Source organism: Nomascus leucogenys, chromosome 18 (genome assembly GCF_006542625.1).
Source record: "Nomascus leucogenys isolate Asia chromosome 18, Asia_NLE_v1, whole genome shotgun sequence".
Classification (NCBI taxonomy): domain Eukaryota; kingdom Metazoa; phylum Chordata; class Mammalia; order Primates; family Hylobatidae; genus Nomascus; species Nomascus leucogenys.
Genome location: NC_044398.1, coordinates 43,251,533 through 43,498,960, shown reverse-complemented (window position 1 = coordinate 43,498,960; position 247,428 = coordinate 43,251,533). Strand labels below are relative to the sequence as shown.

Here is a 247,428-nt window from a genome sequence, read left to right as displayed (position 1 = left end):
AAAAGAACTTTCTTGGTCCCCAGCTATTAATATTTCACCATATTTGCACTCTCTGTCAGCACGTGTTTAGCAATTACCATTAACCTTTTTCTGAACCAAAGAGTAAGAGGCAGACATCATGCTCATCCATCTCTATGTATTTCTAGTATGTGTTTTCCCTGAACAAGGACACACTCTTACCTAACTCCTCCTTTCTTTCTTTTTCCCCCTTCCTTTCCTTTCCCTTCCCCCTTTTCCCTCCCCCATTTAGTCCCCTGGGAACTGGCTTTTGTTTATAATTTCTCATATCCATCTCCACTCCTCAGGTTCCCTCTCTACCAGCCTCAGAGTATCCTTCTTTGCAGACTTGGGGGTTGGGAGGTAGAGTGGGATCCCAGTTTTGGGGAGAAGAGGGTCTTCCTTAGGTGACATTGAGCTTCGACTTCTGTCTCCCTGGCTTTGAGAAGCCATGGGAGCCAAAGTCACACTACTTGGTTTGTCACATGTACATAGGACACAGGATTTCAGTGCTCTGTGTACCACTTTGGATGCATGCTTTCACTTAGATTTTATCCCAGTGATTCTTGAGAGTTGTCCCAGTTCTTTGATTCTTTAAGCATATATACTTTTAAATTTTTTTATCCAGCATTTTTAGTTTGAGGAGTGGCTCAATTAACCTATTCAGCCTTATTCCTAGAAATTTTTTATTTTAATCGACTTTTTTATTTTAATTGAATTTTTTCCAATTCATGCTCTTAGATTCTTTGTCAGCCATAATTTCTTTCTTTTGTACTGTTGGTTTTTCTCAAATGTTTGAGAATTTTGTACATAGCAAGGAAGTAAGAATATGACTGATTAGCATGGGTGGGGCCTAAGGATAAGAGAGGAAGTATTGCTTAACTTATATGTACTTGGTCACTACGCTTTATTAGGTAATCTTTTGCAAATTTATTCATTCAGATGTTTATGGAGTGCCTCCTAGGTGCAAGGGACTGTAATTAGTGTTTGGAATATAGTAGTAAATTAGGCAGGTAGAGTTTACATTGCAATATAGGCAGACTTTAAACAACTAAGTGTGTCCTTATATAATTATAATTTTGATAAATATTATAAAGGGGAAGTATGCAGAGCTATGCAAATATGCAACACAGGCACCTGACCTAGTACAGGACTCTTGAAGTTGAAACTTCTGAAAGAGTAATGAGGCCGGGCGCGGTGGCTCACGCTTGTAATCTCAGCACTTTGGGAGGCCGAGGCGGGCGGATCACGAGGTCAGGAGATCGAGACCACGGTGAAACCCCGTCTCTACTAAAAATACAAAAAACTTAGCCAGGTGTGGTGGCGGGCGCCTGTAGTCTCAGCTACTCGGAGAGGCTGAGGCAGGAGAATGGCATGAACCTGGGAGGCGGAGCTCACAGTGAGCTGAGATTGCGCCACTGCACTCCAGCCTGGGCGACAGAGCGAGACTCTGTCTCAAAAAAAAAAAAAAAAAAGGAGTAATGAAAATTAGCTAGGAATGTGGTGAGGGAGGTGATGGGGGAGAGGCCTAGGAGAAAAAATATATATAGTTGGCCCTTCGTATCTGTATTAATCCATTTTCACGCTGCTGATAAAGACATACTCAAGACTGGGCAATTTACAAAAGAAAGAGGTTTATTGGACTTACAGTTCCACGTGGCTGGGGAGGCCTCACAATCATGATGGAAGGTGAAAGGCACCTCTCACATGGCAGCAGACAAGAGAAGAGTTTGTGCAGGGAAACGCCCATTTTTATTCACTTATTATTATTATTGAAATGGAGTCTTACTCTGTCACCCAGGCTGGAGTGCAGTGGCACAATCTCAGCTCATTGCAACCTCCCCTCCAAGATTCAAGTGATTCTCCCACCTCAGTCTCCCGAGTAGCTGGGACGACAGGCATGCGCCATCCTGCCTGGCTAACTTTTTTGTACTTTTAGTAGAGACTAGGTTTTGCCATGTTGGCCAGGCTGGTCTCAAACTCCTGACCTCAAGTGATCTGCCCACCTCGGCCTCCCAAGGTGCTGGGATTATAGGTGTGAGCTACCACGCCCGGCCAAAACTCCCATTTTTAAACCACCAGATCTTGTGAAACCTATTTACTATATGAGAACAGCAAGGGAAAGACCCGCCCCCAAGATTCAGTCATCTCCCACTGGGTACCTCCCACAACACTTGGGAATTACGGGAGCTACAAGATGAGATTTGAGTGGGGACACAGAGCCAAATCATATCAGTATCCATGGGTTCCATGTTCATGGATTCAACCAAGGATTGAAAATATTTGAAAAAAATAGATGGTTGCATCTGTACTGAACACGTACAGAATTTTTTTCTTGTTATTATTTCCTAAACAACACAGTATAACAACTATTTACATAGCATTTATGCTGTATGAGGTATTATAAGTAATCTAGAGAAGATTTAAATTATACAGGAGCATGTTTGTAGGTTATGTGCAAATACTATACCATTTTATATAACAGACTTAAGCATCTGTGGATTTTGGTATCTGTAGGGGATCCTGGAGCCAATAGCTGACAGATACCAGGAGACAACTGTATATTCTGAAGGACTTTTTCCTAGTCAAACTTTATTCTCTGTTTAGGAATGGGTGCCCTGCTGAGTGACTTCAACCTATACTTCATCGATCAGAATCTGTTAAAAGGGTAGCCTTTCCATTATAGCAGTTTCAATCAAGGGAGAACAAATTTGGAAAAAAAGATTGAGCTAATGATCTACAATATCTGCTACAGAAGATGATTTGATTCCAAAAGGGTATTTAAGGTTTGTTGAGATAGAAAGAAAATGTAAAGAACAAAATCCTAATGAAGAGAATGCAGGAACACTAAATGAGCCCCAAAACTCATATCCAATTTGCCCAAGAAAGAAATGAAACATTTTATTATATGCATAGAATAGAAAAAAAAGAATAAGGTTGAGGTTTTCGTCTATATAGTATTTTAAAATTATAATCATATCTTTAGTATTTAATGATATTCAATTCTACTTTACCACAACTAACATCTATCAATAGAATTACTTATAAAACAAAGACCTTAAGGGGAGAAAATGTTGATAAAGGATAGAATAAATACAAATAGACTTTAGTCTTTAATAAAAAGAAAAAATTACAGATAGGATTAAAAAATAAAATCTGGTACCTTGCTGCCTATAAGAAACACCTGAAGCAGAAAGATATAGACAAATAGTAGGCTAATCTTTTACTATTAGCTCAATTCTTTGTACTGGTAAATCATGTTTTATTATGTGAATATATTTCATTGTGACATCAGCGGAGGGGTCCTGGATGCAACAATGCCCTAGCAGCAATGAGCACATGTAGTGCCCACATCTTACTTTCTAATACCGTTCTCTAGAGAGGGGGCACGGTTCCTTGGAGAGATGCCTGATTGTGGAACTGGGGCAGGAAATACGTTTTTTTTTTTTTTTTTTTTTTTTTTTTTTTTTTTTTTTTTGAGATGGAGTCTCGCTCTTGTTGTCCAGGCTGAAGTGCAATGGCATGAACTGGGCTCACTGCAACCTCCACCTCCTGGGTTCAAGCAATTCTCCTGCCTCAGCCTCCCGAGTAGCTGGGATTACAGGTGCACACCACTACGCCCAGCCAATTTTTTGTATTTTTAGTAGAGATGGGGTTTCATCATGCTGGCCAGGCTGGTCTCGAACTGGTGACCTCAGGTGATCTGCCCACCTTGGCCTTCCAAAGTGTTGGGATTACAGGTGTGAGCTACCGTGCCCAGCCAAAAATATGTCTTAAAGTGCTGAAAAGTAAGGAAGTACTGAAAAGCCCCAAGGTATCAAAAACTTATAAGAACTATGGGGTATGCCAGGGGGACACAGGAACCAAATGAAAGCATTCTCAATGGCCAAATCTAAAACAATTTGAGCAACAAAATACAGTAGTATTAGCTTATATCTCAGTATAAAATAAATATCCATGATTCTACACTGATATAAATAAATAGATTAATAAATAAGGGAGAAGGGCCGTATTCTCCACACAGAAGAATTCTGTAGATATTCCACTCCCAAGGAGGAGGAGGAGCAAACGCTTCAAGTCTTAGGTGTGGGCTATGCATAATAACTTTCTTCCAAGGAGTACAGTCTGGAAATGGGGAAAAGAGTAACTTTATAGTGGAGAGACCTGACAAACTCCTCAGCCAAGTAGTGAAGGTCAACATCAGCAGGCATAAATCATGTTGCTAGTGTGTTCACTTGATACCATGTGGTGAGAATGACACTTTAGTAGTCTTCCTCTCAAAACCCACAACCCCAGTGTAACCATGAGGAAAACATTAGACACTGTCCATTGAGGCACATTCTACACAATACCTGACCAGTACTTCTCAACACTGTCAAGGTTATCAAAAAGGAGAAAAGTCTGAGAAACTGTCACAGCCAAGAGTACGGGGACATACTGACAAATGTCATGTGGTACCCTGGATGGGGTCCTGAAACAGAAAAGGGAAAGCCGAGGGAATCTGAAGAAAGCATGGACTTTAAATAATGTCTCATTATTGGCTCATTAATTGTAACAAATATACCATAGTAATATAAGATGTTCATAAGGGAGAGTGGGTGTGAGATGTATGGGAACTATCTTTGCAAATTTTCAGTAAATCTAAACTTGTTCTAAAAATAGTTTATTTAAAAAAACTTTAAGAAAAGATACCTGCAGAAAGAAGTGGAATAGACTAGGTAGCAAGTGCCTTGATACCCATTGTAGATATAGTAGAGTAAGTCTGCAGAGAAAAACAAGGTGGCTTTTAGATTTTTGTAGAGAATGGGACAAACAGTAGGGGTTTCATTTTCTCATTTATATCATTGCTTTATAAAAAGTTCACTTTGGGGGCAGGAAAATTCATGTAAAATATAAAAGTCAACATTGCCTTCTTAGAAATACTGTGTTGCAAAATACTGTCATTAAAATCTATAGCAATAACGGCTAAAAAAATCTTCACATGTAGATCAAAGAATTCTAGAATCAATAATACTACATTTTAAAGTAGTACCTATTAAGTTTTTGAGAGCACCATCAAAGCTATCATTACCAGAAAATTTATAGTGCTATATTCTTTATTCCAGAAAGGATTGAATATAGAAATGTCCATGTTACCAAGAAAGCAAAACTATAATCTAAAACTTGAGAAAAGATGTCAGAAAACCAAAATAAAGGAGGAAATGGAAATTAGGAAAAAAGTGAATACTGGAAATTGAATAAAATTGCAGTTGTCCTGAAATATTTCAACCAAATTCACATCAACCTTACCTTAAGAAAGAAAAGCAAACTAGCAAAATTAGAAATGAAAATAAAGTTCAATGCAGAGGAGTCTAAACATTTATTAGAGAAAGTTAGCAAAATGAGTAGAGCCACAGAAAGATTTTCTTTGAACTTTTTCATTAAAATACAGTATTCAGTAATTTAATAGATATTAATTGAGCTTTTGGTAGCTGTCAGGCTCAATTAAGTACTGTGGATACAGTGTTGAACTAAACATCCTTGCTTTCCTCACACACATTCTAGAGGAAATAAAACAAATATGCCAGATGGTGTTAGGATTCTGCATTCATTTGTAGGGCTGCCATAACAAAGTATCACAGACTGAGCGGCTTCAGGGACAAATTAATTTTCTCACATTTTTGGAGGCTGAAACCCTAAGATCAAGGTGTCAGAAGAGCTGGTTTCTTCTGAAGCCTCCATGCCTTGCAGATGACCATCTTCGCCTTGTGTGCTCTCACGGTCCTTCCTCTGTGTGTGTCTGTGTCCTGATCTCCTGTTCTTTTTTTTTTTTTTTTTTTTTGAGACAAAGTCTTGCTCTTTCGCCCAGGCCGGAGTGCAGTGGCCTATCTCGGCTCACTGCAAGCTCCACCTCCCAGGTTCACGCCATTTTCCTGCCTCAGCCTCCCGAGTAGCTGGGACTACAGGCGTCCGCCACCGCGACTGGCTAATTTTTTTTGCATTTTTTTAGTAGAGACATGGTTTCACCTTGTTAGCCAGGATGGTCTCGATCTCCTGACCTCGTGATCCACCCACCTCGGCCTCCCAAAGTGCTGGGATTACGGGCGTGAGCCACCGCGCCAGGATTTTTTTTTTTTTTTTTTTTTTTTTTGAGAGGGAGCTTCACTCTGTTGCCCAGACTGGAGTGCAGTGGTGCTATCTTGGCTCACTGCAACCTCCACCTCCCAGGTTCAAGCGATTCTCCTGCCTCAGCCTCCTGAGTAGCTGGGATTACAGGTGTGCACCACCACGCCTGGCTAATTTTTGTATTTTTGGTAGAGATGGGGTTTCACCACATTGGTTAGGCTAGTCTCAAACTCCTGACCTTGTGATCCGCCCACCTTGGCCTCTCAAAGTGCTGGGATTACAGGTGTAAGCCACCACACCTGACCTAATCACCTCTTCTTATGAAGACATCTGTTATATTGGATTAGGGCCCACTCTAATCACCTTTTTTAACCTCCTCTTTAAGGACCCTATCTCAAAATGCAGTTACATTCTGAGATCTGGGAGTTAGGACTTCAACATATGAATTTTGGGGGTGGAGGGACACAATTTAGACCATATCAGATCATACATTATGCAAATTATACAAATCAATCCCAAAAGCTCAGTGATTTAACACAACAAAGTTTATTTTTCCACCATGGAAAACTCACTGAGCCAGGCAACTTCCCAGGACAGCTGACCCAGGCAGTGACTCAGTGATTCAGGCTGTGTCGACTCTGTGGCTTCACCACTGCAACATGTGGTCTACATCACTGCAGCAGGGGAAGACAGAGCTAGAGGGTTGCATTTGGTGCTTTTGCCTAGATGTGTATATGCCCCTTTTTGCTCACAGCCCGTTGTTTATAGGGCCTGACCTAATTGCAAGGGTTGTATGAAGGGAGCTGGTAGCAAATGGATATTTAATGTGCCATAAATATCTCTGCCAGAGATGGCAGTAAGTGCTAATAACAAAAACCAAGCAGGGGAAGGCGACATTGATGGGAGTGCGGTTTCACAAAGGATGGTCAAAGACAACCTTGAGAAAGTCACATTTAAATAAGCTACAAAGGAAGTGAGGAAATGTGTCTGGAATTGGTGGGTTCTTGGTCTCACTGACTTCAAGAATGAAGCCGCGGACCCTCACGGTGAGTGTTACAGTTCTTAAAGGCAGCGTGTCCGGAGTTTCTTCCTTCTGGTGGGGTTCGTGGTCTCGCTGGCTCAGGAGTGAAGCTGTGGACCTTCGCAGTGTGTTACAGCTCTTAAGGCGGTGCCTCTGGAGTTTTTCATTCCTCCCAGTGGGTTCGTGGTCTCACTGGCTTCAGGAGTGAAGCTGCAGACCTTCGTGGTGAGTGTTACAGCCCATAAGGCAGTGTGGACCCAAAGAGTGAGCAGCAGCAAGATTTATTGCAAAGAGCAAAAGATCAAAGCTTCCACGGTGTGGAAGGGCACCCCAGCTGGTTGCCACTGCTGGTTCCGGCAGCCTGCTTTTATTCTCTTATCTGGCCCCACCCACATCCTGCTGATTGGTAGAGCCGAGTGGTCTGTTTTGACAGGGTGCTGATTGGTGCGTTTACAATTCCTGAGGTAGACACAAAGGTTCTCCACGTCCCCACCAGAATAGCTAGATACAGAGTGTCACACAAAGGTTCTCCAAGTCCCCACCAGAGTAGCTAGATAGAGAGTGTGGATTGGTGCATTCACAAACCCTGAGCTAGACACAGGGTGCTGATTTGTGTGTTTACAAACCTTGAGCTAGATACAGAGTGCCGATTGGTGTATTTACAATCCCTGAGCTAGACATAAAGTTTCTCCATGCCCCCACCAGACTCAGGAGCCCAGCTGGCTTCACCCAGTGGATCCCGCACCCAGGCTGCAGGTGGAGCTGCCTGCCAGTTCCCTGCTGTGCGCCCGCACTCCTGAGCCCTTGGGTGGTCGATGGGACTGGGTGCCTTAGAGCAGGGGGTGGCGCTCGTCAGGGAGGCTCCAGCCGCACAGGAGCCCATGGAGGAGGGGGAGGCTCAGGCATGGCGGGCTGCAGGTCCCAAGCCCTGCCCTGTGCAGAGGCAGCTAAGGCCTGGCAAGAAATGGAGTGCAGCACCGGTGAGCCGGCACTGCTGGGGGACCTAGCACACCCTCCGCAGCCACTGGCCCAGGTGCTAAGCCCCTCATTGCCCGGGCGGCAGGGCCAGCCGGCTGCTCCCAGTGCAGGGCTCATCAAGCCCATGCCCACCCTGAACTCTAGCTGGCCCACAGGGGCCATGCGCAGCCCCGGTTCCTGCTTGGGCCTCTCCCTCCACACCTCCCTGCAAGCTAAAGGAGCTGGCTCCAGCCTTGGCCAGCCCAGAAAGGGGCTCCCACAGTGCAGCAGTGGGCTGAAGGGCTCCTCAAGCGCCGCCAGAATGGGCGCCAAGGCCAAGGAGGCGCAGAGAGCGAGAGAGGGTGCATGCTGTCACCTCTCAGAAATGGAAGGAAATGTTCTACTCTTGAGGAAACTAAGGAACAGCAAGGAAGCCAGGTGGCTAGAGCAAAGCAAGTAAGAGGACGATGGGAAATAGGGGCTAGATCATGCAGGACTTAGAGCCAAACACTTTTGGATTTTATTCTGAATTGGGAAAATATCGGGGTTGACATGGTTTTGAAAAGTCACTTCGTGACTTTGGTTTTGAAAAGTCACTTTGGTGATTGTGTAGAAAAAAAAAGACTGTAAGGAGGCAAGGATGGAAGTTGAGAGAAATATACAGCAGTCACCTACGTGGGAGATCCTAGGGCTGGGCTGGGCTGTAGCAGGCTCCTGGATGATAGCCACATGCTCTCCTCCTTTCTGAAACCACCAGCACCTCTCTCCCTCTCCTCACACTCAGCTTTTATTTTATTTAACTATCAACAATCAAAGAGAAATTCCACATGCATCTGTTACAGAAACATCAGGAGTTCTGGCTAAGTCTTGCTGCTCACTGCTGAGGAAGAAGACTTTAATCAGGTGTTGCAGCCAAGGAGATGGGAGGTCAGTCTCAAATCCATCTCCCTCACTGACTAAAATTTGGGGTTTATATAGCAGGGAAGAAGTGTAACAATGTGTTAGAAAACAGGAACTAGGGAGTGGTGAGGAAACAAAAGGAAGGGTCTGGCATCTCATTGTCTGAATGTGGTGAGCTGGTAAGTTTCAATTCTTTGATACTTTCTGAGAGGCCAGGGGTCCTTCCCGAGAAAGGAACTCAGATAAAACAAATGTTAAGTTTCGAGCTTTAAGAAAAGAAGGGTCACTTTCTATGTTTGGCCAAAAGAACTGCCTATGGGACTATTGGGTCAGTTTCATGTTCAACAACAAATCTACCAAGCTATCTGTATCTGTGGCCTGCCATTCCCCTTCTCTTGTTTTTTCCTTATCTAAGGATGACTCCTCCAATCTACTCAAGATTTTCCTTCTTACAGTTGTCACTCTCTTGTACATCCAGTTACTAGAGCATTTGTATTAGCGTATAAATATTTAAACAGAAAACCTCAATCCTGCATCTCTTACCTGCTATGATCCTATTTCCCTGCTCTCCTTTACAGCAAGAGAGCAATGATTGTATTTACTTGTCGTCACCATCTATTATCTCAAGAATCAGGCTTTTAACCCTACCACTTTATCTTAATTGCTCTGTTCCCAAGGTCTCAGTGATCTCTACACTGACAGTTCAGAGGTCAATCCTCATCTGACTCAGCCTCTCAGTGCAAATGACACCTTTAGGCACTTGTCTCCTGAAACATTTTCTTCACTTGATTAGGACTCCTTTGTTCCAGTTCTCCTCTTACCTCTGATTGCTTCTTCTAAATTTCCTTCTTATCTCTACAGTACCACATGTCTAGCTTTTCAGTCTCTTCTTTTGCTGCAATTATGCAATTCGGATTTATGAACATCCTAGATCGGTGACTTTCAATGATTTTCGAACTGTAGGCCACAACTGTTACTGGGTTAAAAAAATCAATTGAGTTGGGAGTGAAAAATTTAAACAGAAGAAATCATGCATCACACGTAGGAATGGTAAATTTGTTTCTGGAAACTTTTAAATTATATACATGTATTTGGTTAATATGTAAAATGTATTTTGTATTTTGGGTTGAGGTCAAAGATATGAAAATAATTCTCTGTGTGATCTCATCCAATCATGTGGCTTTTTGAATACCACTGCCTAATCTTCAATTTATATCTCTATATCTCTCCTCTGAATTCCAGTCCGGTGAACTTGAGTCTGGTGAAACTCTATCTTTATTAAGGTTATTAATAAAAAGGAAAAAGTCTTATATCAAGGCAACAACAACAACAAAAAAAAAAAAAAAGGAAAAGGCATTTAGATTTGGGACCAGGAAACGTGAATTCAAGGTTGGCTCTACCACATAGCTTTGCAACACTTTAGTAGGTTATTGCTAGTTTCTTCCTTTGTTTGCAAGCTCCCCATTAGTCCTTACATTCATCTATTCTAGTGGGAACACTAGTATATCTGTTGTATTAGATTGGATGGCATTATAGAGCCATGCACTGTACATTTGCCATATATTTTGTCATATATAACACATTTTATTTTATTTTATTTTATTTTATTTTAATGTTATTTTAAGATGGAGTCTTGCTCTGTTGCCCAGGCTGGAGTGCAGTGGCACGATCTCGGCTCACTGCAAGCTCCGCCTCCCAGGTTCACGCCATTCTCCTGCCTCAGCCTCCCCAGTAGCTGGGACTACAGGTGCCCGCTACCACGCCTGGCTAATTTTCTGTATTTTTAGTAGAGATGGGGTTTCACTTGTTAGCCAGGATGGTCTTGATCTCCTGACCTCGTGATCTGCCCGCCTTGGCCTCTCAAAATGCTAGGATTACAGGCGTGAGCAACCGTGCCTGGCCAACACATTTTATTTTTTGCAATGAAACTCTTTAAAGAACTAGAACACGGTTGGGCATGGTGGCTCACACCTGTCATCCCAGTGAGAGGCGAAGCCAGCTGGACTTCCTGGGTCAAGTGGGGACTTGGAGAACTTTTCTGTCTAGCTAAAGGATTGTAAATGCACCAATCAGCACTCTGTAAAAACGCACCAATCAGCGCTATGTCTAACTAAAGGATTGTAAATGCACCAATCAGCACTCTGTAAAATGGACCAATCAGCACTCTGTAAAATGGACTAATCAGCACTCTGTAAGATGGACCAATCATCAGGATGTGGGCAGGGACAAATAAGGGAATAAAAGCTGGCCATCTCAGCCAGCAGAAGCAACCTGCTCGGCTCCCTTTGCACACTGTGGAAGCTTTGTTCTTTTGCTCTTTACAATAAATTTTACTGCTACTCACTCTTTGGGTCCGTGCCACCTTTAAGAGCTGTAGCACTCACAGCAGAGGTCCGCGGCTTCATTCTTGAAGTCAGTGAGACCAAGAACCCACTGGAAGGAACAAACTCCGGGCACACCAGCACTTGGGGAGGCCAAGGCGGGCGGGTCGCCTGAGGTCAAGAGTTCGACACCAGCCTGGCCAACATGGTGAAACCCCATCTCTACTAAACATACCAAAAATTAGCTGGGCGTGGTGGCAGGCGCCTGTAACCCCAGTTACTCAGGAGGCTGAGACAGGAGAATTGCTTGAACCTGGTAGGTGGAGGTTGCAGTGAGCTGAGATCGCATCATTGCACTCCAGCCCGGGCAACAAGAGCAAAACTTGTCTCAAACAACAACAACAACAAAAAACTAGAGAACATGGTTGATGGGTTGATGTATTTAACCATTTGGTGGGGAGTCAGTGTGACTGGCTCTGGAGATAACACTGATCACTTGGCTCAAGCCTGAATTCTTTCTTCTCTCTTCATGTCCCACAAACTCTAGGAGAGGGTAGGTAATTTCCCTATGTGGGCTAAGGCTAAGGAAAGGCAGTGTATCAGAAGTCCCCATTAACACAGGCAGGGAGGATTTGGAATTAAGCTGTTGCCACGAGGCGAGTATGCCTCTTGGAGTGAGCACCTGATGCCCTATGAGCAATTCCCTTACTGGCTGCCTTACTTCTGTGTGCAACGGTTTCTTCCCAATTGTGCTTTGTTTCCTTGCTAGCAATCCCATTTTTGCTTTTTTTTGGAGATGGAGTCTCACTCTGTCACCTAGGCTGGAGTGCAGTGGCATGATCTTGGCTCACTGCAGCATCTGCCTCCCAGGTTCAAGCGATTATCATGTCTCAGCCTCCCGAGTAGCTGGGATTACAGATGCCCACCACCATGCCTGGCTAATTTTTGTATTTTTAGTAGAGAGGAGGTTTCATGTTGGCTAGGCCATGTTGGCCAGGCTGGTCTTGAACTCCTGAGCTCAGGTGATCTGCCTGCCTCGGCCTCCCAAAGTGCTAGTATTAGAGACGTGAGCCACCACGCCTGGCTGGCAACCCCTTCTTGAACTGCACTTCAGGTGGCAAGAATCTGGACCCAGGACCTGGACACGTTCAAGTTGTCAGCTCCCTTTCCCTCAGGACTCCGATCTCCTATACTAATACCCCATCGCCAAAGACCATATATGGTTAATATTTACCCAACACTATGTATTGGGCACTTAAAAGTGTTATACAGGCATTACCTCATTTTGTCTCGTAACCACTCTATTCAGTAGATATCTTTCAGATAGCTGAAGAGAGGCTTGGAAAGGTTAAGGAAATTGCCTAGACAGTAATGGTTGTGCCAGGACTCACCCTAGCTTTGCCTCCATGAGTGCTGCTTATCGGCCCTGCATAGCTCACAGATCCCTGTTGAACTACGAAGGTTCTGCCGCTTCCTGCAGAAGGATGACAGGATTCCATATCCATAGATCAGTCAACCAACCCTTTGGCTCAACAAGCCTGGTCTAGGCATAAGCTATACCAATGGAAGATATTGGTACTGCCTTCATGGAACACCTGCTGCCAGAAGCAGTAGAGTCAACCAGGTTGTGGCAACTGGCCTTGATAACCTATTTTCCACAGTAAAAGACAAATGGAGAAAATTCATCATTTTCTGCTCTTTGTAATACTGTATTCTAAGTGTGTTATAGAAATGGAGATGTTTTGACCTTGCTGATCCAGAGGATATCTTGAGCACACTGTTTTGAACCTGACGATCTGCTCTTTACTTAGCCAACAATTCAAAGTGGTCAGAATTGTAGGGAGGAATTGATTAGCTATATGATAGATCACTCCTGGACAACACAACAACTATGGAATATTTGAGAGGATTTGCTTATAATTCACTCATGAATTTACTAAGAAATACAAATTATTCATCTTTTATGCATGATTATGGGAGAAATAAAATTGGCAGTGGTTGAAACTATTTCTGGGAAGTTTGATGTGGGAAAATTGGATTTGGTAGACAGTGATGAAAGTGACAGAGGAATAATGAGAGTTTTATGTGGACAAAAGATGAATGCAGAATCTGGCCGGGTGCAGTGGCTCATGCCTGTATTCCCAGCACTTTGGCAGGCTGAGGCAGGCGGATCACGAGGTCAGGAGACTGAGACCATCCTGGCTAACACGGTGAAACCTCGTTTCTACTAAAAACGCAAAAAAATAGCCGGGCGTGGTGGCGGGCGCCTGTAGTCCCAGCTACTGGGGAGGCTGAGGCAGGAGAATGGCGTGAACCCGGGAGGTGGAGCTTGCAGTGAGCCGAGATCGTACCACTGCACTCCAGCCTGGGCTACAAAGTGAGACTCCGTCTCAAAAAAAAAAAAAAAAAGATGAATGCAGAATCAAATATTTAGACGTCTGTATGTACACAGAGATGATTCCCCATAAAAATTAAAATACAATTTAAAAGTAAGAAGTCGTATAAACCTCCTTCAAGTGCTTTCTCTGGTTGAGAGGCTATGCTGTGGGCATCTCTTTCAGTCCAGATTAGGGAGCGAAAGCAAACAAAAATCTGTCAAGGCAAAAACCGTTATTACTTATTCCTTCGCTTTTCCTCCCGTTTGATAGCCTCAGGTAAGAAAGTATTTTCCATCTTCTTCTCCAAGTAAAACATCCTTTTGCCAGACAAAATTTCCTTTTCCTTCCAAAACACTAATATTAATAACATGTAGTAAGGGCCAGGAGACACTAAACGACAAACGCAGAGCTGGGGAAGTCTTTTTGGTTCCAAGCCTAGTGGGTTCTCCCCTGGGCACAGCGAAGGCGTGTAAGCACAGAAGGGCCGCGCCGAGGCAGCCGCTGCAGCCCGCCCCCAGGGCGCTGTCGTCGCCGGGGCAACGCCCCCACCCAACTCGGCCGGACACGTGACGCCCGCGTCACGTGACCTGCCAGTCGGCGTCCTCCCGCTGAGGGGCGTAGGGTGTAAACAGGCGACGCGCTGGCGGAGGTGCGGCCCTGCTGCGTCCACGTCTCGGTTATGCTGGAGGCGGGACAGGGCGGTCTCGCCGCCAGCTCAGAGCCCACCTGAGGTAACTCCTGCGGCCTCTAGTATCGGAGTTCCCCACGCCGCGCGCAGCCGCCGCCGCTGGCCGCCAATAAGGACGGCCGAGCCCCCGGCCCGGGTAGGGGGTGTGGCTGCCGGCCGCGTGTCGGCTACAGGTGGGCTGGGCTGGGCTGGGCTGGGCTGGGCTGGGCTGGGCGGGGGCGGCCGCCAAGGACCCATCACTGCGCTGCGGGCCCTCCGTGGAGCCCGCTGAGAGGCAGCGCGACTCCGGGCCGTGGGTCTTTCTGCCCCGGTGCTCGCGTCTTCCCCTGGGGCCGGGCGAAGCGGAACCAGGAATCGCAGGAACAGTCAGCGCTGAGGGCTCTAGGCCGGCCGTCCCGGGTGCCAGGTGAATTCCTTTCACTGACGAGCCGTGAGACGTTGGCTCGTCAGCCGTCGTCTTTGACCTGAGTTTGCACATCTGTAAAATGGAAGCTCGGACTAGTGATCCGTGAGGACCTTCCACGTCTGACGTGTGATCTCGAGAGACCTGCGTACATTCGGGGTGCCAGAAGGAAAGCATAGGTAGCTATTTTGCCCTTTAATTGCTAACTTTTCTTTGGTCTTTAAATCTGTTTTCATCTTAAACGATTCGGACTGCTGTCCACCTGGGTGAAGTTTTTAATAGAAAACTTACCGGGTGGGGGTTATGATGGTTTATGTTACCGTTTTCATGTTTCTTTAATGCAAGTTTCTTTAATGCAACAAAACCTTTTTTTCTTAAAACCTATTTGGAAGCCCAAATTGAAAAAACAAATAAAAATGGAACCATTTTCTGCCTCACTATCACTATTCTCACCACCCATCCCCGCGCTAACTACCCTTAAGGACCCCTGAAGTCATAGGTTGAGGAGCTCTGTATGGAGTTGAGGAAATGTTTTGTGTATTTTTTAATTTGATGGGATCTGGAAAATGAATTCTTTGCATGTGTGGAGTTTTCTATTATTTTTCTCTTTATTTTGTTCGATTGCATGCTATGTAATTAGAGAGACAACTAGCATAACCCTCACATACCATACTTCGGGGCCTTTTTGGCCCCGAAATTTCTGATAAAGACGTTTCTCTTTCCATCTTTCCTTGCGTCCCAGTCCCTGGGGAAGTAAGTGTATGTTTGTAATAGTGAGACTTCATTCCTCATTGATGATTTAGTTGCTCCGATACAGAATGGGAATGGAAGACTTGAGGCCAACCGAATGGGTTAGAACATACCTGAAAAACGTGAAAACTCTAAAAAACATGAAAACTGAAGGAGTATGCGAACTCAAGTCGTTGAGAGTCGTGAAATAATGTGAATATGCTCTTGTGTGAAATCTTGAGACCCTGGAGTAAGAGAATTTTGGATTTTGAGAGAACTGAGTTCAGGAGAAAAGAATGTCCTGTTTCATATGGTGAGTGAAAATATAAACAGTATGAGGTGGTAGTGTGTAGACAAAATTATCAGGATTTTTTTTTTAAGAGTAACACATAGTTTCCTAATTGATTTTGAAGACTAGGGTTTTAAGAGATGTACTGAAACTTGAAGTTTAATGTTAAAAGAGGGAAACCATACCCTTTTACACCTTGTCTGCTTGGTGCTTCTGTGAGTTGAGCAAGAATTGAAAGTGGAATGTACTATAAGTGGTACCCGAGGTGACCTAGTGGAAAGGTTTTCTCTTTTCAAAGCCAACTTACTTCCCTGATCTTTGGCTTAAGCTTAGGCAAGTCAGTTCCTTTCTTTGTTTCTCAGTTTCTGCGGAAAAATGAGGAAATTGGATTACTATTCTACCTTTTGGCTCCAGCTAGGTTTGCCAGATAAAATACTGGATGCCTAGTTGATATGAATTTCAGATAAACAGTGAATTTTTGTAAAATTTTTTAAATACATTTTTACTATAAATATTACGTGGGAGCATACTTGTACTAAAAAAAGATTCATTGTTTGTCTGAAATTAAAGTGTAACTGGGCTTGCTGTATTTATATTTGCTAAATCTGGCAGCCTTAGCTCCAACATTTTTGTCTCCTTTAAATTAGTGCCAGCTCAAAGCAGAGCGGGGAATGAATTGATTCAAGCAGCCAAGAAACCCTAATTGTTGTCAGTAGTAGCGTCTGGTTCTTGAGGGATGTCGTTGATTCACTTGTGGTTTGTTTCTTTTTCCCTTATGTAGTAGTTCCATTTCTGCTATAATCACATAATGTTTAGGTTTATACTTCTGGTGGTAAGTAGTTTAAAATATCTGAAAGCAAGTTAAAAATATTGCTGAAATTTCTAAAAGTAACTTCATTTTTTTGAGCCTTGAAATGGTATGTGCTTTTTCCCCCGCTGTAAAAGACACTTTACAACGCTACCTGTTCCCTAGGTTTGTGGTTGACTACAAGACATTTTCTAAAGCCGTGGACTGTTCTGATGCCAAGTAATCAGAAAGTTCTTCTTATGCCTTCTAGTTTTGTTCCCTGTGAATAGGAAAAATTATCACTGTATACACTATAAACATTTTATATTTTATCTGACTGTTGTCAGCTTTGTCTTTGCTGTATTGAAGGGTTTTCAATTTTGGAATTCTTTTTCAAGGAGTGTAATTTTAAACGCTTTCTTTCTTTCCTTCTTTCTTTCTAACTAGGCCAGAACCAGTTTCTTAACTCACTTGGAAATGCCTGAATTTTCTAATTCATTTTTTCAATCAATAGTCAACAAAAAATTTGGTGTGTTTGGAGAGCCAGGTTGATGATGTGACCGGTGTTCTAGTTCTCCAGGTGCTTATTTCTGATAGAGGAGTTAAAACGTGTAATCTGAGAATAATATGATGAAGGCTTTGAAGAGGTACAAATGCTATGGAAATTGAGAGGAAGGATGGGTGTCCTTCAGGTTGATACATTGAAGAGAAAATCTCTGGAGGAGGTAGAAGTGGATTCTGGACACAGAGGTAAAGGTGGGATCAGGAAGACAGAGGTGGACAGAACGGTGGAAAGAAACCGATAAGGGCAGGGAAATCTGTCTTCTCAGTTCTACAAAGCATACACTTTGCTGGATTTAAAATACTTTACAATATTGTGTATGTGTGGTGTTTGGTTCACTGTGATGCTCTCATCTGCTTTATATTTACTTTGAACTGCTCTGGTGTCTTTCTGTATTAGAGAGACCTTCAGTTGTCAGTGAAGCTCTTTGAAAAAATGTTTATTAAATGTGTCACACATATAAGAGTATGTACTGAAAAAAACAGAATATTACCAATAGCATTGAGACCTCCTGTGTACTTCTTCCTTCCTCTCAAAGGTAACCAACATGCTGAATTCTGTGTCTGTCATTTCTTTGCTTGCTTTCTTCTTCTTCTTTGCTTGCTTTCTTCTTCTTTGCTTGCTTTCTTCTTCTTCTTCCTCTTCTTTTTCTTCTTTCTTCTTTCTTCCTTTTTTTTTTTTTGAGACAGAGTTTTGCTCTGTCACTCAGGGCTGGATGGAGTGCAGTGGCGCTATCTTGGCTCATTGCAACTCTGCCTCCTGGGTTGAAGCAATTCTCCTGCCTCAACCTCCCAAGTAGCTGGGACTATGGGCACACGCCACTATGCCCTACTAATTTTTGTATTTTTATAGAGACAGGTTTTCACCATGTTGGCCAGACTGGTCTGTGTCTCAGGCGTCCGTGTGAAGAGACCACCAAACAGGCTTTGTGTGAGCAGCAAGGCTGTTTATTTCACCTGGGTACAGGCGGGCTCAGTCCGAAAAGAGAGTGAGCAAAGAGTGGTGGATTATCATTAGTTCTTACAGGTTTCTCAACACCTATAAGGTGGTGGAGTTAGGAGCAATGTTTTGCGGGCAGGGGTGGATCTCACAAAGTACATACTCAAGGGTGGGGAGAATTACAAAGAACCTTCTTAAGGGTGGGGAAGATTACAAAGAATCTTCTTAAGGGTGGGGGAGATTACAAAGTACTTTGATCAGTTAGGGTGGGGCAGAAACCAATCACAATGGTGGAATGTCATCAATTAAGATTATTTTCACTTCTTTTGTGGATCTTCAGTTGCTTCAGGCCATCTGGATGTATACGTGCAGGTCACAGGGGATATGTTGGCTTAGCTTGGGCTCAGGCCTGACAGTCTTAGACTCCTGACCTCAAGTGATCTGCCTGCCTCAGCCTCCCAAAGTGCTGGGATTGCAGGTGTAAGCCACTGCGCCTGGCCTGCTGTCTTGATAATGTTATTTTACGTTATATATGTATATCCCCCCCAAAATATTGTTTGCTTATGCATATTTTTGAACTTCATATAAATGGCATCATGCTATGTGGATTTTTTTCCTGCAACTTTTTAAATTAGTTACTAAATTTCATCCATGTTTTTCTTCAAAGGTAAGAATTTCTCTGGAATATACATCTAGGATTGGAGTTGTTGTTTGTCAGATGTGTACACCAGTAACTTTACTAAATACAAATTGCTTTCCAATGTAGCTGTACTGTTTTACTGTCCTACAAGCAGTGTGAGAGTTCCTGTTTTTATCCTGTCTACATGCTCCCCAGTGTTTGGTATGAGAAAACCATGTATCTATTAAAGGTCTAGTATCCAGAGTAAGTAACCAGAGTATTTAAGGAACTCTTATACCTCAGTCATGAAAAGGAACTCAAAAAAATGGACAAAGGATTTGAATAGACACTTCTTCAGATAAGACATACAAATAGCCGGTAAGTACATGAAAAGATGTTTTACATCATTAGCCACCATGTAAATGGAAATCAAAACCACAGTGAAATACCATGTCACACCAACGAAGTAACTAAGATGGTTACTAAGTGACCGTCTAAGTGACCATCTTAGTAAACTAAGATGGCTATGTATAATAAAATAGACAGGTAATAATAAGTGTTGGTGATGTTGTGGAGAAATTGGAATCTACATGTTGGAATGTAAAGTGGAGCAACTGCTTTGAGAAACAGTCTGGCAGTTCTTGAAATAGCTAAATTTGGGATAAGGGATGATAAAGCAGTTCCACTCCTAGGTATATACCCAAGAGAAATGAAAACATATATCTATGCAAAAATTTGTATGTACATGTGCACAGTAGCGGTAGCCATAATAGCCAAAAAGTTGAAACAACTCAAACATATATCAACTGATGAATGGTTTAAATAATGTGGTCTATCCATGCAGTGGACTATTATTCAGGAATAAAAAGGAATGAAGTACTGACTCATGCTACAAATGGATGAACCTTGAAAACATTATAAGTGATAAAAGAAACAGTCACAAAAGGCCACATATTGTGTGATTACATTTATATGGAATGTCCAGAATACAAGTATAGAATTAGATAGTAGATTACTGGTTGCCTAGAACTGGTGTTGGGGTAGGGGGTGGGGAAAAATGGGGGTTTGACTGCTAAAGAGGACTGGGTTTCTTTTTGGGGTGATGAAAATATTCTAAAATTGTGGTGATGGTTGTACAATTCGGTGCATTTGCTAAAAACTATTGAATTGCACACCTGCAAAAAAGCTATTAGTGGAAAGAAGGAAATTTTTTTAACAAAGATGCCATGTTGTATGCCTCCTGGAGAATCCTAGGTGGTAGGGACTGAGACTTGCCTATAGCCATATGACTGAGATGGGAACCATATCCTTTTCATACTTGGAGGCCTTCAGAGGATCCCACAGCTTGGCCAGCAGCTTGACTGCAACCCCATGATAGACTTTGACCCAGAAATATCCAGCTAAGCTGTGCCTAGGTTTCTGGCTTATGGTAACTATGAGGTAATAAGTGTCCATTGTTTTAAACTACTGAGTTTTGGGGTAACTTGTGTGCGATAGTAAATCACTCATAAGCAGCAGTGTTGCAATATGTATTTTTTAAATTTTAGTTTTCTGGAAAACTATGGTGGTTAAAGTACTAAATTATAATATGGATTCTTTTTTTTTTTTTTTTTTTTTTTTGAAACAGTCTCGCTCTGTCACCTAGGCTGGAGTGCAGTGGTGTGATCTTGGCTCACTGCAAGCTCCACCTCCCATGTTCATGCTATTCTCCCTGCCTCAGCCTCCTGAGTAGCTGGAACTACAGGCGCCTGCCACCGTGCCAGGCTATTTTTTGTATTTTTAGTAGAGGCGGGGTTTCACCGTGTTAGCCAGGATGGTCTCCATCTCTTGACCTCGTGATCCACCCACCTTGGCCTCCCAAAGTGCTGGGATTACAGGCGTGAGCCACCGCACCCGGCCTATAATGAATTCTTTTATTCATTATTTTGTTAACCACAATTCCTAACCAATAGTCAATGATACATTTATTGAGATATCCTGTAAATTATTGGGGATAAATTATACTTAAAATGGCTAAAATTTATTTTATTACAGTTTAAAAAATGTGTAATCTCTGTATAATACAAGTCTTTATCAAACAAAACAGGCAATTTTAAGATGATACAGCAGTACATAACATTTCACATATTGTAATGGCTTTCTGGTAACTTTTATATTTAAAACTTATAAGTGGTATTAATATGTTGGGAGATTTATTTATTTATGACTTCAGCAAAGGCACTCAAAAAAGAATCATTGAGGCAAAACTGCCGTCTCATAGAAGCCAACCTGTTCTTGTAGGAACTATGTGAAAGGAGGTTAAAAAGATTTTTGTTCTTTTCCCTTGAATATTTCTGTTCTTCAGTTGAAGAAATGTTGTATGACTATATGGATAAGGAAGGTGTTTTGAAATTTCATTTAAGAAATGAAGACATGTTTTCACAGTTTGTAAGGATTTTTTTTTTTTACTTTTGACAAAATGAAAAAAATGTATTTATTAGCATGTAAGGATAGCTGAAATGTTGTGTGAAAAAAAGGCTACTGAATTTTCTCCTATGTTTTATTCTAGAGGTTTTATAGCTCCAATATTAAGGTTCATGATCAATTTTTAGGAGTTGATAGGGTATTTGGTATGAGCTATGGGTCTAGGTTCTTTATTTTCCTTTATGAATACACAACTTTTTAATTTTAATTTTATTTTTTGTCCGAGGAGGCCTTGGGCTCAAGCTAGCTGGTCTAATATATTTGTTAATATCATTTGTTGAAAAGGTAATTCTTTCCCTATTGAGTTTCTTCCTCTTTCTCTATCCTTTGCCCATTGAGTTCTCTTGGCATTTTTGTTGAAAGTCAACTGGTGATGTATGTGTGGATCTGCTTTTGGACTCTCTCCTGTTGCTTTTGCTGTCTGTTGTTATGTCGGTACCATATTATCTTTATTTCTTTTTTTTTTTTTTTTGAGACGGAGTCTCGCTCTTTCACCCAGGCTGGAGTGCAGTGGCGTGATCTCGGCTCACTGCAAGCTCCGCCTCCCGGGTTCACGCCATTCTCCTGCCTCAGCCTCTCCGAGTAGCTGGGACTACAGGCGCCCGCCACCACGCCTGGCTAATTTTTTGTATTTTTAGTAGAGACGGGGTTTCACCGTGGTCTCGATCTCCTGACCTCGTGATCCGCCCGCCTCGGCCTCCCAAAGTGCTGGGATTACAAGCGTGAGCCACCGCGCCCGGCCTATTATCTTTATTTCTGTAAGTTTATGTGAGGTTTGAAATTGGTTAGTGTAAATCCTCCAACTTTGTTCCTTATTTTCAAAAATTTTCTGGGTATTATAGGTCCTTTGTGTTTTCAAAAGTATTTTAAAATCAGCTTGTTAGTTTTTTTTAAAAAAGAAAACAACTTGTGGTTTCAATTGGGATTGTCTTGATTCTATAGATCAGTTTGTGGAGAATTGCTATTTTAATGTCATCAAACCTTCCAGTACATGAACATGGTATAGCTCTCCATTTATTTAGTTCTTTAATTTCTTGCAACATGTTTTTTAGTTTTGCAGTGTACAGGTCCTATGCATATTTTGTTGAATTTATACCTTAATATCTTACATTTTTAATGCCATTGTAAATGGGATTAAAAAATCATTTCTCAGGTATTCCTTGCTAATGTGTAAAAATACAGCTGATTTTTGTATATTGTCTTTGTGTCTTGTAGCCTTTCTAAATCCACTTACTAGTTCTGGTAGTCTTTTGGTTGGATTTTCTCCACATACAGTCATTGAATAAAGACAGTTTTACATCTTCACTTCCAATCATGTGCTTTCTATTTCTTTTTCTTGCCTTGCTACACTGGTGAGGACCTCAAGTCCAATATTATGATAGAAGTAGTGAGAGCAGACGTCCATGTTTTGTTGTCAATTTGAGGGAGAAAGCATTTAGTCTTATATGTGGTACAAAAAGCACTAACTACAACATTTAAAAAATGTTAAATTGGACTTAATAAAATTAAAACATATGCACTTTAGGAGATGTTAAGGAAAAGAAACAGTATACTATAGATTGGGAGCAAATGTTGGCAATTTATATATCTGACAAGAGACTTTTATCCAGCATATATAAAGAACTTCAGTAAATTAATAAGAAGCTAGAGAACTCAAATTGCAAAATCGGTAAAAAAAAATTTGTGGAGCAACTTCACAAAATAAGGTATTTGAAATTCTAGTAGACATATTAAAAATTCTCAATATATGTAGTTATTAAAGGAAATTATAATTATGAGCAACTTTTTGCCTACAAGAATGGTCAAAATGAAAAAGACTAACAATACCAAGTGTTGGTGAGGATGTAGAGCAATCAGAATTTTACATAAATTGCTGATAGGAGTGTACAGGCACTTTGGAAAACTGTTTGACAGTTTCCTATTAACTTAAACATGCACTTACTGTATGACCTAGACGTTACACCCCTGGGTGTAAAATAAAACCTTAAATTCACAAATGACATGTACAGCAATACTCAGTGCTTAACACCGGAAACAGTATAATCTTTCAACAAGTCTGCAATGGAATATTACTCAGGAGAAAAAAGTGCACCGTGTCACTATATGAAATTAAAAACATTATGCTGAGCAAAAGAAGCCAGACAAAACACTACATTCTGTAGGATTTGATTCACGTGTAATTCTAGAACCACCAAAAAGTTAAGAGAGCAGATTAGTAGTTGCCTGAGGTTATAGGTAGGGATGGGGATTGACTGCAGAGAAGTAAAAGAGAACTTTCTGTGGTGATGGAATTACTCTGTGTTTTGGGTGGTGGTTATACTACATATACACTTTTTATACACTTTTGTCAGAACTTCACATTATACTTGAGTGCATTTTATGTAAATTATGTCTTAATACAGTTGTTTTTAAAAAGGGCCTAAAAAGCATTTATAGACTGAACATATACCTATGTGTATATATACTGAGATTTTATGTAAAATATTTAAATGTATGTCTACTCATAGGAAACGCCTAGGAGGATGTTAAGCAAATTGTTACTAATTATGTCCAGGTGGTGAGAATTTTAGGTGATTAAAAAAAGATTGGACTTTTTATATCATTTGAATTATTCCTTTCAACAAACACATCTTTGCAAAAGAAAAGAAAAAAGTTTTTTTTTGTTATGTAGAAGTTTGATTATCTAGATGTTTTCAGTTTTCAAATATTGAGTAGATATTACAATATTTATAAATTATGTATAGAATGTAAGTGCTGTTATTCTGTAATCACCAGTTAGGAACAATCTACATTACTTTTGATGCCCTTGGTCTCTCTTCTCTGATCCCATTCTGTTATGTTCCCAGAGACATAATTGCTACCCTGAATTTTGTTTTTATTATTTCATTGCTATAGTTTTACCACATTTGTATCTCTAAGCTGTGTTGTTTTGCCCTGCATGCTGTTGAACTTTATAACTAGAATTGTATTGTGGGTAAACTTCTTTCATTTGCTTTTTTATTCCATATGAGATTTGAGACTCATTCATATTTTTGTATGGCCGTAGTTCATTGGTGTCTCCTTGTCTTACTGTGTTACATTATGAATATGCCACAATTTGTCCTTTGTAGTACTGATGAATGACTGGATTATCCATTTTTTTTTCTATCATGAGCAATGGTGATGTGAACATTGTGCATGTCTTTTTGTGCTCTTGGGCAAGAGTTTCTCTTTGTGTATGGTCAGGTGTATAGCTGCTGGGTTGTAGGATAATACATTTCTTCAACTTTTCTAGAAGTAGTAGTTTTCTGTTGCTGTGTAACTAATTACCACAAACTTAGAGGCTTAAAACAACACACATTTTAAAATCTCATTGTCAGAAGTGCAGTAGGCTTGGCTGGGTTATCTGCTCTGGGTCTTACGAGGCAGAAAGCAAGTTGTCAGTAGGACTGCATTCTTTTCTGGAGGCTCTGGAGATAAATCAACTCCCACGCTTATTTGGGTTGTTGGTAGAATTCAGTTCATATGGTTGTAGGACTGAGGTCCATGTGTCCTTGCTGGATGTCAGCTGGTGGTCATTCTCAGCTTCTACAGGCCATACATTTCTTGCCTTGTGACCCTCTTTCTTTCTTCATCTTCAAAGCTGGCAATAGGAGGTTGAATCTCTCTCATGCTTTGAATCTCTCTGACTCATATTTTTTTCCTTCTCTAGATGGAGACCATTCTCTGCTTTTAAGGGCCCATATGATTTGATTGGGTCCACTGGGATAATCTAGATTACTCTTTCTATTTTATCTCCATGGTCCTTTCACAGCTATACTCAAATTAGTGTTTGAATAACCAGGGGCAGGAATCTTGGGGGACTATCTTTAGATTTCTGACTACCACTCTATATAATATGTTGTTTTCTATAGTGGTGGTACCAGTATGCATTTACCTTAGCAGACATTGGAGTTCTTGTTTCATGTCCTTAATATTGTCACTTAATAGTGTCAGATATTTAGGCTGAGAAGTGGTATCTCATGGTGTTTTTAATCTATAGGTCCATATTTATCCATAAGTAAAGATAGTTTTATTTTGTCACTTTTTAAAAAGTTTTACATAAATAATTTTATTCTGTATGTATTCTCTAACGTGAGATTTTCCCTCAGATTTGTGCTTTTGTGGTTTGAGTTTTAATAACTACTGTATGATGTTTTATTGTATGAATAGATCACAATTTGTTCATTCTTTCATTGATGAAAATTTAGATTGTTCCTTAGTTCTTGTGAATGTGTGAGAGAGTTTCTTTCACGTATATATATATATACGTATATATATGATTGTATATATGTTGGTAAAATCTAGAAGTGAAAATCATGTGCATCTTCCCTGTTTTACTATATGGAGAGACTTAGAAAAAGTAGATTCTTTCCTTTCCTCCTTTTTTTTTTTTTTGGAAACGGAGTCTCGCTCTGTCGCCCAGGCTGGAGTGCAGTGGCGCGATCTTGGCTCACTGCAACCTCCGCCCCTCCAGGTTTAAGCAATTCTCTGCCTCAGCCTCCAGAGTAGCTGGGATTACAGGCGCGTGCCATCACCTTCCCTCCATTCTTTTTTGCGTTCTTTTGTTACTGCTTTTATCCAATCTGACAAGCATATGTCTTTATTGTCTTTAAAAGAGCTACACAGGTAATGTCACAATGCTAAAAAATTCAAATACTCTACGTAAAGAAAAAGTCTTATCTAGTTATACTGGGTATTTTAATAAAAGTAGCATCATACTACATACAATATTTTGAAATATACTTTTTCACCTAGATCAATACATACAGATCCACATTCTTTTAATAATTATGTAGTATTCCTTTGCAGGTTAAGTTTTGTTTACTATTCTATACTTAGTACCTAGCAATCAATAAATATTTGTGGGATGAGTGAAGAATATACGTTTACATATATTCATGAATTATTCAACCCTTCCCCTGTTAGTGGATATTTAGTGTGCTCTGATTTGTATCTTTTAAAATGGTGTCACAGTGATCATTCTCATATATATATCTTTGAACATTTATGGGTGTATTCTTAGTCTGGAGCCCTAGAAGTGGAATTGCCTGGTGAAAGGGGATTTAAATTGGATAGTGGCAATTGGTTGTCCCATTTTTATTTCAGTCTGTACTCCCACTAATGGTGTTTTGGTGTTCTTTCACCTATTCACTTGCCTACAACATTATCTATTACCAATCTCTTATTTTTCTGTGTCTTAAAATTAACGTTGAAATTTTTATCAAAATAACACTTGGACATTGTTTAAAAATAGCGAGCATAAAGTCTTGCAATGAAAAATAGAGGCAAACTGTTTTCTTGTTATAATACCTACTTTTAATATTTCTAAACATGTTTATTCCACTGTTATTTATTTATCCACTTCAAATATTATGCATTGCCTTCCTATTTTGATAGGTGAGGATTTGGACATCTTAAACTCCTCATTTACCATTTCCCACTCTCTGACTATGGTTACATCCCTATTTTTAGTGAAATCAATAAGAAATATTTAGTTAGTGACAACTTAACTATTCATCTGCAAAGCCAGGTAGTAGTCTATGACTACATTTCCTTTCTTATGTATTTTTTAAGTTAAATTACCTAGTTTTTTTCAACTGCATCACTTTTTAATGCAGATTCTTGGTAGATGAATCATCTTTTCTCTCAGTCTTTATATTTTCATAAAACAAAAACTGTCAGTCCTTTCACACAGCATCTGTACAACTTGGTACAGTTCTGAGGGGCAAAAAAGTTAGGAAACTTGAATTCTGCTCCTGACTTTTCTGAATAGCGTGACCTCCGGCAAGCAGCCTTGCCTCACCTCTCTCTGCCTTGTTTACTCATTTATAAAAATGGAATTGGGTTTGAACTGGCTGGTCTCTGATTCCTTTCAGTTCTGCCATTCTGGTTTTTTTGGTCTCCTGTTTAATCTTAATTGTATCGCAAATAGCTAACTGTAACAGCTTGTGGGGGGAGTGCATTTTACAACTTGGAGAAGAAAAAGGCTTGGATGAGAAAGACAAGATAATATGGAAACTTGAAGGGCTGCTGTATAGAGAATAATTAGGCTCGTTTCATGTAATTCAATACTAATACCTGTAGTTGAACGGGAGGTGCTCTTGATTCAGCATAATGGACACACTCCTAACAGTTAATTCCTGTCTAACATTAAAGTGGGCCACCTTAGTGGTGGGTATTTCCTAACACTGAAAGGACAGAGGTCAAGGTAGATAGGCAAAATGATGCTTTAGAGACAGGTTGAAGTTATTTAAGTCCCAGCCAGCCAGGGATAGTACCTGATGACTTCTCTAACCTTTTGGCCTCCCATAGGTGGACATTATGGCACGATAAGGTTGTTAAAATAATTTTAAAAAACATATTGTGGCGTGACTCGTTGGTCATTAACCAAATTATAATAATGATGATTCATATACTTTTTTAAAAATCTGCATTTTTTTTTTTTTTTGGTTGAAGTGCTTAAGTACTGTTCTCAGTTTTGAAAATGTTACTCTAAATCTTGTGTAGTTCTTGATGATTCATCTGGGAAAGCAGCCCTTTTCTTCTTTTTGAGTGATCGTTGAAAGCTTGACATTTTCCCCTTAAACTAAGCTGGGAACTTTGAATTTGAGTTTTTAGTTGCCACAACTGTGGGGGTGCTAATGGCACCTAATAGGAAGGGCCTGTTGAGATACACAGCTAAATTAAATTTGTCATTGATTATGTGGGTGTGTTGCCAAGTTTTCTGGAGACGTTTACCAGTCTGGGCAATTTTGATAGTATTATCTTCTTACAGTTTCTGCTGTGAAGCAGTCTTTGAAGAAATATAAGATATTTACAGGAGCAAGCCCTTGGGGAAAAAGCATTCTTACTAGTTTTATTTAATTAATTAATTACAATGCCCTCATTCTCAATTCTTGAGGTAGAATTTTGATCCCCTTAGCATCTGAGTGAGGGGAGGTAATGTGTGTGTTTACATTTCCTGAACTACCTCAGGTCTCCTGTAACCACTGGGTGTTTTGTTCCTGCTGAACTGTACCGTGCAGTGGACTCCACTGTACTAGTGGATGCATCAGTCTGTGGTAGGATGTCTTGACCTTAGCTCTGCTGACAGTTGGGGTTGGATAATTCTTTGTTGTGGGGAACAACAAAGAATTATGTTCTTTGTATTGTTCTGTGTATTGTAGGATGTTCATTAGCATCCCTGGCCTCTTCCTACTAGGTGCCATTAGCACCCCCACAGTTGTGGCAACTAAAAATATCTCCAAGTCACTGGCAAAATCCCCTGGGGTGATAAACTGCCCCTATTGAGAACCACAGACTTACGAATGCCACTCAGCTGGTCCTCTGCCACGGTTAAGGTCTTCCTACTCTTGTCTGGTTTCTCCATGTTCCCAGCCTTGCTCACAGCCTCCTCTCACCTGACTATGCTCTGCTCAGCTAATTAGGCAGAAAGTTGCCAAGTAGAAGGTGGAATCAGTGGGGAATAGGGCAGAGCTGGAGTCAGGTGTGGCCCTGGGTAGTGGCTGAGCTCTGGCAGCACACAGATAGATGGGTGTGTTTTTTTTGCGGTAGCTAAGATTAGATTGCTAAAGCAAATGATCTTTGACATGAAAATAAACTGACAATACCACCCATGGTCCTAGTGCACAATACTAATCAGGTATGTGGTATCTTTATATTGTCTCAAGCCTGCCTTGGAGTCTGTTGTTAACGAAAGAAAGCTCTAAGCATGTTTCCTCCTTAATGTTTTTATTTGAAAGAAGCAAAGAAAAGTGAAACCGGTTCTTGACGAACTTCATATTCAATATAGTTTCAGTTTTCAGGGGATTTAAATAGCTAGATACATTTTTTACATGTATGAAATGAGGTGGGAGAGTTTGTAAATTTGAAGCAGCAAATGTTTACTGAATGCAGCCAGGTATGGTGCCATGTCCTCAAGAAATACTTGGAGTGCACAGGGAGTGAGACAGGCACCATCATGTAAGCAGTGGTAGTTCACAGGTGGTGAGGGGTGAGAGCTCATAAACTGGAGACTGGGACAGGTGTTCACATTGCCTACTTATTTTCATTTTCAAACACTCACTGTTTATAATATGTCTGTTCTGAGCTTTATGAATTTTTTTTTTTTACTTAAGATCATCCTAACTGCCCATTTTGTAAACTTTATTCTCTTAACATTTATTACGTCACATTTCCTGATTTTAAATAACTTTTAATGACTGCCTATTGCATTTTGTGGTTATATCCTAAGTGGTTTACTTAACGATTTCCCTATTTATTGTTTAATGTGGATTATTTTAAGAATTTTGCTGTTATAGTTATCATTTGATGAATATCTTCAGCATAAATTTTAGTCCACAGTTTAGATTATTTCTTTCAGATAGTGTCATGAACTAGAATAGTGTGGATTTTTTTTTTGGAGACGGAGTCTTTCAGGCTGGAGTGCAGTGGTGTGATCTCGGCTCACTGCAACCTCCGCCTCCCGAGTTCAAGCAATTCTCCTGTCTCAGCCTCCCAAGTAGCTGGGATTACAATGCCTGCCACCGCACCTGGCTAACTTTTGTATTTTTAGTAGAGACAGGGTTTCACCATGTTGGCCAGGCTGGTCTTGAACTCCTGACCTCAGGTAATCCACTCGCCTCTGCCTCCCAAAGTGCTGGCATTATAGGCGTGAGCCACCGCGCCTGGCCTGGTGTGGATATTTTTAAGGCTCTTGATTCATATTGCTTAACTGCTTTCCTAAAAGATTCTAATTAATGCTTCCACTAGCAAGGTGTTGAGTGGCCATTTTAGGGCATCCTTGCCAATGTTGATGTTTTCTAAAAAGAAAATTACCGATTTAACAGGTGGAAAACATCTCATCTTTCATTGACTTTTTGTTTTTGTTTTCCTTTAAAAGTTCATTAGCTTCTTTTGTGCAATTGGCTGTACATGTCCTTTTCCTATTAATCTTTTGGAGGTGTTATAGTGCTTTTTTAAAAGAAATTTGCTTTATATAGCTTGTTTATATATGAAGGGTAGTGGCTTTTTGTCTGTCATTTTTGTAAAAAAAAAAAAAAAAGCTTACCTAGTTTTCCAGTTATGTCTTTTGCTTCATGTGTAACTTACAGAAAAAATACACAAAGAGTATAGGGAATTACTACATATAATTTACTAAGATTCACCAGTTGTTTGTGTTTTACCTCGTTAGCTTTATCACTCTTTCTCCCTTTCTTTATATGCGTATATATGAATGCATTTTTTGTGATTCATTTGAGTTTAAGTTGTATAGGTCCTAAGAATACTTCAACATGTATTTAGAAGAGCCAGGGTATTCTCTTGCATAACCACAGTAAAATTAGCAGTCAAGAAATTTAACAATTGGTATGGTGTCGTTATCTAATTCATAGTGCAGTTTCAACAGTTGTACCTATAATGTCCTTTATTGCCCTTTTGTTTTCCATGTCCAGTATCCAGTCCTGAATCGCCATGAAATTATCATATTTCTTTAGTCTTCTTTAATCTGGAGTACTTTGTTAACCTCTCATTGTCATTCTTGACATTGATCTTTTGGAAGAGTACAGATCAGTTTTTTTTTTAGAATGTCCCTCACTTTTTATTTGTCCGAAATTTCCTCATGGTTAGATCCAGTTCTTGCATTTTTATGCAAGGATAACAAAAAAGTGATTTTTATTTTTCTCAGTGCAACATATTAGGAGCAACCTGATGTCAGTTTGTTCTAATATTGCTGATAACATCAAACAGTTGGTTTAGTTGGTATCTGCCAGATTTCTCTACTGCCATGATACTGTTTTTCTGTTTGAAGTTAATATTTGTTGACAATGGGTTAATATCCTGTTCCTCATCAAACTTTCACCCACTAGTTTTAGCATCCAATGATGACTTTCCAACTGCATGCTTCCTTCTGTAGCTATTGATTGGCATTCTACTGTAAGGAAGACCTTTCCCTCCTCCCTCCACATCCAATTTATTTATTTGTTCAAGTATTTATTTGAATGATTCATATACATATTCTTATTTAGTGGTCTGTAACTCATTACTGTTATTATCTTGATACTAAAATCATCTCAAATTTGGTCTGTGTAAACTCTTTCAAACTGGCTTCTGTGTTCTTTTCATATGTCTCCAGAATTCTTTGAGTACCTATTTACTTTCTGGTGCAACAAGATACTCTGGGCTCATTTTGTATGGCCCACCCCTCAAATCAGCTTTTCTTAGAGGAGTATTGTTACTATTAGTGAGGAACAAATGGTATTTGGAAATCAAGATCTGGATATATGACGTGCTTATTGTGACTGGTGTGTCATTATTTCTAGGCCTACTCAGTGGCCACAGCTAGGATATGTTTGTTTATGTGTAAATAGATGTATGTATATCCATATTTTAATTTTTTATTAAACAATTTTTTTAGAGACAGCATCTCACTCTGTCTCCTAGGCTGGAGTGCAGTGGTATGATCATAGCTCACTGTAACCTCGAACTCCTGGGCTCAAGCAATCCCCCTACCTTGGCTTCCCAAGTAGCTAGGACTACAGACATGGGCCACCATACCCAGCTATTTTTAAAATTTTTAGTAGAGATGGGATCTTGCTGTATTGTCCAGGCTGGTCTTAACTCCTAGCCACAGGCAGTCCTCTGCTTTGGCCTCCTTAAAGCAGTAGGATTACAGATGCATATTTTAAATTTATATATCTTAGTTCGTTATGCTGCTATAACAAAATACCTGAGACTGGGTAATTTATAAACAATGGAAATTTATTTCTTATGGTTCTAGCAGCTGGGAAGTTCAAAATCAAGGCACTAGCATTCATTCTCTGGTGAGGGCCTTCTTGCTGTATCTTTGTGTGATGGAAAAGTGGAAGGGCAAAAGGGCTGAGCTAGCTCCCTCCAGCCCCCTTTTTAAATAATATTTTTAATTTTTAATTTTTGTGGGCACATAGTAGGTATATATATATTTGTGAGGTGCATGAGATGTTTTGATACAGGCATGCAATGTGAAATAATCATATTGTGGAGAATAGGGTATACATCCCCTCTTGCATTTATCCTTTGTGTTATAAGCAATCCAATTACACTCTTATTTTAAAGTGTATAATTGTTATTATTGACTGTAGTCATTCTACATTTGTTCTATCAAATAGTGGGCGTCTTATTCATCCTTTCTATTTTTTTTGTGCCCATTAACCATCCCCACCTTCCCCACAGCCCCCCATTACCCTTCCCAGCCTCCAGTAACCATCCTTCTACTCTCTATGTTCATTAGTACAATTGTTTTGATTTTTAGATCCCACAAATAAGTGAGAACATGTGATGTTTGTCTTTCTGTGCCTGGCTTATTTCACCCTCTGGCTCTTTGATTAGGTCCCTAATCCCATTCATGAAGTCTCTGCCCTCATGATTTAATCACCTCATAAAGTCCTCAAGTCTTAATATTAGCATTGGCAATTAAGTTTCTTTTTTTTTCTTTTCTCTTCTTGTTTAGAGACAGAGTCTCACTTTATCACCCAGGCTGGAGTGCAGTGGTGCAATTGTAGCTCACTGCAACCTTGACTTCCTGAGCTCCAGTGATCCTCCCACCTTAGCTTCCTGCGTAGCTGGGACTTTCAAGCTGGGATGCTTTAAGGTGCATGCCACCATGCCTGGCTAGTTTTTTTTTATTTTTTTTTTTATTTTTTTTTTTATTTTTATTTGTAGTAGAGAGGAAGCCTCACTGTGTTGTCCAGGCTAGTTTTGTATTCCTGAGCTCAAACAATTCTCCTGCCTTGGCCTCCCAGAGTGCTAGGATTACAGGCTTGAGCCAGGACACCAGGGCGTGATTAAGTTTCAGCATGAGAATTTTGGGGGACACATTCATACCCTAGCAACATCTGCGTATACACACTTACATATTAACAACTATTAACAATATGATTTCATATTGATTCTACCAGTGTTAATCTAACACCATGAGGGGTGGTACTTTCATCTTCCTTAGGTTGAATTTTATCAAATGCTTTTCTTGCATCTTGCCTACACTAAGTGTGCAAAGATATGCTATATTTATTTCTAGAAGTTTTATAGTTTTGGCTTTAGGTTTAGATCTATGATCAATCTCAAATTATTTTTTATTCATGGTGTGAGATGGGGTTGAAGTTCATCATTTTTCTGTATTGGATATCCAACTGATCCAGCACTATTTGTTGAAAAGGCTTTTCATTCCCCATTGAATTGCTTTGATGCCTCCCCTGAAAATCATTTAACTGTATATGTGTGAGTCTGTTTCTGGACTTTGTATTCTGTTCTCTTGATCTGTTTGTTTGTCTTTAGGCCAGCACAATACTCTCTTGATTATTGTAGCTCTGTAAAAAGCCTTGAAGTCAGATAGTTTAAGTTTCACTCATGTCCCTGTGAAGAGACCATGGAACAGGCTTTGTGTGAGCAATAAAGCTTTTTAATCACCTGGGTGCAGGCGGGCTGAGTCCGAAAAGAGAGTCAGCAAAGGGAGAAAGGGGTGGGGCCATTTTATAGGATTTGGGTAGGTAAAGGAAAATTAGAGGGGGTTGTTCTTTGGCGAGGGTCACAAGGTGCCCATTGGGGGAGCTTTCGAGCCAGGATGAGCCAGGAGAAGGAATTTCACAAGGTAATGTCATCAGTTAAGGCAGGAACAGGCCATTTTCACTTCTTTTGTGATTCTTCAGTTACTTCAGGCCATCTGGATGTATACGTGCAGGTCACAGGGGATATGATGGCTTAGCTTGGGCTCAGAGGCCTAACATTCCTGTCTTCTTATATTAATAAGAAAAATAAAATGAAATAGTAGTGAAGTGTTGGGGCGGCGAAAATTTTTGGGGCTGGTATGGATAGATAATGGGCGATGTTTCTCAGGGCGGGATTAGGGGTGGCGTGGGAACCTAGAGTGGGAAAGATTAAGCTGAAGGAAGATTTTGTGGTAAGGGGTGATATTGTGGGGTTGTTTGAAGGAGCATTTGTCGTATAGAATTATTGGTGATGGCCTGGATACGGTTTTGTATGAATTGAAAAACTAAACAGAATAAGAAGAGAAAAACAGGTATTAAAAGACGACAGAATAGAGTGGGCCTGTGAGGCTGGAAGGATATGTTTTCCTTGGTCCAAAAACCCTTTGCCTTGTGTGGGAAGAGATTGATAGGTAGAAGTTTCAGTGGGGGAGTAGGTGGGAGTGGCCAGATGAGAAGGAGAAAAACTGCCCTGAGGGATAGAGGTTGTGGAAAGCTGGCTGCTTTTTGTTTTTTTTTTTTTTTTTTGAGACGGAGTCTCGCTCCGTCGCCCAGGCTGGAGTGCAGTGGCACAATTTCAGCTCACTGTGAGCCCCGCCTCCCGGGTTCCATGCCATTCTCTTGCCTCAGCCTCCCCGAGTAGCTGGGACTACAGGCGCCCGCCACCACGCCCGGCTAATTTTTTGTATTTTTAGTAGAGACGGGGTTTCACTGTGGTCTCGATCTCCTGACCTTGTGATCCGCCCGCCTCGGCCTCCCAAAGTGCTGGGATTACAACCATGAGCCACCGCGCCCGGCCATTGGCTGCTTTTTTTTTTTTTTTTTTTTTTTTTTTTTTTTTTTTTTTTTTTTGAGACGGAGTCTCGCTCTGTCGCCCGGGCTGGGGTGCAGTGGTGCAATCTCGGCTCACTGCAAGCTCCGCCTCCCGGGTTCACGCCATTCTCCTGCCTCAGCCTCTGCGAGTAGCTGGGACTACAGGCGCCCGCCACCACGCCCGGCTAATTTTTTTGTATTTTTAGTAGAGACGGGGTTTCACTGTGGTCTCGATCTCTTGACCTCGTGATCCGCCCACCTCGGCCTCCCAAAGTGCTGGGATTACAAGCGTGAGCCACCGCGCCCGGCCAGGCTGCTTTTTTTTAGCTACCCTATCAGCATAAGCATTGTCCTGGGCGATGGGATCTGATAGCTTTTGATGGCAGCTTTTTTAGCTACCTTATCGGCATAAGCGTTGTCCTGAGCAATGGGATCTGATGCCTTTTGATGGCCCTTGCGGTGAATGACTCCAGCTTCCTTTGGAAGTAAAGTGGCTTTGAGAAGAGTTTTTATTAAAGAGGTATTAGTGATGGAGGACCCTTGCATAGTGAGGAATTTTTTTTTTTTTTTTTTTTTGCCTATATAACAGCATGGTGGTGCAGGATATGGAACGCATATTTAGAGTCAGTATAAATATTGATGTGTAGTCCTTTTGCAAGAGTGAGGGCTCGAGTTAAGGCAATAAGTTTGGCTTGCTGAGAGGTAGTGGGGTGGGCAGAAAGTATATGCGTCAGGGGTGAGGAAGAAAATAGATTTTGGAAGTTACGAGAACTGTAGAGAGTGAGTTGAGCATAGTTTGTGATTTTGAGAGCCTTTAAAACTATTAAGGCAGCGGCAGCCGCCGCATGCAGACATGAGGGCTAGGCTAAAACAGTAAGGTAAAGTTGTTTGGATAAAAAGGCTACAGGGCGCGGTCCCGGCTCTTGTGTAAGAACTCTGGCTTGACTGAAGTAATGGGGGCTGTCTCTGAAGCCTTGTGGCAGTACAGCCCAGGTAATTTGCTGAGCCTGATGGGTGTCAGGGTCAGTCCAAGTGAAAGCGAAGAGAGGCTGGGATGAAGGGTGCAAAGGAATAGTAAAGGAAGCATGTTTGAGATCCAGAACAGAATAATGGGTTGTGGAGGGGAGGTACTGAGGATAGGAGAGTATATGGGTTTGGCACCACAGGGTGGATAGGCAAAACAATTTGGTTGATAAGATGCAGATCCTGAACTAACCTGTAAGACTTGTCCGGTTTTTGGACAGGTAAAATGGGGGAATTGTAAGGAGAGTTTATAGGCTTTAAAAGTCCATGCTGTAACAGGGGAGTGATAACAGGCTTTGATCCTTTTAAAGCGTGCTGTGGGATGGGATATTGGCATTGAGTGGGGTAAGGGTGACTAGGTTTTAATGGGATGGTAAGGGGTGCATGATCGGTTGCCAAGGAGGGAGTAGAGGTTTCTTATACTTGTGGTTTAAGGTGGGGAGATACAAGGGGAGGATGTGTGAAGGAGGCTTTGAACTGGGGGAAAAGGCAGCGATGAGGTGTGGCTGTAGCCCAGGAGTAGTCAGGGAAGCAGTTAATTTAGTTAAAATGTTTTGACCTAATAAGGGAGCTGGGCAGGTGGGGATAACTAAAAAGGAGTGCTTAAAAGAGTATTTTCCAAGTTGGCACCAGAGTTGGGGAGTTTTAAGAGGTTTTAGAAGCCTGGTCTTCAATACCCACAACGGTTATGGAGGCAAGGGAAACAGGCCCTTGAAAAGAAGGTAATGTGGTGTGGGTAGCCTCCATATTGATTAAGAAGGGGATGGACTTACCCTCCACTGTAAGAGTTACTTAAAGCATCTGTGATGGTCCAGGAGGCTTTTGTGGCGATCGGGCAGTGTCAGTCTTCCGCCGCTAAGCCGAGAAGATCTGGGAAGGAGTCAGTCAGAGAGCCTTGGGCCGGGGTTCCAGGGGCTCTGGGAGTGGCTGCCGGGCGAGTTGAATTTCCAGTGGGGTCCCGCACAGGTGGGACACGGCTTAGGAGGAATCCCGGGCTGCAGGCATTCCTTGGCCCAGTGGCCAGATTTCCAGCACTTGAAGCAAGTTCCTGGCAGCTGCGGTTCAGGCATTTGGAGCTCTTATGTGCTGGAGATGTGGCTGGGGTTTTTCTCACAGTGGAGGCAAGGAATTGCAACTCAGAAATACATTGCTACTTGGCTGCTTCTACTCTATTATTGTACACCTTGAAGGCGAGGTTAATTAAGTCCTGTCATGGGGTTTGAGGGCCGGAATTTAATTTTTGAGGTTTAATTAAAGTCAGGAGCTGACTGCATGATAAAATGTATAATTATAATGAGATGGCCTTCTGACCCTTCAGGGTCTAGGGCTGTAAAGAGTCTAAGGGTTGCTGCTAAACAGGCCATGAACTGGGCTGGGTTTTTCATATTTGATGAAAAAGAGCCTAAACGCTAACTGATTTGGGAGAGGTCCAATAAAGAAAAAGGAGCATTAACCTTGACTATGCCTTTAGCTCCAGCCACCTTTTTAAGAGGAAATTGCTGGGCAGGTGGGGGAGGGCTAGTCACGGAATGAAACTGTAAGCCGGACCAGGTGTGAGTAGGGGGAGGTGATAAAAGGATTATAGGGTGGCGGGGTGGAGGCTGAGGAAAAATTGGGACCTAGCGGAGGCAGAGGAAAAAATGGAAAGACTCGGGACTGTCTTCCCAAGTCCGTGACCGGCGCTGGAGTTTTGGGTCCACGGATAAAACACGTCTCCTTTGTCTCTACCAGAAAAGCAGCCTGGGGAGGAGGGGAGAGGTCAGATGGGTCAGTAGAAAAGGAAGATTCAGAAGACTCAGAGACGCTTGGGGTTGGGACTGAAGGGACAGGCGGGAGGGAAAGAAGGAAGATTTGGGACGAGTTGCATTGGGAACAGAGACTAGGGAGGGACCGATGTGTAAAAGAATGCCTGGACGTCAGGCACCTCAGACCGTTAGCCTATTTTATGACAAGAATTATTTAGGTCATATAGGATGGAGAAATCGAAAATGCCGTTTTCTGGCCATTTAGAGCCATTATTGAGTTTGTATTGGGGTTAAGTGGCATTGCAGAAGAAAATATTGCAGAAGAAAATAAGGCATTTAGGTTTTAGGTCAGGTGTGAGTTGAAGACGTTTCAAGTTCTTGAACACAGGCTAAGGGAGAAGAAGGAGGAATGGAGGGTGGAAGGTTGCCTATAGTGAAGGAGGCAAGTCCAGAGAAAAGAGAGGGTAGAGACATGGCTAGAAGGGATGGGGGTGCTTGTTCCCCAGGAAAAGTGGAGAGAAAAGAGGGTAGAGACACGTAGAGAAGGGATGGGGGGGTGCTTGCACCCCAGGAAAGTGGAGAAGGGGTGGGGACATGGAGAGAAGGGGTAGGGGGTGCTTTCCCCCCAGGAAAGTAGAGAAGGGGTGGGTGAGCAGCCTTGGGCTGCAGTGTGGGTGAGCAGCCAAAGCAGGTGTCCCTGCAATTGACTTGCCACCAAGGGAATGTGGGTGAATAATCAGGTAGGCGTCCCCGTGTGATTAAACACCAAGGGAAGACTGTCTTCCTGAGTCCATGACTGGCGCTGGAGTTTTGGGTCCACGGATAAAACGCGTCTCCTTTGTCTCTACCAGAAAAGGAAAGGAACTGAAATTAAGGGAGAGATTGAAGTGTGGCGCCAAGATTGAAAGGAGAAAGAGATTGAGGGATAGTGAGAGAGGTTGGAGAAGAGAGTAAAAAGAGGCCGCTTACCCGATTTAAAATTGGTGAGATGTTCCTTGGGCTGGTTGGTCAGAGGACCAGAGGTCGTAGGGGGACCAGAGGTTGTAGGTGGACCTCTCTCACGGAGCAAAGAGCAGGAGGACAGGGGATTGATCTCCCAAGGGAAGTCCGCCGATCCAAGTCACGGCACCAAATTTCACTTGCGTCCGTGTGACCGTGTGAAGAGACCACCAAACAGGCTTTGTGTGAGCAATAAAGCTTTTTAATCACCTGGGTGCAGGCGGGCCGAGTCCGAAAAGAGAGTCAGTAAAGGGAGAAAGGGTGGGGCCTTTTTATAGGATTTGGGTAGGTAAAGGAAAATTACAGTCAAAAGGGGTTGTTCTTTGGTGGGCGGGGCGGGGGTCACAAGGTGCTCAGTCGGGGAGCTTTTGAGCCAGGATGAGCCAGGAGAAGGAATTTCACAAGGTAATGTCATCAATTAAGGCAGAAACAGGCTATTTTCACTTGTTTTGTGATTCTTCAGTTACTTCAGGCCATCTGAATGTATACATGCAGGTCACAGGGGATATGGTAGTTTAGCTTGGGCTCAGAGGCCTGACATTAACTCCTTCAACTTTTTTCTTTTTCCAGATTGTTTTGGCCGTTCTAGGTCCTTTGAATTTTCATATGCTTTCATATTTCATATGCTTTCATATTTCATAGGCTTTTAGAATCAAAAGCCTAATTTCTATAAAAGTGCCTGGTGGGAATATGGTTGGAATTGTGATTTGGGCAGAATCAACATCTTGACGGTGTTGAAATTTTCGAATTACAAACATGGTATATATCTTCATTGACATAGGTATTTAATTTCTTTCAGCAGTGTTCTGTGGTTTTCAGTATATGGGGCTTCCATATCTTTTGTTAATTTTATTCTTAAGTAATTTGCTTTCTGGTATTAAGAAACGTTTTTAAAATTTCATTTTGTTGGTGGAAGATAGAAATACAAATGTTATTGACCTGCCATCCTGCAACTTTGCCAAACTTAACTTAAATGAATCTTGTTAGATTGACATAATTCTTAAGAATTTGTTAACAATTATATAGCCTCTGAAAAGAAAGTTTTATAACTTCCTTTCAAATATTTATGCGTATTTCTTTTCCTTGCCTATTACATTGGCTAGGATCTTCTATATACTATAATGTTGAGTAGACTTGCTGTGATTTCTATCACTATCTTTGCCATGTTGCCAATCTTTGAGGGAAAGTCCTCAGAACTTCATTATTTGCTGCAGGTTTATATGATAGAGGAAATTTCTTTCTGTTTGTAGGTGTGCTAAAATTTTTATTTTTTTAACCCCGAATGGATATGGAACTTTGTCAAATGCTTTCATCGCATCTGGTATTATGGTAAATGAAATTGCCTTTTATATGTAAATCCAAATTTTTTTTTTTCTTTTTTTTTGAGACAGAATCTCGCTGTCTCCCAGGCTGGAGTGCAGTGGCGCGATCTTGGCTTACTGCAGGCTCCACCCCCCAGGGTTCACGCCATTCTCCTGCCTCAGCCTCCCGAGTAGCTGGGACTACAGGTGCCCGCCACCTCGCCTGGCTAATTTTTTGTATTTTTAGTAGAGACGGGGTTTCACTGTGTTAGCCAGGATGGTCTCGATCTCCTGACCTCATGATCCGCCCGCCTCGGCCTCCCAAAGTGCTGGGATTACAGACGTGTGAATCCAAATTTTATATTCCTGGGATAAATACTGCAGTATCATGATATATTATTCTTTTTGTAAGTTACTGATTTTGATCTTTCCATTGTTTTGCTGAGGATGTTTTCATCTGTGTTAATGAACTATGGTCTTGTTTTATAGTTTTTTTATAATTGAAAAATATTTTGGTAATGGGTTTATGCAAACCTTCTAAAATGAATTGGGAATTGTTTACTCCTTTATTTTCTTCCACATGTGTCTGATAGACTTCACCAGTGAAACCATCTGAGTTTTGAGTCTTCTTTTTGTAAAAGGGTAGGCTAAGTATTTTAACTTACTTAATAGATACATGGCTGTTTAGATTTTAAAAGTTTTATCTTGGGTCAGTTGTGGAAAATATTGTGCTTTTCACTCTATTATTAGTGCTGTGTGGTTTATCTTTCCATCCTCTTTATTTTAACCCGTGTCTTTATATTCAAAAGTATCTCTTGTAGACATAATTGGGTCTTGTTTTTTTCTTCTCCCTAATCTGAAAAAAAGCTACATTTTAATTGGAATATTTAGTCTCCTTAATGATACACAATTGATCCTCATTATTTGAGGATTCCATACATGTGAAAATTGCAAAATTTATTTGTAACCCCTAAATCAATACTTGAAGTGTTCCTGTGGTCATTCATAGACATGTACAGAGTAGCGAAAAATTTGAGTCATCTTCACACATTTTTCCCAACTGAGGTCAAATAAGGTGACACTCTGCCATGTTGCAGCTCTCATACTTTGAAAAACAAGGGTCCTTTTCCACACATCAAAAAAAAGAAAACTGCAGGCCAATATCTCTGATGAATATTGAGGCAAAAATCCTCAACAAAATACTAGTAAACTAAATTGAGCAATACATTAGAAAGATCATTCAACGTAACCAAGTGGGATTTATCCCTGGGATGCAAGGATGCTTCAGCATATGCAAATCAGTCTGTATGGTACCTCATATCAACAGAATGGAGGATAAAAACCACATGATCATTTCAATTAGTGCTGAAAAAACATTTGATGAAATTTAACATCTCTTTATGCTGAAAAACCCTCAAAAAACTGGGGATAGAAGGAACATACCTCAACGTAATTAAAGCCATATATGACAGACTCACAGCTAGTATCATACTGAATGGGGAAAAACTGAAGGCCTTTCGTCTAAGGCAGGTTTGTCCAATCCGTGGCTTAAGGGCGGCATTTAGTCCAATACAAATTTGTAAACTTTCTTAAAACATTATGATATGGTTTTTTTTGCAATTTTTTTTTGAGACGGAGTCTCGCTCTGTCGCTCAGGCTGGAGTGCAGTGGCGTGATCTCGGCTCACTGCAAGCTCCGCCTCCCAGGTTCATGCCATTCTCCTGCCTCAGCCTCCCGAGTAGCTCGGACTACAGGCGCCCGCTACCACGCCCGGCTTTTTTGTATTTTTAGTAGAGACAGGGTTTCACCGTGTTAGCCAAGATGGTCTTGATCTCCTGACCTCGTGATCCACCTGCCTTGGCCTTCCAAAGTGCTGGGATTACAGGCGTGAGCCACCATGCCTGGCTTGTTTTGCAATTTTTTTAAAGCTCACCAGCTATCATTAGTGTTAGTGTTTTTTTTTTTTTTTGAAACAGTCTCGCTCTGTCACCAGGCTGGAGTACAGTGGTGCAATCTCAACTCACTGCACCCTCCGCCTCCTGGGTTCAAGTGATTCTCTTGCCTCAGCCTCCCAAGTAGCTGGGATTACAGGTGCGTGCCACCACACCCAGCTAATTTTTGTATTTTTAGTAGGCATGGGGTTTCACCACATTGGCCAGGTTGGTCACGATCTCTTGACCTCGTGATCTGCCCGTCTCAGCCTCCCAGAGTGCTGAGATTACAGGTGTCAGCCACTGTGCCTGGCCTGGTGTTAGTGTATTTTATGTGTGGTTCAAGACAGTTCTTCCAGTGTGGTCCAGGGAAACCGAAAATTGGACACCCCTCCTCCAAGATCTGGAATATGGCAAGGATGCCCACTCTCGCCACTGTTATTCAATACAGTACTAGAAGTCCTAGCTAGAGCAGTCAGACAAGACAAGGATATAAAGGGTATCCAGATTGGAAAGGAAGAAGTCAAATTATCCTTGTTTACAGATGATACAATCTTATATTTGGGAAAACCTAAAGACTCCACAAGAAAACTATTAGAACTGGTAAATTCAGTGAAGTTGCAGGATACAAAATTAACATACCAAAATCAGTAGCATTTCTATTTGTCAACAGTGAACAATGTGAAAAAGAAATAAAAAAGTATCCCATTTGGAAGCCACACATAAAATAAAGCACCTAGGAATTACCCAAATAAATGAAAGATCTCTATAATGAAAACTATAAAACACTGATGAAAGAAATTGAAGAGGACACCAAAAAATGGAAAAATATTACATGTCCATGGATTGGAAGAATCAGTATTGTTAAAATGTCCATACTACCCAAAGCAGTCTACAGATTAAATGCAAATCCTACCAAAATATCAATGACATTCTTCACAGAAACAGAAAAAACAATCCCAAAATTTTTATGGAACAACAGAAGACCCAGAATAGCCAAAGCTGTTCTAAGCAAAAGAACAAGACTGGAGGAATTACATTACCTGACTTCAAATTATACTACAGAGATACAGTAACCAAAACAGCATGGTACTGGCATGAAAACAGATCCGTAGACCAATGGAACAGAATAGAGAACTGAAAACCCAGAAATAAATCCACACACGTACAGTGAGCTCATTTTTGACAAAGTTGCCAAGAACATACTCTGGGGAAAACACAGTCTCTTCAATAAATTGTGCTGAGAAAACTGGATATCCATATGCAGAAGAATTAAACTAGACCCCTGTCTCTTACTGTATTCTAGTAGACATTTCTCAAAAGAAGATGTACAAGTGGCAGACAGGCATATGAAAAGGTGCTCAACATCGATCATCAGAGAAATGCAAATCAAAACTACGATGAGATATCATCTCACCTAATTAAAATGTCATATCCAAAAGACAGGCAATAATAAATGCTGGTGAGGATGTGGAGAAAGGGAAACCCTCATACACTGTTGGTAGGAATGGAAATTAGTATAACCACTATGGAGAACAGTTTGGAGGTTCCTCAAGAAACTAAAAATTGACCTATCATATGATCTAGCAATCCCACTGCTAGGTATATACCCTCCTCCCCTCCCCCCACCAAAAAGAAATCAATATATCAAAGAGATACCTGCACTCCTATTTTTGTTGCAGCACTGTTTATAATAGCTAAGATTTGTCAGCAACCTAAGTGTTCATCAACAGATGAATGGATAAAGAAAATGTGGTACACAGTGGAGTACTTACTATTCAGCTGTCAAAAAGAATGAGATCCAGTCATTTGCAGCAATATGGATGGAACTGGAGATCATTATGTTGAGTGAAATAAGCCAGGCACAGAAAGACATGCCTTGTGTGTTCTCACTTATTTGTGGGATCTAAAAATCAAAACAATTGAACTCATGGACGTACAGAGTAAAAGGGTGGTTACCAGAGGCCAGGAAGGGTAGTGGGGTGCTGAAGGGAAAGTAGGATTGTTAATGGGTACAAAAAAAATAGAATGAATAAGACCTACTGTTTGATAGCACAATAAAGTGGTTACAGTCAATAATAATTGCACATTTTAAAATAACTTAGAGTATAATTGGATTGTTTGTAACTCAGAGGATAAATGCTTGAGGGTATGGATACCCTATTCTCCATGATGTACTTATTTCACGTTGCTTATTTGTATCAAAACATCTAACATACCTCATAAATACATACACCTACTGTGTGCCCACAGAAATCTAAAAAAGGGTTCTTTTCCAGTCTGTTCAGTGCCACATTTTCCACATTTTTATACTTCTTTTGGGGTGACTTTGCTGTTTAAAATGACCCTCAAGTGTAGGGCTCAGGTGCCACCTGGTGATCCCAAGTGGAAGAGGCTGTGATGTGCCTATGGAGAAAATACATGTATTAGATAAGCTTCACTCAGACAAGAATTGTAGTGCTGTTGGCCGTGAGTTTAATATAAGTAAATTAACAATAGATATTAAATGAGATGTTTTAAACAAAAACACATCTAAAACAAGATTATGTATTGATCAATTGACTAAGGTAGCAGGACCAGAGGCTTGCAGGGACGTAATACTATTTTCCCGAGGGCAGTGGTTCCATATTTGGTAACTCAGTGTTCATGATGACTTTATAGAGCATAACTACTATGAATAATGAGAATTCGCTGTAGTTGGGTTTAGGTCTACTAGTTTGCTCTTTGTCTTCTGGTGTCCTTTTTTTTTTTTTCCTGCTACTCTTTTTCTACTTTAGGGCTAATTGAGTATTTTTTAGTATTCCATTTAATGACTTTTTTTTTTTTTAAGCAGTTGCATCCTTATCCTTGCCTACTTAGAATTAACATACCACTTCTCATAAAATTAAGAATTGCAATAACACAGTTCCATTCCCTACCCAGTCATTGTGCTATTGTTGTCATATATGTTTATATTTATTTTTATTTTTATGATGCAGGATCTTACTCTCGCCCAGGCTGGAGTGCAGTGGCACAGTCTGCTCACTGCAGCTTCCGCCTCCCAGGTTCAAGCGATTCTCCTGCCTCAGCCTCCTGAGTAGTTGGGATTACAGGTGCCTGCCACCACATCTGGCTGATTTTTGAATTTTTAGTAGAGACAGTGTTTCACCATGTTGGCCAGGCTGGTTTTGAACTCCTGACCTCAGGTGATCCACCTGCCACGGCCTCCCGAAGTGCTGGGATTACAGGCGTGAGCCACCACGCCTGGCCACTTTTTATTTCTTTGCTGAGATTTCCTACCTGTTTGCTCAATAAGACCATGTGTTGTCAACTTTCTCTTACTTTCGGTGGGTAATAGCTGAAATAAGCCTTATTCTGATATGGTAATTCTTGTTAACTTTTCACTGGTGCTTAACCTTTTTAGTCCTCACTTTAAACTTTTTGTGCTATTCATTGGGTATGTCTTATGTAAATAATATGTAACTGAAATTAATTTATGTTTTATAAAATAATCTTATTTGTCTTTTAATTGGCAAGTTTAATTCATTTACATAGATGATGATTATTGATATATTTGTAATGAATATTTGCCATTTTACTTTTTGCTTTCTGTTTACACTTTCTGTGCTCTTTTTTGTTCTTTTTAAAAATACAATTAAGGTTTTTTCACTTGATTTTTTTCTTATGGTGTTTTTCCTCTGAATTGGTTTGGAAGTATTTTTGTGGTTTATTCTTGAGATATTATCGTAGACTTACGTTAACAAAGCTGAATGAACCTTATCAATATCTTAATTGTCTGCTGAGACAAAGACTTTATCATCTCTCATATATACAGAGGATTGGTTCCAGAACCCTCGTGTATACTACAGCCTGCATATGCTCATATCGTGCTGTTGACCCAGCAGAACCTGCCTTTAAGAAAAATCGAGGCTGGGCACAGTGGCTCACGGCTGTAATTCCAGCACTTTGGGAGGCTGAGGCAGGAGGATTGCTTGAGGCCAGGAGCTCGAGACCAGCCTGGACAACAAAGTGAGACAGTGTCCAAAGTGAGACAGTGTCTCTACAAAAAATAAAAAAATTACCCAGGTATGGTGGTGCAGGCCTGTAGTCCCAGCTACCCGGAAAGCTGAGGCAGTAGGATCACTTGAGCCCAGGAGTTCGAGGCTGCAGCGAGCTATGATGGTGCCACTGCACTCCAGCCTGGGTGACAGAGTGAGACTCTGTCGTGGAAGGAAGGGGAAGGAGAGAGGAAGGGAGGGAGGGAGAGAGACTTTCTGTATATATGTGGGTTTTGCATCCCTCATCTATGTTTGGTTTTTAAAAAAAAAAACCACATGTAAGTCAGCCTGCACAGTGCAAACCTGTACTGTTCAAAGGGTCAGCTGTACTTTAATGACCTCCCCTTCCTCATGCCCTTACCTTAAACACTGATTTTTGAGATTTTTATTTTCTCACTGTTTAAATCCTGTTGCAAACGATTGTTATTATTTTTAGTATGGGGAATGTTTGCTGACACGTACTTACGTGTTTAATACTTGAATGTCATTTCATCTGACGTCTCAGATCTCTATTCTGAGCTCATTTTCTGTTTTTCTACAGTATATTCTTTTGAAGTTTCTTTTTTTTTTTTTTTAAAATAAACTTATCTAAGGACGAGGTTTCTTTAGTGATCATCTGCTGGTCATAAACTCTGTTATTTAGCTGGGAATATCTTGATTTCATCTTCGTTCTTGAAGGATAGTTTTGCTGTGCATATGATGACAGTTGACAAGTTTCCTTGATACTTTGAAGATAATATTCTACTGTCTGCTGGCTTGTTACTGGTGAGAATTCCATAGTCTGAGCTAATTGTAGTAGTCTGTCTTCTGTCTTTACTCTGTGTGTTTTAAAATCTTTTCTTTGGCTTTATTTTGCGGTTTACCACAATGCCTGTGAGTCTAGGGGTGGATTTCTTTTTGTTTATATTGGTAGGTGTATCTTGTGCTTCTTAAATCTAGATTTAAGTCTTTTGTCTGTTTTTGAAAATTCTCAGCCCTTACCTCTTCATGTATTGCTTCTCTTCTATTCTCTGTATTGTTTCCTGCTAGGACTCAAACTAGTCATGTGTGAGTCCATCTCAGTCTATTCTCGATGTCCCTTAATCTCTTTAGTATTTTTCATTTCCCTAACTCTGAGTAATTTCTTCCAATTTGGCATGTAGTTTGGTAATCTCTCCTTAGCTGTGACTAATATGCTGTTTAATTAACTCATTTGGTTTTCATTTTAATACTTAGATTTTTAATTTGTGAAAGCAATGTTTTATTGTTTGAAACTGGCTCTTTTTAGTACTTTGTTGTTTGCTCATTTTAAAATTTCTTTTTTTTTGTTTTGAGACGGAGTCTTGCTCCGTCACCCAGGCTGGAGTGCAGAGGCTCCATCTTGGCTCACTGCAAGCTCTGCTTCCTGGGTTCATGCCATTCTCCTGCCTCAGCCTCCTGAGTAGCTGGAACTACAGGCACCCGCCACCACGCCCTGCTAATTTTTTGTATTTTTTAGTAGAGACAGGGTTTCACCGTGTTAGCCAGGATGGTCTTGATCTCCTGACGTTGTGATCTGGCTGCCTCAGCCTCCCAAAGTGCTGGGATTACAGACTTGAGCCACCACGCCTGGCCTAAAGTTTCTTTATTTAAATAATTCTCTATTTAATAATCTGTTTCGGCCAGGCGTGGTGGCTCACACCTGTAATGCCAGCACTTTGGGAGGCCGAGGTGGGTGGATTACTGAGGTCAGGAGTTCAAGACCAGCCTGGCCAACATGGTGAAGCCCCGTCTCCACTAAAAAATACAAAAAAATTAGCCGGACGTGGTGGCACACGCCTGTAATCCCAGCTACTTGGGAGGCTCAGGCAGAAGAGTTGCTTGAGCCCAGGAGACGGAGGTTGCAGTGAGCCGAGATCATGCCACTGCACTCTAGCCTGGCTGACAGAGCGAGAGTCTGTCTCAAAAAAAAAAAAAATCTGTTTCATAATTACATTATCTGAAATGATAGTGAAGGCACTATCTGATGTTTGTTCTTTCTGCTTGCTCTCACTCATATTTACTTCTCTATGTATATAGTAATTTTTTTATTGTGAGCTTATTTTTCCAGATTTATTTTTATTCCCTTTTTGACAGATTTCATTATTACCATATTTGAATGCACTAGACAGGTGCCCTGCCATCATAGAGAACTGAAATTCTTTTCCTGTGTATGGAGATGACATGGTTTTATCATAAAGAACTGGGAAAGGACTGTTACCTTTTTTGTACTCCTTTTTCTCTTTGCCTTATTTCCCTTGCATATTTAAACATATCTTATCCTTGTATGTATCTTATACGAGGCTTTTTTGATTTTAAGGAACAGAAACTCACATCAGTGTTCTTTAAGAATAAAGTGTTTATTTTCAGATCACAAGGAAACTGGAGCTGAATGGCTGTCAGGATCCAACACAGTTCTAGGGAGCAGCTACACTTACTGCTCATTGCATTTCTGCTGTTCTCTTCATGTCTGCTACACTCTTCCCACGAGGCCAGATGCGGGGTCCGACCCGCAGACCCTGGCTGAACGACGGATGAAAAAATGCACTCACACGCAGGTATCCAATGAAACAGCGAGCTAGGGGAGCAGGCTAGGGGACCAGGCTGTTCACAGACCCCGAGGAGGGTGCTGTAAAGAGTCAGCAGCTGCGGCCCTGACAAGCTGGCACTGCGGGCATTTATTCAGCACAGATTTAATGACAGTGGCTTTGAATCAACACACTTGTGGGTAATCAACATGGTCACCCTCCCCAGAGAGAGCAGTCCTGTGTGCGGATGATGAAAGGCCAGGTTCCGAGGCCTAAGTAAACTAACTTATCTAGATCAGTTTTTTTACATCCCCTTGTTATATAACCTAAGCTTTCAGGCACCTGATAAGAGAGTCTAGCTGCCTTCAGCCAAATCATTTTCCAAAGCTTTTGTAAAACCTCCTGGCCTTCCAAGAAAAGAAGGTTTGCATCTTTCTGCAATTGTTCTACCACCCTGATGGATCTCCTACAGCCAGAAGGCTTCCTCATCTTCAACATTATCTTTTCTCTATTTCATATCTCGTTTTTCTGGTTCTCGGCTCCCTCTCACCTCATCTTTGCTTGTGAATCTTTGAGGATCTTCCTTCATATATTCTTTCAGCCTCACCTCCCTTTTAGTGCCTAATTTGCCAGCTTACCTAACTAGCCTCTCCCCAGCCAGCAGGTTGGCTGTCCTTGGAGCAGCTGCCTGTTTGTGTGTTGCGGGGACTAAGGATTCTGTGTTCAAATCTCACTGCCGAGGCCCCCTCCTTTGGAAGGGTGCCGTGATGTATACTTAGTGTGTACACTTACAAGGTATTTAAAATTCTTTTTGAAGCCACAAAGGATATAAAAATAGAAGGCCTCTAACTTAGAAAATGAATGACCCAGTTGCACAAATACATTTGGTGGATTAAAAATTTTTATGCCATACATTCGTGTATGAAAACCATTGTGAGTCTAATGCATGCACACTTGGAATTTTTTTTGTTTATGGGTTTCTAGCCAAGAAGGAATTGCAGGTTTCCAGTTATATTTATAGAGGTTTTAATCTCAAAGATTTAATGTTCATGTTTATTTAAATATCAGTATACATGAGAGCATCTTCAATTAAATGAAAACAAATTCTTATGTTTATGAATTAGTAATATAACAAATGGCCAATGAAATCCCATCTCTACGAAAAAATACAAACATTAGCTGGGCATGGTGGGGCATGCCCGTAATCTCAGCTGAGGCTGAGGCAGGAGAATCACTTGAACCTGGGAGGCAGAGGTTGCAGTGAGCCAAAATTGTGCCACTGCCCTCCAGCCTGGGCAACAGAGTGAGACTCCGTCTCAAAAAAATAAAAAAAAGAAAGAAATAGCCTTAGGGATCATTGTATTTCTTAAAAATTCATTATATTGTGTTCTGTAATATAAAGTCAGATAAAAAAATTATAGCACATTTGTGGCAGTAGACACTTAACTATCATCTATGTACATACCACCGTATAGTTTGCAAGTGATTTTCACATATGTTATGGCATTCATTCTTACCCACAGCCCTAAGTTGAAAAGCATACAGGCAGGTTAGATTTACGGTATGTTTACCAACTTATAATTTCCAGATGATGACAGGGCTAAAGTTATTCATTCCTTTCCTAAAATTCATATTCCTTCTGAATAATTGAAATTGCCATAAATTACTACATCTTAAACTATATCTTTTCTTTTTTTAAATATGTATTTACTTGGGATATTACTTGGTTTAAAAGGCAAGAATTGTCAAAGCACAAGTGGGACTTTATTATAAATTCTTTTTTCTGATTTTACTACATCTTTCTTCTGTTTAGGCCTCAATGTGTTCTGTTCTATTTATTCAAAATAGAAGTTTTATTTGTGATACTACATAATTATAAAAACAGTTAATATTGAAAAGGTGAAAGATCCTTTGTATCTCTACTCCCATTTTCTCCCCGCGTGCTCTCCGGTCTCACTGTCAGTAGCTGGGTGTTACACATACATACACATATGTGTGTTTGTATGTACACAGAGCCTGCTAGTGCTGGAGGCAGGACTGAGAGCCACCACCCTGCGCCTGGCACCAGAAGTGCAGCCACTGTTGTCAGTGCAAAGATCGTTTGGTTGTTAGGTCAACTGTCATGGCTGTGGCCATCAGGATGTTTCTTGTTACCTATGCTGCTGTCAGTCTTGTGGCAACAGCTGCTGCTTTCTGTGCTGCTGATTCCTTGAAGTGTTACTGTTCTTCAGAACCTTTTGAGAGTGTCTTTAATTTGATTGTTTTTCTTAGAACAAATCACACAATACCACTATCATCCCTTGCTTTTATGTAAGATAGTGTGAATGACAGATACCATGTTGTCCTCCAAGCCGCTACTGTCTTCTCATGGTCTGTGGCTTTCTTTGGATTAAACCTGGACTCTTGCTGTAGAATGAATGTCCGTTCCCCAAGATCCCTGCCCCCTGGAGATTTCTAGGTGCTTTTGGTAAACAGGTCCTTGTCTGCCTTGACCCTGCTAGTATCCTCAGTCATGTACAAAATCTCTATCTTTCCTGGAGTTGTCCCAGTGCAGACTCAGGCTAGGAGTCATGCTTCTGAAGAATAATGTATGAAAGTGATTTTGAAGAAGGAGTGATTGACTAAGAGTTCATCTATTACCAAAGATAATTAGAACTATAGTAACACATGGAAAAATAGCAGTTATCACTGGTCACTGGTACTGATCATTGACATTTCTTACATAATATACTAAGTTATTATTACCACATTTATAGCTAAGTCATTTTTTTTTGTAGGCCTGCATAAGCATATTTAACTAAAAGTCTGTTGAATGAGACTCATAGTGCTTCCCCAGGTACCTGACCTAAGGCACCTATGAGTCTATGTGCTTACCAGGGGCCTTTCCATCATTGTTATGGGGCTGCCTAAGCAGTGGTAAGCCTTTGTTAAATGCAGACATGGAATGAGTCCTTCTGCAGCCCGTGCGGCCTCCTCTTAGCTGTGGGCCTGCCTCTTCCTGTTTTGGTTCCTCACTTCCATTTAGAGTGACCCTGAAACCACATTCCAGCCCTATCTTCATTTTTTCTGCACAGGAGGTCATATGGTCTTCTGTTCACAGTCAGACTTCAGACCTTTCCTATTTTCTTTAAGGACTGGTTGTTTTCTATTTGATGTTATTGTGCTGGTGATCCACAATGTATATTGTCAGAGATAATACTTCGAAAGTTTGTGGTAGCTAGAGGTCTGTGTAGGATAGAATAGACAATGGGTAGGACGTATTAAGAATAAGCACCTTTTGGGCCAGGCGTGGTGTCTCATGCCTGTAATCCCAGCATGTTAGGAGGCTGAGGCAGGTGGATCACCTGAGGTCGGGAGTTCAAGACCAGCCTGGCCAAGGTGGCAAAACCCTGTCTCTACTAAAAATAGAAAAATTAGCCAGGCGTGGTGGCACACACCTGTAATCTCAGCTACTCGGGAGGCTGAAGCAAGGAGAATCGCTTGACCCAGGGAGGTGGAGGTTGCAGTGAGCCGAGATTGTTCCATTGCACTCCAGCCCAGGCAACAAGACCAAAATTCCGTCTCAAAAAAAAAAAAAAAAAAAAAAAAAAGAATAAGCACCTTTTGTTGTTTAATGGGTATAGTTTCAGTTTTGCAAGATGAAAAAATTCTGGATATCTGTTTCACAACCATGTGAATATGCTTAACACTATTGAATGCTGTACACTTACAGATAGTTAATTTGATAAATTTTATGTTTTGTGTTTTTTACCACAAGAAAAAAACAACCATTTTTTTATGGAACATAGACTTAAAAGGTTAAGTACAGAGTTTTGGATTTTTTGTCTTTTTAATATTTGATTCTATTTACTCATCCTTTACTACAAATTGGATCACTAGATTACGGTTTTGGAAGGTTTGGCAGAGCAGAGAAGTATAGCAAACAGAATTCATTCATTTAACATTTAGTGAGCACTTCCTGGGTAGCAGGCCCTGTGCTTTAAGTTGATAATTCAGAGAAATAAGGGACTTGACCCCCAGATGCCTCTTTTGCGGAAAGAACCAGAGAAGCTGTTTTAACATAAAGCAGGAAATCCTGAAAAATTTTATATGCCATTAACATTTTATTATTAAAGCATACAGACGTACAGTCATACGTCAAAGTTTCAAAACTTTTATTATGGAGAATTTAAAACATACACAGAAGTAAAGGAAGAATACAGCGAACTGCCTTGTGCCTGGCACCAGCTAGCATCCACTCATAGCCTCTTTTGTTTCTTTATATTCCTCTCCCAGTCCATTTTTGGGGGTACATTCTTGTTCTTTTCATTTTATCTGTAAATATTTTAGTACTTTCACTGAAAGATAAGGGCTGTTTTTCTTAGAACGAATCACACAATACCACTATCATCCCAAAGTTATTTCACAGTTTTGTGTGTGTGTTTGTGTGTACTGTGATTTGTTTGCATCAGGATCTAAAGAAGGTCTACACATTACGTTCTGTTGATAGGTTTTCTTCAATATCTTTTAAACCATAGGTTTTCCTTACTTTCTTTGTTTTTGAAATGTTATTTACTGAAAAAATCATGTTGTTTATCTTGTGCACTTGCTCATACTATTATACATGAATTTTGTGAAATGATTTTTTTGCTTTGAAACAGTAGTGACCACTTATTCTTCACATAGATCCATTATTTAATCATGGGCATGCAAGATGTTGCAATTCTAATTTCATCATTCCTTTTTCATTTATTCGCTGGAATACTAGTATAGAGAAGTTTCTTTTTACAGACTATTCAGTTACCCAGAGGTATAGCTTATACAGGGAAGTCAGGTTAAATGAGTGACTCTTTCTCTTTACTTATAACTCTTGGACAGTCCCTAGCATTTCCAAAAATGGCCAGTGTTTTTTCCTTTATTTAAAAAATATCATTATAAACACATACTCTTTTCTTTTTCTTTCTTTTTTTTTTTTTTTTTTTTGAGATGGGGTCTTGCAGTGTCGCTCAGGCTGGAGTACAGTGGTGTAATCATGGCTCATTGCAGCCTCAACCTCCTGGGCTCAAGCGATCCTCCTGCCTCAGCCTCCCAAGTAGCTGGGACCACAGGCATGTGCCACCAAACACAGCTAATTAAAAAAGAAATCGTTTTTGGAGAGATGGGAATCTCACTATGTTGCCCAGGCTGGTCTTGAACTCCTGGCCCTCGAGATTTTTCCCACCTCGGCCTCACAAAGTACTGAGATTACAGGTGTGAGCTATCATGCCCAGCCAACATGTGAATTTAATATGTTTGATGATTTCTTAAGTTCATTGCAGTTATTCTTTAATGAGTTAATTACATTAATTAATGACAGAGTTTTACTGTGTTGCCCAGGCTGGTCTCAAGTGACCCTCTCTCCTTACCCTCCCAGGTAGCTGGGACTATAAGGCACAAACCAGTGTACCCAGCCACAGTTATTCTTATTAATGATCAAATTGTGCCTTTTTTTTTTTTTTTTTTTTGAAGATAGAGTCTCACTCTGTCACCCAGGCTGGAATGCAGTGGTGCAATCTCGGCTCACTGCCGCCTCCGCCTCCAGGTTCAAGCAATTCTCCTGCCTCAGCCTCCCAAGTAGCTGGGACAACAGGCACGCACCACTACGCCTGGCTGATTTTTGTATTTTTAGTAGAGACAGGGTTTCATCGCGTTGGCCAGGCTGGTCTTGAACGCCTGACCTCAGGCAATCCGCTTGTCTTGGCCTTCCAAAGTACTGAGATTATAGGCGTGGGCCACAACGCCCGGCCCTAGTTTTGTGTTTTTACTGGAGATGGGGTTTCTCCATTTTGGTCAGGCTGGTCTTGAATTCCCGACCTCAGGTGATCCGCCTGCCTCGGCCTCCCAAAGAGCTGAGATTATAGGCATGAGCCACTGCACCTGGTCCAAGTTGTCCCTTTTTTGGCCAGTGGGAGTGCCTTCACATTAGCTCCTGGGTCATTTTGGCATGAGTGCTTCTGATGGCTTCTTGCTTTCTTGTGTGACAAAATGTCCGGGCTCATCTTGTACATTAGCTGTGGATCTGGAATTATCCCTTTCTTTAACCAGCCCTAGTTCCTTTCAGAGGGAAATTATATTTAGTGACCACAGTCTGGAAACTACAGATTGGTTGTTACTTCTAGGCCTTTTCAGTGAATGGGGCTAGGAAATACGTTATTTTTAAGGTAAAGTATTTTATGAGTTTCATACTGATTTTTCCAGTATAAACTAAGAATAGATGATGATGTTGAATTTCTTTAATTTTATATTTGTCTCATGCTGAAAATTTTGGTTCTTGATCATAATCATATTGATACCATTACTTGTCAGTGTTACTGCTAACAATATGATTACTGAAAATAGTTTAAGAATTAAGAGCACTTTCCCAAATTCTTTTCATTTTTAGGATAGATTCCTCTAGGGATGTCTGGTAAAACTGTTTTAAGTCATTTGAAATAATTCCTTTTTGCATGATTATACCACCAATTCAATAAATATTTAGGGTCATTTCACTTTGCTTTTGAATTTTAGAGATGACAGTTTTTCAATTATTTTTTAAACAATTATGGAAAACATATACATGGTTCCAGAGTTAAATGTGTAAAACAAGGCAGAATCAGAAAAATCTAGCTCTGATTGTGGTTCCCTCTATTTTTCTTTCCTGCATTCCATTTAAAACATATGAGCGTGTGTGTGTGTGTGTGTGTGTGCGCATGTCCATGCACGTGCACACACACATAGTTTCTGCCTCCTAATCCCATCTTAGGTGAATGGTAGCACACTATGTATAATTTTCTTCTTGCTTTTCTGTCTTCCTATTATTTCCTGCTGATCACTCCATAGAAGTATATAGAGGCATTCTTCATGCCTTTTTTTCTATTTCATTGTGTGAATTTGCCATAGTTTATTGTCAGTCCCATATTAATGGACATTTGGATTGTCTTTAGTGTCCTGCTGTTAGAAATAGTGCTGCAGTGAATACCTTGTACATACATACTTATTTTTTGTTGTTGTTGTCCTTTAGAGGGATATTTCAGTTTTAAATAAAACAACTTGACTTCAGGAAGTATTCAAGTGTAATGTTACTGCTACTGATGGATTGTTCTGGGAATAGTGGAGGATGCAAAAGGCCAGTCTTGTGATCTAGGGTAGTAATTTTTCTTTGAGTATTATGGGTCCTCTCAGTTCTGTATTATTGTTCTTGTAAAAACCACATTTATAGAGTAGCTTCTGTGTTTTCTCGTTTTACTCTGTTTAAAGTAGATTGAGACTGTAGGAACATTTGAAGCAGTCAGAGCATAGAATTCTATCTTTTTTTTAAAATTTAAAATTCTTTTTGTAGAGATGGGGTCTTGCTGTGTTGCCCAGACTGGTCTCAAACTCCTGGCCTCAAGTGATCCTTCTGCCTCAGCTTCCCAAAGTACTGGGATTACGGGTATGAGCCATTGCACCTGGGCAGGATTCTGGTATTTTAGTATTGTTTTCTAGTCTTTTATAGTTGTTTTATATATACTCAATTTGTCAAAAAATTTTAAGGAAAGTAATGTGCCTGTATGGATGTTTTCCAAAGTATTCAACTTAGGTTTTATAGAAATAGTAACTTCTTACTTTTGTAGCCACATGTTTGTCCATTTGTGATCAGTTTATATAGTATTCAATTAAATTATACCATTGCAGAATGAGTACAACTGACATAAACAGGTTTGGAGATTAAACAATAGGTTTTTAATAATGTATACAACTCAACTGGTAGTAGCAGAAATATGCACATTGTTAGAGAGTAGCTTAAATGTGAGCATTCTTTATTTTCTGGGCATTCACTAATCTATTTTAGGGAGGAATGATAGCACTAGTTCACTTCTAAAATTTTCCAGTTCCTAGTGGAGCCTGGCACTTGGAAGATGCTCGGAAAATTGGGTCAGACTATGAGAATACGTGCTTGTCCATTTGTTTGCTTAGGTTAAATGAATGAAATATTCTAGGTCTTCCCAAAGGGATTTAAAATAAAGTAAAAATCTCTAAGACGTGATAGCTGACTTTAAAAACTATTCCTGATTTACGTTTATGTTACTTTAAATTTGGTCTTGGGTTATTATTTTGATGATTGACTAAAACTTTTTTTGCTTTTATTATAGTTTTTTCAGTAAAAGGTGTTTTCTAGGTGGAGAAAATTGAAAAGAATGGATTCCAGGATCATAAAGCAAATAATAGTTTGTAGTTTTTTTTTGTTTTTTTTTTTTTTTTTAACATTCTACCACCTGTGTGCCAGTTAGTAATAAAACTACTAGTTTTTAATAGACATTAACCACCTTTGGGATTTCACCATGGGAAAATGGGAGCAGTATTCCTTTTCTTTCTTTCAGCTTCTTTAGTATATATACATGTCACAGTCAATGGTGCAGAAAGGTTAGGAAACTGGAAGGATACAAGGTTTAGTCATAAAGGAAGCACAAATTAAAGTTCCTGGAATATTTTACCCCTGCTCTGTATGGAACACCGTAGGGAATACTAAAGAAACATGATGGTACAGAAGACTGTAGGGATTGCTGAAAAATATGCAACAGTCCAGAGAGCATATAGCCTTTTAAGTAGGCCAGGCTTTATACTCTGCAAGGAATGATCTAAACTGTGTGATATATTGTATCAGTCAGAGTTCTCCAAAGAAACAAAACCAATAGGGTGTGTGTATCTGTGTGTGTGTGTGTGTGTGTGTGTGTGTGTGTGTGTGTGTGTGTACAGATATACTTATATAGATAGATGAGATTGGGAGAGAGAGATTTATTTTAAGGAATTGGTTCATATGATTGTGGAGACTAACAAGTCGAAAATCTGTAGGGTGGGCCGGCATGCTGGAGGCTCAGGGAAGAGTTGATTCTGGAGTTCAAGGCTGAAGGCAGTCTGCTGGCAGAATTCCCTCTTCTTCTGGGGGAGGTCAGTCCTTTTTATCTTAAGGCCTTCAACTGATTGGTTGAGGCCCACGCACATTATGGAAAGCAGGATATTTTATTCGAATCTGCCAATTTAGAAGCTGGGTGTGGTGACAGGCACCTATAGTCCCAGATACTTGGGAGGCTGAGGCAAGAGGATCACTTGAGCCTAGGAGTTCAAGTCCAGCCTAGGCAACATAGTGAAACCCCATCTCCTAAAAAAAAAATTGCATTTCTTAAAAAAATGTTAAACTCAAACCAGGGGCAATTGACAGAAACTCTTGGTATACTTTCTGTGTATCTTCCCACTCCCAATCTGCACCATGGTTTTATGTTCTTAATAACAGACTTCTGACTTATGATAATGTTATGTGCACAGGGCCTGGTGAATATTTACTTTCTAGTTGTCGGAAGAATGAGACTAAAACAGTTTTCTTGTGTATATCTGTTTTGAGAAGCAGGTCTGGCATTACTCTCATTGTATATCTAGGAGAGGAAGTTTCAGCTGAGTCATGTATTGACTTGAGACCTAGAGCAAGTGAATCACTTGACCTCTCTGAGTGTTTCCTCATCTGTAAAATGGGAATAAATCCTGTCCTGCCTTAAAAAAAAGTCTGCCAATTTAAATGTCAGTCTTATCTTAAAAATACCTTCACAGAAACATTCAGAATAATGTTTGACCAAATATCTGGATATTGTGGCCTCGTCAACTTGACATGTGAAATTAACCATCACTTAATATTGAAGGACTGTTTTTATGTGACTAATGTCCACCTGTAAAGAAATTGGGTAACTGCTATGGGTAGTAAGGAAGGGAAAGGGGAACATGTTTCGCTTGTAGAGAAGAAATGCTTTGAGGTGTGGTCTGAAGGCCAGGGAATTTTGGGCCTGATGGGCAAAGAGGAAAAAGCATCCCAAGAAGGTGGGACAGAATGAACAAGATAAGGTTGACCATGGCATGTACAGGGGTCCTTGAGAAGATTTGTCCTGCCTGGGCAGACATATCTCGGATGGTCAGGGGATAAGGTGAGTAGTGAGGCAAATTCTGCTCTGGTTTTTCTGGTTTACTGCTGTATGTAGAGAGTATGCTTGTTCTGGCCTGAGATGGCAGCTGATTGGTGCAGAGCAGTGTGTGCCACTGTCCTTATATGCTGCATTGTACAGTGACATGCTGAGAATTCTTTCTGCAGGAAGCACTTCAAATGAAGTATAATTGCCTTCGATTTTTCTGTTACAAACTTTGGCCACAGTTTCTTCCTCTGTCAGCTTACTAAAGATGCTTCACAAGATCCATGTGTTTGTTAAGGAATGTGAGATCTTCAAGAGGTATAGATTGCTAGAAGGAATTCTAGTCTCTAAACCTTGAATATTTTTGGATCTATTAATGTTATTCTGTAGTAGAAATAGAGTTGAGCACCTTTTCCCCCTATTATAAAGATCATAATTAGCTTTGAATTTATAATAGGTATGAAAACACCTAATAAAAACACTCTACTGATAAAAACTATTATTATCAGAGGGAAAAGCAGTGAAAACAATATGTGGTAAATTGTTACAAAATGGCTCCTAATGAATCACTGCCCCCTGCCCCCGCTCCCAGCTCTTCCTGTTTGCAGTATGACTTCACTTATTTCTCCCATTGTCTTAGTCTGTGTTGTGTTGCTGTAACAGAGTACCTGAGATGGGGTAATTAATCAAGTACAGAGATTTAGTTCTTACAGTTCTGCAGCCTGGGAAGTCCAAGGTTGAGGGGCTCACATCTGATGAGGGCTTGCTGGCTGCATCATCCCATGGTGGAAGGCAGATGGGCAAGAGAGCATGTGCATGGGATAGAGAGAAGGGAAGGAGACTGAACTAATTCTTCTATTAGGAACCCACTCCCATGGTAACTAACCTACTTCCTCAGTAACAGCATTAATCCATTAGTGAGGGCAGAGCCCTCATGGCCTGATCACCTCTTACAAGTCCCACCTGTCAACATTGTTGCATTGGGGATTAAGTTTCCAATACATGAACTTGGGGGACACATTCAAACCACAGGACCCATCAAGTGGTAGAGTCTCTTTCCCCCCATCTTGACTTTGGTCTCAATCAGCAGACACAGTGCAAGCAGAGGCACCATGTGTAGTGGGTGAACTGTCTTGGGATGCAGCTGCCACCATGTGAAGAAGCCTAGAAGAAAAGGCCACATGGAGAAGGCCCTACCTTCCCTGCTGAGCCCAGCGAAGCAGCCTATGTAAGTCAGCTAAGAGCAGCAGAAGAGCTGCCCAGCCAAACCATGGAATTATGAGAAATAGGAAATCATGGCTGTTCAAGCAACAAAGTTTTGGGTAGTTTGTTACATAGCAAGAGAAAATGGAATATCTTGTGATAAGTGGCTGGAATCCATGCCTGCAATTCTAATCATGGCTTCATTACTGAGCCTTCAAGGAGGGAGGCAGAAAAGTAAATAGGTTTTTTCTCTAATGGTGTGGTGAATACCCAGGAGAACGCTGAGCTGCTGGAGCCTTGACCTCTCCTTCATCCCCCTTTCGTTATCTATAGGGATCAGACACTGTTCTCTGCAGGGCAAGCACTGAAGAGCTCTTGTAGGAGCTCGAGAAGGTAGACTATTTCTTTTCTTTTTCTTTTTTTTTTTTTTTTTTTTTGAGATGGAGTCTTGCTCTTGTCACCCAGGCTGGAGTGCAATGGCATGATCTTGGGTCACTGTAACCTCCACTTCCCGGGTTCAAGCAATTCCCTTGCCTCAGCCTCCTGAGTAGCTGGGATTACAGGCGCCCACCACCACTCTCGTCTAATTTCTGCATTTTTAGTAGAGACAGGGTTTCACCATGTTGGCCAGGCTGGTCATGAACTCCTGATCTCAGATGATCCACTGCCTCGGCCTCCCGAAGATTACAGGCATGAGCCACCGTGCCTGGCCAGAAGCAGACTATTTCTGTGCTTGATGGATTGGAGGTGTTTTCCAGGTGTTGAAAATACCTGTTTGTTTCTCAGAAGTGAAATGCTAAAAGAACCCTAACAAATCTTCTCTTTTCCCTTTTCTTAACTTTGAGTGTTTTCAGTATTTTTGTATTCTATTACCAAGGGAATACTGTGGCTATTCCATAATTTCCCTGAGATGCAAAATCTTTCAGAAGGCCCAGACATTAGTCCAGGCCCTTTTCCAGTTAATCGCACCTGGTTTACCTAATTCACATACCTGCCAGAGTGGTTGTACTGAGGTCTTCCCGAGTCATGGAAGGAGTCCCAATAGCATGCACTGTCTGGAGCCGGGTCCTGCCTGCCCCACATTAGCATCTCACTCTCATGCAGCTGTGGTCTGTCTCTGTTACTCTACTTCTGGTGATTCTAAATTGCGTACACTGCCTTTCAGTCTACAGCCTGACTGCTCTCTTTTAGCCAAGCACTTGCATTTGGACAGGACTTCAGCATTAGGCTTTGTTGTTTTCCTTAGGGGCCCAGTTTTTATGGAATTTTTTCCTACTGGGTAGCATTGTTGGCACACCTTGAATCCATTCTGCTGCTCTTCTTGGCTTCAACCTCTGAGGTTGTGTGTTGGAAAATTACCTTGCATCTTCTACTAGAATAAAGATGAAAGAACATAAGGATGTGGGCTATAGTTTTTAAATGCAGTATTTCTTTTCTGTGGCTTGTGATACAAATTTGCAAGTGAACTCAAAATGCTACAGTTAAATATCTGCCATGAATCCGACCTAACTATTTGAGGCATATCTTAGTGCCTTAAAATAACCCACTTTTGAAATATCTAATTTATTATCTTTGCCAAATTTTAGGCAGATATAACCATTGCTTTGGTTAAGTTGTCCCTCTGTATAGACAAGGCAACAAAAGGCCTGTCACTATTTAATACTTCAAATGTGAATTCCATGTTGTCTCCTATATCCATAGGGATTATAATAGCTCTTCTTTATTACAATAAAGACAGGAACATATCATGTTTTATCTTAGTCCTTCCTGTAGCAGTGCCACTGTAAAATTAAAAAAAAACAACAACAAAAAAACTGCTACATATTTTAGGTTCACCTGATCGGTTGCTGCACACTGTCATATTTAGTCAAGCATAAGTTGTGCATTTTTATCCATTCTAACATCTCTGAAATTGGCACCTTGGAATCCTAGGTTAGTCAGGGGCAATTATGCTGTAGTTGCATAAAAACTTTTTGTTGGCACCTTCTGTAAGGTCAAGCAAATGCTAGCAGCAGAGAGTCCTTGAAATATGGCTGTGAAAGCTTGGGCAAGTTGATTAATTTCTCTAAGCCATGCATGAAAGGAAGATAAAAGTTTCTCTCCCTCTTGGCACTGCTGTGAGATTTAAATGAAATATGCATGTAAAGTACTTATGATTTGCAAGTGCTTTCGTCTAGTTTTTTCCTCCATTATTATCGACAGGCAGTATTTTTATACTTTTTAGTTTCTTCATATACTTTATCTGTTTAAATCATTTATGCTTTGGATTTTATTTTCCACTTATTTTCAGCATTGCTTATTTATTATTGTTTTATTTAACATTTATTGTACCCTTTATTACCTCTATTAATGACCTGAATTTTTTTGGTGGGGGACGAGGTCTTACTATGTTGCCCAGGCCAGTCTAGAACTCCTGGCCTGGTCTTCCCACCTCAGCCTCCCAAGTGGCTGGGACTACAGGTACAAGCCACTGCACCTGGCAATGCTCTAAATTACTCTAGGAGATTTAAAAACTAACAAACTTCAGTCTTTTGTTTCTGGATAAACTTTAGTCCGTGGGATATGTTTGTATGTCTTGTGATTTCTTCACTATTGGTAATTGCATATATATTTTCTGGTAGTTAACTTTTTTTTTTTTTTGAGACAGGTTCTCCTGTCACCCAGGCTGGAGTGTAGTGGTATGATCTTGGCTCACTGCAACCACTGTCCCCTGGGCTCAAGTGATCCTCCTACCTGTCGCCCAAGTAGCTGATACCACAGGCATGCATCACCACGCCCCGCAATTTTTTTTGTATTTTTAGTAGAAATGGGGTCTCACCATGTGGCCCAGGCTGGTCTCAAACTCCGGAGCTTAAGTGATCCACTTGCCTTGGCTTCCTAAAGTGCCAGGATTTGGTGTGAGCCACCATTCCTGGCCTGCTTTATTTTTGTTGCATTAAAAAATTTCAGCTCATGGCCAGGCGCTGTGGCTCACGCCTGTAATCTCAGCACTTTGGAAGGCCAAGGCGGGCGGATTGCCTGAGGTCAGGAGTTCGAGATCACTCTGGCCAACATGGTGAAACCCCGTCTCTACTAAAAATACAAAAAAATTAGCCAGGAGTGGTGGCGTGCGCCTGTAATCCCAGCTACTTGGGAGGCTGAGGCAGCACAATTGCTTGAACCAGGGAGGTGGAGGTTGCAGTGAGCTGAGATTGCGCCACTGTACTCCAGCCTGGGCAACAGAGCGAGACCCTGTCTCTAAATAAATAAATAAATAAAAATTCAGCTCATTTTTATATTTTAAAATGAACTCACTGTTTTTAAAGCTAATAGTTTTAACAGGCCAAGCCCAAATAACAAAATTTACATCAGACTTTTTTTTAGTGGGTAACATATGGAGACCTTGTGGTGTTTCTCTGTCATCTTCCCTGAAATTTCTCAGAGCTTTCAAGTTTAATTTTGGTCTTCGTTTCAGTAAAAGGCAGAAGCAGGGCAATCTTTATAGCTTTATAGCTTAAGGTTAGCCTTTCTAACCAGTGGTTAAGTGAGAGTGAGACAGAGGGTGAGATGTGATGTGGCAGGGGGAGCCTTCTTTCCTGGCTGAGTGAAGGGAAGAAGGCTTTGAGATGATACTAGTGCAGTAGCATATTTGGGCTGTCGTTAACTGTTGGATAGCAAGCTTCCGTAACTTGCTATCTATCCAGCATTGGGTTTTTGACTCAAAGGTTGAAATTTCTCATCTGTAACTTAGGAAACTTAAGTTTTCCTCTGTCTTAAAATGCTTTGATCAGTAATTCTTAACTACTTATACTTGTCATCTTTTAAAATTATTCTTAAAGATACTTAGATTACATTCCACTATATTTGAATTCCATTTCAATTTTCAACTAAGTCTGATGTGGTCAATCTGCTGCAGATATTTAAAGATCAGTGGGTTTCTTCGCATCTGAAATGAATTGTACCAGGTTGACAAACATGAATTTTTGTTAGTTGTTTCCAAATCTCCACCGGGGTGCTTGATCAGGATTTGAGACAGAGAACAGTGTTGCTTAATAGTTTGAGTTACAAATGAAATTCTCAGCCATTTTTGCCTGCTGTCTCAGGGGGATTGATCCAACCAGCATTTATTAAATAGATCTTATGTGATAGGCATTGGGCCACAGAAAGAGAGATACAAAGGTGAGCAAAATGAGGTATGCTGCCTTTGGGGAGCTTATGGCTGAGTAGGGGAGAAAGTCATTGATTAAAGAACTCAATAAATATAACATTCTAATTGTGAACATTGTTAATGAAGTAGAGGTTCTTCATTGATCCTATAAAGAACTATGAATGTGGAATTTCCTCTGTCAGGACAGTCAGATGGTTGAGGAAGAGTTAGTTAGCCCAAAAGGGGAAGGAAGAGTGTTGCAGGCAGAGAATACCATATATATAGGCTGTGGTGGTAAGGTGCTGGGAGGTCTGAGGGGACTGAAGGAACACTGCTGTTGCTGGACTATAGAGAGAGGGGTAGTACAAAATGAGGTGGGATAGATACATACATACTTGTAAGCTGTATTAAATGAGCATCTTGAGGTGTAATTTAGGCACCATAAAATTCACCTATTATAAGTGTACAATTGAATGATTAGTAAATTTGAAGTAGTGAAGCGTCATTGCAATCCAGTTTGAGACATTTCCTTTGCCCCCAAAATTCCCTCTTGCCTATTTGCAGATAATACCCACAACTACACCCAACATGAGGCAATCACTGATCTGCCTTCTCAAGACTTTATAAAAACAGAATTGTATAATACATAGTCTTTTGTGTCTGACTTGTTTCAATTTGCATAATCTTTGAGGTTCATCCATGTTGTAGTGTATATGATTGGTTTTTTCCTTTTAATTGCTGAATAGAATTTCATTGTATAGATAAGCCACATTTTTATCTATTCTTTAGTTGGTGGACATTTGGAATATTTCCAGTTTTGGGCTATTATGAGGAATGCTGCTATGCACATTCATGTATGTGTCTTTGTGTGGACATATGTTTTCATATCTCTTGGATGAATTCCAAGGACTGCAGTTCCTGGGTCATAGAATAAGTTTATGTTTAATTTTTTAAGAAACCGCCAGACTGTTTTCCAAGTGTCTATACCAATTTATATTCTCACCAGCAATACATGAGAGATCTAATTTTTTCTATATCAAACAATTAGTATTGACTGCCTTTTTGATTGGAGCCATTCTAGTGTTTTTGGTTGTAGCCATTCTAGTGGGGGTATAGTGGTATATCATTGTGGTTTTAATTTTTAGCATCTTTTCATGAGTTTATTAGCTATTCATATGTCTTTATTATTTTATTTTATTTTTTAGAGACGGGATCTCACGCTGTTGCCCAGAATGGACTACAGTGTTGTGATCATAGCTCACTGTAGCCTCGAACTCATGGGCTCAAATGACCCTCTTGCCTCAGCCTCCCGGATAGCTAGGACTGCAGGCACATATGAGAGACTGACTCTCATATATCTTCTTTGATGAAACGTCTGTTAATATATTTTGCTTATTTTAAAATTATGTTGTTTGTCTTACATAGGAATTCTTTATTCTAGATACAAGTCTTTTTTTTTTTTTTTTTTTTTTTTTTTTGAGACAGAGTCTCACTCTGTCACCCAGGCTGGAGTGCAGTGGCGCGATCTCGGCTGACTGCAAGCTCTGCCTCCCGGGTTCACGCCATTCTCCCGCTTCAGCCTCCCGAGTAGCTGAGACTACAGGCGCCCGCCACTGTGCCCGGCTAATTTTTTGTATTTTTAGTAAAGACGGGGTTTCACCATGTTGGCCAGGATGGTCTCGATCTCCTGACCTTGTGATGCGCCTGCCTTGGCCTCCCAAAGTGCTAGGATTACAGGCCTGAGCCACCGCACCCAGCCAGATACAAGTCTTTTATCAGATATATGATTATCAAGTATTTTTTCCCCAGTCGGTGGCTTATCTTGAGTTTTATTAATGGTATCTTTTAAAGTGCAAAAGTTTTAAATTCATAAAGTCTGATTTATCAATATTTTCTTTTTAAATAACATCTGCAAAGGTGGGCATTCAAGCCAAAGTTATGGATTAAATCACCCAGGAAAAGGGAGCACAGAATGAGAATTAGAGAGGGTTAAATGGAACTTTGAGGAATCTCTGCATACGATGTCGTGGTATAGGGGATAGATCTGCAGAGGTGGAGATGGAGCAGGAGGAACACTAGGACAGTCTTATGTCATTTAAGTCAAAGAAAAGAGTATTTTAAGACTAGGAAGAGAGTAAAAGTATCAAGTCAAATAACATGAGGGCTGCAAAACAATTCTTAGGCTTAATATAGAGAGCATTGTAGACCTTACTGTGCTGAAGCCAGATTGTAGTTAGTTGAAATGTGTATAGAAAGTGAAGAAATATTGAATGTAAGTGTAGACCATCTTTTCCTAGAAGAGTAGGATAGATGGGACAGTAGCGGGGTATGAATGAGGAGTCAAGTGAAGTTTTCTTGCCTTCTTTTTCAAATTTTTAATTAGACAAGGTAACCTCTTTATTATCTTAAATAATGATCCAGGAATAATGCCACTTTTGGAAAGTGTGTGGCATTAGGTGTTGATCCGTTTAAGGTCACATGAGTCTCATACCTGTTATTCTTTTTATACTTTCTCTCCATTGAATTCTTCAGGATACCTTCGAAATCTAAAAAATAAAAGTAATATGTGTACTAAAATACATGTAATAAAAGTAATACATTTCATTTTGAAAAATGAATTGTAAGCCCAAACTCTCTTATTCAAAACTCTTGGATCAGAAATATTTTAGAATTTAGAAATTCTCAGGATTTTAGGAAAGTAATCTGCTGCATATACTATAAATTATCAGACACTCCCATGGAGGCTTGGAGTAAGATCCCTTACTCAAACATGCTATTTCTGCATGGAAGTATATGTAATATTTACACTAAGTAGCATAAGTATAGTTTTGAGTAGCTTCCTGTCAGTTCAGGTCAGGTTTTGGCCCCAAGGTGTTCAATCAAGTCTTTTTTTTTTTTTTTTTTTTTGAGACGAAGTCCTGCTCTGTCGCCAGGCTGGAGTGCAGTGGGATGGTCTCGGCTCACTGCAAGCTTCGCCTCCCAGGTTCACACCGTTGTCCTGCCTCAGCCTCCCAGGTACCTGGGACTACAGGTGCCCACCACCATGCCTGGCTAATTTTTTGTATTTTTAGTAGAGATGGGGTTTCACCGTGTTAGCCAGGATGGTCTCGATCTTCTAACCTTGTGATCTGCCCACCTGAGCCTCCCGAAGTACTGGGATTACCAGCATGAGCCACTGTGCCCGGCCTAGGAGTTCAGTCAAGTTTTAGTGTTAAGTAAAGAAAGTGGTTTTTAAAAAATTTTAATTTTGGTAGTTTTCTGAATTCTAGAACTGTGGTTAGGAGCTTGGTGTACCCAGTGTCCTAGAATGAAAAACAGTAGTCCTTTGCTGTGGTCCTCCACAGTGCAAAGCATTGTTGTTGGAATGGACAGAATCTTCCCCATAGGCAGCCACATGTGTCTTCTGAGAGTTGCTTCCATGTTTTGAAATAATATGTTCATAAACATTAGCTATTATCTGTTGACTTCCTTTTTTACCCAACCTTCCCTCTTCCCATCCTCCCAATTTGGTTATGTCTGTGTTGCTTATATGAATGTAATGTTTCTACCATTGCCATGTTGAAATTTGTTTCATTTTAAAGCCAAATTATTACATTTTCTTTCTTCTGTACTTTTTGTTGTTATTAGTAATTGCTTTATATTTTCACTTGCATGATTTTTTTAAAATTTTATTATTATACTTTAAGTTTTAGGGTACATGTGTACAACGTGCAGGTTTGTTACATATATGTACATGTGCCATGTTGGTGTGCTGCACCCATTAACTCGTCATTTACATTAGGTATATCTCCTAATGCTCTCCCCCCCACCCCAACCCCACAACAGGCCCTGGTGTGTGATGTTCTGCTTCCTGTGTCCGTATGTTCTCATCGTTCAGTTCCCGCCTATGAGTGAGAACATGCGGTGTTTGGTTTTTTGTCCTTGCGATAGTATGCTGAGAATAATGGTTTCCAGCTTTATCCATGTCCCTACAAAGGACATGAGCTCATCCTTTTTTATGGCTGCATAGTATTCCATGGTGTATATGTGCTTCATTTTCTTAATCCAGTCTATCATTGTTGGACATTTGGGTTGGTTCCAAGTCTATGCTATTGTGAATAGTGCCACAGTAAACATACATGTGCATGTATCTTTATAACAGCATGATTTATAATCCTTTGAGTATATACCCAGTAATGGGATGGCTGGGTCAAATGGTATTTCTAGTTCTAGATCCCTGAGGAATCGCCACACCGACTTCCACAATGGTTGAACTAGTTTACAGTCCCACCAACAGTGTAAAAGTGCTCCTATTTCTCCACATCATCTCCAGCACCTGTTGTTTCCTGACTTTTTAATGATGGCCATTCTAACTGGTGTGAGATGGTATCTCATTGTGGTTTTGATTTGCATTTCTCTGATGGCCAGTGATGATGAGCATTTTTTCATGTGTTTTTTGGCTGCCTAAATGTCTTGCTTTGAGAAGTGTCTGTTCATATCCTTCACCCACTTTTTGATGGGGCTGTTTGTTTTTTTCTTGTAAATTTGTTTGAGTTCATTGTAGATTCTGAATATTAGCCCTTTGTCAGATGAGTAGATCGCAAAAATTTTCTCCCATTATGTAGGTTGCCTGTTCACTCTGATGGTAGTTTCTTTTTGCTGTGCAGAATCTCTTTAGTTTAATTAGATCCCATTTGTCAATTTTGGCTTTTGTTGCCATTGCTTTTGGTGTTTTAGACATGAAGTCCTTGCCCATGCCTATGTCCTGAATGGTATTGCCTAGGTTTTCTTGTAGGGTTTTAATGGTTTTAGGTCTAACATGTAAGTCTTTAATCCATCTTGAATTAATTTTTGTATAAGGTGTAAGGAAGGGAACCAGTTTCAGCTTTCTACATATGGCTAGCCAGTTTTCCCAGCACCATTTATTAAATAGGGAATCCTTTCCCCATTTCTTGTTTTTGTCAGGTTTGTCAAAGATCAGATAGTTGTAGATATGCGGCATCATTTCTGAGGGCTCTGTTCTGTTCCATTGATCTATGTCTCTGTTGTGGTACCAGTACCATGCTGTTTTGGTTAGTGTAGCCTTGTAGTATAGTTTGAAGTCAGGTAGCATGATGCCTCCAGCTTTGTTCTTTTGGCTTAGGATTGACTTGGCGATGCGGGCTCTTTTTTGGTTCCATATGAACTTTAAAGTAGTTTTTTCCAATTCTGTGAAGAAAGTCATTGGTAGCTTGATGGGGATGGCATTGAATCTATAAATTACCTTGGGCAGTATGGCCATTTTCACGATATTGATTCTTCCTACCCATGAGCATGGAATGTCCTTCCATTTGTTTGTATCCTCTTTTGTTTCATTGAGCAGTGGTTTGTAGTTCTCCTTGAAGAGGTCCTTCACATCCCTTGTAAGTTGGATTCCTAGGCATTTTATTCTCTTTGAAGCAATTGTGAATGGGAGTTCACTCATGATTTGGCTCTCTGTTAGTCTGTTATTGGTGTATAGGAATGCTTGTGATTTTTGCACATTGATTTTGTATCCTGAGACTTTGCTGAAGTTGCTTATCAGCTTAAGGAGATTTTGGGCTGAGATGATGGGGTTTTCTAGATATACAATCATGTCATCTGCAAACAGGGACAGTTTGACTTCCTCTTTTCCTAACCGAATAACCTTTATTTCCTTCTCCTGCCTGATTGCCCTGGCCAGAACTTCCAACACTATGTTGAATAGGAGTGGTGAGAGAGGGCATCCCTGTCTTGTGCCCGTTTTCAAAGGGAATGCTTCCAGTTTTTGCCCATTCAGTATGATACTGGCTGTGGGTTTGTCATAGATAGCTCTTATTATTTTGAGATACGTCCCATCAATACCTAATTTATTGAGAGTTTTTAGTCTGAAGGGTTCTTGAATTTTGTCAAAGGCCTTTTCTGCATCTATTGAGATAATCATGTGGTTTTTGTCTTTGGTTCTGTTTATATGCTGGATTACATTTATTAATTTGCGTATGTTGAACCAGCCTTGCATTCCAGGGATGAAGCCCATTTGATCATGGTGGATAAGCTTTTTGATGTGTTGCTGGATTTGGTTTGCCAGTATTTTATTGAGGATTTTTGCATCAATGTTCATCAAGGATATTGGTCTAAAATTCTCTTTTTTTTTGTTGTGTCTCTGCCAGGCTTTGGTATCAGGATGATCCTGGCCTCATAAAATGAGTTAGGGAGGATTCCCTCTTTTTCTGTTGATTGGAATAGTTTCAGAAGGAATGGTACCAGCTTCTCCTTGTACCTCTGGTAGAATTCGGCTGTGAATCCATCTGGTTCTGGACTTTTTTTGGTTGGTAAGCTATTAATTATTGCCTCAATTTCAGAGCCTGTTATTGGTCTATTCAGAGATTCAACTTCTTCCTGGTTTAGTCTTGGGAGGGTATATGTGTCCAGGAATTTACCCATTTCTTCTAGATTTTCTAGTTTATTTGCGTACAGGTGTTTATAGTATTCTTTGTTGGTAGTTTGTATTTCTGTGGGATCAGTGGTGATATCCCCTTTATCATTTTTTATTGCATCTATTTGATTCTTCTCTCTTGTCTTCTCTATTAGTCTTGCTAGCGGTCTGTCAATTTTGTTGATCTTTTCAAAAAACCAGCTCCTGGGTTCATTGATTTTTTTTGAAGGGTTTTTTGTGTCTCTATTTCCTTCAGTTCTGCTCTGATCTTAGTTATTTCTTGCCTTCTGCTAGCTTTTGAATGTGTTTGCTCTTGCTTCTCTAGTTCTTTTAATTGTGATGTTATTGTCAATTTTAGATCTTTCCTGCTTTCTCTCGTGGGCATTTAGTGCTATAAATTTCCCTCTACACACTGCTTTGAATGTGTCCCAGAGATTCTGGTATGTTGTGTCTTTGTTCTCATTGGTTTCAAAGAATATCTTTATTTCTGCCTTCATTTGGTTATGTACCCAGTAGTCATTCAGGAGCAGATTGTTCAGTTTCCATGTAGTTGAGCAGCTTCGCGTGAATTTCTTAATCCTGAGTTCTAGTTTGATTGCACTGTGGTCTGAGAGACAGTTTGTTATAATTTCTGTTCTTTTACATTTGCTGAGGAGTGCTTTACTTCCAACTATGTGGTCAATTTTGGAATAGGTGTGGTGTGGTGCTGAAAAGAATGTATATTCTGTTGATTTGGGGTGGAGAGTTCTGTAGATGTCTATTAGTTCTGCTTGGTGCAGAGTTGAGCTCAATTCCTGGATATCATTGTTAACTTTCTGTCTCATTTATCTGTCTAATGTTGACAGTGCGTTGTTAAAAGTTTCCCATTATTATTGTGTGGGAGTCTAAGTCTCTTTGTAGGTCTCTAAGGACTTGCTTTATGAATCTGGGTGCTCCTATATTGGGTGCATATATATTTTATATATTTAGGATAGTTAGCTCTTCTTGTTGAATTGATCCCTTTACCATTATGTAATGGCCTTCTTTGTCTCTTTTGATCTTTGTTGGTTTAAAGTCTGTTTTATCAGAGACTAGGATTGCAACTCCTGCCTTTTTTTGTTTTCCATTTGCTTGGTAGCTCTTCCTGTGTCCCTTTATTTTGAGCCTATGTGTGTCTCACGTGAGATGGGTTTCCTGAATACAGCACACTGATGGGTCGTGACTCTTTATCCAGTTTGCCAGTCTTTGTCTTTTAATTGGAGCATTTAGCCCATTTACCTTTAAGTTTAATATTGTTTTGTGTGAATTTGATCCTGTTACTATGATGTTAGCTGGTTATTTTGTTCGTTAGTTGATGCAGTTTCTTCCTAGCCTTGATGGTCTTTACAATTTGGCATGTTTTTGCAGTGGCTGGTACCAGTTGTTCCTTTCCATGTTTAGTGCTTCCTTCAGGAGCTCTTTTAGGGCAGGCCTGGTGGTGACAAAATCTCTCAGCATTTGCTTGTCTGTAAAGGATTTTATTTGTCCTTCACTTATGAAGCTTAGTTTTGCTGGATATGAAATTCTGGGTTGAAAATTCTTTAAGAATGTTGAATATTGGCCCCCACTCTCTTCTGGTTTGTAGAGTTTCTGCCGAGAGATTAGCTGTTAAGTCTGATGGGCTTCTCTTTGTGGGTAACCCGACCTTTCTCTCTGGCTGCCCTTAACATTTTTTCCTTGATTTCAACTTTGGTGAATCTCACAGTTACGTGTCTTGGAGTTCCTCTTCTCGAGGAGTATCTTTGTTGCGTTCTCTGTATTTCCTGAATTTGAATGTTGGCCTGCCTTGCTAGATTGGGGAAGTTCTCCTGGATAATATCCTGCAGAGTGTTTTCCAGCTTGGTTCCATTCTCCCTGTCACTTTCAGGTACACCAGTCAGACGTAGATTTGTCCTTTTCACATAGTCCCATATTTCTTGGCAGCTTTGTTTGTTTCTTTTTATTCTTTTTTCTCTAAAGTTCTCTTCTTGCTTCATTTCATTCATTTGATCTTCCATCACTGATACCCATTCTTCCAGTTGATTGCATTGACTACTGAGGCTTGTGCATTCGTCACGTAGTTCTTGTGCCGTGGTTTTCAGCTCCTTCAGGTCCTTTAAGGACTTCTCTGCATTGGTTATTCTAGTTAGCCATTCGTCTAATTTTTTTTCAAGGTTTTTAACTTCTTTGCCATTGGTTCGAGCTCCCTCCTTTAGCTCGGAGTAGTTTGATCTGCTGAGGCCTTCTTCTCTCAAGTCGTTGAAGTCATTCTCCGTCCAGCTTTGTTCCACTGCTGGTGAGGAGCTGCGTTCCTTTGGAGGAGGAGAGGCGCTCTGATTTTTAGAGTTTCCGGTTTTTCTGCTCTGTTTTTTTCCTATCTTTGTGGTTTTATCTACCCTTGGTCTTTGATGGTGGTGACGTACAGATGGGTTTTTGGTGTGGATGTCCTTTCTGTTTGTTAGTTTTCCTTCTAAAAGTCAGGTCCCTCAGCTGTAGGTCTGTTGGAGTTTGCTGGAGGTCCACTCCAGACCCTGCTTGCCTGGGTATCAGCAGCGGTGGCTGCAGAACAGTGGATATTGGTGAACTGCAAATGCTGCTGCCTGATCGTTCCTCTGGAAGTTTTGTCTCAGAGGAGTACCCGGCCGTGTGAGGTGTCAGTCCGCCCCTACTGGGGGTTGCCTCCCAGTTAGGCTACTCAGGGGTGAGGGACCCACTTGAGGAGGCAGTCTGCCTGTTCTCAGATCTCAAGCTGCGTGCTGGGAGAACCCCTACTCTCTTCAAAGCTGTCAGACAGTGACATTTAAGTCTGCAGAGGTTACTGCTGCCTTTTGTTTGTCTGTGCCCTGCCCCCAGAGGTGGTGCCTATAGAGGCAGGCAGGCAGGCCTCCTTGAGCTGTGGTGTGCTCCACCCATTTCAAGCTTCCCAGCCACTTTGTTTACCTACTCAAGCCTCAGGAATGGTGGGTGCCTCTCTCCCAGCCTCGCTGCTGCCTTGCAATTTGATCTCAGACTGCTGTGCTAGCAATGAGCAAGGCTCCGTGGGCATAGGACCCTCCGAGCCAGATGCAGGATATAATCTCCTGGTGTGCCTTTGTTAAGCCCGTTGGAAAAGTGCAGTATAAGGGCGGGAGTGACCCGATTTTCCAGTTGCTGTCTGTCACCCCTTTCTTTGACTAGGAAAGGGAATTCCCTGAGCGCTTGCACTTCCCAGGTGAGGTGATGCCTCGCCGTGTTTGGGCTCATGCACGGTGTACTGCACCCAGTCTCCTGCAGCCACTGTCTGGCACTCCCCAGTGAGATGAACCCAGTACCTCAGTTGGAAATGCAGAAATCACCTGTCTTCTGTGTCGCTCACTCTGGGAGCTGTAGACTGGAGCTGTTCCTGTTCGGCCATCTTGGCTCCACCCCTGCATGATTTTTATTATTCATATCATTAGTTCTTTTTAGATATCCATGATTGTATGTATCACTCCATCTTTGCTGTTGAGCTACCACGCCTGGCCCAAGATAGAGCTTTCCTTATGTTAGATATTGATATCTTATTTTAGCATTTATTGGTAGCATGTAATGACTGGTTTTACTGGTTCTACATAATGTCATAAATGACATAAATGACTGATTCTCTGTCCGTGTATGTTCATGTATCTTGATATACTGGTGACTCCCAGTATGCATTTGTGAACATGTCTTTGGTATCTTTTTTTTTTTTTTTTTTTTTTTTTTTTGAGATGGAGTCTCACTCTTGTTGCCCAGGCTGGAGTGCAATGGCGTGTTCTCGGCTCGCTGCAACCTCTGCCTCCTGGGTTAAAGTGATTCTTCTGCCTCAGCCTCCGGAGTAGCTGGGATTACAGGCGACCACCACCATGCCTGGCTAATTTTTGTATGTTTAGTGGAGACTGGGTTTCACCACATTGGCCAGACTGGTCTCAACCTCCTGATCTTGTGATCCGCCCGCCTTAGCCTCCCAAAGTCTTGGGATTACATGTGTGAGCCACCACCCGGCCTATGTCTTTGGTTTCTTAAAGGCATGTGAAGCTCAGTCTGTCCACATTGAGCTTACCTCCTTCCCCTGCTGCTTTTCTGTGCATCTCTGTTGTGTCAGTATACACCCAGAAATGATTGGACAGTTTAGATCCCTCACTAGGTTATGTTAGTCCTGCTTCAAAGCCTCACTTCTCCCTCCCTGTCTGCTGCTTTAAGTCTGGCTTTGATCATTCAGTGCTGATATCTATAACTGATCTCCTCACTCCTCTTCCTGCTTTTTCTCTTTCTGTTTCTGCTAGCTGCTGTACATGGACTTCTCATTTTTTACATGAAATGTACTCCTTATAAAGACAGGCTTAGCCTAAAGTTGTTGATTCTAACAATACCAGTCAGGATGTTAAGATAGAATATACAGCAGGGAGGAGCAGGGTGCTGCTGGAGTCTGGCACCCTGCAAACAAGGGTACAGGGAGGCATGTGAACTCTTCCTGGAGTGGCTTTTTCTCTGAGATGCTGCAACTGGCATTTGTCTTCTCCTAGCTCCCTACATTGTTATCTGTATTTGTCCAAAGCATTGTTGTTGGAATGGGCAGAATCTTCATTTATGTTGATCATTTGGAAAGCGCATAGAACAGTTTGACTTTGAAGCCATACTGGTTGTCTTCAGGATTGGCCTTTCCTACCACTCTCCTTTTAGAAAGGGGATTGTCAACCTTGCCTCCTCTCACAGTCAAGCTGCTTACGTATTTGTACATAAATGTTAGAAAGGATTCAAGGTCCCAGTTGTGTAATCTGTGTTTGACTGAGGCATAGGGGGTCAGAAAATAATTCTGGAAAAACAAAGCAAACCTGCAAGTTTTTGTGATGCAGTGAGAGAAATCACTGCAAATGCCTGGAAAAGCCTGCCGGCAGATGTGCTGATGTTAAGAGCACCTACATTTCACTCTTGTCACCCAGGCTGGATTGCAGTGGCATGATACCGGCTCACTGCAACCTCTGCCTCCCGTGTTAAGCAATTCTCCTGCCTCAGTCTCCCAAGTAGCTGGGATTACAGGCACCCACCACCATACCTAGCTAATGTTTTGTATTTTTAGTAGAGATGGGGTTTTGCCATGTTGGCCAGGCTGGTCACGAACTCCTGACGACAGGTGATCCACCCACCTTGACCTCAGAAAGTGCTGGGATTACAGGCGTGAGCCATGGCGCCCAGCCTGGACGCAGTCTTATTTGATCTTCACAGTAACACTGTGAACTGAGTAGACATGATTACCCTTCTTTTTTACAGACGAGGAAACCAAACAGCTTAGAAATTCATCATTTTGCCTAACATCCACAATTAGAGCCAGGATTTGAACTTAGGTTTCTGATTGCTGACTTTGTACTCTTTCTATCGCCTTCTTAAAACTGGAAGGGTGAGTGAGATAGGGCAACAGTAGCCATCTCCATGTCATCTAGATTAGTTAGATTAGGGATAACACAAAGGAAAAATTAAAATTTTCTCTATCTTAGTCCTTTTACTATTTCTGTGGCTTTTAGTATACTCAAAAGTTCTGCAACCAGCACCATAGTTAATTTTAGAATATTTTCATTATCCTAAAAATAAATCATTGAAGCCACTACTTCCTCGCATTTACCCATTCCTACCCCAGCTCTTTCTGTCTCTATAGATTTATCTCCACTGGGCATTCCATACAACTGTCATCATGTAATATATGGTTCTTTGTGACTGGCTTCTTAGTATAATTTTTTTCTTTTTTTTTTTTTGAGACAAGGTCTCACTGTATCACCTAGGCTGGAGTGCAGTGGCGCCATACCGGCTCACTGTAGCTTCAACCTCCTGGGCTCAAGTGATCCTCCCAGCTCAGCTCCCTGAGTAGCTGGGACCACAGGCATGCGCCACCACACCCGGCTAAGTTTTGAATTTTTTGTAGGGATGTGGTTTTGCCATGTTGCCCAGGCTGGTCTGGAACTCCTGGGCTCAAGCGATTCACCCACCTTGGCCTCCCAAAGTGTTGGCGTTATAGGCGCGAACCACCACACCTGGCCTACTTAGCATAACTTTTTAAAGATTCATCCATATTGTGGCATGTGTCAGTACTTTATTTCTTTTTATTGCTGAATATGATTCCGTTGAATGGATATAGCTTATTTGATTTATCCATTTATCATTTGATGGACGTTTAGGTTATTTCCACCTTTTGGCTATTATGAATAATGTGATACAAACATTCATGGACAAGTTTTCATATGAGGAGATGTTTGCATTTCTCTTTGGTGTGTATACCCTGGGAGTGAAGTTGTTGGGTTATATGATAACATGTTTAATCTTTTGAGAAAGAGCCAGACTATTTTTCACAACTACTGCATAGATCCCCACTAGCAGTATATGAGGGTTTCAGTGTCACAACATCCTTGCTAACAGTTAACTGTTTGTCTTTTATTATGAACATAATTAAAGTAATATCTAATAGTTTTGATGTGTATTTCCATGATGGCTAATGATGTTGATTAACCCATTTTTCATTGGGTTATTTGTCATTATTATTATTATTATTATTATTGTTATTATTTTGGTAGAGATGGGGCCTCACTATGTTTCACACACTGGTTTTGAACTCCTGGCCTGAAGCAGTCCTCCCGCCTCAGCCTCCCAAAATGCTGAGATTAGAGGCATGAGCTACTTGCACCTGGCCTTGCCCTTATGTTATTGAGTTGTAAGAGAGTTGTTTATATATTCTAGATACAATTCCCTTATTACATATATGATTTGCAAACTTTTTCTTCTATTCTGTCAGTTGTCTTTACACTTTTTTTTTTTTACATTTATAAATAGAGGTTGAGTCTTGCTATATTGCCCAGGCCTTTCTTGAGTTCCTGGCCTCAAGAGATTCTTTTGCCTTGGCCTCCCAAAGTTCTGGGATTATAGGTGTGAACCACTATGACTGGCTGTCTTTTCCCTTTCTCAGTGGTGTCTTTTGAAGCACAAAAGTTTTTATTCTGATGATGTGTAGTTTGTCTGTTTTTTCTTTGTGTGAGGAAGAGATCCAAATTTCTTTTGCATGTGGCTATCCAGTTGTCCCAGCACCATTTGTTGAAAACAGTACTCTTTCTCCAAGAAGTGATCTTGGCACCCTTCTTGAAAATCAGCTGACTATAGATATGAGGGTTTATTTCTGGGCTCTAAATTCTATTCCATTGATATATCTATTCATATTCCAATACGACAGTCTTGATTACTGTTCCTTTGTCGTAAGTTTTGCAATCTGGAAATGTGAGCTCTCCAACTTTGTTCTTCTTTTTCAAGGTGGTTTTGGCAGATCTGAGTCCCTTGAATTTCATATAAATTTTCAGATCAGCTTGTCAAATTTCTGTAAAGAAGTCAGCTCAGTTTTTGATAGAGATTGCTTTGACTCTCTATATCAACTTGGGAAGAATTGCCATTTTAACAATATTAAGTCTTCTGATCCATGAACATGGGACATCCATTTCCAGTTTCTTCAACAACCAGCTTTGGCAGTATCTCTTCTAGATGTGAATGTTCATGTTAGGTGTGCTGTATTTTGCAAGTTAGCATTAGTCAAGTTGAAGCCCTCATGCCTGGATTGTCAGGCATAGTACTGAGGTTTAACTGTTACTCTATGTAAAGATTAATTTAGTTGATGTAAAAGGTGTCTGGAAATTATGCAAAGAAAATAATGTAATATATGATTTATATTTTTCATGTATTATCTTCACATAAAAAATGGCATGGCCTGTTTTATGGTTTGTTTGTAAACTCATTTTTATCCTAAATATGTGTGGCATAGGAGGGAGATTGTTTCAGGCAAACTTACAGGTCTGTTGCTTTGTGGTGGTGGTACATATCAGAAGACTAACTTCAATGGCAGTGAGGAGGGATGTCCTTCAAAACTGCAAAAAATTTGAGACCCTCTTGTATCTGTGTTTCTGTGCTATAAATACCCCTTCTCAGGCTTGTCATGGGCATGTACCAGTGATGTAATAATGATGATTATATCAGAAGCACCACAGGTAGCTATTGGCATGATAGGTATAGGGCTGTGGATATGGTCAGTTTGACCAAGTATTCCAAGAGGCCCCATGGAGTTTGTCATCTGTAATAGAGGACTTTAGTGCATTAGTGATGAAAAAACTGCTTACCACTATCTATTGTGATCTCCCAGGGAGTATAAGGCAGCTCCGCAGTAAGTGCCTCTTGTCTTGTGTGATGTGCTTGAATACAAACATTCAGACTGTTTCTTGGGCACAATAGTGCTCCATCTTATGCCAGCCTCATCAAAGTCTTGAAATAGAGTAGGTGGTGTGTGATACCTAGACACTAACATCACCTATTCTATTTTCCTTTTTTTGTTGTTATTATCAATGATCACTCACTTACTGTAAAACTAGACTTTATAAACAGATTATTCTTTTAGCTAATTTTCTTCTATGTGTTGATCCCTCCCAGTCTTTGTTCCTTTTTGTTGTTCATTGATTCTAGAGTTGTGTGAAGGAAGCCATTTCGTGAGTCCTGGTGCTCCTCTGCTTGCTTAGGGACACTACCAAGAGTTGGCACCAGCCTTACAAACACCTGCCTTTGATCCACAGTTGAGTTTTGGGACAGGTAGAATAAGTGACTGCTTATCAAATGTGACCTTGGGGTTGTCAGGCCCTGTTGTTTACCCTACCTTTTCCTACTGCCTCACCTGTCCCCACCTCCTACCCCAGCACATGGTTAATAAATGAAAATCTCCAAATTTGAGATTCATTCTTTTGGTTGAAGGCTTCCATTTTCTGTTAAAATTTGAACAACATGAAACATTTTACTACATTAAACCTTCTGGATAATTTACGTTTAATTGGTTTTGTATACAGAGTTGGATAGATCTCAGTGGGTAAGTGGGGAGAAAGAACAACACACAATTCAATTATTAGACATTTTGGGGGATGCGTAAGAGAAAACCAGAAAAAGGGCAGGGGTACCTGGAATCACTGAAGACAGCTTATGCGTACACTGTTGTTTTACCTAAAGGCAGCCTTTCTCATGGTTCTCAGGCATGCCATGGTGACCCTTCATATTCCCTAGAAAACCCTTTACAGCAGTGTTTGGCAAACTGTAGTCTTGTGGGCCAAATCTAGCCTGCTGCCTATTTTTGTAAACAAAGTTTTATTGGAACATAACTATGCTCATTCATTTACATACTCTTTTTAGGGGGGTGGGGGGGATGGAGTCTCGCTCTGTTGCCCAGGCTGGAGTGCAGTGGTGCGATCTCGGCTCACTGCGAGCTCCACCTCCTGGGTTTGTGCCATTCTCCTGCCTCAGCCTCCTGAGTAGCTGGGACTGCAGGCACCCGCCACCATGCCTGGCTAATTTTTTGTATTTTTAGTAGAGACAGGGTTTCACCGTGTTAGTCAGGATGGTCTTGATCTCCTGACCTCGTGATTCGCCTGCCTTGGCCTCCCAAAGTGCTGGGATTACAGGCGTGAGCCACCGCATCCGGCCCATTTACACGCTTTCTATGGGTGCTTTCATGCTACAGTGGCAGAGTTAATTTGCTGGAACACACTTGGACCAGAGTGCCTAAAATATGTATCTTGCCCTTTGTAAGAAAAGTTTGCCAACAGTTAGTCTCTACTTTTGGAAGGTTAAGTATGGATCATAGATATCTTGAGTTTAATTTGGACTTCCTAACCTCTGATCTCACCATTGTGTGGACTCACAGGCAGTGGTTTTAAGGAAGGATCACTGCTTATTTCAGGACAAATGCTTGGTCATGATAAAAAAAAGTTTAACTTCAAAAATATTCTTAAAATAAATGGTGGCACTGCTTTGTTTTAAACCTAAGTAGCCAATGGAAGATTAATCTCTGATTATACGTGTACATGATCCACCTGCCTCTTTCAAGTGCTCCCATCTTATTATGAGAAGTGTTAGAATTTTCCCCTTAGACATTCATCTTCTATTGTTTTTGAAGACCAAACATTTATGTCGCTGTAACTTATTTAAATATACATATGAATATAAATACAAAATGTTAAGCTCACTGTTGGAAATTTAAAGTGTTTTAGCTGAGTTATGTTTATTCTCTCTTCATTTTCTCTCAGCTTGAAATCCATGGCCCAAAATGACTCTACCAGTGGAGACTCTGTTCTTTGAAGAAGACGACCAGATAAGAGGTTGGGATGAGCATGCCACTGCATCAGATCTCTGCCATTCCATCCCAGGATGCCACCTCTGCTAGAGTCTACAGAAGTAAGACCAAGGAAAAGGAGAGGGAAGAACAGGTACTGTTAAATCTACCTGATTATTTTTGGTTAATCACTGTGACTAAGTCTTTTGGATTCTCAGAACATGATGCTGCTAGTTCCCTATTCATTGTAGTGTGAAATTTGGACAGCAGATGGCTGGAATTTCTTAATATGTGTCTTAGTCTGCCCTAGCTGCTGTAACAAAATGCCATAGCCTGGGTGGTTTAAATAACAAGCATTTATTTCTCACAGTTCTGGAGGCTAGAAATCTGAGATCAGGGTGCCAGCATGGTTGGATTCTGGTGAGGTCTTACTTCCTGACTTATAAACAGCTGCCTTCTTGCTGTGTCCTCACATGGCATGGAGAGAGGAAGGAAGCAAGCTGTCATGTGGCTGTTCATATAGGAGAACTTATCCCATGGAGAGGGTTCCACCCCTAGGACCTAATTGTCTCCCCAAGGCCCCACCTCCAAATACCATTACATTACGGATTAGAGTTCCGGCATAAAAGTTTTGTGGGAAACATAAACATTTAGTCCATAATAGTGTGTATATGAGGAAGCTATACAAACTTGTTTGGAATAGAAAAAGGAAAATGTCCAACAGTTAGGCCAGGCAGGGAGATTCTTTTTGATATACACCCTCACTGCAGGTTTACTGTACGTGGTTATTTAATAAAGCCTTATTGAATTTATCTATTTGATGGGATTTTTAAGGTCTAAATAAATAGCATTAAAATTATTTGTAGAATGGGGATTTTGATTGGTATTGGGAAGAAAGAGAAACTATTCTGTCTCACCTTAGTGTGGGGATAGTTCGAACACCCAGTGGCAGCCTGACAGTTCAGGGTGTTGTGGAGCCCAGATGAGGTGGCAGTAGTGGAAGAGCAGTTGAACCAGGAACTTGCAGGGCCCCATGAGAGCTTCAGCAGCAATGGCACAGGATGAAAATAGTGGTTGTGTTTCTAGGGTCTCAATTGTGATATTAGGTTTGATTTGAAAGGTAAATTTTTGCCCAGTGGAGCCCATTTTTATTTATGCAGTTTTTCCTGGCACAGATTCAACCCAAAATCTTTTGCTTTGATTTCTGATCGTCCTGTGCTTGGGAGATATTATTCCTTCTGAGTCCCATAAGAAGAGCGAACCCTTGCATTTTACCTAGACTCAAATAATCCACCTGTTTGCTTAGTCTAATCTGTTAACACACCCTCGCTGAAGCCCATAACTGTAATCTTCTACAGAGGGTTAATGACTTTTATACAGTAGTCAATACAGTTGATGAATGAATGAATGAATATGAATTCAGTTTCAGTGATATGGGTCATGTCACTGTGGAGATGATCTTTTATTTCAAATACAGTATGAGAACCTTACAATAGTATACTTTCATTTCTTTCCTTCTGGCCTTTTCATTGTTGTCTTTTAATACATTTTAAACCCTAGAATATATTTAAAAAATACTTTATTTTTAAATACTTTTAAATAATAATAAAGATCTGTGTACTCAGGTAATTACCATTTCTGGTGTATTTCCATCTATCATTTTTCTTTTGTCTAAAGGACTTTAGCATTTCTTATGATGTGAGTTGGCTGACAATGACTTCTTTCAGCTTTATTTAAAAATATTTTTTATTTGTTTCTTGTATTCTGAAGTTGTGCTTGTGGATCAGAGGGTTTACAATTTTCATAGAATTTGGAGCTTTTTGGCTATTCTTCAGATACTTTTTCTGTCCCCCCATTCTTTTTCTGGGGACTCCATTATACACATTGACTGGCTTAAAGTTGTCCACTGCTGCACTTTTAATTTTTTAAGGTTATTTTTTCTTTCTGCATTTTATTTTGGATATTCCAATTACTTTGTTTATAATTTCATTAATATTTTCTTTTTCAATATCTAATCTGCCAGTAATTCCATCTAGTGTATTTTTCATCTCAGACATGTTTTATCACTAGACATTTGGTTTGGTACTTTTTTATATTTTCCGTCTCTCTATTCAACTTTTTTAGTGTATGAAATAGCAGCTATAATGACAGTTTTAGTGCTCTTTTCTGTCATTGCTGGCATGTGTGACTATTCTGAGTTTGCTTTTCTGCCTCACTTGATATCTTCAATCAGTTTTATTTTCATTTTTGTTATTATTTTTTACTTATTTTTGAGTACAGATCTTGCTCTGTTGCCCAGGCTAGCATACAGTGGCATGATCACAGCATACTGCAGCCACAAACTCTTGGGCTCAAATGATCCTCCTGCCTCAACCTCCCAAGTAGCTGGCACTATAGACCATGCCTGGATAAGTTTTTCTTTCATTTTGTAGAGTCGGGGTCTTGCTATTGCCCAGGCTGGTCTCAAACTCCTGGGCTTAAGCAATCCTCCCATCTTGGCCTCCCAAATTGCTGGGATTGCAAGTGTGAGCCACTGCACCTGACCCAGTTTCATTTTTAAGTAAAAGTTTATTTCAGACTAGTTTTAGATTTACAGAAAAATTGTTAAGCTAGGGTGGAGTATTTTCATATACCTGATACCCAGTTTCTCATATTGTTATTTATAGATTTAGTACAAGTGCAGTGTTACACCACCTGAATAGTGCACATAAGCACCCATGAGGTAATTTCTCATCCCTCACCCACTCCCATCCTCCCACCTTTCTGAGTCTCCAGTGTTATTATTCCACTCTCTATGCCCCTGTGTACACATTTTTCAGCTCCCACCTGTAAGTGAGAATGTGATATTTGACTTACTCTTTCTGAGTTACTTCACTTAAGATAGTTACCTCCAGTTCTGTCCATGTTGCTACAAAAAAACATGAATTCATTCTTTTTTTATAGCTGAATAGTAGTATTCCTTGGTGTGGATTACTTTATCCAATCATCCGTTGATAGGCACTTAGATTGATTTTATATCTTTGCTATTGTGAGTAGTCTTGCAATCAATATTTGAGTGCAGGTATCTTTTTGATATAATGATTTCTTTCCCTTTGGATAGATCCCCAGTAGTGGGATTACTGGATCAAATGGTATTTCTGTGAGTTCTTTGAGAAGTCTCCATATTGTTTTCCATAGAAGCTGTACTAGTTTACACTACCAACAGCAGTCTATGAGCATTCCCTTTTATTTGCATCCTTGCCAACATTTGTTACTCATTTTTTTGACACCTGAGTAATAGCCATTCTGACTGGTGTGAAATGGTGTTTCATTGCTTTTATTTGCATTTCCAACTTTTTAAATGTTTCTTGGCCATTTGTATGTCATCTTTTGCAAAATATGTGTTCATGCCCTTTGCCCATTTTTAAAAAAGGTTATTTTTTTCTTGTTGAGTTGAGTTCCTTGTAGAGTCTACAAATTAGCCTTTTGTAAGATGCATAGTTTGCAAATATTTCCTCCTGTTCTGTAGATTGTCTGTTTTCTCTGTTGATTATTTATTTGCCGTGTAGAAGCTTTTTATTTTAATTAAGTCCCATTTGTCTATTTTCATTTTTGTAGCTTTCCTTTTGAGGTCCTAGGCATGAATTCTTTGCCTTAGGCCAGTGTCCAGAATAGTTTTTCCTAGGTTTTCTTCTAGAATCTTTATAATAGTTTCAGATCTTTCAGATCTTTATACTTTCAGGTCTTCAATCCATCTTAAGTTGATTTTTGTATATGGTGAGAGATACGGGTCCAGTATCATTCTAGTGTGTATGGTTACCCAATTCTCCCAAGTATCACATATTGAATAGGGTGTTCTTCCATTAATGTATGTTTTTGTTGACTTTGAAGAAGATCATTTGTCTGTAGGCATGTGTCTTTAATTTTGGGTTCTGTAATCTGTTTCATTGACCTATGTGTCTGTTTTTATAATAGTTTTGGTTATTATAGCATTATAGTACAATTTGAAGTCAAGTAATGTGATGCCTCAAGTATTGTTCTTTTTGCTTACCATTGCTTTGGCCATTCCGGCTCTTTTCTGGTTCCATGTGTATTTTAGGATTGTTTTTTCTAATACTGTGAAAAACGATGTTAATATTTTTATAGGAATTGCATCTGCAGATTTCTTTGGGTAGTATGGTCATTTTAATGATACTGATTCTTCTAACCCATGATCATGTTTGTGTCATGTGTGATTTCTTTCATCAGCGTTTTGTAGTTTTTCTTGTAGAGATCTTTCACATCCTTGGTTGACTGTATTTCTGAGTATTTTATTTTTTTGTAGCTATTGTAAATGAGATTGACTTTTTGGTTTGGTTCTTGATTTGGTTCTCAGCTTGATTATATCATTGTTGTGTAGAAATGCTACTGATTCCTCCTCACAACAAAAAATACAAAAATTAGCTGGGTGTGGTGGCACGTGCCTGTAAGTCCCAGCGACTTGGGATGCTGAGGTGGGAGGATCACTTGAGCCCAGGAGGTCGAGGCTGAGGTGAGCTGTGACCACACCACTGCACTCCAGCCTGGGTAACAGAGTGAGACCCTGTTTCAAAAACAAACAAACAAACCCCAACTAAATAAAAGAAATACTACTGATTTTGTAGGTCGATTTTGTATCCTGAAACTCTACTGAATTAATTTATCAAATTTACGAGTGTTTTGGAGGAGTCTTAAGGTTTTCCAGGTATAAAATGATATCAGCAAACAGAGATAGCTTAACTTCCTCTTTTACAATTTAGATGCCTTTTCTTTTCTTTCTATTGCCTTACTGCTCTGGCCCGATAGGACTTTTAGCACTGTGTTGAATAGGAGTGGTAAGAGTGGGGATCCTTGTCTTCTTCCATTTCTTAAGGGGAATGCTTTCAACCTTTCCCCATTCAGTATGATGTTGGCTGTGGGATTCTTGTATATAGGTTTTATTATTTTGAGGTATGTTCATACTACACCAAGTTGTTGAGTGGTTTTTATCATGAAAGGATGCTGAATTTTATCAAATGCTTTTTCTGTATCTATCGAGATAACACTATGGTTTTTGTTTTTAATCTTGTTTATGTGGCAGATCACATTTATTGATTTTTGTATGTTAAACCATACTCGTATCCCTGGAATATATAACCCACTTGATTGTGGTGTACCATGTTTTTTGATGTGCTGTTGGATTTGGTTTGCTAGTATTTTCTTGAGCATTTTTGCATCTGTGTTCATTAGGGATACTGATTGATTCTGTTTCTGTTTTTGTGTGTCCTTGCTTGGATTTGGTGTTAGGGTGATACTGGCTTCAGTTAGAGAGGATTTTCTTCAATTTGGGGGAACAGTGTCAATAGGATTGGTACCTATTCTTCTACGTCTGGTAGAATTTGGGTGTGAATTCATCTGCTCCTGCAGTTTTTTTTTATTTTTTTTGAGACGGAGTCTCGCTCTGTTGCCCAGGCTGGAGTGCAGTGGCGCAATCTCGGCTCACTGCAAGCTCCGCCTCCCGGGTTCACGCCATTCTCCTGCCTCAGCCTCCCGAGTAGCTGGGACTACAGGCGCCCGCCACCACGCCCGGCTAATTTTTTTTTTTTGTATTTTTAGTAGAGACACGGTTTCACCGTGGTCTTGATCTCCTGACCTCGTGGTCCGCCTGCCTCGGCCTCCCAAAGTGCTGGGATTACAAGCGTGAGCCACCGCGTTCCTGCGGTTTTTTGTTGTTGGGAGATTTTATTTTATTTTTATTACTGGTTAAGTCTTCTTACTGGTTATTGGTCTCTTCAGGCTTTCTCTTTCTTCGTGGTTCATTCTTGAGAGGTTGTGTGTCTTTAAGAATTTACCTATTTCATCTAGGTTTTCTAGTTCATTAGTGTAGAGATGTTCATAGTAGACTCTGATGATTTTTCGTATTTCTGTGGTATCATTTGTAATGTCTTTCATTTCTGATTGTGCTTATTTGAATTTTCTTTCTTCTTGGTTAATGTAGCTAGTAGTCTGTCAATTTTGTTTATCTTTTCAGTGAAGCAACTTTTTGTTTCTTTATCTTTTGGGTTTTTATGATCTGAATTTTATTTAGTTCTACTCTTCATCATTTCTTTTCTTCTGCTAGCTTTGGGTTTGGTGTGTTCTTGTTTTTCTAGTTCCTTGAGGTACTATGTCAGGTTAACTTGTGGTCTTTCTATTTTTTTCGATTTAGGCATTTAACGCTATAAACTTTTCTTTCTTGAATCCATTTACAGTCAACACTATAAGCTTTTGCTGTATTCCAGAGGTTTTGGTATGTTGTGTCTCTACTTTTATTTGTTTAAAAAATTTTTAAACTTCCATCTTATTTTCATCACTGACCCAAAAATCATCCAAGAGCAGGTTAATTTCCATGTATTTGTATAGATTTGAGAGTCCTTCTTGGAATTGACTTTAGTTTTTTTCCGCTGTAGTCTGAGAAGACACTTGAAATGATTTCAGTTTTTTAAAAAATTATTGAGACTTGCTTCATTCCTTAAGATAAGGTCTGTCTTGGAAAATGTTCCACATGCTAATAAGAAGAATGTATATTCTGTGATTTTTGGGTAGCTTGCTGTATAAATATCTGTTAAGTCTATTTGTTCTGCAGTTCAATTTAAATTAAATCCAGTGGGGTTTTTTTTTTTTTTTTCTATCTCAGTGATCTGTCTAGTGCTGTCAGTGGGGTGTTGAAGTCCCCTATTGTGCTATAAAGGAATGCCCAAGGCTGGGTAATTTATAAATAAGAGATTTTATTTGGCTCACCATTCTGCAGACTGTACAAGAAGCACAGTGGTTGTATAAAAGTGCCTGGCCTCCTCTCTTCAGCCTGGCTTGTTGGCTGGTAGCAGCAGCTGCTCAGGGCTTGGAAGCCTGTGTACTCCCATGTGAGCTGGAGCAATGCCTCTGTCAGTCTCCAGGCAACTCACTCTATTAGGCCGGAGACCTGCGAGGGTCAAGGGGGTCTCCCACAGCTAGTGTTGCAAAAGTCCATGGTGGGAATGTGGAGCCCTGGGAGTCTCTCATCTACCCTTTCCGAGCATCTAGAAGCTTCTTCCATCTCTCAGCAATCCTGGCTGAGCACGTGCCTTGCTTCATTCTCCTTTGTGGTCAGTGATTCCTGTTGCTTTTCAGTTGAATTCCAGTGTTCTGTTTTAGATGACCTATTTGAAGGGTGAATATCTACTCGCCGTTTTGGAGCTTTCCATGGAAGAGGCATGTACTAGCTGCATCTAGTTAGCCATCTTGAACCAAGCTTCCAGTTTCTCATATTATTAACATCTTAAAATAATGTGCTGCATTCAACACAGTTAGTGAACTAATATGAATACATTATAGTTTTAAAGTCCATGCTTTATTCAGATTTCCCTGCTTTTTAACTAGTGTCCTTTTTGTGTTCCAGGATCTCATCTCTAGGATGTAGCATATTACATTTTGTTGCTGTATCTCCTTAGGCTCCTCTTGGCTGTGACATTTCTCAGACTTCCCTTGTTTTAGATTACCTTGACAGTTTTGAAGAATACTGATCAGGTATTTTGTGGAATGTCCTTCTATGGGAATTGTCTTATATTTTTCTCATGACTAGACTAGGGTTATAGGTTTTGGGATGGAAGTCCACAGATACAATGTACCATAGTTCATCACAACAAACCGAGTATACTATCAACATAATTTATGACTGATTTTCTTGACCACCTGGCTGATATAGTGACTGTCAGGTCTCTCCAGTATAAAGTTACTCTTTTTCTCCCTTTTGTACTTTATTCTTTGGAAGGAAGTCACTATGCATAGTCCACTTTAAAGATTGGGGAGTTGTGCTCCCCCTCCTTGAAGGTGGAGTCTCTACATGAATTATCTGGAATTCTTCTACATGTCTGGAACCCAAGTGGCAAGATTGTCCAAAAAATACGTTTTTCAATTTTCTGCCCTGTACTCCTTGATAAAGAGATCCTGAAAGATGATAAGTAAGAAGGTAATTCAATGATCAACTTAAAGTAAGTTACGTAGAAAATAAAAGTGGTATTTTATGTATTTATAAACAGTCCTAGTTTTGGCCCTGTTGTCCTGCTACTGAGGTCAAAAGGAGGATTTTACCATGCAGCATCAGGATGATGGTCACGTAAACACAATTTTGTATTTGCTCTAAAAATACATGAGTGTTGACAGATCATACTGTATTCATTTGTACCTAACATCTTTTGAAAAAATGACCTCATAATGTTCAAGCGATAACAATATTTTTAGACAGAATCACCACACTTTTACTACTTAAAAATTATTCTCTTTTCTCTATTAGATAAATTCTTCCCTTTTAAATGATAAAAACCTAATATAAGGAACCTGGAGAAAACCTCTTGAATTTTAACATTGCAGTATCTCCAGAGCCATGTGGGCAAACTCCCAGTTTAATGCTTGAACCTACTCTGTATTATCATGGCCAGTTTGTTTTTAGGGCACCATTAGGGCATCAGCCCTGATGCTAACCCACTACTTCCAAAAGCAGTTGTTTTGTGTTTTTTTTTTTGGGGGGGGAGGGTACCAGAGATTTGAGATCCAGTATAAGAACAAACTGTCTGTAGCTTTCTCTTACTGACACTTTTACTTTTTGCTTCCAGGAACTGCCAGTCTTATACTGCAGGATAAAAATCCCATATAATCACGTATTATTAGTTGAGTCTTTCAGCATTCTAGTTACTGTCTTTTAGACCATTTCTAGCTTTTTTATAGAAGTATGTTTACATGAAGAGATGAATATGCATCTTTAAAATAAACCTGTTGCAGATTACTGTCTGGTTAGGCATTACCATCTGTGAGATCATTTGCGTGGCTTCTTGAATCATCCATCTACCTTACCTGCAAGGGCCGCAAGACATTAATATTCTCATACTTGGAAACCAGAATTTCTTTGTCACCTGTTTACCTGTGCTTGGTACCTGGAGTCTTTCACTTCTGCTTCCAAGCATGTTTTTCATGTTTGGTAATCACAGCGATCTCTGAAACCCCTTGAAAGTATCTCCTAGTTGGCTCAAACATGTATAGAAAGTTGTAGCACGCTTAACATTTAAGAACCAAAGATGACTGACTTCTTTACTAAATGGTCATTTTCTGCTTTGTAGGCTTGTTTTCTTTGAGAATAAAGAGAAGTTTTGATGTTTTTCTAGAGATTAAAAAAGAGTATGCTGTTATAAAGCATTAAATTCAGGTTGATCCGTTTGAACAGCTACGTCTACATTTTCTTTTGCATATATAGATTTTTGAAGCTTAAATGCAGATGAAATTATGTGCAGCTTTGAGGTCCTGCAATTTTAAATATTCTTAGTAAAAAACCAACAATATTGATTCCAGCTATTTTATATATTAGCAGCTTACCTATATCAGCCAATTCTCACGTAAAACTTGAGAACTGGTAATGGTTTGCTGTTTGTTTAGAGATGGAGTTTAGAGATGGAAGGAATGCACAGAATAACTGTAGCTGACCCCTGTGGATATTGGTCTAGTGAGAGTTTGCTAGTTAAGAGTTCACATAATCTAGGTAAAACCAAGAGCCTTGTCTGGTTATGTGGTAAGTGAAGCATTTGCGGTTGGTTTCAGTGTGTTGCATGTAAGTTGAGTCAAGGTGGTGTATGAATACGTTTGTCTAGGTATCACTGTAGGACTTGCTGATTATGATTTCTTGGTTGTCATTACTCTCTTGTAGCTGTCCTGTGTGAACTGGACAACTAGGTGGCAGATAATTTTTCAGATTTTCTGTCAGTAACTTGAAAATAAGAAAACCACTCAAATATATTTATTTTTCACTCTTTGTTTTTATTTATTTAGTTTAGAGATTGGGTCTCACTCTCACAGGCTGGAGTGCAGTGGCATGATGATAGCTCACTGCAGCCTTGAACTGCTGGGCTCAAGTGATGATCCTCCCATCCCAGCCTGCTGAATAGCTAGGACTATAGGCATACACCATCACACCTGGCTAAGTGTTTTATTTTGAAGAGATGAGATCTTGCTATGTTGCCAAGGCTGGCCTCAAACTCCTGGCCTCAAGCCATCCTCCCACCTTGGCTTTCCAAAGTGTTGGGATTATAGGTGTGAGCCACCCTACTGGGCCCCTAATTTATTTTTTAATGCAGAGATTGCAGTAAATAATACTACGGTCCTAGTATCCTGTAATCGTTGTTAATGGCTTTTGATATGTGATGTTATTGAGATGACTTCCTTATTTTACACATGAATAAAACAGCTCCAAAGATAAATGCCTTATTCATGGTCATTTGTATATTTTTTTCCATATTGTTTTGTTTCCTCTAAAAAAAATGCTTGCATATGAATATAGACTGCACACACATTTTTTCATTCATTTGTACATCAAATAGTTTTGTGTTTTTAGAGACAGGGGTCTCATTCTGTTGCCCACGTTGAGGTGCAGGGGTGCAATTATAGCTCACTTGGGGGGGCCACGTGTTGGGATTATAGACACGAGCCATCGAGCCATCACACTTGGCTTGGAATGTTTTATATCTTCCATGCCACTTTTGCATAGGGAATGAACTGTCATCCCTTTCATCCAGTCATCCTAATGCTGAATTTGTGTGTTTTTCATGTTTGTTTCTGAAGAACTCAATTTACATTTCAGAAGCCTGTTTTTTTTTTTAAAGCAGAGCAGGGGACTGCTGTTGGATTCACACTGTCCAGGTAATACATGAACAGTGGTAGAGTTACAAGGACATCTTAATAGCATCTTTTGCCTCAGGGCTTTGGTTTTGAGTTAGGCTTAGGCTGATTAAGGTATAGTGTTTATGTATTACTAGCTGTATACATAATTAGCACTTCTAAGCAGAGTCATACACCCAAATTGGGAAAGATGTGCTCAACTGATTTGTATTACACCTCAGGATTGTTAACCAAGATGTGTAGATGTCTGTTCCCTGAGAGCAAAGGTCTTTTCATCTAATTAGCAGTGTGACCTTGGGTTCTTACTGAACTTGGAGAAGAGTGCTTATTTTCTGGAAAGTGGTGGAGATGAAATGGTTACTTTGTGGGAGATAGTCACTCCCACAGTGTGTCCACTCCCAGATAGTGTCCTTCTGGCCTCAGTGGCCCTCCCACACCAATCCACTGAGAGTTGTTACCCCAAATCTAACAGTCACAAGGCTAGCATCTTTTACCAACAAAACTTTGATAATAACTGAAAAAATTATTTTGTTAAATTAATACGAAGAGTTTTTTGGGGGAAATTTAACCTTGAACCCCTGACTTTAAAAAGTTGTTTATCATTAAAAACAGAAAAATGTGGGAGGACTGTTTTAGATTATAAAAAACTAAAAAGACAACCAGTGTAATATGTGTACCTTGATGGAACCTGTTAAAAACATAAATAACTATAAGGTGTGTTTTTTGGACAACTGGGAGAGCTGAGTATTTTCTATATATTAGATGATAATGATAGAATTATGGTTAATTTTATGCATCAGAATATGTGTATCAGAGAAAGAAAAAGTAAATGGACAAATTTTATAGCAGTTGATGCATCTAGGTGAAGGACAGACAGGTATTCATTGTACTATTCTTTTAGCTTTTCTGTAGATTTAAAGTTTTTCAAATCAAAAGTTTTGGGAAATAAAAGAATATGCTTGCCGAAAGTGAGCTGAAGAAAGCGTCGCGGTAGACAATAATAAACAGTAAATTATATGAAATAATTTAAAGGCCAATGGGCAGGTTATCTCACACGTCCTAGGTATTCATATAATTTTAAACCTGATTCCAAATTTTTTGTTATCTTATGTAAACATTGGTTTGCACCATGTCTGGGAGGCACAGGCAGACTTTCCAAAAGGAGCAGAAGCATGGGCAGTTTTAACGAATCCATTTTCAGATCTTTACCTTCCACATACACTTGAGCCTAAAACTGTTCACGCACTCACATTTCTGAGCAGCTAGTTTTCGATTCTGAAGAAGGAAAGGCCCCTACATTTACTATGTCCCTTAATTTTGCTATGCTGCATTGTTCTAGGGAATAAAAATCAGGTCATCAAACAAAGGAATACTTGGAATTACTGGTTTTGGATAATCTTTTTTACTGATTAATCAAATCGTGGTATACCTGCCTAGGCAGTTTATCTTTTCCTGTCTTATTCAAGAGGCTTCAAAATGAAGGTATTTGGGCACATTCTGGATTCAGATGTATCATAGGTAGATTGATAAAAGTGACTTCATTCCCCATCAATTGTTCTTCAATGAAGAACTTTTGGGGAAAAGACCCTTAAAAGCAAAGCAGAGTGAGTTTCAAGTGATGAAAATAGTTTTCTAAAAAATGTAACATAATTAAAGATAAGTTGATTTTTTTTTTTTTTTTTAGCTGTGCACAGGATCAGTTGCTACGATGGGTAATTAACTAGAAAGCAATATACCTTTGAACAGCAACTTTTCAAGATATTACAGATAAAGAACAAAGTTAAAAATATTTTGTGATTTCTTTCAGTTGAAATGTGTATCATTCAACAAAGTAGTTAATGCTTTTTATCAAATCATATGAAATATTCCAATTATATTTAATCCTTATAAAATATTATGTATTTTCTATCTCCTAATAAAAAATGTAATTACATTCTTGCTGTCAGACTGATTTGTTTTTAGAAGTACAGTAATTGCAGCAGGTTTTAATCTCACATTGGTATTTGCTTCACGCCCCCTCGTGTGGTAGAATGGAATTTGTAGACTAGGTAAGTGCTTAGAACATAACAAAAGCGCCTGATGGAGTCCCCCAGAAATCTGGTGACTAGCCCAGGCCACAATTGTACTTGTCACCTATTTTAGACCCTTGTCCCATTCTAACTCTCAAGACTGACTTTGCTTTGCACTGAACCACACACACATACCTTTGTACAATTTATCCTGGCCAGCACTACTTCAGCATTCATTTTTTTCCCCAGTATGAAAGGAACTTAATTTGATATTATTTAGCTTAAATAATGCTGTATACTATGTCAAGTATTCACAGATGGTTTAAATGCTTAAGAATGTTTATTACTGTGAATACTGTTTTTTTACTGCATTTAAGTAGGCCAACATACAGTATTTATAAATTGCCTCTATAATATATTTATAGATTAAAACTTTTTTATTTCGAATAATGGTTAACACTTACATATCATTTACTGTGAGCCAGGCACTGCCCCAAGGACTTTCCATATGTTAACTCACTAAATTGAATCCTTACAGCAACCCTTTGAAGTAGGCGTTACTGGTATGGTCATGATCACTTTATGGATTGATTTGGAAGCTGAGAATCAAAAAGGTTGGGTATGTGGTAACTGATGGAGGTGGGATTTGAGTCTTGGGTCACTGCTGCTGAGTGTGCGTAGTTCTCATCACCTGGGCAGTGAGTGCTGTTGTCCTCCTCAGGTGCTGTTGTCCTCCTCAGGTGAAGGAGAGCTGCTGCTCTTATTTGTTGAGTCACCTGGGCTAGAAACTAGGGCGCTCCCTTTGCTGACTTTGCTCTTAACGCCCCACTCATCAATAAGTTTTACTGAATCCATCTCTGAAATGTTTTCTCTGTCTGTCCTTCCTCTCTGCCCTGGTGCTACTGCTCTATTTCAGGCAGCTGTGTAGGTCAGGGATTGGCAAATCATAGCCCATGGTCCACATCCAGCCACTGCTGTTTTTTATGAGTTGCCAGCTAAAAATGGTTTTTACATTTTTAAATGGTTGGAAAAAAGTCAAGAGATTAATATTTTACGATACATGAAAATGATATGAAATCAAAATTTCAGTTTTCATAAATACAGTTTTATTGGAATAGAGCCATGCTCATTTCCTTGTGACTACTTTTGTCTGACAATGGCAGAATTGAGTAGGTGTAATAGAGAATATGACTTGCAGGCTGGGCGCGGTGGCTCACGCGTGTAATCCCAGCACTTTGGGAGGCCGAGGCGGGCGGATCACGAGGTCAAGAGATCGAGACCACGGTGAAACCCCGTCTCTACTAAAAATACAAAAAATTAGCCGGGCGTGGTGGCGGGCGCCTGTAGTCCCAGCTACTCGGAGAGGCTGAGGCAGGAGAATGGCGTGAACCCGGGAGGCGGAGAGCTTGCAGTGAGCCGAGATCGCGCCACTGCACTCCAGCCTGGGTGAAAGAGCGAGACTCCATCTCAAAAAAAAAAAAAAAAAAAAAAAAAAAGAGAATATGACTTGCAAAGCATAAAATATTTCCTCTCTGGCTCTTTACAGAAAAAGTTTGCTGACCCTTGATCTAGATTATTGCAGTAGTCTACTTACTGACTTCCCAAACCTTCCCTTATGTCTCCTTCCTTTCTGTTCTCATTGTGGATGAATGGGTGGTAGTGGGAGGATACGAGAAAGTAGCATCTGCATCTCTGATATGGCGTTTATTTAATTTTGCCACATAGTCATATCTGTTAGTTGCTTACCTGTTTCTCTCATGTAATAGAGTAGGAACTCCTTATTGTACGGATGATACCTTACTCATGAACAAAGGGATGGTATCCACATGATACCCATGCTTGAATGAAGATATATTCAATCCTTTATGAATGGCACTTTAAATTTTTACTCACATATTATATTTTCATTTTAAGATCAAATTGAAAAAGACAGCAGTTGGTAATATCTGTCAGAAGTTTTTTTGTGTGTGCAGACTCCCTTCTAGCATGTCATTTAGAGCTTTTACAAGGTGGTGGGATCCTTGTTACTTCTTTTGTAACACTGACAAAAGAAATGTTACGAAGGTGTTACTAGATCCTCTGACAAGTACAGTGGTTTAAAAGCTAAGCCATTTTGAGTAGTGTATGACACATGATTTATTAGAGCCATTCCGGCCAAGAGCAATGATAGGATACTGGTAGCTTTGGGAATGCTCTAGAACCATACCAGTGTCCAAGGGTTACAGTTTGCTGCTGAACTGAGATCAGCAGGATTGGTATTACAGAGATAATGTGGAAACGGATTTCCATTCCACAGGATGCTCCCTTGGGCAATCTGTTAGAAGTTGAGGAAGTTCCTAATATTCTGGAAGGACCAAACAGATGTACAGTGAAGGTCAGAGCAAACTGGATGTCTCATCTAGAGTATTGGGCAATGTTTGAGGAGGCAGGTTTTGAAGATCATGGAAAGCAAAAGTTCTTCAGGTCAGTCTTTAGAGCAGTGGTCTAGGCAGGGAAAATCCATGAATGGGTGAACTGCAGGCAGGTAGGTTGTTGATACTTTACTACTGCCTCAAGGACATACCATTGATGTTGTCTTAAGAGTTCTGAGGTCTTGGTTGTAATGTCAGCAGTGCGAGAATACACATATCATCAAGCTGCAAACTGCTTTCTGTGTCATCGGAGCTCTCTTTACTGTATTGATGTGGCACTGTGATCATAGAATCACAGATACTCGGGGGGCAGTCCAACTTTAATGGAGTTCTTCTGAAGGTTGGAAGGACTTGCCTGATGACCATCACCTTGCTTTCAGTGATGATTCTTATGAAAGCCTGCCCCTCCATAGTCATCAGGTCTTTTACCTCAGACAACCAAGAGCAACCAGAATTCTTTATGAGACACCTGAGATATGATGTGCACTCATCACCTCTTGTATTAGCTGCCAGGAAGCCTAGTCTCTGGGAGAAGTACCTGATAATGCAAAAAAATTAAGTTTTAAAATATTCAAGAAACATAGATTGCTAAGATCATGATCATCTTAAAAGTGGAGGGTTAGTTAATCACTTAATAGTGCCTAGCAGTCCCTTATGCTTGTTTGACATTTGTCATGAAAAAACATTGCAAATCCTTGCCCGTGTTATATATTTAAGATTTGTTCACCCAGACATCAGTCTGCTAAGGAGGACATGGAGAATATAGACTTTCATGAAGGTATACAAGAAAATGTGAAGGGCACTGTATTCCAGAGTCTTTTTGTGTGAAGTTTTAGTTACAGCAGTTATAAGCCCTTATGTTAGGCTGTCTTGTTGCTGTAAAGAAATACCTGAGACTGAGTAATTCATAAAGAAGAGGTTTAATTGCCTCGTGGTTCTGTAGGCTGTACAGGAACCATGACACCGGCATCTGTTCAGCTTCTGGTGAGGCCTTGGGCTGCTTACAGAAGGCAGAGGGAGAGTGTTGTCTCACATGGCGAGAGCAGGAGCAAGAGATCGGGGGAGGTGCCACACATTCTTAAATGACCAGATCTCCTGAGAAATCACTCTATCATGAGGACAGCACCAAGGGGATGGTGGTGAAAAACCTTTCCTGAGGGATCAGCCCCCATGATCCAATCACCTCCTACCAGGCCACACCTCCAACATTGGGAATTAGATTTCAACATGAGATCTGGTGGAGACAAATATCCAAAGTATTATGAGCCCTTCTTAAGAGGTTTTCCTTTTGCATTATATTAATATTACTGTTCTTGGGATGGGGAATGGAAGGAGGCCCTAAAACATCGGTAGAATTGTTCATGTGTATAGTCCATAAGAAAAGTTTTTAATAACTTGGTTAAGTGCTAGTGGATTCACAACTCTACTGTCAACTAGCTGATACTCCAGGGAAATTTGGTGTCCATGTTTTGACTTGTTCATGTTGTACTACTCACCACTGTTGCCACCATTGTGCCAAACTGTCTGTCCTTTTAATTTGCTTTTACAATCCAGTGTTCCCATACATACCGCAGGCCAAAGGGTGAGCCTGGCTGTAATAAGGAGATACATATATATATTTTAGCAGAGTGAATAGATTTAGCTGCCTTGGCAGGTGACTGGAGAGCTGTCTGGGAGTGTTGAGAGAAACAGCTGGGGTTGTCATAGGATTGAGGCTCTGGATTGGGTTGGACTAAATGATCTTTATGTCGCTGTTAATTCTGAGGATTTTTTTTGAGCACTCTTGGCCACACTTTATTCTTTTTTTTTGAGACAAAGTCTCGTTCTGTTACCCAGGCTGGAGCACAGTGGTGCAATCTCAGCTCACTGCAACCTCCGCCTCCCAGGTTCAAGCGATTCTCCTGCATCAGCTTCCTAAGTAGCTGGGATTACAGGCGCATGCCACCACGCCCAGCTTATTTTTGTATTTTTAGTAGAAATGGGGTTTCACTATGTTGTCCAGGCTATTCTCGAACTCCTGACCTCAGGTGATCCACCCGCCTTGGCCTCCCAAAGTGCTGGTATTACAGGTGTGAGCCCCGTGCCCGGCCCACACTTGATTCTTAATAATCAGTTTGAGCCAGGCACAGTGGCTCACACCTATAATCCTACCATTTTGGGAGCCGAGGCAGGAAGATCTCTTGAGGCCAGGAGTTTGAGACCAGCCTGGGCAACATAGCAAGACCCTGTCTCTACAAAAAATAATTAGCAAAGTGAAACATACTGGAGATCACTGTTTTAGTGATCTCTTGTGTCTAGGCTGGGAAGGAAGTAGAGAAGACAAGAAGAATAGTGATCAACCTTAGAGCTGATTATCTTCATCAGGAAATTGGGAGTTAGCAGAATGCAGGGCAAAAGAGAACATCAAGGAAATAAGTCTCTTTAGAGAACAGGAAGTGGAAGAAGGGACACATTGTGAGCCTCAGGTGATAGGCCCTCTTATCCTGTCATTCATGGGATGGGGTAGGGGAGTGGGTGGTCAGGATTTGGAGAAAAAGGAAGGTCACTTCAAAAGGGGAAGAGAACAACTTGGGCTAGACACTTTCTGGTGGACGTGAAATCTCGTAAGACATTGAGGGGATTACAGAATGTTGAAGAAAAGGATATCCCTGGGAGAAGAGAGCAGAGTTAGGGCTTTCAATAGAGACTGGTTCGTTTGTCTTTTTACCACACTCCATGAACTGCCCTCTCCCCAGCACACCTGCAGAAGGCTGCTTGAATGCGGCATCAGCTCCCAATAGCTGGAAGAGGAAGGGTTCCCCTAGACAACACAGCATCACACACACAGAAGCCAGATCGAATGTCCTTGTGAAGTGGAAGGCAATGAGGGGACATGGTGAGGCCTCTGTACACGTCAGGACAGTGAAAGGCTCAGTGCTTGTGGAACGATGCAGAGTCTGTTCTGGAAGAAATCATGATTTCCCTGCAAAAAAGGAAAAGAATGCCTATCTACTGTGGAATAGTACAATAGGAACTAGAAGTTTATAAAACATAAGTTCAGAAGTGATAAAATAACAGAAGGAGGTGAAAAGGGAAAATACAAGGCCAAAAAACACTTAGGGAACTTGTTTGTTGCCCAACAACAAATAAATTAGAAGCAGCAAGGAACAGAATACTCATGGCTGAAAAATTACCTTAGTGGCAGCAAAAGCTTGAGATGTTTACAGTGAGTTCAGAAGAGAAACATTGCAGCAGTGAGAAAAAAGGATGGCTATGGGAAACAGGTGGAGAACATTACAGGTGATTGGACTGCCTACAGGTGCAGCTGAGATGATACCATTACGGGCCTTCCCTTCTCTGGTTCAAGTTTGTCTTGGAATGATGATTTTAAGTTGCGGAAAATTGACTTCTTTAGATATGACTCATTTGGAAATATGTAAGCATGGACAAATTGGTGAAAATGAATATTCATGTACTTCCTAGAAGAATACCAATGAGATGAACGATTTATTTATAGCCTGAGACCAGGAAAATTCCCCCTTGAAGCAGTTTGTTTCCTGGCATTGATACTCAGAGCTCCCCTCCCCCACCCTGTGATGATGGTCTGCAGGAACTGATCTTTTACTAAATGTAAATACTGACCTGCTGATCACAGGGCAAGCATTTTGCTGCTTTTTCTGCATCCAGAACTCATTATGTAGGGTGGGTCTTATGGAGAAAAAAAATTTTGTTTCGTTCTGTCAGACATCTGTGGTTAATCATTTACCTTTTCTACATTAAAAAAATTTTTCAAGTAAGTCTGGGTGACAGGTTGGCACACAGGAAGAGCAAACAGATCCTGTAACATTTACTGTCATTGACGGGAAACTGAGCTTTCATTCCTTGTATGGCACCAAGTAAGTCTTAGAATCGTTGCATTGCAAATTGCTGTGCGGAGACTATAGGCAGAGGTGAAATTGGTTGCTGGAATGGACTTGTCATGAATTATTCATTCACTGCCTCCTTCCTTGAAAATCAGCTGGAGGAAGTCGTCCAGTTTGATGGCAGGAGTGGTATGCTGAGGGCTTCAGCAAGCCATCACAAGTCCAGCTGCGACAGCCAGCCATGTGCCGCTGCTGGCAGCTGTAGGGTGGCAGCTGCTGTGCAGGCAGCGCCCGTCCCCTGGCGTCAAGCACAGGGACCATGTTGCAGGGAAGCGCTGCACTGAGCACACACCAATGTATTCTTGTTGGAAAATGAAGCTTCAGGTAGGAGACGTGCCCTGTCAGCTGTGCCTGGTTTCTCACTGATTCAGGGATGACATTAGGCTTTATGGAACAGATGTGTAGAACCCGGAGTTGCTCAAGGATGCCTCACTCTTGAGGTTCCCAGCCAGAAAAACTTAGCAGTTTAATTTTAATTTCATTTTCAAAGATGTACTTTGTTTCTGACAAAACTGTTTCTTGAAATGCGAAAAGTATTCTTAAGCCAGTAAGCATTTAAATATATAAATTATAGCATTTTTAAATGTATCTTATTCTTGATGTAAAAAAATCTTTTTTATTGATGTAATATTGCCCACTTAAATTATGGAGTTATGGCTTTGAAAAACCCTGAGAAAGACAACTGAGTTCATAATTTGAATGAACGCACCTTCAGGCTCTATTGCTATTTTCTAGAGGAAGTGTTGTTTTCAGAAGCCACTCCAATTCTTTCTGCTGGAGCATTCATTCTGGGGAGATCTTTTAGCTTCTCATAGGATGGAAAAATGCATAGAAGACAGAACAAAGGGTCTTTGTTCTGTTTGGTGGTATTATTTCCTGCGCGTGTGTGTGTAAGCCAGACATGTAATTTCATTTGGCAGGGCTGTTCCAGTGTTGCCACTCGCTCCCTCTGTCTGATTTTGTGTGGATGCCGTGTCTGTTAACTTTGCCGAGGCTATGGGATGTTCTTGAGCTGTGGGGACATGCAAATAGCAAAGATGAAAAGATCCAGAGTATTAAGGAATCCAGGCCAAATTGAATGTACTATTTCATCAGTAAATATATCATTTATAGTTTTAAAACTCTTAACAAACAACCCCTGAACACATAAGCCCTGAGCTCTGAGACAACCAGAGAAAATGGACAATCTGTTTCTACACTGTTTTCATAAGCTCTACAACAGCAGGGATCTTTGTTTTGTTCACTCATCATTCCCAGGGGCTGGACCTGTACCTGGCTCATAGTAGGTGGTTAATAAATGTGTTTCTGAATGAGTACATTCTGCACTAAAGACCGTTAACTGTCTTTCTAGAAAGGTTACTTGCTCATATAGCACTGTTGGAAGCAGTTACAGTGTTGTAATTTCTATAACAACTTTTACAGCAAATGAATTCTGACTTGTATTGACATAGATTATTTCAAGGTTTTTGTGTATTTATTGGATACATTATTTTAAAATGGCAGAAATTTGTCTGTTCATTTTACTAATGTATAATTAAGATTTTTAAAAAGTCAGCAATGAATACAAAGACCTTTGTTTTCAGCAAGCCCTTATTTCATATTCAGAAAATGAAAATGAAAAATACTTAATGGAGAAAGCATTTGAAAAAGATTGTATTCTTCAGTACATTACTAAAAGATTATGATTCTAATCATATGTTACATGTAACTTTTAAAAAGCATTTAATTTATCAGGCTATATCAGAAAGGCTTGGGGAACTATAAATCCATTTATTCATAACTTTGGGGGTGAATTTTCAGCTGCAGTGTGTGGTGCTGAGCAGTGCTAAGCAGAGCAACATATTCTCCATAGACATTTGACTCTCAGAGGAACCAAAGGGGTCATCTTCATTAACTCTACTATCCTCCTCCTTCCACTTCCACATAGTCCACTTTATAGAGGAGAAAGCTGAAATCCAGACACCTTAGATGAATGGCTTAGAACAAATGGGTGGCTGTTATGGTCTTGTGCTTGGTTGTCTCATATTTTCTAGTTGCCTGTTACTTCATTATTGCCACAATGAGGTTTAAAAAAGAAAGCAGTGGCGGAAACAGGTAATCACATTACTATAAATTTGGACTATATTATTATACTGAAGACAAATATTGATGCATTTTGACATTACTTTAAATAAATTACCTTAGTTTGTTGAAATACAGTTTTATAAGAAGTAGATTTTCCTGTCTTGACTTCTGTGATGTAATTGTTTTTTTCCCGAGTTAAAATTGTAGTGACTAAAATATGTACTAAATTTTATTTCAAAATTGAACTTCTTGTAAAATGGTACTTTATGCCATTTTTGTTATTCCTTAAGACGACTTGGCTTTTCCTTTTATATTTGAGATAGATGTAGATTATGTCATAATTTTCCCAAATCCATTTTACTAACTGTATTAGTCTGCTTGGGCTGCTGTAAGAAAATACCACAGACCGCATGGCTTAAATAATGGAATTCATTTTCTCAAAGTTCTGGAGGTAGGAAAGTCTTAAGATCAAGGTCTTGCAATGTTGCAGTTTCTGGTGAGGCCTCTCTTGCTGGCCTGCAGACAGCTGCCTTCTCTCTATGTCTTGACATGGCCTTCTCTCTGTGCACAAGCTGAAAGCATCTGTAAGCTGAATAATTCTAGTTTCCAACCTCCTGATGTTAGAATTTGTTTAAAAATTTGAGAGACTGTACTATTCTCTCCCATTCCGTCTTCTCCCTACCCTACTCTTCAAGTCAGGCACGTATGAGATGTTTAGTCTTCTTTCCCCAGAATCAGTGGTTACAGGTGTTGTTCAGCTGGGCATAGCAAGAGTGTTAAAAGTTCCTAAAAGTTCTTAAGTTTGCTGTGCTGCACGTTTTCTTTAGGAATCTCAGATTGGATTTTTTAAAGCCTCTTGTTACTAGTGATCTTAAGGCTAGGAAGCTACGCCAATAACTCTATGTCAGATTTCACCTGTTTTATTTATAAGAATTCTTCATTTCTTGAGGTCCCTAAAATATCCTAAGACTCATGGGCCTCCCAGGAAGTGGCTTTTCTTACTCACCTGCAAGGCTGGGAACTCTGTAAGCCAGTTTTTCCAAAGGCGGCTTTGTAAGGATGACTCTGTAAAGACAGTCTTAGTTCCTTAGTTCCAGAACACTTAAAAGTGTTTAGTCATATTTGATTGAATGAGCATCATTTTCAAATGTGAGTTTAGTTGCAAAACCAATATTTCCACTTATGTCCTAGTAAAAAAGAGGACAGATTCTTAATCTATGCAAATAACTTTATTGCCCTGAAAATAGAATATTTATTAAGTTTCTGAACTTTGGAGGGCTCAAGCAGGGAGAATAATATGTTTACAAGTGTTTCATTTCAGTATACAAAAGCAGAGTCTACTAAATTATGAGTTATAGATAGCTTTAAGAAGAAAGAGAAAAGCCTTCCTTATATGTCTGGAAAATACATTCAAACAGTATCAACAATATTCCAGACAAAAACTACAGTCATCCCTCATTAGCTCATTCAGCCATATCTAGTTAATTTTTGTTCCACTGGATGTGGGGTTAGTAGTATTACCAACCTATTGGCTTCCTCATAAGAGTCCTGGAAATCCTGACTTAGGCCACTGGTATGGTCTGAAAGTTGTTTAAGCAATGTCATTTAGAAGCCTGTGCCCCAAAGTACCTGGCAGAGCCCTTTTTCATGGGGTTATGATTCCTTCTGGCCTGTAGCTGATTGAAAAGGCTCTGAGGGAAACATCAGAATAAAACAGCAACAAATAGATGTCTGTAGATAAAAACACTTAAAATGGCTGCAGTTAATTTTTTACTGATCATTTTCAAAAAATAAAGGATCTGATGACACTTTATTTTGAGAAAAATGTAACTGACAAGGAAATCTGGTTTCTGTGACATGCAAAACAAGATAATAAAGTCAATCAAAAAATTTTAGACTATTTAAAATGTAATAATGAACTCTATAGTTAAAGGATGTAATAAATATATCTGATTTATAAAAGCAGATGAGCATAAACTTTACAGAGAAATGAATCTTGAAATATAGCAATAATCCTAGATATTATGTGCCAATAATGTATCCAGAATATCAAATGAAAAGATCTAGTAAGCCTGGAGTGGGTCCTAAGCTTCTGTATGTTAATGAAACTCAATCTCCATAGTAAATTATGTGAATCCCTAATTGAAAACCACTGGCCCAGAAGATGCTGCGTTCACATTTAGAAAGTGAAGTTGTAACCAAGTTAACATTTTAAAACATAAGACTGATAACAGCTATACAGTGCAGAGTATCAGGACTTTGATAAATAGAAACTAATCATGACAGTGAGAGCATTGACAAATCTCTTCTGATTTGCTAATTCCTCCCATGCAGTTTCATCAATAGTAACAAACACAATTATTTCCAGTACCTTTTTTTTTTTAACTGTGAAAGAATAAATTTTTGTCATCTTTCACGGGCCTTCTTAGAAATCTCAGAGACAGTTTTAGGCCTAAAAATATCTCAAATTTTTTATTTTATTTTACATTTAGGATTTGAATTTGTGACGACATAAATGAAAAGTTACCAGGAGATTTCAACACTTAGGAATCAGATCATAGGTGCCTGAGAAATACTTGCCTACTCATTTCAAAGTGACATCCAAACATTTGAAAATAAAGTGAAAGTTGCATGATTGTAAAGCATTCGGCTCTTTCATAAGTGAGAAATATTTAATCAAGGACATTGTACAATCAACATGAAAAGCACGGAAAACTATTTTGGTAAAACACAGAATCTTTGTTATTTATACAGCGGATATCTTACAATCTCTTACTAAGGGCGGATCAATAATCCAAGAAAATTTTCTGATTTCAACAGAGAAAACCAAACTCCAGTTTTGTATCAGTGTAATATTTGATACTACAGGAACTACAAGCACTTTTATAAAATCTTACTAATTAGCCCATCAAAACTGAGCTAACTTTGGCCAAGGCAGGTAAAATTATCTTTTCTCAAATCTTCTACAACTTTCTATATCAATTTAAGTTTTGTCCATTACAGCTGATGTAGTTTGGATATTTTTCCCCTCCAAATTTCATATTGAAATGTTATCCCCAATGTTGGATGTAGGGCCTGCTGAGAGGGGTTTGGGTCATAGAGGCAGATCCCTCGTGAATGGCTTAATGCCCTCTTCTGGGTAATGCATAAATTCTCACTTAGTTCCTCTGAGATCAGATTGTTAAGAAGAGCCTGACACCTCCCTCCTTGCTCTCTTGACCTTTCGTCCTTCCTCTCACCTTGTAATCTCTATTCTCCTTCTCCATGTATCATGAATGGGAAGCTTCTTGAGTGTCTCTCCGGAAGCAGATCCTGGCACCGTGCTTCTTATATAGCCTGCAGAACCATGAGCCAAATAATCCTCTTTTCTTTATAAATTACCCAGCCTCAGGTATTCCTTTATAGTAATGCGAACAGACTGAGACAACCCTCTTTCTCGTTCTGGAACAAGCAGCCCTTTTATTTTAGGACAAAACTATTTTTTTTTCCTTAATAAACAAAACCCATCCTACTACCTTACATGTGGTGTTGTACCTGCCTGCCACCATTGTTCTAGTAGTCTCATTCACATGTTATTGCTAACTTTTAGCCAAAGTAACTTTTTTTTTTTTTTTTGAGACGAGAAAACTAGGGAGTGGATAATTGTGAGCTGTTGCATGCCACTGTTTTAGCAAACTAGCAGAGCTAACATCCAGAGCTAACACAGCTTTAACTGTGTGTACACTTTCATTGTGTACAAGTCTCAGAGTGGCAAAAATGAACACATTTAACTGATTAAAAGAGCCAAAGACATAGCCTCTTTGTAGCATATAAAAATAAGAAACAAGTATGTTTGTCAGGCCTCTGAGCCCAAGCCTTCACGTATACATCCAGATCGCCTGAAGCAACTGAAGAATCACAAAAAAAGTGAAAAATTTCCACTACCTACCCAAATCCTATAAAACTGCCTCACCCCTAACTCCCCTTGCTGTTTTCAGACTCAGCCCATCTGCACCCAGGTGATTAAAAAGCTTTCTTGCTCACACAAAGCCTGTTTGGTGGTCTCTTCACATGGACGTGCGTGACAATATTAAATTTATGTTTAGTTATAAATGTCTCAGTATTCAGTCTTACTTAGAAATGATATCAGTATTGAGTGCATATTCATTAGTTAATTCAAATTAATACCAGTTCGAGTTTTTAAGTTTCCTAAAGATCTTGGAAATTTGTCTTCAAGCTGATACATTGCAAGACATAATTACTGTTGAAAAAAAGGTCATGAGAATAATGATTTTGTTTGGTTGAACACAAATTTACGTTTTCCATAATCTTAAACATTAAGTAGAAGTAATGCTAGTTTATTCAGTCAGTAAACCTGTATAGGTTTATGAATGACATATCCAAATGGAATAAAAATCTATGCTTATACTTAATATTGATAAATCAGTAAAGATACAACTGTTTCTATTAAGCCATAAATATTAAACTGGTCCCATTTCCAAAGATTTGCTTTTTTTATGTGAACTTGATTTCTTAATACAGCTCAATAATTGGTTTCTTGAAAGTGTTAGATCTTCAACCTCCTTATCTTCTGAGAAATTTAGGAATATTCTGTTTATATATGTACTTATTTACTTCTATGAGTAAATCAGAATATATTACTTAAGAGATTTCATAATGTAATAGATTTTATAATCTAATTTGTTAATCCCATTCTGAAGTAGAAAATTATTGCACCTTCACGCAATGAAAGACAACAGCCTTTCTGAATTACACATAGACACACAGATGCAGAAAGAGTTTATGACTTCAATTCTGAAATTTCAACTATGGGGCCACGGCAAATACAGAATTATAAAACTCATCAGTCCGTGTCAAAGAGCTGCTCTCTTCCCAGTGAGCATGAATTCTTAATTGATTCGTGGTGAGAACAGACAATTAGACAAACAGAAAAAAACTAACAAACCAGACTATCTATAGTTGCTCACCCATTAACCCATTCACAAAGATTAGAGATTTTTATAAAATGGCCAGACCATAAAACCAAATCCCCATTGGGAAATAATTTGTTGGAGGTCCCAAATTTCACAGCCATATGGTTTGAATAGGATAGAATCACCTGTAGCTCCAGATGGCTCTAATTGAAATTAGCCGAAAGCAATTAATGTTATCCTGTTCTTCAACCAGTCACTGTGGGAAAAAGTAGGGGTAGAATGTTGCTGGAAAACAGAAGTTTTCTGGCTCAAACAGAAACTAGATCACATCTGGCATTAATTACAAGCCTGTGGTATTGATTAAAAACAAATGGATAGCAACTTAACTGTAACAGAATTTGGCGATAGCAACTGGATAGTTGCAAGTAACAGACCCTAATATGTGAAATTGGCTTAATAGATATAAGTGAAGTCAGGCAGTCTTTTGCCACAGGGATTGTTTTAGGATAGTGTCTACCCCTAGGACTGGGAGTGGGAACCCAATCCTACTGAAAGTCAATGCTGAAAAGTTTAGGGCTCTTCAGGGGAAGGTAAAGGAGAGAATAGTGTTGGAAACTCTGATGTGCGATAGGGAGAAACTGAGCCATTGAGGGAGCCATCAAGGCGGGTCTTGATCCTGGGCTGTGAAGTAGGCAATCCTTGTTTCGTATTCAGGAGTAGCTGGATTAATAATATGTCTTGTTTTTTTGAACAGTGAGATCTGATTAAAGGCAAGAAGGCATAAGTGCTTAATTGTATATATAATTAACAGCTCGAAATGAAGAGCAATAAAATGAAATTTATGTCTCTTATAAAAGTAGAAATGCAGAATGTAGGGCCACCTTTGTAGAATGTCGGAATTGTTAGTGATCTCTGGCCACTCAGTATAAGCCCTTACTCAAGATGAAGAGGGACGCAGTAAGGGAAATACTAGTGCTAAAAGTAACAGTATTTTCAGCAAATTGGCATATTTTTCTTTTAAACATGCCAGATATACGAACATGAATCTTGACATCCTTAGCTATGATTATAGTCATTAGTATCCTCTTTAAATTTAGGAAACACCATCTAGAAAGAAAATTGGCTATATTTATTCACCATGTTTACAGTATAAGAATGAAATTCATACCGTATGGTGTTTTGTTGTTAGATTCTGAGTGAGTGTCCATTCACTTAAATTTCCAATATCCAGTGCTAGCTTTGTGCTAGTGGCTTGTAATTAGATAGCTGGTGTCCTGTATTGATTAGCTTATACGGAAAAAACACTGGAGTTATTTACTCAAGGTGTATAGCACAGTGTTTTATACATCATAGGTTATTTTTTGGATCTTAGTTTCTTTTTTGAGATGGAGTTTTACTCTTGTTTCCCAGGCTGGAGTGCAATGGCGTGATCTTGGCTCACCGCAACCTCCGCCTCCCGGGTTCAAGTGATTCTCCTGTCTCAGCCTCCCAAGTAGCTTGGATTACAGGCATGTGCCACCTTGCCCACTAATTTTGTATTTTTAGTAGAGACAGGGTTTCTACATGTTGGTCAGGCTGGTCTTGAACTCCCAGCCTCAGGTCATCTGCCCGTCTCGGCCTCCCAAAGTGCTGGCATTACAGGCGTGAGCCACCGTGCCAGGCCAGATCTTAGTATTTTTTAAAAGTTGAGATACAGCTTTCATACCATTAAATCACCCTTTTAAAGTGCCCAATTAGTAGATTTTTAGTGTATTCATAAGGTTGTACAGCTGCCACCGCTGTGCCAGTCCAGAACATTTTCATCACCCCAAAATGAAACCCTCTACCCATCAGCAGTCACTCCCCATTCTCCCATCCCCACAATCCTTGGTAACTGCGAATTTACTTTTTGTCTTTGTGGATTTGCCTATTTTGGACTTTTTATATAGATGGAATCATATAAGATCTTTTGCTACTGGCTTCTTTCACATAGCATAATGTTTTCAGGGTTCATTCATATTGTAGTATGTATCAGTACTTATATCCTTTTAATGACTGAATAATATTCCATTGTATGGATAATACCACATTTTGTCTCTATGTGTTGATGGACATTTGAGTTGTTTCTACCTTTTGGAAATTTTTATTTGTGTTTGCTTGGTATATATTTTCCCATTCCTTTATTTTACACTATATCAATGAAACGAGTTTCCTATAGATAACATATAATTGGTTGTTTTTTATTTATTTTTAGTTTTTATTTTATTTATTTATTTATTTATTTTTTTGAGACGGAGTCTCGTTCTGTCGCCAGGCTGGAGTGCAGTGGTACGATATCTCGGCTCACTGCAACCTCTGCCTCCTGGGCTCAAGCAATTCTCCTGCCTCAGCCTCCTGAGTAGCTGGGATTACAGGCATATGTCACCATGCCCAGCTAATTTTTGTACTTTTAGTAGTGATGGGGTTTCACCGTGTTGGCCAGGATGGTCTTGATCCCTTAACCTCGTGACCCGCCCACCTCGGCCTCCCAAATTGCTGGGATTACAGGCGTGAGCCACTGTGCCTGGCCATAATTGGTTGTTTTTTTAAAAAGTCAGTTCTCCACATTTGTGTCCTGTAATTGCGGTGTTTATGTATACTTAATTATTGCTATGTTTATCTATTTGGAGTTTGACTATCTCCTCGCTTTTTTTAAAATGAGTTACAAAATACATACTTCTCAGAGTCTGTTTAGAATCAGTATTTTGCTACTTCAGTTGCAGTGTAGAAACTTTACTAAAATATAGAAAATATATCACAACTTTCACTTTCCCCCTTTCTGTTATAGCTATCTTACATTCTACATTGCATACTTTCAGAGCCCCTCATAGAATGTATTATTATTATTAGTATTTGCTTTCAGCCATCAAATGTAAAGAATCAAGAGAAAAAGAATAGTCAATTGTTTTTGTCTGAATGCTTAGCCTTTCTGTTGCTCTTTCTTTATTGCTGATATACACATTGTTTTCTGGTATCATTTTCCTTCCATGTGATGAATTTCTTTTAAGCAGTTCTGCTGGTTGCTAATCTTGTTACTCTTTGTCTGTGACTGTTTTTATTTCCCTTCATTCCTGAAATATATTTTCACCACATATTTAGTTTTAGGTAAACAGGTCTCTTTTATCAATATTTGAAAAATGATGTTACTTCTGACTACTGGCCTTGAGGGTTTCCTGATGAGCAAGACACAGTCATTTGAATCATTGTTCCTCTATAAGTAATGCATCCTTTTTCTCTCTCTGCTTTCCAGATTTCTTCTTGTCTTCATTAATTTGACTATGCTATGCCTGGGCATAGGTTTCTTGTAGTTCATTCAGTTTTTTGAATGCATAGGTTTATGTCCTTCTCCAAACTTTGGGAAAATTTTAACAAGTATTTCTTCAAATATTTGCCAGCACTGTACTTTCTCGTTTACTGTTTGGAATAATTTGTAGCCATTTGAGATTGGCTTTTTAAATTAAGTGTAATTCTCTGGAGATTTCTTCCAGGTTTGTGTTTGTATCAATAGTTTGTTCCTTTTTGCTAGTGGAGTGGTTTTCCGTGGTATGCACGGACCACAGTTTTCTAACCGTTTACCTGTTGAAGGACATTTGTTTGAAAAAAGCTGCTATAGACACCTATAGGTTTTTATGTGAACATGTGTTTTCATTTCTCCAAGGTAAATATTCAGGAGAGCAATAGCTATTTCATGTTTAATTTTTAAAGAAACTTCCAAAGTTTTTTCCAGGGTAACTGTCATTTTATTTTCCTGCAAGCAATATATAAGTGATCTAGTTTCTTTATATCCTCATCAATATTTGGTGATGTCATTATTTTAAAAAAAGTTTTAGCCATTCTGATAGGTGTGTAGTAATATCTCATTGTGATTTTAATTCCATTTATCTAATGGCCAATGATGTTGAACATCTTCTCATATGCTTATTTGCCATCCGAGTATCCTATTCATTAAAATGTCCCTTCATATCTTTTGCCTATTTTCTAATTGGATTTTTAAAAATGTTCGGGTCTAAGAATTATTTCTGTATTCTAAATGCTAGTCCTTAATTGGATATTCATTTGCAAATATTTTCTCCCAGGCTATAGCTTTTATTTTCAGCCTCCTAGCAGGGTCTTTCATGGAGCAAACGTTTCTGATTTTGATGAAGTTTAATTGATCAGTTTCTTAAATGGATTCTGCTTTGGGTGTCTAGTGTAAGAACTCTTTGCCCAGTCTTAAATCCTGAAGATTTTCTCCTATTTTTAAAATGTTTTGTGGTTTTAGATTATACATGAAGTCCATGAACTATTTTGAGTTAATTTTTGTATAAGTTTGAGACTTAAGTCAAAGTTCATTGCTTTGTTCCAGCATCATTTGTTGAAAATTCTCTTTCCTCTATTGAATTGCTTTCTTAAAAATCAGTTGGGCATATTGTATGGGTTGATTTCTGGATTCTCTATCTTGTTCCATTGATGGTTATGTCTGGTTCTTCACTAGTACCACACAGTAGTGATTACTCTGGCTGTATATTAGTTCTTAAAATTGGATGGATGGATTTCTCCCAGTTTTTTTATTCTTTTAGGATTCTTTAGGATTGTTTTAAGTATTCTAGTTCCTTTGCGTATCCATATAAATCTTAGAATAATCTGTCTATATCTAAAACAAAAACTTGCTAGAATTTTGATAGGAATTATGTTTAAGGTATTTATCAATTTGGGGAAGAATTGTCAGCTTTCATTATGTTGAATTTTTTATTCCAGGAACAGTGTGTCTTTTTATATGTTGAGATCATTTTTGATCAATTTTTTTTTTGCAGCGTCAGCAATCAGATTCATGTTTTGCTTGATATGCACCTAAATACTTCAGTTTTTTTAGAGTGGCTCTATAATAGTAATGGTGAGTTCTTTTGTTCATTGCTATATGTGTGTGTGTTATATATGTGTGTGTGTGTATATATATATATATATATAGCAATGCAGTTAATTTTCGTATGTCTATTTTGTATCCTCTGACTTTGCTGGACTCATTCTAGGACTTTGTTGTTGCTATTTATCGTTGATACCTTAGGATTTTCTACATAAGCATTCATGTCATTTGCAGATAGAGATTTTTATGTCTTTCATTCTGATATATATGCCTTTTATTTCGTTTATTTTCCTAATTGTGGTGGCTAGAACTTTTGGCACTATGATGAATCAGAATAGTAGAAAACATTCAAGAAACTGGGAATAGAGGGAAACTACCCAACGTAATAAAGGCCATATATGAAAAGTCTGCAGCTGACATTATAGTCATTGGCGAAAGTCTGAACATTTTTCCTCTAAGATCAGGATCAAGATAAGGTTGCCTGGCTTTGCCACTGCTGTACAACACATTACTGGAAATCCTAGCTGAGCAATTAGGCAAGAAAAAGAGGTAAAAAGCATCAAAATTGGAAAGAAGTAAAATTATCTCTCTTTACATATGACACAATTTTTTATATAGAAAACCCTAAAGAATCCATGCCAAACAAAAAACCAGACTAAATGAATTCAGCAAAGTTTCAAGTTATAAAATCAACAGACACACACAAATCAGCTGTGTTTTTATATACTAATAATGAACAATCTAAAAAGGATATTTTTTATTTTTTATTTATTTATTTATTTTTTATTTTTTATTTTTTTTTATTTTTTGAGACGGAGTCTTTCTCTGTCCCCCAGGCTGGAGTGCAGTGGCGCGATCTCGGCTCACTGCAAGCTCTGCCTCCCGGGTGCACGCCATTCTCCTGCCTCAGTCTCCCGAGTAGCTGGGACTACAGGCGCCCGCCACCACGCCCGGCTAATTTTTTGTATTTTTAGTAGAGACGGGGTTTCACCGTGTTAGCCAGGATGGTCTCGATCTCCTGACCTCGTGATCCGCCCACCTCGGCCTCCCAAAGTGCTGGGATTACAGGCTTCAGCCACCGCGCCTAGCCCTAGAAAGGATATTGAGAAAACAGTCCTATTTACAATGGCATCAAAAATGCATAAAATACTTAGGAATAAACTTAACCAAAGTGATAAAGACTTATACACAGAAAACTACAATATATTGATGAAAGAAATTAAAGAAGACATAAAATAAATGGGAAGACATCCTGTGTTTATTGGGAAACTTAATATTGTTAAGATGACAGTACCGCCCAAATCAATCTATGTATTCGGTATAATCCTTATCAAAATCTCAGTGACTTTTGTTTTACAGAAATAGATAAATCTGTCCTGTAATTTATATGGAATCACAAGGGATCCTGAATAGCCAGAACAATTTGAACAAAAAGAACAAAGTGATGGTTTGATGCTTCCTGACTTCAAAACTTATTACAAAGCTACAGTAAACAAGTTAGTGTGGTACTGGCATAAGATAGACATAGAAACCAATGGAATAGAGTAGAGAGCCCCAGAAATAAAGCCTCACATATTTGGCCAAATGATTTCCCACAATGGCACCGAGACTAGTCAGTGAGGAAAGGACAGTCTTTTCAACAAATGATATTGGTGGGGGATGGCAGGGGTCTGGATATTAAGATGCAAAAGAATACAGTTGGACCCTTACTTTACACCATATAGAAAGATTAACTCAAAATGGATCTAAGACTTCAAACTATAAAATTCTTAAAAGAAAACCTAGGGAAAGAAGCTTCTTGACATTGGATTTGACAAAAATTTCTTGGATATGACACCAAAAGCAAAGGCAACAGAAGTAAAAATAGAGAAATTAGATTACATCAAAATTTAAAACTTCTGGGCACCAAAGGATACAGTGGACAGGGTAGAAAGGCCACTTAGGGAATGGGAGATATTTACAAATCATACATCTGATAAAGGGATAATATCTAGAATATATAAAGAACTCCTACATCTCAACAGCAACAAATAATCTGATTCTAAAATGCTTGAATAGACACTTTCCAAAGAGGATGTACAAATGGCTGGTAAGCATATGAAAAGATGGTCGACATCACTGATAATTAGGGAAATGCAAATCAAAACCACAGTGAGATATCACTTTACAACCATCAAGGATGGCTGTTATATATATATTAAAAACCTGTTGATGAGGATCTGATTGTGCACTGCTAATAGGAATGTAAAATAGTGCAACCACAATGGAAAACAGTATAGGAGTTCCTCAAAAAGTAAAAGATAATTATTACTGTATGACCCAGCAATTCCACTTCTGGGTATATACCCCAAAGAATTGAAAGCCAGGTCTCAAAGAGATATTTGTATACCTGTGTTCATAGCAACATTATTTACAGTGCCAAAGGGTGGAAGCAATACAAGAGTCCATCAAAGGGTGAATAAATAAATAAAATATGGTACATTTATTGCATATAGTTTCATATTTGTTTTAAAAAGAAAAGGATTCTGGCCGGGCACAGTGGCTCACACCTGTTATTCTAGCACTTTGGGAGGCCAAGGAGGGAGGATCGCCTGAGGTCAGGAGTTTGAGGCCAGTCTGGCCAACATGGTGAAATGCCATCTCTACTAAAAATACAAAAATTAGCCGGATGTGGTGGTGCATGTCTGTAATCCCAGCTACTCGGGAGGCTGAGTCGGGAGAATTGCTTGAACCCAGGAGGCAGTGGTTGCAGTGAGCCGAGATCATGCCACTACACTCCAGCCTGGGTGACAGAACGAGACTTCTCAAAAAAAAAAAAAAAAAAAAAAAAAGGCTTCTGACACATGCTACAACACGGAGGAATCTTGAGGACGTTATGCCAAGTGAAATGAGCTAATAACAAAAAGAAAAATACTGTTATGATTCCACTTGTATAAAGTATCTAGAGTAGTCAGAATCATAGAAACAGGAAGTAAAAATTTTTAAAAATATTTTGGGGGTAGGAAGATATAGGGAATTGTTTAATGAGTATAGAGTTTCAGTTTTTGCAAGATGAAAAAGTTCTGTAGATTGTGCAACAATGTGAATATACTTAATACTGAACTGTACACTTAAAATGGTTAAGATGGTGAATTTTATATTATGCATACTTTATATGATGGTGTGTTTACATTATGTGTATTTTACCACAATTAAAATTTTAAAAAGAAATAGCGAAAGCAGATACAGTTGCTGTTATAATTTAGGGAGTAAGCATTCAGTCTTTCACCATTAAGTATAATGTTACCCGTAGTTTTTTAGTAGATGTTTGTATTAGTCTGTTCAGGCTGCCATAAGAAAATACCACAGACTGGGTGGCTTAAGTAACAGAAATTTAATTTCTCACATTTTTGGAGACAAGAAGTCCAAAATCGCGTTGCCAGAAAATTTGGTTTCTGGTAGGCCTTTCTTTCTGACTTACGTATGACTGCGTTTTCTCTGTACCTTTCTTTAAGCTTGTCATTTACAGCTATAAATATCCCCCTAAGCACTATTTTAGTTGCATTGTGTAAGTGTGGTATTTTGTGATTTCATTTTTATGAATCTCAAATAAATTTTTTAGTGTTTTTTTTTTTTTGGTGAGTTCTTTTTTGATCTACTGGTTATTTCAGATTTTGTTGTTTAATTTCCACATTTGTGAATTTGGTAGTTTCTCTCTGCTGTTGATAAACAATAACATTTAACTCTAAAGTTTAACTCTGTTGTAGCCAGAATCATACTGTATATGATTTGAGTCCTTTTACATTTACTGATGTTTGTTTTGTGGACTACTCTATAGTCTGTCGTGGAGACTGTTCCATGTGCACTTGAGAAGAATGTATATTCTGTTGTTGAGTTTTGTATTCTGTGAATGTCTGTTAGGTCAAGTTGGTTTAGTGCTGTTCAAGTCTTTTACATAGCTCTGCTGTTCATTGTTGAAAGCAGGATTTTGAAGTCTGCAAGTATTATCTGTTTTTCAGTCAGCTCTGTCAGTTCTTGCTTTATGTATTGTGGTTTTCATATTAGGTGCTTATATATTTATAATTATTATACCTTCATGATGGTTGACCTTATCATAGTAAAAGTCCCTCTTTAGCTCTAGTAAAATTTTCCTAAGTCTTTTTTATCTGATATTAATATAATGACTACCCCTTTTTATGGTGATTGTTTTTGTGCTATGTACCTTTTTGCTTCTTTTACTGTAATCCTGTTTATAATTTTGAGTCTAATTGTATCTCCCGAACTTAGAGTACAACCGGATTTTGTGTTTTTGTACATCTTGACAACACTTCCTGTTGATTTGTTAATCCATTTGCAGTTCATGCTATTATTGATATGGTTTGCTTTGTTTGTCATTTTACTTTTTGTTTTCTTTGTGTCTTGCCATTTTTGTTCCTGTGTTCTTCCTTTATTGCTTTCTTTTGCATTATTTTGTATTGTAATATTTTAATTCCTTAAATGATTTTTAAAAAATTATTTCTAATGCTATTTAAAAAATTATTTTCTTAATGGTTGAGGGTTTACTATATATATATATATTTTTTCTAACAGAATCTTCTTCAGATTCATATTGATTTAATTCCTGTAAGACATAGAATGATTCCTCCTATGTACCTCTGTTTCTTTACTAATAATTGTTTATACATATCTATTTATGTTACAAACCCAACAATACATTGTAGCAGTCATTAGTTTATTTAACTGTCTTTTAAAGACATAAAGGACAGGAGAGCATTATATGTTTATACAGTTTGTTGTTTTAAACTTAGCACTCATTATCTTCATTTGTTTCAGTGTAGAGTTTCCATGTGATGTCATTTCCTTATGCCACCTTTCATAGTAGAAGTCCCTCTTTATCTCTGGTAAAATTTTCTGAATTCTGTTTTGTTTGATATTAGTATAATGATGACAACTTTGTACCCACTTATCTCGTATTACTATTAAATACATTACATTTCTTTATGTTATAGGTTTAACAATACAATTATATACATGGTTTTTATATAATTCCTTTTTAAATTATTTAAGAAAGGAAAATATATATGCAAAATATATATGCATTTATATTGTCTTATAGTTACACAGTTAACTTTTGACTACATGCTTTCAGCTCAAAGAACTTCCTTTAGTATTTCTTTTCAGGTGCATCCACTTGCAATGAATTCTCTGAGTTTCTGTTTATCTATGAATGTATTTTTCATCTTCATTTTTGAAGATAGTTTTGCTGAATATAATTATCTTGGTTCACATTTTTTTTTCTTTGAGTTCTTTATGTCCTTCCACTGCCTCTGGCCTCCCTGGTTTCTGAGGATAAGTCAGCTGTTAATCTTTTTGTGGTTCCCATGTACCATGGAGAATATGATGAGTCATTTATTTCCTGCTGCTTTTAGTTTTTCTTTTCCTTTCTCTTTTCTTTTCTCTCTTCTTTTTTCTCTTTTCTCTTTTTTTCCTTTCCTTTCTCCCCTCCCCACCTTCCTGCCTGCCTGCCTCCCCTCCCCTCCCTTCCTAACAAATTAAGAGATAAGAAAGCTTGTGATAATGTTTGTGTAGATGGGAGTGTCTTTTCTTCTTCATGGCCATAAAACTCCTCCTAGACAGGGGAATTATGGTAGGTTTACTCTCGATCTCCTTCCTGGGAGTAAACCGTTGAAGAGGGAATTTATGGCAGCCTCCTTTGTCACAGTTTCTGCTTTTAATCATATAAGGGAAGTATGGAGAAGGCTTCTTCCTGCATTCATTGAATATCAGATGTCTTCAGCTTAAAATCATGATTATGTCAACTGAGTTTTGAATGGGTCCTCACAAAAGCAACAGATCAGAAGAGATTTAATACATAAACAGATGCAGGAATCTGGCTGTGTTCTATTAAACAATGAGATTTACAAAAATGTACAGGAGTACCATTCTGCTCACTAATTTTTTTTTTTTGAGAAAATAGTTAAACTTCATTGAAATGTTATTTATATTAACTGGGTTTATTACTAATGCTAAATGAATTAAGAGATACAGTTTTTACACTGTCATTTTTAATGTCTAATACTGCAAATATCCATAGATAAAACCCTACATAATCCAAAGGTTTTGGGAGTCCTTAATCTTTTTCTTTTTTTTTTTTTTTTTTTTTTTTGAGATGGAGTTTTGCCCTTGTTGCCCAGGCTGGAGTTCAATCACGTGATCTCGGCTCACTGCAACCTCCACCTTTTGGGTTCAAGCAATTCTCCTGCCTCAGCCTCCCAAGTAGCTGGCATTACAGGCATGCGCCACCACGCCCAGCTAATTTTTGTATTTCTAGTAGAGATGGGGTTTCACCATGTTGGCCAGGCTGGTCTCAAACTCCTGACCTCAGGTGATCCTCCCACCTCAGCCTCCCAAGTGCTGGGATTACAGGTGTGAGTCACCATGCCTGGCCCTTAATCATTTTTTACAGGATAAAGGGGTCCTGAGACCAAAAAGTTTCAGACTTCTAGTAACTATCTTCTTCATAGTCCCAAAGTGAACTGCTTTACTTTGTGGTATTATGTCTATATTCCAGGCTGGATGAGGGAGGAGGAATTCCAGAAAAATGGGCAATGGCAGTATCAGGAAATCAAAATGTTTTCCCAGGAAATCTTTAGTTAATTTCTTTCAAAATAACTTTTTATATATTTAATATTTTTCCTTAACTGCAAAGTAGTGTGGAAAAGTGAGAACTTTTAGCTGGGTTTGTTGCTGCTCAGGACAAAGTCAGGGTTCTTTTGGTGGCGACAAAGGGAGATAGGTATTGAGTATGTAGTTAGCGGTGTTCATTGCCCACATATTTTGTTTGTTTTTTTAAGGACCAGTCCTGGTCAGAGTTTCAGGAAAACCCCACATGATGAAGTCCTATTGTTTGACTCTTTCATACAGAATCCCAAAAACGTGCTTAGGCGTCTCACCTCGTTGTCTTCTTGATAATTATTGGTTTCTCCTTTGCAGGGTGTGTTTGGTGTATGTGAGTTTTATGCCTTGGCTCTACCCACAAGTACATTCTGTTGGGAGCCACATGTGGACTTGCAAAAAAACATCACTGACAGCACTGATTAAATTGTAAAATGTGTCTTATTCTTCAGCAGAGCTTCTCTTTATCTTTGTGATGTGGTAGCTTCTTACATTAAGAAAACTTTGTTTTCTCACACCCTCAGACTCAGTCTTTCCCAATCTGTACCACTGTGTTTCCTGATTGATTTATTTATATTAACTCAATTGTGGGCTCACAGCCATCTTTTACATAGGAATTTACTTTTAAAATGGTCATGATTTGCTTTTTAAAACATGAGTCATAAATTGGGTGCAGTAGTATGCCTGTAGTCTCAGCTACTTGGGAGGTTGAGGTGGGAGGATCACTTGAGCCCAGGAATTAGAGACTGTAGTATGACATGATGGTACTCGTGAATAGCTACTGTCCTCCATCCTGGACAACATGGCAAAACCCTGTCTTAAAAACAAACAAAACTCATAGCCTTTATTGATTTTTCTGGTTCAAGATTTGGAATGAAAATTTGCACCTCAAACTGTGGTCTGGGGACAGCAGCATGGGAGTCACCTGGGAGCTTTTTGGAAATGCAGATATCTCAGTCCCCCCTAGATCTAACAAACCACAATCAACATTTTAGCAAGATCCCTAAATGACTAGGTGTCCAGAGTTGGAGAAGCACTGGCTAAAGGAGAAAACAAATGAAATCTAGAGGGCATGAGGCTGTGTTCTGAGGAGCTCTCATGTTGAATGTAGATGAAAACAGCCCACCAGAGAGATGTGGAGATGAAAGCCAGGGAAGTGTGTGGCATCTCCTAGTACCTTCTCTGAGGAAGGAAGGAAGATGCAGCGTCTCCTGGGGTCACAAGATGGTGGTATCCAGTAAGCAGTGACTGAATGTGTTAAAGAGCTGTAAATAATTTGCCAAGGTTTTTATTACTTGGGCATTGAAGCTTAGCTTAGGCTTGAACTGGAACTTTTTTCTCCTTGGTATGTCTAATTCCACTTCTTTACATTGATGCTTGGCAAACTTTACTTCTCATTCAGAACCAAGATACCATTCTGACTATAGGGCAGAGTGGTGTCACACTTCCACCTTGATATACTTTATGTATGTGCTTCTTTTATGTCATTCTTAAGCTCTTCCCTAGTTTGGACATTTCTCACCAAAACAGTTTTTCAGAGGAGTTCAGTGGTAATACACATTGAGTGTCCCTAATCCAAAAACTTGAAATCCAGCATGCTTCAAAATCTGAAACTTTGGAATGCCAGCGTGACACTCAAAGTAAGTGCCCATTGTCACCTTTCTGATTTTGAATTCTCAGATTTGGGATGCTCCACCAGTAAGTATAATGCAAATATTCCAAAGTCCAAAAAACTCAGAAATATGAAACACTTCTGGTCCCAAGCATTTCAAATAAGGGATTCTCAATATTATCATTGGCACATGGTTAGGAGTGAGATTTTGGTCCATATTCTGTGCCTGACACAGTTGTTTTCACATAGTAGTTGCATAGTAAATAAGTGTGGAAAGAGTGACTGATTTGAATGAGTTTTGGGATTTGCTTTCTGGAAAATATCTCTGATGTTGTCCTGAACTATGTATTTTAAGTCCAAATAAATGGACATCTAAAGAGCAGTGTTTAGGCTTCATGCAGTGGCTCACGCCTGTAATCCCAGCACTTTGGGAGGCCGAGGCAGGCAGATCACGAGGTCAGGAGATCAAGACCATCCTGGCTAACACGGTGAAACCCCGTCTCTACTAAAAATACAAAAACTTAGCCGGGCATGATGGTGGGCGCCTGTAGTCCCAGCTACTTGGGAGGCTGAGGCAGGAGAGTGGCGTGAACCTGGGAGGCGGAGCGTGCAGTGAACCGAGATTGTGCCACTGCACTCCTGCCTGGGCGACAGAGCGAGACTACATATCAAAAAAAAAAAAAAAAAAAAAAATAAAAGAAAGAAAGAAAAAAAAAAGAGCTGTGTTTATTGGGGGAAAATGAAAGATGGTCTGGTCTGCTGGAACTGAACTGTTAAGATCCTACCAAGTAGTGGAGAAGCAACCCTAAATATTGACAGGTTTCAGGCTTTAAAACACCTGTGTTTTCTAGGGCTTGTTATTTGTTTGGTTTTACCAATGTAAAATATGAATTGTTCTAACAAGAAAACAAAATAAAAGCTTGCATTATCAAATTTATTTCGTAAAGAGTAAGGAACAGCTTTAGCTCTCAATCTGGGTTTATAATGTTAGCTTAGCAGGTAGTTCTCCCTCACCCCAATATCCATTCTCTGTTGAATAATTAATGTCAAAAAGGTCTGAGGATATGATTTATTGGCTTCTCTTAGTACTTGTGAACTTCTCTGTTGATTTCCAGATGGTGTCAAACCAGCCATTCCTTGTGAGGTAGTAAGTAGTGTAGCAGTGGTTATAATTGGCTTTCTGTACAGATAATCCAAGGCCTATGGTATCTTTGTTTTAACTTAGTAGACTACACTAAAATCTAATAGTAAGTCACCAGTAGCTTGGCCTTAAAATTGGGACTCACAGCAGTGCCCTGTGTTTACTTATAAGTACATTCTTGACTAATGAATGAAACTCAGATTACTTGTTCTCTGGACAGAGGGCTTTCATTCCCAGTGAATGAATGTGTGAATAACATGATTGAATTAAATTGCTAGTTAAACTTGGTTTTTTTTTTTGGTTTTTTTTTTGAGACAGAGTCTTGCTCTGTTGCCCAGGCTGGAAGGCAGTGCAGTGGCGTGATCTCAGCTCACTGCAACCTCCGCCTGCCAGTTTCAAGCGATTCTCCTTCCCTCAGCTTCCTGAGTAGCTGGGATTATAGGCACATGCCACCATGCCTGGCTAATTTTTGTATTTTTAGTAGAGATGGGGTTTCACCATGTTGGTCAGGCAGGTCTCGAACTACTGACCTCAGGCAATCTGCCTGCCTCGGCCTCCCAAAGTGAAACCTGATCTTTTAGAAACATTCTTTGGTAACATTCTCCCAACACTTTGAGCATACTTTATAATTTACTAATTGACTGCCTTAAGATGAGGAAACAGGTCAGGTATGGTGGCTCAGGCCTATAATTCCAGTCCTTTGAGAAGCTCAGATGAGAGAATTACTTGAGGCCAGGAGCTGAGCCTGGGCAGCATAGCGAGACCCTGTCTCTACAAAAAATACTTAGTCAGACATGGTGGCACATGCCTGTAGTCCTAGCTACTCGGGAGGCTGAGGTGGGAGGATCACTTGAGCCTAGGAGGTTGAAGCTTCAGTGAACCATGATTGTGATTGTGCCACTGCACTCTAGCCTGGGCGACAGAGTGATCCCTGTCTCCACAAAAAGTATTTAGTCAGACATGTTGGCACATCCCTATAGTCCCAGTTCCTCAGAAGGCTGAGGCAGGAGGATCACTTGAGCCCAAGAGGTCAAGGCTGCCGTGAACCATGATCATGCCGCTGCACTCCCAGCCTAGGTGACAGAGCAAGGAAATACAACTAAGATCTTCTCTTCCTTAGGCAATAGTTTTTGTTACTCATTTGGGTTTAGAGCAAGAATGAGTAGATTCAGGAAAATGACTTTATTTTTAAAAATCAGATTTATGTTTAGAATGTTCACTTTTTTTTTTTTTAAGAAAGTCATAGGATGAAAGATGATTGTAGTTGTTTGAGGGTTGCCATAACAAAGTGCCATACGTAAGGTGGCTTAAACAGCAGAAATTTATTTTCTCATAGTCTGGAGGCTGGAAGTCCAAGATCAAGGTGGCAGCAGGGCTGGTTTCTCCTTAGCTTGTAGATGGCCATCTTCTCCCTCCGTGTTCACATTGTCTTTTATCTGTGTGTGTTTGTGTCATAATCTCCTCTTATTACAAGGATACCAGTCCTATTGGGTTAGATTCCACTAGGATTAGAGTCACCTCCTGAGTAGCCGGGACTACTATTGACCTCATGTAAACTTACTTACATCTTTAAAGGCCCTATTCCAAATAGTTATATTTGGATATATATATATATATATCCAAATAGTTATATAATAGAACAAGGAGTTTAGGACATCAACATCTAAATTTTCACAGAAGGGAGGGGACTACACAGTTTAACCCATGATAGTTGTGTATCAGGGAGGTCAACCTAAAAGCAAAAAGGCCAGGTGGGACGTTATTCTTCAAGAATTCTAGCTGAGAAATGAATCTAAACTAAAGCATTGACAATAAAAATGAAAATGACTGAGAGGAGGAAGAATTTGATATAACACTATGTGACTGAATGTGGAGGGGCATGAGAGGAAGGAGGCTAGCGTGGCTCCCAGATTTCCCTGCTCCAGGAGGAGCAACTGAGTTGAAGGAGATGTGAGCTGTGTGATATCCCTATTGAGTATTCAGCACTTTGTTAGCCAGACACCCCAGGGCCGGTCAGCTGTCCTACTTTCTTCGCTCTTTCACAGTGACTCCTCATAATGTGGACTGTGTCACATACAACTGAGCATGCAGCCTCTCCACTTGAAATGTGTCTTAAGACACTTATCACCATCTGAACTTCCACGTGAAATGTGACTTAAGAGACTTATTGCCATCTTATTTTGATAGTGAATTCTAAACTCTTATTTTTTCCTGATAATAAAAAATTAAATCTTTTAAATAAAATGTTAAATCCTTTAGGACAGGAACTATTGTTTATTCATTTTGCCCAAATGTGCAATATTTACTGCCTGGCTGCATATATCTAATATATAGTAGGTTGTGCTTTGCAAATTCTAGTTCAGGGAATGATTTGTCAGTAGGGTTGTTATGATCAATTACTTATTCTTTGCATATTTTAATCAAAGATTCATAATTAAAACCTGTTTGATTTTCTTGCAGAATGAGAAGACTTTGGGACATTCCGTGAGTCATTCAAGCAACATTTCTAAGGTAGAGTGCCACTGAAAAACGTTATTTATTACCTTGAGGCTTTTGTGTTCTTATGCCTTATGTGTGTTTATACTCTTTTTTTTTTTTTTTGAAAAGACTAATATTAGAGTTCTTGATACATTTCTGTAATCTGTTCTGGGACCACAAGAGTTATGTGGCAGTTATGTTTTTCTGGTAAGGCAATTTTGAGTGTGTGTTGGGGGAAGTGACTTCTGGGAGAAAATTCCATTTTTTCCAGAAAACCATATACTTTAAGGCAGAAGAAATCTCAGGCACAGGAGAGTCTATTGCCACAATTAGGAATATATTTGACTGAAAGTAACAAAAAGCTAACTATGGTGACTTACATAATCATGGATTTATATGGTTCATTTGACAAGGTGTGTGGAGGTAGGTGATCCGGGGCAGAGTTGCTCACAGATTGTAGTGCACTCGCTTCTGTGGCTGTTCGGGGTGCCACTGTGTAACCCACATGGACCTAGGGGTACTGAACAAGGGGTGAACGCGGGAATAAAAGACAAGAGACAAAAGAGTATATTTGGAAGAAGGGGGCACCTTGGCTCTAGTGGACAAGGGCCCTGAGCTTTACACAGCCCTCTGTATTTATTAGGCAAAAGAGATAGTGAGAAGGGGGATGGAAGAAGGGGTCAGCTGCTCAGTCTAGAGTAGACTTGCAAGACTGCATTCCTCGAACAAAAGGCTCTAGATGTTGCAGTAGAGAACCTTGGCGCCAGGGAGTGATTGCCTCCAGCAAACCTTCTGTTGGCAGGAGCAGTCGGCTGGAGCAGTCGTGAGTTTGCTCATATCCTGCATTCATGATAAATGGTTTGCTGTTTGATCATATAGTCTCCAGTGGAATGCTGAGTTGGTCACGTCCCATGGGCCTTCGGCTACCTGCAATAGATGTTACCAGGGACCCAGGCTCTTTCCTTTCTGTGCTACCTCCTACTTGACACATGGTCTCACGATGAGAGCTGGACCTTCAGGCATTGTGGTTGTGGCCTTGGCAGGAATTAGAGGAATGATCAAGGATTAACAGGTCTGTTAGCTGAGAGTCACCATTTTCAGCAGGAAGGCAAAAGTTGCCCCACAAGTCCCACCTGGCCGCCTGAAATCTGCTTACATCTCCCTGGCCAGAACTGGATCACAGGCCACCTCTAGCTGGAAGGCAGCTAGGGAAAGGAGGGCTTGGGAAGTGAATCAGCCATCCAACAGCATCTCCTCAACATTGGTGTGGTCACTTTAGCCCACTAGGAGCACACTGGCTGCTAGGGTATGGCCTAGGAACCAGCAGAGTGTATCTGATGCAGTCAGCTTGTTCCCAGGCAGTGCTCCTCTCTCAGCCCAGACATTGACTCTGGCCAACCCCTTCGCCATACAGTTATGGCCATGAAAGTTCTTTGCAAGGGTGGACCTTTCCCCCATGTTTTTGGCATATGGCCAAACACAACACAGATGCAGCTGGGAGGATTTGAACAAGTGACAAAACCAGTCTGCTGTCTCAGGCCTCCTAGATACTCTGAAATGAACAGTTACATTATATGCCATTTTAATGTACTGACTACACAATATGTTTTCATTCAGGTCACCTTATTTTTTAAAACTAAAAGTAAACTCTGGCAAACCTTCTTAAGACATTCGTCTGTTCTTAGGCATACTTGTAATCTAATTATATTCTTCTGCTTAATTTTGCATTAAAAATAGGAATGCCTTTCACAAAATATTTTTTCCCATCCAACCTCCATTTCTTTTCTTTTGCTGTCCCTTTGGCCAGGAATGCTGCAGTGCTAGAACTATGCAGTGGTAAACCATTGCTGCCCATTTTTGCACCTTTCAAAGGGAGCTAATCAGTGTCTAAGCACAGAGAAAAAAAAGTGAGAAGGTGCAGCTGCAGATGGCCTATTTGCTTAAGTTGAATTAAATGTGTTAAAAAACGCTCAGTAGCACATGTATGTTGCCTTGCTCTAGTAGCCAAGGGCAGTTCTGAAGGAGGACATCCTATGCTTTAAATATGTACCTGTTCATTCATGGATTTCAGTCACATTTTATTAAAAGGAAACTTCTTCCTATAGTTAAAAAAAACTGTTTGCAAACCACCATCTTAAAAAGTCTAGAGGAAAGGCTATTGTCTTGGCTTGGGTTGTGGGTATTTTGAGCTTTGTAAGGGTTTTGGAGTTAACGTGGATGATGGTTTACTAGCCATGTGATTTTGAAAAAGGACATCTCTCTGAGCTTTAATTTAGTTATCAGTAAAAGTAGGGTAAGCCAGGCACGGTGGCTCATACCTGTAATCCCAGCAATTTGGGAGGCTGAGGCAGGCGGATCACCTGAGGTCAGGAGTTTGAGATCAGCCTGGCCAACATGATGAAACCCCATCTCTACTAAAAATCCAAAAAAATAGCCAGGCGTGGTACACACCTGCAGTCCCAGCTGCTTGGGAGGCTGAGGCAGGAGAATCGCTTGAACCTGGGAGGCGGAGGTTGCAGTGAGCTGAGATCACACCATTGCAGTCCAGCTTAGGCAACAAGAGCAAAACTCCGTCTCAAAAAAAAAAAAAAAAAAAAAAAAAAAGGGTAATAATACAACCTTCAGGGTTGTTCCGAGTCTTGGGATTAACGTTTGCATGGAACCATGGGGCAGCTCACCCATTACACTGAGCCAACACACCTGACTCTTGTCAAACTTCGTTGAATCCTGGTGATCTTAGGTTGATTGGGCCAGGACAGTTCATTTAATGGTAGCTTTATTATTTATTGCGGAACAATGGAGAACCATACATTATTTTTTCCTTCTTGCATACATTTTTTTTTAGACAGAGTCTTGCTCTGTAGCCCAGGCTGGAGTGCCGTGGCGCAATCTTGGCTCACTGCAACCTCCGCCTCCTGGATTTAAGCAATTCTCCTGCCTCAGCCTCCTGAGTAGCTGGGATTACAGGTGCGTGCCACCACGCCCAGCTAATTTTTGTATTTTTAGTAGAGACAGGGTTTCACTATGTTGATCAGGCTGGCCTCAAACTCCTGACCTCCTGATCCACCCGCCTTGGCCTCCCAAAGTGCTGGGATTACAGGCGTGAGCCACCGTGCCCGGCCCCTTCTTGAATACATTTTTACTGTGTGCTGTTTGTGACTGGACACTTACTGTGTCCAGTGAGTTCCGGGATGCTTACTATGGTCATTGGAGAGTATCTGAGTGGAGTGAGCCTTTAGAACATTTGATTACTTACAGAACTTCCTGGTTAACCTGTCAACATGAAATTCTGTTGCAAAGTGTACCCTTTTGTAATGAAGACAGTTAGCATGCTGTATAAGGTGGTTAGACATGAACTAGTTCAGTGGGACCAAGGAAGGGAGGGCAGGCCCCTGTGGAAGATAACTGTTTTTGAGAAGGCAGTTTTTTTATTGGAGTATTTATTAAATGAACCTGCTGTTTGAAGCCAGTTTTAGGCCGTGACATGTAAAATCGTATCTTCAGTATAGCAGACATACTCTTGAGATTAAAGGAGGCCACAATGTGGACATACTATATGCTACCTGAAATCCCCGTTGTCTCTGTCAGGAGACTTTTTCTGCTGACTCTTAGACCCCAGCTGGGGTCAGCACATTAGCCAGTCACTGCAGTCTGCTTTATGCTTCTTCAGTTCACCTCTTGCTGGCATAAATTTAGAGGTTGAAGAGAGGTAGAAATAAACCTTTAATCATGCCTCCTAGTATTCCATCTAGATTTTGTTACAAAGTGTCTCAGTGTGTATTGGAAGCATATTGACTTTAAAAACCAGGCTCCATTTTCAAAGAAGGAAGCAGGTAGGTTGGATGGGATGTTTATGAGGCTGCTAGGTCTGTGGTAGCTTGCCTGTCTTTAAAATGGGCAGCTGGATTTGATCCCCTTAAGGAGTTAATAGAAGAAGCATATTGGGATATTTAAGCAATTACAATGGCAAAGTCTTCACCCAATACTTATTTTGTATTGATAGTACAATGTTAATGGATATCATTTGTTGAGCCTCTGTTACCAAGGGATTTCATGAAATTTGTTACCTCCAATTAACGTCTTAAGGGATCCAAAGTCACCTTTTCCTTTTATTTTTCAAGATCACACTTATCACTGCCTGGGTTTTCATGAATTTTTTTCCGTTGCATCTTCACCCCACATGTAACCTCCATGAGTGTAGAGCCATGCTTTGTTTACCCCTAAATCTGCAGAGCCAGTGATGGGATGGAGCCCTGGAGGTTGTCAGTACATGTTGAGTGAATGTTTGCATGCTGTTCTGCTAGACACTTGATACCCAGCCCATTGTTCATCCCTCTTCATTATCCCAGCCACTTCCCAGGCCCAGACCTCCTAAACTCCTGCAGTAGCTTCTCAAGAATCTATCCCAAACCATCTAGCACCCAGCAGCCAGTAAGTAGAATCCTGATGCTTCTCTTTTCAATTCTTCAGTGTTTCTGTTTACACTACCTTGAGCTGTCACATCTAAGGTGACCTGGGCCTGGCCACTTGGAACCTGATCCTGTGCAATATCCCCTTGGTCATGATGATCTGGGTATGGTGACTACCTTGACGATTTTCAAACAAGCCAAATTCCTGCCTGCGCATCTTTGCAAATGCTGTTCTGTCCGAGAGGCCTCTCCCAATCTTATCCCTTTTTTGCATGAATGGCTAAAATTCCTAACTCATTTCTCCTTCGGTTCTTAGCTTCTTTAGAGGCACTTACCCTTGACACCCTCCCCTTAATCTAAATTTTATCACCCATTTGAGTTTTGTTATTCTTTTTCTTCATAGCACCTATCACAGTTTGTAATGATAGCAGTGTGTAGAAAATCTTATATTTTTAGAAGCAGCAGAATGTCCCCCCCTGGGAAAAAAATCTGTTTAATTGACTGGGTGCTTGGAGAAGTTTGAGGCAGTTTGAGTCCCACAGGTGACATGCTTTATACAAAGAGGGGAACTGGAATGCAGCCCCCATGAAACCCCCATGCATCTTGCCCGGACCTTCACGTCACTGCAGGGTCCTTGACCATGTGGGCCCACTGAGCCATCCTGGAGGATGTTCCCCAGATCCCCCACCCACACTCAGTCCTCACCCTATGTACTTCCCTTGCTGCTGTTTGCTTAATCATTTTCTAAAGAACAAACTCAAAGTTTTATATCATTGTGTAGTATCTGAAATCACATTTGATTGGTTTTCTTTTTTTAGTTTATTTGTACATATTGGGTACCTCTGATATTTTGTTACATGCATAGACTTATGTAATGATCAAGTCAGGATATTTGGGGTGTCCCTCACTGTGAATATTTATCATGTCTATGTGTCGGAAACATTTTAAACCTCTCTTCTAGTTATTTTGAAGTACATAATATATTGTTAACTGTAGTCACCCTACTCTGTTGTTATTGAACATTAGAACTTATTGTGACTATCTAACCATTTTTGTACCCATTAACCAGTCTCTCTTTATCCCCCACTCCTGCCTCCATGCACACCCTTCCCAGCCTCTGGTACCTATAATTCTACTTTCTACCTCCATGAGATCAAAGTTTTTTAGCTCCCACATGTGAGCGAGAACATGTAATATTTGTCTTTCTGTGTCTGGCTTATTTCACTTAACATAATGACCTCCATCCATGTTGCTGCAGATGACATGATTTCATTCTTTTTGTATGGCTGAATAGTATTTCGTTGTGTATATATGTCACAAATTCTTTACCTGTTTGTCCATTGATGTGGACACTTAGGCTGATTCCATACCTTTTGCGAACAATGCTACAATAAACATGGGAGTACAGATATCTCTTTGATAATACTAATTTATTTTCCTCTGGGGAAATACTCTGTAGTGAGGTTGCTGGATTATATAGTAGTTCTATTTTTAGCTTTTTGAGGAATTCACATACTATTTTTCATACTGGTTGTACTAATTTGCATTCCCACCAACAATACATAAGAGTTCCCTTTTCTCTGCATCCTCACCAACATCTGTTATTCCCTGATGATTAGGGATGCTGAACAGTTTTTCATGCAGCTGTTGGTCATTTATATGTCTTTTTTTGAGAAATGTCTAGTCATGTCCTTTGCCCACTTTTTAATGGGATTGTTTGTGTTTTTAATGTTGTTTGAGTTTCTTACATATTCTGTATGTTAGTTCCTTGTTCGATGGGTAGTTTTCATATATTTTCTCCCATTCAACAGGTTGTGTCTTCACTGTATTGATGGTTTCCTATGCTGTGCAGAAGCTTTTCAGTTTAATATAGTCCCTTTTGTCGGTTTTTGGTTTTGTTGCCTATGCGTTTGAGGTCTTAGCCATAAAATCATTGCCTAGACCAATGTCTTGAAGTGTAATCCCTGTGTTTTCTTCTAATAGTTATATAGTTTCAGGTCTTATGTTTGAGTGTTTAGTCCATCTTGAGTTGATTTTTGTATGCGATGAGAGAGCGGGCTTCAGTTTCATTCATCTGCGTATGGATCTCTAATTTTCCCAGCACCATTTATTGAGAAAGTGTCCTTTCCCTAATGCATGTTTTTGGTACCTTTGTTGAAAATCAGTTCGCAGTAAATACGTGAATTTATTTCTGTGTTGTTGATTTTGTTCTATTGTTCAATGTATCTGGGTTTGTTTTGTTGTTGTTGTTGTTTGTTTGTTTTTTGAGATAGAGTCTTGCTCTGTTACCCAGGCTGGAGTGCAGTGGCACTATCTAGGCTCACTGCAACCTCTGCCTCCTGGGTTCAAGCAATTCTCACTGCCTCAGCCCCCTCATTAGCTGGGATTACAGGTGCATACCACCAAGCCTGGCTAATTTTTATATTTTTAGTAGTGATGGGGTTTCACCAAGTTGGCCAGGCTGGTCTTGAACTCCTGATGTCAGGTGATCCACCTGCCTTGGCCTCCCAAAGTGCTGGGATTACAGGTGTGAGCCACCACTCCTGGCCTGTATCTGTTTTTATAACAACACCATGCTTATTTTGGTTTCTGTAGCCTTGTGTAATATCCTTTGAAGTCAGGCAGTGTGATCCCTTCAGCTTTGTTTGTTTTTATTAGGATTATTTTGGCTATTTGTGCTCTTTTTTGGTTCCATATGGTTTTAGAATTGTTTTTTCTGTTTCTGTGTAAAATGACATTGACATTTTGATGGCGATTGCATTGAATCTGTAGATTGCTTTGGGTAGTATGGTCATTTTAATGACATTAATTCTTTTGATCTGTGGACATGGGATGTCTTTCAATTTGTTCGTGTCCCCTTCAGCTTCTGTCATCAGTGTTTTGTAGTTTTCCTTGCAACGTCTTTCACCTCTTTGATTAAATTTATTTCTAGGTATTTTATTTTGTATAGCTATTTTAAATGGGATTGCCTTTTTGATTTCTTTCTCCACTAATTCATTATTGGTATATAGAAACACTATCGATTTTTGTACGTTTATTTTTGTATCCTATAACTTTGCCGAATTTATCAGATCTAAGTTTTCTAATGGAGCCTTTAGGTTTTTCTAGGTATAAAATCATATCATCTGCAAAAAGGACAAATTAACTTACTTTTTTTCCAATTTGAATGCCTTTTATTTCTTTCTCTTGCCTGATTGCTCTGACTAGGACTTCCAGTACTGTGTTGAACAGGAGTGGTGAAAGTGGGTGTATTAGTCTGTTTTCACGCTGCTGATAAACACATACCTGAGACTGGGTACTTTTTAAAGAAAAAGAGGTTTAATGAACTCACAGTTCCATGTGGCTGGGGAGGCCTCACAATCATGGCAGAAGGCGAAAGTCATGTCTTAACATGGCAGCAGACAAGGGAGAAATGAGAACCAAGCGAAAGAGGTTTCCCCTTATAAAACCATCAGATCTCATGAGACTTACTCACTACCACAAGAACAGTATGGGGGAAACCGCCCCTATGATTCAGTTATCCCCCACTGGGTCCCTCCCACGACACATGGGAATTATGGGAGCTACAATTCAAAATGAGATTTGGTGGGGACATAGCCAAACCATATCATTCTGCCCTTGGCCCCTCCCAAATCTCATGTCCTCACATTTCAAAACCAACCATGCCTTCCCAACAGTCCCCCAAAGTCTTAACTCATTTCAGCATTAACTCAAAAGTCCACAGTCTGAAGTCTCATCTCAGACAAGGCAACTCCCTTCCACCTGTGAGCCTGTAAAATCAAAACCAAGTTAGTTACTTTGTAGATACAATGGGGGCACAGGCACTGGATAAATACACTCATTCCAAATGGGAGAAACTGGCCAAAACAAAGGGGCTAAAGGCCCCATGTAAGTCCACAATCCAATGGGTCACTCCATTCTTAAAGCTCCATAGTGATCTTTGACTCCATGTCTCACATCCAGGTCATGCTAATGCAAGAGGTGGGCTCCCACGGCCTTTGGCAGCTCCGCCCCTGTAGCTTTGCAGGGTATAGCCCCCCTCCTGGCTGCTTTCACGAGCTGGCATTAAGTGTCTGTAGCTTTTCCAGGCACACGGTGCAAGCTGTTAGTAGATATACCATTCTGGAGTTGGGAGGATGGTGGCCCTCTTCTCACAGCTCCACTAGGCAGTGCCCCAGTGGGGACTCTGTGTGGGGGCTTGCAACCCACGTTTTCCTTTCACACTGCCCTAGCAGAGGTTCTCCATGAGGACTCCATCCTTGCAGCATACCAGTGCCTGAACATCCAGGCATTTCTATACATTCTCTGAAATCTAGGCAGAGGTTCCCAAATCTCAATTCTTGACATTTGTGTACCCGCAGGCTCAACACCACATGGAAGCTGCCAAGGCTTGGGGCTTGCACCCTCTGAAGCCATGACCTGAACTATACCCTGGCTGCTTGTAGCCTTTGGTTAGAGTGGCTGGGATGCAGGGCACGGAGTCTCTAGGCTGCACACAGCAAGGGGGCCCTGGGCCTGGCCCTTGAAACCGTTTTTTTTTCCTCCTAGGCCTCTGGGCCTGTGATGGGAGGGGCTGCTGCAAAGATCTCTGACATGCCCTTGAGACATTTTCCCCCTTGAGTTGGTGATTAACATTTGGCTCTTCGTTACTTGTGCAAATTTCCGCACCCAGCTTGAATTTCTCCTCAGAAAATGGGTTTTTCTTTTCTATGGCATCAGGAGGCCACAAATTTTCTGCATTTATTTTCTCTTTCTCTGAGAATGCTTTTAAAACTTTTAAAAACTGAATGTTTTTAACAGCACCCAAGTCACTTCCTGAATGCTTTGGTGCTTAGAAATTTTTTCCGCCAGATACCCTAAATCATCTCCCTCAAGTTCAAAGTTCCACACATCAGGGGCAAAATGCTGCCAGTCTCTTTGCTAAAACATAGCAAGAGTCACCTTTACTCCAGTTCGCAACAAGTTTCTCATCTCCATCTGAGACCACCTCAGCCTGGATTTCATTGTCCATATCATGATCAGCATTTTGGTCAAAGCCATTCAACAAGTGTCTAGGAAGTTCCAAACTTGCCCACATTTTCCTGTCTTCTTCTGAGCCCTCCAAACCATTCCAGCCTCTGCCTGTTACCCAGATCCAAAATCGCTTCCACATTTTCAGGTATCTTTATAGCAGCACCCCATTTACTGGTACCAATTTACTGTATTAGTCTGTTTTCACACTGCTGATAAAGACATACCCAAGACTGGATAGTTTTTAAAGTAAAAGAGGTTTAATGGACTCACAGTTCCACGTGGCTGAGGAGGCCTCACAATCATGGGGGAAGGTGAAAGGCATATCTTACTTACATGGCGGCAGACAAGGGAGAAATGAGAACCAAGTGAAAGGGGCTTCCCTTACAAAATCAGATCTCATGAGACTTATTCACTACCACGAGAACAGTATGGGGGAAACTGTGCCTATGATTCAATTATCTCCCACTGAGTCCCTCCCACAACATGTGGGAATTATGGGAGCCACAATTGAAGATGAGATTTGGGTGGGGACACAGCCAAATCATATCAGTGGGCATTCTTGTCTTGTTCCAGTTCTTAGAGGGAAGTCTTTCTTTCACTTTTCCCCCATTCAGATTTATGTTAGCTGTGGGTTTGTCATATGTGGCCTTTATTAATATTGCAGTATTTATTTGCCTAGTTTGTTGAGAATTTTTATCATGAAGGAATGTTGAATCTTACCAAGTGCTTTTTCTGCTTCTATTGAGATGATCATATGGTTTTATCCTTCATTCTGTTTACATGATGTGTCATATTTATTGATTTGCATGTGATGAAAGACCCTTGCATCCTTGGGATAAATTCCCTTAATTGTGTACTGTCTTTTTGATGTGCAATTGGATTTGCTTTACTAGTATTTTATTAAGGATTTTTGCATCTATGCCTATCAGGGATATTGGCCTGTGGTTTTATTTTTTGTTGTGTTCTTGTCTGGTTTTGGTGTCAGCATAATGCTGGTCTAGTAGAATGAGTTAAGGAGAATTCTTTCTTCAATTTTTTGGAATAGAGAAGAATTGTTCTTCTTTGAAAGTTTGGTAGAATTTGGCAGTGAAGTCATCCAATCCTGGACCTTTTGTTGTTAGGAGACTTTTTATTACTCTTTAAATCTCATTGCTTCTTATTGATCTGTCCAAGTTTTCTGTTTCTTTCTGATCAATCATGGTTAGGTTATGTGTTTATCCATTTCCTCTAGGTTTTCCAGTTTGATAGCATATAGTTCGTAATAGTCTCTGATGATCTTTTGTATTTCTGTGTTATCATTTGTAATGTCTCCTTTTTCATTTCAGATTTTATTTAGGTCTTCTGTCTTTTTTTTCCTGGTTAGTCTAGCTAGTCTATCAATTTTAGTTTTTCAAAAAATTAATTTTTTGTTTCATTGATCCTTTTGTTGTTGTTTTTTTTTTAGCTCCTATTTAGTTTAGTTCTCCTCTAATGTTTATTATTTCTTTTACTAATTTTGGACTTGGTTTTTTCTTGGACTTCTAGATCCTTGAGGTGCATCCTTCAGTTGTTTGTTTGAAATCTTTCTACTTTTTTGATGTAGGTGTTTATTGCTATGGACTTCTCTGTTAGCACTGCTTTTGCTCTATCCCATAGGTTTTGGTATGTTGTATTTCGATTTTTATTTAAGGCATTTTTATGTTTTCTCCTTAATTTCTTCCTTCACCCAGTGGTCATTGAGGAGCATGTTGTTTAATTTCCATGTAATTGTACGGTTTCTAATTGATTTCTAGTTTTAAACATTGTGGTCTGAGAAAGATACTTGACATGATTTCAATTTTTAAAAACTTCATTGAGACTTGTTTTGTGTCCTAACATGTGGCCTGTCCTGAAGAATGGTCTGTGTGCTGAGAAATGTGTATTCTGTAGTTGTTGGATGAAACGTTCTGTAAGTGTCTGTTAAGTCCATTGTCCTAACGTGCAGTTTAAATGTAATGTTTGTTCATTTTCTGCCTAGATGATCTGTCTAACGATGGGAGTAGGGTGTTGAAGTCCCCAACTATTATTGTATTAAAGTCTGTCTCTCCCTTTAGATTTAATAATATTTGCTTTATACATCTGGGTGCTCTGGTGTAGGGTGCAGATGTATGTAGAAGTGTTATAGCCTCTTGATGAATTAATCCCTTTGTTATTATATAATGACTCTGTGTCTCTTTTTACTGTTTTTGACTTAAAGTCTGTTTTATCTGATACAGGTATAGCTAGTCCTGCTTGTTTTTTGGTTTTTATTTGCATGAACTATCTTTTTTCATCCCTGTACTTTCAGTCTATATGTATCTGTACAGGTGCGATGAGCTTCTTGTACACAGCATATAGTTGAGTAATGTTTTTTAAAATCCATTCAGCCAGTCTCTATCTTTCAAGTGGAAAGTTTAATTCATTTACATTTAGGGTTACTATTGATATGTGAGGGCTTATTCCTGTCACTTTATTAAATAATTTCTGGTTTTGTATATCCTTTGTTTCCTTCTTTCTTATTGTTTATCATTGTGGTTTGGTGGGTTTCTGTAGTGGTAACATTTGAGTCCTTTCTCTTCCTTATTTGTGTGTTTGCTCTACCAGTAGGTTTTATACTTTGGTATGTTTTTATGATGGCAAATACTGTCCTTGTGCTTCCATGTGTAGGATTCCCTTAAGCATTTCTTTTTTTTTTGAGATGGAGTCTCGCTCTGTTGCCCAGGTTGGAGTGCAGTGGCGCAATCTTGGCTCACTGCAAGCTCTGCCTCCCGGGTTCACGCCATTCTCCTGCCTCAGCCTCTCCGAGTAGCTGGGACTACAGGCGCCCGCCACCATGCCTGGCTAATTTTTTTGTATTTTTAGTAGAGACGGGGTTTCACCGTGGTCTCGATCTCCTGACCTCGTGATCCGCCTGCCTCGGCCTCCCAAAGTGCTGGGATTACAAGCGTGAGCCACCGCGCCCGGCCTAAGCATTTCTTATAGGACCAGTCTGGTGGTGAATTCCCTCAGCTTTTGCTTGTCTGGGAAGGACTTTATTTCTTCTCATTTGTGAGTGATAACTTGGCTGGGTATAGTATCTTTGGCTGGCCTTTTTTTTTTTCTTTTAGCACTTTGAATATATCATCCCATTCTCTGGCCTGTAAGGCTTCTGCTGACAAGTCTGCTGTTGGTCTGATGGGGGTCCACTTATAAATGACTAGATGCTTTTTTCTTGCTATTTTTAGGCTTCTCTATTTGTCTTTGACTTTTGACTGTTGACTATATAATGTGCTGTGGAGGAGACTTTGAATTATATTTGGATATCTTTGAGCTTCTTATATCTAGATGTCTAAATCTTTTGCAAGACTTGGGAAGTTTGCAGCTATTATTTTGTTAGATATTCCATCCTTTTTGTTTTCTGTTTGTCTTCTGAGACACTGAAAATTTGAATATTTGGCCATTTTATGGTGTCCCATATGTCATGTATGCTTTGTTCTTTCTTTTCTATTCCTTTTTTAAATTTTTTTGTCCTACTGGATTATTTCAAAAGACCTGTCTTCAAGTTCTGAAATTATTTCTTCTACTTGATCTATTCTATTTGTTGAATATTTCAAGTGTATTTTGTATTTCATGTAATGAATTTTTCAGTTCCAGAATTTCTGTTTGGTTTTTTTTTATAATGTATTTTTGGAAAATGTTTCATTCATATCCTGAATTGCATTTCTCATTTCTTTGTATTGTTTGTCTGTATTCCTGTGTATCTCACTGAGCTTCCAGATCTTGCTCTGTTGGCCAGGCGGGAGTATAGTGGTGTGATCATAGCTAACTGCAGCTTCCAACTCCTGTGCTCAAGCAATCCTCCCACCTCAGGCTCCTGAGTAGCTGGGCCTACAGGCACATATCACCATGCCCAGCTAATTTATTTTTATTTTTTATAGAGACAGGGTCTCGCTATGTTTCTCAGACTGGTCTTGAACTCCTGGCCTCAAGCAATCCTCCTGCCTGGGGCTCCCAAAGTACTGGGATTACAGGTGAGAGCCACCATGCCCAGCGTTCACTGAGTTTTAATGTCATTATTTTGAATTCTTTTTTTGGGATTTCATAAATTTCTTTTTGATTGGAATCTACTGCTGGAGAATTATTGGGTTCCTTTGTGGGTGTCATATTTCCTTGATTTTTCATTTCTTGTGTCCTTATGTTAATCTCTGCACGTCTGGTGTAACAGTCTCTTCTAGTTTTCTTAATTTGCTGTTGTAAGAGAGGAGTTTTTCCTGAGGGTGTGTCTATGGTGTTGGTTGTGCAGGGCATTTTAGCTTTGATCTCACTGTGTGCAGTAGTATAGTCTCTGTATGATTTCTTTGGCTATAAATCATGTTAGTGGTGTCTGTGATCTCCTCAGTATCTTAGGGTATGGTGGAGGCTGTAGTGAAGTTTTGCTGGGGACAGGGATACCAGGTTGGCCTGTCCTTGGTCCCAGTGGTGGCAGTAGTGGGGTGAGTATGCCTGCCCTTGGGCCTCAGTGCAGTATATGCTGGCACCAGTGTTAGTGGATCAGGTGGGTTATTTTTGGGGGGCCTCCATGTAGCTTGCTCAAATGCTGGTAGTGGCAGTGGCGAGCTGGGTGGGTAGGTGAATTCTTGGGCTCCTGGGCAGCAGGCATGATGTTGGTGATGGCAGCAGCAGTGGCAGGACAACCCTCTGGCTCCCAAGCAGTTTGCACTGATGTCGGCAGTGCCTGTGATGGGCTGAGTGAACCAGTCTTCAGGCCCAAATGTGTATGCAATTGGGTGCTAGATGTGGCGGTAATGGCAGGTTGGGTGGGCCTGACCTCAGATGCCCAGGCAGTATGCTCAGGTTCCAATAGTGGTGGAATGGGCTGGGCAGTCCCCAGGCCCCAGGATGGTTTACTCAGGAACTGGGTAGGACATACTTCAGCATGCCCCACCCGCCCCAGGGATGCATTCAGTCTCTAGCAGTCTTGGGCAGGGGTTGGGTGATTCCAAGGCCCTGGCAGAATGCTCTGGTGGAGGCAGCAGTGGCTATACTGCAGCCCTACTACTGGGGAGAGTGGGGTTGCTTTCAGTGGCACTAGCTGTCTGTATGCCAGTGGCTAGGGAGTGCACACTTTGCTCTCTTTGTCCTTGGTGCTTGCGAAAACGTGCAGTGGCTTCACTGCTGGGAGCAGCAGGGTCTTTGCCAAATGGTTTGCACTTCATCCCTGGCGGCAGCAGCAGCTGGCTGCTGCAATGGCTGTGGTGAGGAATGTCAGAGGGGTTCCAGGGATGTGGAGAAGCAGGGACTGTTGGGCCCCCAGCAGGATGCAGTCTCCTGAGGACTGGGCTCTCAGTATGGTGTCTTCTTGTAGCTGCCTTGGACTCCAGGGGTGTGTGGGACCCATCATGAGCTCCCTCCCTGGAGCAATGCCTTCTCGCCATCTCCAGGCAGCTCCCTCTGTTAGCCTCAAGGCCTGTGAGGGTCTAGGGCTCTGTCATGGCTGGAATTGCACAAGTGCATGGTGGAAATGTGGACCGCTGGGGATCACTTGCTTCCCCTTTCCCCACACTTGGGGAACCTCTTGGCTGCCTGACTGCCCTCTCCTTGCCTGCTCTAGGTGTTTTCTGTCACTTCTCTGTTGATTTCGTGTTCTCTCTTAGATGATCTATTCGAAGTCTGATTCTTCCTGGCTATTTTGGTTCTTCTTTGTAGAGGAGGTAAGTACCAGATGCCTCTAGTCAGCCATCTTGAAGCCCCTCCTCTAGATTTTGAATGGTTAACTTTTTAATGTGAAAATGTAACTATTAAAAAACATGTTCTTCATTATATCACCTAAACTCATTGTGATGGCCCTTTGTGAGATAGAGCTCTGACAGACGGGTATTCAGGAGGCTGTGTGGTAGAGAGAAGGGAGAGGTGGGGATGGGGCAAGCCCACTTTCCATCTCTGCTGTGAGCCTCTGCCTGTCAAGGGGCCATTGTCTCGGGGTACCAGGAAGCCATAGAGCATGGCTGGCAGGGGCGATGCACAGTGTACTGGGCATGGCCTCAGAGTGGACTCAGGTGACGTGAGGTGACTGCCTGTTCAGGACCTTGTGTCCTGTGCCACCACTACGCCCACCTGCAGGCTGTCTTACCATTTGACAATATGTCTAATCTCTAACATGGAGAAAAGGAGGCCGTGCAGAGTTTACGAGGATTGCACACATTCAGATTTTGTCCGGCACCTAACTGTGTGCCAGAAATTGTGCTTTGAATGCGGAACCAAACAGCAGAGGGAAGTACGCAGACCTCTACGATAACACGGATGGAGAGAATTCCTACCAAGGGAACAGTAAGGCGCTTAGGTAGAGAATTACAGGGAACCCAAGTTGAAGGGCTGCTCAGAGAAGATGTGGCTCAGGAGAGGACATGTAAAGCAGATGTGAGAGGTGGAAAGGAGCCAACCAGGATGAGGTTAAACTGTAGTAGAAAGATCATTTGTCACCTGCTTGGAAAGTCCAGTACTTTAGGTGGACAATGAAAGGCATCTTCAGTGGCTGGGGGCGGTGGCTCTTATGGCACCCTATTGCAGGTGCCTGTAACCACAAGATTGTGTTGACTGTGGCTGTTCATGTGAGTACTTTGGCCTAAAATCCGATAGAAGCCGATGGAAATTCGCAGAGGAGGCTTAAACCCACTCTATTCGGCTAGAATTTCTTTAATACCAGGAATTGGCCCAGGCTAGGCTAATTATAGGGGCTGGACTTTTTGGAGCCTCTCTTCTTGCCTCTCAGAGGAAGATTGTGGTGCAAAAAGGGCAGTACATAGACACAATGTTATTTTATCCCCAGGGAAGCCTTCTCATTCAACCCTGGGAATCAGACTTGGTCCACGTGACACAATTTCTTGAGCAAGTTCATGATTGGCAGCACTTACCCCAGGGAGAAGGCAGTGGAAGCCCGTAGCATGGGTATCTCTCCGCCAGCCCCCCAACCAGCCTGGTTCTGTAGGCCCTGGCAGTTGCCCAAGGCTGGGCCCTTGCAGACTGTGATATGTACCTCTTGTTAATCGAATATTCCTGGGTAGAATCAGACTGGACATGTTTAATGAGCAATTAAAATGATTGCTCTATTGCTTGGCAAGCACATCTCAATGAATTTGAGCACTAACCCTCCTAGGCCTCCTGAATATTTTCTGGTTATTGTTGCCATTAGACAGGGATGAGATACAGCAGAATGTCACATATCAGATGGACATTCCTTCAAGGAATTCTTGCTGACCCACTTGAATTACGCAAGAGCAGACCTGGATGTGATTGTCAAGACCAGGGTTTGCTTCTTTCTGTTTCTGAATGCAGAGTTGACCAGTGACACGCTCAGGTTACTCAGAACTTAGGGGTTACAAATAAGGCAAAATGTGCTTTCTTAATTTATTCTGAAGAAAACGGCTGTCCCAAAACAGGATACTTATTCCTAAGTGACAAAAACAAAGGATGAATTGGAGGAGTTGCATGGCATCAGGTGGCCTCAGCACCACTGAGCCTCACTCAAATCCTGACAGCACTGAGGCAGTGTTTCTGTTCAGCTCCCCTTTTGCAAAGTTTAACCGACTGTCTTTGCAGTATTTTTTTCATCTGACTGGTTACAGTTTAGTTTTTGGCTGAAGTTTGGTTCAGTCTCCTGAAGGTGGAAGAGGGGGGGCAGATTTAAAACAATTTCCCAATAATACCAAGATTATTTGCATTTTTCACTCTCATTCTCCCATAAGTGTACAGCGGAGTTTCCAGAAGCTAAGCAACATGCAGGATAGCATCTTCCTTAGCTGGTGGAATATGTTCCTGTGTTTTAAGATGTTCTAATATAGCAAAGATGGAGAGATGGAACCTGTGTAAACAAAAGCTCTTTGTGGGGGCCTCAGTAATTTTTAAGAGTGTAAGGAGGTCCTGTGGCCAACAAGTTTGAGAATCTCTGTTGCAGAGGCACCGTCTCCCCAGAGGGTAGCTATTTAGTCTGAGCAAATGTTCCCTAAACAGCTACTGTGTACCAGACCAATCAGCAATAGCTTCTAAGTTAACATATCCCAGTAACATCTTCTCATAAACCTTGATAGGTGCAATGAAAGAAATGAATAGGGTACAAGGATATGATAACAGGGATGAAAAGCCCTTTCTGAGGAGAAACCTGAGGAGGGGCCAGTTATGCTGGGTTGGGATGTGGGAGTGTTCCTGGGAGGAGGAGGAGGGGTGGGAAAGGCCACGGGTTGCCAGGAAAGGAGGGCCTAGGCCGAGAGGAAGTGAGGGTCATTTTTCCTGCCTGCCGTGTTTCTGTCAGTAGTATGCTCCCTGGCTCGGGGTTCGCTCTTAGAGTTCTGTGCATCTTGGGCCAGGGCTGGCCAGATGAGTAGCCTGAGCAGAAGCTGTTTTCTTCCCAGGTGGTTGGACGGTGGTTACCTTGGTTGGAATGAGGCATTTTGTAGCAGATATGAGACCTGCAGGTTTACTCTCTAGGTCATCAAGAGTCAAGAGTGGTAGTCACATGGAAGTCTTGTTCCACACTGGAGGTGTGCCTGGAGTGGTGTGTGCTGCATTTCTGCATCTGCCCTGACTTTATTTGATCCTGGTAGCAACCCTGTAGATTGTTGACCTCATTTTTTAAATGATTAAACTCCTGCTCGGTAGTGTGCTCAGTGGACTGGCCCCAGAACACAGAGGGAAGACTTTGGGGTCAAAAGCCAGTGCTTTGGCCACTGCCCCAGAATTCTCTCAGAGGAAATATTTTATTGCCTCTTGGCAATGAAAATGTATTTTGACTATATTTGAAAAGTTCGATATTTAAGGGAAATCAACAGTATTAAAGGGTCCTTGTGAGTGGTAAGTAACTCACAAACATAGCCCCTTTCACCATGTTATTTCTGGTGATTTTGGATTTTTATATGGTTACATCTTTAGTTTTTGGGACTGTGAAGCCACCTTTGCTCAGAAATCATTGTCTTCAGTGTAATTTATTGAAAACAAATTATATTTGCAAGATCCTCAGCTGCCGCATTGGAGGAAGACAGTCCTCAAAAATTCCCTTCAGCTGTGGCCTTCTGTCCCCTCCACCAGTGCTGTAATATATGCCCCTCATTGTTCTGGGGATTTGTTGCTACTCAAGTAATTCTGACTCCCTTTAAAAGGCCACTATAGAAAAGAATTCCATGTTAATGCTACTTGCTAAGCAATGCTAATGAGAGTCATTTATAATGGAAATCATTTTAGCATTCAGTAGTTTTTAATTATACATGCTTCTCTGTAAGTATATTGTATATACTTACTTTTTTAATGGTCAGTTTTAATTAATTGCCTTTGTGAAAGCTTGTTCTTGGCACAGCCCTTCATAAGAGCCAACATGTATTTATCAGAGCAAGCCACAGAAAAGCCACAGAATGGCCTCTTTTCTTTTGTTGTGGCTCATTTTTGAAGTTGAATACAACTGAGTATTTATCGAAAGCAGAGTTACTCATAATGAAGCATTGGTTTGACAGAGTAACTTCTGTGCTAAGCAGAAAGTTTGTTAAGATGTAATCTCAGTCTGCACATTGCAGTATGTAAACACCAAGTGAGTTTAGCTGGCTCTGTGGTATGAAGTCAGGCCTGCTGAGTTGGCCCTTAGGAGCAGATCCCTATCTCTTAGTTTGGAAGTGGGAGGGCCTAACCGCTAGCAACCTCATGAGCAGGAAGCACAAATAAAAAAGTGATCTGGTGAGCAAGATTTCTAAAATGGCCCCCAGAAATGTCCCCACAATTGCCTGGAACCTGGGAATGTATTGCTGTTATTACTCCTATGATCATGTTGTGTTGTGTGGCACAGTTGACCTTAAAATAAGGGAGATTATTTGGGGTTATAAATACAGGCCCAGTGGAATCCCACAAGTGCTTAACAAGCAGAGAATGTTCTCTGACTGGTGGCAGAAAGGGAAGTCAGAGAGATTGACAGCACAAGTGGGCTTTGAAGATGGGAGGGGTCATGTGACTGCAGATGCATGTGGCCCACCCCAGGGGAAGTCAGCCAGCAGACAGGCCCTCAGTCCTCAAGCTTCAGGGAGCTGTGTTCTGCCAACAACCTGAGAGAATGTGTAAACGCAGTCCTCCTGAGGCCTCCAGTAAGGAGGGAGACTGACCAGAGCAGAGAATCTCAGCATGCCCATGTAGACTCCTAGTCCATGGGAAGTGATACATTTGTGTAGTTTTAAGCCACTAAGTTTTGTTTACATAGCAATGAAGTGATACATTTGTGTAGTTTTAAGCCACTAAGTTTTGTTTACATAGCAACACACCTCTTACATGGGTGACAAATGCTTTCCATGTAGAGGAAAACCTTCTTTCTAGAGATCTGTAAGAGCCATTTGCTTCTAGAGCCTCTGGGCCAACAGCCAACATGATCTCTTGATTTAGCCATCTTCTTCTTTTATTTCTTTTGATAATTTTTATTTTCTTTGTAGAAATACAGTCAGGCAGTGACTTTCAAGTGACTTTGACTGTGATCCAAAGTAACAAGTAGCTTTTATATTGAAACCCAGTTCACTTTTACATACACATCTGAGAGACAAAATTACCTCAAAAGACTTTATCCTTTTTATGTCAGATGCACTCTGACATATTCTATTTTATTGTACTTTTAAAAACATAGGTCATCACCCACTACATTCATTTCTTTACCTGTCATCCCAAAGTCGGAAAGTTGTTGTAGTTGGTTGTGCTTCTGCAGTTTTGTTTTACTTTTTCAAATCATCAATCACATGTTATTTTAAGAATGAATTTCTGTTTGGGAAATGTTGCTCAGTGTAAAGTGGCATTATGGCTTTGTGGGTCTCTGTGACAAGTCCATGTCCCTCCATCCAGGTTCCCTGGTCTCCCTCCTGGGTAGTCTGTGCAGCACCAGCACAGGTGGCAGTGGTGCCTCTCTCTGCTTGTTTCACTTTGTGTGTTCATTACTGGACATAATGAAAACTTTTCGCATTTTTTTAACGACTGCTGATATTTCTTTCCGTAGATGGAACAATGTTGCCTCAGCTCCAAGGTGATGGGCATTTAGTGTGATTCCAGCCCTTTGCTGTCACAAACTAGTGCAGTGTACAAACCTCTTCCCGCAGGTGTGTGAGGATGAATTCCTAAAAGAATTGCTGAGACAAACTATATGTGCCTTTGTCATCCTGAGGGCAGTTGTCATCCTGTGGAGGTTTACCATTTGCTCTCCCACCAGCAATGTATAAGCATACCTGCTTCCCAACACTTCTGCCAACACATATTATTTGATTAATTTTCTTGGCTGATAATGGTATCTCATTGTAGTTTTAATTTGTATTTCTCATTGTGAGGGAAGTGAAGCATCTTTTCATGTTTTGAGAGCCATCTATGCATCTTTTCCCATTGTTTCTGTTAAGTCATTGATTTGCAGTACTGTAATTTGTGATCAGTTGTAAACATGAGCTCCTCTGGCCTCTTAACCATCCTTATCCAGCCCCTCTTCACGTTCCTCCTTGCCTAAAAACAAGCTCATTTAAACAGATCATTCCTGTGGCCCTCTCCCTTTTGAGATAAATCAGATGGGCAAATTTGCTTTTGTTAGGGGCTTGGGACCCAAATGTTTAAAATTAGCTTAGCTGATGAGTGAAAAGGAGGCCCAGTTGGGGGTTGCACAGAAAATGAGAGGCGTGGGTAATAGAGGAGGCTGGGCAGTAACCTGGCAAGAAGGCGCCAGAGGCCAAGGAAGGCGCGCTGGTGTCCTGCAGTGAGAAGGATGTGTGTGATATCAACTGGGTAAACACACTGCCATAGCTGCTCCAGCGACAGCAGGCTCTCTCAGAAGGGAACTGAGAAAAGGGGAATGCCAGTTTCTGCCAAGGATATATGGAAAGGTTTTTTTTCCTCGTATGTTCTTTGGCAACCTTGTTAAAATCATTTAAAATGGTGAATTTGATAAGAAAGCCAGCCACTAAGAGACTTGGATGTAGCAAAACAAATTGTCGAAAAGTATTTATCATTTCTAAGAAATAAAATAAACTGGGATTTAGGCTTGATTAGAAATCCAGAGGTTTGTTTTGGCATAATTAATTACAACATCTGAAGAAGGGAGGATTTTTACAAGAATTTTTTTTGTAGTGAGATTGCTTTATATTCCTTTTCATGACTGGAAAGTCTGTCATTTGGCAACCTGCAAAGAACTTCAGGAACAGAGGGCCTAAGTTTTCTTGACACATTTGGATTTTTGCATGATGAACATTTGCACTTTTATTAGTAATTGTCGAGTGGTGTATGTGGTCTGATCCTATGGAGAGGAGAGTGTAGGTGTTCTCCAGAGCTAGTACTGCCCCCAGCTCCTGCGTGCCACACTGCCTGCTGCTTTCAGAAAGAGCAGGACAGCTGGTCCTGTCCCATCTAGTGAGGTCCAGTCCCATCTAGTAAGGTCCTGTCCCATCTAGTGAGGTCCAGTCCCATCTAGTAAGGTCCTGTCCTGCAGAGCTCCTAAGAGGGGATTGCTGGCCTTTGACTACACTGGCTTCCAGAATCTGACCATGGAACCATATTTGAAGCTGTCAGCTTCATTTTTTTGTTGATCAGGCCAGTCTTTTAGATCTTTGTTGGTTGATAGATTTCTTTCAGCTCTACAGCAGCAACAAATAAAGCTCCTTAAAACTGTTTTCTTGACCATTCTGCCTATGGATTGGTTCTGACCTTTGAAATGTTTGCTGTCCTTTAGATAGTGACAGAAGGAGCCTCTTCTGGGAGCTGTGATGACCCCACAAATCTCACTGGTTTTCTTGCTTTTATTGGAGGAGTTAGCATTTGTTGAAGTTTATATTTATGTAAAATAACAATGAGTAGATTTTAAAATTTTTTTTGAAATTCTGTGATCTAATAAGAGAGACTCTTTCTCTGTCATTGGGAGGCTTGATGAGGATCGGACATACCTGCTGAGAGTATCCTGTAATGTTTTCATAAGATTGGAAAGGGTGAAATGAGAGCAGAAATGCAGGCCGAGGATGCCAAGGCTGTTTCCTGTTTCCTAAGTAAAACTGAGCAGGGCAGAATCTCCCCAGCCCTGCCAGAACTCCCTTCCTCCTTGGGTCCGCTGTCACTGTCATGCAGGCCTTGACATCTGCTACAAGTGCACACACATGGAGAACCACACAGGAAAGTGAACACACGTCCTGACGTGTGTGTGCCTGGTGTGGCTGCTTCCTTGATCCAGGCTTTGTTGTGTTACAAGGCTCTGCCCTCCTACCTTCAGGCGTTGCTCCTCATCGTGGGCACGCAAGGATGGAATCGTTACCCCAGAGTACACTTTTTGACTTGGATTACTTGTAGTTTAGTACTGGAGTTCAGAACTTTAGTTTCCCATCAGAAACCTGCCTCCTCCCAGGACACTGACCCTGATTGGGCACGATTTTCCAGATAAGACCCCACCTCCTCCCACAGGGTTTGCCTTCCCTTCAGAATACAGGAAAGTACACGTGGTTCCAAGAGGATCATGCTCTTACTAAGATAAAAGGGAGGAAGGTGACTAGGTACTTTCCTCTGCTGCCATCCCTTGAAGGGAGGAGGCTTCCTTCAATACCTCATCAGTTCTAGGGAGTATGCTTGACCCAGCAACACAGAGGAAGAAGTGACCTCATAGCAATGAGGGGCAAGCATGTGGATATTGCTGGGTATTTCTTCCTCAAAGTCTACCTGGGAACAGGTGATGAAGACGCTCACTTCTCTGCAATACACCATCAGGCTGTGGTCTTCATGATACATTTCAGCCTTGCCTATGTGTGTTGAACAGAGCTGGTCATCCTCAGAAGTAACAGAAGAGAGCAATAAGTACAGGAAGGCTTTCAGTCCCAGAATAGTGTTAGGACTAAATGTCAGAGAACAGGGGGACTGTAGGAATTTGGGGACCTTAGCATGGATACCCTCTCAATCTGCTCCCCTGTGGTATAAACAGTAAAGCCCATGATACTAAAAGGCCTTGCGTGCTTGTCTCTGTGGCAGGTGGAGCCAGTGATGGGTGCCCCGGGAGGAGGATGCTGGAGAAAGAGGACAGTGTCTAAGGCAGTTGGAGAAAGAGGACAATGGCTTATGCAGTCAGGCCTAGAAGATGCAAGGAATGTCACAGCATAGTGTCCACAGGCATCCCGAGATGTCTCTCATTTTGTTTTAGGAAGAATATTGACAAAGGTAGTGATGGGAGGGTTATTTCAAGGATGCTATTTTCATGTGTCCAAGTAAACTTAAGATTCCTAAGAACTTTGATCTCTAATACTTTTAAAGACCGTGTACCTCATGCCCATATGCACATTCAGTTAGAAAATAAATGTAGATTCTTTGGTGAATTCGAAGATGTGCTCATGGAGTGGCACAGCGTGATCTCAGTGTATACATGAAGCATGCTGATGAGAGCTTCTTGGATCTTGTTTCTTCAAGTGAACTTGCATTAAAGTGGTGTTGAATCTCTGCATTGGGAGTGGGAGCAGCCATGCAATGGGTGCCTTAATCTGAGTGCCATCCTGGCTCTCTCCAGGCTGCTTCATTTGCTGTGAGGGGTAGGGGGAGGAGGAGTTTCCGGGCAATGGCCCTATCGGTTCTGGTGGTTGACCAAGGGTCGGGGGTCTCAAAGGTGGAGTTCCAGGATGAGAGTGCACCCTTGGGGATGGTACTTAGAAAGAGTGGGGGCTAGGCCTCAGCCAGGGAATGGTGGGCCAGGGTGGAGCTCCTTTGTATGAAGGAGTTAGCGCCAAGGGCCACGCAGGTGGGCCTGCAGAAGGTAGGTGGTGATATGGCCTTTCCAGTGATAACAGACTCGTGGCACTGTTTTCCTGGGGCTGTTGGGGTTGCATAGAGCATATTCTAACTCAGGCTTACTGTCTTAAGGAGGGAAGAATGCTTTTTTATGAATGCGCGTAGGTCTGTGGGGCTGTGGAGCCTGGGGAATCCGAGGCTGGCGTGGGAGTCTGGGGCCCTCTAGCGGTGGTGGTGCATCCTCAGCTCAGTGCCACTCACTGTCCCTATTTCTCTCTGTCCATTTCTCTCCTCACTGCAGTGCTTCCTCTCCTTCCTAGATTTTTTTCTCTAAGTTTGACTATTCACCACCCCAGAGGCTCTGTTCTGTCCCATGACCTCTTGCTGTACTTTCTTTCAAATCTAAATTTTCTTGATTATTTTTCTTAATTTACAGTTTCAAGATTAGACCTATTGGGAGCACTCTGTGCTCTACCTCAGCCCCTGGTTGAGCTATGGATTGGTGTCCCCCGTGGTCACGTGGTCTGGACTCCCTTTTGTGTGAAGAGCTGTGGCAGGGCAGTGAGGTTTTGTGGAACTCAGGGAGCATCTGGCACTATGTATGAGGTTGTGAGGTGGGAGAGAGCTCTTAAATCTATGAGCCTTGTTGATCTTGGGAACTAGGAGAGAGTGCTGGGGAAGCCAGTGCCAGCAGGCCTGGAGCCTCATATTTCTTTGGCATTTGTATGATACCTTGTAGTACTTTGTTTCTTGACTTATATATGAACTAACTCAATTTAGATGCTTAGAAAATAAACGGCCACTGGACCTGCAGGAGATTAGTAGTGGTGTTCCATAGTCTCAGACATTTCTTACACTTTTATCCACAGATAAGAAAAAAATAGCGATATTTGATTTGTTTTGGCAAGGCTCAGAAGGATCTAATATGTGTTACTCGTTGAGCAGCGGGAAACAGCAGACATTTCCAGGGTTTCTCCCTGTCACCATTCAGGAGACAGTGCACACAGTCCCCTTGGCTCTTCCCTGAACACTGACCAGAGGTCTGTCATTGCAGGCTGGGAGTCCTCCGTCAGCATCAGCTCCGGCTCCGGTGTCCTCCTTCTCTCGCACTTCTATCACGCCATCCAGCCAGGACATCTGCAGGTAACACTCTGCTTCAGATGCTGCCATGATCAGTGTGCAGCCAGAAATAAGCATTAGTGTCTGTAGGTTCTTGAATTTCCATTTGCTTATTCAATCTGCCTTTGGTCTAAACAGTTGGCGAGTTTTATGTGTGGTTCGCTCACCAAGTTACCCATGCTAGTCTCATTTCTTCACTATGATGTCTATTCTCTTTTAAAATTGTTTTTACTTTCTGTGCTTTTATCCCACTGTTCTGCATGCAGTTCCAGTGCAGTGTTTTCTGAGTGTTGTCACCACAGTTCCATGCAGTCTGCTGTTGTCTTGAAAGCTCCTCACTGCCAGAGTTCTCTGACACAAGGGCTCACTGTGACAGTTATCTGTAAGGACACATTACAGGCGTCAAAGAGAAATTCCTTTGGTTCAGAATGGGTCCAGGCCTTGAAGCCTGCTAAGAATACCAAAGCCAGAAGAACACTAAAGTTCTCAAGGTCCCTCAGTGATGTGGGTGAGAAGGCGCAGGATACTTCAGAAAGTTTTGCCTATGTGGAAAGAACTTGTTCTGAAGGAAAATTAATACTCCCTCAAGATCCGTGTCTCAGAACTAACAGGTTTCATCATAAAGAAAAAGGAACCCTGAACCACAAACCTCTTGGCAATTCCAAACATTCCTGTGTTTCATGCCTTTCTGCCAGTCGCTCAACTGCCTCAGAGGTGGAAGCTGGCAAGAGGGGCAGGCCCGGCCTGCTGCTGGAAGAGAAGGCAGATGTTGAGGCCACGTCCCGAAGCCGGCGACTGCTCCAGTACCTGTTCTCACTCTCGCACGGCTGGAGCGCCAGCAGCCTGCACAGGTTCCATGAGCTAGAGAGCCGCGCCGCTCGCCTGCACACTGCCAAGTCCTCCAGCGGGCTAGCAGGGAGTATGGGCTTCTGCTCTGACGAGATGGGAGATGACGACGTCTTTGAGGACAGCACATCTGCAAAACTGAAGAGTAGGGTTCTGCGGGCGCCCCTCTGCTCCACGGAAAAGGACAGCGACCTGGATTGTCCTTCTCCCTTCTCTGAAAAATTACCCCCCATATCTCCCGTGTCCACATCAGGGGATGTCTGCAGGTTGGTTTACCAGGAAGTGCCATTCTAGCCATCTCTGCTCGCATCGGGAGCCTCATCTTGCTTTAATATGTGAAGTTTCAGGAAAATGAAGTAATAGAAAGTTGTAACCAGTTGTGGGTTGATCGTTTTCTCCAGAAGAATAGAGTATCAATATCATTTGAAAAACTTAATTTTTATGACACGAGTCCCAAGATAGTTTCACAAATGATAAAAGAAGAAGCTGGCTGGGCGCGGTGGCTCACGCCTGTAATCCCAGCACTTTGGGAGGCTGAGGCGGGCGGATCACCTGAGGTCAGGAGTTTGAGACCAGCTTGGCCAACATGGCGAAACCCCGTCTCTACTAAAAATACAAAAATTAGCCGGGCGTGGTGGCGGGCGCCTGTAATCCCAGCTACTCAGGAGGCTGAGGCAGGGCAGGAGAATTGCTTGAACTCGGGAGGCGGAGGTTGCAGTGAGCCGAGATTGCGCCATTGCACTCCAGCCTGGGCAACAAGAGTGAAACTCTGTCTAAAAAAAACAAACAAAAAAAAAACAAAAAAAGAGGAAGAAGCTACACATATTAAAGGCCAAGCTGACTCTTCCAAACTAAAAATAAGTAGACTTTGCATAAAGAAACTGGAAGAAAGAAACTAGTATCTTCAGTTTTCCAGCCTGATGGTCCAGATTTTAAGCATTGTTGCATCTCCCAGCCTCTTTTTTAACCCTTGCTCCCCACCTACCCCCAAAATGTGTGTGGGGACTGGCTGTTCTCCAGTAGCTCCTTCCTTCCTTCCTTTTAACTGGGGTGTAGCTACCTATGTCCCGTCCTAACTCTGTTTCCCCCCTTTATCTTTCCTTGTGCAGCATCCTTGTCTGGCCTCCATAATTCACTTTTTGTCATGACTCTTGTGCCCTCCTTATTCTGACCTTTCCCCAGTCTCCGCTCCTTAGTGCCAGCTGTCGTCATTTCTAACATTTGGATCAGAGATCCCCTCACTAAAACAGCCTGAGAGCCTGGCTCCTTCCAGGACGAGTGCCCCAAGCTGTTCTCTAGCTGCTGGAAAAGACCCCTCTGTTTCTTAAAAGCCTGTTAAGTTCCTTCAGGCTAGTAGCTACATCTTGCTGCATACTTCTTTGGAAATAGAGAGTGCTTTCAAATTAATTTCTCACTTATTGCTATTAGTGGTCCCAAGAAAAAGGGATGAAATTGCAGCATCTTGTAATGGTGAGTTTTTTAGGACTAGGAGAGGTACTGTGATCTTTGTTTACTTCCTGAGAGACAACAGAAATGTGTAGTTGTGGGGTACGAAGGTAAAGTCAGTGATTATAACTAAAAAGCAAATATCATTTAAGGTCACTGGTATTTTTGGAAGTTGGAATGCTGGTTTTGTTTTACATAGAAATTTTCCCTCTAATTATTTTACCATCTTATGTTCTGGAAAATGATTCCATGTTGCTTTAAATTCATCTTTCAGTGAAGTTCTTATGTCTTACCAAAAAATGACGGCTTTGTCATTTCTTACATCATTTTTTCCTTTCTGTTGCCAAATGCCCTCCAGACTTCCCATGTTGGTGCGGTAAGCTAGACATTTTTAATTTGTAGTGATTGTTTTCATTTGTGTTTGTATGTTTTTGTGCCCATAGTCACTTCTGTAATGTTCGTTTCTGAGTTTCCTTTGTGGGGATTGACCTGCCACTGAAGCGTCAGCTTCCCTGTCATGGGACTCTACTTGGAATGACGGGTTTTCCTTCCACCATAGGATCTGCCACTGTGAAGGAGATGATGAGAGCCCCCTGATCACCCCCTGCCACTGCACAGGAAGCCTCCACTTCGTGCACCAGGCCTGCCTGCAGCAGTGGATCAAGAGCTCCGACACACGCTGCTGCGAGCTCTGCAAGTATGAGTTCATCATGGAGACCAAGCTGAAGCCGCTGAGAAAAGTACGTGGGAGGAAGGGATGCTTCATCCTTCCTGAAACCAGTGACCCCCAGAAAGCTGGTGTCTCAGATCATGAGGTCATGGCGTGCCTGCGTTCATTTCCTTAAAAAGCTGGGGCTGGTGCTTACGTTTGCGTTGTAGAGATTGTTGTTTCTGGTGCTGATTTTCAAGTCCCTCTTCTCAGGAAGAAGCTCTTTCTGACCATTCATAATCCTTCTTTTCCCTTCAAAGTAAGACTGCTTGCTTGTAGGTGTCAGTCATCTGGCCTTTGACTACAGACTGTGACATACCTTAGCACCTAATTTTATACATATTAACTGTTGACGTCCTGCTTCTCTGATTAGGACTGTCTGTTGGAGATTAGTATCTCCCCAGCACCCAGCACAGTGTAGCACACAGTAAATTTATTTGTATACACCCATGATAAGTATTTGCTGGATGGGAGCATGAGTAGGTGGATAGGAAAAAGAAAGGAAGCACAAACGTTGCGTGATGTGCAACTGTCTTCAGAAAGGACCCACAGGCGTTGCATGACACACAGCTGTCTGGAGGCCCATGTCGCTGCTCCCTCTGAGAGGAGCTTTGTCCACTGCACTGGCTTCCTGTTTAAATGTTGACTGTTTCATATATCTCTCTAGATGCCCAGCACAAAAGGTTTTGTCTGGAAGAATAAAAGACTGTTCCTATCTCAGAACGTTAATATTATAAATTGCAAGATAAGTCACATAATCAAATACTAGCCAATTAAATGCTAAATGATGCACTGGTAGAGCATATCAGTCATTCAGAAAAGGAAATGCTCATTATGGGTTAGAGTGCTGGGGAAGTGGAGCGACGGTAGCCTCATAAGGGTGTTTGGGTTTTAGAGCAGTTCTTGAAGGATCACTAGGATTTGGAGGCAGAGTGAAAGGAGTTTAGAGAGGTCAGGCTGTCTGTGGAGTAAAGCATATCCTAGAAAGGTGAAGGTGAGCATTGACAGGGTGTCAAGCTACGTATGTTGTAGGAAGTAGCAGGGAGCATGGGGCACTGAGGCACTGACTCTGTATTATAGGTAGGAAGACCAGGGAACTTGCTAGTGTATAAAATCCCAGCAGAAAACAACCAGATGTTAGAGAAGGCTTGTGCAAACAGCTTAAAAAAATGTTTTGCCCAGTAGCAGCCTTGTAATATATTGGGTGCCTACTCTATGCTAATCTCTCAATATGGGAAGTCCTCGAGGCTCTATTTTCAACTACCCTGCATAGACCCATCTGGAAAGAGGCTGTGACTAGGGTTGTTAAAGGATATGTGCGGAGTGTTTACACATTGTTCTTTCTCTCTACCTTTATGTGTTTTCTCCTGATTCGGAAACCAGTAAATGAAAAAGTCTGGCTATTTGGAGTAAATTAATGAGCTCCTAGAGGAAATGGGACTAGCAGAGTCTGCTTGTACCAGGAACTCTTAGCGTCGATTTTGAGCTGTTGCTTCGAGCCAAAGTAGCAAGGACCAAAGAGTGAGCGTCTTCTGCCATTCACCTTCACAATTAGTGTGACCCATCTGCTAGTGTGTTGTGGCATCATCAACCCTCTTCTTCCGCTCGTCCATGCCAGTCAGCACATCAGGGAGACTTAAAACGTAGCACCTGGGTCCTGGGTGAACATACTGTTTTCATTAGGACTGAGATCATAGAATTCTTTATCAGGCCATCTTATGTCTGCTTGCAAGAATAAGCAGACAAGGGGATTTTTGATGGTAGTTCAGCATTCATCTTGATCCTGGCTTCTTTTCATTGCATAGAAAGTTGGCTGCACCTGGTACCTGGTTGAAGCCAAGTGGTTTTAGGAGAACAGTACTTGGGGGAATGCATCTAGTTTGGGAAGGGAGAAGTGGGGCGGAAAGCCAATCTTACCTACCTACAATGCTCTCACCGCACCAGAGCCCTTCCCCAGAAGCCTGAGCCTCACACTCTGTGTTGTTTTTCTAGTGGGAGAAGTTGCAGATGACGTCCAGCGAGCGCAGGAAGATCATGTGCTCAGTGACATTCCACGTCATTGCCATCACATGTGTGGTCTGGTCCTTGTATGTGCTCATTGACCGTACTGCCGAGGAGATCAAGCAGGGGCAGGCAACAGGTGAGTTCTCAGGCTGAAGAGCAAGCTCAGCATGGGGGCCGGGATAGCTCACAGGAGTCCTGGGGTCAGAGGATTTTCCAGTTAGCCGAAAATGTCTGGGTTTCTGGAGGAGGGACGTCAGTTAGGAGGCACTAGCCTCCTTTTTGGCGTTTCTTTTGCTGTGGTGGTAGTTTTTGAAACCCAGTCAGGAGAGTTCATATTCCGGAGCATGAGAATCTCCGCAAACTACGTCCTGTAAAAGCAGGAAGTAGCTGGACACTGTCTTCCACTCTTCTTTGACTAAGCAACATTGGATGAGTTGTGAATCCATTGGTCAGTTGTGCAGGCTTGTAGTCTCCAGATACTTAGGAGGCTGAGGGATGGAGGATTGCTGAGGCTCAGGAGTTCAAGGCTGTAGTGTGCCATGATCACACCTGTGAATAGCCACTGTGCTCCAGCCTGGACAACATAGCAAGACTCCATCTCTTAAAAAACAACAACAACAAAGAATCAATTGATTATGGGAAGTTCAGAGGTTGTGTTTTTCTTTACTTCAGATCTTAAATAAAATCTAATAGGCTGAGTTTTTCCCTTCCAGGAATCCTAGAATGGCCCTTTTGGACTAAATTGGTGGTTGTGGCCATCGGCTTCACCGGAGGACTTCTTTTTATGTATGTTCAGTGTAAAGTGTATGTGCAATTGTGGAAGAGACTCAAGGCCTATAATAGAGTGATCTATGTTCAAAACTGTCCAGAAACAAGCAAAAAGAATATTTTTGAAAAATCTCCACTAACAGAGCCCAACTTTGAAAATAAACATGGACGTGGAATCTCTCATTCCGACACAAACTCTTCTTGTTGCACAGAGCCTGAAGACACTGGAGCAGAAATCATTCACGTCTGATTGTGTGCGGGTTGTCATTTTCCTGGACATCCATGAAGAGCTGAAGGAAATTGTTTACTGCCAATTGTATACCTTTCTTATGTCCTTTAATAGCATAGACTGGACAGGTGACTATTTATAGTGGCTTCTCTTTTTCTAAACCCTCCTTAGTCTCCTAGAAAACCCTCCTGTGGGCCGGACGTGCCTGGGTCCTGCCTCTGCCTGGCAGCTCTGTGGGAAAGTGGAAGACCCCATGATGACATCATGGAGAGCCAGCAGAGTTCCTGCCCATGGTCTTGAGCTGAATGAGAGAATAAAATGCCAATCCCAAGGGAAGAGGAGGAGCAGCAGTGCCCAGGCCCTGATACCCAGCCGCCTCCAGCTTGCAGCGGTCCCCAGCCTGGAGCAGAGCATTGGGGAATGTCTAGCCATGATGAGAGGATTCCCTCTGCACCATGGCGAACCCCAGGAGATGATATTGAAACAGACCCCCAAACACAGACTCCTGCCCGCCCTCTGCCGATGCTGCCTCCTCCATGCTCTTGAGCAGGTGGGGCCGTGGTGCTCTGTGGTGGCGCATGATTCACTGAGCAAACAGCACTTTACAGAAGAAAATCTTTATTTTGTAATATGTGTGTCCAGTGGGATTGACACTCAAAAAAAGTCTCACTTAGAAATCTTCCCTTCCTTACCTTTGTATCTCCTTTACATCATGAGAGATCAAAAACCCATTTTGCCTTATATATGCTAAGAAGCGTGGCATTCGTTCTGTTGATAAAACAGACTCATGACTTTAAGACAGGACAAGCAGGCCAGAGGCTTTTTTTTTTTTTTTTTTTATCACAGATCTCATGGGAATTAATGGATGCTAAATGGCAATTAAAGCATGATTCCTATGCTTTTGAGCCTGTTTTATGACAAGGTGTTATTTCATAGACCTGCCCCGTACATTTCTTTTTTGTCAACCCTGAAAAAGAACAGTTTCTGAGATAGAAATGGAAGGAAAGGAAGTGAGTAATGACAACAAAACTGAATATTTAAAAAGTATTCCTTTATAGTTAAATCTCTGCAGTTGGTACTGGCTTCACATTGAAAGAGCAGCCATGTGCCACCCTGGCCAGGGTGTGTGCACTGCATGCAGGTTCTCCCTTGCATGCAAGATGGGTGCTGGCCCACCGTGAGGCTTCTGCTCGGGGAAGTTCTGTGGAGTCACTGCCAGGGCCAAGAGGCAGGCGGGCTGGCTCTGGGACGAGGGCCAGGTGTGAGCAAACTGCCAGGGTCCACTGTGCCACTGCTCCCCGGCCACATGCCCGCCCAGCTGTCGCCTTAACCGGACTGAACAGACAGGATCCTTCGGGATCCTTGGCCCCACTCTCAGTCCATTCTGTCATCAGGGATTACCACCTGTACCATTTTCATAAAACAAAACCAAAATCACTACCATGAAATGGCCTTGTCCCTCTAAAAAGTCTGTTTAAAATTCTGTTTTTAAAACCCAGTTTCCTAGTTTTCCAGGCAAATAGTTACCTCTGGGAAAGTTGCCGGGGGGCCTGAAACACAATGTAAGTAGCGCAGATGCTTCCTTTCCAGGCCATTCTCTCACCCAGCCTGCAGGGAAGAGATGGGAGATGCTGGGGGTCCTGCCCTCAGTCTTTCTGGGCCTTAGGCGTTTCGTTCGTCCTGCTAAGGGTATGAAGCAAACACAAGGTGATTTCTTTGCCTTTCAGAGTGGAAGCCCTGGAGTTTGTTTTGAAGGCCAGGAGGCTGAAGGATCTCTAAGCTACGGTGTGGGCTTAAGAGCAGCAGGCTTTGTCTTCCTGTCTCCTCCAAGCCAGTGTCTGATTCCTTGGCAACACAGGTCTTAGTCTGTGGAGTGGCTCTGCTGTGGCCTTCCTCTGGCCAGGCAGGCACTGTCCAGCCATAGCCAGCTCCTGAGAATAGGTCAGCCTCCCCTTTCTGTCTCCCAGGGCACATCCAGCCCGTGCCTGTGTTCACTGTGCCCCGAAGTGCAATTACCCATACCCCTTCTCAGCCTGGGGACCCCAGGCAACCACAGACTGTCCATTCAGGGGAGCTGAATTCCAGGTCAGCCCTGCCAGTGTCCCTTAGGAACTGCCCAGGCAAGGCCCTTGGTTTTGTATACTTGTTCCTGCCACCCAGCAGTAGATGAGTGTTTCGGGTGAAGACCAGGATAGATTTTCTAAGTGTGAATCCCCACTTCACATATGGAACCCCTTATGCTGAACTTGAAAACACCAAGACTTCCTGTAGACAAGAAAGTGCTTAGGTAGGGACAGCCCCTGGGCAGCGCACCCAGTGTAGCTGGCACCCCACTGTGGCAAAGGTGCCTTGATAACTGAGCCCTGTATCACTCCCATGCCCAACCAGATTCTCATGGGAAGTCCTCTCCCTTCTTTTCTGCCTAACACCAACTCATCATTTCTGGCCTCACTGTGGACAATCCACACACATTCTTCTTTCCTGGCGGGGCACAGAGCCACCCCCTTGCCTTTTCTTTTCTTGAAGGTTCTAGTTCAGCTCCTGATTCATCAGACCCTTCTAGCCTCCTGCATCTAGCAGTGAAGCATGAAGCCTGGTGGGGATGTGGTACTCCCATCTGGTATGGCCACCAGCTCTGCCAGTGTTCCTGTAGCCTTGGAAAACCTGCTCTCTCGGTTCTTTTGGGTGCTGTGTACTCCCCAGCTTCCCCCCTGCCCCCCATTTTGCACCTGGCTTTAGTGAAAGGATGGCATTTGGTTGACCCATATAGAAACCCAGAATGAGGTCTCAGGGCCAGGAGGCCTGGTACTTGTAGGCCAGGGAAGGGGAAGAGGTAAGTGGTCTGGGGTATCACCAGCCAGCCCTCTCTGATTTGGCCTCTACTCCCCATAAGTCACAGTACCATAAGCAGGCTTCTGGCCTCAGCAATTTGGTCTTTGTGCCTAAGTTTGTTGTGAGAATTTCCTGAAAACTCTATAAAAGGTCTCTTCCTACTCTAGGCCTCTAATGTTTTTCCCCTTTTTGCTTCAGTCCACTCTTCAGTCTTGTAGGCCTAGTTTTCAAACCTGCACATGTGTCCTACCTGGCCACAGGCATGCAGGCCTCAGGCAGCTGGGCCAGTTTGGGAGCCTCAGGTGATGTCTGCACGATCTGGGACTGCCTCTGCACCCCTGCTGTGGGCTTCAGGGTTGGAGAAGGGCTGGGACCAACCGGGTGAGATCCACGAGGCTCTGGATGTGGTTGGAGAAAAATACACAATTGAAGTACTTTCCCTTTTTTTTTTTTTTTTTTTGAGACGGAGTCTCACTCTGTCGCCCAGGCTGAAGTGCAGTGGCGCAATCTCGGCTCACTGCAAGCTCCGCCTCCCGGGTTCACGCCATTCTCCTGCCTCAGCCTCTCCGAGTAGCTGGGACTACAGGCTCCCACCGCCACGCCCGGCTAATTTTTTTGTATTTTTAGTAGAAACGGGGTTTCACCGTGGTCTCAATCTCCTGACCTCATGATCTGCCCGCCTCGGCCTCCCAAAGTGCTGGGATTACAAGTGTGAGCCACCGCGCCCGGCCAGTACTTTCCCTTTTGAATCTGGTTTAAAACATGCAGCTTCCATCTCTAGCCCAAGGAAAGACCAAAACATAGGGAAATAAAAGCATTCATCTTTGTCTTGGAAGTAATTGTTGAAGCTGTGCAGTTGATCAATGCACAGTCAGATGCAATGTTTATAGAAATTGATTGTTAAACCAAATTTACACTGGCATGTGTGGTGTAGTTTCTAAAAGGCACTTCACATTTGAAATTTTTCTTACCTTAGAAAGTTTCTAGTGATCTAAATGTCTAGTTTTGTATTCTTTTGTGTATGTTCACTGTTTCTCAGTATTACCACTTGAATAATTATCTGTACAGGGGGGTTTGTGCTATACACTGGGATGTCTAATTGCAGCAATAAAACCTTTCTTTAAAAAGGAGTTTTGCCATGAGAGTGTTTTCCTGCAGGGAGGCTGGGGACATTGGCAGGCACTCCGGTTCCCTGACCCCCTTTCCAGGGTTGTCTGGCTTACACATCAGGAAATAATATGCGGCTCCTGGAGGTGTCTATTTTCCTCAGCCTCCCTCAGACACGTGTCAGGGGTGGGCTGGCAGTGTCTGGATGAGTGTGTGGGATGGGAGTGAAAACAGGCATTTCTCATAGGTGTGTTTGCTTCAAACATCCAGATCCTACCTGGGCTCACCACCCTGAGGGAAGGCAGACTCAAGTCTGTGTCGTTGCATGACCATGGAGCACTTGATTGTGATCCAGCCTTATCCATAGAAATTTGTCCTGACCCACAGCCCAGCTGAGAAAGCATCAGGGAGACCAGCAGGGTTGCTAGTGACAGCTCTGCCACGCTGCATCCCCTGGCTCTGGCAAGGCCTCTGAGGGAAGGCAGTGCCATGATCCTCAGACAGCAAACCGCCCCCAGGGCTGGGAGTGCTGAGGCCTGGTTGCAGCTTCCCTACCACATGCGAGGCCAGGGTCAGGGGTTGCAGGAGGTGACGGGGGTGGGAAGGCAGGCTTGCCCAGACGTGCTGCTGCCTCAGAGGTGATCCACAGAATTCTTCCATTCTGGGCTGCCAGCTGACTTGGGAGCTAGGCACAAGGCTGCTTTGCAGAGCCATGGTCACAGCTCTCCCCAGGCCTGTGGCTCCAGGTGGGCGACAGGCCTGCAGAGCTGCTGAGCCTGTGTAGGAAGGTCTGTGCTTGTGGCCAAGAGGAGGTGGGGATGGCCCCTGAGCTCCGTGCTGAGGAGGGTGGAACCGGAAGAGGAACCTGCCCCTGTAAGAAGGTGAGGGTGGTGGCTCTCGGGGAGCCATTGTGCTTTTGGGGAGTTTTAGGAGTTTTTCTGAAGACACACCCGACAGGGTCTGGGTGCAGGCAGGCTTGAGAGGATGGAACCAGCCACACTGATGGGGTACTGGCTGCCTGTAGTTCGCTGCCACCAGGGACTCCCCACAGTCTCTGTCGGGGTAGCAAACTGCTCGAAAGCAGCTTTCTGTTTTTGTCAATAAGCTATTAGAAAACAGCAATGCGCATTCACTTAATATATTTACGGTTGATTAACTGCTACAGTGGGCAAAGTTGAATCGTTGGGACAGATTGTATGGCCTACAAAGCCTACAGTATTTACCGTGTGCCCCTTTATAGGAAAAGCTTGCCAACTCTGTCAATGTGAAGGGTGTCCCTAGAGTTGGTGCACAGCCTGTGTGACATCTTGATAACAGAGGCGTTGAGTCACTCTCCAGGGCCTTGGAAGTGCCACCGTGACCTGCAATCCTGCCACACCTCTGAGTTGCTTGGCCTCGAAAAAGCCAAGAGGCAACTCCTCACCACTGGGGTGTCAGCCTGGTGGGAGGCACATGATCCCTGGGGCTCACCTCGAGCTCAACCAGATGACCAGGGAATGCGGCTGGCTTTTCTTTGGAAAAGAGGGAGTGTCTGATGAAGCACTAAGGAGAGCTTCTGTAAGGTAAAATCAGTACAGCGGAGGGAAAGGCATATGACAAGCAAAGCTGTCAGCATGGTGATAACAAAAGAGATTGAAAATCAAACCTGGTTCCTTTCCCAGGGAAAGGGCCCTCGGGACAGTCAGGGGCAGAGGCTCTGTTACAAGGTCCTGCTCCCAGAGCCACAGCTATGCAGTTGGAGGCATCACGCTCATATAGGTAAATATATAGAAAGTACTATATATATGATGTATTTTGCTTACCGCATTTACACATTACATCACTTTGCAGCTTTCTTTTTTCATCTAACAACCAGTTTGTTATTTTCTATGTTAGAACACAGGCATCTACCTTACTCTTCCTAACTCATGCAGGATTTCTTTAAATCCTCATGGATATAGAGTTTTAGGTTGTTTACTAATTTTTGGTATTAGAAACCAGGCTGCAGTCCACATCCATGTCATTTATTTTTGTACACTTGGGGGTGTGTGAGGGAGGGAGGGGCACTTATGAAGATACATTTCTAGAAGCAGAAAAAGGGTAGATGCATTTGATCTTCTAAGTTGCAAAACTGACCTCTAAAATGATTCACTTACCTTCCTACAGTGAGAATATGAATCTTTCCTGAGCCACATCACAAGTGTTATTTTTAAAATTGTTCCTAAAATGATTGTCACTCCTTTATATGTCACTGAAGTTTTGCTCTCCATTTCTCAGATAAATGAAATTGAGCATTGTTTATTTACTGCCTATTTCTACTTCTGTGAATTTCCATGGCTTGGCCATTTCTCTTGGCTTTTTCGCATTTTTACATTGAATTATAGGTATTTTTTTCCTGATGTAGGGACACTAACTCTTTGTTTTTATGTAAGTGACACATATTTGCAACTTATAAGTTTATTTTCTTGTTTAAAAGATTTAATTTTTTAGAGCAATTTTAGATTCACAGCAAAATTAGGAAGAAAATGAGGCAGGAGAATAGGGTCTGGAGGCAGGTAACCTAAGGGCTTCCTACAACTAAATAAAAGGGAAAAACCCTAATTTTTTACACCAAGTAAATAACTTTGTAACCTCACTTCATCCTCTTCATTTGCATAAGGTATACACCAAGTAACCAATGGAAACCTCTAGAGAGTATTTAAACCCCAGAAAAATCTGTATTCAGGCCCTTGAGCCACTTGCTTAGGCCTGCTCCCACCCTGTGGAGTGTACTTTCGTTTTCAATAGATCTCTGCTTTTGTTGCTTCATTCTTTCCTTGCTTTGTGCGTTTTGTCCAATTTTTTGTTTAAAATGCGGTACACCCTCCACCGGTAACAAAAGTACAGAGATTTCCCATTTACTCCTGTCCCTACACATGTACAGCCCCCCAGTTATCAAAATCCCCCCGACAGTGGTGCATTTATTACAATCCATGAGCCTACACTGACTCATCCTCATCACTCAAAGTCCATAGTTCAAGGTTCACTCTTGGTGTTCTACATTCTGTGGATCTGGCCATGTATCCAACATTATAGTGTCATACAGAGTAGTGTTACTGCCCTGAAAATCCTCTGTGCCCTGCCTATTCATCCCTCTGACTGCCCTAGCCCCTGGCAATCTTTTTCCTGTCTCCACAGTTTTGTCTTTTCTGCAATGTCGTATCTTTGGAATCTTGTAATATGCACCCTTTTCAGATTGACTTATTTTAGTGATACACACTTCAGTTTCTTCCACACCTTTTCATGGCTTGATAGCTCGTTTCTCTTTAGTACTGAATAATATTTCCATTGTCTGGATATTATTTATTTAGTCACCTACCGAAGGGCATCTTTGGTTGCTTCCAAGTTTTGACAATTATGAACAAAGCTGCTCTAGACATCCATATGAGGGTTTTTGTGGGGATGTAAGTAAATACCAAGGAGTGTGATTGCTGGATTGCGTGGTAAGAGTATATTTAGTTTTGTAAGAAACTGCCAAGCTGTCTTCCTAAGTGGCTGTACCATTTTGCATTCTCTCTAGTTCCTGTTGCTCCACATCCTCCTCCATATTTTGTGATGTCAGTGTTCTCAATTTTGGCCATTCTAATATGTATGTAGTGGTATCTTGTTATTGCGTTATTGTTCTAAATTTGCATTTCCCTGATAACATATAATGTGCAGCTTTTTTTTTTTTTTTTCTTGAGACAGAGTTTTACTCTTGTTGCCCAGGCTGGAGTGCAATGGCACGATCTTGGCTCACTGCAACCTCCACCTTCCGGGTTCAAGTGATTCTCCTGCCTCAGCCTCCCGAGTAGCTGTGATGACAGGAATGCACCACCATGCCTGGCTAATTTTATATTTTTAGTAGAGACGGGTTTTTCCATGTTGGACAGGCAGGTCTCGAACTCTTGACCTCAGGTGATCTGCCCACCTTGACCTCCCAAAGTGCTGGGATTAAAGGCGTGAGCCACCACACCCCCCAGCTGTGCAGCTTCTTTTCACATACTTACTTGCCATTTGTATATCTTCTTTTGTTTGTTAAAGTCTTTGGCCCATTTTTCAATCAGATTGTTTCCTTACTGTTAAATTTAAGCAGGCTTTGTATATTTTAAGTAACCATCCTTTATCAGATGTGTCTTTGCAAATATTTTCTCCCTCTCCTAGTGTGGTCTTTTGCAGAGCAGAAGGTTTTAATTTTAATTAAGTCCAACTTACCAATTATTTCTTCCATGGACCATGGCTTTGGTGTTATGTCTAGAAAGTCATAGCCATACCTAGGTCATCTAGGTTTTATCCTGTGTTATGGGAGTTTTACAGTTTTGAATTTTACATTTAGATCTGTAATCCATTTTGAGTTAATTTTTGTGAAGAGCATAAGGTCTGTATCTAGATTCATGCTTGTTTGTTTTTGCATGTGGATATCCAGTTGTTCCTGCACCATTTGTTGAAAAGACAATCTTTGCTCCGTTGTAGTGTCTATGCTACTTTGTCAAAGATCAGTTGACTGTATTTATGAAGGTCTATTTCTTACACTGTCTATTCTGTTCCATTGATCTATTTGTCTCTTCTTTCACCAATACGGCACTATCTTGATTACTGTAGCTTTATAGTTAGTCTTGGAGTTGGGTAGTGTCCATTTTCCAAATTTGTTGTTTTCCTACTATATTGTTGTGTTAGTTGTTCTGGGTCTTTTGCTTCCCTATCTAAACTTTAGAATAAGTTTGTCAATATCCACAACATAACTTGCTGAGATTTTGATTAGGATTGCATTAAATCTATAGGTCAAGTTTTGGAGAACTGACATCTTGATAATATTGAGTCTTTCTGGGGAATATTTACTTATGTCTATTTCTTTAGTTTCTCTTTGATTTCTGTCATCAGGGTTTCAGTTTTCCTCATAAAGATCTTGTATGTATTTTATTAAATTTAAACCTAAGTATCTATTTTTGGAGTGTTAATGTAAATAGTATTTTGTTTTGAATTTCAATTTCCACTTGTTCATTACTGGTGAATAAGAGAGTGATTGACTTTTGTATATTAACCTTGTATTCTACAACCTTACTGTAACCACTTATTAGTTCCAGGAGTTTCTTTATCCATTCTTTTGGATTTTATACATATATGAGCATGTCATCTGCTAACAAAGACGGTTTTATTTCTTACTTCCCATTACGTATGCCTTTTATCTCCTTTTCTTGTCTTACTGCATTAGGTAGGATTTCATGGTTTTTCAACATTATAAAAATTTTTAAACATAAAAACATTTAATTATATAGTAAGAATATATATAAACCCTAGAATCTACAATTAACATTTTTCTCTGTATGCTTTACCACAGATTTCCATCTATTAATCACTCTATTCACCCATCAACTTAGGTTTTTATGTATTTCAGAGTCAACTGCAGCCATAATTATGCTTCACTACAAAAGTTTCAGTATGCATGTCATTCACTAGAATTCAGTATTCGCTCATGGTTCTTGTTGACTTTGGGGTAATATTTACATACAGTGAAATGCGTACATCTGAAGTGTATCATTTGATGACTTTTGATAAGTGTATCTGTCTAGGTAACCTAAACCCTTATCCAAATATAGAACATTATCCCAATCCAGAAATTTTTTTTTTTTTTTTTTTTTTTTTTTTGAGACGAAGTCTCGCTCTTGTCCCCCAGGCTGGAGTGCTATGGCACGATCTCGGCTCAAGCAATTCTCCTGCCTCAGCTTCCCAAGTAGTCACCAGCTAATTTTTGCATTTTTAGTAGAGACAGGGTTTCACCATGTTGGCCAGGATGGTCTCAATCTCTTGACCTTGTGATCCACCCGCCTCGGCCTCCCAAAGTGCTGGGATTACAGGCGTGAGCCACCACGCCTGGGCGCCTGGCTAATTTTTGTATTTTTAGTAGAGATGGTGTTTCACCATGTTGGTCAGGCTGATCTCGAACTCCTGACCTCAAGTGATCTGCCCACCTTGGCCTCCCGAAGTGCTGGAATTACAGGCGTGAGCCATTGTGCCCGGCTGTGAGATTTTATTCAAGCAAGCAATTAACTTAGTTGATCTCAAACTGCAAACTATTTGAAAGTTCAAATATCAGTTTGGTTGTGCTATGATTTGAAAGTATGTGTCCTTCCAAAAATCATGTGTTGGAACTTAAACCCCAAGGTGATGACATTAGGAGGAGGGGCCTTTTGGGAAATGATTCATGAGGGTTCTGCTCTCATGAATGGATTGATGTCCTTATAAAAGAGGCTTTTGAGAATGTTTGCCCTTTTTTGCCCTTCTGCTGGGTGAGGACACAGCACAGAGGGCACCCTCATGGGAGCAGACACTGATCCCTCCCTTACCAGACACTGAAACTGCCAGTGCCTCATCTTAGACTTCCAGCCTCCAGAACTGTGAGGAATCAATTTCTGTTCTGTATAAATGACCCAGTCTGAGGTATTTTATTATAGCAGCACAAACAGAGTAAGACAGGCTGTTTTATCCTAAATTGGGCTGTTTGCAGTTTGCCTTATGTACACGTGTCTTAGGGGTCATCCAGAGGTTTAGACAGAGTCTATGCACAGAATTTGGGATTCTCCCTCTCCTGTGGTAGCAGTGGAGCTGTGCTACTCAGATACCCCGCCCCAGGGAACCAGAAGGACCAGCTGCAGAGAACATAATTGACTGACGATCTCAGCTACCACACGTTTGGATCCACTGTGGGGTTCATGCCAAACTACTGCTGTCATTTCTGCCAGATGTAATATTTCTGTAATGGTGACTTTGAGGACTCTTCATTAGCTGATGTGAGACTTTTTCAGAGGTGCTCTGCCATCTGAAGCCCTTCCAACCCAATCCGTCTCTCTCTCTTTTGCTCATGTCAGACGTGCTTCACCACCCCTGCCTACTCCTATTTGTTTCTCCTCTCTCCTTGACTACATGGCCTTGTTGCCTAAAAGTTGGTATGTTCATTCTCACAGTGGCATGGAGCTGAATGCCTCTGCCATGGCTATATGTTTATGTCACCTGTCCCGAAGATCATTCATAAGTGTGGTGGGCAATTCTCCGAGGGATGGCAGGGAGTCTGGAGCATTAAGGGGCTGGATCTCAGTCTCTAGTACCCACCCCAATAGTCAGATCTCCTCAGAAGGCCTTGTGGCTTCAGGAACGCATGCACACCTCCCCACTGTGCCATGCTGGCCCTGTAGAAGCCTTTACTCAGACACTGAGCTGCTGGCCTGCCACACTGGAAGCACCTTCCAGAGACATGGGAGACCCTGATGACATGATTCCGAAGCCAGGGGCTGGAGGGCTGGGAGTTGGGCATGTGAGCATGGGGAGAATGGGTCACCATGCCCAGGCTCAGAGCGGGCTCTGCTACTTGGGCCTGGGGAAAGAGAATGCATTTTTATTTATTTTATTTTATTTATTTATTAACTATTTGAGACAGAGTCTCGCTCTGTTGCCCAGGTTGGAGTGCAGCAGTGTGATATCCACTCTCTGCAACCTCTGTCTCCCAGGTTCATGCAATTTTTCTGCCTCAGCCTCCTGAGTAGCTGGGATTACAGGTACCTGCTACCATGCCCGGCTAATTTTTGTATTTTCAGTAGAGATGGGGTTTCACCATATTGGCCAGGCTGGTCTCAAATTCTGACCTCAAATGATCCACCCACCTTGGCCTCCCAAGGTGCTGGGATTACAGGCGTGTGCCACCATGCCCAGCCCATTTTTATTTTTTATGTCATGTTAAGAATGCTGCCTCAGGAAAAAATAAACCCCCAGCTCCCAAGACAATGCCTAATATCCATTAGCTAGGTACCCTTCCAGGAGGATAAAGAGGGAACAGCTGAGTGCTGGTGCCTTATGCCAGCCCTAGGGCACAGACATAAATAAAGTGGGTTTTCTGTCCTTCCAGGGGCTCCTGTCCCAAGGGAGAGACCACAGAGGTTCTGACAAATCCGGGGGAGAGACAGGAACCAAGGATGCCTTCCCAGAAGTGGTGGCATTTGGGATGTGTTCCAAAGAGAGTAGACACTGCTTGAGGGAAAAAGCACCTTCTATCCAGACTTGGGTGGGGAGGCTTTTGCCTTGATAAAATCACGGTGACTATGACTTTTTCTTTCTCTTGGTGTGGGAGATGGCAATGAGCTGTTTGGGGTGATTGGAACATAGCACATGGAACAAGACCCATTTTAAATGAACCACTTTATTTTTATGGCAACCAATTCTTAATTCACTCAATAATAATTGAATTGGGTACCTACTATGTGCAAGGAATTGGACTAAGCACAAATAGAACAGAAAATAATCATCCCATGTCTCCAACAAGAACAGACATCTATCAGTGGTCGTGATTTGCTGTTGCTGCTTGGTGTGGAAATGCTGAGCTGGGTGTGGACAGGACGCTGTGCAGTCCTGCTCTGTGTAGAATGGGTCCCTATGGTGTTTACACTTTGATCAATCTATGCAGTTCCCCAAAGATCAAAGAATAAACGGAAAGGTGCTGGCCTCGGAGGAAGAGATGTGACTGCCAAGAGGCCTGGCCAGAGAGCCTGCCAGGCAGGCTGGAGTCCAGCTGGCTGGGGCAGCTGGCCTTCCCACAGTGAGACTGGCAGTGTGCTCAGATGGCCACACTGTTTGGAATCCGATCAGGGGACAAGTAGTAATACGGCAGCTGCTTCTTCTTGTTGCGCTCAGCAATCACGCTGACAATGGCCTCGAGGTTCTTGCGGAATCGGGCCATGGCCTCCTTCACAGGCTTCTCGATAAAATGCTCTTCTGGGTACATGCCCAGGAACAGCTGAGGGCCCAGACATGGACACACACATAGGTCAATCCACTACCTGTGTAAACTGACAGGCCTGTCTCATCCCAAGGGGCCAACCACCCTTTCGGAGATGAAGAAGGGACCATCTATTCACCTCCCCATATTCACCCTCTGCTGCCTGACAAGAGGGCCTCGGGAAAGCAAGTGTCGTCGCCTCCAACCTGCTTCCCTAAGGAAGGCTCCAGAGCTGGGGCTTCATGGATAGGTGGGAAAATAACTGCCTGCTGCCAGGTGGTTACAAGATCATGCAGATGAAGCTGGAGGGTGCTGGTGGTTGCAGCCATGGTATCCTGCTCTCTCCGGCCACCCCTATGCAGCACTCCCACCTCCCATCAGGGGCGCTGGGGCGCCCTCCAGCACTGGCCTCTCCAGCCCAGGAAGGCAGAAGGTAGGCCAGGGAGCCTGAAGGGGTGGCTGCCCTGTTGGGGTGTTGTGCTTATTTGCATGCTCACACAGATGTCTGCGGGGTAGAGCTAGACATCATTTAAAAAAAAATACTGTATTGGATTAAGATCACAAAGCTTCTGAGCTGGAAACGTCCAAGAAACATAGGCTATTGATAATGGGATTTTGAATTTAGTTTGTGGAGGGCAATTCAGTCTCAATATTCTTTGACCAAGGAATTTGTCTGCTAGGAATGTGTGCAGTCATACTGAACACATGTGCAAAGCCACAAAAACAAGGATGTCCAGTGAAGGACCAACACATTAGCCGGGAACAACTCAGACGCCCAGCAGTCTGGAGCCAGTTGGACTGGTCCCGCAATTCTATGCAGTACTGAGCTACCCCAAAGCGGGTGCATCCGCCAAGACACACCGGATTTGGTTGTTAGGTTAAATGAGATGCACGTGTCCGGAAGGAATCCAGGAAACTCTTGGTCGTTCCCTCTGGAGTACCAGGGTAAAACACATGTGCAAGAGCTTTGTCAATAGCTGGGGGGAGGGGGCATCACACACGACCCTCTGGTGACAGTGAGCAGAGGCTGGGCTGTGTGCTCTCCTGCCCTGCCCACCCTGAGCTCTGTCCAGGCTCAGGCCGGGGGACCTGGTGGCGGCTGCAGCCTCCCGGGCCCTTCCAGCTTGGAAGTCAGGATTCCTTTGCTCCAAGTGAGCCTTGAGGCCCGGGTCACAAAGCCCTGAGGCTGAGGAATCGGTTAATCTGGGGTGACCTGGGGCTGTGCCCCGCCCTGCCCAGCCTCACCTCATTTTCCTGGAACTGGCTCAGCGCCCACACTGCACCCAGATGCCAGCAGGAGCGGCCGCGGTCGGGCAGCGTGTCCACGATCTGCTCAATGGTCACCACGCCCTTGGCAGTGGGCGGCGGGGCTCGCATGGTTGGGGGCGCATTGGGGATCCAGGAGCACCAGTCGTACTGCGGAGACGACCGCCAGCGAGCGTGGGTACCCCTGAAGCCCTGCTGCCCAGTTGCGCCCGAGGCCCCGTCCTCCCCGTGCCCCCAACTCCAGCGGGCCCTGCAGTCCGTCCATCCTCTTTCCCCGCGGCCAGCGCCCTTGGCTGAGCGGGCAGAATCCATCCTGCAAGTCCCATGCCAGGCCCCGAGGCTGCCCGAGGGTGCGGTACGCGTGCAGAACCGGGGCGGGGGAGGAGGCAGCGGCCTTGGGGAGGGAGCCCTGCCCAGCGGGCCCGGCGGCCCCGCCTACCTGGCCGAAGTTGACCGCGGCGTGCTGGGCGGAGGCGGTGAAGATCACCACGGTCAGGTACTCCGACAGCTGCTCCCGGCTCTTGACCGACTTGGGGAAGCCTAGGGCGGAACCACCAGCGGGTTGAGACCCAGTCCCTGGGGACCCCAGGGCCCGGCGCCCACCCCGCGCCCGGATTCCCTGCCCCTAGGCTGGAGGGCCCCCTGGGCAGGACACCCTGGAGGGGTGGCGGCTGGGCCAGCGCTGCCGACTGCGGGGGAGCCCTGTCCGGAGACGTCCCGGAGGCCCTACCTGAGGACTTGCGACCACGCATGCCGTACACGTAGACGTCGTTCACGAAGTCCTGCAGCTCCGGGTCCTCCTCCACCACCTGGTCGCTCTCGTAGTAGATGTCCACCACCTCGGCCGTGAACCTGGTTCAGGGGGCGCAGCCGGGATGGGCGACCCAGCCAGGTCTGCGGAGCGGTGCCCGGCGGCAACCCCCTCACGGACGCTGGGACTCCCCCACCCCTTCCCCATTCAGCGCTAGCCGCGGAGGTGCCAGGCCCGCCCCAGGCAGTCAGGCAGGGGTCGCGGCTCCTCCCCCAGGACCACCGCCCCGCGGGCGCTCACGTCTTGATGGCTTCCCACACCAGGAGCCCGTCGTCCCGGTAGAAGTAGTAGGGGATGTCCTCTTTGCTCTCCATGCCCCGGGCCTTGATGGCCTCGGGAAAGCACAGGGACGCGTAGGTGAGGTCCTTCATGGCCCTCTGCACCATCTGCACGTGCCCACCGCCCCCTGTGGCGTTGGCCTGAAGTGGGAGGTAGAGTGCCCTGAGCGGGTGGCTCCTCCCACAGCTGTCCAGACCCATCCCTGAGGAAATGTGCCAGGGGAGGCGAGGAGGCCAAGCAGGCAGAGGGGCAAACCCTTGTCCTGTGAGATGAGGGAGGGATGTTTAATGCAGAGAATGACAAGGGCAGCTGGGTGGAGAGGTGATAGGAAGGAGCCTCCCGCCCAATCCAATGCAAGGGACAGAACCGTGGGGCTGCAGAGTGCAGGAGGGAAGGGTGCGCTCCCAGCCACAGGAGGACAGCAGGCGTGGGCAGGTGTGGGGGGGACCCCAGCACCAGCGGGCCTGGGCTGTGAAGTCTGCTCTAGTGCTGAGCCCAGGACCCTCAGTCATTGCTCTCAGTGACCCCCAGTTTCCAGGCCCCATGCAACTCTGTTGAGGGCCTGTTGTGTGCTCAGGTGAGGGCTGGAGAGAACCACAAGGAGGGATCCTGGTCCCGATCCCGGCTGCTGAGTGATGCAGACACACTCACAAGCTCACTGGCACATACGTGTGTACACGTGCACACACACACATGCAAATAAACCCAGGGGGCTGGGCTGTCGGTGCCAGAGAAGTTTTGAAGAAGGACTTGGGTGCTGGGGTGCCAGAGATTGGTCCACGGCGGGCATTCAGCCAAAGCAGGACCAACCAGAGCTGCCCCCCAGCACTTTCTGTTTGGATGCGGCTGGGAGATAATGGCCACATGGGAACCTGAGGTGGAGCTACTATGATGAGCTCCTGTGCCCTCTCCCATGGGGGCCTGTCTGCAGCAGGAGATTGTGATGCCAACACAGGTGAAAGAGAGAGAAACAGGGAGCCAGTGTGCATGCACCCTGGGGCACTGCTTGAGTCCCTGGATCCATTTGTGGCTGAGGCCCCAGCCCCTCTATTGTGTCCAGGTATTTGAGATAAGGCATGTCTTGTCCAGCTGCAGCTGGTTTGAGTTGGGTTTTGTCATTTGCAACCCAAACAGTGTCTCAACTTCAGTGGTCATCTGGCCTGGTCACTAATGGGCTGGGGAAAGGAGGAAGGTTGGGGCAAGGGCCCATGTGAGAGTCCAAGCTTGGTAAGGCTACAGGTGGCTCAAAGCGAAGTGGGGTGCTACCTGAGGGATGCCAGGGCTGGGCAGGGCTTGGAGTCCCTGATGCAGGAGACAGTGGGTTGGGAGGGTTGGGACCCGGGAAGCAGAGTGCTGGGGAGATCCAGGTCAGGGTGGCAGGGGTGCAGCAGATTAAGAGGCAGACACAGGTTCCTGGTGTGTAGGAGGTCAGGGGGCCATAAGGAGTGTGTTCCAGAGTGGAGTCTACAGCCAGGCCCCAGAGGCTGGGAGAGGGGAGGGGTGGGAGGAGGGGACCGGGAGCCATCAGCGAGAGGGAAGACCTGGTGGTGCGCCTGGAGGACTGCTCCTGGCTGAGTGGCAGGGGCTGGAGACATCAGGAGGATGCTGGAGCCAGTGCTCTGAGCAGACTCCAGCCTTCACCCTTCCAGGCCTCCTGAAAGGGTGTCTAGATCTCAGGGAGTGAAGGCAGCCGGGCTGGGCTCTTCCAGGCAACAAGTAGGGTAGGAGGGCACCCACCTTGTCAAAGAGGCCACACTCGCAGATGAGCTGCTCACGGGCCTTGGTGTTGATTGCGATGGTGAATCTCACATGTGCCACCAGCAGCTGGGGAGGGGAGAGGAGGAGGCCTCAGAGGGGGCCCAGCCAGGTGACCTGGTGCCCCAGGGACCTGCAGCTCCCCCACCCAGGCCTGCCCTATAGGATGATGCTGGGTGCAGGGAGGAAGTGAAGGCCGGGTGCTGATCTTTCTGCTGAATAAGTGCTGGAGGCCTGCAACCCTCTGATGCTTACTAAGCACGATAATGATTCAGAGCGTCCTGGCCAGCACTTGTACAATGCTTACCTCTTTGCTCCCTGAATTCACTGTCTTAATCCTGACCATCATTCTGTAAGGCAGCTGTACTATTTGACCTGTTTTACTGGTGAGGAAACTGAGGCACACAGGGGTACTTTTAGCTTGCAGTCACCCCAGCAGCCAATGCTGGTAGGATTCAGGAACAGGGAAGGAGAGTGATGGCAGGGGCAGCCATCAGCATCAGCCGAGGATCATCATGACCTCATTTGCCTTTTCGAACTCTACTGGCTGGCCAGCGAGGCCCCTGTGTCAGGCCCATGCCCCGGCTGCATGTCCTGGGGAACAGCAGGCTCCTAGCTGTTTTCTTCCTTTGGGGGCAATACTGACTCTGAGAACATCTCTCCAGGGCTCCCTTTCTGCCACCCACTCCCAGCCACAGGTCCCCCTGTGGGATGTCAGCAATCCCTCCCACTCCACATCTCAGATGCCCTCCCATAGCAGGTGGGGCAGTAGCTAGCTGTACCTTGAAAATGGGGTGCACAGCAGGCAACTGGCGGTACATCGCAATGCCAAAAACCTCAGACACCAGATGTGTTCGCAGAAGGTGGGTGATGGTCTGGTGGACGTGGAAGTCACTGGAACGCACCCAGATTTTGGCCAAAAGCCAGTCGTATTTTGCATCCGAAGGGAGGAAAATAGGGTTCTCGTCTCCCGGGATTTGGTTGAGCTGATACATTGGGGGAAAGGAAACACAATGCTGTATTTCACTTCAGATTATAGTTGTTGGAGAACTTCGCCTCTTGGGAAGTTCCAGAAGTATCTGAATTTTTTAACAGTGACTTTGCAATCAGAAGAGCCTGGAGGGGGTAAAGGGCCCTGGGGTGGTATTGCCTGTCCCAGCCATATTACTTACAACCTGCATGACTCTGGATGACACACTGGGCTTTCTAAGCTCCGGCTTCAGCATCTGTTATGTGGGGACAGTGATCACTCGGCTCACAGTTACTGTGGGAATAGCCTCAGGAGCTGGCAGCATGGAAGGAGCAGGCAGGCCGAAGGCCCAGCAGCAGAGTGGGGGGATCCCTGTCCCCCTCTTCCCTCCTTGCCCTGCTCCCTCTTCTACTGCCTCTCCTTGGTCTCCCATACTTTCCTCCCTCTCCTCTTCCCTGAAATGCTGGTGCTCCCCAGGGTCTGCCCTGGTGCTCCTGTCTTCTTTTCTTGCCCTAAGTCAGCTCCTTCTGTCTAAAGGCTTGGGGCCCTCCTGGTACTAAGCCTCCCAGATCAGGGTCTGCAGCTTGAGCTCTGCCTGGAGCCCACACCTGTGGCCAGGGGCCTTCTGTAGCAGAGGCTGGACCTGTCTTCCCTTTCCAGTTTCCACTCCGCACTGGGACAAGGTGAGTTTTTTTCTTTTCCAAAATGCAAATCATGTCATGTTAACTGCCTCCTCAATCAGCTCTTAATGCCAGCATATAAAATCCCCAAGCTCTGTGGTGACCTGGTTGCTGATGCCTCTGTACACAGCCTCACCTTCGCGCCCCCACACCGGCACCCAGTCCCAGGTCCTTCCACGCCAGCAGCCCCATGTGTTGCCCCCTTACTGAGAGCCCAGCACAGCCTCAGCACCTGACAGTGAGCTCTCACGGGAGCCTGCAGCAGGTGCTGGCATTGCCCATTTTTAGATGAAGACATGGGGTAGTGGAGGGGTTGACAGAAAGAATGAGGTGGGTGGCAGGGCTGTAGCCAAGAGCAGCCAGGAAGGGGCGTGGCCAGACTTTAGGTGCTAGGAAAGACCAGTGTCACTGCAGCACAGTGGCCATGGCTGGGGAGGGAGAACTGTCCCAGAGCACACAGCTGTGTCACTTGCTATAAGTATTGTGGAAGGTGGGGTCCTTGGGCGTCTCTCCCTGGAAAACAGTGCTGTCCAATAGACATATAATGCTACCCCACACATGGAATTGTATATATTCAGGAAGCCATATTAATAAAAGTAAAAGGAAACAGGTGAAATGTAGGTTAATAATGTAATTTTATTTTACCCAATATATCCAGAATATTATTACTTCAACAAGAAACCAATCTAAAACTATTAAATGAGATATTTCGCATTCCCCACCTCCTTATTCTAAGTCTTAAAAATCAGGTGTGAACTTTGCACTTGTGGCAGGTGTTGGTTTGGACGATCCAAATCCCAAGTGCTCCAGAGCCCTGGTGGCCAGTGGCTCCACCCTGGTCAGACAGACCCCAGTAGCCTCAGCACTCCCTGAGGACCAAGGAAGGAGGAGGGAGGAGGGAGAGCAGAGTGTGACTTGCACATTAGGCGTGCCTGTCTGTTTATACTTGAGATTAGTTGGCTGCTTTTAAATATCAGACAGTTTCACATAAAAATTTGAATGACCTGGTTTTCTTGAAAAATTAGAAGGTCTCAGAACTCTGCACCCAGGTTCTCACAGAACTACGCTCTTGTCCCTTTTACACAGTCCCAGCTCTCAGGGTCCCCACTGCCACACCCATTTGCATGAGCTGCCTGGGCCACTGATACCTGATCTGTGCCCTAGAATGCTGGGCTGCCCGGCATGCTCTGAGACACTCTCTGACATGTCCCCACATGCTCTGACATGTTCCTGATGACTCTGGGGCACTGACATGTTCCTGACATCCTCTGGGGCCGAGGAGCCCCCCTGTTGTGTGCTAGGGGCTTTACCCATGCTATCTCACTTAATCCTCACTTTGACCCTGCAAGGCAGGTATTCCTTGCTGTACCCATTTTACATGGGGGGAAACTGAGGCTCCAGCTGGTTTAGCAGCTCTCCCAAGTCACACAGTAGGTAAAGAGCTGAGCCGGCAACATGATATTGAACAGGCAAAAATCGGAAGCATTCCCCCTAAAAACTGGAACAAGACAAGGATGTCCACTCTCACCCCTCCTATTCAATAGAGTACTGGAAGGCCTAGTCAGAGCAATTAGGCAAGAGAAAGAAATAAAAGGCATCCAAACGAAAAAAAAAAAAAGAGGAAGTCAAATTATCTTTGTTCATCCATGATATGATTCTATACCTAGAAAACCCTGAAGATTCCTCCAAAAGACTCCTAGATTTGATAAACAACTTCAGTAAAGTCTCAATGTTATAAGTAAAATGTTTGTTTAGAAACAGAATGCTTGTTCCTCAGTACTGCAAGGAAAAATCAGCATTTAGACAAAAAGTTTTTTAGCAAGCCAATTTTACTTTCTGCAGAAAGGGTGCTCCTCGCAGATGGAACAATGGCAAGAGCACACCTGAATAATGGAGAGAAGCAATTTTTATTCCTTACGCAGCTTGTTCCTGCTACTGTGTCCTGTCTCCGTTGGCTGGAGCCAAACCTCACAGTCTAAACTAAAACCCAAATGGCTAATAACTTAAAACTTTTCTAAATAGGTAAAAGCAATGGAAAGACAAAGGAAAAGAGGAAGTTGCTTATGAAAGGACTTAGAAAAGTAATAACATTCCCAAATAAGGAAGGGGCATAGGCTGCAAGCTGGGACATGCCTGTGAGCATGCCCAGCACAAATATCTTGGTTAAAGTAAAAGGACATAGAATGTACTCATTCCCTTATATCTAGCAGCTACATATGATAGGGCTTAACAAAAAGTTATCAGCACAAAGCAAACAGGCTTAAAAAAAGTTAGTCTTTAGAAAAAAACTATTATTTCTAACACATAATTTATTCTTTAACAAAAAAAAACTTTTGACCTTCTACACTCAAGATACAAAATCAATGTACAAAAATCAGTAGCGTTTCTTTTTATTTGAGACGGAGTCTCACTATCACCCAGGCTGGAGTGCAGTGGTGCAACTGCAGCTCACTGCAACCTCCGCCTCCCAGGTTCAAGCAATTCTCCTGCCTCAGCCTCCCAAGTAGCTGGGATTACAGGCAGGTGCTACCACGCTTGGCTAATTTTTGTATTTTTAATAGAGATGGGGTTTCACCATGTCGGCCAGGCTGGTCTCGAACTCCTGACCTCAGGTGATCTGCCCACCTCGGCCTCCCAAAGTGCTGGGATTATGGGTGTGAGCCACTGTGCCTGGCCTAAAAATCAGTAGCATTTCTATGCACCAACAATGTTCAGGCTGAGAACCATATCAGGAACGTGATCTCAGTTACAATAGTCCCCTATACACAAAATAAAATACCAAAGAATACATCCAACCAAGGAGGTGAAAGAGCTCTACAAAGAGAACTATAAAACACTGATGAAAGAAATCATAGATGACACAAAAAAAATGGAAAAACATCCCATGCTAATGGGTTGGAAGAACCAATATCATTAAAATGGCCATACTGCCCAAAGCAACCTACAGATACAATGCAATTCCTATCAAATTATCAACATAATTTTTCACAGAATTAGAAAAAAAATCCTAAAATTCATATGGAACCAAAAAATAGCCTGAATAGCCAAAGCAATCCTAGGCAAAAAAACAAAGTGGGAGGCATCACATTACCTGACTTCAAACTATACTACAAGACTATAGTAACGAAAACAGCATGGTATACTGGTACAAAAATAGGCACAGAGATCAATGGAACAGAACAGAGAACCCAGAAATAAAGCCATATACCTGCAACAAACTGGTTTTTGACAAAATCAACAAAAATAAACAATAAGGAAAGGACATCCTATTCAATAAATAGTGTTGGAAAAACTGGCTACCTATATGCAGAAGAATGACACTGGGCCCCTACCTCTCACCATATACAAAAATTACCTCTAGATGGATTACAGACTTAAACGTAAGACCTCAAACTTTAAAAATTCTAGAAGAAAACCTAGGAAACAATCTTATGGACATTGCCTAGGCAAAGAATTTATGACTAGACCTCAAAGGCATATGCAACAAAAACAAAAATTGACAAATGAGACTTAATCAAATTAAAGAGCTTCTGCACAGCAAAACAAACTATCAACAGAGTAAACAGACAACCTACAGAATGGGAGAAAATATTTGCAACTATGCATCCACAAACGACTAATACCCAGAATCTATAAGGAACTTAAGAAAAAACACCACCATTAAAAAAATGGGCAAAGGACAGGAACAGACACTTCTCAAAAGAAGACATACAAATGGCCAACAAACATATGAAAAAATGCTCAACATCACTAATCATCAGAGAAATGCAAATTAAAACCACAAAGAGATACCAGTCAGAATGGCTATTATTAAAAAGAAAAAAATGACAGATGTTAGCAGGATGCAGACAAAAGGGAATGCTTACACACTGTTGGTGGCAGTGTAAATTACTTCCATCCCTGTGGAAAGCAGTTTGGAGATTTTGCAAAGAACTGCAAATAGAATTACCATTTGACCCAACAACCCCATTACTGTGTACCTACCCAAAGGAAAAGAAATTGTTTTACCAAAAGGACATATGCACACATATGTTTATTGCAGCACTGTTCACAATATCAAAATCATGTAATCAACCTAGGTGCCCATCAATAGTGGCACCAGATAAAGAAAATGTGGTACATGTACTCCATGGAATACTACATAGCCATAAAAAAGAATGAAATCATGTTCTTTGCAGCAACATGGATGCAGCTTAGGATTGGCACTTAAGCCATAATCTTAAGTGAATTAACCCAGAAGCAGAAAATCGAATACTGCATGTTCTTATTTATAAGTGGGAGCTAAGCATTGTGTACATATGGGCATAAAAGTGGGAACAAAAGACACTGGGGACTCCAAGAAGGGGAGGGAGGGAGGAAAGCGTTGAAAAACTGGGCATTGGGTACTATGCTCAGTATTTGAGTGATGGGTTCAATAGAAGCCTAACCCCAGCGTTATGCAATATAACCATGTAACAAACCTGCACGTGTACCTCCTGAATCTACAATTATATATATCTATATCTATCTATCTATCTATCTATCTATATCTATATAGATATAGATATAGATATATATAGATATATATAAACTGTTCTGACCAGTAAAAAAAGAGCTGAATGAGGATGGTCCCAGTGCTCTGCCTATTTCAGCCCATCACTCTCCTTTCTGCTTCTCTTCACCTCCTGGCCTGGACAAGCCTCACCTGCCCATCTCCTTGAGCTCTTGTACCACTGAGCTGGGCCTTCCCCAACCCATCCTTCACATCCTCCCACTCCTGTCCAGGATTTTGGCCTGCCATGGGATGCCAGAACTTGCCCTGAGCAATTTGTGTTTCTTAAATTTGTTTTTTGGGTAAGGAAGTAGTTTTACTTTTCTGATTAGAAAAGAATATGTGCTTATCGTAAAAAGAAATTTGAGTCATGACAGGAGAGCCTGAGAAAGAAAGAATACATCATCTCATCTTCCAGCGCCCAGGGATAACCACCAAATTCTGGGGAGCCTCCTTTCATAGGTCTTTGCATGTGTGCACATTTATCTGTCCAATTTTCCATCAACTGAATACGATTATAATCAACATCTGTCTCTTTATTTTGCTCACCTGTTCCCCACTGGGCCATCACCGTGTTCCTACCTGGTGACACTGCGTCCTTGTGTCCCCATGCTGGCACAGTAGGCCTGCTGCATTGTTGCATTCATTTTACATAAGTGAGACCATGCCCATTGCCTTAGCAGTTTGAAGGAGCTATTGGTATATGACAGATATGTATCCTTTATCGGTCCCTTGTGTCTTGTTTTTCCACTTTGTTAACTCATTGTGGAGACCCCTCCAGGTCAGCTGGGAGGGAACCAAAGCATTCCTTTCAAAGATGCTGCAACGTTTTATGGTGAGGACATGGAAGGGCTCACTCACTCGATCCTCTTCTGCCTTCAGACTATTTTCAATTTTTTTTCCCCATCACAAACTATGCTCCTGTTGCCACCCACACACATTTGTGCTTTCATTTCTGCTGAGTGGCTGCTAGCGAAGGCTGAGCCTTGGGGGTTTGGGTGTGTTTTCTTTGAGTAGACAGTGCGTGCCCTGCTGTTTCTCAGACAGGTTCACTCTGCTGGTGCACACCTGTTCAGTGCTACTGGCTGTCAGAACACTTAAACAATAAAGTCCCCTCCAGTGCCCCTCCAATTGAGACGGAGCAGGGGCCTCCTCCTAGGGCACTGTAGCCCCCCAGCCCCCCAACAGAGCATGGAAATGAAGGAAAATCCCGAGTTCCTTGGAGGGAAATTCCAGGCACCCAGCTAGCCCTGAGAAATAAATGAGCGACTTGACAAACAAGAGGGTAACAGCAGCCTAAAACAACAGCCAAGGAAGCCAGAGTCCTGGGCTGTGTGGTTCCCTCTGGAAACTAAAGAGAACCCCTGAACATGTGTCTCTGAGTTGTTTTTCAGAAACCCAGACCCCCACCAAATGGATCCACCGGCACAGAGACGTCAGATAAGAGGGAACTGAGGACTGAACTCTGAGCAGGCTCTTTGTTCTAAATTTCTTCCTGGGGGACCTGGGGGAAGTCCCGCCCACAATCCACAGCTAACATTCCTTTCTGGTAACTCAAATTTTTAAACGAAACTTCTCTTCCTTAACCAATTGCAAAACAACAAATTTTTGAATCTACCTATGACCTAGAAGCCCACCCCCACTTCAAGATATCCCGCCCTTTTAGGCCAAAACCAATGTGTACCCTCCATGTATTGATTAATGATTTTGCCTGTTAACTTCTGCTTTCCTGAAATTTACCCCGCCTTTAAAAACCCTTACCTGTAAGCCATCAGGGAGTTCCGGTCTTAAGAGTGAGCTGCCCAATTCTTCTTTTTTGGTCCCCACAATAAATGCCTTGTGTTCTCCTAGATTCTATCCCAATCTCAGCATTTGGTTTTGCTGTACTGGGCAAGCAGACCCCAGTCCAGCTCGGTAACACAACTGTCCTCGCCACGACAGCCTCAACCCCAGGATCCTCTGACCACCCACTGCAACGTGCACCTGGTACAGCAGGCGCTGTGGCATCTGCTCCGGTGCTGGCCGAAGCTCTGACCTTGGGCTGCCCAGGCCCACCAGTTATCCCGTGAACACTGCCAGGCTGCAACAATTCATGAGCAGAGCATGGGGCTCCATCCTTGCTGGTGTCTGGGAGTTACCCCTTTGTTTTTCCAACCAGACATGTCAGAAATGGTATCTCATTGTTAACTTTCATTTGCATTTCCCTAACTACAGGTGAAGTTAGGAGTATTTCCATATGCTGGTTGCCGATTTACATTTTTTCTTTTGTGTATTGCCTATTCATATTCTCTGCTCATTTTTCCACTGGAGTATTTGTATTTTCCTGTCAATGTAAAGGAGCTACTTGTGTATCATAGATAGGCATCTCTTAGCTGTTACTTCTGTTATGGTTACTCCCCCCAATCTCTGTTTTGCTTTTTGGCTTTGTTTATGGTTTATCATTCAAGTTTTAAAACATTACATAATCAAATATGCTTATCTTTCCCCTTATAACTTCTTGGTTTCCAAGTCTTCCGAGTGTCCGCGTAATTAGTTTTTCTAAATTCGTTTCCTTTTTTCATTTTAATTTTTACATCATCTGAATTTTTTTTCTTTTTCTTCTAAGCAACTCTACATGACGAGATTTATTTTTGTAAATGGCATGACAGAGTAGTCCAATTTAATTTTCTGCTTATGCAAAGGCAGTGTGATAGCATCATTAAAATAATATCCCTTTTTCACTGAGTTGAAAAACCTCCATTGTGATACATTGAATTCCTCTGTAGGGGAGTCTATTTCTGGATCTTACTCTATACTGTCCCCCAATTCTCTCTGTTTTCAAGCACAGCATCTGCTTAACAGTAACCTTACAAATCCAGCAAGGAAAGTGTTCCCTATGCGTTTTCTTTTCTTTTACTTTTTTTTTTTTATAGACAGGGTCTCACTCTGTTGCCCAGTGTGGAGTGCAGTGGAGTGATCATGGCTCACTGCAGCCTCGAACTCCTGGACTCAAGCCATCCTCCCACCTCAGCCTCCTGAGCAGTTGGGATTACAGTCATGCGACACCATACCTAATTTTTTCTATTAATTTTTATTTTTTTTTTAGACATGAGGTCTCACTTGGTTGCCCTGGCTCTCTATGTGGTTTTTATTTTTTCAAAAAATTTTTGACTATGCCAGATTTCTTTTTCCATATGAATCTTTCAATTTTTTAATTGTTTTCTCTCTTTTTTAGTTCCTCTTCACCACCACCACACCCCTACCAAGAAAGATAAAAAATTCTGGCTGAAATTTTACTTGGAAGTGCATTAAGTTTTTATAATAGAATTTGGTAGAACTGACATTTTTATGATATACCGTTTCCTCCCCAATATCAAATCACTGTTAAGAGTTCATTGTATATCCTTTAAAATAACTTTATAGTTGGCCGGGCGCAGTAGCTCACGCCTGTAATCCCAACACTTTGGGAGGCTGAGGCAGGCAAATCACAAGGTCAGGAGTTCGAGATCAGCCTGGCCAACATGGTGAAATGCTGTCTCTACTAAAAATACAAAAAATTAGCTGGGCATGGTGGCGGGTGCCTGTAATCCCAGCTACTCGGGAGGCTGAGGCTGAGCCAGGAGAATTGCTTGAACCGGGGAGGTGGAGGTTGCAGTGAGCTGAGATCACGCCATTGCACTCTAGCCTGGGTGACAGTGCGAAACTCCATCTCAAATAAGTAAATAAATAAATAACTTTATAGTTTTTCCTTATATGGGCATTATATTTTATTGTTAGTATGGAGAAAGGCTACTGATTTTTTTGAGAAATGTATTTATCTAAACACTTTGCCAAATGAATTTATTAATCTAGTAGCTTTTAAAAAAATTAGAATCTCTTGTGTTTTCTAGGTCTACCATAGCATTACCAGAAAAGATCATCTTCCCTGTTCTTTGACAATATGTTTATTGATTGTTTTCCCGTTTTATCATGTGGTATGACTTCTAAAATAATGTTGAATAAAAACAGTGATATCAGCATTCTTATTTATTATTTTAATGGAAATGGCATTAGAGTTGCACCTTTTTGATGTTAGCTATCTTTATCATATAAAGTAAGGTTCCTCCTATTAATTTTTATTAGTTGTGGCTATTAAATGTTGTTAAATTCCCTTTTAGTGTGAATTGATATAATCATAAACTTTATCCTTATGGGTATAATAAATTATGATGGTAGCTCTCTTGATATTGAAATATCTGGAATAAACCCTGCTTGGTTATTACATATAGTCATTTAATACACTGCTGCATTCACTTTGCTAATATCAACTTTAGTTTTCTTTTAAATCTTCATTTAATACTTGGATTGGTCTTCAGACTTCTTTTGAAGCCTGCCTGTATCCAGTTTCAGAACTAAGCTTACACCAGCTTTATAGGATCAATTTGGGGCTGATAAAGAGCCCTGTGGAAATGTCGGCTGTCTAGCGGCTGGGTGAGACTCAGCTGCTCGCCGTGTAGGTCTGTTTCCAATCACTATATGGAAATTGGCCTATTTTCTACAATTTCTTCCAATTTATCTTTTCCTAAGTTTTTATCCATTTCTCTAATTTTTCAAATTTGTTGCCATATTACTCTCATTTAAAAAATATGTAATCATAATTACTGTTCTTTTTTTTAAGAGATGGGGTCTTGATATGTTGCTCAGGCTAGACTGCTGTGGCTATTCACAGGTGTGATCATAGCACACTACAGCCTCAAGTGAGCCTCCTGCCTCAGCCTCCCAAGTAGCTGGGACTACAGTTGTGCACCACCATGGTGCCTGGCTATAATTACTCTTTTTATGATTCCTTGTTTATTCCAAATCTTGCATATGTTTTTTTTCTATCTCTTTTTTTCCATCAGCCTCATGAGGAGGTTATTATTATTATTTTTTGGACCTTTCAAAGAACCAGATCTTGGATTTACTATCCTCTGGCTTTCATTTGCTTGAGTCTTTATAGTTTGCAAAGTTTCCATTTTCAGAAGAAGAAAGAGACCCAGGAACATTCTGTGGCTTGCTCAAGGCCCCAAAGCCTGCTAGCAAGTGGCTGAGCTGGAAGTTAAGCTAGGCGGCTGACTCCAGGCTGCTCCAAGAGATCTCTGAGCCAAGCTTTTGAAGGCACCATCAGTGGTGCCTGGGATCTCCGGGGATCTCCCAGCAATTTTGTCTTCTTTTAGGTCACCTGTCCCTTTACCTGCTGCTTCAGTTTCTTAGGCACAGGGCTTCTCTCTGGTAGCAGACGGGAAGCTCCTCTGAGGCTATGTGCCCCGGGAGACCGTGGGGAGCCTGGAATCTAGAGTCAGATGACCTGGCTTGAATCCTAGCTCTGTGGCTGGCTGTGGGCACCTGTGTCTCAGTTTCCTTATCTGGGTAAAATGATCAACATCAATAGAGCCCACTACCTAGGATGGTTGTGGTGATGATTACACAAATAAAGATAGGTTATCTAAAACCCCAGTGGTCAAATGTGCTTCAGAATCCAGAATTTTTAGGATTTTAGCAGTGGGTGTACTTCGTTATGTGCCATCCCCGGTCTAGGGCAACATACTATTTTACAATCAAACAGAGCAGTATTTCTGCAGTGATCCACATGCATATCACATTGAATGGAGAAAGCCTCTAAATAACCTCACCTATTGCTTCAAAGAAGGTTTGTTTACAAACAATGAATTTGCTGCACATTTTGAAATATGCAGCAGTTTTCAGATTTTTTAGATTTAGAATCGAGGATGAGGGATTGTGGACTGTGCAGGTTAACCCATAGGACAGCCTTGGCATGTGGCTGGTGCCTGACCTATCCAGCTGCTATTGTGTCCACAGCTCCCAAGGTCCAGTTCATGGACATTATTTGCTGAATGCTCATCTGCCAGTCTCCCACGGTGTCCCCTGCGCAGTTCCTCCCTACTCCTAGGGACCTATGCCCAGTCCAGTCCTGGCCTTGGACCCTGCTGTCTGCACACCAGCTAACAGCCTGGCAGTGGGCTGGTGCCAGGAACAGGGGGAGACAAAGCCCTGTGCCCGCCTGCCTTTCCTCCAGGGTCTCCCTCTTCCTCCTGCCTCATCTCAGGTGGACGTTAAGAACTCACATCATCATCAAAGGTGGCATACCAGGACTGGCCTGGCCCCTGACCCCAGAACCCATGGTGCCCCTCAGTGGTCTTGGTCTCCAGCTCAGCCCACAGCTTCACCTGCCTGGCCCCTGGCAGCACCTTGAATGGGGGCCCTTGGTCAGGGTGCTGGGGTGGAGAGTGCAGAATATCATCCCAGGGCAGGTCCTCCACAGTGTGCCTCCACCGGCCAGGGGCTTCTCAAGTTTGCCTTGGAGAGTAGAGCCCTCTCCGCCCCTATGGACAGCCCACTTCAGGGCCTGCAGGAAGCCCTAGTGTCTTTCAAGACATAGCTTCCTCAGCTGGAGTGTGAATGGAGCCACCCAGGAGCCCTGGATCGCGGAGGACTGAGCTGCTCAGAAAGGTGTGCCCCCTAGCAGCCTACCTGGATGGCAATGGGGACAATCTTGTTGGCCAGGTTCTTATACAGCAAGCAGATGGGAGCAGCCAGGAACTGGAGTGTGCAGGGGTCTGTTTTGTTGGCATCGATGCCATCCAGCAGCTCAAAGTCCACGATGAAAATGTTCCCTTGCTGCAGGAGGCAGAGAGATGTGTCCAAATCAGGCTCAGCAGATGGACCAAAAATCAGGCCTGGGGAAAGAGTGATGACCTCTGGGGACCCCTCTCCCTTTCCTGCGACTCAGCGGAGTTCAGAATGTGTAATTCTCTCCTCTGACTCCAAGGCTGATTGACTCACATGGAAGGTGTTCACAGATTGTGACAGTTCGGGGTAAGGTGAAGGAATGGCAGCAGCTCATTCGGCATTTGTGGTGTCTGAAACCTGCTTGACTGGCACGAAAGATGAGAGACCGCCCTGAGTGTCAGTTTACTAAGAAGAAAGAGGTTAGGTGAAATAGATGTGACGAGTTAAATGCCAAAAAATGATGCTGCCGAAATCTACACAGAAGTCAAAACTGGGCGAACTCAACCCCAGTCAGAGCCAGGACAGGGGTCTCCCTTGGGAGGAAGAGACAGGAAGCGGGGCGGGGCTGTCCGCCGGGTAGGGTAGGGGGGCTGCGGGGGAAGGAAGAGGGGATTCTGCACAGACAGGGGCATCTACAGGGGTTGAGAGGGGTCTCCAGGAGGTAGGGAAGGTCTGCGGGGGCGGGAATGAACGCGTTTCGGGAAAGGGGCTGCAGAAGCAGAGGGGGAAGAGTCTGCAGTGGCTGGGGAGGTGGGGGTGGTCTGCAGGGTTGGCGTGTTGTGCCCTGGTCTGAGACTGGCGACACGGCGGGTCATTTGTGTAAATTCGTCAGGCTTGCTGACCCGCGGATCCGTGCACTTTGCTGTAGGAGCCAACACACCTCGGCACACAACGAGCGTGCCGGTGAAGCGGGAGGCGGGCGGCTGCTGCGAGCCGCGCAGTGGGTCCCGCAGAGGGGCCCCTAGGAACGCCAGGTGCAGGGTAGGCCTGCTGGGCCGGGAAAGCAGCGCTTAGGCTGGGGGCATGGCCACTCCTTCTGAAGCCTTTTCTGTTTCCTGAGTGATGAAGGAAAGGGTGAGGGTCCCGGCTGCGGAGGGGTCAGGATCTACTCTGCCTGGAGACATCCCAGAGCGGTCCCCTGCAGCTCCACCGACCGTGCCCACACGTAGGACCCCCGGGCTGCCTGGCGGCACGCAGGACAGAAGCCACCCACCCAGGACGGCAGGAGCTCGGAGCCTGGCCACCGCCCTCCTCCTTTATGTCGTGTGACACCAGGGATGAGCTCTGAGCATCTGTCGCGATGGGCAGGGGGAGCGGGGGTGGGGACGGGGACTTTCCCCGCAGAGGCACTCAGGGCACCTTGTGTTGAGGGGGGCAGGTGGAGATCCTTGGGTTGGTCGGGCACATTGGTGTCTAGCCTTCTAGGACTACGGCTGGACAGCTGGACCCAGGCTGGTGAAGGTGATACTGGGAATAGGAGGCCTGGGATTTGGGGCCAATGCCTGCAGCATTTCTCTGTTATCCCAAGCCTCCCTTTCATCTTTCTGGAAAACCAGGGGCGGGCCTACCTTTCAGTTCTGACGTTTTAAGATTCTGCTTCTGACAGTGGAGTTTTGGCCTGTCTAGAATCCCTGTCCCCTCTGGGTCAGCGTATTCCATTCTCCTGGCCGTGGGCACTGGCTCACAGAATCAGTGAGGCCCGAGGATGGCCTAAGACATCTGCTGGGAGTGCTGGGAAACAGGGTCTTTCTTGCTGGGAGTGGGTGGTGTTTGCTAAGCTGGTGGAAGGTAAATCTGAAGCTGCTGGTGATCATTCTTTACCTCCACATAAGGAAACCCTCCTAAGGAAAAAACCACCAGAGGCAGAGGATTGAGACATGGAGAGAGAGAGAGAGAGACAGTGCAGGGGATGATCTGAGCCCTGGTCCCAAATGAGTTAGCATTGCTTTTTACTGTTGCCTGAGCCAATAGAGTTCTTGGATTAAACCAAATGGAGTTGATTTTTTTGATTTGAAACCAAAGAATCCAAATATAAAGTCTAAGAACTCAAACAAACTTGAGCTGGAACACTGAATCAATACCAACAACAGGGATACAATTTCTCTATTCATGTTCCGGAAAATAACTGCACATTTTAAAAAACAGTGGAGGCGTTTTTAGTAGGCCACAAGCTTGCTGTAGATCACTAAGGTGCTGCCAGATGGGTAGCGTGAATGACTGTGGGGATTAAGAATCATGCTGGTATGTAGCAGATGGGGCAGTGTGTGTTTAAGAGTATAGTCAGTGAGGGGTGGGTCAGCTCAAAGGAAAGGTGACCCATAACCCACGTGCCCTGGAGGTGGCCAGGACTCCCAGTGGGAGGCTGATACCCTGCCCAGGTGCTGAGGACTGCCGCTCCTTGGCTGCTTGGTGCAGAGATGGCTGCTCGGAGTCTTCCAATTCTAGGATTCTATATGGCTTAAGGTTCTATGATCTCTGACTTGAAGTTTGAAACCTATAGCCACCGAATCAATGTTACTACGTCTAGCAATTCAGTCCACTCAGGAACACAGATGCTCTCTCAGTGTGTGGGGGATTGTAACTGTCAGCTGTTCACATGACCAGGAAGTGCTCTGGGCCTGGTTGGGTGCAGGAGGAGGAGGTTAGGAAGCACTGCCTGTACTGGGGCAGGAGACCTGCCCAGGGACTTCAGCTGGGTGGGTGGCCCTCTAAGATTCAGGTGGGCCAGGTACTGGGGCTGTAGGATTATGTCTAAAGGGCACCAACCATCCCTCTCCAACTAGGGCCCCAGGGTAAGCTGAGCTGAAAAGACTGGAAGCAGCAGAGGCCCCCTGGACACCTGGGGATAGGCAGCAGGGCCTGGGTGGCAGGAGGCCCCATCACGCTGTCTCCATGGGGAAGAGGCAGGCTGATGGGCCAGCGCCTGTTGCTGAGCCCCACCAGATCCAGGTGGAGTTGGTTTGAACTTCTTCTGTCTCAAGACTAGGTCAGCCTTGCAGCCGGAGGCGGCTGAGTCTGCAGGTGAGGGTGGGGAGGAGGATGCGACAGGAGCATGGGCAGCAGCATTTCTAACGAGAAAGTCAACCATTCTGTTGGGTTTCTCCTCGTGCCCCTTTTTTATTCTCACACAAGTTCTGCTTCTTTCTCCAGTGTTCTCCCCTTTGCAAGGTGGGTGACAACCGATGACCTTGTGTATAAAGCACCTGTCACAATGCCTGTCCCACCACAGGCCCCTAATCAAGGGTAGCTCCTGTAATTATTGATACTGATAGTGAAAATATTGACATTATGTTCCCAGACTCGAGCATCATGGAGAAACATTCCCTGCAATTCCTCCTCTGATGTTGCACAAGACAGTCTGCATAATGCCCAGGACCCTGGCTGACACTGCTGCCAGGAAAAGGAAGCGGCTGCTCTAGGCCAGATGGACCTGCAGTTAGCATCTTGGGGGCCTATGAGCACTGGCCAGGAGGAAGTGCCTTCCACCTGACAGACTGTGACCTTGGCCACCCCCAGCCCATCAACCCCTACCTGGACCTCCTGCTCCAAGCTGAGCTGCCGCTCCAGGCTGCATTCTACCATCTCCGTGGTCACCGGAAGCTTCTTAGGCAGCTCTGTGCAGCGCTGGATCAACACAGGGTTGCAGCCATTCAGGAACTGGTAGCCAAACATCAGGTCCTCCTGCCAGTGATTCATGACCCGCTCTACCAGGAGAGAAGCGAGGCCCACCCTGAGCTCTGAGTAGAGGGCAGCCAGGGCCGTGGCCCTCCTGACCTCACCTGAGAGCAGAGTCCCTGCGTGGTCTCCTCCCCCAAGTGCTCCCTAGATGGGCACAGCTCCAACTGCTGCCCCCTGCCTGTCACTGGGTCACGCTGTGGCACCAACTCATCATACCTGAGCTGGCCCTTAGTGGCTCAGAAGACCCTGGGGCACTCAGGTCCTTCAGCCCAGCATGGAGTGTCCAGGATGGAAGGAGGAGGGCGTGGAGGAGAGTCTCTGGGGGCAGTTTGCCAAGTTTGGTTCCCCATGTGCTGATTTCAGCACCTCTTCTTGTCCAGCCACTCCTGCCTCCTTAACGTCCTTCCCATGCCATGACTGGCCACTATGAAGCTAGTGCTCTCATCAAACATATCCTAGTCCAAAGGAACCCAAAGTTGCTTTCATGTAAATGCCTAAAACACAAGCCAAGTTCTGCCTTTGCTCTGTTCAGAAGCACAAATGATTGATTTGTGCCAAGAAAATGTTCTGATACTTTTGAGACTTTTGATAGTAAAATGAGGTCGAGGGTGCTCGAGCTTGAATATCTGAGGAGGAGAAACCTCTGGGCACAAGGGTGACCACAGTGATGGCAAAAGGTGTGGAGTGTAGGGGGTGCTGTTCAGGGTGGCATGGTGGCAGCGAGGCCCCCATGCTGCAGCAGGTAGGAAAGCCCTTGTCAATTTCCTGGCAAGTCTCAGACAGGAGAGCAGCATCCCCTGTCCCCAGCACCACTTGGGCCCCCAGAGGCACACTCACCAGAAATAGTGTTGCTGATCTTGACAAAGATTTTCTCAAAGTCAGCGAAGTCATTCCAAGAAGACTGGAACATGTGCATGAAGCGGTTGATGAACAGGTTCTCCATCCTGCAGACCAGGAGAGAGGTCACCCTGTACACACCAGCCATGCCTCCCTCTGCAGAGCCCCTTCACACCGAGCTCTCAGGGGTCCTCATAACCCCGCCCCCTCCAGGCAGCTCTGCAGAGGCAGGTGATTGGCTTTGCAGAACCAGGACAGAAACTGGCATCTATACGGGATGCTGTTCTACTGCACCTCACCTGTCGAAGAGACAGGCCAGTACCCTCCAGAATAGCCTACGATGCCTTGAATTCCATTCACACATGTGTTCATTCATTCATTCTTTCTTTCACTCATCAGGGACTTGCTGACCCCCACTCGGTGGTCCAGTCCCTGAGAAAGCTTCTAGGAACAGCGATCCAGCTGCTCTACTGTGTTGCCTGGATTTTGGGGTGATGAACAGTTCAATTGACTTGAAAACTCATTTATTTTCTGCTAAATGGCTCCGTGCTTGGTGCTGAGGAGGACAGAAGTTTCCAAATGCTCACTGCATAGGACAAGAAAATAGAAACCCAAGGCCAGAGCTTGCTAAATTCAGAATGCAGGCTGCAGGTACTAAGGAGTGAGATGTGAGTGTATGAGCAATCCCCAGGGCTTCCTGGAGGAGGCAGGGTGTGGGATGGGTCCAGGAAAGGTGAAAAAGAGGGGAGAGGCTTCCCAGGCTTCCTTCATAACCCTGCAGGGTGCAGGACAGGAGCATGGGAGTGCTGCCCAGTGTTCACCATGACACACTGTGCCTCAGTTTCTCTCTCTGGCACACAAGAGACTGAGATTAACAAGATAGCCTGTTGCCTTTCCCCCGTCAGTGCTCAATCACTGCCCACTCTTCGGCCTTGACTCTCGCAGCCCCTCAGAGCTCAGGCCTTTGCCTTGGGCCTTTGCACATCTGTTTCCTTCAGGCTGGAATGCTCTGTGCCCCTTTCTTTTCTGCTGTGGACTAAATTGTGCTCCCCAAATTCATGTGTTGAAGACTTGACCCCCAGTGTGATGGCATTAGGAGGTGGGGCCTTTGGGAGGTGATTAGGGTTAGATGAGGTCACGAGGGTGGGGCACCCGTGATGGGATTAGCGTCCTCCTAAGAAGAGGAAGGCACCAGAGGGCTTATTCATGCCCTGTCCCCCTCTATCCTCTGCCAAGTGACCATGCTGTGGGAACACAGAGACATCTGCAAGCTGGGAAGAAGGCCCTCACCAGCAAGTGGATTGGCTGGCACCCTAATCTTGGACTTCTAGCCTCCAGGCCTGTGAGAGACAAATGTCTGCTGTTTAAGCCATCTGGTCTGTGGTATTTTGATGTGGCTGTCCCAATAGACTATGCCATTCTCTTAGTGCGCACATGAGGTGAGTGTGTCTGGAGGGCTCACTGGAGTGATGCTGTCTCTGTTCATTTCCTCTGTAGCTCTTACTGCGGCTTAAGTGCAAACTCATGTGTATGAATCTGTGCCCGCTGCCCTGTGCATGCTGAGGGCACGGTCATGTCTGCACTTTACTCAGCATTGAGCCCAGGCCTCCTAGTGTCCAGAGGGGCTCATGCAGCATCGCCTCATGGACTAAGAGGTGACCTCACCTGGTGCAGGGGACTGTGCCCGGGGCACTCCTCTAGTGGCTCCCCTTCCTGCCCACCCCCGAGGAGGCAGCCGTAGGTGGCCAGGACCCAGTGCTCTGCCTGGACCCACTTCTCAGGTGGAGCATGGCTGGGTCTGAGCTGTAGACACACACCTTGTCATGGGGAAAGCTGGGGAGTCAGGGACCTCCCCACATCCTCCTGATCCAGCAGAATCAGAGGATGGAGGCTGTGGAGAGCCTGGCTGATGGGACACAGGGCTTGGTGACATCCCAGCTCTGTTGTCCCAGGGGAATCACCCTGTGAACATGCATGAAGGCAGCAAACTGGAGCAACCACAGGGGGGAACTCCTAGGATAAGCAGGAGACACTGGGGGTCTCTCCCGCCTGCCCTGCCAGGTCTAGGGGTGCATCCAGGCAGAACAGCAATCCCCTTCCATCCTTTCTTAGCTTAACAAATGCTTCTTTCCTTTGTCCTGGCTACCCTCGGTCTCCTAGGAGGCCATGATGCTTAGGAGAGGGTCCTGGGGCCACAAGGCTGGAGGCCTTTGTGAGTACTGTCTTTTTCTCCTCATGTGTCAGGATGAACAAGCAGCCTGCAGGTGACCAAGAGGGTGAACTGCTGGAAGTTGCCATGGCACAGCCTGGGCAGTGTGGCCGGCTTTGTGATGGGCTGCATACAGTAGGTGCTCAGTGCTACAGCAACCTGGAGCTGTCGAATAATACCAGCATCATCTTCCAGTCCTTCTGGTACCTTCTTCACTTGGATCCAGCCCCTCGTGGGGAAGGAGGGGCTTTTACACAGGTGCTTGCTTCCAGGGAGGCTGCTGTGGCCTCACCATGGCTACGACCAGCAGCCAGGCACTGGAATACCCAGAGAAGCTTCTTTCAGCCTTGCTGCCTCCTTCCTCCCCCAGCACCCCTCGTCAGCTGAGTGTTCTGGGCTAGGAACCCTTGTCAATCTGGAGGAGTAAACCTCACTGTAGCATCTGGTGTCAGTCTGGGTGGGAAAAGAACTTATTTCTGGGAGATGAGAGGCCTTCCCAGGCCCCGAGGGCCCTGTAGGGCCTGAAGATGGCCCAGCGCCAGATGGTGCCCCAGAAAGAGGTCCTGTGCTGGCGCGCCTGAGGTCCCGGGTGGTCGCTCGCCCCTGTTCTTTGGAGGAACCAGGAGTGAGTCACCATCTACCCAGCTGGGTCTGTTTGATCTCAAAACAGGAGGTTTACTCTGAAAACAGGGTGGGCGTGGTAGTTCTCAGAAGAAGCCACAGATCTAGGAAGAAGTGGAGTTAGGAGGAACATATTTGCATGTCATCTAGAGGCAAAACATTTCTATATCCTTACAGAAAACTGGAATATTCAGGGCTTCGAAGATCCGCTTTTGTAAACAGAAGGAACCTGCAGGCCAGAGAGGGCACCAGGCTTTTTCAAGGCCACACAGGCAGGTAACAGCCACCTTGATCACCTGGCCTAGGGGTGGTGACCTAGCGTTCTCCTGAATCTTCAGCTTTCTCCTGTGCCAAACTGTGGCCCAGGCTGGGCACCAGCTGTTGGCCGTGTGCCAGGTGAGCCCCCCACCCCTGGCCCCTACTTCTCTCAGGACGGGCCACATTTCTGCACTGTCCCGCCTCACTGGGAAGGAAACTCTCTTTCTCAATTTCCTTGAATGAGGAGGCCATTGAGGTTCACCTGACCTCTGTCTCCCTGCTCTTTCCTTCTGCTAACAGCTTTTCCATTTTTTACGCCACAGTTGTGCTGTGCAGGGCGGGAGCAAAGCTTGCTGAGGAGGGCTGGCCCCCTTCCAGGCACAGCAGGTGGCTAGGAGGAACTGCCTGCCAGAATTACTCAGAAGCAGCGGCAAGGAAACCAAGCTGTCCCCAGCCAGAGGTTTAACGGGGAAGGCCTCCTTGGTGACTTCAGCCAAGTTTCAGTTTCCTGCCGTGGGCACTGAGTTTAACCCACTCTAGGGGGTGAGTGTAGCCGTCCAGATTTTAGCAAGGGCCCTAGGGGATTCTGACACAAGCTATACTTTGAGAACCACTGCTGAAGAGTCTGCAATGTTTTCCAAATCAATTTGACTACAGAACAAATCGTTTTTTTGAGGGAAACATGACTTCATGCTTTGTATTAACTCTTGGTCTTATTTTATGACGCATTTTTAACAACAACGTGATGCTACCTTAGCAAATAAAATTGAAATTTTCTAGCCTTGTCTAACTTTTAGATGGGATTCCCCCCTACATTTTCCAAATAAATTTATTTTACAATGGGACACATCTCTTGATTTCATAACAAAATTTAATGAAAGTTAGTATGTTTTATAGGCATCAGTTAATAGAAGGGGATTATTTTTTAAATTTCCAAGGATTTCAGAGGCTTTCGGGTAGCATTTGGGAAGTTAAGTGGGAGAATCCTACTTGTGTCACAGGAAAAGTGGTTCCTATGAGTTCTTTGGTGACTTGGGGCCAAATGGTTTCTGAGTTGGGATGACGATAAGAGGGGATGTGGTCTTCTTCCCATATACAAACCCACGCTCTGCTTTCCAAAGCCAGGCCAGCAGGCCCCCTCCTCTTCCGGCCTCTCTTTCCTCCGCCATCACTTCTCCGGATCCCCAGCCTGGGCCCTCACCCTTCCTCGTGCTGGTACGTCCCTCCCTTCCTCCACAGGCACTCTGCCGGTCCACTGAGCTCAGGGCCCTTCTCTTCTGGCCTGGCGCCTCCGCAGCCTTCCTTGCCTGGGGGACTATCGCTCCTTCCCTGCACCCCTGGTGCCTTTTGTTTTTGTCTTTTGAGACAGGATCTCACTCTGTCGCCCAGGCGGGAGTTCAGTGGCGCAGATCACTGCAGCTTCCACCTCCCCGGCTCAACCGATCCTCCCGTTCGGGCATCCCCGAACATTGGGATTACAGGCGTGAGCCTCCGCACCCACTCCCTACCGATCATCCCCCTTCAGGACGCTGCCATCCATGTAGCTGGGTCGCCTGGAGCACGGGGCATGTGGCTGGCCTGCGGGGCTGGGGCAGGGCCGGTGGGAGTGGCTGCCCTCAGAGCGCACCCCCTAGGCCTCTGCCTGCCCCTAGGCTCCCTCTCCCCCGTCCCTTGTCGGGAGTCCCTCGTCAGCTTCTCTGCTCAGCCCGGCTGCGCAGCGCTCTCAACCCAACCCCAGGACTCATCTTCGCCCCAGCCTCCTTCGTGCCCAGCGTCCCTTGTAAATGACCCCCCGGGCCGGGTGCCCCGCTTTCTCCCTCGGCCTCTTCCCCGTGGCCTGCTCTCCGCCCGCCCGCGCTCGCCCGGCCTCCCTGCCTCTGCGCCTTCACCTGACCGCAAAGGCGGCCAGGGCAGCCTTCGCGCGGCTTGACTGTCACGGCTCCCTATTTGCCCCTGGACGTGGGAAACTCGGGCTCATAGCGCCTCTACGTACACTGCGGCACAGACTGGCGTTTCCTACACCGCCTTCACCGGAAAGCGCCCATGTGGTCCTGGGGTGAGGGCGGCTCCATCCGCCACCCTTCCCGGGGCTGCTCCCGCCCATTCTCATAGGAGGAAATCGCAGGGCGTGTGAGCCCCCAACCCCTCGCCCCCACCTCTTCCAGGACCGGCCGCATTTCTGCACTGTCCCGCCCCACTGGGAAGGAAACTCTCTTTCTCAATTTCCTTTAATGAGGACATTGTCTTTTCCGCCCTGCCACCCCCTGCAATCGTCTTCCAGGCTGCAAACAGTGAGTGGGGAGGTGAACACATCAGCTGCTCCTCCCTCCACACCACCAGGAAATTTCGCAAACCACTTGGCTCTAGGCGGCCTGGCCTCACCACACCTGTGCCCACAGTCTCTCTCCGCTGCAGCCCCCTGTGCCATTCTCCAGACCCCACGTACATCTGCCTGGGCCCAGTAAGACCTGGTCGGATGGCCCCCGGCTGCAAAGCCTTCCTGGGCCCCATCAGAGAGGACGCCCAGGTGGAGCGAAGGTCCCCTGCCCACCCCGCAAGCTCAGGGGCCCTTCCAAGATTGCAGCTCTAGGCCGGTGTGTGATGGTGGAGACACGGTCCCAGAGGGCCTGAACCAAGAATGGAGAAGACAAAGGCTGTCTTTAGGGAGAAACTTCCCTGAGGGGCTGATGTGTGCGGTCCCATTTTAATCTCACAACAACCCTGGGGAGGAGCTGGGGCCCGGTCTCATTGTTCATTTGAGGACACCGATGCTCAGGGAACTTAGACGACTTCCCTAGGGTCCCCCTAACCCCCACCGGCCCAGGGCCCCTCTCCCAAGCACCCCTCATCCCCACACAGGCTCCTCTAAGCTGCTTCCTTGTGGTCCAGCCCCCTTGGCTCAGCTCCTCAAATACAGGGACACCTCTTCTCTCCGCCGCAGAACTCAAGGGTCTCCGTCCACTGTGCCGGCACAGAGGCGGTGCTCAGAGTGGGGCTAAGCTTACTGTCCAGCCAGCTGCGCCAGGAGGGGCAGAAGGATTCCTTCGCTCTGCTCCTGCCAATAGGCCATCACTCAAGGGGATAAGTGACAAGACGATGTGGAGAAACGTGGGCTGCAGCACTTCTGGGGCCGAGGGCAGGGTGGGCAGCACTGGGGAGCACAGGGGAGGGGACCTCACTGAGGCCAGGGGCTTCTAGAAGCTTCTGCGAGGGGCCCCTCACCCATGTCTTGGCCAAGAAGTGGGGAGGGTGGGTGTGGCAAAGGAAACAGCCAGGTCAGAGACAAGAGATGCTCTGCAAAGCCCTGCTGGCTCCCCACGGTGGAGCATCCTATGCATGTAGGACCCGAGAGACGGCAGGGACGGGCGCGTCCCTATGGATGTGTCTCCATTTCTGGGCAGAGATGTCTTGGCTCTCACCTGCAGTTGAGCCAACCAAGAAATTATATTTGCTTTTTAGAGCAAACTTCCAACAAATTATACAAGCACTTGAGAATGAGCCCTCCCACTGTCTTGAGAGATGGAGCCCAGGGAGGCAGCTGGAAAGATGCTCCTGCCCTCACTCAGGAGAGATGGTGGAGCTGGGAAAGGAGGAGGCACTCCCTGGGACCCAGCAGATGGACTTGACTCAGCAAATAGATGCAACCATATGTGGGGGGTAGGGAGGCCCAGAAAGGCATACAGGCCAGTGGTCTTAATCCTGGCTATACACTGGAATCCCCCAGTAGCCCTAAAATACAACTGTGCTGGACTGCCCCTGGTTCCACAGTTTGTGCAGAGTGGGCAGCATGGCGTCTGTAACACTAAACACACAGGATTGAGAGCCATATATCTAGGCTGTTGTTAGCCATGATGGGGATACATGAAAAGGAGGTGCACAGTTACCTTCTATACCACAGGATAGGTGCTCATTAAACCCTGTTAAAATGGACTGTGACCCAGCTGGCACTCAGGGGCACTCAGGGGCCAGGTGGGTCACACTTTCATTTTAATAGGATTTAATGAGCACCTATTCTGTGACAGCTGCTAAGATACAGAGGCTCCTGAGATACAGAGATGACAATGACCTTCAGAAACACTGAGCAGAGATAAGAAAGGCACAGTCTGGCCTTCACTCCACCATTAATTCCTCCATCCATTCATCCATCCATCCATCCATCCATCTCTCTGTCTACACTTCTATCCATCCACCCATTCGCTATCCACCCATTCGCTATCCACCCATCAGTCCATCCATCCACCCATCTATCCATCCATCCATCTCACTATCTATCCATCCATCCATCCATCCATCCATCCACCATCCATGAATCCATCCATCCGTATATCAGTTTCTCATCTGTCCCTCCATCCACACACCATCCACCTCTTCTTCCCTCCTTCCTCCTTCCCTTCATCCATCCATTCATCATCCATCTCTCAACCCATCCATCTGCCTGTCCATCGGTTTGATTGTCCATCCATCCAGTATTCCTCCATTCCCTCCAAACTGGGTGGCAGTACTCTCCACCTCACTACCTCACCATACTTATCATTCCCTCCAAACTGTCTCTTTCACAAGGGCCTTCTGTCCTGCTTGTCCCATCCTGGTCTGGGACCTATCCCACTAAAGCTACATGGCTTTGATCAACAATCCCAATCCCAGAGTAGGGGAAGGGAAGTGAGCCCTTAACTGCCATGTTTCCAGGGAGATGGTGGATACTGCTGCATTACTAGTCCAGATGTTAGGTTTTAATTTTTCTCTCTAGTAGACCCCAATTATGGTAGGAGAAAAATGCCCCAGCTTTGGACACAAACAGACCGGGGTTCAAATCCTGGTTTTGCCAATTTCTGCCTAAATGACTTTAGGCAAATTCCTTGACCTTGACCCCTTGGAGACTCAGTTTCCCCACCTAGAAATGGTCAATAATATTATTTACTTCCCAGGATGGCCACGAAGCTTAAAATAGATTATTGTACCCCGCCAAAACAATATATTATAATAATAATATTATTATTTTAAGCTTTGAAGACTGGCTGGGTTCTCATCCCCGTCTCCCTGCTGGGTGTGCAGACCCAAAGCCAGGGTCCCACCCTCATAGACTGTCATCTTTGGGTGTGGGGTTGGCCTGGCACTGGGAGGTGTTAGTGATCCTCAGAGGATTCTAGGTGTAAAAGGAAATGAAAATCTTTGGACCCCAATTCACTCTGCCAAAAGGGAAAAATTAAGCTGAAAGCTGAGTCATGCAAGAAACGAAGATAGCTACAGATAAAAGGTGAAAACCTCCACAGGTAGCTCTCGGTGTTCACCTTATCAAGTGCTGATGTACTAAGCACAAGAGGAATACATAACTTGATTATTCCCCTACCTGCTCCTTTTCTTTTGCAACATGTGGATTCAGTAATGTGACCATGCCCTCCCTTTCTTCCCTCCAGCCTGTTTTTCCCCTTTAAATATTGATGCCCTTAAAGCCATCTTTGGAAAAAGGCACAGACCACCAACTGTTCCTGTGGATTTGTGTTCCTTTTTTCCATGTATGTCCTTTTTTTTATTATACTTTAAATTCTAGGATACATGTGCACAATGTGCAGGTTTGTTACACATGTATACATGCGCCATGTTGGTGTGCTGCACCCATTAACTCGTCATTTACATTAGGTATATCTCCTAATGCTCTCCCTCTCCCCTCCCCCCACCCCATGACAGGCCCTGGTGTGTGATGTTCCCCTTCTTGTGTCCATGTGTTCTCATTGTTCAATTCCTACCTATGAGTGAGAACATGCGGTGTTTGGTTTTTTGTCCTTGCGACAGTTTGCTGAGAATGATGGTTTCCAGCTTCATCCATGTCCCTGCAAAGGACATGAACTCATCCTTTTTTATGGCTGCATAGTATTCCATGGTGCATATGTGCCACATTTTCTTAATCCAGTCTATCACTGATAGACATTTGGGTTGGTTCCAAGTCTTTGCTATTGTGAATTGTGCTGCAATAAACATATGTGTGCATGTGTCTTTATAGCAGCATGATTTATAATCCTTTGGGTATATACCCGGTAATGGGATGGTTGGGTCAAATGATATTTCTAGTTCTAGATCCTTGAGGAATCGCCACACTGTCTTCCACAATGGTTGAACTAGTTTCCAGTCCCACCAACAGTGTAAAAGTGTTCCTACTTCTCTGCATCCTTCCAGCACCTGTTGTTTCCTGACTTTTTAATGATCACCATTCTAACTGGTGTGAGATGGTATCTCATTGTGGTTTTGATTTGCATTTCTCTGATGGTCAGTGATGATGAGCATTTTTTCATATGTCTATTGGTTGCATAAATGTCTTCTTTTGAGAAGTGTCTGTTCATATCCTTTGCCCACTTTTTGATGGGGTTGTTTTTTTCTTGTAAATTTGTTTGAGTTGTTTGTAGATTGTGGATATTAGCCCTTTGTCAGATGAGTAGATTGCAAAATTTGTTTCCCATTCTGTAGGTTGCCTGTTCACTCTGATGGTAGTTTCTTTTGCTGTGCAGAAGCTCTTTAGTTTAATTAGATCCCATTTGTCAATTTTGGCTTTTGTTGCCATTGCTTTTGGTGTTTTAGACATGAGGTCCTTGCCCATGCCTATGTCCTGAATGGTATTGCCTAGGTTTTCTTCTAGGGTTTTTATGGTTTTAGGTCTAACATTTAAGTCTTTAATCCATCTTGAATTAATTTTTGTATAAGGTGTAAGGAAGGGATCCAGTTTCAGCTTTCTGCATATGGCTAGCCAGTTTTCCCAGCACCATTTATTAAATAGGGAATCCTTTCTCCATTTCTTGTTTTTGTCAGGTTTGTCAAAGATCAGATGGTTGTAGATGTGTGGTGTTATTTCTGAGGGCTCTGTTCTGTTCCATGGGTCTATATCTCTGTTTTGGTACCAGTACCATGCTGTTTTGGTTACTGTAGCCTTGTAGTATAGTTTGAAGTCAGGTAGCATGATGCCTCCAGCTCTGTTCTTTTGGCTTAGCATTGTCTTGGCAATGCAGGCTCTTTTTTGGTTCCATATGAACTTTAAAGTAGTTTTTCCCAATTCTTTGAAGAAAGTCATTGGTAGTTTGATGGGGATTGCACTGATCTATAAATTACCTTGGGAGTATGGCCATTTTCACGATATTGATTCTTCCTATCCATGAGCATGGAATGTTCTTCCATTTGTTTGTATCCTTTTATTTCATTGAGCAGTGGTTTGTAGTTCTCCTTGAAGAGCTCCTTCACATCCCTTGTAAGTTAGATGCCTAGGTATTTTATTCTCTTTGAAGCAATTGTGAATGGGAGTTCACTCATGATCTGGCTCTCTGTTTGTCTGTTATTGGTGTATCAGAATGCCTGTGATTTTTGCACATTGATTTTGTATCCTGAGACTTTGCCGAAGTTCCTTATCAGCTTAAGGAGATTTTGGGCTGAGACGATGGGGTTTCTATATATACAATCATGTCATCTGCAGATAGGGACTATTTGACTTCCTCTTTTCCTAACTGAATACCCTTTATTTCTTTCTCCTGCCTGATTACCCTGGCCAGAATTTCCAGCACTATGTTGAATAAGAGTGGTGAGAGAGGGCATCCCTGTGTTGTGCCAGGTTTCAAAGGGAATGCTTCCAGTTTTTGCCCATTCAGTATGATATTGGCTGTGGGTCTGTCATAAATAGCTCTTATCATTTTGAGCTACATCCCATCAATACCTAATTTATTGAGAATTTTTAGCATGAAGGGTTGAGTTTTGTCAAAGGCCTTTTCTGCATCTACTGAGATAATCGTGGTTTTTGTCGTTGGTTCTGTTTGCATGCTGGATTACATTTATTGATTTTCGTATGTTGAACCAGCCTTGCATCCCAGGGATGAAGCCCACTTGATCGTGGTGGATAAGCTTTCTGATGTACTGCCGGATTCGGTTTGCCAGTATTTTATTGAGGATTTTTGCATTGATGTTCATTAGGCATTTTGGTCTAAAATTCTCTTTTTTTGTTTTCTCTGCCAGGCTTTGGTATCAGGATGATGCTGGCCTCATAAAATGAGTTAGGGAGGATTCCCTCTTTTTCTATTGATTGGAATAGTTTTGCCAAACTGACATGATTTTTAAAATTCCCTACATGGTCAATGTGCAGATTTAAGGACCCCTACACTCAGTAACCCTGGGGTAGGGTTGGGGGATTCATATGTTTAACAAGCAGCCTAGAGTCTCCTGATAGCCTGGGCAAGCTTTAAAAGGCCCTGCGGACATTCAGATGAAACAAAGGTGCACAGAACCTATATCTCTGCCATTTATAAGCTGGGGGCCTTGGGCAAGGAAGGTAGTCAACCTCCGTATTCCTCAGTTCCTCAGCTGTAAAATGGGGATGATGACTGTGGCTCCTTCGTGGGGTTGTGACGGAGGAACAGGGGACAAATGTCCTGGGATCAGCACTGGCAATTTGGCCATTCTTACCATAGCACCTGCCATCTTGGTGATAGCCTGGACACAAAGCCTTCACACCTTTGAAGTGGCCATAGAGAGGATGAGATATGGATGGGGAGGAGGCATTCCAATTGAAGACCCCTGCTTTGGGCCAAAAACACATGTATGTCTGGTGTCTGGAGTCCTCTAGGTTGTGATTTTTTTAAAGATACCAGTTGTCCTGCAAATGTGCATTGAGAATCCACTCTATGGCCAACGTATCGTCAAAGCATTTGGCTCACCTAGGCTGTTCCCCCAACCCAAGGACCCCATGAAGAAAGGAGTGAGGGTCCCACCCCCAGCACCAGCCACTGGCTGCCCAGAGTCCCTCAGTTCTCGTAAACTTACGCTTTGGAGTAATTCAGAACAAAGTCCACTCCTTTTTCACTATCAAACTGGATATCACGGGGTAAATCCTTGTGGCATTTGGCATCAATGCTCAAGGGGAAGCCAGGGTTCCACTCCATCCATCTGAGCATGAGAAAGGAGAAGAAATTGAGTTAAATGCTGGCCTTTGGTCTGCTCCCTCAGCTGAGGGCCGCCCACACTGTCAGACAATGTTACACGGGGAGATTGATGTACCCAAAATAAAGTCAACACATCATAGGCTGACCCTGTGTCCAGTAAGGTTCTGGGACCTCTTCCAAAGTCCAGCAGCACCAACTTTGCTGTGCCTTGAGCATCAGAGTGGGAACCCTGAGACTGGGCTTACAGTGGTACAGGTGTGAACCACTGCATAAAAAGTTCTGAAGGTAGTCTAGGGAAACCTCACTTACTAGAGGTGACACTGAACAGTAGAAGCCTGCCTTGCCAGTCACTGGAGGTAGAAAGCATTAAGGCTGCCCAGCCACGCCCAACCTACACCATTCTGCCAACTTGGTCAGTGTGTGCCCTGGACTGCGTACATGTCCTGCATGTGGCATTTGGGGAAATGGGACAGTTCTTATGCCTTCACAATAGGACGACAAGGCAGCAGGTGGCCTGGGAGAGGGACGCAGGCACAGACAGCTAAAAGGCTTCCCTCTCTCACCTGCTGGCCAATAGCAGCTTTAGAGATTATTACAATCAAAACAACTTCCCCAAAGACAAGCCATGGACTGCATCCAGTAAACATGTTCAGATCCTGACATCCTTGAAACTTATCCTGTGGCATTGGGCATTTGCGTTTTTGAAAAATGTTTATTTTGCTTTTCTTTTTGTTTACTTATTGACTAAACTTAAATTGTGAAAATGTCAGAGGTATTTGAACCACAGTGACTCCATCTTGAATAGGGGCTGGGTAAAATAAGGCTGAGACCTACTGGGCAGCATTACCAGGAGGTTAGGCATTCTAAGTCACAGGATGAGATAGGACACTGATGCAAGATACAGGGCACAAAGACCTTGCTGATAAAATGGGTTGTGGTAAAGAAGCTGGCCAAAACCTAACAAAACTAAGATGGTGATGAAAGTGACCTCTGTTCATCCTCACTACTCATTATATGCTAATTATAATGCATTAGCATGCTAAAAGACACTCCCACCAGTGCCATGACAGTTTACAAATGCCATAGTAATGTCAGGAAGTTACTCTATATGGTCTAAAAAAGGGAGGAACCTTCAGTTCCTGGAATTGCCCACCCCTTTCCTGGAAAACTCATGAATAATCCAGTAATTGTTTAGCACATGATCATGAAGTAACTATAAGTATGCTCAGTTGAGTAGCCCATGCTACTGCCCTGCCTATGGAGTAGCCATTCTTTATTGCTTTACTTTCTTAATAAACTTGCTTTCACTTTATGGATTCACCTTGAATTCTTTCCTGCAGAGGTCCAAGAACCCTCTTTTGGGGTCTGCATCAGGACCCCTTTCTGGTAACAAAACCAAAATGAAATCCTGTTAGCTTCCTTGGGGAGGGAGAATGATTTTGTGTTTGTTTAAAAACCAAATTTTACATTTTAGGGTTTTAGCTTTTTCATTTATATTCCTAATTCTCCTTCCTTTTAAAATTTTCTTTTGAGAGGAAAGTAAAGTGTCGAGATTTTGGGTCATAAAAAAGTCCTGAGTTCTTTTAATATGATCTTGTGCTTTGACTTTCCCCAAATCCCAACTGCCACAGTGTCCTCTTGGCCCAGTAGCCTCTCCTTAGGATCAAAAGAAGTGAACAGGGACCGGATATGATCCTTCTGACAGCAAAGGCATTTTGTCAAGTGTTTTCTGTTATGTGGCACCTTACATTTCTCACTGCTGGTTTATTTAGAATATTCTACATCCTCAGACTTTAAGAAAACCTTCCATTTTTGCTGTTTGTATTAATGCCAATGATAGTATATTAACAAGGATAAAAATGTGGACAAGTCTACAGATTTTTGTTTGTTTGTTTTGGAAAATGACTCAAGGCATCTCCAATATATATCTAAAATTGAGCCATTTAGTAGCCTCACTGGTAGTAATGATCAATTAGTTAGCTATCGTTAGTCATATCAATTTAAATATTACTGATGATTTTCTCTTTGCCTGGACAGTTCAAGGGCTCTAGTTAATTTTACAAGCTCAGTGGAGCTGGACGTTTTTCAGTATGTAAACAATGAGCTATGCAAGGGCATCTGTGCCAGCAAATGGCATTAATGTTTTCTTAAGTGAATAGTCCACTTGGACAGACGTGGAATACTTCTTCAGCACCAAAAAGACCTTCTTGCCCCATGCCCTGCCCTAGTCTGTGGAGGGTGGCAGCACCAATGGGCAGAAATGCCCCATTTGTGTGGTTAGAAGACGATGGCCTCACAGCACATGGGGACAGGACAGCTTGCTTGCTAGTTCACTACTGCCCCCCTGAAACCAAATGTTTATGTCCCTCCACTGCAGGTCACTGCTGCTTGAGAGACCCTGACAGGCTGACCTGCACAGGAGCCGAAGGCCTGCATGGCCACAGACATTAACTGGTGGAGATGGAATCCCACTCAATTGAGGAAGAACAAGTGGAACACCCAGGCAGAAGGAACAAAGAAGTAGAAAGGCATTTAATTTATTGGAAAAAAAATGAGAGAGAGAGATAAAGAGAGAGAGAGAAAGCAAGAGAGACAGAGAGACAGAGAGAGAGAGAGACAGACAGAGAGATCCTAAGGGGACGCAGTTAGTATAATTGGAGTGTAAAAAGACTTTCTGTAACCACAAACATGATTTCTGAATGAAGACTTCAATAGAGAAACAAAGAGAATAGTCACTGTGAGATATTTGGTCTCTTGTATTAAAATAAAAGCTTTAGACAAATTAAATTTAGCAGAGTTTAATTGAGCAAATAACAATTCAAGAATTGGGCAGTGCCTAAACCAGAGCAGGCTCAGAGTGACTTTGATGCTGCCTCGTAGTTGGATAGGATTTATGGGCAGAAAAAGGAACATGACATACAGAAAATGGAAGTGAGGTACAGAAACAGCCAGATTGGTGATGGCTCAGCATTTGCCTTAATTGAGCCCAGTTTGAACAGCTGGCCACTGTGAGTGGCTGAAGTCTGGCCGCTGTGATTGGCTGAGACTTGGTTACTTGCTATGAGAGTAGGTGACAGTCTGTTTATATGTCCAGTTAGGTTACAGTTCACTATGTACAGAGAAACTTTTAGGCTGAATTTAAAATATGTAAGGAGAAAAGTTTAAGCTAAACTCATTAACACCTAGAAGAGAGAAGGTGTTCATTCAACAACTAATTATGGAGCACCTACTATGTGCCAGGGAGTGCTTTGTGCAAAATAGAAGAACATGTTACCCAAATACAGGGTGAAACTACAAAGAAGTGGAAGCTATGAGAGACATAAACCAAAAATAAAATTCTAAGCCCCTGAACTGACTGATGGACCCTCCCCTTGGCCAAGGGCATTCCAAAGTTAACCTGAAAAATTAGTTCAGGCCATGATAGGAATGGGTGGCTAAACATGCCTCATTGTACTCTCCTCCTCTTGGAATTCAGGCACAACTGATCAGCATTCACATCAACACAGAGATGTTAAGCCCGATAGAACAGACTCTTTAAGATTGATAAGAAACATTTACAATTGATTCTACCTGAAGCCTGCTACCTGGAGGCTTCACCTGCATGATAAAAACTTTGTTTCCATAACCCCTCATCTTAACCTAGACATTTCAAGTTTTTAGATAATAATTCTTTTAAGCAGTTGCCAATCAGAAACTCTTTGAATCTGCCTATGACCTGGAAGCTCCCCTCCTCCAAGTTGTCCCACCTTTCCAAAACCGAACCACTGTCCATCTTACATGTATTGACTGATGTCTTATGTCTCCCTAAAATGTACAAAAGCAAGCTGTACCCCAACTACCTTGGGTGCATGTTCTCAGGATCTCCTGGGGCTGCATCATGGGCCACTGGTCACTCATATTTGGCTCAGAATAAATCTTTTCAAATATTTCACAGAGTGTGACTCTTTTCATTAACAGACATGAAAGCCAGGTACAGATGTAATATGCAAGGAGTAAAAGCTCCAAAAGGAGAGAGAGTAATATATGGAGAAGTGAAAAAAATCAAACAAATGAAAGAACTCCTTTAAGCTGAAAAATACTTCAATATCTTAAGTCTGTGAAAGGAAATTAAATTTTAGGACTCCAAACCCATTTAGCCAAAGGGAAATGTCAAGCGGGGAACTGTGTCATGCAAACCTGCCTCCCCCTTTTGGTTCCTAAATAAGATGGCTATGATGAAAAGCTACATGTCTCCACCATATTTTGCTCACGAGAAAATTCCTAGTGAACCATTAAAATTTCACCATGGCAATGCAAATTGATAGCTTATCTTTACAAGTGCAGTCACCCACCAGATACAAATACATATCTGATTGTTCCCCTGCCTTACTTTATCTATGTTCTCTTATGCAAAATGCAGACTCCCTGCATTTTTCCTCTGCCTCATTTGTTTATGTCATCTTATGTTAAAAAAATGCAGATTCACTGAGTCAGAGAAAGGCATGAATGACTATTTTTCCCTGCCCTGCTCTTACATGAAAATTGTGTACTTCTCAATATCCCGCCCTTTCCTGTTTAAATTTGGAGCCCTCAAAATCACCTTCAGAGAAAGGCATAGTGCTGTCTCCCGGGCATGCATCCTTAACCTTCGCAAATAAATCTCCTAAAATGATTGAGACTTGTCTCATCATTTTTCTCAATGACAAGTCCTAGGTGGGGGGGAAAAAAAGGAAAAAGATACACCTAGGTATATACTGATTAAATTTTAAAATGTCCAAGAGACAGGAGAAACAGACAGAGAGAGAAGGAAAGAGATGCAGAGAGCGAACGAGAGAGGAAGAATGTGGGGGAGGGAGGGAGATAGAAACTCTAGGAAAAGAAATAATCAAACTGTCATTAGATTTCTCCTCTGTCATTCTGAAAATGGGAAGACTGAAGTGTATACAGACTTTTTTTAGACAGTCATCTAAGCCTCTCATATCGTCATCAATGAGGGCAGGGGAATTTGTCTGAGGGGATGGGTAGGGGGACAGGAGGACAAGCACAGACTCAGATCTTACACTACACATGGACCTTCTGAGGAAATTAATTGAACACGTTCAGCTGAACAAAAATTAAATTAGAATGAATCAATAAACTCCTAAATACAGCAAAGAATATTCATTATAAAACTATAGCAAATATAATAGTAAATGAAAGAAAAATATGAGAGGGATGTTTATCACTACTACCACTACTTGTTTTGGGAATTCCAGCCATGCAATAAGAAAAGAATATCAGTGGTGTAGATAATGGAAAGTAAGAGACAAAATTATTAACATTTAGATAATATGAGCACATTAACTAACCAGACTCACTAACAACAAACAAACAAAAACAAGTGATTAGAACCAATGAAAGAATTCAGTAAGGGACCAACACATAGTAAATGTAAGAAACAAGTAATTTATGTTTATCCCAGCAATATTTTTGCAAACAGAAAAATATCCTACTCAGAACAGCAAATGCTAAATGTAGAGTAGCTAGAAAGGTGAAGGACCTGCATGAAGAAAACTAGACATTCTATGGAAGGACATTGACACAGGATCTAGAGAGGTGGAAAGACACGCTGTGTTCTTGGATGGAAAGACTGAATCTCACTAAAATGCCAACACAGTTATGTGAAGTTCAAAGTAATTCTCATTATGAAAATCTTAAGAAAGAACAGCGAGATATGAAACAGACATTAACATTTATTAGAAAGTTATGATAACCAAAAGCTGGTGCTGGGGTCTGGAGTAGAAAAATAGGCTAACACATAAAGTGCAGAAACCGACCCAGAAACTATGTGTACATAATACAAAACTCGCCAACACTTATCCAGTGCTTTCTATGTGCCTACTACTATTCTCTGTGTTTTCATGGTTTAACCTATTATCTCAAACCCCTAAAAGGAAGGCACTGTTATTTCCCCCATTTTACAGATGAGGGAACTGAGGCACAGACAGATTAAACAACTTTCACAGGACGGGAGAAAGTGCCAGTAAGTGTGAGTTGAACCCAGACACTCGAATCTAGAGCTCATGACTGCCATCCTATGCCAGCTTGTACCGTGGGTATCACCAAGTCAGGAGGAAGGACATCATCCCTGTCATCCAAGTCAGGAACGAATGCTACCGGGAGAGTTCCACCCAGGTACGTATGAAAACACGTGGCAGGAGTGGGGCATGGTGGCACACGCCTGTAGCCCCAGCTACTTGGGAGGCTGACGTGGGAGGATGGATTGAGCCTGGGAGTTTGAGGCAGCAGTGAACCATGATCATGCCACTGCACTCCAGCCTAGGAAACAGAGCAAGACTCTGTCTCAAAAAAAAAAAAAAAAAAAAAAAAAAAAGTAGATGAATGAAAGGTCTAAACTCAAAGAGGAAATTATAAAAGTATTAGACAAAATTACAGGGGAAGTATTTGGGTAACACTGGGATGCAGAGGGTTTTCTTAAGCAAAGCAGGAAACCCAAAAGTTATAGATGTAAACAATATATAGTTAATAAAGAACTAAAATCTCCTGTGGCAAAAGCAACAGAAGACAAATAATAAATGCTATACATATGTAACAAATGGATACTATCCTGATATAGAAAGAGCTCCTTTAGATTAATAATTGAAAGAACAACAGGGAAAAAAAGCTTATAAATAGGAAATGCAGTGATGCTTAACTTAGTGGTCAGGGGAGTGCAGACGAAAACAACCACAAGGTCTTAGGGATTTTTAGACTGTCAAACAAGGTCATCGGGTACCGACAAATGTATGGATGGGTAAAAGTATCTATTCATACACTGTTGGTAGGACTGCAAATTACTATACAATTTTGTGAAAGGATTTTTGTTGGTATTTCTTAAGAAGAAAAAATGCTGATTTGTTCCAGCAATCTGAGTTCTGGAAATGGATCTGCCATTAATTAAAGCACCAGTACATCAAGATGTTTGTACAAAGTTGGTTCTGGCAGCATTGTTTGTACTGCAATACCCAAAAAAAACGAACACATCTACAAATGGGAAATGAACTGAATGTCAGTGAATAGGCGAATGGCTAAGTAAATTATGGTGCATTCCCAGAAGGCAAGAAATAAGTAGCAGTTTAAGAAGGGGAAAATAAATGAGATACTATTTCACACACAAGAATGAAAACATCTGAAGATGCAAAGTGTTGATGATGTGGGGGAACAGTCAATCTCAGAAACAGTTGCTGGCAAAATGCCTTTGGAAAACAATCAGCAATATCTAGAAAGCTTAAAAACACATGTGGTCTGCAACCCTGCAACTCTACTTCTTGGAATATTCCCTACAGTAACTCTTCCATGAGAGCACAGAGAGATGTGTGAGAAAGCTCCCTGTCGCTTGGTTTGTAACAGCTAGAAATTAAAGACAGTCTGCCTGCCCATCAGCAGGAGAGCGGACGAGCACATGGGTTATTCAGATACTGATGTGCCATGAAGAAGTTAACTGCATGAACTACATCTATCTGTGTCAACCAGATCCTCTTCAATACTTAGTGATGAGTGAAAAGTGCAGGTCACATAATGATTAGATTAAATTATATCGATTAACAAACACCTATACTTTGCCATTTACTGCTGTGTGTGAGTGTGCATGTAACACAGACAGATGTGGTCACAGTGGGAGAGCACAAGCTGTGGGCTATGACCTGGGTCTGCTTCTCCTTCTCCCTGCGTGGCTGAGTGAGTAAGGAGGGCCTGCAAGAAGCACCAGCTTTCTGACATAGTGGGGACTATTCTTAGTCATTGCTTTACTTCCAAACTCTGATCTAGAAGCCTGATAAATCTTCTGAGAAAAAGGAACTTCAGGATTGTGCAGACAGTGCAAAGTTCAGTGTTTCCTGAACGGAAGCAAAGGACGGTTTCTGAAAAGGACAGATGAGTGGAAGGAGGAAGAAAAAAGTGATTAAATCTAAGAAAGGGGGAAATGATCTCACCAGAAGCCCCCTGCTGCAAGATTGTGATAATGTTAAGTAGCTCCCAGATAATTGGGCTAGTTTGTGTTATCTTAGATGAGTAGATAGCAAAGTCTAATTAGGTCCCCACTAATTCATACTAAAGTGTTAGTGGCTTATAACAAATTCAATGAATTTTACGGGCATTTTATCTTAACCCAGATTCACAAGCCAGAAGTACTCTGAGAATGGCTGCAGGGGCTTTCCCACAGGTGGCTGAAACAAGGAGGGAGGCCAAGGAAGAAGCATAGAAACAACAGCCCTTTGGGATGGGAGGCAGAGCTCAAGCACAACGTGTGCACTGCACCAGGTATAAAAGTCTGGAAACACATCATATGGTGCCTGAGCTGAGAGGCTTGCGCACAAATACTCTAAAACAAATCATACACTTATAAACCCTTAACATGACCCACAGCACAGCAGGTTACTCTCCCACACTTGACGCTAATGGCATGTAAGTTTTATTTTTGATTTTTCAATTGGGAAATAGAATATATAAAATATGTATGGATATGTATGTATGCAAACACAGACTCACACATGCAGAAAAATGTACAAAACACCTGTACGAACACCATCCAGGTAAAAAATCAGAACATTGTCCGTACCCTCATCCCCTACCTCTCCCAATCAACCCTCCTTCCATCCCCGGTAATCACCATCCTCGGCTTTAAGATAGTCATTTTCTTGTTATTGTTTAAGGTTCCGCTATGACACACCTCCCTAAACAATTTAATTTCAAAAGTTATGAATTGTCCAGACACGCTCCTGGCTTCTTTCCTTCAACACTGCGTCGGTGAGGTTTGTCCATCTTAGCAGCAGTTTGTTGATTTTCCTTGCTGTGTAGAATTTTCCTTGACAAATTATTTGTCTGTTCTACTGTTGTTGGACATTGAGTTGTTGCCATTTTTTGGCCATCATGAGTAATGCTGTTGTGAGTATCCAGGCGCACATGCACACAAATTTGGATCCCACTATAGGATTTCTGGGTCGTAGATTATAATGTAGCTTCAGTTTTACGACATATTGCTAAATTGTTTTCCATGGAGGTCATATCAACTTGTCCTCCTGCCAGCGGTATCTGAGTGTTCCCAGCCCTCTGGATCTTCTTTAATACTGAGGTGTTGTCAGTTGTTGAAGTGTTGCCCATCTGGGGGGCATGTGTGTGGTAGGAGCAGCAGTTCACTGTGATCTTCTGATTTCCCCGATTCCTAATGAAGCTGAACACCTTTTGTATACTTGCTGCTTATATTTGGTACATTAAGTACCCAAACCTCTTGCCCATTTTCTAGTGAATGACACTCCCCTTCTTAAAGATTTGTAGGTCCTTCACATACTAGGAATAATTCTTGTCAGTCACTCCATGACTTGCCTTCACTCTCTCCTGGTGTCTTTCAATGAACAGAGTGTCCTTATCTTGAGGGAGGCAAACTTACCAATCTTTTCCTTTGTGTTTAATATGTTCTGAGTCTTATTTGAAAAATCCTTTTAGCTTGAGACCTAGAAGAACAATCACCTGTAGTCTAAATGTCTTAACAGTTTTGCCTTTAACTTTTAAGTCTAATCAACCCCAATCTGAGTCTCTTGAATGGTAAGAGGTGGAGTCTGATTTCTTTTCCTTCTCCTTCAGCCCTCCATGGTGGCTGGCCCCTGTCCTCGAGATGCATGTCCAGTGGCCCAGTGCCACCCATCAGCCGAGCCCTGTGTAACAGACCTAGTACCCACATACATGTGGCTGTTTCTTGTTTCTTTATTCTGTTTCATGGAATGTTTTTGATGAAAACGGGGATGGAGCTAAAGACAGTTTTGAGGTGGGGCAATTGTGTTTTTGGTGTGGGATTTCTCACCCCTTGACAGCAGTGGGTGTCTAGACGGGCATAGGGGAAGAAGGAGCTACAGGGTTGAGAGATGCTGTTCCAACTTAGAAAAATTAAGAAAAATGAAGATACTGCTCAGTTATGGCAAGTGTTTGGTGAAACAGAGATCCATACATGGCTTGTGAAAACTGGTTAAAGATTTTTTTTTTTTTTTTTTTGAGACGGAGTCTCGCTCTGTCGCCCAGGCTGGAGTGCAGTGGCGCAATCTCGGCTCACTGCAAGCTCCACCTCCCAGGTTCACGCCATTCTCCTGCCTCAGCCTCCCGAGTAGCTGGGACTACAGGCACCCGCCACCATGCCCGGCTAATTTTTTGTAGTTTTTAGTAGAGTCGGGGTTTCACTGTGTTAGCCAGGATGGTCTCGATCTCCTGACCTGGTGATCCACCCGCCTCAGCCTCCCAAATGGTTAAAGATTTTTGAGGAGAAATTTGTCAATATATACTAACAACTTTTACTATTTGCTAATTTCACATCTGGGCATCTGTCCTAGGAAAATACTTAATAATGCATACAAATTTCACATACAAGGGTTTTCACATTGCTTATAAGAATACAAAAAATAGAAACCTCCTAAATGCCCAGGGAAGCTGGGTGTTTAAGTGAATGATGAGGCATCCATCCAATGGAATAGTACATAGAAAGTAGAATAATGTTTATGACGAGATTTTGAAAATATGGGAAAATGATTTTTGCTACACTGCTAAAGGGCAGCAAGGAGGATGCAAAGTGGTATATATAGCACAATGCCAAATTTTAAAAAGTGAATAAGACAAAGTGAAAACAACTAAACATGAATTTTTATGAAAAAATTCATAAAATTCATAATTCATACAGAAAATAGGTATTTTTCTGCCTCTATATTATTTTCCTTCTTTTACTTTTTTGAGTTAAAAAAACAACCCAGATATACTACATATTCCTTGTAAGAAGTTCAACTATTGAGGTATATGTAGAAAAGTATCACAATATTGGCTCCCAAAGGCCCCTCCACAACCCAGGTAACTTCACTGTCCATGTAGAATGATTTCTTCCACTTCCTTCCCTTGGAAGGAGGCACAGACTCAAAAGTTTCCAGAGGCCAAAGCAGGAAATGAAATGAAAGAAAACCTTGATATAGACAACAGACAGGTGTGGACTGGGGAAGCCTGAAGAATATCTCTGTTTACTCAAAAGTCAATAATGATCCATCAAGCACTTGTAGAGGCTGGATACAGCCCATCAGCCATCCATTTCCAGAGGAGCATTCTGTAATGTGTTATTATTATTATCTTCCAAAAAGCTTCATTGAGATACATTTACATACCATTAAATTCACCCCTTAAAAGTATGCTATTGAAATATTTTAATATATTTGCAGAGTTGTATGTATAACCATCATTATAACCCAATTCTGAAATAATCTAATCCCCAAAGGACACCTCAAACCCATTAACACTCACTCCTTGTTCCCCCTCCCCAACTCCTAGTCCTAGGCAACTACTCACCTACTAATCTGACTCTGTGGGTTTGCCTATTCTGGACATTTCATACAGATAGAATCATACAGTATGGAGTCTTCCGTAAATGAGTTTTCCATTTAGCATATTTTTGAATTTCATTCAGTGTTTGGCATCTGTTTATAGTTCATTTCTTTTCTTTTCTTGAAATGGAGTCTTGCTCTGTCGCCCAGGCTGGTGTGCAGTGGTGGGATCTAGGCTCACTGCAACCTCCGCCTCCTGGGTTCAAGTGATTCTCCTGCCTTAGCCTCCTGAGTAGCTAGGATTACAGGCGTGCACCAACATGCCCAGCTAATTTTTGTATTTTTGTAGACATGGGGTTTCACCATGTTGGCCAGGTTGGTCTCAAACTCCTGACCTCAAGTGATCCACCTGTCTCAACCTCCCAAAGTGCTAGGATTACAGGCGTGAGCCTCTGTGTCTGGCATTCATTCCTTTTTAATGCCAAAAAATATCCCATTGTATGGATAAACTATATTTTGTTTATACATTCCTCAGTTAATGGAATTTAGGTTGTTTCTACTTTTTGACTATTGTGAACAATGGTGCTATAAATATGTGTGTACAAGTTTTTGTATAGACATGTGGTTTCAATATTCTTGGATAGAGGCCTAGGAGTAGAATTGCTGGGTCATATTGTAGCTGGGTTTAAGATTTCGAGGAACCACTAAACTGTTTTCTGAAGTGGCTGCATCATCTTACATTCCGGTAGCAGCATCAGGGTTCCAGTTTCTCCACATCCTTGGCAGCACTTGTTACTATCTTTTTTATTCTAACCATTTTAGTGGGTGTGAAATTGTATCTTGTGGTTTTGATTTGAAATTTCCTAATGATTAATAATGTTGAGCATATTTTCATGTGCTTATTGGAGATTCACAAATTTTCTCTGGAGAACTATTTAATTAAATCCTTTGCTAATTTTTAAACTGGGTTATTTGTACAGAATATTTTAAAATTGAGTTGTCAGAGTTCTTTATATATTCTGGATACAAATCCCTTATCAGACATATGATTTAGATCTGTGGATTGTCTTTTCACTTTATTGATGATGTCCTTTGAAGCACAGATCTTTTACATTTTAATGACATCTAACTTGGCTACTTTCTTTTGCTGCCTGTGTTCTTGGTGCCATATCTAAGAGGCTTTGCCGAACCCAAGATTATGAAGACTTACTCGTATGTTTTCTTCCAAGAGTGTTATGTTGTTAGCCCTTACTTTTAGATCTATCATCCATTTTGAATTAATTTTAAAATTTATCTAGCAGTGTTATTGAAATATAATGCACTTACTATAAAATTTATCCATTTGAAGTGTTCAATTCAAGGATGTTTAGTATTAATTTTTACACAATGGACAACCATCAGTTTTAGAGCACTTTCATCCCCGGCAAAAGGAACACTGTATCCTTTAGCTGTCACTCCCATGACCAATTCCTCATTCCCTGCTCCTAGGCAACCAGTAATCTACTTTGTATCTGTACAGATTTTTCTTGTACAGAAATTTCATATAAAAGGAATCATACAATATATGATCTTTTGTGACTGGCTTCTTTCATTTAGCATAATGTTTTTGAGATTCATCCATGTTGTAACAAGTGTCAGTATTTCATTCTTTTATCATGGTCAAATTATATAGATATACTATATTTTATCCATTCATCCATTAATGGACTTTTGGGTTGTGTACCCCTTTTGATAGTTACAGGTAATGCTGCTATAATCATGCATGTACAAGTTTTTGTGTGGGCATATGTTTCCATTTCTGTTGGGAATATGCTTAAGAGTGGAAATGCTGTCATACTGTAACTCTGTTGAACAGTCAGGAGCTAGCAGACTGTTTCCCAAGCAGCTGTGCCATTTTACATTCCCACCAGCAGCGTATGAGGGTTCTGATTTCTCCACATCCTTGTCAACACTTGTTCTTGTCGGATTTTTTGATTCTAGCCATCCTAGTGAGTATCAAGTGGTATCTCATTGTGGTGTTGATTTGCATTTCCTAGATGACTAAGGGGTCCTTGGAGAAATATCTATTCAGATCCTCACTCATTTTTTTCATTTTTTAATTGGACTATTTTTCTTTATTGAGTTGTAAGAGTTCTTTATAAATTATGGATGGAAGACCCTTATCAGATATCCAATTTGTAAATATTTCTTCCCTTCTGTGGTTCATCTTTTTCACTTTCTTGATGGTGTCCTTTGAAACATAAAGGTTTGTAAATTTGGTGACATCACTTTATCACTTTATCTATTTTTCTTTTGTTGCTGATGTTTTGGTGCAATATCAAGAGTCCTTTGTCAAATCCAAAGTCATGAAGGTTTACTCCTGTGTTTTCTTAAAAGAGTTTTGTAGTTTTAGCTCTCACATTTCGGTAGGTATTTGACCCATTTTGTGTAAAAAAAATTTTGTGTTTATTTATCTATATGATGTGAGCTAAGGATCCAACTTCATTCTTTTGCATGTGGCTATCCAGTTTTGCTAGGACCATTTGTTGACAAGACTATTCTTTCTCTGTTAAACTGTCTTGCTGCTTCTGTCAAAAATTAATTGGCCATTAGTGTAAGGGCTTATTTCTGGATTTCTCAAGTCTATTTCATTGATGCATACATCTATCCTTATGCCAATATCACATTGTCTTGAATACCATAGCTGTGTAGTAATTTTGATATTGAGAAGTGCAAGTCCTCCATCTTTGTTTTCTTTTTATCAAGATTGTTTTGGCTATTCTGGGTCCCTTCCATTTCCATATGAATTTGCAGAATTGACAGCTTGTCAATTTCTGCAAAGAAATCAGCTAGAATTTTGATAAGGGTTGTGTTGAACCTGTACATTACTTTGTGGGGTATTGCCATTTTAACAAAATTAAGTCCTCTGATTCATGAACATGAAATGTCTTTCAACCTATTTAGATCTTCTTTAATTATGTTAAACAATGTTTTGTACTTTCATTGTACAAGTCTCAGACTACTTTGTTAAATTTATTCATAAATGTTTATTGTTTTTGATGCTATTGTAAATTGAACTTTTTCTTACTTTTATTTTCACATAGTTGGTTGTTAATGTATAGAAAAACAATTGATTATCTTGTATCTTGCAACCTTGGTGGTTTATTAGTTCTAATAGTTTCTTTTGGTGAATGCCTTCAGATTTTCTATATATAAGATCATGTCAGAGTGGAGCCAAGATGGCCGAATAGGAACAGCTGTGGTCTACAGCTACCAGCGTGAGTGACATAGAAGATGGGTGATTTCTGCATTTCCATCTGAGGTACCGGGTTCATCTCACTAGGGAGTGCCAAACAGTGGGTGCAGGACAGTCGGTGCAGTGCACCATGCGCGAGCTGAAGCACGGCGAGGCATTGCCGCCCTCGGGAAGTGCAAGGGTTCAGGGAGTTCGCTTTCCTAGTCAAAGAATGGGGCAACAGACGGCACCTGGAAAATCGGGTCAGTCCCACCCTAATACTGCGCTTTTCCAAGGGGCTTGGAAAATGGCACACCAGGAGATTGTGTCCCGCACCTGGCTCAGAGGGTCCTACACCCACGGAGTCTCGCTGATTGCTAGCACAGCAGTCTGATATCAAACTGCAAGGCGGTAGCAAGGCTGGGGGAGGGGCGCCCGCCATTGCCCAGGCTTGCTTAGGTAAACAAAGCAGCCAGGAAGCTTGAACTGGGTGGAGCCCACCACAGCTCAAGGAGGCCTGCCTGCCTCTCTAGGCTCCACCTCTGGGGGCAGGGCACAGACAAACAAAAAGACAGCAGGAACCTCTGCAGTCTTAAATGTCCCTGTCTGACAGCATTGAAGAGAGTAGTCGTTCTCCCAGCACGCAGCTGCAGGTCTGAGAACGGGCAGACTGCCTCCTAAGGTGGGTCCCTGACCTCCGAGCAGCCTAACTGGGAGGCAACCCCCAGTAGGGACAGACTGACACCTCACTCGGCCAGGTACTCCTCTGAGACAAAACTTCCAGAGGAACAATCAGACAGCTGAATTTGTGGTCCACGAAAATCTGCTGTTCTGCAGCCATCGCTGCTGACGCCCAGCCAAACAGGGTCTGGAGTGGACCTCTAGCAAACTCCAACAGACCTGCAGCTGAGGGTCCTGTCTGGTAGAAGGAAAACTAAGAAACAGAAAGGACATCCACACCAAAAACCCATCTGTACATCACCATCATCAAAGACCAAAAGTAGATAAAACCACAAAGATGGGGAAAAAACAGAGCAGAAAAACTGGAAATTCTAAAAAGCAGAGCACCCCTCCACCTCCAAAGGAATGCAGTTCCTCACCAGAAACGGAACAAAGCTGGATGGAGAATGACTTTGACAAGTTGACAGAAGAAGGCTTCAGACGATCAAGCTACTCTGAGCTACAGGAGGAAATTCAAACCAATGGCAAAGAAGTTAAAAACTTTGAAAAAAAAATAGATGAATGTATAACTAAGATAACCAATGCAGAGAAGGGCTTAAAGGAGCTGATGGAGCTGAAAGCCAAGTTTCAAGAACTACGTGAAGATTGCAGAAGACTCGATAGCTGATGCAATCAACTGGAAGAAAGGGTATCAGCGATGGAAGATGAAATGAATGAAATGAAGCAAGAAGAGAAGTTTAGAGAAAAAAGAATAAAAAGAAATGAACAAAGCCTCCAAGAAATTTGGGACTATGTGAGAAGACCAAACCTATGTCTGATTGGTGTACCTGATAGTGACCAGGAGAATGGAACCAAGTTGGAAAACACCCTGAAGGATATTATCCAGGAGAACTTCCCCAATCTAGCAAGGCACGCCAACATTCAGATTCAGGAAATACAGAGAAAGCCACAAAGATACTCCTTGAGAAGAGCAACTCCAAGACACATAATTGTCAGATTCACCAAAGTTGAAATGAAGGAAAAAATGTTAAGGGCAGCCAGAGAGAAAGGTCGGGTTACCCACAAAGGGAAGCCCATCAGACTAACAGCTGATCTCTCGGCAGAAACTCTACAAGCCAGAAGAGAGTGGGGGCCGATATTCAACATTCTTAAAGGAAAGAATTTTCAACCCAGAATCTCATATCCAGCCAAACTAAGCTTCATAAGTGAAGGAGAAATAAAATACTTTACAGACAAGTAAATGCTGAGTGATTTTGTCACCACCAGGCCTGCCCTACAAGAGCTCCTGAAGGAAGCACTAGACATGGAAAGGAACAACTGGTACCAGCCACTGCAAAAACATGCCAAATTGTAAAGACCATCGAGGCTAGGAAGAAACTGCAACTAACGAGCAAAATAACCAACTAACATCATAAAGACAGGATCAAATTCACACATAATATTAACTTTAAATATAAATGGGCTAAATGCTCCAATTAAAAGACACAGACTGGCAAATTGGATAAGGAGTCAAGACCCATCAGTGTGCTGTATTTAGGAAACCCATCTCACGTGCAGAGATACACACAGACTCAAAATAAAGGGATGGAGGAAGATCTACCAAGCAGATGGAAAACAAAAAAAGGCAGGGGTTGCAATCCTAGTCTCTGATAAAACAGACTTTAAACCAACAAAGATCAAAAGAGACAAAGAAGGCCATTACATAATGGTAAAGGGATCAATTCAACAAGAAGAGCTAACTATCCTAAATATATATGCACCCAACATAGGAACACCCAGATTCATAAAGCAAGTCCTGAATGACCTACAAAGAGACTTAAACTCCCGCAAAATAATAATGGGAGATTTTAACACCCCACTGTCAACATTAGACAGATCAACCAGACAGAAAGTTAACAAGGATACCCAGGAATTGAACTCAGGTCTGCACCAAGCGGACCTAATAGACATCTACAGAACTCTCCACCCCAAATCAACAGAATATACATTTTTTTTCAGCACCACACCACACCTATTCCAAAATTGACCACATAGTTGGAAGTAAAGCTCTTCTCAGCAAATGTAAAAGAACAGAAATTATAACAAACTGTCTCTCAGACCACAGTGCAATCAAACTAGAACTCAGGATGAAGAAACTCACTCAAAACTGCTCAACTACATGGAAAATGAACAACCTGCTCCTGAATGACTACTGGGTACATAACGAAATGAAGGCAGAAATAAAGATGTTCTTTGAAACCAGTGAGAAGAAAGACACAACATACCAGAATCTCTGGGACACATTCAAAGCACTGTGTAGATGGAAATTTATAGCACTAAATGCCCACGAGAGAAAGGAAAGATCCAAAATTGACACCCTAATATCACAATTAAAACAACTAGAGAAGCAAGAGCAAACACATTCAAAAGCTAGCAGAAGGCTAGAAATAACTAAAATCAGAGCAGAACTGAAGGAAATAGAGACATAAAAAACCCTTCAAAAAATTAATGAATCCAGGACTGGTTTTTTGAAAAGATCAACAAAATTGATAGACCGCTAGCAAGACTAATAAAGAAGAAAAGAGAGAAGAATCAAATAGATGCAATAAAAAATGATAAAGGGGATATCACCACCGATCCCACAGAAATACAATCTACCATCAGAGAATACTACGAACACCTCTATGCAAATAATCTAGAAAATCTAGAAGAAACGGATAAATTCCTGGACACATACACCCTCCCAAGACTAAACCAGAAAGAAGTTGAATCTCTAAATAGACCAATAACAGGCTCTGAAATTGTGGCAATAATCAATAGCTTACCAACCAAAAAGAGTCCAGGACCTGATGGATTCACAGCCGAATTCTACCAGAGGTACAAGGAGGAACTGGTACCATTCCTTCTGAAACTATTCCAATCGATAGAAAAAGAGGGAATCCTCCCTAACACATTTTATGAAGCCAGCATCATCCTGATACCAAAGCCCAGCAGAGACACAACCAAAAAAGAGAATTTCAGACCAATATCCTTCATGAACATTGATGCAAAAATCCTCAATAAAATACTGGCAAACCGAATCCAGCAGCACATCAAAAAGCTTATCCACCATGATCAAGTGGGCTTCATCCCTGGGATGCAAGGCTGGTTCAACATACGCAAATCAATAAATGTAATCCAGCATGTAAACAGAACCAAAGACAAAAACCACATGATTATCTCAATAGATGCAGAAAAGGTCTTTGACAAAATTCAACAACCCTTCATGCTAAAAACTCTCAATAAATTAGGTATTGATGGGACGTATCTCAAAATAATAAGAGCTATCTATGACAAACCCACAGCCAATATCATACTGAATGGGCAAAAACTGGAAGCATTCCCTTTGAAAACTGGCACAAGACAGGGATGCCCTCTCTCATCACTCCTATTCAACATAGTGCTGGAAGTTCTGGCCAGGGCAATCAGGCAGGAGAAGGAAATAAAGGGTATTCAATTAGGAAAAGAGGAAGTCAAATTGTCCCTGTTTGCAGATGATATGTTTGTATATCTAGAAAACCCCATTGTCTCAGCCCAAAATCTCCTTAATCTGATAAGCAACTTCAGCAAAGTCTCAGGATACAAAATCAATGTACAAAAATCACAAGGATTCTTGTACACCAATCACAGACAAACAGAGAGCCAAATCATGAGTGAACTCCCATTCACAATTGCTTCAAAGAGAATAAAATACCTAGTAATCCAATTCACAAGGGATGTGAAGGACCTCTTCAAGGAGAACTACAAACCACTACTTTAAAGTTCATATGGAGCCAAAAAAGAGCCTGCATCGCCAAGTGAATCCTAAGCCAAAAGAACAAAGCTGGAGGCATCATGCTACCTGAATTCAAACTATATTACAAGGCTACAGTAACCAAAACAGCATGGTACTGGTACCAAAACAGAGACATAGATCAATGCATCAGAACAGAGCCCTCAGAAATAGTGCCGCATATCTACAACTATCCGATCTTTGACAAACCTGACAAAAACAAGCAATGGGAAAAGGATTCCCTATTTAATAAATGGTGCTGGGAAAACTGGCTAGCCATATATAGAAAGCTGAAACTGGATCCCTTCCTTACACCTTATACAAAAATTAATTCAAGATGGATTAAAGACTTACATGTTAGACCTAAAACCATAAAAACCCTAGAAGAAAACCTAAGCAATACCATTCAGGACATAGGCATGGGCAAGGACTTCCTGTCTAACATACCAAAAGCAATGGCAACAAAAGCCAAAATTGACAAATAGGATCTAAGTAATCTAAAGAGCTTCTGCACAGCAAAAGAAACTACCATCAGAGTGAACAGGCAACCTACAAAATGGGAGAAAATTTTCACAACCTACTCATCTGACAAAGGGCTAATATCCAGAATCTACAATGAACTCAAACAAATTTACAAGAAAAAAACAAAGAACCCCATCAAAAAGTGGGCAAAGGACATGAACAGACACTTCTCAAAAGAAGACATTTATGCAGCCAAAAAACACATGAAGAAATGCTCATCATCACTGGCCATCAGAGAAATGCAAATCAAAACCACAATGGGATACACCATCTCACACCAGTTAGAATGGCCATCATTAAAAAATCAGGAAACAACAGGTGCTGGAGAGGATGTGGAGAAATAGGAACACTTTTACACTGTTGGTGGGACTGTAAACTAGTTCAACCATTGTGGAAGTCAGTGTGGCGATTCCTCAGAGATCTAGAACTAGAGATACCATTTGACCCAGCCATCCATTACTGGGTATATACCCAAAGGACTATAAATCATGCTGCTATAAAGACACATGCACACATATTTTTATGGCAGCACTATTCACAATAGCAAAGACTTAGAACCAACCCAAATGTCCAACAACGATAGACTGGATTAAGAAAATGTGGCACATATACACCATGGAATACTATGCAGCCATAAAAAATGATGAGTTCATGTCCTTTGTAGGGACATGGATGAAACTGGAAACCATCATTCTCAGTAAACTATCACAAGGACAAAAAACCAAACACCACATGTTCTCACTCATAGGTGGGAATTGAACAATGAGAACACATGGACACAGGAAGGGGAACATCACACTCCAGGGACTGTTGTGGGGTGGGGGGAGGGACAGCATTAGGAGATATACCTAATGCTAACTGACGAGTTAATGGGTGCAGCACACCAACATGGCACATGGATACATATGTAACAAACCTGCACATTGTGCACATATACCCTAAAACTTAAAGTATAATAATAATAATAATAATAAAGCTTTACTAAAAAAAAAAAGATCATGTCATTTGTAAATTGTGATAGTTTTACTTACTGTACTCCAGTGTGGATGCCTTTACTTATGTTTTTCTTCCCTAACTGACCTGGCTAGACCCTCCAGTACAATGTTCAATAGAAGTAGCAAAAGTGAACATCCTTATCCTGTTTCTGGATTCAGCCTTTCATCATTAAGTATAGTGTTAACTGTGAATTTTCTTTTTTTTTTTTTTGTGGGGGGATGGAGTCTTGTTCTGTCACCATGCTGGTGTGCTGTGGCATGATCTCGGCTCACTGCAACCTCCGCCTTCTGGGTTCTAGCAATTCTCCTGCCTCAGCCTCCTGAGTAGCTGGGACTACAGGTGCGTGCCACCACACCAAGCTACTTTTCATATTTTAGTATAGATGGGGTTTCACCATGTTGGCCAGGATGGTCTCAATCTCTTGACCTTGTCATCTGCCCACCTTGGCTTCCCAAAGTGCTGGGATTACAGGTGTGAGCCACCACACCCAGCCTAATTGTGAATTTTCAAACCTTTATCAGGTTGAGGACATTTTCTTCAATTCCTATTTTTTCAGTGTTTTATCATGAATGGGTGTTGGATTTTGTCAAATGCCTTTTCTGTATGTCTATTGACATGATTATGTACTTTGTTTTGTTATTTACTCTATTGATATGGTGAGTTCAATTAATTGATTTTTGGATGTTAAACCAACTTTGCATTCCTGGGCTAAATCCCACAGGTTCATATTGTTTAATGCCTTTTATATACTGCTGGGTTAGCTTTGCTAGTATTTCACTGAAAATGTTTATATCTATATTGCTAAGGGATATTGGTTTATAGTTTTCTTGTGATGCCTTTAGTTTTGGTATAATATGGGTATGAGACAATGAGTTGGGAAGTGTTCCTTCTATTTCTTAAAAGAGTTTATGCAAGATCGGTATTATTTCTTTACATGTTTGATAGAATTAGCCAGTGAAGCTATCTGGGTCTGGGCTTTTATTTGTGGGAAATTTTAGAATTACTAATTCAATTTCTTTGGTTGTGATTGGTTTATTCAGATTAACTATTTCTTCATGAGTCAGTTTTGGTAGTTTGTGTCTTTCTAGGAATTTGTGCATTTCATTGAACTAGTTTGTTGGCATGCAATTGTTCATAGTATTCTTTTTTATTAATTTTAATTTCTGTATTGATTTTCCCTCATTTTATGAGTCTCATTTTTCCTTTTTTATTCATTTTAATTTCTGTATTGATTTTTCTTCTCTTATTGCACATTTTAATAGTTTGAATTCTCTGGACAGTTGGCTGAAGAGTTGTCAATTTTGTTGCTGATCACATATCACTTTTATAATTGAATTGTTATAAGAAGACATAAGAAGTAAGAGGCAACCCCTACAATGGCGAACATTAAGGTACACCCAAGCTTTTCTGCCCATTCTTCCTACATGCCAATATGGTTGATCCAAAGTTATTTTCATTACTCTCCTCTCCATCTCTTGTCTGGAGTTGTAGGTAAGGTGAAGTCTGGGGATTGTGCACCCACACTGGGAGCTGGTGCCTTGGTGACTTTCCAGCAGTGACAGGCCATACACTGTGGAAAGGGTTTATTTCATACCATGCACTTGAGATAGAAGAAACCACGGCCCCGTGGCCACTCGATCTGATGTCATAACTCACCGATATTGTTTTTGCCGTGTTTCCAGTTCTTTACGTCGGTGTTGCTTGAGAATGTGAATTTGGTCATCTTGGGCCAACTTTGCTGTAAAGAAAGAACAACATGAGAGGAGCCTTAGGAAGAACAATAACAATGCCCAATGCCCAGTGTGCAGGCTTCCTTCTGATGACCTGCCCATGCTGAGTGCTTTATGTGCATGACCTCATTTGAGCCTCAGAGCACTTCCCCACTTAATGATGAAGAAACTGAGGCTTAGGGAAGTTGTGTAGCTTTGCTCTTGAACTTTACCCAAGGTCACACACCTAATTAGTGAATTTTCTTTCTTTTTTTTTTTTAATTCTACTTTAAGTTCTAGGATACATGTGCACAATGTGCAGGTTTGTTACACATGTATACATGCACCATGTTGGTGTGCTGCACCCATTAACTCATCATTTACATTAGGTATATCTCCTAATGCTATCTCTCCCCCATCCCCCCGCCCCATGACAGGCCCCAGTGTGTGACGTTCCCCTTCCTGTGTCCATGTGTTCTCATTGTTCAATTCCCACCTATGAGTGAGAACATGTGGTGTTTGGTTTTCTGTCCTTGCGATAGTTTGCTGAGAATGATGGTTTCCAGCTTCATCCATGTCCCTGCAAAGGACATGAACTCATCCTTTTTTATGGCTGCATAGTATTCCATGGTGTATATGTGCCACATTTTCTTAATTCAGTCTATCATTGATGGACATTTGGGTTGGTTCCAAGTCTTTGCTATTGTGAATAGTGCTGCAATAAAAATATGTGTGCATGTGTCTTTATAGCAGCATGATTTATAATCCTTTGGGTATATACCCAGGAATGGGATGGCTGGGTCAAATGGTATTTCTAGTTCTAGATCCCCGAGGAATTGCCACAGTGTCTTCCACAAAGGTTGAACTAGTTTACAGTCCCACCAACAGTGTAAAAGTGTTCCCATTTCTCCACATCCTCTCCAGCACCTGTTGTTTCCTGACTTTTTAATGATTGCCATTCTAACTGGTATGAGATGGTATCTCATTATGGTTTTGATTTGCATTTCTCTGATGGCCAGTGGTGATGAGCATTTTCTCATGTGTCTGTTGGCTGCATAAATGTCTTTTGAGAAGTGTCTGTTCATATCCTTCGCCCACTTTTTGATGGGGTTGTTTTTTTCTTGTAAATTTGTTTGAGTTGTTTGTAGATTCTGGATATTAGCCCTTTGTCAGATAAGTAGATTGCAAAATATTTTTCCCATTCTGTAGGTTGCTTGTTCACTCTGATGGTAGTTTCTTTTGCTGTGCAGAAGCTCTTTAGTTTAATTAGATCCCATTTGTCAATTTTGGCTTTTGTTGCCATTGCTTTTGGTGTTTTAGACATGAAGTCCATGCCAATGCCTATGTCCTGAATGGTATTGCCTAGGTTTTCTTCCAGGGTTTTTACGGTTTTAGGTCTAACATTTAAGTCTTTAATCCATCTTGAATTAATTTTTGTATGAGGTGTAAGGAAGGGAACCAGTTTCAGCTTTCTACGTATGGCTAGCCAGTTTTCACAGCACCATTTATTAAACAGGGAATCCTTTCCCCATTTCTTGTTCTTGTCAAGTTTGTCAAAGATCAGATGATTGTAGATGTGTGGTATTATTTCTGAGGGCTCTGTTCTGTTCCATTTGTCTATGTCTCTGTTTTGGTACCAGTACCATGCTGTTTTGGTTACTGTAGCCTTGTAGTATAGTTTGAAGTCAGGTAGTGTGATGCCTCTAGCTTTGTTGTTTTGGCTTAGGATTGTCTTGGCAATGCAGGCCCTTTTTTGGTTCCATATGAATTTTAAAGTAGTTTTATCCAATTCTGAGAAGAGTCATTGGTAGTTTGATGGGGATGACATTGAAACTATAAATTACCTTGGGAGTATGGCCATTTTCATGATATTAATTCTTCCTATCCATGAGCATGGAATGTTCTTCCATTTGTTTGTGTCTTCTTTTATTTTGTTGAGCAGTAGTTTGTAGTTCTTGAAGAGGTCCTTCACATCTCTTGTAAGTTGGATTCCTAGGTATTTTATTCTCTTTGTAGCAATTGTGAATGGGAGTTCACTCATCATTTTGCTCTCTGTTTGTCTGTGATTGGTGTATAAGAATGCTTGTGATTCTTGCACATTGATTTTGTATCCTGAGACTTTGCTGAAGTTCCTTATCAGCTTAAGGAGATTTTGGGCTGAGACAATGGGGTTTTCTTGATATACAGGCATGTCATCTGCAAACAGGGACAATTTGACTTCCTCTTTTCCTAACTGAATATCCTTTATTTCTTTCTCCTGCCTGATTGCCCTGGCCAGAACTTCCAACACTATGTTGAATAGGAGTGGGTAGAGAGGGCATCCCTGCCTTGTGCCAGTTTTCAAAGAGAATGCTTCCAGTTTTTGCCCATTCAGTATGATTGGCTGTGGGTTTGTCACAAATAGCTCTTATTATTTTGAGATACATCCCATTAATACCTCATTTATTGAGAGTTTTTAGCATGAACGGTGGTTGAATTTTGTCAAAGGCCTTTTCTGCATCTATTGAGATAATCATGTGGTTTTGGTCTTTGCTTCTGTTTATATGCTGGATTACATGTATTGATTTGCATATGTTGACCTATCCTTGCATCCCAGGGATGAAGCCCACTTGATCATGGTGGATAAGCTTTTTGATGTGCTGCTGGATTCGGTTTGCCAGTATTTTATTGAGGATTTTTGCATCGATATTCATCAAGGATATTGGTCTAAAATTCTTTTTTTTTTGTTGTGTCTCTGCCGGGCTTTGGTATCAGGATGATGCTGGCTTCATAAAATGAGTTAGGGAAGATTCCCTCTTTTTATATTGATTGGAATAGTTTCAGAAGGAATGGTACCAGCTCCTCCTTGTACCTCTGGTAGAATTCGGCTGTGAATCCATCTGGTCCTCAACTTTTTTGGGTTGGTAGGCTATTAATTATTGCCTCAATTTCAGAGCCTGTTATTGGTCTATTCAGGGATTCAACTTCTTCCTGGTTTAGTCTTGGGAGGGTGTATGTGTCCAGGAATTTATCCGTTTCTTCTAGATTTTCTAGATTATTTGCATAGAGGTGTTCGTAGTATTCTCTGATGGTAGTTTGTATTTCTGTGGGATCGGTGGTGATATCCCCTTTATCATTTTTTATTGCATCTATTTGATTCTTCTCTCTTTTCTTCTTTATTAGTCTTGCTAGCAGTCTATCAATTTTTTTGATCTTTTCAAAAAACAAGCTCCTGGATTCATTAATTTTTTGAAGGGTTTTTTTGTGTCTCTATCTCCTTCAGTTCTGCTCTGATTTTAGTTATTTCTAGCCTTCTGCTAGCTTTTGAATGTGTTTGCTCTTGCTTCTCTAGTTGTTTTAATTGTGATATTAGGGTGTCAATTTTGGATCTTTCCTTTCTCTCGTGGGCATTTAGTGCTATAAATTTCCATCTACACAGTGCTTTGAATGTGTCCCAGAGATTCTGGTATGTGTGTCTTTGTTCTTGTTGGTTTCAAAGAACATCTTTATTTCTGCCTTCATTTCGTTATGTACTCAGTAGTCATTCAGGAGCAGATTGTTCATTTTCCATGTAGTTGAGCAGTTTTGAGTGAGTTTCTTCATCCTGAGTTCTAGTTTGATTGCACTGTGGTCTGAGAGACAGTTTGTTATAATTTCTGTTATTTTACATTTGCTGAGGAGTGCTTTACTTCCAACTATGTGGTCAATTTTGGAATAGGTGTGATGTGGTGCTGAGAAGAATGTATATTCTGTTGATTTGGGGTGGGGAGTTCTGTAGATGTCTATTATTTCTGCTTGGTGGAGAGCTGAGTTCAATTTCTGGATATCATTGTTAACTTTCTGTCTCATTGATCTCTCTAATGTTGACAATGGGGTGTTAAATTCTCCCATTATTATTGTGTGGGAGTCTAGGTCTCTTTGTAGGTCTCTAAGGAATTGCTTTATGAATCTGGGTGCTCCTGTATTGGGTGCGTATATGTTTAGGATAGTGAGCTCTTCTTGTTGAATTGATCCCTTTACCATTATGTAATGGCCTTCTTTGTCTCTTTTGATCTTTGTTGTTTTAAAGTCTGTTTTATCAGAGAGTAGGATTGCAACCCCCGCCTTTTTTTGTTTTCCATTTGCTTGGTAGATCTTCCCTCATCCCTTTATTTTTAGCCTATGTGTGTCTCTGCACATGAGATGGGTTTCCTGAATACAGCACACTGATGGGTCTTGACTCCTTATCCAATTTGCCAGTCTGTGTCTTTTAATTGGAGCATTTAGTGCATTTACATTTAAGGTTAATATTGTTATGTGTGAATTTGATCCTGTCTTTATGATGTTAGCTGGTTATTTTGCTCGTTAGTTGATGCAGTTTCTTCCTAGCATCGATGGTCTTTACAATGTGGCATGTTTTTGCAGTGACTGGTACCGGTTGTTCCTTTCCATGTTTAGTGCTTCCTTCAGGAGTTCTTGTAGGGCAGGCCTGGTGGTGACAAAATCTCTCAGCATTTGCTTGTCTGTAAAGGATTTTATTTCTCCTTCACTTATGAAGCTTAGTTTGGCCGGATATGAAATTCTGGGTTGAAAATTCTTTTCTTTAAGAATGTTGAATGTTGAATATTGGCCCCCACCCTCTTCTGGCTTGTAGAGTTTCTGCCGAGAGATCAGCTATTAGTCTGATGGGCTTCCCTTTGTGGGTAACCTGACCTTTCTCTCTCGGTGCCCTTAATATTATTTCCTTGATTTCAACTTTGGTGAATCTGACAATTATGTGTCTCGGAGTTGCTCTTCTCAAGGAGTATCTTTGTGGTGTTCTCTGTATTTCCTGAATTTGAATGTTGGCCTGCCTTGCTAGGGTTTGGAAGTTCTACTGCATAATATCTTGCAGAGTGTTTTCTAACCTGGTTCCATTCTCCCCGTCACTTTCAGGTACACCAGTCAGACGTAGATTTGGTCTTTTCACATAGTCCCATATTTCTTGGATTCTTAGTTAGTGTCTTTTTACTCTAAACTTCTCTTCTTGCTTCATTTCATTCATTTCATCTTTAATCACTGATACCCTTTCTTCCAGTTGATCAAATCCACTACTGAAGCTTGTGCATTCATCATGTAGTTCTCGTGCCATGTTTTTCAGCTCCATCAGGTCATTTAAGGACTTTTCTACATTTGTTATTCTAGTTAGCCATTCCTCTAATCTTTTTTCAAGGTTTTTAGCTTCTTTGCAATGGGTTCGAACTTCCTCCTTTAGCTCAGAGAAGTTTGATCATCTGAAGCCTTCTTCTTTCAACTCGTCAAAGTCTTTCTCCATCCTGCTTTGTTCCACCGCTTGCGAGGAGCTGTGTTCCTTTGGAGGAGGAGAGGTGCTCTGATTTTTAGAATGTTCAGCTTTTCTGCTCCGTTTTTCCCCATCTTTGTGGTTTTATCTACCTTTGGTCTTTGATGATGGTGACATACACATGGGGTTTTGGTGTGGATGTCCTTTCTGTTTGTTAGTTTTCCTTCCAACAGTCAGGACCCTCAGGTGCAGGTCTGTTGGAGTTTGCTAGAGGTCCACTCCAGACCCTGTTTGCCTGAGTATCAGCAGTGGAGGCTGCAGAACAGCAAATATTGCTGAACAGCAAATGTTGCTGCCTGATTGTTCCTCTGGAAGCTTCATCTCAGAGGTGTACCTGGCCATGTGTGGTGTCAGTCTGCCCCTACTGGAGGGTGCCTCCCTGTTAGGCTACTCTGGGGTCAGGGACCCACTTGAGGCGGCAGTCTGTCCATTCTCAGATCTCAAATTCCATGCTGGGAGAACCACTAGTCACTTCAAAGCTGTCAGACAGGAACACTTAAGTCGGCAGAGGTTTCTGCTGCCTTTTGTTCAGCTATGCCCTGCCCCCTGATGTGGAGTCTACAGAGGCAGGCAGGCCTCTTTGAGCTGTGGTGGGCTCCACCCAGTTCGAGCTTCCTGGCCGCTTTGTTTACCCACTCAAGCCTCAGCAATGGCGGGTGCCCCTCCCCCTGCCTCACTGCCACCTTGCAGATCTCAGACTTCTGTGCTATCAATGAGCCAGGCTCTGTGGGCGTGAGACCCTCCGAGCCAGGCGTGGGATATAATCTTCTGGTGTGCTGTTTGCTAAGACAATTGGAGAAGTGCAGTATTAGGGTGGGAGTGACCCGATTTTCCAGGTGCTGTCCGTCACCACTTCCCTTGGCTAGGAAAGGGAATTCCCTTTGTGCTTCCCGGATGAGGTGATGCTCACACTCGGTGGGCTGCCCCCACTGTCCTGTCCCCATGTCCAACAATCCCCAGTGAGATGAACCCAGTACCTCAGTTAGAAATGTGGAAATCACCCGTCTTCTGCATTGCTCATGCTGGGAGCTGTAGACTCGAGCTGTTCCTATTTGGCCATCTTGGAACCAGTCTGAATTAGTGAATTTTCAACATAAGACTCAAATCCTGTGCTCTTAGCCACTCACTTTACAAAAGCCAAATCCAGTTCCTCATCCTCTTGCTCAGTCATTCAGCAAGCCTTGGGGCCCCTGCCTTTCAGTGCTTAGAGAATCATGTTCAGATGCAAGAGCCAGGCTTGGTTCTCACTTGGCTTGGCAGGCACAGTACATGCCTAACTCTGGCCTGCGTGTGCATTTCCACTTGAGGTCCTAACCTTCCACTCAGCCCCTCAAGACTTTTCAGGGACCTAAGGGCCCCTGGTGCAGAGCTGCCTTTTTGCTCCCGGAGAAAGACATTTTGTGGCCCTTGGTGGGTATCTTTAAATCACTGCAGAATAGTTTACTCCTCTTCTCTGAAATTCTTATACTGAGCAAAAATGGGAGTTCACTCTGGGTTTTAGTGTTGCCTGTGAGAGCAGCAGTTCTCACAGTTCTTATGTTTCTAAGTCCATTTAATTGCTTCATGGAGAAATGTGTGACTTAAGATTCGATATACAGACGATGACACAACCCAGTTCCTTGTCGTGCCTATACAGAGGATTGAGAATGAGCTTCATTCTAAAAGAGTGCAGTGTCCTAGATGGCTTTAGAAGAGACACATGTGCTTGGACTTGGGGTCTCTCACTGAAGCTGTGTGACCAAGAGTTGCCCTGACCCCCTCACATGTAAAATGGAGATGATAATGCCTACTTCTCCAGGTCATGGTGTGCATTTGGGGAGAGAATGCAGGAAAGCCCTCCACACAGCACCTGGCATGCAGTAAATGCCAATGGAAGGGAACAATGATCATTATCATTATGCCTATAGTCATCATTGGCCTGAGGGTTCTGCTCCTCCCTCTAAGCCTAGCTCCGAGAGCATCTTCTCTCTCAGCCTGTCCTGCTGCCATCTCTCACCGCAGGAGCTGGAGCAGGTAGCTAAGGGCAGGGCTGCTTCTCGGAGCCTTTAGAGCAGATGAGGTCATATCATGACCACTCTTTAAACTGTTGCTTAAGGCCAAGCCTGTGAACGCAGCCCATAGAGCTGTGAATAGGGCGAGCCCAGATCTCCTGAAAACATGTCCTGGAATAGTTTTTCTAGCTCTTGTGGTAAAGCATTATGTTTTAAAACTTACTTTTCAACACAGATTGATATTTTTGTAAAATATAATAAAAATTAATTACTAGAAAAATGAAATTTAAAAAACCCAAAGATATTCAAAATGCAAGTCTTTTTTTTTCTTATTAGGTACAAAAGTCATAAAATTGTTTTGTTAAGTTGCTATAAAAGTTTCTAAAACCCCTCTTCTGAGTCTTTGTATTTTATTTTGTATTTATTTTATTTTTATTTTTTAAGAGACAGGGTCTTCCTCTGTCTCCCAGGCTAGTGTGCAGTGGCATGATCATAACTCCCTGCAGCCTTGAACTTCAGGACTCAAGTGATTCCCCAACCTCAGCCTCCTAAGTAGTTGGGACTATAGGCACACACTACCACGCCTGGCTAATTTTTTTTTTTTTTTAAAGACAGAGTCTTGCTCTGTTGCCCAGGCTGGAGTGCAGCGGCACGAACTCAGCTCACTGCAAGCTCCACCTCCCAGGTTCACGCCATTCTCCTGCCTCAGCCTCCCAAGTAGCTGGGACTAGTTGCCCACCACCATGTCCAGCTAATTTTTTGTATTTTTAGTAGAGATGGGGTTTTACTGTGTTAAGCAGTATGGTCTCGATCTCCTGACCTTGTGATCCATCCGCCTTGGCCCCTAGCTAATTTTCAATTTTTTTTGTAGAGATGGGGTCTCTCTACATTGCCTAGGCTTGTGTCAAAATCCTAGACTCAAACAATCCTCCCGCCTTAGCCACCCAAAGTGCTGGAACTATAGGCTTCAACCTCTGTAGTGATCTAATTGCAGACCTGGACCCAATTAGTTCTCAGATGTCACTAAGGCCACATTCTGAGCTGTCCACCCGACAGCACTTCCAGGCTGAGGCATCTTCATCCTTGAGCTTGGAACTGGGGCCCAAAAAGGAATATTAATGGGATACCTCTGCATTCTCCCCTGGGGATGTAAAGGCAGCAAGGAGGGGAGGCTTGAGGCCACAGAAGGCAAGGTGAGTATTAATGGTGACAATAACTGTTATCATTGGCTATGGGGGTAATTCTGGAGGCACTCAACATTCATCATCTCTTATCTACCTGAAGGAACCAGCTAATCTCTTGGGCACCTTGACTCTGAGGAGCTGGATCGCTTCAGTTTCACTGGTATCAATAAGTCAGTACATGCAGAATTGCAACATGCCAAGTTTCAAAAAGAGAATAGTTCTGTCTCCCCTGGTCCCGAAGGTGTTTGAAGAATCTATCCAATGGCTGATGAAGTTCTGGGAGCACGGCAGGATGAGAAAGCCTGGACTGACGGCAGAAGAGCTCAGCAGGGCAGGTTCCAAGGACTGACACAGTGCCTAAATGAAGCTGTCCCTTCACACAGATGCTCTGGATCTGTGGGGCCACAGTAATGGCCCTCTGACATTCATGTTCACCCAAGGTGTAGTGGTGAAATATTAGATTTAAGGGGTGATCATATGGTGAGTAATTGAATCACTTGTAGGCTGGCCCCCCTCATTTCCAGGTTCTTCAAGGGATTGGTTGTTGTGCCATGTGGTGGATTAATAATTGGCCACAGCTGGACATGGTGGCTCACGACTGTAATCCCAGCACTTTGGGAGGCCAAGGCGGGTGGATCACCTGAGGTCAGGAGTTCCAGACCAGTCTGGCCAACATGGCGAAACCCTATCTCTAGTAAAAATACAAAAATTAGCCAGGCTTGGTGGCTACCTGGAGTCTGTAAACCAAGCTACCTGGGAGGCTGAGGCAGGAGAATCGCTTGAACCTGGGAGGCAGAGGTTGCAGTGAGCCGAGATCGTGCCACTGTCCTCCAGCTTGGGCAATAGAGTGAGACTCTGTCTCAAAATAACAACAATAATAATAATAGGCCACAAATTCTTTGACATTCCTTCCATTGAGAGATGGGGGGTCTGCATCCCTCCCCACCCCCCAGAGTCTGGGTGGGCTCTGTGACTGCTTGGAGCAGTAGAATATGGTGGAAGTTACAGTGTGCCAGTTTCCAGGCCCAAGCCTCAAGAGATTGGCAGCTTCCATTTTCTGTCTCTTAGAAAACTTACTCTTGGAAGCCAGCCATCATGTAAGAAATGCAAGCACCCAGAGGACACCATTCTGTGAGAGGCCTTAAAGAATGAGACTCCATATGGACAGAGAGGCCAAGGAGCCTAGACGTGCCAGACACGTGAGAGAAGAAGGCCCAGCCCCCTCAGCTGATGCTACATGGCCACAGATGAACGCCCAGTGAAGCTTTTCCTAAATTCCTGACCGGCAAGAGCATGAACAAAATTAAATGGCTGTTTAAAGTTACCAAGGAGGTTGGTTTTACAGCAGTAGAGAGAATGGAACTTGCTGGGCAGCTTCTCTCTGCTCACCTTCCAACCTGTGCTGTCCCTGAAAGTGATTGGAATGAGATGCCTCAATGAGCTTTCCACTGGGAACTCTGACCAGAGGGAGGGAATGTGTAGAGCAAGGAGAGGCCAATTACTCCCCAGCACCTTTCTACTGAGGGCCGCAGCTCCTCCAAGGGTGCTGTCTCCAGGATACTTCTGCATTATTCCCACAACCTTCCTCCTCCCCCTGCATCAGGACTAGTGCTGCTGATGGCCCTGCACTCTGCATGGTCCCTCTGCACATGGGCCCACAACTTTGTGACACCCCTTTCTTAAACCCTCATCCTAGTGTACCATCTGTTTTTTGCCAAGATGAGCTGAAGGGTCTGCAGGAAGAAAGGCTTCATAACCGAGACCTTGGGTAGATGTGCAGGAGGGAGTTTCAGAGCCAGCATTTTCTAACCACCAGAAAAAGAGAAGTGCCCTGTCCACAACCTTCCACATTCTGTCGACCACAAGAATAAATGAACTTTATGATTTTTTTCCTGTCATTAGGTAGGGGGACAAAAATCCTCTTATCTCCATGTTCAGAAATATTCTGGAGATTTGGTTTCTTAAGTCAAATTCCACTTCAGAGACGATGGGATGTGGCCTGGTAGCTTAAGAACAGCAGGTACAGAATAACTTTTTTCTCCTTTGTCTCAGTTTTCTTAGCTATAAAATGGGGGTAACAGTCATCTCTTCCTACCTACCCCACGAAACTTTGTGAAGAACACACTAGCTACAGGAAACTTGGCAAAGAGAAAGTTTGACGCTGTCATGGCAGAAGCAGTGGCTTCTTCTTATTATTACGCTGGCTGCCTGGCCTTTGAAGGCTTATCCTTCCAGTTTTAAACAGAGAGCAAGCCGAAGGGTTATGACTCGAAGCGAGGTAGGATTTTGCCAGGCACACTAGGAAGCTGGGTATGCAAGGCGGTTCATTCAGGGAGCCTTGGCTGACCTTGATGCCTGCATCTGTCTCTGATGCTCTGTACCAGGTCAGCTGTGTGTCCCTTACAAAGAATGGCCTCCTAACTGAGGTCTGCACATCTGGGCGTCTTAGTAAGGGGAACAGATTTGAAGTTCTTCTCTCTTTAAGCGAAAGGTGAGACTTCGGGTTGAAGAACTGGTAACTGTGATTTGCAGGCCCGTCCATGGCCTCTCAGAGCTGGCACTTGGGGTGCTCCTTGTCCACCCCTTCCCTCCCCAGGCCCACATGGGCCTCCCGAGCTTGCCTGAGCCCTACTGTGATCTCACAGAGGGCAGACTATGAACCTAGAAAGTGATGCCACACCCTGGCAACTACAGAAGTGCCCATCCAGGGGCATGTCCCATAGGTATCTGCTTGTATGGACCCTAGTTACCCACTGACAAAAAGAGGGGCACAACCCTCCCCTGTAGAACTGTACTGCAGAGTGAGGACATGACGACAGTGAGGCCTGGGGCCACCCGCTCCACCCTCAGGGGCTTGTAAGAATCCCAAGGAAAGTCATGCCTCCTGTAGGTATGTCGAGGCACAGGGCAAGAGCCCTCCCACTTCCCGCCCCTGCACAGCAGTGTCATTCCTCCTATGACTACAGTGCTTTGAGGACAGGAAGAACTTTCGGTTCTTGGGAAGCCCGGGGCAGAAGGGGCCTGAGCTGCTCACCACGTCCGTCCCTCAGGACAACCTCGCCATCACCAGTGATCCAGCGGTAGCAGGGAAACTCGATGTAGTCCCCGTAGGGTGTCTTCAGCGTGATGTACTTCAGGTACCAGTCGTCATTCAGCCAGTACTTGCGCTTCTCGATTCTGACCAGCTGGATCTCGCCCAGTTCCTCGTCCACAGTCACGTCGTACGAATCCACCTGGGAAGGAGAACAGGCAATCAGGCCACACGTGGTCTCCTGAGCCTTTGTTCTGGAAGTGTTAAGAATTTGTCACACCGAAGTATGCTGCTGTGGCACGGGACTCTGTTGAATGAAAAGCACTTAAAAAAACAGCAGGTGTAAGATACTCTGACATTCGTGCTGTTTCTTAGAAGCAGGAGATGAAAGTCCCCTGGGAAAGTGTCCTCCGTATACCAAAAGGAAAGTAACACTCTTTTCATCAAGGTTGGGAAGTTGAAGCCAAAGGAAATCCATACAAACAGATCTTGTACAATGAACCCTTACCTCCCGAGTCACTTCCCTGCCCAGTTACCTGCCCTAGCCCAAGCCCCTTGGCCTTATCATGTTTCACAATGATTCATCCAATGCAGTAACTAAGGGGGATTGACTCTAACTGCTTCTTGGGGTCTTCATCTTTTTAAGAGGGCTCCCATGCCACGTACAACTTGTATTAAAGAAATCTGTATGCTTTTGCCCATGAATCTGTCTTATGCTGATTCTCAGACCTAGCTGAAATGGGAAGAGGTAGAGTTTTGCCTCCACTACGGTTCATGGAGCCAAGACTCTTCATGAACACCTTAAATGAACTCCTGAATTCATTTAGCCAAGACATTCACTGAAGGCCTGCCCCTGACAAGTCTCAGTGCTACGACCCAGGCAGGTGAAACAAATGGACAAATCCTGGGCCCTGCCCTTGAGGAGAGAGAATCCAGCAAGCCAAGATGGTACTGTGCTGCTCAGAGGGCAATGTCTGCTGTCTGCACTTAGCTCAGGCTGGAGGAGGGGGAGATCCCCAGGCTCATGCCTGCACCTGTGGGGCTGTGCCCAGTGAGGGTCCGCAGCTGCCCCCACATGGGATAGCCTTGTGGGAGGCCTTTACAACTGGAGATGGGCTTGCTGACAATGGATCCCCACAATGACTCTGGGAGTGCAGGGGATTTACGACCCCTTCCACAGATGAAGACAGCAAGCCTCAGTGACTCCCACCTCTGCCACTTTCCAGCAGAGCTAGAGTCCCACCCCAGGTCTTTTCATCACAGCCACTTCTTCTCTTTCCAGTTTTCAGTGGGGCTAACAAGTGAGTGAAAATGGTGAGGCTTAGATATAGGGAGCTCACATGGATTCGAGTCATCCTGGGACATTTGCAGTTCACAGCTGCATGGTGATGCCCAGAGAACAGTGAGACCAAGCAGCTCTGGCTGCACCTGTGGCATTACTGGTGGCAGGGTGAGGCTGGCCTTGCAGCTAGAAGGCACCACCCCAGGCTGTGTACAGCACAGCTGCCCAGGCCTCCGGGACAAGGCTGCTTGGCCCCCTCCCTGCCAGGCTCCTGCTTCCAGGACATGGGTGGCTCTGAGGCAGCAGCCATAGCTTCTGGAGGGCTGTTGTCTCTGCAGCAATGGATGGCAGACAGGAAGGTGGGATGAGAGGCTCAGGCATTGCATCACACGTTCTGATGACCAGCAGGTTTGGAAAGCCCTGGACTTGATGCGCTCCAAGGCATGTTCTTTTTTATTTTGAGGTGGAGTCTCACTGTGTTGCTCAGGCTGGAGTGCAGTGACTCGATCTCAGCTCACTGCAACCTCCACTTCCAGGGTTCAAGTGATTCTCCTGCCTCAGTCTCCCAAGTACCTGGGACTACAGGCACCTGCCACCATATCTGGCTAAGTTTTGTATTTTTAGTAGAGACAGGGTTTCACCATGTTGGCCAGGCTGGTCTCAAACTCCTGACCTCAAGTGATCCGCCTGTCTAGGCCTTCCAAAGTGCTGGGATTACAGGCATAAGCCACTGTGCCTGGCCCCCACAAGGCACTTTCTAAGCCAGATTCATCAACCCTGAACTTTATCCCTGGCGGAAGAACCTAGAGTTCTCAGCATGATGGCAAAGTGGAAGGGGTGAGGGGTATCATCCTTTGTGCGAGCGCAGGCATCTTCATTCCATGCCCTGCCTCCAAGCTGCCAGGAGGACCCCTGGAGGGCTTCCTAAGAGGAATGGGAACTTGAGTGTTTTCCGCAAACCTCTTGGCTCTGAACACCATGAGCAGTTTGGGGTGGCTGACGCTGAGGCCAGACGCTTGTGGTCAGAAAGCGGAAGCTTCCTCCTTGTGCTCTGTGGTCTAGGTCAGAGGCTCTAGGAACAGTTTCTGATGACAGAGGAGCCAGGTCCATGTGCTGGCATGACATGTCTTGGGTCCAGCCACATGTGGACCAGCCTCAGCCCCAAGAGAATGCCCCTCCTGCAGGGAGAGTAGCAGCCTCACCTGCCGCCTCTGAGAAAGACTTCCTGCCACAGCTTGTCCTCAGGAGAGCAGGGCCACACACAAGGCCTCGCCCATCATGGACAGGGTGGGCAGGTTCTGATGGGACAGGAGTCTCAGCACCTCAGGGGCTAGGGCCCATCTGGAGGAGCAGAGTGGGGGCTGAGTGGCCCAGGACTGGATACGCGTCGTGCCTGCTCCACGCCAGGCCCTGCATGCCACAGGGATTTACAGAGGCCTCAGCTGCAGGTTGTGAGCCAAGACAGAGATTCCTGATCCCACCGAAGAGTGGGGAGAGGGCAGTGAGGGGTAGAAGGCTGGGTGGGCCCTGGGGTCTGGAGCTCTGAATTCACATCCCAGCTTCAGGCAACTAGCTGGATGGCCCGGGCACATTGCTTCATTCTCTGAAGCTGTTTCTTCATCTACCCAAGGGAGATACTCCTCACTTGCAGGACCATTGAGAAAATGAAATGACACCATCCTGGGTGGCCTCCTTTCTCCAGAGGCACAGGCCACCGGTTGTGTGCATCAGAACCACCGGTGCCCCTTCCTGAATCCAGGGGGTTGCAGGGCACCAGGCCCCGCACCACCTGTGAGCTAGCATGGGCCCCTGCGTCACGGCCACTTCGTGACTACATGTGCCAATCCGAGTAACTGGAGCACACATGGGAAACTGAACCTGTGATCTCAAACTCCTTCGCTCAAAGCCCAGAAGGAACTCGTGAAAGGGTGGAGACAGGGCTGTGAGGACAGAGGGAGAGTGGGAGGCATTCTGAGTGCTGGTGGGGCAGGCAGAGCAAGTCTGTGTGCAGTGAGGACTGAGGGGCAGCCACCAGAGGCCCGGGCTTGGTCTGAGTGTGGCTGCTGCAGGGGAGGTAGCTTTCCTATGGCTCTGAGGGGCTGGAGAGGGAGGAAGGTGTCCTCAGGGGATAGATGCCAGGAAAGCTGGGGTGGGGCAGGAGGAGCTAACAGGGACACTCTCATGGGAGGGAGGCTCCCAGTACCTTGGACTAAGAAGGGAGGGAGATGGGCTGAGGAGGCATTCCAGGGCTGGGCAGGTCCCACAGGGAGGGCCCGATGTCTACCTGGGGGTGACAACCCACATGAAGAGACTGACCAGCTTCTCTGAGGGAGTGGACAGTGGGGTGACCCTCCAGCACACCTGTGCTGCAGTCACAGGGGACTGGGACGCTCCTGGCCCCCTGCCCTACCCACACCTGCAGGCACCTGGTGGAGAGCCCCTGAGTTTCACTTGGAGTGAAATCACCAGGCAGATTTACAAGGACTCCATCTGCCATCTGACGAGGCCTTCCACAGCAGGAGGGGGCCAGGCCTGCAGTCTGGCTGGTCTATGGCCAGCACAGCCACTTTCCTAGTGCTGGCTTCAGGCCTGAATGTGATAGGAGGTGAACAAGGGGCAGAGGGCTCCAGCCTTGACCCAACTCAGGAAGTAAAAGACAAAGCTTAATTGCTGTGGTTCTAACATCCCAGGGGCCACTACTGGAAGAATGACAGATAGAGAAAAGCCTCCCTCCCTCCAGGAAAATACCAGGGTCACATGTGTCAAACTGCAAAATAAGAACTTCGGAAGGTTTGTGGAACTACAGTGCCCACCTTCCTCCCTCCTCTCTGGGCCAAGTACACTGGGCTGATGCTATATTTGTCTATTTGCTGTGATGCGTTAAATTCTCAGGTGACACACTGAATTATGGTGGGCACTATCAACAGTGGACACCTCCCAACAGGGCCTCAGGAAGCACTGGACCTGGGAACAGCCGAGCGGGTGATTATCCTGCTTTACAGATAGAAACTGAGGCTCAGAGAGCAATGGTGGCCTCAAGATCAGAACTTACACCTGTGTGATGGCCAAGCCCACGTTCCTCCCACAGTTCCCCAAGGCCACATCTTGAGAAAAGCCCTGAACCGGAAGCTAGAAGGCCCAGCTTTGAGCCCTGGTTCGTACCCTGGATGGAGTGTAAAGGGGCAATGTGGAGTGGCATGGAAGGACAGGGAAAAGCTTCATAAGAGAGGGTATTTCAGGCAGCTTTTGGGGGCTGATCAGATTTCAGAGGGCAGGTGAGTAGGAGGATGGGCATGGGTAGCACATTTCAGATGTGGGAACTGGGAGGGCAGGGTCCCCAGGGGATTCACATGTGGGAGGAGGAAGGCTGGACACAGTTTCTGGGAACAGAAGTGGGTGGTGTGGTGGTGCAGATGCTGGAGAGAGACAAGGGAAACCTGCAACTCACCAGCCTCATTTCACAAGGGGCCACTTTGCTGATTTTGCTTGTTGCTTTTAACTTTTTATTGGATATGTAGTTTTAAAGCTTTTGAGTATTTCGGCAAAGAGTGAGTTGGTCAGTTTTCATGTGAGCTTTCTATCAGCATTTTAGGAAAGTTTTCATCTGTCTTTCATCAGATCTCTGCTGTTGCTGGGACAGGGAGACGGATCTCTGCAGAAGCAAGGATGTGTGCCCCATCCCCAGGCTACCCATCTTGGAGGGGGACTAATGACGGGCTTGTGGGAGGAGGAAGCTTTTGGGCTTGTGGGAGGAGGAAGCTGTAGAGCAGAGAGGAAGATTGGGGGCCAGACAAAACAGAGACTCGGGATGAGAGAGAGGGAGGCCATGGGGAAGAGCTGAGGAGAACAAGGGACAGAGAGAGGGATGGGGGCAGTGGATAGGGAGACCAAAGGGCAGAGAAGGGGGAAAATGTGGGACAGAGAGCCGGAGATTGAGGGAGCAGAGAAGGGGCCTCTGAGAGGTGGCTGGAAGATGGAGTGTAGAGGAAAATTCAGAGCAAAAAAGAAGGGAGAGTTGTAGGGCAGAGAGCAGAAGTGGGGGGCATTTAGGGAACTGGGAGCAGGGGAAGGAAGAGGAGGCAGAAGAGGGGGCAGAATGTAGGGAAAAGATGGCTCAGAGGGGGAGACTGGGAGATGAGAGACAGATTGAGGGTCATAACAAAGAAATACCTATGCTCCACTAATATATTCCCATTCACAAGAAGGAGGTATTCTAGAATTATTTTTTCATGAATGTAAGAATACTCACTGACTATATTTAAGAAGCATGTATCATTATAAGACTTTTCTACACTTGTTGAACATATTCAAGTATCATATATTAAACACCACGCTATTGCCCTTAGCTTTCTTAAAAGTACCAGCACAGGATGAAATGGGCCAACTAAGATTTCTCAGAAATCTTCAGATCTGTTACAGTTATCGTATCCGATCCGAATTACTTTAAATTTACAGAGTTAAAGAAACAAATCAACTTGTTAAATTTGCCTAGACTTGGGTTAGCCTCTGGAAATACGGCCATTCTGTGTAGGATCCTGGCTTTCTCCAGCAGACAGTGAGGAGCCAATGAAGACACAACCGTTTATAGGATAATACCACCTGCGAAGGACTTGATTCCCAGTCCTGACTGAATCACTATGCAGAACTCTGATGAGAATTACAAGGGACATGGGACTCACTTTATCAAGGAAAAAATCAGTTCTGTCCATTATTCGACTGAACTATGCCCTGGAGGAGGGGGGTGTTGATCTGCCAATAACTTGGAAATGATTAAATTGTGTGGAAATACCCTTATTGTTATTGTTACTACTGTTAACAATATAGATTTTAACACTTTTCCCTGTAAAATGGGATAATCTTGTCTTCTCAGCAAGTACTTCCTCTAGGGTTTCTCTTTTACCTTTACCCCAAAAGGATGATTGTCTTTACAGATACCAAGCTGGGAGAATGAGGAAGTAGTTCTGGGCTGGGCAAGAGAAAGTGTGGAGTAACTTTGCATCAACAGGAACTTTCTCAAAAGCTGATTTTTTCAAGGAAACTTTCAGCCTTAGCTGGTTCCCCACCCTGCGGTAGCCCTCACCCCCATCCGCCCCCCCCGCCCCTCCTTGACTTATAGCCCTCTCAACCCAATGGAAATGTGACATGCAAATCTCTCCTGAAATTTGCGCCTGGGATTCCGGCTGAGGTGTTTAATTATAATGTCATTTGAATGACTTCTCAGGGTGGGGAAGAAGACAGATCGAGAGGCAGATAGTGGACAAAACAGTACCTTCACTCTTTGTCCGAAGAGCCTGCTATGGCCACGTTAGCGTGTCCCCTCCAGGAGGAAACCACACACAGGGTGCCCGTGCCGTGCAGTGTGAGCACACCAACGGCCTGTGCTTCTAGAACCTTATGATGTGTGGAGGAGAATGGGGAGGGGGAAGCACTTACAAAGGGAAGTAATTTGTACCCTGTCCTTCTCCCCTAAGTGTGGGGGAATCCATGAAATAATGGAAGTAAATGAAGGTGCGTCAGAAATGGCAGAGGGTGCCATCACTCTAAATGGATGACACATTAACTCCAGGGCACCGCAGTCCTCAGAGTCAGTTCCCTGACTGGGGCAACTAAGCAACTGAAGGTTGCTCTTGTACTCAACACCTAACTCTTCTTGAAGGGAGCTCAAGCCAGGTTGCTAGTGAGCTTGGCTGAGGGCCGTGTCGTGCTACAGTGAGGGTCTGAGGCTCCTGGATAGGAATCGAGCCCATGGAGAGCTTGGAATCCAGAAAAAGAGTAGTTTTTACTTACTTTAGGCTCTGCACACCTAAAACACAAATTTTATCCAAGAGTAATCAGTTGAAACATGAACTTGCCAGTTGTATTTGTCCATTATGAGCAATTTCATAGAGTTTGATCAAATAGTAAACTAAATGGTGAGAAGGCAGCTTGGTAAAGTCTAAATCTTTTTGGTCCAGTTAGGAGCTGGGGTGGGGGTGGAAGGGAACTGATATTCCTTGTGCACCTGCAGTATGTCTGGGACTATTACCAGTCATTTATGGAGTGCTTGCTCTGTGCCAAGTACTGGATTAGGCACTTCATTAAAGGCTCAGTGAGAACTGCGACCTGCCCATGCTAGCGGAAAAGAGTCGTGGGACTGGAAATCAGGTCCAGATCAGCATTAGGAACCAGCTTCCAAATGCTGAGGGCTCCCCCGAGTCCTCACACCTAGCGTGGAAGTTCCCTGGTGTACATTCTGCTGGGAGGGAGTGCAGCCCCTCCATTTAGGAAAGGCCTCTCCTGGCCTGGGTTCCGTTCCTTCCCTTTAATTTCCTCTGGGGCCTGTCCTGAGAATGTAAGCTGCCCAGGTGCCGTCTGAGCCACCAGATGGGCCTGGGCTCACCCATGACTCATAGACCAGACTGAAGCCAACCCTCCATTTTACAGCTGGGGAAACTGAGGCCCAGACAGACGGTAGAGTGAGCTGGTGGTCATGTCTGGACGGAACTCGGCCTCTGGACTCGCTGACCTGCACCCTTCCCCACGGCTCACAGCTGGCTGCTCCGAGGTGCCCTCAGGGTTCTGTGAGCATGACTCCTCTGCCTCTCCCTCCCTGTGCGACCTGCAGAAGGAGCCTGAGGAAGAGGTGGCACAAGAAATGCGGCCCAGTGAAGGAGGCTCCGGAGCCTCGGAGCCCAGATCTTGAAATGGAGAGGAAACCTTGGGCCTTCTCGTCCCAGGGGAGACGTGCGGCGCCTTGCAGACGGCACGCGGGAAGTCTCCCGCTTCCCACACGGGTCGCGGCCGCCGCGAGGGGTCCTGGACGCTTCCCCACCGGGGTACCTACCGGCCGCTGGGAGCCCAGGGCACGCCCCACCGCAGTTCTGCCCGCCCTGACAGGGTCCTAGACACCCCCAGCCCTGTCCGGGCCGCCCCGACCGGCCCTCGGCACCCCCGCCCAGGCGTTCTGCAGTCCAAACCGGGTCCCGGACGCACCTCAGCCCGCGCCCCACCCGAGCCCCGCCCGCGCTCACCGCGCCGCGCTCGAAGTCGTTGTAGAAGGGCTTGTCCAGCAGGTGCTTCTCGCTGCAGCCTGCCGAGCCCACGAGGCTGAGGTAGATGTAGTCGTCAGTGCCGGCGAACCACTGGCTACCAGTGGCCACGGTGACCGTGTAGGAGGGCATGGCGCGGGCCGCGGGAGCAGCGAGCGCGGGCAGCCTCGGCGCGGCGGTCCAGGCGTCCGCATCTGGCGCCACAGCCTCCTCCCACCACTGGTCCGGGGCCCCGGTCCCGGCCCCGCCCCGGTCATCCGGGCCCCGCCCCGGCCTGGCCCCGGGCTCCCCACCGCCCCCGCCCCCGCCCCGGCCCCCGCCCCCGCCCCCGCCCCCGCCCCGGCCCCCGCAGTACTTCTCTCCTACTCTTCACGCCGTGCCGACTGCGCGGGACCTCGCCTGGGGCGGGGCAGGGGGCCTCGCTCCTGGGTCTCTCCTCAGCGAGGTGTCTGTTCCCGCAGCCAGGGTACTGGGGCAACCTCGGTTGCCAACCCTCATCCATTCGTTCACTCGGTCTCTCTTGCATTGCTTCCACCCTTTGCCCTGCTTGCCTGCCTCGGCTTCGCCCAAGGCCAGGCTCCTGTAGGCCCTGGGGTGGAGCTGCGGGGACTCCCTAGAAATCTAGGAACAGCCTCTGCTCTCCCCAAGTTCTCAGTGCCACTTGCGATACTTGGAGCAGGGGTGCTCCGGGAGTCTGCAGAGGAGGAGCGACCCATGGGAGAATCAGGAGGGCTTCCTGGAGGAGGCCACCCCAGCGCTGATACTGAGGATGGATTCTGGAGCACAGAGGCTCCCTCAGCGCCGGCTTCTTCACTGGCTGGACCTGCGGCTCCTGGCGGGGGGGCAGGCAGGCGCCGAGACCGCGCGCAGGCCCGGAGATGGCCAGTGGTCGCAGGAGGCAGGCGGGACGGGGTCACCACATCTGGACATGCGGGGCTGTCTAGGGGAGGCCAGGGGTCACGGGTCGGCTCTCTGAATCGCGGGGTGCAAATGCCCGGAAGGGTGTGGAGAAGGTTTTGCGCGCTCCTGGGCGGCTTCCCGCGGCTGGGGCCTGACCCCCAGGTTCCCGCCCACTCCTGGCGCCCGCCTCCCCCAGCCCCGCCGGCAGCGCGGAGTCTGACGGGCACACAGTCGGGTGTAATGATCTCGGCTAAATTTAAACACTAGCGCACCGTGCGTGGGACGGCGGGGATGTGAAGTCCCCAAAGGCGGCTGCCTACATCCCACCAACGCTTCATGTCTGTGAAGCAGCAGAGTCCCTGTAGCATCTCATCATACTATCTTGGGTTTGTGCACCTGGCAAATGGCGTTGAACATCTTTTCACATGCTTATTGGATATCTGTGTATCTTTGGAGAGATGTATGTTCAGATGCTTGACTCTTTGGAAAACTGGGCTATTTATCTTTTTTATCATTGAATTGCATTATTTATATATCCTGGATAGACGTCTCTAATCGGATATATAACTTACAGGCATTTTTATTGCTTCTGCGCGTTGTGTGTTCACTTTCTTGATGATGTTTGAAGCACAAAAGTATTTAATTTTAAGTCCAATTTCTTTTGTCGCTTGTGATTTTGGGGTCATATCTGAGAAACCACTGCCTGCAATAAGATCTTAAAGATTTACTCCTAGGTTTTCCTCTAGGATTATTATAGTTTTAGCTTTTCATTTACATCCGCGACCCATTTTGAGTTTTTATGCATGGAGTGATAGAATAATTCAAATTCATTGTGTTGCATGTGCATGTCCGGTTGTCCATGCATCATTTGTTGAATTCATTATTCTTTTCCCATTGCGTTGTCTTGACATCTTATTAAAAAGTAATTCATTACAAACATAACGGTTTATTTCTGGACATTCGATTCTAGTCGATTGATCTGTAATGTACATGCTATACAGTGCCACACTGCTTGATTACCGCAGTGTTATAGTAAGTTTTGAAATTGGAAAGTGTTAATCCACCAACGCTATTCTTTATTTTTCAATATCGTTTTGGTTATTCTGGATCCTTTGAGATTCCATATAAACTATAGACTCAGCTTGTCAATTTCAGCCAAAAAGCAAGCTGGGATTTTGATACGGGTTGAGTTGAAGCTGTAGATCAATTTGGGGAATATTGTCACTTTAACAATATTAAGTCTTCTGATCCAAAGAATATGTTTCAGTTTATTTAAATCTTTTCTTTTCCTCTCTTCTCTTCTCTTTTCTCTTCTCTTCTCTTCCTTTCCTTTTTCCTTTCCTTTCCTTTCCTTTCTTTTCCTTTCCTTTCCTTTTTTCTTTTTCTTTTTTTTTCTGACTCTGGAGTCTCCCTCTGTTGCCCAGGCTAAAGTGCAGTGGTGCAATCTCGGCTCACTGCAACCTCTGCTTCCCAGGTTCAAGTGATCCATTTACTTAAATCTTTTCTGATTTATTTCAAAATATTTTGTAGTTTTCAGTGCACTTTTTGTTTATTTCTAAATAATTTATTTTTGATACTATTGTAAATGGGATTTTAATTCATTTTGAGATTAATTGCTAGTGTATAGAAAAACACTTGATTTTTGTACATTCATTTTATATTCTGCAAACTTGCTGAACTTGTTTATTAGTTCTAATGGTTTGTGTGTGTGCACATGTGCACATTTTCTATATGCAAGATCATGTCATGAGCAAGTAGAGATAGTTTTACTTCTTTTATCTGGAAGCCTTTTATTTCTTTTTCAGGGATAATTGCCCTAGCCAGAACTACAGTACAAGCTTAAATGGAAGTGGCAAAAGCAGGCATCTTTGTCTTGTTCCTGGTTCAAGAGGTGAACGCCCAGCCTTTCAGTATTAAGTTTGATGCTAGCTGGGGGTTTTCACAGATGCCATTTATCAGGTTGAGGGAGTTCCCCTTTATTCCTTTTGTTTTAAAGTGTTTTTATCATGAAAGGATACTGACTTATCAAAAAATTTTTCTGTATCAGTTGAGGTATGCAATTTTTTACTGTATGCTATATTAATCTTATGATTATTTTTGTTTTAAAATATTTGATTGACAAATCAAAATTTCTATTTCAAGGGGTAAAATGTGATGATTTGATATATGTATATATTGAATGCTGATTGTCACAGTCAAATTAACGTATCTATCACCAGCTATAGTTACCATTTGTGTGTGTGTATGTTGCGGAGGGGTGCTGGGGATGCTTAAAATCTGCTCTTATCCAATTTCGAGTAATAACACAGTTACAAACTATAGTCAACATGCTGTACATTTGATCCCCAGAACTTATTCATCTTTTTTTTTTTTTTTTTTGAGACAGGGTTTCGCTCTGTCACCTAGGCTGCAATGCAGTGGCACAATCCTGGCTGACTGCAGCCTTGACTTTCCAATTTCAAATGATCCTCTCACCTCAGCCTCCTGAATAGCTGGGACTACAGGTATATGCCACCACTCCCAGCTAATTCTTTTATTTTTATTTTTCGTAGAGATGAGGTCTCACTTTCTTGCCTAGGCTGGTCTCAAGCAATCCCTCTGCCTCACCCTTCCAAAGTATTGGGATTACCAACATGAGCCACCACACCTGGCCTTCATCTTATAACTGAAAGTTTATACTCTGCCCAACATTTTCCTTCTTCTCCACATCCCCTAGCTCCTGATAAATACTGTTCTACTTATTCGTCTTCAAGTTTGAAATTTTTAGATTCGCATATAAATGAGATCATAAAATATTGGTATTTCTATGTCTGGCTTATTTCACTTAACATAATGTCCTCTGGGTTCATTCATATTGTCACAAATGGCAGGGTTTCCTTCTTTGTTATGGCTGAAAAATAGTCCATTGTGTATGTATACATGCACACCCCCCCCCACATTTTCTTTATCCATTGATGGACATTTAGATTTTTTCCTTATCTTGGCTACTGTGAATAAAGCTGCAATAAACGTGGAAGTACAGCTATCTCTTTGACACAGTGATTTGATTCCTTTGGATGTACACTCATAAATGGAATTGCTAGATTGTATGGTAGTTCTATTTTTATTTTTTGAGGAGCCTCCATTCTATTTTCCATAATGACTGTTGCAATTTACATTTCTACCAACAGTGTACAAGGGTTCTTTTTTTTCCATACCCTTGCCAATATTCATTGTCTCTTGTGTTTTTCATAATAGCTTTCCTAACAGGTGTGGAGTGGTATCTCATTGTCGTTTTGATTTGCATTTCCTGATGATTAGTGATGTTGAACGCCTTTTCCTGCACTCGTTGGCCATCTGTGTGTCCTCTTTGAAAAAATGTCTATTCAGGTCCTTTGCCCATTATAAAACAGGTTATTATTTTTTTGCTATTGAGATATGTGAGTTCCTTATATATTTTGTATATTTTGATGTTAACTTCTTATAGGTATATGGTTTGCAAATATTTCCCTTCATTCTGTAGGTTGCCTTTTCATGTTGTTGACTTTCTTTTGCCATGCAGAAGCTTTTTAGTTTGATGTAGTCCTACTTGTTTATTTTTTCAAAAGTCTGTGCTTTTGGCGTAATATCCCAAAAAATTATTGCCAAGGCCAACGTCAAGGAGCTTTTCCTGTATGTTTCCATCTAGGAGTTTTTGGTTTCAGATCTTACCTTTAAGTCTTTAATTCATTTCAAGTTAATTTTTGTATATTAACTTGGGTCCAGTTTTGTATATTAAAAGGGTCTAATTTTATTCTTTTGTATGTGGATATGCAGTTTTCCCAACACCACTTATTGAAGAGATGAGATTATTATTAATTTTATTTATAGCTATTGCAAATGGGAAATGGGATTGCTTCCTTGATTTCCTTTTCAGATTCTTTGCTATTGACATATAGAAATGCTACTGATTTTTGTATATTAATTTTGTATCCTGAAACTTTACTGAATTTATCAGTTCTAATCTTTTTTTATGGAGTCTAGGTTTTTCCAAACGGAAGATCATACCATCTGTGAACAAAGGTAATTTGACTTCTCTCTTCCCAGTTTGGATGCCCTTTATTTGTGTCTCTTGTCTGTTCTAGCTAGGACTTTCAGTACTATGTTTCACTAACACTGGTGAAAATGAGCATCCTTGTCTTGTTCCAGATCTTAGAGGAAAGACTTTCAGTTTCTCTCCATTTAGTATGATTCTAGCTGTGAGTCTGTCATATATGTCTGTTTATTATGTTGAGGTATGTTCCTTCTATCTCCAGTGTTTTTGAGGGTTTTTGTCATGAAGAGATGTTTAATTCTCTCAAATACTTTTTCAGCATCAATTAACATGACCATATGGTTTTTCTTCTTCATTCTGTTGATATGTTACATTGATTGATGTGTATATGTTGAACCATACTGCATCCCTGGGATAAATCCCATTTGGTCATAATGAATGATTTTTAATG

General features: G+C 42.7%; 2 protein-coding genes and 1 long non-coding RNA gene across 7 annotated transcripts; 2 read left to right on the top strand and 1 right to left on the bottom strand.

The window, feature by feature from the left end:
- Positions 1–14,273: 14,273 nt before the first annotated feature.
- On the top strand, positions 14,274–157,343 carry MARCHF8 (membrane associated ring-CH-type finger 8). Of its 5 annotated transcripts, XM_030798426.1 has the most exons (9): positions 14,875–14,949; positions 15,574–15,812; positions 80,022–80,201; positions 122,731–122,781; positions 147,937–148,025; positions 148,268–149,113; positions 150,853–151,033; positions 152,995–153,142; positions 153,720–157,343. In XM_030798426.1, exons 3-9 carry the CDS (start codon positions 80,100–80,102, stop codon positions 154,022–154,024), a joined length of 1,722 nt encoding a protein of 573 aa, XP_030654286.1. In that variant the 5' UTR covers positions 14,875–14,949; positions 15,574–15,812; positions 80,022–80,099; the 3' UTR covers positions 154,025–157,343. The 5 variants fall into 5 exon arrangements, with proteins under 5 accessions (XP_012358341.1, XP_030654284.1, XP_030654285.1 ...); XM_030798424.1 differs by lacking the exons at positions 14,875–14,949; positions 148,268–149,113 and adding an exon at positions 14,312–14,410 and having other exon boundaries at positions 153,720–154,751; XM_030798423.1 differs by lacking the exon at positions 148,268–149,113 and having other exon boundaries at positions 153,720–154,751.
- Positions 157,344–159,422: 2,079 nt separating this feature from the next.
- LOC105739019 lies at positions 159,423–167,667 on the top strand. Its single transcript, XR_001114876.1, has 3 exons — positions 159,423–159,504; positions 159,604–159,700; positions 167,384–167,667. It is a non-coding gene; the product is annotated as an uncharacterized LOC105739019 (long non-coding RNA).
- On the bottom strand, positions 166,112–242,305 carry ALOX5 (arachidonate 5-lipoxygenase). Its single transcript, XM_030798505.1, has 14 exons — positions 242,048–242,305; positions 233,759–233,957; positions 222,198–222,279; positions 199,917–200,039; positions 188,039–188,145; positions 187,055–187,227; positions 183,485–183,631; positions 171,597–171,800; positions 170,797–170,883; positions 169,021–169,199; positions 168,700–168,821; positions 168,409–168,509; positions 167,949–168,119; positions 166,112–166,721 (listed from the first exon to the last, which is right to left on the bottom strand). The coding sequence occupies exons 1-14, from the start codon at positions 242,195–242,197 to the stop codon at positions 166,542–166,544; spliced, it is 2,025 nt and encodes a 674-aa protein (XP_030654365.1). The 5' UTR covers positions 242,198–242,305; the 3' UTR covers positions 166,112–166,541.
- Positions 242,306–247,428: the final 5,123 nt, after the last annotated feature.

Excerpts from the sequence above, each read along its gene's own strand:
- MARCHF8 (XM_030798426.1), top strand. The coding sequence starts at position 80,100 with ATGAGCATGCCACTGCATCAGATCTCTGCCATTCCATCCCAGGATGCC. Across the intron at positions 80,202-122,730 it reads AAAAGGAGAGGGAAGAACAG|AATGAGAAGACTTTGGGACA; the intron begins GTACTGTTAAAT and ends ATTTTCTTGCAG. Across the intron at positions 148,026-148,267 it reads TCCAGCCAGGACATCTGCAG|TTCCAGTGCAGTGTTTTCTG; the intron begins GTAACACTCTGC and ends TTCTGCATGCAG.
- ALOX5 (XM_030798505.1), bottom strand. The coding sequence starts at position 242,197 with ATGCCCTCCTACACGGTCACCGTGGCCACTGGTAGCCAGTGGTTCGCC. Across the intron at positions 168,120-168,408 it reads CCGCGGTCAACTTCGGCCAG|TACGACTGGTGCTCCTGGAT; the intron begins GTAGGCGGGGCC and ends TCGTCTCCGCAG. Across the intron at positions 166,722-167,948 it reads GCCAGTTCCAGGAAAATGAG|CTGTTCCTGGGCATGTACCC; the intron begins GTGAGGCTGGGC and ends CTGGGCCCTCAG.